Source organism: Metarhizium acridum (assembly GCF_019434415.1).
Source record: "Metarhizium acridum strain ARSEF 324 chromosome Unknown scaffold_272, whole genome shotgun sequence".
Lineage (NCBI taxonomy): Eukaryota > Fungi > Ascomycota > Sordariomycetes > Hypocreales > Clavicipitaceae > Metarhizium > Metarhizium acridum.
The window spans coordinates 572,667-796,302 of record NW_027094024.1 but is presented as its reverse complement, the minus strand read 5'-3'; the positions used below and the strand labels follow the sequence as shown (position 1 = coordinate 796,302).

Sequence of the window (223,636 nt, the reverse complement as noted above, 5' to 3'; positions counted from 1 at the left end):
TCGTGTAATAGGTGCTTATATATTTCCTTAATAAGCTATTCTTAAAGTGTATTAGAAATATATTACCGTTTATTATATAAGAAGGTCTTGCCTTTCTTAGATAAATGCGTTTTCGTTTTTTAATTGTTTAGATAGCTATTATTATTAATATATAATGCGATCTAATATATCTATGTTTTATTTAGCTTAACTTACTAGGTTATATTAATTTCTTAGATGCTTAGTATAAGGTTCCTATTCTTAGTAGCGCGTAGTAAGGGTGTATTACTTACTTGCTTATTTAATTTTAAGTCCTCTCTTTAGCTAAGCGCGTTTACTCTTTCGTTTTTAGATTCTTTACGGTATATAATTTTAAAGTTATAATTTATAAGGGTTTTATACTATTTAATCTGTTATTTATTTAGATTCTTTATAATTAAGAACGATATAAGATTCTTATGGTTAATATAGACCTTAATTTAATGCTTTGCTCCTATAAGATAATGTCTCTATTCTTTAAAGCACTTAATAATAGCTATAAGTTCTTTATTATAGATCCTATAATTAAGTTTAGGTTCGTAGAGTTTTTTTAAGAAGAATATAATTAGGTGTAATCTTCCTTAATTATCTTATTATTTAAGCTGTTCGCCTAGTATAAAGTCTAAGGCGTTCGTTTTAAGCTTATAAGGTTTATTTTAATTAAGTGCTTTTAATATAGGTTTTAACGTAACTAAATCTTTTATTTTCTAAAATATCGTAGCTTTTAGTTTATTCTATTAAAAGCTAACTTCTTTCTTTATTAGGTTTATAAGAGGTTATAAAATGTCTTTATATTCGCTTAAGAACTTATAATAGAAGTTTACGAATACTATAAACCCTTTAACTTCTTTTAGATTCTTAGTGTAAGCTATTCCTTAATAGTTTTAATCTTATTTAAGCTTATTTGTATTTCTTCGTGTATAAGTATATACTCTAGAAAGTGTATAGTATTCTAATAGAACTAGTATTTTAAGGCTTTAATTAAGAGTTTATTATCTTATAGAGTTTATAGTACTTTATATACGTGTCGTTTATATTCCTTAAGGGTATTTAAATAGATAAGGATATTATTAAGGTATATAACTATAAACACTTCTAGTTGTTTTCGTAAGATTATATCGATTATTCTTTAAAAGGTTACTAGTACGTTAGTAAGCTTAAAAGATATTACTAGATATTTATAGTGTTCTCTACTAGTTTAGAATGCTATTATTTACTTATAGCCTTCTTTTATTTATATAAGGTTATAGGCTCCTTTTAAGTTGAGTATAATAAACCATTTAGCTTTTCTAACTTTATCTTTAATTTCCGTTATAAGCGGTAATAGGTATTAATTCTTAATTATAATCTTATTTAAGTGTTAATAATTAATGTATAGTTATAGTTTCCCGTTCTTCTTTAATACCTATAGGATTAGGTATTCTACTAGGGACTTTAATAGTCTTATATATCCCTTTTATAATATATTCTTTAGATACTCCTTAAGCGCCTTATCTTACTTAGAGTTTTAAGGATAAATTTTATTAAACGTTAGTTTAGTACTAGGCTAGAGTCTAATCTTATAGTTTTAGCATGAATGCTCTAGTAGTCCTATTTTTAGCTTTTCGTTAAATAGCTTACTATACTTTAAGTATTTCTTAGGAATCTCCGTTATCTTAGCTTTAGGCTCTTTAGTAATTACGTATATTCCTAGAGGCCTATTATAGTCCAAATAAGGTGCCCTTTATAGGCCGCTCTTTACTTTATAACCGTATTCTAGTAAATCCTATTAAAGTTAGCTAGTTCTTTAATTAACTCGTGGATTACTCGCTTATAATTAGGGTATTCTTAATATAATATCGTATTTTAAGATTACTATAATATCTAGTGTAACTTAGTGTTTCGTGCCTTATATATTAACTAAAAGCTACGTAACTTTTATGTTAACTACTTCTTAGCTATACTTTACCATAGTTCCTTCTATAATTATAAGTTAATAGGGCTTATTTTTAGGTGTTTAAGGTAATTGTAAGTTATTAATGAGATTTAGCGAGATAAAATTTCCTTATACTCCGCTATTAATTATTACCTAAATCTTTTATTTTATTATAGTTATATTAATTATAAGGTGTACTATACTATTAATATTTATAGTATATAAAGACCTATTAGATCTCCGTTAAGGAATTGGTTTTAATTGCGATAATAGCTATCGTTTCTTAATTTATTAATCCTATTCTTATATTATTCTTTAGCGTGTTATTCTAGACGCTATTATTAGCGATTATTCTTTAACGTATTATTAGAGCTTTCTTAGTAATCGCTTAATCTACTATTTATGTTAATTAAACTTAAGCTAAGCGAGTTACTTGTAGTTATATAATTCCCTTTCTTCTTATATTATAAGGTTATAGCTTAGGTAATATATGCGTTATTCTTAGTATAGTATAACTTCTCGTTTAATATTCTTAAATCGGTTCGTTGTAATTTCGATTATATTATAAGGGTTATTCTTCTTCCCTTTTATTCTCGTAGAAACTATTCGTTACCTTACTTACTACTAAGATGCGTGTAGTAATTATTATTATAATAAAAGGTTTAATTAAGGAGTTTATATTTAATTTTAGGTTTGTCTTTCTTAGTTAAATAATTCTCTTTTTCTTAGATTCGTTCTAGTAAAGGTTTACTTTTTAATAAGGGTATTTAATGTTCCTAAAAGTTATTAGGTATTAATTGGGTTTTAAATTCCTAATCTTTATTTAAACTAATGTTATTTATTAACGTAAGGCTTCCTTTATTACTTACTACACTAAGATTTCGCGTAGGTAAGTTTTCTTAGTTTATAGTATAAAGCTTTTTACCTTTAAGAATTAGCTTTTATAGCTTTTTTAGGGCTTTACATTTATTTGTAAAGTATTTAGTTTTACTATAATTATAATAAGTCTTTCCCTTTTTCTTATTTATAGCGTTAAGTTTTATAGGTTTAGCGTAATACTCGTATACTATTAATATTTAGCGTGGCTTGCTACTATTAGGTTTATTAAACCTAGTATATAATTTAAATTTCCTATAACTTTTTTCGTAACGTTACTTATATAAACGATTATTTACCTTAATAACTATTTTAATAAAGTTATTAAATAACTTAAAATAATCTTCTTAATAAATGTTATTCTTTACTTCTTCTTTAAGTTCTTAATAAAAGACTTTTATTTTAGGTTTAGTATTCTAGTTAAGTTTTATTATAATACGTTTAAACTCCTTAGCGTAATAAGCTATAGATCCAGTCTACTTAAGTTAAGTAAGCTATTATATAGCTTCTTTATACTTATTAGGGTTTTTAAATGTAGCGAGAAGTCGTTCTTTAAAGGTTTTATAATTAAAGAAGATATAGATAACTTTTACTTTAGCTTTAGCGCTAGGCTTAAAATGTACGCGAAGGGTTAGCTTTTACTATTCTATTACTTTCCTAGTTAAGAGGTTACTAATATAAAGAATTTATAACTTAGGTATTATATAGATTTTTTCGTTAACTTATAGGTAAGCTTAGGCTTATATGAGAAAGTTTCTTATATTACCTTTATAACTATTATATGATTTAGGCTTAGGGAATTTTAATATATTATTATTATTAATAAAGGATATAAGTGTAAGATTTTAAACTACTATAAGTTTCTCTTCTCGTGCCTTAAGTTTTTCGTAGAGATTATTCTACCAGTTAAAAAGCTGTTAATTCTACTTCTTAAGCTTAGTAATCTTATTATAAAGGTACTTTATTATCTCCTTAGGGTTAGTAGTCTTTCCGCTTAAAGTAAATATCTTAAAAGTTATTATTACTTAAAGTTTTAAGGTAACTTACTAAATAAGATTAATTAAAATGTAATAGTAGCTTAGGTTTTAAGGTATAATAGGTTTATTTCTTAGAAAGTAAGTTAGGTTAAATGCTATAAAGTAGCTTTTAAGTAGTATTATAATAAGGCTATTAAGAGTATAACTCTTAATAGTAAAACTATTACTTAGATTAATTAATAGAGAATTAAACTATTTAACTATAAGAATACTTTCTCCTTAAGTATTCGTTTATCTCTTTATTATAGTCCTAAATCGATTAGCTTAACTGTTAATCCCTTTAAACCTTAATCGACTAGCTTAAAGTTTAGTTAATTTAATTCTTTTTAGTTAATGTGTTTAAATATTAACCTCTTTAATCGCCTCTTAGGTCACGTGGCTAGTCACGTGCCCCTACCTTCTTCTTATGTCTACGGGTTATGCCTGTCCTAGCCGGTGCGGTCCCGTCCCGTGTCTTGTGCAGTGTCGTTTGTAATAACGGGTACTACGTTAAACCTATAAAACTTAACGCTATAAATAAGGAAAGGGGAAAGACTTATTATAATTATAGTAAGACTAAACACTTTATAAATAAATATAAAGGCTTAAAGAAGTTATAAAAGCTAATTTCTAAAGGTAAAAAGCTTTATACTATAAACTAAAAAAACTTACCCACGCGAAATCTTAGTATAATAAGTAATAAAGAAAGCTTTACGTTAATAAATAATATTAGTTTAAATAAAGATTAGAAATTTAAAACCTAACTAATACTTAATAACTTTTAAGAATACTAAACGCTCTTATTAAAAAGTAAACCTTTATTAGAATAAATCTAAGAAAAAGAGAATTATTTAATTAAGAAAAATAAACCTAAAATTAAATATAAACTTCTTAATTAAACCTTTTATTATAATAATAATTACTATATATACCTTAATAGTAAGTAAGGTAATAAATAATTTCTACGAGAATAAAAGGGAAGGAGAATAACTCTTATAATACAATTAAAATTATAATAAACCAATTTAAAGATATTAAATAGAAAGTTATATTATACTAAGAATAACGTATATATTACCTAAGCTATAACCTTATAATATAAGAAGAAAGAGAATTATATAACTATAAGTAACTTACTTAGCTTAAGTTTAATTAATATAAATAATAGATTAAGCGATTACTAAGAAAGCTTTAATAATATATTAAAGGATAATTACTAATAATAACGCTTAAAGATACGCGTTAAATAATAAGAGAAGAGAAATAATAAATTAGGAAATAATAGCTATTATTATAATTAAAACTAATTTCTTAATAGAGATTTAATAGGTCTTTATATACTATAAATATTAGTAGTATAATACACCTTATAATTAATATAACTATAATAGAATAAAAGATTTAGGTAATAATTAATAGTAAAGTATAAGGAAATTTTATCTCGCTAAATCTCGTTAATAGATTATAATTGCCTTAAATACCTAAAGATAAGCCCTATTAACTTATAATTATAAAAGAAATTATAGTAAAGTATAGCTAAGAAGTAGTTAATAGGGAAGTAGCGTAACTTCTCGTTAATATATAAGGTATAAAATACTAGGTTATATTAAATATTATAGTAATTTTAAAACACGATATTATATTAGGGATACCCTAGTTATAAGCGAGTAATCTATAAGTTAATTAGAGAATTAATTAACTTTAATAGAATTTACTAGAATACGGTTATAAAGCTAAGAGTAGCCTATAAAGAGCACCTTATTTAAACTATAATAGGCCTCTAGAAATATATATAATTACTAGAGAGCTAAAAGCTAAAATAATAGAGATTCTTAAGGAATACTTAAAGTATAGTAAGCTATTTAGTAAAGAGCTAAAAATAAAACTATTAGAGTATTTATACTAAGACTATAAGATTAAACTTTAGCTTAGTATTAAATTAACGTTTAATAAGATTTATTCTTAGAACCTTAAGTAAAATAAGGCGCTTAAGAAGTATTTAAAGAATATATTATAAAAGAGATATATAAGACTATTAGAGTTTCTAGTAGAATACTTAATTTTATAGGTATTAAAGAAGAACGGGAAACTATAATTATATATTAATTATTAATACTTAAATAAGATTATAATTAAAAATTAATACCTATTACCACTTATAATGGAAATTAAAGATAAAGTTAAAAAAGCTAAATAGTTTACTATACTTAACTTAAAAGGAGCCTATAACCTTATATAAATAAAAGAAGGCTACGAGTAAATAATAGTATTTTAAACTAGTAGAGAATACTACGAATATTTAGTAATATCTTTTAGGCTTATTAACGTATTAATAACCTTTTAAAGAATAATTAATATAATCTTATGAAAACAACTAAGAGTATTTATAATTATATACCTTAATAATATTCTTATTTACTTAAATACCCTTAAGAAACATAAATAACACGTATATAAAGTATTATAAACTCTATAAAATAATAAACTTTTAATTAAAGCCTTAAAATACTAGTTCTACTAGAATACTATACACTTTTTAAGGTACGTGCTTATATATAAAGAAATATAAATAAGCTTAAATAAGATTAAAACTATTAAAAAATAACTTATACTAAAGAATTTAAAGGAAGTTAAAGGATTTATAGTATTTATAAACTTTTACTATAAGTTCTTAAGCGAATATAAAGATATTTTATAATCTCTTATAAACTTAATAAAGAAAGAAGTTAGCTTTTAATAGAATAAACTAAAAGCTATAGTATTTTAAAAGATAAAAGATTTAGTTATATTAAAACCTATATTAAAAGCACTTAATTAAAATAAACCTTATAAGCTTAAAATAAACGCCTTAAACTTTATACTAGGCGAATAGCTTAAATAATAAGATAACTAAAAAAGATTACACCTAGTTATATTCTTCTTAAAGAAACTCTATAAACTTAAACTTAATTATAGGATTTATAATAAAGAACTTATAGCTATTATTAAGTGCTTTAAAGAATAAAGATACTATCTTATAAGAGTAAAGTATTAAATTAAGGTTTATATTAACTATAAGAATATTATATCGTTTTTAATTATAAAGAATTTAAATAAATAATAGATTAAATAATATAAAACCCTTATAAATTATAACTTTAAGATTATATACTATAAAGAATTTAAAAAAAAAAGAGTAAATACGCTTAGTTAAAAAGAGAACTTAAAATTAAATAAGTAAGTAAGTAATATACCCTTACTACGCGTTATTAAAGATAGAAACCTTATACTAAACACTTAAAAAGTTAATATAACCTAGTAAGTTAAGCTAGATAAAACATAAATATAATAAATTATATTATATATTAAGAATAATAGTTACTTAAATAATTAAAAAACGAAAACGCATTTATTTAAGAAAGGTAAGATCTTCTTATATAATAAATAGTAGTATATTTCTAGTATACTTTAAGAATAGCTTATTAAAGAAATATATAAACACTTATTACACGAATATTAGGGTGTAAGGAAGATAATTAGTAGATTATAGAGATTATATAACTTTCTAGAAAGTAAAAAAATAGTATAAGAAGTTATTAAGAAATACGATACGTATAATAAGATAAAGGTAGTATAACACGTACTATATAGCGAACTATAATTAATATTATTACTTAAAAGAGCATAATAAACTATTATAATAGACTTTATTATTAAACTACTAAAGTTAAAAGAACCTATAATAAGAGTAGCTTATAATAGCATTTTAGTTATTATAAATAAACTTATAAAATACACCTACTATATTTTATATAAGAAATTAAGTAATATTAAGAACTTAGTATATATATTCTTTAAAATAGTTATTATATAGCATGAATTACTAATAAAGCTTATATTAAATCGCGATAAATTATTTACCTTAAACTTTTAAAAATACCTTATAAAAACTATAAAGATTAAATAAAGCTTATTAACGGTATTTCACTTATAATTAAATAAATAAATAGAAATCTTAAATTAAATACTTGAATAATATTTATAAAGCTATATTAACTACTAATAGAATAATTAGGTAAAATAGCTACTATTAGTATAATAGGCTTATAATAGCTCTAAGATTAATAATATAAAGATATTACTATTTAGGGTAAATTATAGATTTAACCCTATTATTAAAATATATATAATATAAAAGGTAAACGCACTAGTAGCTATAACGTATATAAAGACTATAATAGAAATATAAAAATACCTATAATAGAAATAGATATTTTTATAAAACTAAATGAAATATTACGCGAATAAAAAGAGATTACTAGCGCTAATTCTAGAGAAGGGATATAAAGTATACCTTATTCGTAAAAATATTAAAACTAAATAACCTAATAATAAACTTAACTAAAAGAAAATTAACCTTTTTCTTATTAAATGAAAAATCTTAAATATTAACTATAAACTATTATTACTAAATAAAATAAGAATTTATTTTATATTTTATATATTATTATTAAAGAAAGTATTAGATAAATTTATAATTGCTATAAATATTATAATAAAAGATACTAACGAATATAAAGTTAAACGAATACTTAAAGCACGAAAAGACATAAAGATTTATTATTATCTTATTAAATAAAAGGGATATTTAAACTCTAAAAACACCTAAAAATTAGCTAAAAATCTTATAAATTACTTAACGTTACTTAAATAGTTTTATTTCTAAGAAACGTATTTTAATTAATCTTTTAAATACCGTTTAAAAACTTAATATTAAACTTAGTATTTAAGAAACGAATTAAAGTAAAATTTAAATTCTTAAAAGAAGTAAAAAGAACCCTTATAGTCTTTTAAAGCTATTTTACTTTCTTACGTTTTATATGTTTTAACTCTTTAACGTTATTAATATTACGCGTAATTATACGTATTATTTTCTTAAATTATAATTTCTTTTATTTCTATAAATGTAAGACCTTTTAATTCTTAGCTAAGGCACGCTTCTTAGCTTCTTTAAGCTCTCTTTTAAGCTTATAATATTAATTTATAATACTACGAAGCTATTAAGGGGTTACCCCTATAATATTATAATTCCCTTACTTATCTATTATATACTTTATATAATAACTTAAATTAGAAATAAAGGCTTAATATTAGGGAAGTCCTATATAAGCGTAGTAAGCGTAAGCCTTTATAAAAAATAAAGATAAATTATTAATTATTATAAAAAGAAGGTTATTCTAGTAAAGGGAAGAAGTAAACGAAGCTTTAAACTACTATTTTAAGATATAATTAGTTAATATAATAGTATATAATAATAGAAGAAAGAAAACGTATAATACTTAAGCTAGCCTATTTTAATAGCCTTAAGAATAAGACTAATAAAGAAGGGGTATAATATTATAAATAATACTATATAAGATATAAGACGAGACTATACTAGCTAAAACAGGTATAACCTATAGGTATAAGAAGAAGATAAGAGTATATAACTAGCTACGTAACCTAAGAGGCGATTAAAGAGGTTAATATTTAAATATATTAACTAAGAAGAATTAAACTAATTAAACTTTAAGCTAATTAATTAAGGTTTAAAGGGATTAATAGTTAAGCTAATTAATTTAAGACTATAATAAAGAGATAAATAAGTACTTAAAAAGAAGGTATTTTTATAGTTAAATAATCTAGATCTCTATTAATTAATCTAAGTAATAGTCTTATTATTAAGAGTTATACTCTTAATAGCCTTATTATAATACTACTTAAAAGCTACTATATAGTATTTAACCTAACTTACTTCCTAAGAAATAAACCTACTATGCCTTAGAACCTAAGCTACCGTTATAGTATACTTAAATAATATTTTAATCTTCTTAAAAATAAAAGAGAAATATACCTTTTATATTACTTAAATATTAAAATAAATAAAAGTAATTAAGTTATTTATAAAGCTATTTAAGTGTATCTTTTATTAAACTTTTATAGAATTTTTAAGGTTTATTTTATTAATTAATAGTCTTTTAATAGACTTAAAATAAGTATAAACTATTTAAGAATAAAAAGAATCTATTATATATTATAAGATATAAGTATTCTTAGAATTTTATAACTTCTATTAATAATTTATATAAGATTACTTTAAAATAATAATATCTTTAAATACTTTATTAAAGGGAAGTTAAAATAATAAGAACCCTAATTATTTAACCTTTATAAGTAAAGAATAATTAACGTTTAATCGTTTAAAGAATACCTTTATAAGAGCCTTTCTTCTTTAATATTATAACTTAAATAAAATAATTTAAATTAAAATAAACGCGTTTAACTTTATAATAATTAAAATTCTCTTATAGCTAAATAATAACAGATAATATTATCTTATTATATTTTAGTCTTAAAAGTTTATTAATATAAAAAGAAATTATAAAATATTAAATTAAAAATTATTTATTATAATAAAACTATTTAAATATTAATAATATTATATAAAAGAGGTAATAAATTTAATTAAAATTCTATTAGATTATTATAACCTTTAAATATTTATAAGGTAATTTAAGTTAAATAAGCGTTAAGCTTATTAGTATATATTCTTATTACTCTTTAACTTTATTATTAAGTATTAATTTAATAAGAGTAACCTAATAAATAAGCTATTAAGACAACTTAATTATAAAGATAAAGTTATATTTAATAAAAAGCTATTATTAAACTTATAAAAGAAGCTAATAATTACTTAAGAAAAAGTAAAGAATACTTTAAAAAACTATAAAAATTATAATAAAAAGCTAACGTTTAATTAAATATATAAAGCTTTAAGACTCTTAAAAGAGAGGTATTTAGCTTATATAAGCTAAGTAATTATTATAAGTTTAATAATTATTACTTGTTTTATTAATAAATTTAAGAAGAAAGTAAGTATAATAAGTATAATTACGTAAAGTTAAGTAAAATATATTATAAGGTAATAGTTAATTTATAAGAATAAATTAATTATATTACTTAAAGAACTTTTACTTTAAGCTTAAAGTTATAACTTAAATATATAAAAGTAATTTATTAATAAGTTAATAATAAAATAAAAAGAAAAGAAGAATTAAATAAAAGATAAAAGTAATTTTTTATTATATAAGAATAAAGTAATTATACTTTAAGATTTAAAGATACGTTAAAAGTTACTTAAGTTATATTATAATAATTTATTAATAAGTTACTTTAAAATAAAAAGAATCTTAAAACTATTATAATATAACTTTTATTAATTATATATATAAAATAAAGTAAAAGATTATATTATAAGCTATATAATTTATTAAAAGATAATAACTTAATAATATTACTTATATAATACGCTTAAATTACTATTAATTCTATAATAACTTTAAGTTAAAATATTAATAAACTTTATAATAAAGCTATTTAAAATAAAGTACCTTAAGTAAAGTATTAATATAATATTAATAATAATAAATTAATTTATTAAGTACTCTCTTTTTTTAATAATTAATATTATTATTAATATTATAAAATTAATAGAACTCTTTTATTATAAAATTAAACTTTAATTTAATATATTAAAAGATATTATCTTCAATAAAAAGCTAATATTTATTAGTTAATTTTAATTAAACCTTTATTACTTATTTAAGATAAAAAGAAGGCTTTTAATAGCCTTTTACTTATAAATAAACGAGTAAATAAAAAGAATAAATAAATTATAAAGTATTACTTACGTTATTTTATTATAAGTAATTAATTTATATAAGTATAATTATTATTATAAGCTTAATTTACTTATAATAATATAAAGAGTAATATAATAAGTTACTTACTTAATTATAATTTAATAGAATATAACTTAAAGTTTTACTTTTACCTTAAAGTTAAAGCTTATTAAAAGAGAGTACTTATTATAAAAACTTATATAATTAAACTTAAAAAGATATAAGAATAACTTGAAATTAATTAATAAAAAGCTATAAAATCTTAAGTAAAGTATTATAATTAATAATATATATCTCTTACCTTATATAAGAGAGACTTAATAAGTTTAATTATAAAGAATATTAAATTTAAGGTAAGAAAATAAAAGCTTATCTCTTATTATATTAAACCCTTTTAAATTCTAAAAACTATTAAAAAATAAATATATTATTTAATATTATTAAAATAATATAATTACCTTTATAGTATCTTTTATATTAGCTTATTAAAGCTATAAAAAAGGTAAGAAAATACTAATAAAAACTCGCTTTTAATATTAAACCTTAAAGAGAATAATAAAGAGTATAAAGTTAAAGAAGTTAAGAATTAAAGAGATTTTTAAGAAGATATTTATTACTTAATAAAGTAAAAGAGATAACTCTTTAAGTATAATTAATAGGTAATTATTAAAGATATAATTAATATATTTAAGGTAATTATTATATTCTAATAAAATAAAAATAAATAAAAAGCTAATAAAACGTTATAAGAAAACTATAAGTAAGAGATTATTATATGAAAATTAAATAATTATACTCTTATTATTATTAATTTTATTTATTTTAACTTTTAAGCTAATAAACTATTAAATAAAAAATAAATAAAATAGTATTTAAAGCGTAAGAAAAACTAATAAAAAAGTACTTAAAGCGCTTTCTTTAAGTAAATTATTATTAAATTTATTAATAATAATTATCTTCTTTATATTATTATAAAGATAATAAATTATTATTACTTAAGTAATATAACTTAAGTTAAATAAGTATAAATATAAGACTTAAGTTACTTTTTATTTATTAAAGACTTAATTATAATATACTTAATAATAATTAATAAGTAAAACGTTAAAAAGTTATTAATAAAAAAGTTTACTTATATTATTAAATTATAAAGAGAGAATTTAAGTAATTAAAAGCTACTTTTAAGTTATTATATATTAATAATAAGTACTTTAAGTAAGTTAAAAGAAAAGAATTAGCTAGTAAATATATTATAATAAATTAAGGAAAATTACACTTATAAGCTCTTTATTATATTAATTAGCTTATAGGTAATATAATAAGTAATTTTAATATAATTAAAGCTATAAATAATTTCTAATAAAAGCTAAGTAAAGTATATATAAGTTATACGTGAAAAAATATAATTAATATTATTATTATTATTATTATTCTTATTCTTTAAGATTAAGGTAATTATAAGCTATTAAAGATAGCTTAAAAGGTATAAAAGATTAATTATATCTTTAATTATAATAAGAATAAGTTATATAAACGTTAATAAAAATATAATAAAATTATAAGAAAACTCTTTAAAGTTATAAATTAATTAAATTATACGTATTAACGCGTATAATATATTATTAATAACGCTAAAAAAGGCTAATATTTAAGCTTATATTATTATTAAAAGTATAAAAAATCTTAAGAAGTTTAAGCTTCTTTAAAAAGCTATAATAATAAGCGTTTATTATTATACGTAAGTAATATATATAAAAATAATACTTAATATTAATATTTATTACTTTAATAATAAATAATAAGTAATTAGCTTAATAAAATAAGGTTTTTTAGGTAAAAAAAAAGAATTAAATAAGTAATATAAAAAAGAATAAGATAAGTAATAATATTTAAGAGAGAAATAATTTATAAAAGTATAAAGAGATTATATTAATTTATATATATAATTAATTACGTGGTAATATAATTAACCTTAATTAAACGTTTAAATTATTTATATATTAATTAATAATATACTATTATATAACTAATAAGTAAGTGTTAAGGCTATTTAACGCTTAATTAAGGTAAAGGGAAATAATTATAAGGTAATTAAGAGACCTTACTTATTTATAATACAATTAATAATATTATATGAAATAAGAGCTTTAAGACTATATCCCTTATACCTTATATAATTAGAAAATAGAATAAGCTTTAATTATTATAATACAGCTACCTCTACTTTAGCTACCTAACTTTTAGTCCCTCTTACAATCTTACATAAATTATCTATATAATAAAATAGGTAGCCTAGGAATAACCTAAGAAAAACTTGGATACCCACGGGTGCCCACGGGTACCCGTTTTTACACTCTACCCCGAGACGCAGACAATAATGATGCTGCTTGCGCCAGAATGTGACCTTGCCACGATCCTCATTGCCTGTTACACAAAGAAGCTTCAAGATGTAGCCATCCCTGTACGTCCCGGATTCGCTTGCAATGTAGTTGTTGCAGCCGGGGGCTACCCTGAGTCCTACCGCAAAGGTGACATCATCACAGTCGAGGGCTGTCTATCCGGTCTGTCGGTACTGGTCCCGTAGATTTGATACATACTAATTGCATTTAGGTGTGGAGATTTTCGACGCTGGAACGGAGAAATCGACAGATGGGCAACTCCGAACGGCTGGTGGCAGAGTCCTCTGTGCAGCGTCCTATGGGTCAACTCTCGAAGAAGCAGTCTCTCTCGCTTATAGAGGCGTACAAGCTGTGCAGTTCAAGGATAAAACGTACAGAACGGACATTGCTTCACGGTAAGTCACAGCCACTGGTCCATCAAGCTTTCAACTTGATCAAGTGTTGATCTGTCGTTTTTAACTTTCTAGCTGCCTGTGAAGGGGGCTCCGTGGATATAAGGTGACGTCTGTCCTGTCAAACAGGTGGAACGGAAGAGGAGGGGGGCGTAACAGCCACAATCCATGTTGGGCTTTAGGGACTTATCCCACAGACTGGAGCGAGGCTTCAGCAAACATGTTGTAAACTGGTTTTTGGAGCTCAACTGTCCAACTTCCGACCATTAAACGAAGACCCTCCATATATTCAGAAGCCATTTGCATACGAAGTTCATGTCAATTAGCGCAGCTGCCATATTAAGAGCCAATATTGCGCTGACTGATCATGGGCGCAAATGACCCTCTCCTTGTTACCGATCACAAGTATTATGCACTGAGATGTTAATGTCGTTATGAAAAGCTCATCTGACCTGAAATTATCTATAATTAATTGAATTTCCTGCTAGGCCAACAACGCAATCCTTAGCAGGATCGCTCTTTGGATCAAGTGCATGAAAATACAAATTAAGTTAGTGACAAACCGTGACTCGTGAAGATTTGTTACGAAGAAGCTCGAACACCTGAGCTCTATAGCCCAGATCATTATAAACACCTTATATGGATTCTATATACAAGCTCAGCTACCCTAATTTTTCTCATCGTAGAATAGGCTTCGAATGCGGCTTCTTGGGTTGTCTTGCTAATATCACACACCCCAAAACACCCTCCTCCGAAAGCTAAGAAGCTGTTCATCGTTATATAAGAGGCTGCGGAAAATGGTGGTTTCTGGCAATGTATTGGCTAAGTTTCATGAGAGTATAATAGATGCCATCTTACCGGACTTTGAAATAGATAGGAACGCCGGCCTGAGGTTTATCCGGATAGTTTTCTTCTACAGCTACCACGGTAGTGACGTAAGAAAGACTGAGATCAAGCTTATGTTCTTGTATGGCTCCGTTGACGCGCGATTGAAGCATAGCCGCAAGATAACAGGATGTCGACATCGATGATACAATGGCTTGGGCTTCGGGATCCCTGAACCTAGCGTCGTATTCTAAAGCCCTCAAGCCGGTAGGCGTGAGGATGAAATCAATGTGGAGCGCGCCGGCAAATTTTGTTTCTTTTAGACACTTGTATATCCACTAGAATTCGCAGTCTTCCAACGCGCCTGGAGTAAATGACAGGCTTGGAAACCAAGGCTCATATGCTCACCTTCTGCTCGCATATTTCTCAAGGTTGTCCTAAATATTTTTGCTAATTTTCACACTGGAGCTGACCCTCATTTATGTCCAAAGGGATAGAGCAACCCATGCGTCCGGTGTTGGCCCCAATATCACCGTGGAATCTCCGCTTGTAGTCCCTCATCGGATGAAATACCACTGCTGACGTGCCATCGCACAGTGCCAAGACACCGAACTCAAGCCCGTCCAAGTACTCTTCGATGATAATGGGACCGCAAAACCAAGCGGGCCGAACTCCCGCTCTTGGAAGATGCGGGATAAAATCGTGGTTGCCTCCTTCTTTGTCTCATTCACCCAGACAGACACTTTTCGCAGAAATGAGACCGGAGGCCTTCACAACCAGTCTTCTCCCGGATAATTGCGAACAATCTCACATGCTTGATTGAATGACTGGAGAGACGTGAAAATGCGCTTGGGATTTCATGGCGATACATGAATTCCTTGCCCCCAAGCCTCGGGCGCTTCAATACGAGCTGCAAGAAGCGTTGGGCCAAAGCAAGCAATGCACACTGCCTAGGAAATATTTGCTAGCACATCTTGTCTAGGAGCATGAGAAGATGGCGAAAGAGCGCCCAGAGCTGCTGGGCGAGACTATCGGTCCCCTGGAATATGCCTCCGCCACACATCGAGCACGGCTAAGGAGTTCCGGCTTTGGTATCAGAAGCTGCCGAATTGCTGAAGAAACTAGGGATTCTTCTGAGTTCCGCCTTGCACCCCAGCGGTCGAAACTGAAGCTCAAGAACAGCTCTTTCGAGTTTGAGTACAAGAGAAGCAAAGAGTTCTTGATATGAGATGCGGTATATTTGCGGCCAGAAGCTGGATACCGTTGCATAGCAAGAACACTTGAGCCGGGAACTTTAAGCCAAGACTTGAAAGAGAAATAGCTTTCCAAGTAAGCCCTTGGGCTCGAGGATAACGGGACAAGCCTCAGACTGCAAACATCTGCATCCGGACGACCAAGAGCCCTCTAAAGCTTGCAATAATCGGGGTCAGATCCCAGTATCGAAAATTGCGTCAGTCCTGCTGATTCATCCGAAATGAGGTGACTCACGGATCCAAGGTTTTCTTAGTGAAGTCCTAACATCGCAAATAATGTCTTCTGCAAGTGGCCCTTCTCTCTTGGGAAACACAAGGCCCATCGGCGGGCATCTGTGAACATTGGTCAGTTGTTAAGCACACATTGTGAATCCTCAACAGGGCAAGGGACAAGACGCGTTGTATACTTACGCCTGCATGCTCAGCTACCACCATGCTATACCATAGATGAGGTCTAGTTTTCTGTCCACTCCTGCCAGTCATGTTTCAATTCCAATGGTCAGGCACCACCATGTGACAACTGGCCGAGTTTGATTTCCTGAGACGTTGGCACATATGTATGGCGAACCATGATTTCAAGACAAAGTAGCAACCCTTGGCCATATTCCACACCACTTCATAATTTCGCCTAAACGCCAGGGCTGTTAGTCTTAGAATAACGCCCGTCTTGCCTTCTGAATGCCCGAGATGTCCAATGGCTCAGGTCTAGTTTTTTCCATCCATTTCTGCCACTCATGTTCCAACGGGCCGCAATTTTCATTATCTGTGCAACTCCCAATAGTCAGGAAACCAGCCCGAGGATTCCCAGTCAAGCAGAGCAGTATGCCACAGTTTTCATCCACGATGATATTCCAAGGGCCGATGTCGCCATGCGTTAAGACTGATACATTAGAGCGCGGAAGTACGTCAAGGAGGTCCTGGCTATCATGATAATAAAGTCCGTTAAAGTTAAAAAATCAAGTGTAAATACGATTCCGTAGTGTGTCATCGTCTAGGTCACGTGGCGGGATGTCGCTGCTACTACCGAGGAGAGGGTCCCGAGAAGGAGAACCATTGACAGTGCGGTAAAGCCTAGGACCTAGGTTATTAAGATAGGGGATAGTTTAAATTTTAGCGACGAGGTTCCAAATATCTTAACAAACACGGCTCTTAGATGCATGGTCAAGTTCGGCCTAAGCCAGCTTAAGCGTCTTCCCCGGCACGAAATCAATAGATAGCTCCCCATAGAAAGGGACGCCTCTCTCGTATCTGTAAAGGGATCCGTGGATATCAGGAATCGGCACATTCGGTGCGTGTTCCTTAACAAGGCGCATTGCTCTCTCCTTAGAGGGCCGAACCTTAGCGCCTTGCCTGAGGACAAGCCACGGCTGGATGAGGCTCACTGTGCATCCAAAATGCCATGCAATCTAACGATGTTTAAAACTTGGGTCATCTGAGACGTGTCAAAGAGAGATTTATTGCAAGCATCTGGGTTCCTCACATTCTTCAGATTCGTCGTCGCTCATGTCTGCATTTGAGGTTGGGTTCATGGGCAAGGGGATAAAAGGGAAGAAATCTTGTTGAGGATAGGTCAAGTCTGGTTGACTTGAACATGACACTACCTTGAGCCCACCAGTAGTTGTTAGCCACCAGCGTCGTACGTCACGGCAGACAGTACTGTGGACAGGCAACAATTGAACCAGTGACATTGAAGCCCCTCGGTGAGTGGGCAGCAGTCGAGGCGTCTGTGGCGCAGGAACCAGCGTAACACAACCTTGACATCGAATGCCAAGTCACATATCAATTGACGTATCGGCTTGACTCATTCGGAAGCTCCGTCTCGGCGGCCCTGGCTGCGGCCCTCGCCGGAGTAAAGGTCGGATTGAAAAATAACCCAAAAAATTCGGCTCACATGACTGTAAAAGGCGTAAACCGAGCCAATGCCAAGTCGAGACTATAGACATGATGAATGAACTAACCAGTGATATTGTACGACACTTGGTCCGGCTTCTGTCCTATCCGCCGCTATAGTCCGGTATCTTGGAGATCCGCGCGCAAGCTGCTTCTTGGCTCTTGGCAACACCTTGCGGCACAGTTACCATGACGCTTGGGAAGTCGCTATGCTCATCATGGTTTGCCGAACACACGAAACCGATTACATGCTCTATTGCATCGCTAGCAATTGTAACAGTTTACTAATTTCGTGTGAGGGTTTACTTCCCTATTGCCATGAGCGTGTAAACACAACTACGGGTGGCATCTCACTGAATGATGAACTCACCAAAGACGGCTACATCTCAAAAGCGTCAAGCCTTTCATGTGGGTTATTAATGCCGTCCCGGCAATTAAAAGTGGCAAATTGTTTTAGCCTTTAGGAGAGATGGTGATGGACGACATCAGCTTGCCAGATGAATGTGGCGTCCGTGGGTCGTGAGCCAAGCAAGGCGGCAACCTTGGCGATGACGAGGCTTGAACATTGCAATTGCCCTATTTGGCTCGGGAGCCGTCACAAGTGACTACCAAACTTGCGAATCAATGCATCTCGATTCTAATTTAGACGAAAAAATAAGGCTGTGTACAGACCTTCAGGGAATCCTTACACCCAGGCAAGGTTCCCCGGCTTGGCGACATTGAAATTAGCGTGAACTACCAGGCGTCGACCTCGTATTCAAGTAGCTCCAAAGTCTTGTGGCTTGGTAAATTGGAAATATATAATCCGGGCCTACTCTTGTCATTAGGGAAAGTACTTCAGCTCATCATCATTCCATCTCATTTCCCCACTCATCCAACAAACATGAAGACATTAGCGTTCTTTATGGGCTACATCGCCATTGTTGCGGCAAGTCCCCTTTTGAAACTTGATATTGGGAAGCAAAAGACTCCAACAGGGCCATTCCAATTCACCTCGACGTACAGCGTCAAGGTTGACCCAAGGGCTGTTGTCGACGCCAACAACAACCCTACCGGCGGAGTAGCCGGTGCGTCTGGGCTATTTCAATATGGCATCAACAGTTATGAAAACATCATTTGCTACAATCTCACCTTGGATGGCTTCCGCGGTGAATATCAGTCGCCCGCTCTGACGGCTACTCACATTCACGAAGCACCAGTAGGAAAGCCTGGACCACCACGGTAAGACTCAGCTTCGTGCAACTGCCAGCGATTTGCTAATGATTGAATGGCCACGTAGTATTGCATTCCCAAATCCACAAGGCCCTGAAGGTGGTCGTCGAACTAGCATTGGCTGCCTGAGAGGGCCGTTCCTCACTGGCGTAAGGGTGGACGGCAAGGATACGGGCGAAGGATTTCATGTTGAGCAGATTGAGAGAAACCCGTCTGCATTTTTCACAGACGTTCATTCTAGCTTGGCTGTTCCTGGTGCCGTTAGAGGTCAATTAGACGGCAGAAACGAGTGCCAAGGCTAGCCTTGAATGATTGGAAACAAGTAGTATGAGGTACACGAAGCAGTGGTTTGGGCTTCACATGGTCCAAGTCAATGTCGTTTTAATTAGTCAACTCCGAGATGTTACCAGCTGTAGTTTGTTGAATAATAGCTCAATATCCTGCATACCGCAGTGGTTAGTGTTAGTATACGCATTTACAAACGAAGCTCATCGCTAAAGTCTAGCGTTTGTTCTTCAAGCACGTTGCACTAAGGCTTTAAGATGTTCTACGTGTGTTGCTAAAGGAAGGAAATTGTGATGTAAGCGATTGTATTTCCCCCCACTGCGGCAGGCGTTAGTTCAAGAATGCAAATGCTGAGATGAAATGTTCAGTACTATGATGAATTGCTTGATGTCTTTTCTGGTCGCGGCCATTGACAACTCACGCGGCGGCCTTGCTGCACTAATCCTTGATAGTGTCCCGTTTTGTCCCTCGCTCGTGCCACTACTTTACATTGTGATTCCTCGAGGTCAAGTCACCTTCATGCCAAAAACTCTCTCATGTGCTCATGTTCCCTTCTAACCATAAGGGTGTTTTTCTCACAGCGAATGTGGTGAAATAATTAGGCCGACGTTCACGGCTGGGTACCTCAAGTGCTGAATAGTTTACACGCCTTTGTCTCTCATTGCCATGAGTAGCTTCAGTTCGCATTTAGTCTCTGGGGTGTGAAAAGACGCAGACCGGTCTTGGCCGTCAATTGTCGCCGAGTTTACCGGCTAAAGGCGCAACATTTGGCTTTATTGTATAAGTATCAATGTTTCTAAATAGCTATACTGAGTTATACTACTGTAAAAATTAGAACTGGAATATAGCACGAATTGGTATCGTTTTAAAATATTTTAAGAATTGGGCATTTTCGCAACAGTGACAAGGGATACAGAGGATGAAGAGCATCTATCTTTCAACATTGATTAATATGCGTAGTCAACTTCTCTGCTACACATTTATAGCAACAATACCCGCAAATACCAACCATGTTGTTTATGCTTCCTCGGGCCATGGTTCAAGTTTCAGGACGTGTGAACCTCATAAAGAAATCCTGAATAATCGCACTGGCTTGTAAATGCGTTGGCTTATCACCAGCGGCTAGTTGTGAAAAGTTTGGCTCCGTCGATGGCCAGTCATGCTCTGCCCGCACATAATGTTAGCATGCTTCCCAACGTAGCCCCAAATATCAAAGAGCAAGATGGAGTTATACTTTGATCATCGGTCTTGTAGTGTTGCACTACCCCATTTTGTCCCTCGCATGTCCAGCTAAGATGGTGTACGTCACCGTCAAACAGATCCTCCCGATGATGAGGCGTGTCGCATTTGTTCCGGGCTGCCCACCAGCCGAGCCTTCAAATGCCTTACCATTAGTATTTGTTCTTGTCATGAATCTGCCAAGTTAATGCGCGTACCAATGCGGGATTGCAGGCTCAATGCCACCTTCACCTTGCCCGCCACCATACTTGACATCCACGTCAGCTCCTCCGTGGAACTCTAAAATCGGCATTGGCACGCGTGCGGGCTCGCAGAGGTGATGGTTTGCATCGTTATTGGTATAAAAGGATCCGGAGGCCGGGGCCATGGCAGCAAACTCGCCTCCAACGGTGCTGTTGCAGGCAATGGTATCCACGAAGCCGCCGCCGATGGACAAGCCTGTCGCGTAGATGCGAGCGCTGTCGATGCAAAAGTTCTGACGCAAGTCGGCAAGAAGATCCCACACGAATTGCAAGTCTTGGCCGACAGTGGCCTCGGAGTAGTTGGCTCCGGCCCAAGCACCGCCTAGTCCGTTGGGATAGACCATGACCTTGTCGCGGGTAAATCGAGCCTCGTCGAGCTTGGTATCGGCCTGAAAGAACAGCCCGATGCTGCTCGAGCCGTGGAAGCCCAGAATCGTAGGGTATTCATGGTTTTTATCATAGCTGTAAGGGAGATGCACACTGTAGCTGCGATGCACGCCACTGGACTGTATTCCGCGATAGATGGGAAGGCCGATGACTTGAGCAGTGTGTATCTTTCCACAGCCCGATGTGTCGCCTCCTGTGTATGGGTTGGACGTGGCCGAAAGGGCCGCGACAGGGTTGGTGTTGATAACGCCAAGAAGCGCGAGGAACAGCATCGTCACTTTGTTGGCCATGTGACGGTGGTCGACGGTAGAGTTCCTTGCTTCCAGATATTACCAAATATAAGGGCACCGGGCTTACTAAATTGTTACACAGCTGACATTTGACACAAGAGTCTCATGCAAAGCAGAAACATGGCCGTGCCTGGGAGGAGAAGGATGAAGGATCGGCTCGAGACATGGATCGATGATCTGCTGCAGGTAGCCACAACGGGTCTAGTGTCTGTTCTGCATGTGGTCTAAAAGCGGTCACGAATGGGGAGTCCTCGTGCCCATGGTCGCCTGCTGCCTTGATCTCCTGCTACCGCCATGTGCAGTTTTATGATTAATGTTCCTTGAGCTAAAATGAGAGCTGCTGTAGTATTCTGGACATGGCAATGTTGCTCGAGTAGTCACGGTACTCTGGGACATGAGATTGTCAAGTAGTAACATGAATCGTATTTATAGCAAACACCCGTAGCTAGGGTGTAAAAGGTCCACGGGTACTCGTGTGGGTTACTTACCCGTAAGCTTTAGGTAGGTATAGGTAAGAAAAAAAGACTTAAATAAATTTATAAGGGAAAATAAGATACTTATAATTATTTATTAAGAATATTAAGTGTTTTTAAATACTTAATTAAAACGTATATAATTTACTTTATACTTTAAACTTAAGACTTATTATAAATATAATTAAATATTAAAGAGTTAACGTTAATTATTATAATTAATTATTATAATTAATTTAAAAAAATTAATTTATATTATTATATTATATTATTATACGTTTATAAGTATTTATAAAGTACTTATCTTTATATTAAATTACTTATAGTATACTTAAATTACTTATATAATAAAATAGATAGCCTATAAATAACCTAAGAAGAACTTAAATACCTACGAGTGCCCACGGGTACCCGTTTTTACACTCTACCCGTGGCTTTTAAAGTGAAAGTATATGCAACCGGACAGACCATGAAAAACATAGCCCATAGCAACATCCAGTCCCACAGCACACATAGTATGCCCAGAGACGCGAGCATCCATAATCGATCCGTCTTCCAATAGCCCCTGCCGGTCCAGCGGAAGCCACACTTGTTTCCTTAAACGGTCCCAGACCCGTAAGGGCTGAAGGCATACAGAATTCCTAGGGGCGAAAGGGCTGGCCCACGATTCTGAAGAAGAACCTGCGAGTTCTTCGCGGTGCCAAAGTACGCGTACCGTGCAACGCAGGCATTTTTATCCAAAAACGGCATGGCTTTCTTCAAGAAATCGCCCTGCTGAGCGGGAGAGCCAAATCCTTGAAACTACACCTAGCGTCAGCAACCCGTCTGCCCGTGCCAATTATAAGTTCCGGCCGGCTTACATCAGTGATCCAAACTTGACGACCCTTGCCCAACTGACAGATCTTCTTAACCCAGTTCTCCAAGTTGAATTCCAGAGTATGGTCATTATACCAGTGAACAGGGATGAAGTCTATATGGCAGCCTTTGCACTGGTTGAGAAACTTGCTCAGCCAGCCGTAACCGCCATTAGAGACTGCTGGTGCACCAAGCTTTACTTGACCTGCAAACGGCTCCATGTATGTTTTCCAGGCCGCTACTGCCGCACCAGGGGATAGGTTTGCCTGGTCTGGACGGTCGGGCTCGTTGAAACCAAGCAAATGCTTCGTTCCTCGCTGCATCCAATAGCGAGTGTTGTTGCGCCATTGCTGCGTGTGATAGCTCTGGGTGCCCCAGAGCATGGGGACAAACTCGGCAAAGACTTGTTTCTGGCTCGTTGTGCTATCCCAGTTGTATTGCCAGTTAATGTGGGACTTGTGGCCTTGAAAAGTTCCCCCAAAGTTCTTGATGGGAATGCCGTCATTGGCAGCCAGGCCACGTTTCGGCGTACCGGCGGCGGAGGTTGTCGTCAACAGCAGTGCTGCCGTGACGAACGAGCTCAAGTGGAGCATTGTGAATATCTTGGTATGAAACCCAGTTCTGTTTCGAATAAAGACGAAAAGAGGAGGCGTTGAGCAAGTCAGTTGCTTCAGCGGTTATCGACATTGTGCACAACTTGAAATAAGGCCAGATCCCAGCTGCTACTTATGCTTGGATTTGCGTGACAAATTTCAGTTTCACTGATTGCATACTGCATTGACACTGTAAAACCCTTATCCAGTACTTCGTAAGAAAAGTCCATGGAGGCCAAAGTTTGGCTACGTTGAGTAGGTGACATGAGTTGTCATCCAGCACACCAAGACGTCGCGGCCAATGATAACAAGCGGTACTGCCTTGGCAACGAGGGCTAGAATGTTCCTGATGGAAGCTCCGCGTCAAATCCAGGAGAAATCGGCCCAAAGCTCAGACCGAAGGATTTGGGCCAAGGGTTCGATGGAGTCGACTCCTTTGTCCGAGACGCACAACGATGGATCAATCCTACGCCTACCTTAGTAATACCGTGTCCTTGATGGTCTACATGCATAAAGTTCTACACGGAAGCCACGTAACATTGCGGCACGGACCGGCCCTTGAACCTGACGATAGTTACACAAGGGTTCGAGACCTGGCTGAGCCCTTGGGCTTCCAGGCTCCAACGCTCACCGCTGACTGGGCCGTAACGGTGCCGGCGAGTTTTTTGCAGCATAGCGCAATGCCGTGGTCGGTTCACAACACGTCTCGAAATCTTTCTTTGGTGTACTGCTGGTAGATGCCTTCCTATGTCTTTGCCATTGTAGTACGGAATTCTTTGCCATCATTACACAGGAATTCAATACAGAATCGCTCGAGTATTACTAGTCATTGTAACAAACTACGACTCTATAGAAGTATGAGAGTCTCATTGTTGACATGGTTGTTTCCAAACCTAGCTCGTTTCAACTCACCCTGCAGAGAGTTGCATTTAGCTGTTGCTGGAAAGTAGAACGACGAGTATTTGTTGGATCAATCGTCCACCACCTGGCATGAATACACACCCAATCTGTGTATATGGGTTCTATTTACTCATATTGTATGACGCGGTATATTACGGTTCTCTGGCTCGGGTACGGCCAGGCGCATGTGTTATATACGTACTTCTACCGGGCCTTTCCTGATGTCCTGCTTGCATGACCATTTGAACAAATCATAAAAAAAGAAAAACTTGATAATACAAATTTTGTTCAAACGTACGGCCGCATCAGCCCTCTGGGTCCAAGAAAAGCCTCACTGTGTGCCTCTTCTACATACCCCAGCTCGGTAACTCCCTTGACATGCTGCACCATGCCGATACAGCGTGTACACTCCTGAAGTCTCGGATCGTCCTAATTCATGGCGTGCAGGCCACGCCAAGTATACTTTCAGGATCTTTTAGCAGCATATTAGCGATCTCGACGGTTCTCCGGGTAGCAGAGCCTCAGCATACTTCACCTGGTTGGAACTCGCTCGCATGATGATCCTGTAGCCTAAGAAGAAACAAATGGGCAGCCCTGGGAAAAATTATACAAGCTAGAGTCTCTTGCGAGGATCCAAGTCTTCCTCCGGCTCGTCCATCGAATCCGCAAAATCGCGCACGGTATCATCACCGGCATTGGCCTGTTGATGTGAATCATCATGAAGGAAGGCAGATTCAGTTGCGCTTGATGAGCTCAGTTTATTTTGGTCCAAACTGGCTGTCTTTGGAACACTTCTACGCGACAGCATTTGGCTGTCATTGTCTCGAAGGGTTGCTCTTTGGCTAGGGTGAGCCGAGGGGGTGGATTCCAGGGCTAGATAATTTGTTAGTGAAGGTGGTCGCGTTGGTGAATTACAAAGGTATTGCGGATCACTATGTGGTGTTTTCTGTGTTGTTTGTAATACCGATAAGGCAGACTTTTCATGTTTTACTTGGGCTGGGCTCTCGTAATCCATACCAGTTTTGCTCTTTCCTTTCCCCAGGGCCAAAGACTCTGCTGATTTGTCTTTGTGCGTGCTGCGCAAATGATTTTCGTCAGAGTTGTCAAGGTTTGAAATTGCTTCATGACTTGAGGTGGCAAAGGTATCCATGGGCCTATCAGCCAGTTTATCATCCTCCTCTGGATACCGAGGCGTTTCGGGTATATTTTGCCTCGTGGGTTCGTAGTTGCAGTCATAGTCTATATTCCCTATTAGTAGCAATCTGAGAGTATGCAAGCTGGATTTGCCGCGTTTACCTTCTTGGTCCTGTCCCACCCAGTGCGCTAGTCGCTGCTCCTTATCAAAAGCCCACTTTGACCATTCGCTCCAAGCAAGGAGTTTCTGGGCTGGTTTGTCGCCGTCCTTGTTCTCTTTGGACCGCTTGATTCCATGATTCTTCTTGACGGAATCATCATGTCGAGCCTCAATCCTAGAGTTAGACTGTAATTGTTCGTCAACTGTATTTGTGGGCTCCATTTGGACCTGAGAATCGCGGAGCTCTTGCTGTGACTGCGTGCACCAAGTAACAGCACTCAGTTTATCCAAACTAGAACTCTGTGTACCAACAGCATTATCGCTGATACTGTCCTCCTTAGGTGCATCATCAGCCACGTCGTCACTAATGGGAGGCAAGTATAGAGCAATCTCTTGCATATATTGCTTGATATGCTTCTCCATTTCAGCCTGGGCACTGGGTGTAGTTGGGTCGGGGACGCAGTTCCTGACTACGTCTGGATAACCGCCGCAAAAATGGCAAGTTTCAAAAAGAAAAGGCTTTTTTCCCCGGCCAAGCTCTGCCAACGAGTTCCACTCTAATCTTGGTATGTGTAGCTTCTCTTGAAGAAACTGTTCAAATAGTTGTCTGTTTTCGAATTCTCGGTCGGACCCGTCCGGCATCTTGAAATAATAACGTGCAGAAACGTGTGAGTCATGTATATGGTTTAGAAGTCCCTCAACTCTATTGTGCACTTCAAAGGGTTCCGAGCAGTCCTCGAAAACGCAAAAATAAGGCTCAAAGTCCCTCATGACATGCTGGCTGTGATCACGTCAGCACTAGTCTTTCAGACATCTGGTGATTCATCCAGGTTGAACAGCGCTTACCTCCAGGATGTTCCTTCTGCTGCTGTTAAAGGAAACACAAGAAAACAGTAGGGGCACGTAAAGATGTCTGATCCCTGAAGCTTTGGCCGGCACGGAAAGCCACCGTGCCTCATCGTGACGGAAGCAACGCTTTCTGCCGATGGAAAAACCGGCGTCGGCGACGGCGAAATCGTATCGAAGGAAGTATTTTCAGTTGCTGAGAGTATGACACTATGGTCCCCGGCACGGGGCGTTTCAATCTGGTTGTCGGTTTTGTTACTTGGGTATCCTTTTCACGAAACGGGGTCGATGTTGTCCCCGCGGGATCGTTCTGTGGTTGGGGTGAAGAGTAGAAAGATCCCTTATACTGAGGTTCATGATTACGACCACAAGGAAGCTTCTCTTGATGATGCTTCAAATATTCAAAGCGTATTCTTCTCCTAGCGAATGATTCGGCAATTCTTTCTTTCATCCAGAGAGGCGACTGTGTGAACTGATGCTCGACCTTTTCCCGGGCAATTCTCCTAAGTAACTCGTAAACTTGGTTCTGACCCGGCTTGTTCTTAAATCATTCAATCCTTGTCTGTCTATTATTCTTGCCATCCAACTCAATCAATCGAGCCTGCGTATGGAATATTACTCTCTACGCGTGTCTATTTCCCGTTTAGCTGGAGATGTGTGTCACGACCGTGTGAAATAGAAAGCGCATCTCGAGACTATTCAGAGCTGTCGGAAACTTGATCATCGCATTTCTGTTAGCTTTAAACCTCGCTTGTAGCGTGCTCATCAATAATCTCTGGTTCCGGCAACTCTGGTTCGGTGGACCGCATTAGCTTGACACGATTCATTTGAACTTTCTCCTTTACTCGGGCTTCACTCACTTTGCAAACACAGAATCAACACCTCGAGTAGTCCTGCTATTATTCTTCTTCTCTCGGGCAGATCCTTAAGACGATAGTCCAGAGAACGTTGGCCTGACTTAAAAATGCCTATCTTGAAACACTATGAGTTAAATCTAGCGGACTGGTCAGACAGGAAATTAGTCTCTTGATGCCCAAGGCCGTTTTGTTCGCAATTTGAAAGAAGGTCTTTGAGTGTCTTTTGGCACCGCACGGCCAGGATGACGAGTTGAGTGGCATGTCCGCAGGGGGCTTCCGCCATGGTTGAGATGCCGAGAGAGAGGCTTGGTAAATGGCTTCAGTGCTTCGAATGCGCCGCAGATTGCCAAGCGTTTGCGAGAGTGGCTGGGGATTATATTCTCACGGCAAGAGGATAGGAGTGGATTGACGTTTGGTGCACCATGGCGGAGAATTTATATTTACTTATATTATGTCCCAAACCCATGCAAGAGGAGAGTAAAAGTTGCAATTCTAGACACCGGTTTGGACTTGTCAGCGGACCAAGCAGACATATACAACAGACGGCGCGACCTCGTAGTTATATAGGAGCTGGATCGACAAAGACGACGAAAGTGTGAAGGACGAAGTCGGTCATGGCACACATCTTGCGACTTTGCTCTCGCGCACAGCGCCGCAAGCTCAGATCCACGTCGCAAAGGTTTTCCAAAAGGCAAAGCCTGATTTGAGATGTGAGCCGCAGAACGTAGCCAGTGTATTTTTCAACCCTGCCCCAAGTCCACACTGGCAACAGACTATGGAAGGGCTAACAGTGACATCTTGCAGGCAATTCGACATGCTGTAGACATCTGGGAAGTGGACATCATCGCCATGGCATTCGGATTCGAAGACGAACAAACATCACCAGACAAAGAAGAATCTCTTCCATTCAATCCGGCATGCAGCAAGCCGTGGCGTCACCATGTTCGCTGCGGCATCAAACGACGGCAAAAACTGGTGTTGCCTGGCCAGCTGGTGCTTCGGAAGTAATTTGCGTCCACTCAGGACACGGACATGGAACACCTTCAACTTTTACCCCTGGACCCTATGACTACCAACGCATATTGCTGCTTGGAGAACACGTCAAATCAGCATGGCCAAAGAAATCCCAACACTCTGATGGCTCCAAGTTAATGAGTGGCACATCGTGTGCTACTTCTGTTGCAGCGGGTGTTGCAGCGCTGCTGCTTCATTATGCTCGAGGATTTTTAGACGAGACTCAGTGGAGGCGGCTCAAACGAGTTGATTTGATGAGAGTCTATTCTGGAGACTTGGGGACGATAAATGGAAGCACGGCTATCACTGGATACGCCCGTGGGTGCTCTTCCATAGAAAGAATGATGAAGGCTGGATTCAGGGGGAAATTAAGGCAGCTTTACGATAAATAGATACTATTCATCCGGTTAGAAGAGAGCACGTCGCAATCGATGCAGTGACAGTGTTCCAATGTACTTTTGCCATATTTAAACTCTAATCAAACACCGTCCTTGGAGATTTAAAGCGAGTGCTCTTTATTACAAGACTTGTTGTCCGCCTCACTGTGCCATGCATGTGCCGCGCTGACGGCCACATTTGGTTATGGATGCTGTAGCCGTAAATGCATCCGCTGCATGACACGTGGATCGATTTGTGTTGTTACATTGCTGCCCGAATCTCGGGCTTGGGCTTACAAACGCCCTACGGTTTCGTTTGCCTCATCTTAAGAAATTCACTATACTGGACGACTTTAATTACGCAAGGATGTTTCACAAGAACGACTATGACGCAACCTAATCGTCACAAGTATAACCGCGCTTCTACAATCCGGAATCATGCCTCAATCAGCCAGTCGATATTACTTCCGCGCTCCCACGTTTGATACCGACCCAGAGAGCACCACTTCGGGGAGACCGGCTAGCATCTTTACACGTTTCGGCAAGTTGACCAACCCCCTTAACCAGCATGATGTCGTTGCCATCCCACCGAGCTCAACCAGCGCAAGCCGTGTGCCAAAGTTCCAAGAGGTGGTCAAGAAAGGCATCTCTGGCTCGGCAGGAATCTCTGGAGCGCTTTCTCACACACTCGTGTCGAGCAAAGTTCTGTATACGTTTGCGAAAGACAAGACTGCCACCTATAACTGCGCCGCCATGGAGACATATGAGTTCGAAGCCAATGAGCAATATGTAACAGATAGCATCACCGCCTCGCTACGTGTCCAGAACTTCATTGCCGACAGTTTCACCGGGAGTAAGAAAGTGTACATGATCACAGGGCCCAAGATTGCTGAAGGCTTCAGCATGTCCACTGCCGACGCCGGTTCCTGCGGTCCGGTTTGCAAAATCGGCTCTGATGCACTGGCGATGAGAGGCCCCGGCTCAATTGTTCCCCAACTGTCGTTGCAACAGAGAGTAGCCAGGGAGGTTTCCCATGGTCCATCCCATCCAAGGTTATTTTTGCGTATCGCGCGATCGAGATTGCGCCCAAGAGAGACGGGAAACTTGGATACAAGGATATTCGCGGCGGCCAGTACAGCTACGGCGAGGAGGAGGGTGAAGAGGAGGAGGAAGGGTGGGATATTGAGCCGGTCAAGGAGAAACAGATGCTAGAAATGTACCCTGGAGCGCTGCCTGTCTTGGTAGATGCACAATAGGGGCGTTGCACCTTCAGCCTCTTGAGGCAACTAATGCCACAGACTAAAGAGTGCAGTCATTACGTTTTCATTTCATTCCGCTGTATTATTGCTTCATGTCGTAGAAGAAGTACTTGTAACTGGAATAAAGAATGACCTTGTTGGCCCACACAGCCAGACCACACAATGGACTGTACACGGTTCTCCGACGGTTGAGCCACAAAAGCGTTAGGCCAACAACGCACACCGACTTATTGTATTATGGGGTCTCTTGGTCCTTCGTGGCCCTGGGAAGTCCAATGACCTTTGATACCTCAAAACAGATTCTTACAGATTAAATTGAAGTGTTGCATTCCAAGCCTAGTTACCCTAGCCTTATCACAATAATGGTCTTGTAAAGTTGTATGTCATACTACCACACTATAACCCAAGTTTCCGTAATAATAAATATTATAAGCCAGCATCGAAATGATTCTTAAGTGGTAACTGGATACTTCTAACATATGTTAAACCGTAATCAAGTAAATATTGGGGAAAAGTCCACTAAACGGCATTTGAGTAGTTGTACGGCGTGGGAAAATGTGTTGAGTAGAATTAAATGGCTGTAAAATGAGGTCTATTGTCACGAGACCTACATATACAGCTCTTATACGTCAATTTTAGTATATTATGAAGACTTGTTATATCTCTCAGTTCTACGTTGCCACAATGTAAAAAATAGTTCACGAATGATTTTTGCAACTGATTTATTGAAATACTTTAGATTTCAAACAATCCCATGAATCCTGCAACCCACAGCCAAGTTGAGATGAAAAAAAACCCTCATGGGGAAAAAACCTCTTCCCGTTGTGAGTTGCCTAACTCGACATCGTACCACGACCCTCCTTCCTCTGCCCCATCGAGTGTGTTAACCATCATTTTTGGTCGAGTCTTTTTTGGTAAAGATGTTTTCTGCTTCCTTCCCTACTCTGCGGTCGAAACCTTTTTCACGCATAAATGAAATTACTTCCAAAATTTGGCTCAAAGCTCCCGTCTTTCCAAGCATTTTCGTGAGGTTCTCGGGAAGGAAAGTCCACTCCAACTTGGTCTGGGTTGAATTGGGGGCCTCGTCGTACTCAAGGTCCATCTCTTTCAGAAATTCTTCGACGTCTTTCTTAATGTCGGTATTTTGGCCCTCCGGAACATTCACAACGATATCGAAGGGCCTAAGAACTTTGTCCCGATGTATCATGTGCTTTACCGAAAGTATTAGCGCTGAGATAGAAATCGCTGCGCAGATTCTTAAATAATGCTATTCTAGCTGCTGCCAGACACCGCATAATCTCCACCATAGCGGTGCGTGCCTCCTCGGCTCTAGGGAAAATAGCACCAGGGTTTTTTGCTTTTGTATTGCACTTACCTGTGTGTAAGCCTCATTAGACAAGTTTTCCGCTTGTTCAGAAAGCTTCATTTTCTCTTAGCTGATAGCAGGAGTCAGTGTTTGATAAAGTGATATTTGAAGTCAAAATGTAGAAAAGATTGTGATGATATGCTTGTCTGATTAGCTATTTGGCGAGGAGAATCTCGCTATTTAAATAGTCCAATACCTAGTATTCCACTTATTTCAGCATGTCTTTGCTACAAAACCCGTCTAAAGGGAAAAGAAACACCTGCAACGTGCAAAGACTTGAACCAAAGTTTCGCTGTTTGAAAGCTCTTTACAGGCCAAGTAAAAGACTGTCGCAGGGTCAAGAAAGGTTTTTTTTAGACGCGGAGGCATAACAAAGTGAGATACCCAAATAAAAAGCTTCAAACTTGGCAGGGCTACTGCAAGGGTGTTGCCTCGTGTTTGGGTCGCACAAGATGAGTGCATGGCCAGAAGCTCGGGGATTTTGTAGGGCAGGGGTCCTTTATGGACAACCTGGCACACTGGCACACAAGAATGCGGCCCGAAGTATGATGCGAAACATGTAATGGAGTAAAACAGACAAAGAATTCAAAACACAGCTACAGAATATGTTGACACGTAATAAATGCAGCTTCTAGAACAACGCAGAGAATTGCCGTCAATGTGAAGTGAAGGCAAAGAATCCAAAAGATCACATGGCCAGTGAAGAGGTATTGCTTGTAAAGGAGCCATGAAAAATGTTTCAACAAGAATAAAACATCTTTGTCCATCTTGCAGGAGACTTCTCGCGCAGCTTTTTATTGAAACACCACGGGCTCCATGGCTTAGCACATATTGATGGCTTGACCACTCCCAGCGCCAGTTATTTGGCTCATTGTTACGGCGTAGTGGACCGTCTTTTAGCGACTTGATCCGGCTAGCATTTAAATAAAGAGCCTTTCAATATCACAGAGACTCGCCAACTAGGTTGGGAGACTACTGAACCAGGCACACGGCTAAACGGCAAGGTGCGACATTTTAACAATGAAAATGTCAAGAGAGTTCAAAGAAGAAGTGTCACACGGTTGCACTACCGCTACGGTCACGGGGTCTAGGGCAGAAGGCTGCCACCACTTCTTGTATGAATAGATCTCTTTGGTCATCCAGGCCTTGAGGAAAACCAAGGACCTTCAGCACCAAAGACTGTTAGTAGATGAATTGAGCTATTGCTCACTGAGCTCTTGTCACAAGCAGCAACATACTCATGACCTCTCCGGAAGCTTTGTTCAGGCGGCAGTCATCCGCCCGATGGCACAGGCGTCGGGACCCCGCGAGAATAACCATCAGGCCGAGGACGGAGACGCCGCATCCTTTATCCCATGATGTAGACAGATGAGTAAAGCAGAGTAGTTATTGAGAAGGCATAATTTTGCCTTGTAAAAGTCATAAATAACACCATCCCTAGGCCGCTTTTCAATTCCTCTCAGATTTCTTCGTTGAGAAATGGTCAATACGAAAGAAGCTTGAGCTACCGAGGTCAAACATCGCGACACATGGTTATGGTGTTGTCCCTGTCTCGAATCCAAACAGAATTAATGGGCTCAAATTTAGCTGACAACCATGGCAAGGAGTCACGTTGGCACCTCTTTCCCCATCCCTTGGTCGGCGAAAAACTCATAGGCCACAAGTGTCTTGTCTCACGTCGGAGAATGCAAGACCTGCATCGTGTGAGAGGTCGCAACACCGTTTGTCCCACACAAGGGTGTCGTACGATAGTCCAAAGATGCGGAAGAAAAAAGGGCAAGCCTGACGCAAACAGAGGGCGTAAAATATTGTCACGGCATAGCGAGTAGGTGTGTAGAGTGCGACGACCACGTCTGGACGATCAATCTTGACAGAAGACAGTGTACTTGCAACTAACCTGGCAGTCACGGAGACGAGTCGCTTGTCTGGATCGTAGCTCATCGTCTTCTTCCTCTAGATAATGGCGCCATTGCTGCACTATGTCGCTGGCCCATCTTTTGCAATCGAGCGGTGACCATGGCGGGAGATATATTGACGTCACACGACAACAATGCTGGACAGCATGGCTGCTTGCAACCCGACAATGATGCCAATCCCAATCCCATCCTGGCCCAATCGTGAAAACCACAGTCTTGAAGGCGCCTGAACACGCCACCTCAACATCATGGAACACCCCGAGGCCGCCCGAAGTCGTGCAACAGCGGCGTCACGTTCGCATGGGTCAACGGGTCCATCGTCTGGTGGCCTGCTTTACGCTGTCACACAGTTCTCACCGCCAATGTGCTACACAGAGACATTAATAGATCTTGAGTCTGATTCGTTGATGCTTTGTCAAGCGAGGAGTACTTGAATTGCTGCATAATCTCTTAAATTTCCGGCATCTTTCACCTTGAGCTTTGCCCTCTAAGCCACTCCGTTTTCGCGATAGTAACGAGATGCAATTCACACGTTAGAATTACGAATTGGTCTTAAGACCCAGCGACTCCGAATACGAACCCTCAGAAGTCGGTCATGAAACCAAAGCGGCAAGCTTGTCTACACGGGCTGTCCCACGGCGACTGCGGCATGTTGAATCTTTCCCTTTGCTCACCCAAATACTCCTGGCGATATGTGCTCTGCTTTTCATTGGTAACTTTCCCAACCAAGAGCCTTCTAGGAATGAGATGCAAAGCTTAGAAGACTTGAGTGGTGGAGTTTTGGTCCACACGAAACGGCTGTCCAAACTATCGTGCATCCGAGTCGCCGCCGTTTCGACCGGACCATGGTATTATTGGTCAGAGGCGCAACCTCGGATGAAGTGGCAGGGGACACAGAAGCGGAAGCCGGTCTTCGGGACAACTGCCGAAGGATGACTGAATACGTGGTGCGAAAAAATAACTGATAATAATTTGGCGGCCGGGATGAAATGTATAACATAATGCAACCCTTTCTTCGGACGGAGCCATGAGATATTCTTTACCAACCTTAATGAAGGTAATGCGTCCGGGATTATCGACAGTCTTCACAGCTTTAGCAAAATCCAACACCATGACATCCTGGAGCCGTCTCATTCGTTTCGTGGATGACAAAGGCACCGAAACCTTCGGAGAGCCATGTATAGAGACTGACCAACAGCTAGCCGACCACCTGGCTAAAAATGACCTTTGGCCATCGAGCTCAAAGGCTCCTGTCCAGTAGGTCCTTTGACGCGTGGTGAGAAGGTCCATGTGCGCGCTCTACGCGACGTTCTTGGACCTAGTGATGTTCCTATTGTACGATGCATCGGTCTCAACTATCTGAAGCACAGTACGTCCAGTTTCCTCACCCTTTTTAGAGATTCGCATTGATGCGTTTGATGGCTAGCTCAAGAAGGCGGGCGCAACCCCCCTCCCTATCCATCTATTTTCTTAAGGCCTTCCGCCACAAGTCGCCGGCTTTAATGAAGATATTCCAATTCCAAAGATTGCACAGGACGGTACGATCGACTATGAAGGCGAATTGGTACGTTGTTCCAATTTTACCTATTAATGTTATTCTCACTTCGGGCAGGCTATTGTGATTGGCAAAACAGGAAACATTCCCAAAGGTGCTGCCCTAGACTACGCAGCCGGCTATTGTGTTTCGGATGACGTGTCTGCCCGTGGCTGGCAGCGAGATCCCGCCAAGGCCGCGTTGTGCCCCAATGGTGCTTCAGCAAGGGATTTGACAAGTTCGCGCCGTTGAGTCCGTTGCTAGTTGCGCCAAGCGTGGTTGGTAACGCTTCGAATCTTCTATTTGCGAACCGTCGTCAATGGCGCCGAGCGGCAAAACACGAGCACAGGCGACTTGCTGTTTGGCGTGGAGGAGCTCGTCAGTTTCTGCAGCCAGGGCACAACTCTGGAAGCCGGAACTGTTATTCTCACTGGAACACCGTCTGGCGTGGCCATGGGAATGAATCAGCCAAAGTACTTGAATGATGGTGACGTTGTCGAGGTTAGTATAACGGGGTTGGGCGAAGTTAGCAACAAGATGGCTTTTGAGAAGGGGAACTGAAAGACGGGCATGACATGTGAGGGGCCTAAAACTGCCGATCTTGTGTCTATTTAGATAAAATAGGCATTAGGTGCTCACAAAAGATTGATCCAACCTTCTTGCTTCGCTAGAATGCAACCTCAATTCTCTTAGATACCGTTGGGTTCCCATCTGCTTTACGTTCGTTTAGCACTCGATGTGGTATTTCGCCGTGTACACCTGCTGTGTCTCATATCCTCAGAATATCACGCGAGTTAATAACGGAAAAGCGGCATCTGTACCTTACGGTAGGGCTAATGCCGTCATCGGTGACGACTTGGTAGATAATGTTATACGTGCCCTATTCATGCTGTGCATTGTTTCTGGTGCATTTATTCAGGCTATATAAGCGACTGAGTCTCCGGCGAGTGTTATAAATTTCGCTTCATCAGACAAAATCGACGTGCGTGTCAGTGATTCACCGATGAATGAACAGGCGTTGATCTGAGTTGAGATATATTTAGCAGTGCAGGCGTGGACCCTAGTTCAAACACAGCAATATAGAGATCTTTTCCTAATCTTCACCCACTTTTCAAATCGAAATCTCCTCCTTCAGAATAATTGCGTTGATATTCGACCCCTCATTGTCCCAGAGCCGCGCGACACCCGTGAAGGTCTGGATGAATGCCGATTGGTCGTCCTTCTGCCAAGTTCCGCATCAGGGCATGATGTTTTTCAAGTCGGCATTACTGTAGTTTAGCTACACGTATGTGGCGTCTGGGGCGACGAGCGAGGCCACGACATTGCCTTTTGTCATGTTGCTCAGAAACCTTTGCACGATTTAGACCTGGGTGGACATGGTTATGGAAGCTTCTTTTATTCTGTTAGATAATGTCTCATCCAAGGTATTCATGGTCTTATCTTACTTTGAGTGTGTATTTATTTCCTACAGTACCGTTGTGAAATAGATTTTGATACTCAAGTACGGGTTGCGTACACAATCGAGGGAGACGGGAGAGTTTTATATGCATGGTAGTTCACATGCTTGAGTAAAACCAGCTTAGTTGCACAGGACCGAGGATTACCAAGGCGTGAGGTTGGGATGTCAGCCAGCCCGGAGGGAAACATTGACGCGGGGCAAGAGACTTGGCTATTTTGAAAACTCCCGTGCTATAATACCGTGATTGTGCTAGGGGGGAACTTGACAGCCACTCTTACATGAATAATACTGGAGAGGATGGCTAATCACAAGGCTCGACTTTGTCATAGACGAGCCCTCTTTCACAAATTAGATTGCATGAGTTTATGCGCCCGACTTCTTTCAAAGACTAGTCTTCTTCAGTAATAGTTCACTAATCTAGCGCTGGAGGTAATTATTCGCCATTATGCTGCTGAGCCCATCTGGGAGCCAACGGGTTCGTAGTACGATCAATTAAATGCCACATCACGACCAAGTGTAACGATGATGGGGTAGTTGCTACGACACCAATAAGGGATGGTTTTGAACGAAGGTTTCAAATGGCAAGTGGAGATGCGTTGTAAGCAATGTAAATGGCTTCATCAACATCGACGTAAAAGGGTCAATGAGTGGGCTACAAAGCTCAACACCTTGGTGTTATATTACAGATAAGAACACATAAGACAAGTATTATAACTAAGAGGTGGTAATTATATGGTAAGTAAGAGCTAGATAGTTATGTATGAACTCATATCCACCCCGTGCAATATGGCTTGGTCAGTAAAATTTACAAACATTCAGTCTCATACACAGTTACCTTTGCCGGCTTATATCTTTCCGCACCTCGACCAAGCACGAAAGTCAGCTCTGCAGAGCTCAATATCATATAAACATCAAACGCAACATCATTGTATTTTCAAAACTCTGCATTACAAAGACAAGTCAACAGTGCTTATTCTTTTATTAGAAACCAATTTCTCTGTCTCAAAGGAACTTACATACCCGCCACTAGCATCACAGATCACAAACGTGTCGCCAGCCTCGAAGCCGATGCCAAGCATATTGGATAGAGCAAATAGCTCCGCTCCCTCAGGCTTAGCAATCGTGGAAAGCTCGTCCTTCTTACTCGGATCTCCTGGAAATGGTTCTACTGCGCATTCGCGCGTTGTTTCTCGTGCTCCGTAGCTCCACATTGCAGGTAGTGATAATCTATTCTCGAGGCACATAGATCTCTCCCACTCGCTGTACAGCCGATCAATTGCAGATTTCACCCCCAAGATATCTGATGAGCAGTTTCTAGCATTGATCAGAGTCCAGTGGACGTAGAGCCGTCTTACCTGGGTACTTTTTCAGAACCGAGGGCAGGAGAAGGCTCAATTTCTGGACAGAGGCCGAGTTTGAAGCATTCATGGATTTTCTCCTCCGGGTAGCTCATTTTCTCAGCTTCGAAGCCCCAGTAGCAGGAACTAATAGTGTCCCCATTTTCGTATCTGAGGATTCTGCAATAGAATTACTCATGATGTTCCAAGTCAATGCTGAGGACGTGGATGGAGCAACGCACCTTGGCACTTTATCGCCAGAAAGTCCCTCTCCCCATTCCGTGAAAAGACTCTCTTTCTGAGGCTGTCCGTCGAGTCACGATTTGCTTGGACTTTGCTTGCTTCCTTGACCGGGGCCGTACCTCCCCGGCGTTGACAAGTGTAGAGGCTACACTAGAAAAGGTGGTGCCTATGGCCTGTCAGCACTCCATTTAAACTTCCACTAAGAGTGCTATGCCATGGCAAGCCTACCAAAATCTAGTTCTATCAGAAATTTCATCGGTTTCTCTTTGACTTCACTGGCATCGTTGACACCTGAGCTCCTATCCATCGTAGGGAACTCGCAGGGCATATCAGGGTTTAGAAGTCATATACTTATCAATGGGCGTAAACGTGAGCACAAACAGAGGCAAATCTCTACTGGGGACCCTTCGACAACATATGAATAAAAATCTCCAGAAAGTGCGGCCCCGGTGGTCCTGCGGCTGAAGATGTTGTCGAAGCTGACCACCCATCGGCATGCCCTGCCAAACCGGTGAGAAACGTGGTGTTGGTCAGTCGGCATTAGTCGTTGGCACCCTTATTCTGGGCTAGCCCCTAGACATCGTGCCAGGCTGGATTTGACACATCATATGAAGCAGATGCTGATGGTAGTGACACTGCATGGCAATGTCTTACTGATTACTTAAGAGTTTTTCGACTCGATCCGTCCATGCATCAGATTACCCCTCCGGTGCTGGGCAGGGATACTCTTGGCGGCGTGGTATGGCTGTCCACCTAATCTTTGTTCTCTTGTCAACGGCCTGTGGTTGTCATGAGAGACAAATTTGCCTCACTATTTTATGTGTGGCCAAGACTTTGCACTGCCTAAGAGTCTGCTGTCGGCGAAGCGTGGAATCCTATGAGGAATGGCCAGCGGGGGCTGTGAGCCAATTCATCAGCTCGAGATAACAGCGAATTGGAACTTGATGGCTTCAAGTCGGAGATGTTTAGCGACTCCCAAGTATGCGAAAGCGGCGGAGAGGCTTCTGACAGCCCAGCGGAATCAAGACAGATTAAATTCCGACATAACTAGAATACCAAAAACTGTCATCGCCTTGTTCCGTAGATAAAGCACCGCATGAGCCATCTTTGCCCGCATGCAGTGCTGCTCCCTGGACAGGCAATATTGCCCCGTCGCCCGTCAGGGGACGTCAAGACAGCCAAAACAAGGGCCTAGAAACGGGACGAACGAACCCCTCTCGGTTCGAAGACTTTATCAGGAAGCCCATCAAGAGAGCCATGTCGAAAAAGTCCGTGACCCACGAGCTCAGAGCTTGGTTTCTAGAGCTTCAGAATCAAAATCATAATGATATAGGAGAACCTCGCTTCCGTCATGCCCTCCCGCGTAGCGCAAAGGCTACAGTCAAAGGAACAGCCCTTCACCGCTTTTAAGCGACGATTCATATCACAGACGCTCAAAGGCAGCACGAAAGAGTCACAACTCTTCGCGTAAGCATTATCGGCGAGGCCAAGAGCGAGGTGGCACCTCACCAGAAGACCAGGAGGGAACTCCACGGGCTACAGTTGGACGTCTTGGTTCGCTGCAGAGAAGACGCTCGGAATCATGGTCTAGTGCAATTGAACTATAGTCATCGACTTCTAGCTCGGCATACGGACCAGACGCTTAGTCCGCCCGCCCGGACGGTGTGCAAAGATAGAGGTAGACTTTTTAGGACGAAGCGTTTTAGATAATTGTCGAATTTCGGACTACTATGTGCTTCTACGGGACCAGACGCCGTAGTTGAAAGAGCAGAATTACGAGAGTGGCGGTAAGTTGATATGAGATGGGGTGATGAATGGCGCGATACAAAAAATGTATACAGTACCAAACGAGGAACTTGAAGGCAATGGATGTCAACGAACATATTTAGTGCCAAGGTGCTCAGCTCAAGCACCTTTTTATATTGGTAACAGAACCAAGGCAAGGTAGCAAGGCAGGTCGTGGGACTATTCAAGCGACTGTGAATGCTGCTCCTCCTTGCTTAGATCACCCAACCCCATGAAGAAAAATCTGTCGTCACACAAATCTCAAGAAATCTCAGCCGTTCTAGTGAGGATCATAGATTCTGCCAATCCTGTCAGACCCCTCATGACCCATGGATCCTGGAGGCGATACAGGAGGGTTTGGGGAAGCTGGAGGACGTGTTGGATATGATCGATATGGTGGATAGTCGTCCACAATGATTCTTACTCTCCTGGGAGCACCGCCGCCTGATGTCGAGGTAGCTCTACTCGGGGGCCGTCGTCGCCGAGGCAAGCTGCACCACCATAGTAGCGCCAGAATCAGGGCAACGGCGAGAACGACGCCAAAAACAATGAGCGCGGTCACAGCCGTGTCGCCTCCACCGGTAGTGGGCATGGGAACTTCGTTTGTGGCCGTCGTTTGCTCAGGTGCTCCAGGTGTCTGCGGTACCGAGCTTAGGAGGGCGGTTGTCTGGGCGCCTAGGAGGATCGTAGTGTATCTTGTGCGCCCATCGCGTGTAACGGCGGGGGTGGTATTGTAGGAGATGTCTTCTCGAGGCTCCTCCATTGCCATGATACTTGTGCTGGCGAATCAGCCGCGCTTCTGTCGCTCTAGCCGACTATGAGCCTTGAATGGGATACCAGTTCGAGGATTGAGGTCAAAATGTCCGCTCATCAGCTACAAGACGAGCCGCATCAAGCGCGGCATTTATTAGAAAAAATCCTTCTTGACAGATCTTTGTCCCCATTTCCTATCGTCTGCATGAAGTTGCTGACACAAGGGCAGCTGTTGGCTTGATTCCAATATGGGGGCTGTTTGTGTAACCCTACCATCTGCATGCCGGACGCGGTGAGATAGGAGTTTTCTTTGATCAATTACGTAGCGGCAAGCTTTACCTGTCCATTGATATTTCAGCTGGCAATATTACGTAACGTAGTGCTCTTCTGGTTGACCGAAGTATTTACTAGCGAACCACTATCTTGTATATTTTCATAATGGTAATGAAGAATACACGTCTTGCACATATGCTTTCGGCCCATTTTCGAGGCAGCTGTGTGGGATTCCCAACTGGACATACGTTTTCTTTTTCCCATCGATGTCAGATGGTTTTCCTGCGGATTGTCAAGCCGCAGGTTCGGTGCTGTACGGGTCGATGTAAACTTATCTGATCCCGGTTCTGAGACGGACTAGACGGAGGAGTGTCTCTATCGCGCATATGGCGATGAGCTCGCCCAATATTTTCTATTGTTGGAAGGCTACGGCATGACTCATTGAAGCTATCGTGCCAGAAATGCGAGAAATTCAGTGCCTAAATGGTGTGCATGAAATAAGAGGAAGTTGGCTGGTTTATAACTCTCTTGTGCTTTGGACAATCGTCCTACTACTAAGATCATCAAACGCCCAAGGGACCAAGGGGGGATTAAGCAGTACTGATCGAGAAATATGTTAAACCGGCTAATAACAAGGGCAGGATAACGGGTCTTGGAATATAAGGATTTCAATTCAATCTTTCAATCTTTCAAAATCGGCTTTAAGATATCAAAGGTCCTTGGGTTTTAAGAGGCCTTAAGGGACCAGAGGTCTTTATATCTATAAGGAGTCGGTGTGTGCTAGAGGCCTGAGGCAGCCCTCGCTTATAGTCTGACCTAGGGCCTCGTGACACTTTCTTTGTTGTTGTGTAACCGTTATTGGCCCAACACCTTTATTGTGGCCTGACCGTGTGACACGAGTAAAGCAAGTAGAATGGTAGCCTCTTAGTTTTCATTGCATGAATGGCTAAATCATCAATAGCATTCGTACGAATCGCCACTGAAAAGGCTTGGCAATTGGCGAATTTTTCATCACGCCATGCCATATCGCTTTTGAAGATGGGCTCTACCTTTGCATTATATCTGTTTCACGCACAGCATGGCATATACCAACGAGGTACTACAAACCCTCTACGTCTAGCTACATTCTTAATACAATTTACAGTCGAACTAGCGAATCCATTCTTGCTATAAACGATATTGTCGGGTAAGATGTTATGGGATCAGATATTAAGATAGACTCATCTATATAAACTTATGAGGGTAGACTTATAAAGTAGACTTATTAAGATATCCATATTTAATTCCTGGTCTAGAAAATTAAAAGCAGGAGGAGAAACAACAACAAGGTCCATCACACACAAAAAATCATTGCACGATAAGTACCTATGTTCTTCAATTCAAGTTACCAAGGACTCGCAATTATAGCAATGGCCGGTGCAGAGAACTCAGTTCCCCCCTGCTCATGAAATTTTATGAAAATGGGGATAAGTCCCTCTTCACAAAGTACTCGAACATCATGTGCCTCTTCAACTCCGTACATGTACATAGGGCAGAAGTTGCATTGCGGTCGATCGAGGTCAAAATTAGTGGCGAAGAGACAGGGCGTCAATGCGACATGGTTGGTGACTCCAATAGCCGCTGGTCTCTTACGCCTGCCATAAATGCGATATGATGACTTTGGCGTCAAAATAATGGCGAATATACATATTTATACATATATAAGTACCAAGGTCTCGCAGGTAGTGCAGGTTCTACTTGACCCTGCAGACAACACGTTACTATCAAGGAACACCAGTTTTTGCAAGCACTAAACAAATTTAGTTTTGTCTTATTAGCAACGTCCACTCGTGACTCTATGCATTATATCAATGTGGAATTTCCCGCTCGTCCTTCATGTTGATGAACATCTGCCCCATGTGTCATGCATTTTTCGCAACAATATCTTGCGTTGATACCATCAGCAAAATGTACCGGGCTGCTTCCGTGGAAAAACTACTTGGGCAGGCACAAGATGCACTAATAGACGATTAACTGCGAGCATCAGCTATTGCAGCAAGCAAGATTCTCAAGCGAATTTGGCGCTTGCAGCAGAAGGAGAAAATTGATCCGGCCGCAAACCTTTTCTTACTGCATTTCAACGGGATAGTTGCTAGGTGGCGAAAACGAGTCCCGTACGCATGATGAAAGCTCACAACATACGGGCTGCCTCTGCAATTATGCTTCTCTTGGTGAGATTCTAGAATATGAGGTGGAGGAGATCCACCTATTTTCATGCGCCAACATGGATGTAAATGCTCTCAGGTCTCTCTGGGCATTCACTTGCAGCCTTTTAAATTTGAGAGTCTGGCAACTCCTATGTTAAGGTGAAATTGCGAGTGAAGAGCTTGATGCGCCTTCCACAGTAGCTTTCATTGGCCTTGAACTTTGCGAAGGCATGCGAAGAGATAGCCGTTCGTTCAAGTGCCTATGCGAAGAGGAGCCATCGGGCGATTCGGGCAAAAGCAAATACGAGGCCAAAGCCATTGCGCCCGATTAGGTGACGAGTGGCTGGTTTCAGCCTTACGGGCCAGCGATGCGATTGCATTATGTGTCGTGACGCGTCACCGTTCAAAGCGCTGTCGGACCATCTAGGATCCCCTTTCCACATTTGTTTCCCATTGGCATTTTCCTCGCTTCTGTCCAGTCGTGTAGGGTAGGTAACATGAATATGATATTGCCTCGAGTATTTGATTGCATGTATTCCCCCGTACGGTCGCACATTAGATTAACTCCGCAAAATCCCGCCAAATTCATTTTTACACTTTAGGGTTATTACTCTTTTTATTAAAATAAATCTTATAAAAATCATAAAAAATTAAGTTTTAATATTTTTAAATATATTTATAAGTCTAATAATTCATTTTATTTTTTATTATTTTTTAAGTTTTTTAAGTTTTTTTTAAAAAGAACCCTAAAATAACCCTAACCCTAATATATAATTTTTAATAGTAAAAATATTTTAAAAAATTAAAATAAAATAATTATAAAATTTTATAATAAGAATTATATATTATATGATTTTAAGAAAAGTATTTAAAATTATCTTATATTTTTTTAAGTAAATTTTAAGTAGTAAAAATTGATTTGGCAGGATTTTGCGGAGCTTAGCTAATGTGCGACCGTACCCCCGTGCTACCTAGAAGTCTATACTGAGAAGACAGATAGTGCTACAGTCACACAAAAACTCGCATCGTGAGACACGCATCAAATGCAAGAGGTAGCTTACGTAGTACCAGATCACATGTCAAAGGAAGCCCTTGCGACAGGTGTGACCAAAGCTGCATAATGCTGAAATTTGAAGTCGCCAACTTTGAGCCTTTTGGAGCAAGTATATGGAAGCGCCTTCTTTCGGGCCGACCTCGTGCATCACTACACATGATGAGGTATGAACTGGCTCCAGCTCTCTGATTAATTATACAAGTTGATGGCCCCCCAGACCCATTACAGGAGAGGCTTTTGTGCAAATGTGAAGGCAAAGCGACCCGGCCACTCTATGAAGAAGCAAAGCTAGAGGTTCCGTCTCAGCACGTGCTACGTTTCGCGCATCGCCACCAGACGCCTTCAATGTTCACCACAGCTCCGCCCAATGCCATTCAACAGACCAAGGATGCCTGGGGGACAATAGATGCGATGCTTGCCTTTGATGTACCGGGGAAGAAGCACTACATATGCCCGAGGTACCTGGGCAGGCAACCACCGTCATGTGATGGATGGTGGCAGAGCAAAGAGACGTGGTACGACAGTCACACAACCGCTCGCATGCATGAAACAATCATCCATTTCAAAGGGCTAGGTCACGCGGTGGCAAGAAGGAGAAAGATGCTGGAGACAATGCCTGTCTTTAACGTCGAGAGGGAGTGCACGTGACCCGCTCCGAACAATTGCCTGCAGCAGAGCACATAGCGATGGAACGATGTGATATAAGTGCCCGCAGCGCATGAAACAAGCCCGAATGGCAAAGAGCGAGCTGAAGAGTGTTGATGACCAAGGATGAAGAGGGCGGAGAGGTATTTGCCGAACAGGCCATACTTACTCAGGCGAACGACCAGAACGTTATCGGGTAAAGAAGCTCTCGTGAACTGGCGATTGCATGCTTTTTCCTGCGCCGCCCTTTCTTTCTTTTTTCTCTTCATCTGCAAGGGAGTACATAGAACGGGTCAGAAACGCCACTCGCCGCCCAGGACCAGGTTTACGGCATTGCGCGCAGCCAGTGACAACACCATTCACTCGCTCACTAGCTCTGTATGGATCTATATGTGCTCTTCCCTTGTCCGTCTAGATGGACAGTCCCGCATCATCAGCGTTATGCTGCCCATTTGCAATTTGGTCAAACACTTGACTTGTCGTCCAACGGATTGGCGGTGGCGCACAGTCCCCGGCCGACCGAGCCGGGGTCTTGGGGAACCGGCCGCAAGGCACGGCGAGCAATTGGTTGAATCGGTTACGCTCTTATCCAAAAGGGCATCTAGTTTGCCCCCAGGGCTCCGCGAAAGAGGATTCCAAGGTTTCAGGCCAAAGATCTTGTCGGGATGGTGGACTGGGCTGTGGAACGGGTTCAACGCCGAGGGCTAAAAAAAAGGGGCACCGTTTGTCTTGCGTTTTGTGCATGATATAAAGCACAATGTCCGACCCGGGATGTTTGTCCTGACGTCCCGAACACGGCGAAATCGTCAGGTTTGCTGCTTCTTTGTACGGTGCCGGAGTTCTGTCTCCATCGTCATTCCCTCTCTTTCAAACGCTTTGCGCAGGCCGCTGCCTTTGCTTACGCTCCCTTTCGACAGGACGACTTTTATAGTCGTACACATTCCCTTGCCTGACTGCAGCGCGGCGTCAAACCGTTCTCCAATCCCTTTTTTTTTTTTTGCATTTTTCCTGCTCTCTGGAGAGCTCTTGTCTATTTGTTCGTTTCTGAAATATCAACAATCCTTTACCGAGATCAAGATGAAGACGACTACTTTGGCGACCCTGGCCGGTCTCCTCGCTACGGTGGCGGCGTATCCTGTCTCGGATCGTCTCTGGGCTCGGGCTTGCACCCCGGGCGCCCTGATGTGCAATGGCACCACCCAGTTTGCCCTCTGCGTCGCGGCAGACAGCACGCCCGACTGGATGAAGGTTTCGGAAGGAACTCAGTGTATCTGCTCTGGCTCCGAGTGTTCCATCAAGGCCATGGATGGAGCTTCTGGAAGTGCCGGTGCCTCTGGTGCCTCACCGACGGCGCCGACAGCTTCAGCTTCCGTCCCCGAGAACTCCTCAGCACCGGCACCCGCGACATCTGAAGCCGTCGTAACCAGTGCCCCCCCTGCTCCCGATTCTCCCATCCCCAGCTCGCCCGTGGCAGCCCCGGCACCGACTTCGATGCCATCGTCGGCTACCGCCCCGGTGCCATCAGGTCCAGCTCCCGTACCGTCGTCAGGTCCAGCTCCTATTCCATCGTCGGCTCTAGCTCCTGTTCCATCGTCGGCTCCGGCTCCCGCGCCATCCTCGGGCCCAGCCCCGTCCTCGGGCTCAGCACCTGCCCCCAGCGGCTCTGTCCCTTACAAGCTTTTCCTCGGCGACGGCAGTCCTGCCCAGGGCTGGCCCGAAGAGTCGCAGTGGCTGTCTTTTGACGCCTTGTGGTCCGTGAACCTCCCCGCGATCAAGTCATCTTGTGGCCAGTTCAACCAGCCCTTAAACTCGGAACAGGAGGTGGCCGACCTGAAGTCGGCCATCCAGTCAGTCGCCCAGTCCGGCGAAGTTGACCCTCGCTTCGTCCTCGCCACTGTCATGCAGGAGTCGAATGGCTGTGTCCGCGTCGGGTCTACTGCGAACGGTCTCGCGAACCCAGGCCTGATGCAGTCGCACGAAGGTCCACATTCGTGCGCTGGAAAGACCCCGTGCCCCAAGGACGAAATCGAAGGCATGATCAAAGACGGCACCCTTGGCACACCTACTGGTGACGGACTCAAGCAGTTGTTGGCCAAGTCAGGCACCGGCGCAAGCCGGGTCTACAAGGCATCCCGCATGTATAACTCGGGGAGCATCGCGGCTTCCGGGCTCCTGGAGAATGGAAACAGCGCCACGCCCTGCTATGCGACCGACATTGCTAACCGGCTCGTCGGCTGGTACCAATCAGTGAGCCCTTGTCCTCTCAAAAGAGCATCATAGCCCCAGTTGGGCAGTCCAAACCGCGGTGGTGTAAGTTATCCCTCTCCACAAGGCCCTGGAAGCGCCCCCGCACAATACTTGTGCATGTGGCACGGCTTTTGGTGGTGACGGACCAGACGTATCCATTAGTTCCAATCCTCGGAGATAGCTGCGAGGTGAAGAGCCCCGTGGCAGGTTGGTTGGCGAGTATGTGTACAGCTTCTACTTCAAATTATGTATACACTGGGTGGCTCACATTTACATCCCAAAAAGGGTTTAGACCATGGCGTTTGAGAACAATGGGAGAGTCTTTATCTTTCTATTTTTGCTTTTATGGAATCGGGTCGGTTCGGTTCATGCATGCATGTAGTTGGCCACCTCTGGCAGGTTGCGTTTCAACTATTTGACCCTTGTATATATACTTTTTAGCAGGCCAAGTCGTGACGAGAACAAGATTTTTTTTTATACCGATCAATTTGGGATATTCTACCTTTGCTGCCGTGATTTGATCGTCTGCCCCCGACTAATCCGATAGGGGACGCGAGAGTAATAATAGGATGGGGAATTTCCTGGCATTGAAAGACTCTACGATAAGAGTTCGGACGAAGTTGGCTGAGAGCTGCGTTGAAGGGGGCTGAAAACGCCTTGCGATATCAGTGCGTAACGGTGAGTTTTGAGTCGCGCGGACGGGAGTGGCTGGCATGGCTTGGTCTTGGCCTCCGAACCAGCCTCCAAGAATGGAACGACTGTGCCAGAGTACGCGAGAACAGTGCTTTATTCCAAGTCATTTACCACCCTGGTGGCCGTCTATTGATGTACTTTGACTGGTGGTTGCGCGAGGTTGCAGCTTTAACTAACTTGAACTACAGCGTTTGGGGGCCTCAGTCCCAGACGCCCTTCATGTCATTTCTAGCGCTGTCTGATATCCGAGTTGTCGGGCAATATACTGTACAGTAAGGCAGAAATAAATTGGGGAATTCCGCAATGCAAACTCACCGTCATATGTTCTTCGCTGCGGGTTTCGGTCATAGCGAGTTAAGTGCATAGGCGGGTCTTGGTGGTCCTCGAAGCACCCGAGCGGCAAAAGGAAACCCCTGCGTTTCTCCCTTGCCTAGGCCCTAAACTGCCCTTGCGAAGGACGGGAATGTTTCGCCCCTCGCGGCGGACCAAGAACAACGCGGCACTACGAGATACTGCGCCTGCATTGATAGAATGGTTCCCTCTGACGAACTTGGCAGCGAAACTCCTCCCAACTGCTGGATAAGACCACGTCAGCGTCCTTGTTGTCGTTCCAGACGGGTTCAACTCTGAAGCACTTGTCAGGATTCAGTGGGGAAAGTCCAATCAAATGGCTTTGAACAATCTCTTGATTCGGGACTCATCTTCGTAATCCCAGCTAGAAAGGGACGATAGCGGTCGGAACCCTTCGGGGCGGACTTTGAATCGACCTAACTTCTGGCAGGGGGTGATGGTTTTGGGCAGACCTGAGTCCATGGTGACGGTACCGACAAAAAAAAAAATGGTGCACTTCGGAATACGCAAGGGCTGAAGTTGAAGACTCTAGTTGTTGATCAATGCCACGCCTGTCGGTGACGAGATGCTCGGTAAGCCCAAAGACATGTATGATGTGGCCAGTTTACATCGATGAGAGACTGCCGTTGTGCCATCAAGTTGCATATAAGTCGGAGACTTGTATTGATGCTCTTGGTGCATGCCCGCGTCCTGGTCTAACAGCTAGAAGCTGCTTGTTACTTTCTCGAGTTTTGGTCAACAGAAAAGACCCGGGCGGTCCAATGAGGCATTCCGACTAGTCGTGTCTTAACCTCGAGCTCAACGCAGGCTTGTTCCTATGTAGTTGTATTCAATAGCGTATTTGGCAATATATCTACCCTGAAAGACATAAAAGAAGTCAGTCTGATCACTACAAGGCATTCTGTTCTTTTCTGCCCGCTACTCCAACCAGTCATTTGGGTCACTAACGTAGACTGCCGATGGCTGCTGCTGTTCGGCCAAGCAGAGTCAGTCGACAGTCACTTACGGCACAATGGCTAAGGTTAAATGGCAAAGCTCCAGTCCCATTAAAGCCAATTTTTTTTGGGAAATCTACTTTCTAATTATCTAGTAGCGCCTTCGCGATTAGTACACTAAAAATCTATGTTTTCTAAAGTATGCAGTTAAGCTAGCTCTGATTGTGTAACTTGGAAATTGAAGGGAAAAAAAAAGTCAGCGATAGTGTGCCACAATATTTCTACACAAAAACTGCGCTGCTGCTCACGAACACGCAAAAACCGGGCTACTCTGCCTTTTTTGAAGTCTTTGTCCTCAGCTTCATCAAGGCGTACACCAAGGCATACGAGCTAAACACCATGAGGACTACAATAGCCGCATCTCGCCACCCGTAATAGTATTCCTTCAAGTTGAGCGTCCTCAGGTAATCCTGTGCCTCGGTATACGAACATACTTTGCAAGAAGCCGTTGCTTCCGGATTGAGAAGGTTAGCAACGCTACCTGCTCCCTGTGCGAGGTAATCTTTGAGGTACTCTCCGCAAGTCGTCCCGTTGGCTGGGTCAAAGGTGGCGAGCTCCCTCGGCGAGCAAGTAACCTTGCTCCCCCAGAGATCAAACACCAGCAAGCTGCCCATGAGATAGTTGAAAGGATTGAGGTAGTACATCCAGTACCTCCAAAAGGGCTGGATCTGCGAATATGGCACCAAGACGCCGCAGAACGAGACGAGAGTTCCGAGAATGAGCGGATTCACCAGCGTGGCGGAGACCTCGTTCGGAGCGTAGGCGGCAATGAATTGTCCCATGCCCGTGTACAAGAATTCGTACATGAGCATGACGAAGAAGGTCGCGCCGGCGCGCTCAGAGCTCGCCGGGAAGCCGACGGTGTAGTACCAGCATACAAAGTACAGCACGCCGCAGATGACGAGGTACGGCACTTCGGAAACAATCAGGCCGGTGACAAAGGCCACCCACGAATACATTTTGGATTTCTTCTCGCGAGCCTCAAAGATGCCACGGCGGTGGATAAAGAGCGGCTGCAGCTGGGCCAAGACGCCCGGGGCCACGAAGATGAAGTTGAAGATGGTGAAGAGCTTCAGTTGCAGGTCGCCCACAGAGTCGCCCGTCATCCAAAAGGAGAAGCCGTTAAAGAGAGCGGAGAAGATGTGCAATGCGAACTTGTTATTCACGTAGTCGGTGTTGCGGTATAGCGATACGTTCATTCGGTGCGTCACCAACTTGATCTGCTCCCACATGGGCGTGGCAAACTCGTGGCCGTCGTCGACGGTTCCGGGGGGAGACGCGGCAGCACGCTCAACAATCTCGTCCAACTCGGCCGTCATCTTTTCGTATTCTGGCGAGGCAAGCCATATGTCGCTCCAGTTCTTGCCCTGAGAGAGCACGCCAGAGACGACGTCAATCATGTGTTCGGCCGGGTTGGCCCCGGGAGGGCAGGGGGCGCCATGTCGGCCGAAATACTCCTTGATAACAGAGGCTTGCTCGCCAATGTCGCCAAAATAGACGGTTTTGCCGCCCTTGGCAAGAAGCAAGAGCGTGTCGAACTGGGCAAAGAGCTGTGCAGAAGGCTGATGGATCGTGACCAGCACCGCCTGACCGACCGCGGCTAGCTTACGCAGGAAACGAACCGTGTGATACGCAGATTGTCCGTCGAGGCCGGATGTAGGCTCGTCCAAGAAGAGCAGGATACTAGGCTTGGCGACAAGCTCGACACCAATAGTCACGCGCTTTCGCTGCTCGACGCTCAAGCCCGCGCCGACCTCACCGATGAGTGTGTCTGCCAAGTCATGAAGCTCGAGGAGGTCGATGATGGTGTCCACGTAGGCAAGTTTCTCTCTTCGCGGAGTCTCGCGGCTCTGTCGAAGCAGAGCAGAAAACTGCAGCGCCTCACGGACAGTCGCGTGGGATTCGTGCACATCGAGCTGTTCGCAGTAGCCCGCAGACCGCTGAAAGGATACCGGAAGTGGTCTTCCGTCGACCAAGATGGATCCATGGATCGTCCCCTCCGTCTTCCTCTGGGCCAAGACATCCAGCAGCGTCGTCTTTCCCGCCCCAGAGGAGCCCATCAGAGCGGTGAGGTTTCCGGGTTTGACCCAGCCCTGCACATTGTCCAAAAGGAGTCGATCGCCAGATGGCGTTTTGACGGTATATGACAGGTTCTTCCAAGTAAAGACGGAAGTATTCCGCACAAGATTGGCCGGCGCCTCCTCTCCTGCCTCTGTTCTTTCGTCGCTCATGAAGTTGCCCGAGGATGCGCTAGAGACAACGGCGTCTGAGACTCCTCTCTGGCCCTCCTCATCTTTTTCTCTCTTTTTCTGGCCGGCCTTGTACGCCTTGGCAGTGTCTCTGGGGATGAAGAGACTCGGGCCAGCTTCTGAGGATGAGCGCCACCGGCTCGTGGCCACGATGGTGATGAAGACGTAGAGCGCCCACCACGCCCAGACGATGCCAAAGTTTCGCCACATGTGGGCATGGCTATATGACAGTGATGCGAGGTAAGCGTCGCCATCCACAAAAGTCTGGCCGGGGACAGCTCCGCCGACGCCAGCGCACGCTTGATGCTCGCTACTGGTGAAGCTGGGGCCGCTCGGGATGAGGTTGTTGGCGACGCAATCAATCCTTTTCCCGTGAAATTCGTTTGACAGGAGAGCGTCGAATGCATATGCCAGAGGATCGATCCAGAAGAGCCATACGAACCAGGGGTGCATTTGTGGCTTCTGAATCATGTACCCCGTGTACATGAAGCACGCGCTGATGAGGAGCCCGGAAACCTTTGAGGCCGCATCAAACGTGCTGAACGCGGCGCCGATGGACCTGAACAAGGCTGTCATGCACTTGAAAAACAAGAACCGTTAGTGAGTTTGAGCGTCGCGGATATTTTTGTTTTGCTGAAGGAACACTTACAAAGGTAGTTGCAACCACAATAATCCAGAAAGTGAAAAAGATGCCAGCGTCCATGGTCAGACCAACCATAAAGTACAGGATCAAGGAGAAGACGGAGACCTGGAAGAGAATGACGGGCACATCGGCGGCAATCTGCGCAATACAAAAGGCCGCAGGGTGAAAGAATGCAAAGGCCTTGTGCTTGAGAAGAACCGGCCGCCCGACAAACGACTCGGTAACCTCCGACATGGACAATAGACTGTTGAATAGCAAGGCAAAGAAACACGCGCCCGACTTGATGAACAAGCCCGCCGAGGTTGACGGCGCGTTGTAAAACAAGGATCCGGCGATGAGAGCCTGTACAATGGTAGAGACCTGCTTGATTATGAACGTGGCCTTGTCTCCCCAGAGGATCTGGTACTGCCGGATAATGCAGGCCCTGACCTGCTGAACAAAGCCAACCGTCATGGGACTGTTCTTGGGCAGCCCCTTTTCCTTGTTCATGTGGATTGCCTGGTGAAACAGCTCCGTCTTCTCCTTTGCGGTGGCGGAAGCGGGAAAGTCGTACTCGGCTTGCATCCGGCGGTAGATTTGCGTCCCTTCATACCGAGCGCGGATGTTGGCCGCCGTCCGGGGAAACTTGTGGCGCATGTCGTCGCGGATCTTGCGCTCGGTTGGGACGGTGACTCCGGTCAAGAAGTCGGCAACATTGGCGCCGTCGTCGCAGATGAAGCCCAGGTCCTCCATAAAAGGCCGTGCCTCGCTCATTGGTCCGTAGTAGATCTCCTTGCCTTCGTCCAGGACCAACACCTTGTCAAAGAGGTTGTAAATGCCGTTGCCGGCCTGGTACAGGGTGACAATGGATGCGAGGCCGAGGACGTCTGTCATGGCACGAATCGCCTTGGTATACTCTAGAGCACTGGAGAGCACACGAGCGTTAGCTGGCCGAGACGCCCAAACGGTAGGGACTCTACTTACGTGCTGGCATCCAGGCCTCTGGTCGAATTGTCCCAGCAAAACACGCTCCCCCTGGAGGCAAGGCACTCGATGATGGAAACGCGCTTTCTCTCACCACCGGAAACGCCACGCACATATGCATCGCCAACCTTTGTGTCGAATGTGTGCTCGATGCCCATGGACTTTAATAGGAAATCCTTGGTCTCGGTACGGTATTCCTCCTTGCTGCTTACCCCGTTGGGCAGCTGGAATGGTGTTTTGAGCCGGGTTGCAAAGTCCATGCATTGGCCCACGGAGAGTGTAGGGAAGAAGACTTCCTCTTCTGTGTTCATGATAATCTGGCCTCTATACTTTTTTGCATCACTGGCCTTCATGGATCCGTAGAAGACGTCTCCGGACATATGCTCGTAGCCCCTTCGTTTGTTGGTCAGGAGATTGAGCAATGTGGTGCATCCGGATCCGGGGCGGCCGAGGACGAGCAACATCTCACCCGGCTTTACACAGCCATGCGAAGCGTCCAATATTGTTTTGAGAGGCGTCTCGCGTCGAGAGTCGCGGATGATTCTGGGAATGTTGAATTGTGACACGACATTTTCGTGCAGAGCCGACTCGGCGCTTCTTGCCTTGACCGTCAGATCCGTCCAGGTGACGCCGAGTTCACGGCGTGGGAAGCCGGAGGCTTGATCTCTCTCGTGGAATTTGACAACATCGGGCTTCAGGGCCCATTCTTGCGTAGTGGGCAAGGCCTTATCATCTCCCTCAGAAAAGCCATCGTTGGCGAGAGTCTTGGCATCGTCTGCGGACATGGTGGTGATGATGTTGGCGGTTGTCAGACTAGAACCGACATGTGAGACAACACACCGGCGCCCGACAAAGAAGAAATTCCAACCCAAAGTCACAAGACACTCTAGGAATATTAATATTGGCTCCGGGCTATATTTGTATCTCGATGGGCACGGAATCGAGGCATCACCTATAAGCTCCGGCTCGGTATTTCAGATTCGTCCGAGATTAGGAATCAACTCTTTTTTTTTCTCACCATATCCACACTGGCCAGGCGAACCAAGGTTGTACACGCACTAATTGCATCGAGTACGACGGTCTGAATCTTATCTGGCATGGAAACGTCGCCCAATCGGGCTTCCATTTGTCTTACCTCCAGATGCCGCAGGGATTTCGGCGGCCGCCAAGTGGTTGTTCTCCATATTTTTCGCTTTCGGACAATTCTTCTTGTCCATCCAATGTTGCCGCTTAGTCACGTCAATTGAGTGTGCATCGAGCATGTTGGGGACAGAGCGGTGTTGGGGGCGCTATTTGGCCACGTCACATCCTTTTGACTGCGTGAAGGTGTCGCCTTTGTATCTACTTTTGAATACCCGTATCGAGTATCTCTACCTGTATTTAACCCTGAAATACCATCAAGTAATATACCGTGGATAATTAATAGTACTTTTATTAGCATAATCAATAAGTGTATATATATATATACTTAATTACCTTTAAATTCTTATTGGGTATTATCCCCGTAAGAGACTTCGCTGGCACCTTAACATAGTCAAAGGGATGAGTGAGGCGTTCGTCAGTGCTGTTCCACACGCTGGAATAGAATATTTGGGTTGGACAGCCGGGGAGCAGAATCACGTCATCATCAATCACCCTTGCGCTTCGATTCATGACAGGTGAACATTGACACATGCTTGGTACGACGAAACGGTAGCTGCTGGGATGGCGCCCTGTCAAGTTGAGACGCATCCGCTGTCTTGAAAAGCGTGGTGGTCTTCCCATGGGTTTATCTTTAAGCGGCTCATCCACTTTGTTTCGAACGGGTAGTTTCACGTGTGATGAAGAGGGACAGCGAGCCTTGACAACCAGGAGAGTTCAGAGTTCTCCACTTTTGGTAGTGTAACTGCGGCAAGCAAGCCTTCCATGTTTGATAATACTGGCCCACTTAGTTGTCAACGGGTACGGAGTTGAAGGATTTGGGCATGGTTCAGATATTCCCCGCTTCATGCCGAGTACATTCGGCCAATAGCCATAATGCCGGGCGAGCATGAGCCGCTTAGTCAGCGGAACTTCGTATTCCGATCCAATCAGACATGGTTCGCGCTCGACTCTAACTCGGCAAACCGGCCCACTCGGCCTTGAGAGGAACAGCATTTCTCGCATCGCGTCAACGCTTTAACGTTCCGACGGCCTCGTCGTCAGCCTGTGTACCCGTGTCAGCGATTCAAACCAGCCTGTATCTTATCTGCTGCGGCGTTCGGATGCCCGCCAACCCCGACTACCCAGGCTGTTGATACGGTGAGTGTCTGATGCGAAATGTCAGCGGCGTTGCGTCGACGCGGCCCATGAAGCGACAACGTCCTTTATTGTGCCGCCGGTGCAGATTGCAGGTTCTGATCCTGTGAGCCTGGGAGACAGAAAGCCTCCTTCCGGTTACTGTACATAGGCTCCAGAGGGGCCAGCCATGTCCTCCGGCATGGCGAACAAACGACGGCCGGCTTGTGATTCGTGCCATAAACGCAAGGTGCGAGACCCCATGTTTCGTGGCAGCACCAGTGTCTTGCCTTTGAATCGGTTGCTTTCCGAGCTAGTTCAAGCTAACGCGGCGGTATTGGTGTCTGCAGATACAGTGTGATGTATCCGAGGCGGGATCCCAATGCGACTGGTGTTTACACCACAGCCTTCCCTGTACATTTAACCGGATCCGCGGTCGCAAAAGAAAACTGTAAGAGTAGTGTCTCCTGTCTCTTTGCGACATACCGCTTTAGTCCATGTCCGCAACTGCTCATTCCGTTCCAGGAAAGGGGGTGTCCTGGAAGGACAGAAAAGCCTTCCAAGGGACAACGACTCGTCTAACCGCCAAGTTCTTTGTGATGGTTTCCAGTCTTCAGAACATCAGTCATCATCCTCTCCATCGGAATCTCACTTGTTGAACATTGCAGGGCCGGTGTCCACGCTCAAGGCGTACCCGGCTTGCCCGTTCTGTCGAGGCGATTCTACAGCTACTAATACTCAAAGACGCCTTGGCATTGCTCCCCTTGGGAACATCTACTTTGGAGGTCAAAACTTTGGAGCCGTTTGCCCTCGCAGCGGTATCCCTCATCTGACCCCCCATTGTGAGCAATGGATACGAGAAAGATCCGGCCAAGAACCCAGGTTTCGCCACTTATATTCTGGCGGTGCACCTCGATCCCATTTCTCAGAGTCTGATCTTGTCCCGACGTTTGTGTCAGTCCAGGCTCAGGTAAAGCAACCTGGCCTTCCAGAGAAATGGATTCTTCATAGTCTCGTGTCTGCATTTACAAACTCAGATTTCAGCCTGGTATTTCCTCTCATTAACCCGGTTCTCTTTGAAGAGACTGCACGGCTGGCATACAGTCCAGACGAGATGGAACCTCTGCTTGAGCGCATCACTGCAAAAGCCTGCGTCCTCGCCTTTGTCTCCTTGGCTAGCTCTCATTGTCCAAATGCGAATGGCGCATCACATGTTGACATTGATTCATGTGCCAGAGATGCGCAAATCTTGCTCTCCGACATTATAGAGGACTCGAGCATCACTACACTGCAAACAATCCTGATGCTGGTATGTAAACGCACGCGTGTTTAAATCAGTTTGGCCGCCTACGGCTGGATATGAGACTTTTTACCCCCACAAACCAAAAAATTAAATAAAAAAAACTGACTGTCATAGCTGCTACACGAGACACTTTGTGGCCGCCTACAAGCGTCTTCCATGTATCACGCACTTGCCTGCAGAACAGTCTTTACCCTTGGTGGACACACAGTCATGGTATCGACGCCCACAGATCGGAATCTCACAGTTCAGGAGCATGAGGACCGTCATCTTCGCAGGCTCTTTTGGCTTTGTTACGTGCTTGACAAGGAAATTTCTTTACGAAACGGACAACCGCCAGCAATTCCTGATCAGTTTTGCGATCTAACTCTCCCCGAAGGATACGCTCAGAGCCGCTTCCTCCCCACAGAGCAGGGTCAGATCCAGAACCCATGGCTTCCCGGCGATTTGAGGCTCAGCATTCTGAAGTCGAAGGCTGTGCAGTTGCTCTACTCCCATGCATCCCTGCGAAAATCTGATGCCGAGTTACTCAAGACAATCAGGGAGCTGGATGAAGAGCTGGAGACGTGGCGCACCTCGATTCCCGAAGCATTTTCTCCCAATCTCTCCCTTAAATATGACACTAGACTCGAGGGGGTAACAAGCATGTCCACCAACATGCTCCTCATCGAGCTGCATCTGGACTATCACTTCTTACTGAACACGATTCATTGTGCGAGCAGTCGTTGCATCACCAGAGGGAGTAGCGATCCGCAACAGATCTCAGTCGGTGTGCAGTCTAGCTTCGATCTGTCCGTCGAGGCGAGCAGGTCGACCATAGTATACTTGAGTATGTCGGCAAGCAGGCTTGCAGGAGAAGCATTCTGGTACGTTGAGACCATGCCGTGTTTTGCCACTGCTGTAGCAGATCCGAGACTGCAACAGGCACTTCCATGGCGGAAATTATTGGGGTGTTGCGTTTCTAACACTTTGAGCAGGTTCTTCGTCTTCTACCCATTATCCGCGCTCATGAATCTGTTTTTCAACATTCTGCAAAACCCGGGCCACTCGCTCGCTGTCCATGACATGGAGCTTCTTGGCAAGACTTCGCAGATTATTCGCAGCATGCCCATCCGTAGGGTCACCTCTCACGAGACCGAGTACCTCACCAAGATGGATAATCTGGTAGCCGAGCTGTGCCGGCTCAGCAAGTGTGCCATCGAGAAACACCAAGCAATGCTTTCAACCTATCAAGCAAACGATGGTATGTAGTACATCGGACAGGAGGCTGGTTCTGCACCTGGCTTGAACTTTGGTAAGGTAAATGGGGTTTGTCAATTTGTCAAGCGTGATTTTTTTCCCCCAATCAAAATGGAGTACTTAAGACCAGGAACACCGTATCAAGGACTGGATTCCAAGACTACTTGTACAACATCTCACAATTAGAGCGCGAATTAATACCATGTTGATTTGATATTTGCTCATGTTTTTGGTGGTCTTCTTTGTCTATTCCAACCGACGGTTTTCTTATGTAGACTACAACCGACGTTTATCTACCAAAGCCCTGTGCACTCCCCTGTTAAAGCTTTAAGCGGATATGGAAGATACACCAAATAGCTCAGAGGAGCCATGAAATGTTCTGCTCTAGAGGTCAAGCGCGATACAGGCGGTAGGGTCCCGGGAAAGGAAGCGATGACGAAAAGGCTATACAGAATTTGGTGTTATATATAGATTTGGGACGAAGAAGAAATCCCATCGTTCACCCCCAAAGTCCCTATAGAGCTCCTTCCGTAGTCCTCGGGTCATCGAGCTTTGGAGCAGCCGGTCTACCATTTGTTCGAAGAACCAGGATGGGGACCAGAACCATAACTAGAGCTAGGACTACCCAAGATTTCCATTAATGAAATCCATGTAGCTACCGACTCTTGTGTATATCGAAGGACTCTGGTCACAGAGCCTTTGCTCTTTTCCTGGGCGTTTTATACTGTACGAAAAAAGATCAATAAGCAGTTTCGTCTCCTGGTCAACAAGGGGACCGCCACTATCCATTCTGCAAACATTCTTCCCATCTCCGCCGGCGCATACTAATGTATCTCTAGCACGCGCGGTTTCATCAATCTTGTAGCAGTCCTCGCGTTCGCGGACAGGAATGACAACCTTGGCAAGCTTCTCAACCGAATCGCCCAGTCTATTAAGCCTAACATCTTGAACACCCCTTGCCTGTTTATTAGCATCTTGCTCTTAGAAGTACTAGGCTGAATAGCACACAGAGCTCTTACGAATATAGTAAATACAAGTGTATTGTGTATTGTATTTTGTATTGTATTGTAGTTCCGTGTATTGTATTTAAATACATTATATTACATAACTAAAATACCTATAAATGTATTATAAGTAAAAAAAACCCCTGTTTTTTTAAACTTAAGATTATAAGGCTAATTATAAGGGTTATAAGGGAAAATTTTATATCATTTAAAAGAGCTAAATTAGCTCTTTTAAATGCCCTATTTTTTATTACTATAAGTTATTATCTTTAAAAGTTATAAGTAATTGAAAATTCGCCTCGCATTACTTACTTTTTATTTTAAGACATAACTTTAAAGCTTAATATCTCGCTTAATATCCACATTTTAAGGTTAATTTTTAAAGATTTAGAGTCACGTGATTTTTAGCTTTATTTTAATATATAATATGCTTATATAAGCATTTATTTCTATTATTAGATATTTTATAGCCTTATAATACATTTATAGGTATTCTTATCTTGTAATGTATTGTAATATATTACAATACAATACATTACAATACAGTATAGTAAAAAATACAAAAAATACAATACATTTAGAGGTCTGAATTATTAGCACATACCAGCCTGTAACCACTGCGGTAGAGTTGACCATAGGGTCAAAGCCGTCTGCTGGTAGCTTTGTGTTACGAACAACACTGCATAAGACACGGGACGAGACCGCACCGGCTAGGACAAGCATGACCTGTAGGTATAAGAAGAAGGTAAGGGCACGTAACTAGCTACGTGACCTAAGAGGCGATTAAAGAGGTTAATGTTTAAATATATTAATTAGGGAGGATTAAATTAACCGAACTTTAAGCTAATTAATTAAGGTTTAAAGGGATTAATAGTTAAGCTAATTAATTTAGAACTATAATAAAGAGATAAACGAATACTTAAGAAGAAAGTATTTCTATAATTAAATAATTTAGTTCTTTATTAATTAATTTAAGTAATAGTTTTACTATTAAGAGTTATACTCTTAACGGCCTTATTATAATACTACTTAAAAGCTACTTTATAGTATTTAACTTAACTTACTTTTTAAGAAATAAACCTATTATATCTTAAAACCTAAGCTATTATTACATTTTAATTAATTCTATTTAGTAAGTTACCTTAAAAATTTAAGTAATAATAACTTCTAAGATATTTACTTTAAGCGGAAAGACTATTAACCCTAAAGAGATAATAAAGTACCTTTATAATAAGATTATTAAGCTTAAGAAGTAGAATTAATAGCTTCTTAACTAATAAAATAATCTCTATAAAAAACTTAAGGTATAAGAAGAGAAACTTATAGTAGTTTAAAATCTTACACTTATATTCTTTATTAATAATAATAATATGTTAAAATTCCCTAAGCTTAAATTATATAATAGTTATAAGGGTAATGTAAGAAACTTTCTTATATAAGCTTAAGCTTACCTATAAGTTAATAAAAAAATCTATATAATACTTAAGTTATAGATTCTTTATATTAGTAACCTCTTAACTAGAAAAGTAATAGAATAATAGGAGCTAACCCTTCGCGTATATTTTAAGTATAGCGCTAAAGCTAAAGTAAAAGTTATTTATATCTTCTTTAATTATAAAACCTTTAAGAAATAACTTCTTACTACATTTAAAAATTCTAATAAGTATAAGAAAGCTATATAATAACTTACTTGACTTAAGTAGACCGGATTTATAGCTTATTACGCTAGGAAATTTAAACGTATTATAGTAAAACTTAACTAGAATACTAAACCTAAAATAGAAGTTTTTTATTAAGAACTTAAAGAAGAAGTGAAAGATAATATTTATTAAGAAGATTATTTTAAGTTATTTAATAACTTCGTTAAAATAGTTATTAAGGTAAATAATCGTTTATATAAGTAACGTTACGAAAAAAGTTATAGGAAATTTAAATTATATGCTAGGTTTAATAAACCTAATAGTAATAAGCTACGCTAAATATTAATAGTATACGAGTACCACGCTAGACTTATAGAACTTAACGCTATAAATAAGAAAAAGGGGAAGACTTATTATAATTATAGTAAGACTAGACACTTTATAAATAAATGTAAAGCTTTAAAGAAGCTATAAAAGCTAATTTTTAAAGGTAGAAAGCTTTATACCGTAAATTAAGAAGACTTACCCACGCGAAATCTTAGTGTAATAAGTAATAAAGGAAGCCTTATATTAGTAAATAATATTAGTTTAAATAAAGATTAGGAATTTAAAACCTAACTAATACCTAATAACTTTTAGAAATACTAGATACCCTTACTAAAAAGTAAACCTTTACTAGAATAGATTTAAGAAAAAGAGAATTATTTAATTAAAAAAGATAAACCTAAAATTAAATATAAACTCCTTAATTAAACCTTTTATTATAATAATAATTGCTACACGTACCTTAATAGTAAGTAAGGTAGCGGATAGTTTTTACGAGAATAAAAGGGAAGGAGAATAACTCTTATAATACAACTAAAATTACAATAAACCGATTTAAAGATATTAAACGGGAAGTTATATTATGCTAAGAATAACGTATATATTACCTAAGCTATAACCTTATAATATAAGAAGAAAGGGAATTATATAACTATAAGTAACTCGCTTAGCTTAAGTTTAATTAATATAAATAGTAGATTAAGTAATTACTAAGAAAGCTTTAATAATGCGTTAGAGGATAATCGCTAATAATAGCGCTTAGAATAACGCGCTAGAGAATAATATAAGAATAGAATTAATAAATTAGGAAATAATAGCTATTATTACAATTAAGACTGATTTCTTAATAAAGATCTAATAGGTCTTTATATACTATAAATATTAGTAGTATAATACACCTTATAATTAATATAACTATAATAGAACGAAAGATCTAAGTAATAATTAATAGCGGAGTATAAGGAAATTTTATCTTATTAAATCTCGTTAATAAATTATAATTACCTTAAATACCTAAAGATAAGCCTTATTAACTTATAACTATAGAAGGAACTATAGTAAAGTATAGCTAAGGGGTAATTAATATAAAAGTTACGTAGCTTCTTATTAATATATAAGGTATAAAACACTAAGTTACATTAAATATTATAGTAATCTTAAAACACGATATTATATTAGGGATACCCTAATTATAAGCGAGTAATCTACGAGTTAATTAGAGAACCGGCTAACTTTAATAGGATTTACTAGGATACGGTTATAAAGCTAAGAGCGGCCTATAAAGGGCATCTTATTTGAACTATAATAGGCCTCTTAAAATATATGTAATTACTAGAGAGCTAAAAGCTAAGATAATAAAGATTCCCGAGAAATACTTAAAGTATAGTAAGCTATTTAGTAGAGAGCTAGAAATAGGACTATTAGAGCATTTACGCTAAGACTACGAGATTAAACTTTAGCTTAATATTAAATTAACGTTTAATAAGATTTATTCTTAGAACCTTAAGTAAAATAAGGCGCTTAAGGAGTATTTAAAGGACATGTTATAAAAGAGATATATAAGACTATTAAAGTCCTTAATAGAATACCTAATTTTATAGGTATTAAAGAAGAATAGGAAACTATAACTATACATTAATTACTAATACTTAAATAAGATTATAATTAAGAATTAATACCTGTTACCGCTTATAACGGAAATTAAAGATAAAGTTAGAAAAGCTAAATGGTTTACTATACTTAACTTAAAAGAAGCCTATAACCTTATACGAATAAAAGAAGGCTATAAGTAAATAATAGTATTTTAAACTAGTAGAGGACACTATAAATATCTAGTAATGCCTTTTAGGCTTATTAACGCACTAATAACATTTTAAAGAATAATTAATATAATCTTACGAAAACAACTAGGAGTGTTTATAGTTATATACCTTAATAATATTCTTATTTATTTAAATACCCTTAAGAAATATAAATAATATGTATATAAGGTATTATAAACTCTATAGGATAATAAACTCTTAATTAAAGCCTTAAAATACTAGTTTTATTAGAACACTATATACTTTCTAGGGTACGTGCTTATACACGAAGAAATATAAATAAGCTTAGATAAGATTAAAACTATTAAGGAATAGCCTATATTAAAGAATTTAAAGGAAGTTAAAGAATTTATAGTATTCGTAAACTTCTACTATAAATTCTTAAGCGAATATAAAGATATCTTATAATCTCTTATAAACCTAATAAAGAAAGAAGTTAGCTTTTAATAGAATAAACTAAAAGCTATAGTATTCTAGAAAATAAAAGATTTAGTTATATTAGAACCTATGTTAAAAGCACTTAATTAGGATAAACCTTATAAGCTTAAAATAAACGCCTTAAACTTTATACTAGGTGAATAGCTTAAATAACGAGATAATTAAGGAAGATTACACTTAGTTACATTCTTCTTAAAGAAACTCTATAAACCTAAACTTAATTATAGGATCTATAATAAAGAACTTATAGCTATTATTAAGTGCTTTAAAGAATAGAGATATTATCTTATAAGAGTAAAGCATTAAATTAAGGTTTATATTAACTATAAGAATCTTATATTGTTTTTAACTATAAAGAATTTAAATAAATAATAGATTAGATAGTATAAAACCCTTATAGATTATAACTTTAAGATTATATACTATAAAGGATTTAAAAACGAAAGAGTAAACGCGCTTAGTTAAAGAGAGAACTTAAAATTAAATGAGTAAGTGAGTAATACACCTTTACTACGCGCTATTAAGAATAGAAACCTTATACTAGGTACCTAAGAAATTAATATAACCTAGTAAGTTAAGCTAAATAAAATATAAATGTATTAGATCGTATTATGCATTAATAATAATAGCTATTTAAATAATTAAGAAACGAAAACGCATTTATTTAAGGAAGGTAAAACCCCCTTATACAATAAATAGTAGTATATTCCTAATATACTTTAAGAATAGCTTATTAAGGAAATATATAAGCACCTATTACACGAATATTAGGGTGTAAGAAAAACAATTAGTAGGCTAAGAAGATTATATAACTTTTTAGAAAGCAGAAAAATAGTATAAGAAGTTATTAAGAAATGCGACACGTGTAATAAAGTAAAATTAGCGTAACACGTATTATATAAAGAATTATAACTAATATTACCACCTAAAAGAGTATAGTAAACTATTATAATAGACTTTATTATTAAACTATTAAAGTTAAAAGAACCTATAATAGAAGTAGCTTATAATAGTATTCTAGTTATTATAGATAAACTTATAAAATACGCCTACTATATTTTATATAAGAAATTAAGTAATATTAAGGACTTAGTGTATATGTTCTTTAAAATAGTTATTATATAATATAGATTACTAATAAAGCTTATATTAGATCGTGATAAATTATTTACCTTAAACTTTTAGAAATACCTTATAGAAACTATAAAGATTAAATAAAGCTTATTAATAGCATTCCACTTATAATTAAATGGATAAACAAAAATCTTAAACTAAATACTCGAATAATATCTGTGAAGCTATATTAACTACTAATAGAATAATTAGGTAAAATAGCTACTACTAGTATAATAGGCTTATAATAGCTTTAAGATTAATAATATAAAGATGTTACTATTTAAGGTAAATTACGAATTTAACCCTATTATTAAAACATATGCGATATAGAATGTAAACGCGCTAGTAGTTATAACGCATGTAGTAACTATAATAGAAATATAGAAATACTTATAATAGAAATAGATATTTTTATAGAATTAAATAAAATACTACGCGAATAAAAAGAGATTACTAGCGTTAATCCTAAAGAAGGGATATAAAGTATATCTTATTCGTAAAAACATTAAAATTAAGCGACTTAGCAATAAACTTAACTAAAAGAAGATTAAACTATTTATTATTAAACGAAAAATCTTAAATACTAACTATAAACTATTATTATTAAATAAAATAAGAATCTATCTTATATTTTATATATTACTATTAGAGAAAGCACTAAATAAATCTATAATTACTATAAATATTATAATAAAAGATACTAACGAATATAAAGTTAAACGAATACTTAAAGCACGAGGAGATATAAAGAATTATTATTATCTCGTTAAATAAAAGGGATATTTAAACTCTAAAAACACCTAGAAACTAGCTAAAAATCTTATGAATTACTTAACGTTACTTAAATAATTTTATTTCTAAGAAATGCACCTTAATTAATCTTCTAAGCACCGTTTAATAACTTAATATTAAATTTAATATCTAAGAAATAAACTAAAATAGGATTTAAATTCTTAAAAGAAGTAAGAAGAACCCCTATAGTCTTTTAAAGCTATTTTACTTTCTCACGTTTTATACGTTTTAACTCTTTAACGTTATTAATACTACGCATAATTACACGTATTATTTTCTTAAACTATAATTTCTTTTATTTTTATAAACGTAAGACCTTTTAATTCTTAGCTAAGGCACGCTTCTTAGCTTCTTTAAGCTCCCTTTTAAGCTTATAATATTAATTCGTAATGCTATAAAGCTGTTAAGGGGTTACCCTCGTAATATTATAATTCTCTTACTTATCTATTATATACTTTATATAATAACTTAAATTAGAAATAGAGGCTTTATATTAAGAAAGTCTTATATAAGCGTAGTAAGCGTAAGCCTTTATAAAGGATAAAGATAAATTATTAATTATCGTAGAAAGAAGGTTATTCTAGTATAGAGAAGAAGTAAACGAAGCTTTAAACTACTATTTTAAGATACGATTAATTAATATAATAGTATATAATAATAGGAGAAAGAAAACGTATAATACTTAAGCCGGCCTATTTTAATAGCCTTAAGGATAAGACTAATAAAGAAGAGGTATAATATTATAAACGATACTATATAAGACATAAGACGAGACCGTACTAACTAGGATAAGCACGACCTATAAGTATAAGAAGAAGGTAGGGGCACGTAACTAGCCACGTAACCTAAGAGGTAATTAAAGAGGTTAATATTTAAACACATTAATTAAAGAGAATTAAACTAACTAAACTTTAAGCTAGTCGATTAAGGTTTAAAGGGATTAATAGTTAAGCTAATTAATCTAGGACTATAATAAAGAGATAAACGAATACTTAAGGAGAAAGTATTCCTATAATTAAATAATTTAATTCTCTATTAATTAATTTAAGTAATAGTTTTACTATTAAGAGTTATACTCTTAATAGTCTTATTATAATACTACTTAAAAGCTACTTTATAGCATTTAACCTAACTTACTTCCTAAGAAACAGACCTACTATGCCTTAAAACCTAAGCCACCGTTACACTTTGCATAGCCGATTTTTTCGCTTTCCTTAAGGGGAGTTAATAATTTTATAATGCCAATATCGTTAACAGCGTACGGCTCTCCTTCCTTTCCGCGATACTTATAATCAGGGTGCACCTTGGCAGAGGCCACTTTTGCGTCTACTCCGGGCTTCTCGAGATCCTGCACCGATATTAGCTTCGTACTAGCTCAGCTAGAATGTACTAGAAGCCAAGGGATTGATCTTATATACGACATGGAAAGCGCGAGCATACTTACCAGCGTGCCTGCCCGAACGTGGAAATTCTTGCGTTCCTAGTCCGAGGGGATGCAATGAGCCGCAGTAAGAACAGTAGTACTGTCTAACAAACTGCCACCGCATGCGTGACCTGGTGTCCTGATGCTAACGATAAATGGAAAATCACCTTCCTGGGCATCTTGTCCGCCAATAATTCTCTTATCGATACTTGCTGCTGCTAAAATACCGGCCAATGCGATGGCTAGTCTAATGGCAACCTTGTGCAACATTGTAATTTCAACGGTGAGCCTATTGCAAAAAAGATGGATTTGTAGAGCGAAGGCTGGTGCTTGGTTTGATGCAGCACAAGGCAGTGATTTGGATGGGCAGCTTGCTATATTTATACTTGTACCCATCTATATTCGTGTACTCCGTTTGTAGTGAGGCATTTCGTAATAAGGGAAGCTGGGGTCTTGAGCGCAAGACTAGCGGGAACCGCCGTGGCTCAGGAGACGAGCTTCACTCCTCGCTCAAATTCCGATATAGCGGAGAACCGAAGGCTTGGGATGGTTGCCCGGGTATAGAGAGGCAGATTATGCACTTGCCCGATGACCCGCCCGGCCTACCGGGGGATTCGTGCCTTACAGGGCCACCCCTACGGTGCTACAGACATGTCGTGGTTTTTCAAGAGGGATAAAATTTAAAAGTCTGGTACAGGTATTGTGTGATGTCGGCTTTGCTGTCCGGTTCTCGAATTTTGATTGCATATTGTCGCACTTTTTATGTACTATACATGGAGGCGGGAAAGGGGCCCCGCCGTGCATATTGATCCTCTTTTCCAAGGTACAGGACGCTTATCCGTGATAAGATTTCTTAAAGTACTACTCATGTGCTGCTTTATATAACTAGCTCGTTGACACAACCTAGCTAGGTGACCAGGAGTAAACAACAAAACATCAATGACAGCTAGGGTGGTCTAAACTTTAAAAGTCGTATGGTCGGGAAGGCTGCAACGAATGTAACTGGGGCTGTCCTCTATCAACGCCAAAGGCCCCTTTCAATGGAAGATGGCTGCTATTCATCGGGGACCCCGATAAGCCCCAAAACGCCTCAAATAGCTGCTTTCTAATTGTACGAAAAGCCTTAAAAGAAGGCTCGCGCTACCACCGTATTAAAGCTGAACCTTTAATAGCTAGATACCGTAGAACCCCTTAAATTAATTACTTTTTAGGTGACCTATTAGTTGACCTTAATATCTATAAATAAGGGCCTATTATTCGTACCTAAATAGCTTTAATTAAGGATAATTCCACTATTTAATCTGCTTTTATAGCTGTTAACGTAATAGTTATAAGCCTAGTTTACTACTAAATTTAAGATATTTTAACGTTAAATTATAATATATTTAAGGTCTTTAAAGACTTAACTAACCTAGCTATAAATATTAAAGGTTCTTTATTAGTAACTTTAACAGGTTTAGGAAGCTAGTTTTAGTGGATTTCTATCGTTAGGAAGTACGCTATTAATTAGGGTATTTAACATTTAATTAACCCTTAATAGCCTAATAAGGTAGCTATTATCCCTCTAGAAAAACCCTAACCTAGTAATATTAACCCTAAGGCTATAACGATTATAGACCTTAATAAGGTTTAATTTAAAAGGCTTAAATTCCTCACAAATAATTATTAGGTTAATATTTAAGCCTATTAAAGGCATTAAAAGGCTCTTCTAGTTACTTAGTAATTTATTATAAAGACTATTAGTAGTTATTACAATATAATAGCTACTAAAGATAGCGTTTTAAGATAGCTAAAGCTACTATAAGCCTAGCTGTAACCTATATTATAGGAATATAAAAGAGAGATTCTATTAAAATATAAATTAGTATTAAAGGGCGCTAATCGTACGAAAATTAAGGCTTAGATTATAAGCTAATAGAAGGTGCTAGCGGAAGCTTGTTAAATTAACCTACCTAATACGAAAGGGCTTTAACTAACCCTAGATTTTATAGCTGTAATAGCTTTAATTAGCTCTGTATTTTTAAGCTACTAGAATAATTATATCTTAAACCTCTTAAACCTTAATAAGAAAGGTTAAATAAATAAGATTCTAGACGGCTTTTAAATTAGTAATCTATATAAATAGTATTACTAGCATTAAAAGGCCACGAAAGGTAAGAGCGGTTTTTTATCCTCTACCTTCTAAGAAAGCCTATTATTATTAGAGACCCTAAATGTATTACAGGTACCAAGCCAACCTAATTAATAAAAAAGGTTAAAAACAGCTTTAAAGTGCCTCTACGGTTAGAAACACTATTTGTAACGGTGGCTTAGGTTCTAAGGCACAGTAGGTCTGTTTCTTAGGAAGTAAGTTAGGTTGAATGCTATAGAGTAGCTTTTAAGCAGTATCATAATAAGGCTATTAAGAGTATAACTCTTAATAGTAAAACTATTACTTAGATTAATTAATAGAGAACTAGACTATCTACTATAACGGAATACCCCCTCCTTAAGTACTTGTCTATCTCTCTATTATAAACTCATAATCACCCTAATTATTTGTCTATCTATCGATCCCTAACTTATGGCGATTAATAAGTGATCCAATAATCACTTAGCTTATAGTGATTAATAGGTGATCTATCGATCACTTCATAATCACGTAACCTAGCACGTGACGTCTTAGTTCTCCCTTGTTATGGCTTTGCCTTCCCTGGTATGGCCTAGTCCTTCTCGCGTTTGGTAACGTTCGTAATATTATGCCCCTCCCCTATTAGTCTTGTCCTTAAGGCTATTAAAGTAGGCCGTCTAAGGTCCTAGGGTAACTTTCTTCTTCTATTATTATGTGCTATTATGCCTGCTAATCGTGTCGTTAAGTAAAAGTTAAAGGCTTCTAAGGCATTAGTCCTTCGTTATAATAATCTTTTAGCGGCTATTCTTGCGAGTCCTTTTCTTTTAACTATGCCGTCTTATTTCGCTTGCAAGGGCTGTGGTATCCTTAAATGTTAAGTTTCTTCTTCTAACTTCTCTTAATATGCGGAGTGTGTTCGTTTAAACTTATTACGGTGTAACGTTTAAGGAGTGTCTCTTACTTAATTGCGAAATATTACGTCTTAACATATTAAGTTAAAGCGTGAGCTAAAAGAGGCGGAAGAGAAGGTTCTCTATCTTTAAAAATAAAAGAAATTATAGTTCGAGAAAATAATGCGTGTGGTTACGCGTGGTATTAATAACGTTAAAGAGTTAGAACGTGTGGAGCGTGAGGAGGCTAAATAGCTTTAGAAGATCATGGGGGTCCTTCCTACTCCTTTTAAGGATCTGGATCTTGCTTTGGTTCGTTTCTTGAATGCTAAGTTTAATATTAAGTCGTTAGGTAGTGCTTAGGAGATTAATTAGGATACGTTCCTTAGGAATAAAACTGTTTAAGTAACGTTAAGCAATTCGTGAGGTTTTTAGCTGGTTCTTAGGTGTTTTTAGAGTTTAAATATTCCTTTTATTTAACGAGATAATAACGATTCTTTGTATCTTCCCGTGCTTTAAGTATTCGTTTAACTTTGTATTTATTAGTATCTTTTATTGTGATGTTTATAGTAATTATAGATTTATCTGGTGCTTTCTTTAGTAGCGATATATGAAATATGGGATAGATTCTTATTTCATCTAGTAATAATAGTTTATAGTTAGTATTTAAGATTTTCCGTTTAATAAGAAATAGTTTAATCTTCTTTTAGTTGAGTTTATTACTAGGTCGCTTAGTTTTAATGTTTTTACGAATAAGGTATACTTTATGTCTCTCCTTTAGGATTAGCGCTAGTAATCTTTTTTTATTCGCGTAGTGTTTTATTTGGTTCTATAAAAATATTTATTCTTGTTACAAGTGTTTTTATATTTTTATTATAGTTACTATATGCGTTATAGCTGCTAGCGCGTTTACATTTTATGTTATATGTGTCTTAATAATAGGGTTAAATCCGTAATTTACCCTAAATAGTAACATCTTTATGTTATTAATCTCGGAGCTATTATAAGCCTATTATGCTAGTGGTAGCTATTTTACCCAATTATTTTGTTGGTAGTTAACATAGCTTTACAGATATTATTCGAGTATTTAGTTTAAGATTTCTGTTTGTCTATCTAATTGTGGGTGGAATGCTATTAATAAGCTTTATTTAATTTTTATGGTTTCTATAAGGCATTTTTAAAAGTTTAAGGTGAATAATTTATCGCGATCTAATATAAGCTTTATTGGTAATTCGTGCTATGTAATAACTGTTTTAAAGAATATATACGCTAAGTTCTTGGTGTTACTTGATTCCTTATATGGAATATAGTAGGCGTATTTTATGAGTTTATCTATAATAACTAAAATGCTATTATAAGCTACTCCTATTATAGGTTCTTTTAACTTTAGTAGTTTAATAATAAAGTTTATTATAATAGTTTACTATGCTCTTTTAGGTGGCGATATTAGTTGTAATTCTTTATATAGTGCGTGTCGCGCTAATTTTGCTTTATTACACGTGTCGCATTTCTTAATAACTTCTTATACTATTTTTCTACTTTCTAGGAAGTCGTATAATCTTCTTAGCCTGCTAATCGTTTTCCCTATACCCTAATATCCGTGTAATAGGTGCTCGTGTATTTCCTTAATAAGCTACTCTTAAAGTGTACTAGGAATATACTGCCATTTATTATATAAGAAGGTCTTGCCTTTCTTAGATAAATGCGTTTTCATTTCCTAATTGTTTAGGTAGCTGTTATTTTTAATACATGATGCGATCCGTTGCATTTATGTTTTATTTAGCTTAACTTACTAGGTTATATTAATTTCTTAGGTGCCTAGTATAAGGTTCCTATTCTTAGTAGCGCGTAGTAAGGGTATATTACTCACTTGCTTATTCGATTTTAAGTTCTCTCTTTAGCTAAGCGCGTTTACTCTTCCGTTTTTAGATCCTTTATAGTATATAATTTTAAAGTTATAATTTATAAGGGTTTTATACCATTTAATCTATTATTTATTTAGATTCTTTATGGTTAAGAACGATGTGAGATTCTTATGCTTAGTATAGATCTTAATTTAATACTTTGCTTTTATAAGATAGTGTCTTTATTCTTTAAAGCACTTAATAATAGCTATGAGTTCTTTATCGTGGATCTTATAATTGAGTTTAGGTTCGTGGAGTTTCTTTAAGAAGAATGCAACTAGGTGTAGTCTTTCTTAATTATCTCGTTGTCTAAGCTATCCGCCTAGTATAAAGTCTAAGGCGTCCGTTTTAAGCTTATAAGGTTTATCTTAATTAGATGCTTTTAATATAGGTTTTAACGTAACTAAATCTTTTATCTTCTAGAATACCGTAGCTTCTAGTTCGTTTTATTAGAAGCTAACTTCTTTCTTTATTAGGTTTATAAGAGGTTATAAGATGTCTTTATATTCGCTTAAGAACTTATAGTAGAAGTTTATAAATGCTATGAATCCTTTAACTTCTTTTAGATTCTTTGGTGTAGGCTATTCCTTAATGGTTTTAATCTTATTTAGGCTTATTTGTATTTTTCCGTGTGTAAGCACGTACCCTAGAAAGTGTATAGTGTTCTAGTGGAACTAGTATTTTAAGGCTTTAACTAAGAGTTTATTATCCTATAGAGTTTATAGTACCTTATGTATATGTTATTTGTGTTTCTTAAGGGTATTTAAATAAATGAGGATATTATTAAGGTATATAACTATAAACACTCCTAGTTATTTCCGTAAGATTGTATTAATTATTCTTTAAAAGGTTACTAGTGCGTTAGTAAGCCTAAAAGGCATTATTAGATATTTGTAGTGTTCTCTGCTAGTTTAGAATGCTGTTATCTACTTATAGCCTTCTTTTATTTGTATAAGGTTATAGGCTTCTTTTAAGTTAAGTGTGGTAAACTATTTGGTTTTTTTAACTTTATCTTTAATTTCTATTATAAGCGGTAATAGGTATTAATTCTTAATTGTAATCTTATTTAAGTGTTAGTAATTAATGCATAATTATAGTTTCCCGTTCTTCTTTAATACCTATAGGATTAGGTATTCTACTAGGGACTCTAATAGTCGTATATATCCCTTTTATAACATGTTCTTTAGATACTCCTTAAGCGCCTTATCTTACTTAGGGTTTTAAGGATAAATCTTATTAAACGTTAGTTTAATACTAGGCTGGAGTTTAATCTCGTAGTCCTAGCGTGAATGCTCTGGTAGTCCTATTTCTAGCTCTCCGCTAAATAGCTTACTATACTATAAGTATTCCTTAGGAATCTCCGTTATCTTAGCTTTTAGCTCTCTAGCGATTACATATATTCCTAGAGGCCTATTATAGTTTAAATGAGGTGCTCTTCGTAGGTCGCTCTTAGCTTTATAATCGTATCCTAGTAAATTCTATTAAAGTTAGCCGGTTCTTTAATTAACTCGTAGATTACTTACTTGTAATTAAGGTATCCCTAATATAACATTGTGTTTTAAGATTACTATAATATTTAATGTAACTTAGTGTTTCGTGCCTTGTATATTAACAAGAAGCTACGCGATCTCTATATTAATTACTCCGTGGTTATACTTTACCGTAGTTTCTTTTATAGTTGTGAGTTAGTAGGGCTTATCTTTAGGTGTTTAAGGTAATTGTAATTTATTAACGAGATTTAGCGAGATAAAATTTCCTTATACTCCGCTATTAATTATTACCTAAATCTTTCGTCCTATTATAGTTATGTCAATTATAAGGTGTACTATACTACTAATGTTTATAGTATATAAAGACCTGTTGAATCTCCGTTAAGGAATCGGTCTTAATTACAATAATAGCTGTTGTTTCCTAATTTGTTAATCCTGTTCTTATATCGTTCTTTAGCGCGTTATTCTAGGCGCTATTATTAGCAATTATCCTCTAACGCATTATTAGAGCTTCCTTGGTAATCGCTTAATCTACTATTTGTGTTAATCGAACTTAGGCTAAGCGAGTTACTCGTAGTTACACAGTTCCCTTTCTCCTTATATTATAGGGTTATAGCTTAGGTAGTATATGCGTTATTCTTAGTATAGTATAACTTCTCGTTTAATATCTTTGAATCGGTTCGTCGTAATTTTAGTTGTATTATAAGGGTTATTCTCCTTCCCTTTTATTCTCGTAGAAACCATCCATTACCTTACTTGCTACTAAGGTGCGTGTAGCAATTATTATTATAATAGAAGGTCTAATTAAGGAGTTTATATTTGATTTTAGGTTTATTTTTCTTAATTAAATGGTTCTCTTCTTCTTGGATCCGTTCTAGTAAAGATTTACTTTTTGGTAAGGGTGTCTAGTGTTCCTAAAAGTTATTAGGTACTAGTTAGGTTTTAAATTCCTAATCTTTATCTAAACTAATGTTATTTATTAACGTATGGTTTCCTTTATTGCTTACTACACTAAGATTTCGCGTAGGTAAGTCTTCTTAGTTTATAGTATAAAGCTTTCTGCCTTTAGGAATTAGCTTTTATAGCTTCTTTAGGGCTTTACATTTATTCGTAAAGTGTTTAGCCTTGCTATAATTGTAATAAGTCTTCCTCTTTTCCTTATTTGTAGCGTTAAGTTCTATAGGTTTAGCGTGGTACCCATATGCTATTAATGTTCGGCGTGGCTTACTACTATTAGGTTTATTAAACCTAGTATATAATTCGAATTTCCTGTGACTTTTTTCGTAACGTCGCTCGTATAGACGGTTGTCTGCCTTAATAATTATTTTAATAAAGTTATTAAATAACTTAAGACGATCTTCTTAATAAATGTTATCCTTTACTTCTTCTTTAAGTCCTTAATAAAAGACTTCTATTTTAGGTTTAGTATTCTAGTTAAGTTTTACTATAATACGTTTAAACTTCTTAGCGTAATAAGCTGTAAATTCAGTCTACTTAAGTTAAGTAAGCTATCGTGTAGCTTCTTTATGCTTATTAGGGTTTTTAAATGTAGTGAGAAGTCGTTCTTTAAAGGTTTTATAATTAAAGAAGATATAAATAACTTCCGCTTTAGCTTTAGCGCCGTGCTTAAGATATGCGCGAAGGGTTAGCTTCTACTATTCCATTGCTTTTCTAGTTAAAAGGTTACTAATACAAAGAATCTATAACTTAAGTGTTATATAGATTTTTTCGTTAACTCGTAGGTAAGCTTAGGCTTATGTAAGAAAGTTTCTCACATTACCCTTATAATTATTATATGATTTAAGCTTAGGGAATTTTAGTATGTTATTATTATTAATAGAGGATGCAGGTGTGAGATTTTAAACTGCTATAAGTTTCTCTTCTCGTGCCTTAAGTTTTTCGTAAAGATTATTCTATCGGTTAAGAAGCTGTTGATTCTGCTTCTTAAGCTTAGTAATCTTATTATAAAGGTACTTTATTATCTCCTTAGGGTTAGTAGTCTTTCCGCTTAAAGTAAACATCTTAAAAGTCGTTACTACTTAAAGTTTTAAGGTAACTTACTAAATAGGATTAATTAAAATGTAATAGTGGCTTAGGTTTTAAGGCATAGTAGGTTTGTTTCTTAGGAAGTAAGTTAGGTTGAATGCTATAGAGTAGCTTTTAAGTAATATTACAATAAGGCCGTTAAGAGTATAACTCTTAATAGTAAAACTATTACTTAGATTAATTAATAGAGAACTAGACTATCTACTATAGCGGAATACCCCCTTCTTAAGTACTTGTCTATCTCTCTATTATAGACTTATAATTACCCTAATCATTTGTCTATCTATTAATCCCTAACTTATAGCGATCGATAAGTAATCCAACGATTACTTGGCTTATAGTGATCGATAGGTAATCTATTAATCACTTCATGATCACGTGACCTAGCACGTGACGTCTTGGTTCTCCCCTGTTATGGCTTTGCCTTCCCTGGTGCGGCCCAGTCCTTCCCGCGTTTGGTGACGTTCGTAACACTATTATCGTAAGTGTCTGTACCTAAACGAGCCTCTTAGAGATCTAATATAAAAGCCTAACGCTAAAATTAAAGCTTAAATTTAATAGAAGCTATTAGACCCGTCCGTTAAGGTAAAAGTTAATTGAGCTTATTAACGGGCTTTTAATTAAATTAATTAAAAGTAGTAGAAAAACCTAAAAATAAAAGGCATCACGTTTTTAAGCTAACTTTAATAATAATAATAAGGTGTTCTTTAAAATAAAGGCCCTTATTAATAAGGTCTTCTATAAGATAAAGGCCTTTTACGAGCGCTAGGGTAATTTAGGCCTTAATAGCACTAAATTAGAGAAGTTAATAAATGCTTTTTACGAGCACTAATTAGAGAAGCTTATAAACGCTTTCTACGAGCATTAAAAGCCTAGAAAATTAATGAATATTAAAGCCTATAATAGTCTAGATATTAGAGGGCTTAAAAGGTTAAAAAATAAGGGTAGCTTAAAGGGCCTAAAAACGTAGAAAACGCTAAAAACGCTAAAAACGCTTAAATTAATGAAAAAGGCTACAACTAATAAAAGCATAGGTTAAATCACGTGAAGCAAGTAACCGCGTTATTTATCTAGTTAATCTATAAGAATATCTACCCTTTAAGGGACTCTTTTATTCTAGATTCTAGATTAGATATATATATTTATAATAACCTTAATTAATTTACCGACTATTAAGTTCTTTAATAGCCTAAAGAAGCCTTTATAGGCGATACAAAGCTTTAAATTAAAGGCTATAAAAAGGTCTCTCTACAAATACAAATAAGGCTCTTCTAGCTAAAGTAAGTAGCCTTTATTTTAACCTTTTATATAAATGTAGCCTTACTAAATAGCTTTCTAGAAAAGGGCTATAATTAAAACCTAGCTATAAAAGCTATATTAAAGGATAATAAGGTTATCTTCTATATAAGGCGTTACTTTAAGTAGCCTATTATTAAATTTAATAAAATTTATTAAATTAGAAGCTTTTAATCTAATTTAACGCTACCTTAACCCTAAAAAACAGCCTCTACTAGTCTCTAGCACTAATAGCTAGGCTACTTAAACGTAAATAGCCTTAAATATTTAGTTTAATAGACTACTAGGTTAAAGATTTAAGGCCCTATATAAATTAACTGCGAAGCCTATTTTAAGGCTAAGGCTAAAAGGGTTATCTCTAATAAAAGCCCTTAAATAATAAGCCTAAGACTCTTTTAAAGGATTTATATTAATATCTTTTAATTTAAGCCTAACTATAATAATAAGTTAGCGGCTCTAATAGTTAAAGACGAATTCTTAGGCCTTTTAACGGTTTATAAACTTAAAAATACCACTTAAGATACCCTATTATTAACCCTTTAATTATTTAAGGCTTGAATTTAAAGGTAGTATTAACTAGGCATTTATTAAATCTATTAGAATAACGATAAAAGCCTTTAAACGGCCTATAAGGCCTAGGTTAACTATAAAGGTATTATTAACGAGCCTATATTACCGTATACACCCGCTTAAAACGGCCTTACTAAAAGGTTTAGGGGTGTTCTAGGGTTAAAAGCTTGTATAATGCAGCTAGCAGCTAACCTTCCTACCGAATTATAGCCTAAGATCTAGAAAGCTATTACCTACCTTTATAATCTATTACTATAATAAGGTATAGACTGGAAGACGCTCTTCTAATAGCTTTAATAGTAGCTCCAATTAAATAATCGTAATATAGGTTATTTAAACAGGCCTAATATCATATATTTAGTCGCGTATAGCTGTAAGGCCTATCTAATAACTTAGGAAGCCCTTTAAAGCATTTAAAAACGGGCTCTTAAGATAATAGCCCACGCAAAAATCGGCTACCTTATTAAATATAACTCTACTAATATCTTTTATATATAGATTCCATTAAAATTAAAAGTTAAACGGGTTAAAGATGTAACCTTTAATAAAAAAACCTTCTATTAAGGCTAAATTCATTAAATGCAATTAAAGAAGCTATAATAGCTCGAATTTCCAACCTATATTAAGTCTAATAATAATAGTAATACTAATAAGGCACGGTTCGTTATTAAAGTTAACACTTAAGGCCTTTAAGCTAGTTAAAAAGAAAGTTAATTATCCGAATCCGACATTTTTAAAGACCTTAAATCTAATATAAGCGGCCCTCATTAAAACGTTTTAACGCTAGCTTTATTAGAGCCTTTTAATTAATTTAAAGGGCCTTAACAATTATAATAGATTTTTAATAGGGCTCTTAGTAGCTTTTATAGTAGCTTTTTAATCGAATAGCTTAAAAGGCTATATAGAAGAAACCTACCGCCTAAACCTTAATATTAGAAAGAGCTATAAAAGCACCCTTATAAGCTTAAATTTAAAAAGGCTACTTAAGCTAAATATAATACCTTAAATAGCTAAGGGACCTTTTAACTCGTTTAACCTAATTAAATAAAACGGCTATATTACCCGTTACTATTAACTTAAGTATTGAAATATAAATATAATAAATACGGATTTATTAATAAATTTAAGGCTCGTTTATACGTATAAGGTAACCTTTAACCACCTAATAATAAGAAGATTTACGCCGTAACCTTAGCTAAAAGGTTATTTTAAACCCTAATAGCTATTATAGCTAAATTTAACCTTAAAGCTAGGTAGCTTAACGCGGTAAATACCTTTATAAACAGCCTAATTAATAAAGAAGTTTACGTTAAATTTCCTAAAGGCTTTAAAAGGCCTAGTTAAATAATAAGGCTACTACGAGCTTTATATAAGCTATAAAGGTTAGCCTTATTATAGTAATAGTCTCTTAGTAAGACCTTTAAGCTACTAGGTTTAACACCTTATTTAAAAGACCCTTATATCTTTAATAGCCTAATATTAACGGTCTTTTTCTACGTTAATAATATCGTTTTTTTATATTATTAGGTAGCTTTTAAAGCTACTAATCAGATAATTTAAAAGCTTAAATTAACCTATAATATAAAGGACCTTAGTAAGCTATAATGGTTTCTAGGTATTTAGGTCCTTTAAAATAGGGCTAGTTATAAGCTTTAGCTATGTTAAAATTTCTATATTAAAAAATTAGCTACGAAATTTAATATCCCTAAGAGAGATAACTTTAAAGGAAGTCTAATACCTAAAAATCAATTAAAACCTAATCTAGGTATCGTAACTGCTAATTAAATTCATTAATATTAATAGATAATCGGTTCTATTAATTATATCGCGATTATTAGAAGACCTAATATAGCTAAACTAATAGCTAAGCTAGTTAAATTCCTCTTTAATCCGTTAAAAATCTACTAATAGGTCGCTAATTAAGTTATTAAGTACCTATATTTAACGCGATACCTAGCAATTAAATTTAATAAAGGTTCTAATAACCTAGAGCTTTAAATAGCTTTTAATACCGCCTTTATAAACGACTAATAGACCTAAAAGTCGTTATAAGGCTTAATAATTTAACTATTTAATAAACCTATTAGTTGGACGGCTAGTAAGTAAGATACAATTATAATATCGTTTATTAAAGCCGAATTATTAGCTTTTACATATATAATTAAAGAGACTATCGCAATATTTAAGCTTTTCTAATAGTTAAATCTTTAGCTAGATTATTTAAAGCCTATAATATAATGTGATAATTTATAAATAATTTGGCTTATTAATAGTAATCTTTTAAGGCTTAAGACTACCCTTTATTATATTAATATTTATAATAGCTAGATTTAATAAGCTTATTAATAAGGGACCTTTAATATTAATTTCGTTTAAAGCGCTAATAATCTAGCTAATAGATTAATAAAGATCCTAATAGGGTAATAATTTAACCGCTTCGTTAAGTAATTAAAGCTCGTTAATATTATTAGTATTATTAAAAGGGCTTAAATTAACTAATCTAGCTTACTTTAATAGCTATTAATAGCTTTAATAGCTAGCTATTAACCTAATTTACGGGGGTGTATTAACGCTAAAGGCCCCTTTTAATAGAAGATAGCTACTATTTATTAGGGACCCAAATAAGCTTTAAAACGCCTTAAATAGCTGCTTTTTAATTGTACGAAAAGCCTTAAAAGAAGGCTCACGCTACCACCGTATTAAAGCTGAACCTTTAATAGCTGGATACCGTAGAACCCCTCAAATTGATTACTTTCTAGGTGACCTGTTAGTCGACCTTAATATCTATAAATAAGGGCCTGTTATCCGTACCCAGATAGCTTCAATCAAGGACAATTCCACTATTTAATCTGCTTCCATAGCTGTCAACGTGATATCCTCGGATTTGATTCCGAACAGCGAGCGCCATTGCTATTCCCGTCATGCCTCAGTTTCGGGTCTGTCCTGCCATACGACGCCCCGCAGGAATTTAATTAATTTTTGAAACTACAAGAGGGCATTGGGATCATGCCCCCATCGTCCTGTACGAATCATACGGTCCCACCGCGATTTGGTAGGATCCTTGCAGCGCCAGAGGCTGCCTTGACAGACGATTATTGCTGTCTAATATGCTCCCTAGTCTTGGACAAATTCAAGAAGCTTGCTCATGTAATCGGTCGCAGTCTTATCCGGAAGGGTCCTCCCATACGACGCGTAATCGAATTGAGACGAGTACACGGGTGATGGATTATCAAGATGGTTCTAGTCCCGGATTGCATAGATCCTGCAGACCGGAGTCCCTGCATCAACTTGAGGGCCCGAGAGTCAAATTCTCTGCCCAAGGCCTTTACCGTATGCGAAAGAACTCTTGGTTTTGTTGGTAACAGTGGTCGCTATCTTTAACCGCATCTGTCGACGTTCACAAGCTTATAGTGGAATCTCCAACTACCGCGGCCGAGAGATGGCCACTCACAGATCATCCGGAACATAGACAGACCGGTGAAAATAAAAAATCGTCCTTTCTCTAGCCCATTCACATACCGCATCCAAGTCGCGACAGGTGTGCGCAACCCGCGCGACTTCCTTGGACTGCTGCTCCTTCTCGGTCCACTGCCACGGTAGTGGATTGATGTCTACCATGCACATGAGACTTTGCCTTGGGGCATCGTAACAATGCTCCAGATGCTCAATGCCCATGAGCTCATGATCCAGAGCAAACTCTTCTGTTGTGTATAGTCTCTTGCGGAGCATGTTCTATAGAGCATCAGCTGAGCTAGCCACTAAAACGCGCGCTTCGAATAAACGGTTCTAGCCTCACCAGACAATGCAGCTGATGGAAAACGTTCAGCTCCACAAGGTAATGCCCGTTGTCTCCGGGAATTGGTACCGTCTTGTTGACTAACTGGGCAGCTGATGCTCTCGGTATACGACTGACCCCGACTTGTCAAGCATGATCCATTAGCTCGAGATGTTTTTTGAGTCGCATCCAGAAAGACTTTGCCTTACATCCATAGAGATCATCCCAGAGGGCATCTCGCTCAAGAGTCGGAGGGTCTTGGAAGGCGGTCCGTTCTCCATCGAAACCGCTTGTGAAGACGATGTTTTTATAATTAAGGACGCTTTTTACTAGAGCTACATATTGTTATTAAACAACCACATTTAAAGAAAGAATAAATGTCTTACAATACACCCTCGTCCGCGAATGCGGGTGTAATATGACTCATACGATAGGCCAGAGCCACGTATAATATGGACATGGCTGTAGCAAAAGAAAGCAACAGATAAAACAACCGCCGAATAAGTGTATCAGATAGGATTGATCTAGGTCCGTCTCTCTTGCGGAGCCCGTCATGTAAGAACGTTTCATTCATATCCCAGAGATGATTCCCTTCTTTCGGGGACGATGGGGGATAAGGCATGGTGTTGATGCGGGATAACAGGATCAGAGCACCGGCCGAGAGCAAACGAATCATGAAATGAACGCATGGTGCGAGCTGGCGCGATATATACTAGCCTGGGGCCAAGTGAGGCTACCTGCATCCGCAGGAGGGGGGGCGTTGGAGCTTTGGCTCTTTTGCGCAAGTGTAGTCAATTCAATGTTGCGAGCAGCGAGATGCGTTATCAAGCACTGTCAGCTTATAATAGGCAATGTCATGCATGGCCGCCTTTATCGAGATGTGACTCATTCTGTAGCACGAGTTTTATAAATCTAATCCTTCAAGGTGACAAACATATGTCTTGACGGCAATTACTTATCCGCCGACCCGGTTCATATCCCAGAGCATCTACTAGCGGTGACAAGATATGGATAGTAGCTACGCTAAACTTTCATCTCCCGCGGATGCGGACAGTTTGTCTGCATCAAAAACCCTCCTCAGCCAGGAGAAATGGAATGAAGAGACACTTGAAGACGTGGAGACTTATGCTCAACTTCGGAACAGGTCCAGAACTTCTGGAAACAAGGACCAGTTCTCGCACTCTTCAAGGGCATTGCGCTATTGTTGGCAACCGCTGTCGGATTCACAGCTGGTATCAGTGTGTGCCACTCGAAGAATGCAAATTGTCTTGATACAGCATGGGGTATTTGAAATGCCTTTCCAGATCTGTTACTTTCCGTCGCTGACTGAAGAGCGTAGACAAAGTTCGCCAAGCCGTCAAGTTCAAGACGCTTCAGTTCAATCCTCGTTTTCACGGCCCCAAGTCACCATACATGGGCGAGCCCAACTTGGAGCTCGATAAGTTGTGGTACGATTTAGCTAAACGTAAGTGCCACAACATACCTGACTTCTGCCCTTGGCGCTACTAATTCGATGGGAAAAACAGTTCGCAATTACGACGTCGACTACGACACTCTCGCCAGCATCAACAGGACGCAAGCAGCTGTAGAGTACCCAGGCACTGGAGAGTACCAGGTTGGCCTTGAAGTTTTCCACCAGCTACACTGTCTTGTAAGGCCTCCGGAGACACCCATGATCAATTTCCAGTATTGCTTACTAGCCTAGAACTACCTCAGGATGTACTCTTATAAGAACTGTCATAGCGCCATCGATTTCGACATGATTGCCGAGCCCGAGGAAGAGCGAAAAAAGCATAAGGACCACTGTGTGGAGGTTCTCCGACAAAGGCTAATGTGCAACCCAGATTTGAACATTTATTCGCATCATTAGACCAAGACGTCAAATATGCCCATGGGAAATCTTTACAACCGACACAGATGTGTTGACTGGGAGCATTTTCACGCTTGGGCAAACAGCCACGTGGTTCAATACGCTCCGCCTTCAAAGAGCAGTGCTAAGGAGCTACTTGACTAGATGCCACAAGGCGTAGAGTCAGATTCGAACGCAGGCCTGAAAAGAATAGTCATTCAAATGAGTTACAGTTATAATAGGCATGCAGATATTAATGTATAACGTTAAATTTGAAGCCTCACTACCAGCGCTGTTGGCGTTTGAGCGAGATCTAGTCTAATGTGGCGCATCATCACTCAGGACCGACCATTAAAGCCGAAAGACTTACCCCATTAGAGTTCGCACCACTCGCCTTCCCAACATGACATTGAATTCTGTAAGCTTTTGCCATTCCTGTTCGTAGTTGCGTGACATTGCACAAACCTTCGAGGCTAGCGAGGCGCCGTCAGCAGAGTATGCAAGGTAATGGTGCTGCTTACCTGGCGGAATTACCGTGCAGATGGCTGCCGCAGTCGCATATTACTGAACATTTCAGAATGATTACATGGCATGAGCGTACGAGAAGCCAATGGCCATGTGCGGAGGCTGCCTTGGCTGTCGCTGAGTACTGTCACCATCTCGATGCGAAATGGTATGTGTCGATGGTGACGATATTTATAAACCGTACAAACTACGCTGACCTAGAAATCTGCGGCTATATTGATGATTTTTCCGTAGCAACGTATAGACTCTGCAAACTCTATTCTCTGTGCATTTTAAGACAGAAATACCCCCGACACCATGAAAGGCTTCAATCTCTTCGCTTCAGCTTTGGCCATCTGGGGCTGCAATGGGTCGCCCAATCCAGAAGCTAGCGCTGAAATCGAGGTTAAGACATTTCTCCCGTTTGGCCACGCCCATATAAGCTAATAATCTGCTGCAGAAAGGCAATTCGGTCGACACTTATGCCCTTCGTAGTGGTTGGGGCTACATCAAGAATCGAGAGTAAATATTGTTAGTGCGCATGAGGATGATGGGCGTCGCTTCTCTTCTGTGAGCTGGATAGATATGCAACAACGCCAAGGACATGGAAAGGTGGTTGTTACGGCTGCAGATATAGTACTTAGTTTCTCGCTTCCTTCAGGACAGCGGCGAGGGCCGATTCAGTCGTTCATTATAGTCATATATGGTGAATATATTCTTCTGTGCCTTCAGTCATCTTGACAAAGCTCAAGTGGCATCACATGGGGAAACAATTTTAAATGAATATGAAAGACTCGATACATGTAGCTCATTTGAGATACCCTAGTAGCCCCAGGCGCGGTTCGGTCAAGTCCGGTCATTACATTAATTAATATGTGAGCGCCTTTCGGTGCACACGAATTGAATCTGCTATTGACATCCAATGTTGCCTGGCCATGCCCGCTTGCTCACTGTGCCTGCTTACTCGCATGACCTGCTCGCTTGCATGCGGTGTCAACGTTGGTTGCCCGAGTCTACAGCCAACAACAGTTCTTGCGTTTCATTCAGCATATCCCAGGTCCATAGAGAATCCAGACAACATGGCTGACAACGCTTTGATCCTGCTTGTGCTGCGTGTATCTTCACCACGCCACAATAAGGGTGCTTGTCATATCTGGGCGTGCAGGGGGGGAGGTTCGTGACAGCTGGCTCACAACGCCTCGCCTTTGCCAGCCTGCCTAGTCCATCAGAGAATCATTTCGAGGAACTACGCCGACTCTTTTGCATTCCAGATAGAAGACTGCCTTACAAATTAAGACCAGACCATACCAATTCGTCGAGCTCACTTTCCCCAGAGACAGAAACATGGCAACAGGCATGCCTGCGCCTCCGACAAGACCATCCAGAAAGTCGCAGCTCAGACTTCCCTATTCCATGTCATCAGCTGCATCAACCTTTTCATGGACTTTTGTCTTATCTACCATGATTCTCATTCTTATAACCGGTACCTATATGTCCCTATCTCTCGGTGTGTCTCTGTCGCAGACGCTGGAGTGCGGGAACTCTCCAGATGAGGCGAGGGACAAAGGATGTCGTTTTGGCATTATAAGCTTTTCCTAGCTATCACCATTATGCTTCGATCAAGAACTCACACGAGAGTTTAAGGCTTTTCAATCGTGGAAATGGTACAACGACCCAGCTGGATTACACCAGGTCCACAAAGACGAGGTGATAAAGGGTGAGCACCCGAGTCTATTTGTGTCTTACGAGTACCACCATACGCATTGTGTCTTTATGCGGAAGAAACTCCATCGGGCTGTGGCTTTAGGTCAGCGGATCGATGGCTATATAGGCAATTACAATCACACAGCACACTGCGGAGTCATGTTGATGCAGCATGCCAATAACCCTGGGAGTCTTGACACTAAGATATGGCGAAAGTTTCCTACCTGCAGCCGACACAACATTAAGATTTAGGTTGCGAAAAATAACAAAGCGGGTTACTGGAGGACTATATTTTCTTGCCTGATAGGATTTTACAGCATCGCACATTTAGGAAGGACGCGATCGAGACGCTTGGAAGAAGAGAGGCTTTGGAAGAGCTAGATATACAAGTGTTAGAAACGGGCAACCAAAAGCTGTCAGCAAATTTGACTTAGCGGCATGGAAAAGGGCGAAAACACTCGGCGAAACATCCACGAGAGGAAGCTTATTTCTTTTATGCGATAGGCAGCCTTTCCTGAAGAATGCCCTCCTTCTTCAGGAATATTGGAAAGGAAAGATCAAATACTATCCGCTTGACTCCGCCCTTTTCAGTTCAGCTAGTTCGACAGGCCGAGTACGGTTCGCTCGAGTCGAAGAGTTATTTCATTCCGAATAACAATGACAGTGAGTAGTTTACCGAAGTAGTCAAAAAAGCGACTTGATAGATGCTAATTTTCACAAACTAAACTCGCATGTCTAAAGTCATATTGCGTCTCTCTGGATGACTATAATACTTTAGGATTTAGATACAAGACCTACAAATATGTCATCCACGATAAGTCCCTCAAATCTGATCGTGACCAAAATATCCAGTGAAGAGATGCCATTGACGAGCAAATGTGGCGGGACTTGCGCGAGACATTGATCTTAACCTGCGACCTGACGTGCCTCTGGTAGACACCTCGTTCACCTCAGCACAGTCAACAAGGACGGCAGTTTACGCAAGACAGGGTTCAGGTCGACCAATATGAAGCTGTATAGAACAGCATGGCAGCAAAGTTTCACACGGTTACACGAGGGCTAGGATCACGAGACCTAGGGCATAAGGCTCTCACTAACTTCTTGTATAAAGAAAGCTCTCTAGTCACTTAAGCCTTGAGGACAATTAAGGAGCTTTAATGCCGAAGACTAGTATCAGAGGAAGTGAGTTATTCCTCCAAGCCCTCACTAAGCCCTTGTCACTGGAAGTGGATTTAGATCTGGTATAAGATGAGTTCATGCTGTTTGTCCCTCAGTAGGAGTGAAGGTAAAGGAATAAGACAGCCCGTCACACTCAGTCTATGATCTAGATGTTTCCTTGGTTAGACTCTTGCTCGCAACATTTGTATAATGAATTCTCCAACCTTGAAGCGTAGCATAATGCTCAGTTGAGGCAATATCTAGGGAGCTAGCATAATGACGTGAATACTGCATCATGTTCAGAGCCGTCCTACTATTAATACATGTTGAAACGACTCAGAAACATTCTTGTAAAGGACCAAATCCAGTTTAGTAATAGTTTCCATGCAAACTCAAAGAATAAGTGATTAAACCCGCCAGAGATTATTCTTCTCGCGTCTCCTCATTTCCGTTCTCCTCGACCGCCTCCTGTAGCTGCTCCAGCTCCCCCATGACCTCAACCTCCCCACGGTCTTTGCTGATATGAAGCTATTCTGACAACTCTGAATCACTTTCTGAGGCCATTTCTGAGTCATCGTCAGATTCGAACCTCTCCTCCGAGGAAGTAAACTCGTGGTACGGGTGGATATGATTCTGGGATCTGTAACATTTGAAGCACAGAAAATATGCATCGCAGTCATCGCAGGCATAGCTGGTACCCACGATCCTCTGTAAGTCGATTATTCGCATCAGAAATCTGAAATAAGCATAGCAAAAGTACAGGATAGAGTGCTCTCCGTCGCACGACGTCTTGGCACAACACTTACCATCAAGCATGCGTCGCAGCATGAAAAAGGCCACTGATAAGCCTTTTTTTCTTGTTCGCAGAATCTCCATTGCCAGAACCCTCTCTGGCATGCGTCCAGCGTCGCCAGCTCGTCTTTACTGGGGGTCACGAGCTCGACAATCTCCGGGACATGACCGTAATACCGAGCAATGTCGTATGCAGTCCACTTGCGATCGACGCCCTCGCCTTCCACCAGCCGACTGGCGCCGCCGTCGAGCAACACTTGGATAATGTCGACGCGATCCGACGTTTGTGTGCCCCAGAGTCCGCAAACGCGTACCGCCCACATGAGCGGGCTCCAGTTGTCTATGTCATTCTGCGTAACCAGCTCTTTGCGCTGTGAAATGACGTACTTGACGAGGTTCAACCGTCCGCTGACGACCGCAAAATGGAGCGGGCTTCGGTTCATGCGGTCACAGACATGCAGTTCTGCACCAGCATCGAGGAGCGTCTCGACATATTCTATTGTCCGGTACAGCGCAGAATGTATCGGCATCCTCCCGATCTTATCAACTGAATGGACGTTCGCGCCTCGTTCTAATAGTGTCTTTACCACATCCAGATCGGCCCTGAGACAAGCAACACTCAGGGGGCCGCCCCAAGTGCTGCTGCTCATTTGAACCAAGCTACTTTCGTGGTCAAGAAGATATCTTATGATGTTGGCGTTTTCCACCGTGTCTTTGGCCGAGTAGGTGTTGCGTTGCAGGGCAGCTTGAAGCGGTGTGCCTAGGATGCCGTCATTGTTGCAATTCAGTTCTGCACCGTGAGTAATGAGGAGCTTTATGGTTTCTAAATCGCTACTTTGGCATGCTTTATGAATCACCGAGCCGTAATATCCGATGGTGGCGTTGACGGCAGCCCCGGCTTCCACGAGATATCGTATGACTGCCTTGTTGTTGCCCCCTATGGCCATCGATAGGGGTGTTTTTCCGTCGCACACGATATTCAAATATGCGCCGCGGTCCACCAGAAGTTTTAAGACGGGTACCTCCACTCTTGAGGTTATGTAATGAAGAGGTGCTCGGTCGTGCATGTCTCGCTCGTTGACATCGACCTTATAGATGAGCAGCATTTTGAGGATGTCGGTCAAGTTCCACCGCACACAAGTGTGAAGCAGAGGGCTGTTTAATTCTTCAGCCTTATAGCGTAGAGGGTCCGCACCACAATCAAGAAGTAGTGCAACCATGCTTGCTTTTCCGAGAGCTTCCGATAGTTCGAAGCGCACCTCTGCTTTGTGCTTCAGGAGTAATCTTACCGACTCCGCTTTATCGTTTCTGCAACTTAATGATAATGCGGTTTGGCCATTATTCTCGGCATTTATGTCAGCCCCCTCATTAATGAGTATATCCAGAATCTTCGGGTTGTCGAAAGCACCATGTATGGGTTTCCAGCCCCCAACGCTACCGGTGTCGTTCGGCTTCGCCCCCCCTTTGAGAAGAATCCTGACAAGTTCCTCATGGCCGTGAAACGCAGCATAGAACAGAGGCGTCACCCTTTCAGAGCTGAATTCATCCAAGCGCGGCCTCTTCTCCAGTAGAAGTGAGACAGTCTTGAAAGCGGAGCGCGTGCATGCTGCCCAAAGTGCCTCGCTAATTCCTTGTTGGTACGTTTCCCTGCTACAAACCCCGAAGCCGACTTTTTCTATGAACTTGATGCTGCTGATTGCCGCATCTCCTCCTAAAACCGCAGCGCAAAGAGAGTCGGAAAAGTTTTCTGACGTCAAACCACCCGAAGCTGAGATTATATCTTCCGTAAGAGAGACATCTCCTAAACTATATGCCTTTCTTATGCTGTTAGAAGATATGGGCTGTTTCAAGCTCTCTACAGCCTTGAGAAGATGTGAAACGATTTCCCGGCAACATTGTGTCTCTTTTGCCGAGGCCGCAGAGCCGATCCAAGCCACAAGCCGCGGCACATCGTACCATTCTTTGGCAGCAGAGGTTTGCATAAGCACTTGTACAACTTTGTGGTGTCCTTGAGCCAAAGCAATCTCTCCGGCAGAAGCAAATTCTTTCGGCCATTCTTGCTTTTGTTCTGGAGTATTGGAGATGGACGACGCTAGCAAGGCTTCCGCAAGAAACTCGACAGCCTCTGTACTAGCTCCCGATTTACACAGTAGTCTTAGAGCCGAGGCGCTCTCCTCATTATCAATTCCTACATCCCTTGTAGAGAAGCCAGCAGCGACCAACAGCTTCAAGGCCTGCAGAGAACCTCCAGTGAATAGTTTGCTCTCAGCTACCGTGAGCCGTACAGGGCGCCACTCGTTCTCCTTTTCAACTTCTGGCGGTATGCAAGGAATCAATATGTCGACAATTTCGGCCAGACCATAGTAGGCTGCCCAAGATAGAAGATTTAAAGGGCTTTGGATATTCCCCGCTTGCCTTTGAGCTGCCATGACGACTTCTTTCGAGATCTGAGCGTCTCCAGAGGCGAAGGCCTCGTAAATGACGCTGTCAAATGGCTCGTCTCCTGTGATTTCAAGAGCAAGCAATTTGTGGACCAACTGACTGTGGCCATTTCTAGCAGCCCATTTCAACCCAAGGTACTGGCTTCTTGTCAGAGGCGGATGATCCCCATGTGTCTCAAGAACGGCATTTACCAAGGACTCAACCCCATGTTCCGCGAAGATCGCAAATGGTGACATGGATGATCCCTTGCCTCTTGTGGCCGGGTTCCCAAGACCCCAGTAGGCTTGTGCCCATGAAGCTGCATGAGCCGATTTCGCCAGAAATTTACCTGCAGATGCGAGAGTCTCGGCGTCGGAATCAGAGAGCTTCAGGTGGGGAACCCAATATCTAATCGCGTATGAGAGGAATGTGTCGCGGAACTCGGGAGTCGATGTATTCTCGTCAGCGGGCTGAAATCGCCTGAACTCGGCATCCTGAGTGTTGCAAAGATATTCCAGGCACCAGCTAGCAATCCTCGCGTGTGCGCGGCGTACGTGCTTTCCTTCTCTGCTGGCATCTTTTCCTGTACCACTGAGCTGCGAATCGAGGAAGTCGCGAAATTGGGTGTGGCTAATGCAAACTTCATGCGCGCGTATCTTCGTGATACCGGAGAGAAGTGATGAGGTATGGCATAAGCCTGGCGCGGGTGAGGCAGCGTTCTTGAGCCGCCCCATTTGCTGTCCATAACCGGTTGCTGCTTCCAAATCACGAAGCTTCTGGACTGTGAAATTTCGAAAAGAATACAGTACGAGTTGCAAGGCTGCGATCCACTCCTTGTTTGTTTCAACTGGCGCAGATAGCGGCATACACAAGAGCTCAAATATGCTTTCGGTTGTTGCTGGAGAGTGTTTATCAATGCGTTGTATGAGATCTCCCGGCACGGTTTCCACGGTGTTGTGTCTGAACCATGCGATCAGTAACATGCAAGCAGCCACGTTATGCTTGCGGTCCAAGAGAAGGCGATGTAAGAGTCCTTTCACTCTATACAGGGTTGGAAATTGTGCAATAAGCTCAAGAAATTGCCGTCTGACAACAGAATCTAAAGCGTCATCGCAGTTCGGGCTGGTTTGCCCATCGGGATTGTCTATTTCGGCAGCATTTTCCGTATGGAGGACGACCTCGTTTTCTTGTTCACTTTGACCAAGTTCATTTTAAGTGGTGTCCCGATGGTCATTTGCCTCTTTCAATGAAATGGTTTTAAAGAAAGTGATGTCAGCAATGTCAGGGTCTAGCTCAACCACCTGCTGGTTCACTACAAGTACCTTGATTCCCAGCTTGTCTTTAGATCCCATTGCAAGCAAGCTCAGCCTTGATAAAAGCCATTGATATGATTCAATCCGTGAGTCAAAGTTTGCCAGCACCCATATTACTGAGGGTGGATCGGTTCCAATTGGCGGGAAAAGAAACCTGTGGTAAAGATGTAACAGGTAGTCCAGGGTCCAAACCGGGGTCTTTTCCAGCCAGTCACCATGTAATTGAATATCCAGCAGAAATGTGCAAAGCATTGACTCGACGGAGTCGTATCTGCAGTCCCAATCTCTAAATTCAAAGAACTGGACCAGTTTCTCTGAGTCGACATCTACCGCAATATGGTTAAATAGGGACGTTGCGGTTTGTGATGGGTTTTCCGCATCGGAGAAAAACAAGAAAGGTACAGTCTCAAACTCCCTCATCCAGTTTCGAATTACTATCCGATCTAGGGCCCAGGCTGGAGGAGTCCGATCGTCGTCATCATCTTCAGTAAGACACGCGTTTATAGGCTGCAGGCCTGCTCTCTGAAGAAGCGCTAATCTGGTAGATGTCAAGTAGCGAGGACTTGACTCTGAGCGATGTTCCTCGGCAGCAAGCAAAATTTTGCCTTTGATTTTAACTGCAGTGTTATCTGTGTCTAAAGCAAAGTGAGAAGCCGAATCAAACAACTGAAACAGTCCGATGCCATGATTGCGTCCAGGTACAACCATTGTAGTTTCGTATCGGTCGAAAACCTACGGGATAGCAGAAAGGTTAGTAATGAGCATTTCGGCATGAGGCCCATACTTTTTTTACCCTCTTGTCAAGATCCTCGTGGATTGAGGAGACGTTCACTACGAGTGCCTTGAGATGTGCTTTCGTATCGAGAAATCCCTGATTCACACTTGCCACTATGCTAGCGAGGCTAGACGCCAAAATGGAAGATAAGGAAAACCCTGCCGACGTATCACTCTTGAATAGCCTCTTAAGGCTACCACCTAACTCAAAATTGTTATGGCATCGATGGGGACAGCCCATGAAGACCTGTATCCCATGCGTCAGTTCAAGCCCCTACGCAAGCTCCCAAGTGGTGACGTGATTGATGTGAGCCGCTCTGCATACAAAGACTTGTGTGGATGCAACGATTCCTCGATAGTTCGCTTGACCGATGTGACTGAAAGTTGCAATATTCAAAGCCTGGAATACTTGTTAAAGTCTACCACCAGAGATGCCGGTAGTCAATCTTGCCTCTTTGACAACCGTGCCCCCGATGTCATGGGCAACAAATATGATGCTGGAGTGCTGTTTTAATGACTGGGTTAGTCTTTTTGCATTTTGAAGATTATGGTTAGTCCGGGATACTGGAACCTACATCTTCACAGTCGCTCCTAAGTTTCGATAGACTCTCGAGAAGATGAGTGGCTATTTCTCGAAGTCCGTCCCGGACAAAGATGTTCTTCGTGTCATAGCTAAAAACCGACAATCGTACTCCGCCTATGTTGCCGAGGGCTTCTACCAAGGCCGAGCCGTGATCTGCGACCCATGACCCTTGACCGCTGTTATGAATGCCGCGCACAGCCACAACGCTACTCGATCAGTCCGTTCGCTCCTTGGCCACTGGATTGCGCTGTATCACATACTCGGCTGGGCTATGGAGCTCATGAGAGCCTGGGCGTCTCAGAGTCTTTAGCTCACAAGCAGCCATGACAATTGAAAAATTGCAGAGTCAGGTCAATTTCTGTGGATTGTAGCATCTTTGATTCCTCGGTATTGAGAGAAGTCTTTTGTCATACGGTTAAGCCATAACAAAGGCGCTGGGTGAACAAAGGCGACACAAAGGAGATATCACGAGACCTGAATTGAGGCCTCAGGCCCAACGCTGCCTTAGACATTTATCCCTTACCGACTTATTGTATCCAGTAGAGCTCCTTGAGTAACTAGGCCTTTGGAAAAGCCATGGACCTTTGATATCTTGGAGTACAGATTGAAGTGAACCCACTTTGTTCCGAGCCCAATTACTCTGCCCTTGCCATCCATTTGGAGAGTGTTGACTTGTCAGACCAGCTGAAGTAATAATTTCAAGCTTAGCGCGTCACAGCGCTTTTGTCTCAACACGATAAAGGTTTCCCTTGGTAGTAGGCAGGGTTTGGCAATGACACCATCATCACTCACCCCTTTTCAGACGACCTTCTTCCCCCCTAGCAGGCCGAACGGCCATTCGTTGCCGAAATAGACGGGAACAATGCACCAAATGCAGAAAATAATACTGCATGGCAACTAGTCGTGCAACACCTTGGACCTGAAATTGGTCATCCGCCGCTAACCGCGCTCGGCGGTACTCTCCTAAAGATTGCATCAAGGCACTTCTTACAGACATGAGATGCTTAGATACTCTATTTAGGGATGAGGACAATAGGTGGTGCACACGAAATGCCAAGGCTTGGCTATCGTCACGAGTGTCTTGTGATTTGTCTAAACATGATATATCTATCTGCCCACTTCGTCGCCGTCATCTCTCAGATGGGAATGGAAGGTACAATTTCCAACAGTTGCAAACAAAGTGAACAGCATTAGCAAGCCGAGTCTGACAATCGCTATTGACAGCTCTATGGCATTTCCACGCACATGATACATATTCACGAAGCGCACCACTCTGCCCAACACGGGTCCCTCCACGGCTGCTCTAAACTCGAGGGCAGAGCAAAGAAAACGTCAACCTACAAGCGTGCCCTCGATCTCGGTGTCCGTTGAAGGTACGTGTGCGGGCCGTGATACACAAGGTGGTCAACAGGCGAGGTGTTTAGGAAATCAGGCCCAGCCTCATCCATCAGGTCGGTCATCCCACAAAGACGCATAGCTGTCTCGATTTCGTCGCGCAATACTACAACGGCACAAAGTCAGAAAAAAAAAAACGTCCCTGAATAACGGTTCGGGACGTGCATGGACTTACTTGCGATGGCGTGCTCCACGCCGGCGGTGCCGTAATTGACGGCATACAGAAACGGCCTTCCCACCCCGACGGCCGAGGCCCCCAGGCAAATTGCCTTGACTATGTCGGAACCTCGCCGAAATCCACCATCTATGAGAACCTCCATCGAGCTAAACACCTCGGGACAGTTCCTGTGCAATTCAAGGAGGGTAATGATGGACGGCTGCGCCGTGTCAGCTGCCCTTCCGCCGTGGTTACTGACGACGATCCCCTCACACCCTAGGCTCAAGGCCGTCCGGGCATCTTGCCACCTCTGGATGCCCTTGACAACAATGGGGAGATGGGTATGCTTCCGGATCCAGGGGATATCGTCCCACGTGACGGCCGGGTCGATAAAGGAGCCCGATTGCCGAGCCAAGCCTGCGCCTTTCTGGTCCTTTCCGGGCGAAACCTGCTTCTCGACCGCGTTCTCTGCCTTGACGCGCTCGTCGTCTTCTCTTTTAGACACGACGGGCAGGTCGACCGTGACGAAGATGGCCTTGACCTTGTTGTTGCTGCTGATTTGACGTAGCAACTTTGCCGACTTGGCGCGGTCCTTGTCCACGTAGAGCTGGAAGAAGGCATGCCGGGGCGTCGCTTGGAGGATTTCGTCGTGGGGGTACGACGCCGGCGTGGAGATGCAATGGATGATGCCGGACGGACCGGCGCCTCGCGCAAGGGCCAGTTCTCCTTCTTCCCCGGCCGTGCGGACGGCGCCCGTGGGAGCCACGTAGAAGGGCGCGTCAAGGCGGCATCCGAATAGTCTCGTCTCGGTCGTCACGATTGCGACGTTTTTCATCACCGCTGGCCGGAACCAAATCTTTTTCAGGTTCTCGATGTTCATGTCGCGGGTGATGTTGTCGTTGGACGCGCCGTTGATGTACGCCCATGCTTTGTTGGTGAATGACTGGTGGGCGGCCTTTTCAAAGTCGTACATGTTGATGATGTCTTCCAGGGGAGGCTTTGACGAGGCTGCCTTTGCTTGGGGGACGGGGTTATTTGCCGCCGTCCATGTTTCCGTGACCGTGGCGGTATCGAGTGTGCCTATGTGGTGCTTGGCATCCAGAGATGACTTGATCAGTGAAGGCGCGTGGACTTCACTGTATGGCACCGAGGCATCACGTCCGGAGTATTGATGGATGACTGCGTTCGTGTTAGCCAAGCACCTCGGACGGGGGGTGCTGAGGGTTTGGAATCGTGGCGCGCTCACTTTCAGGGCCGCCGGGATGGGACGGCGCAAAGTCCGTCATGTCATAGACGTTGCCGTCAACCACGATCCACGCGCTGTCGGGGCTGGAGTGTTGTCGTACTTCTGACACTGACACTTTTCTCGTCATTTTGTCCGTCGACCATAGCATGCCGAGTCCTAGACACGGTCAGTGGCTCAAGGTCAGACGGGAACACCAATGGAGCAAGACGCGTTTATAATGCACCAGACCTCCACCGGATTTTATGAATGGCCCAAAGCCGAGACAAGGCCATGGTGGCAGGGCGGCACAGCGGGATTCCCGCCGACCCATCTTTATCGTCCATGATTATGGTGCCACCAGGTTGTCTCATCTCTGGGGCCGAAAACTTGCGGGGTAACCTTGAAACAAGATCCAAGAACCGAGCTCGGGGGCGGAGACTTCCGGATGCCAGTTGGATGTAACGGTTCCTAACCCTAACCCTAAAATGAAACCCTAAATTATAACTATACAAGGTGGCCTTCTTACGTGGTCAGTTGCGGTTCCCTGGCCTAGGTACGGTCAACATATTTGTTACAAGATTTAAGGTGGTATAATGCTTGCACGATTACTTGTCTTTTTTTTAAACGCTTACTATAAGATAGTCGAGGAAACCTACTATGAAAGCAACCCCAAGAGAATTTTAAAAATAGATATAATTCCCTATCCGCATATTAAAAGCTTAAAGATGGTTTATAAATATTGAGAATTTTTTATCACCCTAGTTAGGTCGTGGTTGAATGACTCTCAGGAATCCAATAGTCATCACCCTTCACCGTAGATGCAATATACGTCAAGGTTAAGATGTAAGCAGAGATATATTTCAGAAATTCTCAATAAAGAACAAGGCATCCTTCTCCCACCAGCGTCAACTCTAGTCCAGTATGCTTCTTAGTGTATAATAGCTACCACATGTAATAGCCTCTTGTTTGCGCAAAGTCCCTAGCCGTCTCCATTCTTGGGGTCGAAACTAATATCTGCTCCATTGCGCAGCAACATATCCACCTCACTGTCCATATCATCCGCATATGCGAGCATAAGAGGCGTCCTTCCTTTGTTATCCCTCACATCAAGATCGACACCAAGGTCCACCAAAGCCGTCATTGTCTGGAGACGACTGGTTTCCGGGCCGCCAACGGCGAGATGCAGCGCCGTGGCCCCCGTTGCATCCTGCATATCCTTGGCCTCGCGGAACACGTCGCTACGAGCTAGCTGTTGAATGAAATCCACGTGGCCGTGTAGGCTTGCGCGGTGTAGAGCCGAAGAAAGCATGTCCCTCTGGGCTGTCCGGTGCATCGTCCAGGCGCCATGAGCCAGCAGAAGCGGCACAAGGTCGCCGTCACTGTTTGTAGCCGCAATATCCAGAGCACTTACCCCGCGACAATTTCGAATGCTCGGATCGGCTTGTTTAGCAATCAGAGAATAGGTTGACTGCTTGGAATGTGATCCCGGAAGTAATCCGGCTGCGTAATGGAGGGCCGTGGATCCGTCTTGGTTTCGATCGTTTGGGCTGGCTCCCCAACCAAGCAACAGCGAGACAATATCGGACCGTCCGAGTCGACAAGCCTCCATGAGTGGTGTGATTTCTTCCTCGTATGTGTAGTTCACGTCGGCGCCGTTCTCGAGGAGCAGCCTGACCAGGAATTCTCGGTCGGAGACGATGGCACAGCGAAGCGGCGTCATCCCCTGCGCGTCTTGTACGTCGACTGGCACTCCGCTCTGAAGCAAAGCCCTCGCCCAATATCCGTTTCCGCACCTGACTGCCTCGATGAGGGGGTGCCAGCGTTCAGGATCCCGCGTCGGCCGGCTCACATGGGCGCCGGCGTGAAGCAGGACGGATTTCGTGATTTGTCGCCAGGCAGACCAACGACCGTCCTCGCCACCAATGGACTTGACGGGCTGGCAACGGACTAGAAATCTGGCAAGTTTGCCCGAACCGTGTTCTTCCGGCAAGTGAATTGGGGTGTGCCCCGAGCCCTTGCTGATGCTCATCTGCGCAGCTCCTATCCCGGCGCGAAGCACAAGCTCGTATACCGTCCGTATCCGCGCATATGGGTGCCTCCCGGGCCAAGGCATGAGGGCCTTTTGCAGTGGTGTGTCACCGCTCGAATCCTTGCAATCGAGCCGAGCCGAATTCTTCAACAGCAGCCTCACCAGCGATGGATGCTGGCGTGCTGCTGCCCAGTGCAGAGGTGTCTCTCCGCGAGAGTCTCTGGCGTTTACGTTTCCGCCTTTCCCCGGCTTCAGAAGAGCGTAGGCTATCGTAGGCTTACTCATGTGAATGGCTGCGTGTAGCCCTGTAATCCGTACATTCGGTCTTCTCGCGACGACCTGATACCAACTTGTAGCCCTGCTGTTGTCGTGAAGAAACTCGGTAATCAGCGCTTTAGCCTCTGCCACCGCTTCCTTTCTCCCGCCACGCGGTCCGACATCAAGCGACCAGCAGCGTACTTCAGGAGCGGATACTTTTGAAGCCGAATATTAATCTCCCTCTGGCTTCTCATGGGAATGGCAAGCTCGTCATATTCGAGGTAGGTCAAACAGGCGCGGAGGATGTACAACAGGGGATCCGGGTGAACCAATTCACACTCCTGTGCGAGGCCCAGGACAGACTTGTGGACGGCCCGGACAATCTTGGTGCTTGGATCCATCGTCACGAGACCCTTGCAGACGGATGGGATATCCCCCTCGGGTCTATCCAAGTCGCGGTTCGAGGCATCTTTTGTTTGTTGGATGGCGTAGCTTTGCACGAGTTCCACAGCGGTCGGATTCTCCTTGGCGAACTTTAGCCAGGTCAGGATATGTGTAGCGAAGTTGCGATTGTCGAGTTCCTGCTTCGATATTTGCTCAAGGGCCGAGCTAAATGATTGACCATCTTTCTCCGGCGACCCACCGCGGTCGCTGCTGCATTCTTCGAGGGCCGTCTCTTCGCTCATGACGGTCATGTGGAGGGGCGGCATGAAAGAGCATGAAAGACCAAGACAATCAGAAGTGAGAGTAGGAGGGCCCTTATATCTTATTAGAATAAAACATTCACACGTCGTTGTTGCGTTCTTCAGCGCGATGGATGTTCTTTCAAAGGGCTTCGCCACCTTTTTGTGTGCATTGTCTCATTCAAGACGTGTGATCCTTGCCAATCCGACCCTGATCATGCATTTCACTCTCTGTTGGCTTTGTTTGTGCCCGCAGTTCATGTGAAGTCTACCCATGTTGAATCGGAACATTGTGGAAACAAGAGCTCGTGCCACCGGGGGACCGTCTCGACTCTCGAGTCTGGAGAGCAATGTTGACTGGGAGGCACTTGTTATATAGCTGTTCGAAACGTCATTACCAAATACACTTTCCGAACACGGCAGCTTGAGCGCAATCAAGATTGATGCACTTGTTGCAGCGGGGACAGCTTCTGGCCTGTTCACTTTATGTCCACGACAAATGCCACTGACATCTTCGACAGACAGTAAATCTTTTAATGAGTTTGTACTTTCGGCCTGGGCCGTTACTCTGCTGTCAGTTTTGCTGTTGTTGTACAGTTCAACTTGTACTCACTTTTGCCACTAGTATTGAACACGCTGGGCACCACTGCCGTGCAAATGCAGGGAACGTCTATGAAACACTCCGGAAACAAAGGTTACAGGTTTGGTCAACCTCTCAATCCAAACCCGCATACGCAGCCACCACATCGGCTTTCCTGTGCAAAACCGCTAGACATCTGCATAACAGTGACGATGCGATCGGCCTCATACAAGCCATATCCAATTTCTCCGCAAGCGAGCATGGGAGCGAACTTTGACCTGTACCTTGATGACCTTGAAAGAAGGGCAATTTGGGAAAACTCGATTCGTCGAAAGTTAAAGTTGCTTAAGAACCCACGCGTACGAGTGTATGCGTACGAATGCAATTGTACACGATTCCTCTCAAGCTTTCACACTGCCCACATGGAATGACTTATGCGCTGGCGTATTGAGCGCAATGGCTTGTCCAACGGCGCGCATAAAATATATTCCTTATTCATGGCTGCAATGGAACATTGAGCACCTTATGATCTAGCAAATCTTCACAGTAGCGCGGTCCCGGCCATGTAGACCGGTTGCGTCTCGCAGAAACATTGCCAGCATTTCTAGAATCAAGATTTTGCAAGTATATAATGCTTCACAGGTTAGCCTCAACTGTCTTATTTGTAGAACTGTGCTTTTGCGAGTTTTGCAACAGCAACCTCTGCGGACTGCCGCAGGTCGTCTCCAAATCCAGACTCGTCTCGCAACGCCAACGCCATAAGTTGCAACAAGTCATCCAGGCGCCGCAATCCAATCCATTTTCTGACTTATTTAAGAAAGATTCAATTAAAATTGTCCACGATTATACAGTGACTGTTTGTTCAATTTTTGTCGCTATCGCACAAGCTTTTCTGTGTCCTTCTGAACCTTGATCATGACACAATTATCCACACTTTAACCCAAGCAGCCGAACTAAGTCATCTCGCTCACGGATCTTTCAAATCACCACTGTGTTGCTTCCAACGGCAGTTCAGTCTCTGTCAGGGTGTTGAGGTGGCATACAAGACCAACCCTGGCAGGGTATGGTATAGCGAGAGATCAGGCTGTGTAGTCATAAGCCTAAAGCTTCCTCACGTAGTTTCTGGAAAGTCACCTTTGGGCCCTGGAACCAGCCACTAAGATGGCATCTTACTGATACTCGTCCGGCCATCCTTGTCCATCCGACCTGCCAGTCTGACCACCAGCAAGTTCGCCTCCTTTCCAGGCGGAATATAAAAACCAAGGTCTCATAGGGTCCAGGCTACCGTCAAACTTGACTACATGTATCCCATTTTATTTCCAGCACAGGCTTATCAGCGTAATAGCTGATATGCGAGGTGACTCGTTAAGACAGTCCCGGAAGTATTTGTAACTGTTGGGCTAAGGGCTGGAGCGAGTCTCGGCGGCCAAGCTGAACGTAGAGCGGATTTCTTTACCAACGCTTCGTAATACTCGCGGTCTTGGGAGAGACAGAAAAACGTAGACATAGCCGTCGAGGTTGTAGCATCGCCAGCTATGAGAAAATGGCCTCTGGCCGCAACCCTCCGGGAAGTAGATTTCCTGGCTCCTAGTGTATTCAACCACATCTGTTCAACTTTTCAAGTAGTATTCTAGCTATGGAGCTCAGGTTTATTCTAGCTTTATTACTTTAACTTTTATGAAAAACCCACTGACAAATTAGAGTTTAGATTTGTTTGACATTCTTTGCCAGAGTGTGTGACAGAAACTGTAGCCGAGAATCTGACTGGTTTCTATCTTGTTAGGCTCAACGTTGATTGTTACTACGTCTGGGTGTTGATTCGTCTTTTTTAATTGACATCATACACTTCTGGATTTTGTCGCCCCCTGTAGATTACAGTACGACGTCGACTACCTTACAAATGGCTCATTTCAGACCTGGCAACTCTTGAATGCTGCGACGTAGGAAAGGGTTGGATAATTATTTTTGTATCCCCAACCTCACTACTCCAGACAACGTTCCTGATTAGATAGCTATCGGCTACGCAGAAATGCATGTTGGGTCTGCACGACCAATCAATTGCAGGCTTGGTAGAATCATAGCTGTCGCATAAGAATTGCTGAAAGAGAAGAAAAAAAAACTTGAGAGGGATAACTTAGGAGCTCAAAAATAAGCAGTGGCAATCTCGCTGTGATAAGGTCTCAGTGAGGGCTCGTAATAACTCAATTCATAGCATAATAGTCTCTGGTAAAAGGTCAGGTCTATGGTTTTCCTCAAGGCTTAGGTAACTAAAGATTTCTATTTATACAGAAGTCGGTGAATCTCGTGCCCTAAGATATGGTTATCGTAGCCCTCGTGTAAGATTCATGCAATGCCGTGTGATGTTTTAGGTATTGGGGCCTTATATACGAGCCCTCGCGAGGCGACTAGATACACAAACCCACTACAGGCTTTCATGGCGGATGAGTAAGGCCCCTGAGTAATAATTGTGGCTGATGAGAACATATTACACATAATTGGTTTTATGCATAGCATCGAGAAGTTTGTTTGTTAACTCACGCAGAACCTTATTCCATGCAATACTTTCTGTAATACTTGTGCTATAACGTTGTGTTCCCGGCACGTTTACCGAGCCAGCGGATACACAAGAGCAAGAAGATATCTATAGCCAGAGCTAGTTGCACGCGTCGCCAGTTAATGAGCCAGATTTCTGCATAATGTAGCAAGGTTCTAAAAACGCAGCCTGCCTTTGTAAAAAGCGCGAAAGCATACTACCGCTACTAATCTTCGGTGGATAAAAGAACTTGTACCGCTCTGCAAGTAGATGTTTCATGATTCTTGATAAGTAATACTATTTTTCCTCTTCATTCTAAAGCTTTAGTCAAGGACTAGCCAGGCAGGGCCCTGGTGAGTGTCAGCACAATCCCGGCCCCTATGCTATAAAGAAGACCTCGATCCCCTAGATATATGGATTCAATTAAATGCCAAGTCCATATCCAATGTGATCCATAGCGGCTAATCGTAGACAAGTAGGCGTGGTGCGGCACAATAGCAGTCAACGTGAGACAACGTGTCGTACAATTCAAGATTTTGTGAATAAAGAATAGAGACAATCGTGTCCACCGCAAGACATTTATACTGCTCGGATATACGGTGGGAAAGTCTCCCTACTGGGTCTCGATAGCCCCTTGGAAAGCAGAACGGAATTGGCCTTGAAAAGCTTGAACGCCACGCTTGACAGCGTCCAAGACACAACCAGGTTCATTCCTTTGTCCATCATCAAGCTGTCATCCGGCTGCAGATGCGCCCTCTCGAACTAGAAAGGGTTCCCTTTGTAAAATATTTCATCCCACGTCTGTTTAAACACATTTTTTTTTTCTTTTTTTAAGCTAAAGTCTTTAAATCTATGGCTTTCTATTTTATCGATCGACGTTGCGAAACGTACGCGTTATTTTAGTATACTCCTATATAATTACGCTCGTTAAATGCCCTGCACTTTTACATCTAAACGTCTCTCATAGTTCACAAGTATTCATTTATATCTAAATTACTTGAAAATTTCTCCAACTCACAGAGAAAGTCCACATCCGCTCATATATGGCCAGTAGCACTAGCAGCATTCTCTCCAGTCCCTCTTTATAACAGTGTACACTGCAATGCCGAAACCAGCACAATACCGTGCGACTTGTGTTTTAACAAATCAAGATTGCTAAATTTGGTCAAAACACGCGTTTTTCAGCAAGACTTGCACCCTGAGACTTTGATGCGGTTCGTACCTCAGCAGGCCTGCGAGCATCTGCGCCCACTGCTCCTGTTCCGCGGTGGTGTCGTCGCCAAAGGCCCTCTTGCAGATCTGGCGAGCGGCCGCCGTATCAACATTGCCGTTTACAGGCTGACCTTCCAACGGATTCGGTCGCTCTCCTATCACGGAGGAAATCTCATCTTCGTAGTCTTCTTCGTCTAATACAGTCATCTGAGGGACATTAAATAAGCGCTGACCAACTTGAACTTCGTATAAAGTGCAAGCCAAAGACCATGACCATGTATCCACCTCCTAGCCTCTAGAACTACTTTTCCAAATTACCTCCGGTGCCGCATAGTTCGTCGGTATGCCAAATAGTGGCGTTTCCACGGCTATTTCCACGGCTTACCCAAAGTCGATAATTATTGCCTGTGGTAAGATGAACTATGGGTTGGTAGTCTCTTGAAAATCGACAGGTTAAGCCAGGTACTTTGGAGCGTATGGGACATCCGGAGTCAGGCTAGAATCCTCACGAATTTTAATGCTTATCGTCTCCGGCTCGCTAAGCTACTCTAGCACCTAACTCTCTCCTAAGCCATTAAGGCTATATTATCCCAAGACCACATTTACCGGGCGCAAGTCTAGTCGCGTTAGCGAGCTAAAAAGCAAGGGAAGAGCTATCAGAACTTGCCTGCATGACAGATACCATGACTGTGTAGACTAGCGAGAGCTTCAACGACGCTTCGAGATACTTTACGAAGAGCGACGCTATCTACGTCTTGCTCCTCGTTGAAAATCCAGGCGGCCTGGTCCACCGTCGGCCCGAGTACCGGAAAGACAAGGCAGAGATGCGTTTCGTTGGGGCTCTCCCTAGTAAATTGCCCCCCTTGGGAAGACAAAAGTAACGACTCTAATAATGGAGTTTTTCGTCTTTAAAGACGAGTAACTCGCGGTATTCTGCTTCTTGTAGGCGGGCGACGAAGATTTTAACTGCGACGTACGTTAGGTTATTTTAACTTTGGTCACGGCAGAGCCACACTATTGAGGAGCCGCCGTAGCCTAGCTTATGAATAACACGGAACCGGCGATTATGAAGCTCGTCTCCGAGGTGAATAGGATGATGGCCACCTGGTTGATAACCGATAAGTTTCTCCAGCCCGTAATTATCGTCGCGGTGGCACCCATCATAGTAGAGCCGTCTCCAAAGCTGCGAGGGATGGTTGGAATATTCTCTTTTTGCCGAAAACCCAGAACACCTTGGGGGCTTTCCCGGCCTTCGTCTAACCTGTTGAGGAGGATTTGCGGGGATGGAGGTAAAGGGAATCCGGTTCTGTCGGGTGAGGGATGACGGAAATAGCGGTGGAGAGGTTGGTTGACACATGGGTAACCCTTAATGGCTAAGCTCCTTGCATTCTTGTCCAATCATTATACGTCTGGTTGCTTCTAATCCACTTGCTGCAGCTGTGTAAGTGTGAACCCAACGTCGTGTTGGGCGTCTTCGTGCTACGGCCCGATACTTTGACAGGCACGACGCCCTCTCAGCCGCATTCCCATGAATCCATGACTGAACGCGGGTGACTTCAGCTCAACACAAACAACGGCTGTAACTAACAGCTGGCACTTGGTGAAAGAAACCGCGGCGGATAATTCATTCGCGTCTGCGTACATTGATTATTCGTATACATACATGATGGGCAGCATCTCTCCACACCACCCATTCGACCCTCTTGGGCGGCATAACATCACAAAGGCAAGTCCAAGTCACACTCACGGCCAACTGGACTCCTCCCCGCACTCATGAAAGACAGGCTGCGGAGATTGTCAAGCGCGAGCTCCAAGACGTGCCAAACTTGTTTCATCACGCTACAAGAACCTCCCGACCCAGAAGTCATTGTAAACTCTAGTTTCATTATCACGAAGAAGAACGCGCTCTAATTGAATCGCAATCATACTCCTTATGTTCCGTTGACATTAATATAGGGTTTATTACTGTATCCCAGCCTTAAACTAGATAATAGTATAATTTTAGTTACCCCTCCGCGATGAGGATAAACTAGCATTTGTTGATACCATTTACTAGCTAGCTTTTTAGTGTCTTTTTTTTTCACGAGATGCGTTCATGGTGTATTACGTGGTTAGTTACGGGGCTAAATCTAATATTACTAGATGTCTTGTATGATTGTCTGGCCCTCTTTTATTTCAATTTTTTTATTAACTTAATATACAGACTCTCACTCTTGTAACGTTCTTGTTGGCAATTTCAAGTTTCTCCTCAGGAGTCTTTCCCTTGCTAATTTCCTTTGCGGTATCAGGTAGCCTTTGAATGACATTGGACCAGTATCCAACCGGCGTCTTAAAACGGGCCGTTGAGACAATATCATCAACAATATTCTTGAGTGATTCTGCTGCCTTTTCCCAATTTTCAAAGTCAGTCCAGCGGTGATCCATGGCCTCTGAAAGTGCCATCTTGAAGGCGAGTTGAACGTCGGCAAAAGTGAACTCGCCATCCTTGAGCCCCTTGATAAGAGATCCAATGGATCTAGAGTCTAGTTGGCCGATGAATTGCAGGAACTTGCGCTCTGCGATTTTTTGTCCCACGGGTCGTTTCATGTCTTTACCACCCTCCGTACCCCCAGGAGCAGGCTTCTTAAGCCCCGTTTCCTCGACGTCTGCCCACCCAGCTGGGTCACAGCTACCACCTGCTCGGCTCTTGAGTATAGTGCATTTCGAAGCCGACCTCAGCGAGTACTCTTCATTTTTAGTCTTGCGGGACTTGTCGGCGGAATTTTTCCTTGGTCACCTCGTAGGCGTGAGATGCTCGTGCCTGGAACGGCGCCCTGAACGGCAAACTCCTGGTTACGGCTTACAGCAGGGTTTTTCTCCAGGGGAAAAATTCCTGGAACCCAGTAGCCATCAGGAATATCCTTAGCTGCAATAACATAGACATATCCCTTAGTATTCTTATCCGCGCTTCGACTAAAGGTGTACTTGTACGCAGACTCAGCCGACCCCGAGAGAAACACAAGTCCAGAGTCACCCTTAAACTCAAGGTGATTTTACAAGTTAGTATTAGGGCCTAGGGAGTGAAACCTAACTTGAATATCTCTTCAGGAGGACGAGAATCGCCGCGATAGAATACTCCTGGCTTGCTTGTCACAGCTGCTGTTATCTTGGCAACCTCTTCCGCTGACATCAGAGTGGGATTTCTAGGCGCCTGGCGGCTGAAAACGTTTCGACCTGAGACTAAGCCGGGCTTGACTTCTTCACCGGGCTTGACTTCTTCACCGGGCTTGCTCTCGGAAATAATTTCGAAAACAGTCTTGCCGATAATATTAGGGTCAATATCGATCCCATTTAAAATATCAAGCGAGAGGTCAAGATTTGGCTCAAGCGGCGCTACTTTGATGCCCCAAGAGGCAGCAGACGAGAGTAGGGCCGAAACAGAAAGTAGCCGGTTGGCCCTCATACTTGTTGACTATAGGCCCAGAATATTTAAAGATGACTGTATTTGAATGATGATGAATGAATCCCCGAGATATCACTTTATAAGAAGTGGAAGTGGAATTCATTTGCTGATGGTATTAGAAGTCAAAAAGGACTGGTGGCGTACTACGACAATACTTAATACTTTGACTAGGGAAGACTCCCTCTACGTAGGAAGACTCTTGCATGCCGAAAAGCTCTTTTCACGTGGGATGACTCTCTTCTCGTGGGAAAAGTAACAAGTATATCACGACAGTTCTACTCCTTACCCCTGGGAATTCGACTATCCCCCACTTGTTCAATACACAGCCGCTCAACAGAGCACCGTTTCATCAATGCATCCAAGCATCAGGACCTCATGAAATCCGCCCAACATGCTGTTCCAAGCTTAGTATCCTCGGTACCGACCCTTAGCATCGATGTTAGCCGTTAGCCCCGGTGAAATGACAACTGCCCTTGGAGTGATAGTTTCCATTGCCGACGAATCCCGTACAAAGAGCTCGCAACAGCTCACTCGCTGAATTAGGTATCAGGCCGCGTAACGCGCACGGAATTTAGATCATGTGGTGCGCACAGCGTTGCGTGGAGCCGAGCGCCCCTTTGTAGCTTAATCAAGGCCTTTCTATCAATAATCCTAGGATCCCTATCATCTAATGCCGGGTGCCTTGCTCACATGTGACAAAAATACCTAGTTTGACTGACGCACCAAGGAGTGGCACCGTTCATCTTCGCATTCAACCACGACCAGCCCCCTAGTCGGCTTTATACTCATCGGAATACACGTCGTATGATCATTCGTAGCGATGAACTAAACCACGCATGCTTTACTCTCTAAGCAGAGCTAATTTCCCTAAACAAGAGAGCTTGGTTAAGCCATCAAGCCGTTGTGTAACGACGACTACGCCTGGGGTAGCTGTACCATATCCACTTGCTTACTACGTTATTGCACTTGACTCGTTGAGGAAGCGCGGCCTTGAAGCCTTAGTACGGCTAGCCAGGGTGCGTGTTCGAATCTCTTGGACAGATAAGGATAAGCCAGGCGTTTTGTGTTGTTGTAAGACAGAAAGTCCCTTGGAGGCTTTTGTTTAATAAATAACATGAGATGTATGGTTTAATACTGTATTTTCCGTGACATTAGCCATATTTTGAACATTTCTATTTGTATTATATTTTCGTAATTAGCATGGCTCCGCACACTGGACACCACTTGGCTTTGAGACGCCTCTAGTATGGTTAGCATATTGTTTAGTACCTCTTTTCCCTGGCATGTGTGCCGTAGCCTGCAAGAAAATTACGCTTCTCAACATGCGTAACCTAGACCCATCTCCCTCTAGTAATACTTACCGTTTATATGCTCAATAGAGAGCTAGGGAGCTGCAGGTAACTAGACGGCGACTGATACATGGGCACCCGGGTGCCCAAATAGACTAGCGCACCCAGGTGCCCAAATTATGTCAGCACTCCTCTAGCGCTGGGACAGAACCTGTGCCCCAGCATGTTCCTGCAGCCACTGCACATTGCAGCGCCAATCAGATTGATGAAACATGGATCAGGCAGCATTCCCTGACGACGTTCTTCCACCCGAAGGCACATATGAATCACGCGAGTCCTTACTTGATGCTATCAATTCTTGGGCGAAACCTCGAGGGTACGCATTTACAACAGGGAAATCCCTCAAGACACCAAATGGCAGAGTCAGAGTAATATTCGCTTGTGATAGGAATAAACCTCCTCCAAGCCCTTCTACTGATCGAGTGCGACGCACTTCGAGCCGAAGAACTGGCTGCAAGTTTTCAGTTCTAGCCAAGCAATCGCTAGATGGTAGTACATGGGTCTTGAGCCATCGACCAGACATCGAATGTGCTAAACATAATCACGCGCCCAGCGATGATCCTTCTGCACACCCTGCCCACCGCAAGCTTGTGGGAAAAGATGCGGCGATCGTCTCCAAACTCGTGAAGTCTGGAACTGCCCCTCGAGAAATAAGGACCTACCTCCATAACCACTCAGAAACACTTGCAACTCAGCGGGATATATACAACCGGATTGCGGCAACCAGGAGAGATCTTCGCGAAGGCCAGAGCAGCATTCAAGCCCTAGTCGACCAATTAGATAACGAGGGCTTTTGGTGTCGCGTCCGCTTGGATGTAGACAATCGACTGACGGCTATCTTCTTTGCCCATCCTGACTCTGTGGCGTATTTACAATGCAACCCGGACGTATTATTGCTGGATTGTACCTACAAGACGAATAAACACGGTATGCCGCTACTCGACATGGTCGGAGTAGATTCTAGCCAGCGGTCGTTCTGTATCGCATTTGCATTTCTATCCGGTGAATCGGAAGAGGATTACTCTTGGGCGTTACAACATCTCAGGTCACTTTACCAGCGTGAACTTCCGTCAGTTGTCTTGACTGATCGATGCCTAGCTGCAATGAACGCTGCTGCACATTGGTTTCCAACGACCAAAGCGCTCCTCTGCCTCTGGCATGTCAACAAAGCGGTCCTCCAGCGCTGCCGGCCCTTTTTTGTGCAGAAAGAAAACGAAACCTCAGAGCGGGCAGAAAATGACACATGGGAAGAATTCTACACCTCCTGGCACTCGATTGTTGCTTCACCAAGTGAAAAGATATTTGACGAGCGCCTGGCCAAGTTTGAACTGAAGTATGGCGAAAAATATCCAGAGTGTGTAGGGTATATCAAGATGTATTGGCTCGAGCCGTACAAAGAGATGATCATTAAAGCATGGGTGGATATGCACTTGCATTTCGGCAATGTGGCCACCTCGAGGCAGGTGGCTTGTACTATATGCAATTGACAAGACGCTAATGGAACGTTCCCAGGGCCGAGGGTATCCATTCACTGATGAAAGCACACATTAAGAAATCGAATTTGGACCTTTTCGACGTTTGGCAAGCCATGAAGCATGCCATCGCAAACCAACTCAAGGAACTTAAACATATTCGAGCTTCGCAACAGTTACGCACACCTCTAGATGTATCCGGGCTCATGTTCGAAGCAGTACGAGGTAGGGTTTCGCATGATGCTTTGCGCAAAGTCCAGGGGCAACGGCAGTTATGTCTACAAGAGCCACGTCAGATTCTATGTAGTCAGACTTTCACTTCGTCACATGGGTTGCCGTGCTCCCACACCCTCGAGAAGCTGGAAGAAGAAGCTCAGGGTCTTCTGTTAGAGCATTTTCACCCACATTGGCACTTAAAGCGAGGGGTGGCACTGCCAAAACCTGTTCTGGAACCTCGCCGGGCTGCAAACCAACTAAATAGGACTCAACCCTTAACGAGCACAAGACGCGAACCATCCGGTTTCGAGAGAATCCAGGGTAACAGAAAGGCTCCCACTTGCAGCGCATGCCACGTGGTAGGCCACATTATGACCTCGAGGTCCTGTCCGCTGAAGTTCAAGGGGTCGCCGGTAGTACCTCTGCCGGAAGCTCGAAGTTCAGTCACATTTTCAGGTGCCACGGCGGAAATGGCTCCTGCGGGTGTCTCTAAGGCCCCCCCGGAAATCGTGCCAACGACCCAGCAGTCGCAATGTTCAAATGCAGTGGCGGATGCCTTGGCAGAGATTGATCAACCCTCTTCCTTTGCAGCACGCATGCCACCCATCCGTTCATCTCCTCTCATGAGATTTAATACGTCGACTGACTTGGGGTCGCTTGCCACATCAAACAACGCGCCCGGCAGTCCGCCAATGTTGACCGTTGAAGGGCCAACGGTTGAGCAAGTCCAGTCTTTGTCTGGTGTCACCTTGGAAGAGCCGCGGTACGATTCCCCGGGTGCCATTTATGAGAGATATGTAGCTGCTAGAAATGCGTGGTACGCTGCGCAACCTGCTGGCAGCATCAAGACCAACCAGCAATATCGCAAAGCGATGGGGCTCCCACAAAGATACGACAAGCGGAGTTACGAGTGGTGCTTGGACTACAAACAAATGTCGAAGCATCGCGTCACTGCGACAGGGTCCAGAGAATGGACGAAAGAGGAAATGATGGCGTATCTAGACTGGAGCAACCAGGAAGATGAGCGGATTGAAGCCCAGGTCGCTCGGGAGATGGGTGATCATCCTTTGGCTAACAAGAGAAGAGGAATGAAAGAAATATGGAAGAGAATAGAGGTAGACAGTAATGAGCAACAAGCTTTGCACTCAGCGAATAGCGCGACGGAGGATTGCATTGTTGTCAAGTTGTAGATTAAACTGGAGAGAGTAACTAGTTGAAATGATCTTCCAGCCGGGTCTTGCGGGTCTGTCCCAGCGCTAGAGGAGTGCTGACATAATTTGGGCACCTGGGTGCGCTAGTCTATTTGGGCACCCGGGTGCCCATGTATCAGTCGCCGTAACTAGACGCGTACCTCGCCTGTTGTGACGACAGCACAGCCTTTAGGTATGGAACGCCAAAGCCTACCCGTTTGTGACCAAGTAGATGAAGCTACCGAGGACGGGGAGTAGTATAATTCTACGAGCTTACAGCCCCACGCGGGTCATTCTCTCTAGAGATTTCGTGTCGTCGCTATTAAAGTAGTGCAACCAGCGAAAATGTCACAAGCAGATAGCTAGCCGTCTTTTCAACGTGAACCACTTAAGGCTCCAAGAATTGGTATTCAGTCATTGACGACAAAAGTAAGGCAATTGTTGACATGATGAGGCTGTCGGATGCAATAACGCCTCAACGTGCAACGGCTCAAAAAGACAGTTGTTGCAGTTTCTTGTGTACAATGCTCCTTTAAGAGTTACACGGGGTATCATGCTGGTCTTTACGCACGAGAGAAACCCTTGATGGCTGCTGCTGTAGTGCCTTCAGGGTAGGCCTGACATACGACAAAGAGCGTATAAGCACAGCACACAACGTTTTAAGCAGAACGAGTTCTCTCACGACTTGAGAATAATTTGAAACACCTGTATGTTTCTAGATGTAGAGCTACTTGATTGCAAAGAGTTCAAAACGAATTATGGATTTTGGCAGTTGTGCTTGGTTAATTCCAACCAGATATATTCTATATGCCGAGGATTTGACATGTGGACGTGAGTGGTAGAGTCTGGACTTCGGTACATGCACATCGACCGACACTAAAAGTGACCCAAGACGCTAGCTACTAGAATACCATAACTTGCTTTATTATTAAATTAGGAAAAAAAAAATAAGAACATCTAGTAATACCTATATGTTAGAAGTACTTAAGCCAGGGAAGCGCAATTAACCATGTAAAACACTATAAATATATCGCAATACGTTAAATACTGGTACGTTTCATCGGAGCTGTATTTTAGTGTGCCAAGAAAACTATATGCATGACTACTAACAAAATTCAGCTAGATAACCAATATCCACACCCTTAATTATGTTTTACACTAGCTGAATTTATTACAGCGCGCGCTAGTAAAGGCTATGCCGAGATAGCCTTAACTACTAAGTGCGTGGAGCAATATGTTAATAATTTATGCCAGTGACTCCACCGTGGAATGACTTGATTCATGCTATGAAGAGAAAATCGCTTTGTCGCATGAAGACGAACCATGTTAAAGTGAGGGGAGGTGCTGTCACACGCTGTTACTGTTGAGAGGGGATTGATGATCATTTCAATCTTACCAAAGCCATCTATCTACGTGGCCCGTTTATAAGGGGCTCCAGATATCGGCTGCGTTGGCCGGGTGAAGCTGAATCACATGGCCGCTCCTTTCAACAGTTACCAGGACACCAACAAAGTATCACGAGGCCCGAGGTCGGACCAAAAGCGAGGGCTGCCTCAGGCCTCTACCACACACCGACTTCTTATATGTAAAGACCTCTGGTCCCTTAAGGGCCAAGGCCTCCAGGAAAAACACGGGCCTCTAATACCTGGCAGTCGATTATTAAAGATTGAATTGAGCCTCTTATGTTCCAAGCCCAGTTATGTTGCCCATGTCACAGGTGCTGGTATCACGAAGTGGTCCGTCGTTAGCCTTCTCCTGGCTTCCTAAGGTCAGCTTATGGCTCGTTGACGAATTGTTCCCATCCCTATTGAGCAAACTCGCTCAGCTGCAGCTACCTACCTACCAGTTGAACATGGGGGTGGCAGAATTCGTGGGCCATTTTAGACGTCAGCTACTGACATGCGAGTCGGGCACACTACTCGCAAAGATTATGCAAAGTAATCTAAAACGACGCTAGGATTAAACTTTATTTTATTTACGTGTCTCCATAATGTACTGACAAGTGCGGGCATTATGATTGGACTTGTCGCCACGTGGCCAGCCCTTGATCTTAATCCTTGGCTTGCGAGTTGTAGTTGGATGAATATCTTCACCTGCTACTGGGTATATTTTCGATATTAAAGAGCCAAGAGCCTGCCACTCACTCGTCGACTGTACTAACTCGACGTCAAAGGGTCACCTGATGCATTATTTCCGTGTCTCCTCCCGCCCTTCGCATATGCGTTCATAACGATAAAGTTTGGTGTTGGCGAGCTTGCTTAATTTTTGCTACACTCTGTCTGTGAAGCTGGCTCGGGCAGGCTGCGGGCAGCAGGCTGGTTAGCATTCAATCTGAATGAATAAGGCCAGCATGGACAGTGATGTCGAGAATTGAGCCCATAGTAATGACGTCAACTCAATAGTTCATAAGCCGACGGGCCATCCCTTTGAGTGTGTTAAGGTCCAAGTGAGGTATATGACCCACCTTTCTGCGATACCTAACAGGTACGTCTTTGGTGACGGTATCAGCTACGATAGGAAGATGTAGCTCTTTGTAAATTTAAATATTACTGGTACTTATACTATTATATTACTTCTCAGGTGAGGCATTGGCCAGAACCCCTGCCCGGTACGAAAAATGGACCTTAACACATTCAAAGGGATTCAAACGACCCCAAAGTTCCCAAACCCATGACTGCTGGTATCAAATGAAACACGCGCTTGTGGGGCCCATATACTTATCCGCCCCTGGACCCTTGGAATAGTCTTGGCAACCAGACGTAAGCTGCCCGGCATCAAGAGACTGGTCACCTCACCGCCTGAATTATGAAGGTGAATCAATCAATGCCTAGCTCTTGAGGCTATTTATTGTAGCCCCAGAATCGAGTACCGGGCAGCTGCAAATCTCTCTACATGGGTTGACCGGGGCTCTTTCGGCCAGCATCAGGAAGTTGATGACTTTCTCGGCGAAACTGTAACACACTCTCTAATGGCTCCAAGATGTCGACAATCACCAGACATGTTGCATTTCGATTCAGAGCGTCCAAATTGGGGAGCGAAGACGCCAGACGAGACATACCAGGCATCAAGAGCACCACGTCGCACCTTGTATAGCCATTTGGGAAGAAACAAAAGCCGCTTATGTTGGAAGCAGCAGAATAACCTCAGCAAGCTTCCCAAGATTTGTGCATCCACAGCCAACTGTTTTGAGAAAACACGGCTTTGAAATAGACTAATGTGGCGTAATGGGGCAACGTCAACTTTATCTAACGGTGGCGTGCATCATGTCTACGGCATAAATGATGATAGATTGGGGTACCTACCCTTGTACTCAATGATACATTGGGTTCTTAATCAGACAAGGCTACGGGTGGGACACGAGGGGGCGTGAGATCAGACCGGGATGATTTGGTGGGAAATTCGACACTAGAGTGTCAAGTACGCGCCAAGGCCATTGCCATGATAAAAGAGAGTCATGCCCTCCCATCAAGTGGAGTTTGAGGACCGATGCTGGTCGCTCGTAGCTATTTTCCTCCGCTTTGGACGCTGCCGAGGGGCCAATATATTTTCGCCACTCTGCGCCTCCAGTGTTTGCGATTCAAGTCTTTTCGACTCCACCCCGTCTTCGCCAAACGCCGCGTTATACTGCTGGACTGCTGTTTTGCAGAGTGTGGTGGACTTTGACCTTGCTACTGCTTCACTGTGCTCTCAGCGGTTATACATTCCTACTTGATCGTCCAAATCAGACTCAAGTTTTAAAGGCATATAATGGCCGAGGGAGATGGAAATGGTCAACGCCTTGACAGGGCTCCAGCGGAGGAGGGGACGAAAAAGCATCATACCAGAGGTAGTCTGGCTCCTAGAATCCGATTTCCCTTGAACCATCTCGTCGCATCTATTAGATGCTAGCCGTACGAAATCTCGGGTACTAAACTCTGTCCTCTTTTTTTCTCGTTCAGATCCAACGGCCCCTAGACCTGCCAAGTCGGCCTTTGCGTTTTTCGCGGAAGAGAACTCTCACATTGTGGGCTTGAAAAAGCCTGATGGGACAAGCAGCCTCGCCGCTATACTCGGACAAGTCTGGACGGGTTTGAGCGGTGCGGACAAAGTCCCATATGAGCAAACGGCAGCAGCGGACAAGGCCCGGTACGAGCGCGAGATGGCTAACTTGCGGTAAGAATGCTGCCTAGTTCCCAGCCGTAGATTGAATACGAAAAGACTAACACGTTGAAGAGAAAAGGCAAAACTGTAATCCACTTGGTTCGTGTGGGGGAATGGGCCAACAACAATCTTGGGACGTAAATGGTTCAAGTCGGAGCCTTCTGTTGGTGAACCATTTCCTTATTCACGTCGCACTAGACCTTGCTTGTGCTCTCAAGCAGTCAGGTCGCATCATGTCACCTTGGTCATGTCCTTTACCTAGCTTCTTCAGAATGTGATTAATGGTTGAGGATGTGCATCACTCGACTCAATTTTATGAAATGCTTCGGTTGCGTCGAGTCGGCCTGGGAAACGATGCTTTCCGGTACTCCGTAGAGTGCATGAATTGAGGGTCAGATTGGGTCAAATGTCCACCAGTATATGTCACACGTGTTTCTTATAGCAATTCGTTAATGCTAGAGCTCGGCAGTGGAATCAAGTCTGGTGCCTGCGAGGAATGATGGGCTGTTTCCACGTCAAAGTGGCCGGGCTACTTACCACCCCGGCAATTGTAGATTCGGCCATGCCCCACTTGCACCACTACCGGGACCTGTGGTCCGTCGTTGAGATCAGAAACGGAACATGACATGATCGAGTAGGGCGACATGACTAGTCACTCTGCACTTGAGCTGGAAATCTGGCCAAAACCGCACTTGGCCGCTATTTTCCGAGCCCAGGTTCCCCTGCGGTGGTTTTCGGTGTGACCTGAGCCGAAGAGCGGGGCTAAATGGCCCGAAGATGCCTCGAGTAATCAATCATTGTTGACCATTGACGTCTTGCTCGGGTGGCGGGTCCGGGCCCACATATGTGGGGATGGGGTGCAGATGTGCATAAACGTCCCGGCACACAGATCCTGGCACGCAGATGCCGTCCGTCATTTACCATTGATTTGATCACGTGGTGCCCCCAGCACCGCCGAGCCAATTTCAGGGTGAAGCGGCATTGCGAGAGAAAAGGCACTGGCCCTTGGACATTTCTGGTGTGTCTTTATCAGACAGAACACTGATCATAATGGTACGAATCTCCCCAGCAGTGGAGAGGAGCAAGGAGAAAGATACTGACAAAGACCTGATTGGCTGAGCTCGACATTTATTAGCAGCAGGGCCAGCTTTCACTGCCAACGCCGACATGTACAAATGAGCTTCTGCTTGGTCGTAGCATGCAAAATTTTTGCCGTTGAATTGTTCCATGGAACACAAACGAATGAATGCGCGTCACTGGATGGTACCGGCAGGCATGGCGCTGTTTGCATCCATCGTGACGTTGGCGGGAAAGCAAGTAGATTCAATCGATTTGCACCACAGGGTGCTGTTGGCGCCAGAAGGCCTCGGATCATGTGTAGTCGCGGAATGAAAAGTAGGGACCAAAACGATCTTGTCAAAAGAGCTTAGCGAACCCTCGTGTGATAGTATATCATACCAGATAGCGAGCATGCACTACCAAGGAGATCTCCACTTTTGGTAGTGCAGCTGGCAGACCTATAACACCTCGAGTCTCACAAGATGAGTCATGGCCACTGGCATGTTGAGAAGCCCGATATAGAACATGGCCAGCCGACTCTCAGAGTATAGGAAGTATAAATGTCAGGACTTGCTCATCAAGTGCATTCCCACTGCTAGCATGACAACGAAGCCGCCATGTGTCTGGGGCTTTGGCTAAACCAGCCCAAATCGCTTCCGTCATGTCACGAGTCAATGTTGACCAAGCGAGGGGGAAGCCAGTTCTGGGTTGCAGCAGCTTGGGCCTGGGAGCGAACAGCCGTGCGTAACCGCCTTTCGGCGGCTGGGTCATCCTAGAAGCAGTCAAATCAAATCAGATATTGATCAATACAAAAGCCCGAATTCCTGCTCCTAAAGTTGTTTAGAATCCTGAGCAGTAACCATACTGCTTGCACTTTTCACCTCCACCATGGAAATAGTCAAGGGCAATAACGACTCACGTCATGTCGCATGGCACCACTACGCTTAGTTAAAGTGAAAAACTCTGGATCCTGACGAAGGGGATGAAGAGCCGAATAATATGGAAATAAAATACTTGATTGAATAGCTACTGTTTAAAGAGCGACTAGAGTTTGACGACGAAAGTTAATTGTTATTGTTTTTTTGCAGTGCCTAATATCTAGCAAGATGCGTTTCGGGGTGGCCGGTCACGATTGTGGATTACATGGTTGCATCCATCACTTCGGAACGCAAAAGTGAACACTCTGATCTTTTGTTAGCACACTTGAAACGCACGCGTCAGCAGGCAAACTTACATCTCCTCCCACAACTGAACCCAAGCGGCCTTGCAGTTGTGCAACTTCGGTGATAAGCTTCGCAGACTCGTTCGTATACTTCTCCATATCTTCAAACCAACCCTTAAAAAGAAAGTCGGCCTTTTCTCCAATTAGTATAAGGCCCTTGTAACTGATGTATGTGTTCACTTACATTTTCGGTACAGTTTCCGATGTTCGCTACGGCACGGATTCCATTCGCAGCTTCAACAATATGTCTGTGCGTTTTTTTCATATCCTCCAACCTAACATGCGTCGTAGACAAAAGTGAGTCTAGTATGTCGAATGACGGGTTCACCGGACGGTCCTCTCGTTCAGCTAGTCGAGTGTCTGCTCCCAAACCAAGAGTAGCTAGACCTATAGCCATGGACAGTATAGTGACGAGGGACTTCATGTTCAGGATTTCAAGACAAATAACTAGGCAAAGTAAAAAGTATTGTATGCTTCAAGAGGGTTCGTGTTGACTCGAAATGTTTGTCGAGGCTATCCTCCCTTCTTTATAGTTTTAATAACACGTATTTGATAGCTTGAGTCAGACGCAGAGTGTTATTGATTTCTATACGTCCTAATTACAGGCCTGATGCCGGGAGACAATGAATGCTCATAGGTAGGAATTTTAAGCTAATTAGGAGCCTAATACTAAAAGGGTTACATATGAAACTTTGCAGCACAGTACTTATCAATCTCAGCAAGTTTTTCTTTATGCTGCATTAGAATTGCATTATACCAAGCACCTGATCAGGCTTACTAGTGGGCCTAGTGGCCTGATGAATGGGCACAACTAGTCAGTGCCAGTTTCAGATTTCAGTTGCAGCAGCGACGAATCTTCTTCGCCTTGGCTTATGCAAGCTTGGTAATAGACTGGCCACAGCGGCAAACTGGGTTCAGGCCCCAGCTGCAGACAACTTTTCCATCGGCTTCGTTGTTAGCCACTGCAGCTGATGTACTTCCAAATATCTTAACTTAGGCCTAGATTTAGAACTCGGGCGCTGTCTTGTGGAAAAGTCCGCAAAGATACAATCGGCAGTGACCCACAGTGGGGATATGAACATTTATCGCTTTTTACGTTGATATTCGGACCGGACCTCTCTTTTCCAAAATTCCCTCAGGGTTATTATTATTATTATTATTATTATTATTATGAGAACCACGCTGATATTCCTACAAGTACTCGTCCTTTTTAATTATAATATATCAAGTAAATTCTAAGCGTATTTGTTCTGGATCACGGCCTTATAAGGGTGTGTGGTCCTGTCATGTGCTACGCGCTTGGGGACCCGGCTCTGCTTGGCATGGGGTTTCGGTACTTCCGTGGTAGTTCCGCGTAAATTGCAGTCAACTGGCCATCTCGCTTACGTTGCCCACGCGGTAACGGCAGGGTCCCCTTTTTCATTTTGGAACAACAATGTTGCGGCAAACTCGACGTTGACGGTTCGCACTCATTCCTTCTGCCCCGCGCCGGGACCTGCCGGCAAGCGAGAGTGACGACGCGTCGAGCTCAGGACAAGGAGCTCTTCTGGCTATTCCGTTCCTCTTCACCTTTGGGCACTTCTTGTACTCGTATAGCTGATTTTCAATATACCGAGCTCAGACGATTGCATCAATATCCGTCACAAGCCCATTTCCGCCTGTAACATGACTCGTTCTTTGAAACGAGAAACAAGGATAGCGTAGCGCCAAGCCACGAAAGGCATGTATACTGGACTGACTCGAGGGCCGTGAAGCCCGGGAAGAAATCAAGACATACGACCTTGACAGGTAAATTGGCAATACGGGAGCCCGAATGCTGGTAATATCAGAAAACAAGATAACCTATTATACATAACTATCCAGCCAAACTTATATATAAGGCTCACACCCGTTACTATCCAGTTGGCCTGTTAGTATTGTTAGAAGATCCATCGCAGTTCATCTCATTTATTTGACTCATCTACTCTTCTCCTGCGTCTCCAAACCACAGGATTCAACGTGTGCATCCGCCAAAATGAAAAGAACACGCCGGCCGGTTGCCTTGATTGCTCTTATAGTGGGCCTATGCTTTCAGGCCTATGCCAAGCCTACTGCGGCCTTGCCGGCAGATGTCATTGGAGAACTTCGAGGCCCAATTCATCTGCTAGGTGACACGAACGATGATGAATTCGGACGGCCAGCAAAGCGTGAGCCGTCGTGGAAGCGACATCACCCTGGAGGACTACACGGCATCATTTCCTGACAAGCAATGGGTTGTCAATAAAGACTACGACCCGAATTTTGAACGGTTCAAGGCAAGCCTAGGCCAGCCGCAGCTTGCTGGGTGGTTCGACATACACCGCCTGAAATACAAGAGTCAATGCCCCTGGAATCTCACCCAGTCGCAGACTGTCAAGGAGTACTACATGGATTTCATGAATCAGGTTGGAGGGCCGGTGGGCTGGACAGGCACTTATCCGTTGGTCTTCACCAAGGGTAAAACGGCGGTCGAGAATGATCCCCAAGCCAGGGAAGACGAGGTCTGTTCTACGGCGGGGGGCAAGCCTAACAAGTATGGTGTTGACGAACAATATTGCCGGGCAGTGGTCAAGGACTGCGCTTTGAAGGAAACAAGGAAGAACCCGAACGCCAGCGCGGACGATTTCATCAAGTGCGCGGACACTAAGCTCATGCGAAATCATTGAGCTATTAGAGAGTCTCTTTGATCTAGAAGCCTGTTGTGCGCCTGGCCGCCGGGTCGAATCTATACTGGCCGAGAGGAAGATTCATGAAGCCTAGAGTAACGGGCTGAGCCCGGTGTGCCTTTGGCCCACTGACAAGCGAGATTGACGAAGCATTAAACTAGTCTAGCCTCCGGAGACGTGTCTCGTTTTGCCTTCTTTCTTTTCTGTATTAAGGAACCTGTATTTATTGCCTAGCTAGTTTTCAATATACTTGGCTTGGACCATGACACCCAGGTACCATCGCCGGGAGATGCATCTTGTATACCTCCTGCTTTTGTGTGGAAGCGGGGGTAGGGGGACACCTGGAGCATGATATATCACTTTGTATATTTCAGCTTCTCAGCATAAAAAGACGACGGCGTCCTGTGCAAGCACACCAGTTTCCGGACGCAGAATGCCGTCGTCACCGTCACCAACTCCGAGTACATCTTTGCCTTTCACTTCGCCCAGGACGCATCGGCGCACTACGAGGTCTGCGCGACGGGCATCTTGCTCACGGCGCCCATCGGCCTGGGCGGTTCGACTCCGTAGGGCATCGTCGTCACGCCCGGCGTACTTGAGCCGAATCACCACCCGCACCTGTTTTGCCTGCACATCGACTCCGGCCACCGACGGGCACAACAACTCCCTGCAAGTAGGTGGACGAGTTGGCGGCCATGCCGGTCGACGATCCCCTCGACATAACCTCTCTGGTGTCGGATACACACCTCGTCCACAAGGCCTCGACCGGACTTTGCCAAGAACCGCGTCTTTGGGATGGTAAACGAGGGCAAGGTCAACGGCGTTACCCAGACGCCGGTTGGGTTCAAGCTGGTCCCCTGCTGTCAGCTGCTTCTTGCTCATCCGGACTCCTACAAGGCCAAGAGGTCCGAGTTTGGGCAGCACGCGGTGTGTGGATGACGGAATACCACGACGGCGAGGTGTTTCCCGCAGGGCGTTATACGATGCAGTCATTGGGGGAAAGGGGCCTGGCGTCGATGATTGCGGAGCGAAAGGCCGAGGGAGATGGCGCTTCGTTGGTGAGAAACCAGGACATTGTGGCGTGGCACACGTTTGGGTCGACGGACAACCCGAGGACTGAGGACTGGCCCGTGACGCCGTCGAACAAGATGGTGGTTGGCGCGAAGCCCGTCAACCTGACATTGCCGTGTCCACGCGGGAACAAAACCAGAGTGTCTTGGTAGACGGAGCGCACGCTGCGTCATGACATTTCGGCCTATAATCGTCGCCCACTTTCTTTAGTGACAGGTCTAGCCTGCCACTTGACAGCTTGTTTAGGTCAGTGATACAAGTCAGTTGCGTAGCGATGCTACCAAAGACCGACATCGCCACAAGCTACATGCAGTTACATTGTGCGATTCAGGCTCCCCGGGCCGTCGGGCGCGGGCGGTCCGTCTGTGCGGGATAACATCATCATTTAATGTTATCAGCATATTAGTTAAGCCTGGGAAAAGAAAACATCATTGATAATTTCCCACTAACCCTGTGCGGGCAAGGGTACCGCCATTGCCGACAATATGTGTGCGTAACCGGCATAGTCGTACCTGTAGACACTGATGATTCCTGATGCTCCTTGTCAACAGGCTCCAAAGTGGCTTCCTTTGGCCTTATCAGCGAGTGGACAGGAGAATTTCGGAAAGTTTAGTTGTCGGGCTATGCCACAACTGCTTGGCTCCATGGACCCAAAGCTACGTGGAGTTGCATCGGGACGGGGCGGACCTTGGGGTCTCCTGCATGTCGTCTTAGAAGCCCCTTGCGTGTTCTGCCGTGTCGGCGATGTCGCTTAATTACTGCTTTGGGGAGTGTAAGTGGTTTGGCCAACCGTCGAGATAACGCCGTGTCGTTTCTGCAGAAACTATCATGGCTGAGAGCTGTCTGTACGAGACGTGAGAAGAATGAAGGCCTATCATATACGAGATTACGGTCGCCTGGTAGCCGGCTGAGGAACAATAGCGTCGTTGGGCTTTGACGTTGCAAGCGTCCTTACGAGGGGGCTCGCCGGACGGCCGACATGCTCGGGTGAATCAGTGAGATGGCGAGATGGTAGAACAAACAGCGGCCATTGCAGGTATAAACTTGACCAACAAACTGGTATATAAAGGGGTGGTGCTGCTCTCGTCGGCAAGTCATGTCCTGCTGTATCTGGAGAGGTACAGGATAAGCCTCTACGCCGATGCCAGCCACTTGCTATTGCGAACATGACTTCTACAATGGTCTGGCAACTCGTCTTGTGGTTGACCTTCTTTAGCTGGACCATCTCTGGCGACGCCGGTCTTGGTGGCGTCCTCGACCCCAGAGCAACTCCGCCGCTGCCCAGCGTAGATGCCTTCTATCGGGTCCCCGATGACGTCGACTCGTACGCCCCAGGCGCCATTATCCGGCATCGCCCGCCTCCAAACCCCATTGCGGTGGTTGATGCGAGCTACCAGCTCCTCTACCGGACCACAGACAGTCTCAACAACGCCACGGCCACGGTGCTCACCGTCCTCGTCCCTCGCAACGCAAACTTCAACAAGGTCCTCTCATACCAAGTGATAGATGATGCGGCAAGCATCAACTGCGCCCCGTCGTACGCATTCCAGCTGGGCGCCGACGGCGGGACGTCCACCACTGAGGCAGAGCTGCTGCTCGTCGAAGCAGCTCTCGAGCAGGGCTGGGTCGTCATCGTCCCCGACTACCTGGGGCCGAGGGGGGCCTTCCTCGCCAACGCGCTCTCGGGCCAGGCGGTGCTGGACGGCATCCGCGCGGCCAGGAACTCGGGCTCCATGACGGGCATCGGCGGGAGCCCGACGGTCACGCTATGGGGGTACTCGGGCGGCAGCCTCGCCACCATGTTCGCGGCGGAGCTGCAGCCGTCGTACGCACCGGAGCTGGCCATTGCCGGCGCGGCGGGCGGCGGCCCCGTGCCCAACATCACCACCGTGCTGGCCCAGGTCGACGGCACCGGCTTCGCCGGCCTCATCCCCGCCGGCATCCTCGGCCTCGCCCACCAGTACCCCGAGCTCGAGGCCCTTTTGCAAAAGCACATCCTGCCCCAGTACAAGGACGACTTCTACAAGGCCGCCAGCCTGTGCCTGGCCGGGGACATCAAGGAGTACAGCGGCAAGAACCTGACGCAGTGGGTGGACGACCCTACGCTGCTCCACGCGGATCCCACCGTGCTCGGGATCTCGAGGGAAAACGACCTGGGGCAGCGCGCCCCCAAGGCGCCGCTGCTCGTGTACAAGGCCACCCACGACGAGATTAGCCCCGTGGCCGAAACGGACGCCCTCGTGGAATGGTACTGCGAGAGCGGCACGGCCGTCGAGTACCTGCGGGACGAGAGCACCAACCACGAGACCTTGGCGATTGCAGGCGTGCCAAAGGCGCTTGCCTGGCTGCGGGCGAGGATGGATGGCCAGGGCCACCAGACGGCCTGCTCGACGAGGACGGTCTACTCTGTCTTGCTGGATCGCGATTCCCTGGCCATTTTGCCGAGGGCCACTCTTGATGCGTTCCTGGACCTGCTGGGGAAGCGCCCAGGGCCGTTGATTAAATGGTGATGAGCCCATCGGGGGAGTATGACGTGTAAAATTGTATATTGCAGGGCTGGCCAGTCATCTTACATGGTTGGACGGGTGGTGTTTAGCTACCAATGGTATTCATTCCGTAAATTGCACCAGTTGACATGTATGAGCACAGGCCTCGGAACCCCGGCATGTGCAGAACGACGGTAGCTTGTCGTGGCATTGCGCGATAAACGTGCCTTCATGTTTCCCAACTCTCCGTCGCACGATGGGGATGGCTATAAGCGGAGAAGTCAACTGGTCTATTCCCGGATTAGTCCTGGCGGCATGTACGCAACCCGCAGCGGAGATTTGCCAGGGACCAAAGCGAGTAAGCAATGACGTTGACGCTCTCATGTGATGTCGCTGCGACAGTTCTAGGTTGAAAGACGTCGGCCCTTGCGAGGACGCCAGACCACAGCTCGGCTCAACGCGTCCAACTGCCCTGTGTTGGTTGCATCATGGTCTCTTGACTGAACGCGTGTCACGCCCGACCAAGTTGTTGAATTTGCCAAAAGGCCTCGAGAATTCGTCATGCCACGCTCAGATCCCCGTGGCCCAGGCAGAAACATCGACGGCCAACGCAGGCTGCAACAGCCCTCCAGCATCAGACCACCCCGCGAAGCACATGCGCAGCCCCGACGCCGTCTCGTCGGCACATGTCAACAAACTGGCAGCGACGTCTGGTACGGAGCAACCCAGGGCAACCCGGACGCTCCGTTTGGAACGGATCCAAGGAACCACTTCAAGCTCCGGCGGACGGGGGTCTCTGGTCACTGGCCCCAGGCAGGTTCGCGAACCTGGCCATTTGCGTCGCAGCGATTCCCAGGGTGGGCCAGCGATCGGGCCCTTTTTTCCCACATTCAATGTTCTCCCCAGCTTTCGTGGAGAGGCGAGCTTTGTGGCGAACCAGGCACAGCTGGAGCCGGACCCGCGGGGCGACGGCCAAACAAGGAGTCGACAAATCGCATTCGCAGGATAGACGGCCACTGCGAGGACCGTCGTCTTTTGTCTCAGGCGAATACTACATGCCGAGGCTTGCGGCGACGGAGGGCATTCTGTCCCGCGCCGGGATTGAAATAGAGTCGCAGCCCGCCCTGTTGTCTCTGGATAATTGTTGCGTCTTGGTATAAAAATCCGGGGAAGCCCTGCGCGTTGTCTTGGGATACAACCATCCGCCGTGTTGTTGCTGCTTGCTCCTCTAGGCGAAACCGCGTGCCGTACACCACCGTCGCAGGGTTAGGGTTAGGGTTTTGATTTCGAGACTTCCTTTTTTTCCCCCTCACTTTTACATTTCTTGTCACCAGTAGCAACGAGACGCCGCCGAAATCACAAACGAACAAGAAGAAATAAGCCAGCCGCCATGGAACACGAGAAACAAGACGTCGACTACGACGTCGTCATCATCGGCGCCGGCATCTCGGGCATCAACATGGCTTACAGGCTGCAGGAGCGCAACCCAGAGCTGAGCTACTGCATCGTCGACGGGCGCCACGAGATTGGCGGCACCTGGAGCCTCTTCCAATACCCGGGCATCCGGTCCGACTCGGACCTGTACACGTTTGGGTTCCCGTGGAGGATATGGGAGGACAAGCAGCCCATTGCGCACGGCAGCCTCATCCTCAAGTACCTCAAGGAGTCGGCGGCCGAGGCCGGCATCGACCGGCACATCAAGTTCAACCACCGGGTCCGCAAGATGGACTGGTCGTCGGCCTCGTCCTCGTGGACCCTGGACATTGCGGCCGGCGGCTCCGACGAGGTCAGGCTGCGGTCGCGCTTCGTCTTCCTGGGCACGGGCTACTACAACTACGACGAGCCGCTGCAGGCGGACATCCCGGGCCTCCAGGACTTTGCCGGCACCGTCGTGCACCCGCAGTTCTGGCCGGCCGACCTCGACTACGCGGGCAAGAGGGTCGTCATCATCGGGTCGGGCGCCACGGCCGTGACGCTGCTGCCGTCCATGTGCGGCGAGGCGGCGCACACGACGATGCTCCAGCGATCGCCGACCTACATCCTCTCCCTGCCGCAGACGGACCCCGTCGACCGCTCGCTGCGCCTCCTGCTGCCCGGCGCGCTGGCCCGGCGCGTCATCCGCTTCAAATGGATCCTGTCGGCCTTTGTGCTCACCACCTTTTGCGCCTGGTTCCCGCGGCTGGCGCGCGCCCTCATCCTGAGGCGGACGTCGCGCGAGCTGCCCGGCGGCGTCGGCATGGACCCCCATTTCACGCCGCGCTACAACCCGTGGGAGCAGCGCATGTGCCTCTGCCCCGGCGGCGACTTCTTCCGGTGCCTCAGGACGGGCAGGGCGAGCGTCGAGACGGGCGTCATCGAGAGGGTCACGGCCGACGCCATCAAGCTCGCCTCGGGCCGGGAGCTGCACCCGGACATCATCGTCACGGCCACGGGGCTCAGGCTGCACCTCGCCGGCGGCATCGAGACGTCGGTCGACGGCGCGCCCGTCCGCCTCGCCGACTGCTACGCCTGGAAGGGCTGCATGCTGGAAAACGTGCCCAACCTCGCCCTGTCCTTTGGCTACGTCGACGCCAGCTGGACCCTGGGCGCCGACGCCACCGCCCAGCTCGTCTGCCGCATGCTCGCCAAGGCCGCCCGGGAGGGCTACCGCGTCATCGTGCCCCGGCTGACCGACGCCGAAAAGGCCGCCATGGAGCCGCTGCCCTTTATGCGCCTCAGCTCGACCTACGTCGAGAAGGCGAGGAGCCTGCTCCCCAAGGTCGGCTCCAGCCCGCAGTGGAAGCCGCGCTCCCATTACTGGCGGGACATGACGAACGCGTGGTGGGGGGACATTGACGGCGGTATTCAGTGGCTGAAGTAGTGAATGCATGTTGGGAGGGAAGAAAGAAACGACGGATGTATTTTAGTTGTGTGTGTGCCGTAGAAGCGTACGGGGGGATATCCCTGCTATATAAAAGACTCAAACGCATCGCGAACCTCACACGGTGTCATGCCAACGCCGGGCCGCAGGCCACAGCTCGCCGCAGGCGGCCCCCGGCAGGGCCCCCGGAGGGGACTTGATAAACGACGGGCCAATGTTACTATGTACATGTAGCTCTCTCCGCTTAGCCTACGGAGTACGCAGGTCGACAATCCGCCGGCACCACGGCCTTGCGCACCTCGACTCGGCTCCAAATTCACACCCGAGCCGCCACGAGACTCATGTACACCCCCCACAGGAAGCCGACGAAGCTGAGAAACACGATCCTCTTGGAGACGGGAATCACGCTGAAGCTCACAATCGACGCCAGCGGCCAGATCCTGTACCCGGCGACAATAATGGGGATCGTGTCCTTGGAGGCGTCAGCCGCGCGTTCAACAGAGGGTTTCAACTTTCAACCGTCCTTACGTCCACGACGCTCCGCCATATACTACCTGGCGAGCGGGCCTTTAAAACGCCCATGATGACGAGGAAGGCGACCGTGTTGAGGACGGCGCCCACCGTCATGCAGTCAATGAACCACTTTGCCAGCGTGTTGCGGTAGCTGAATGTTTCCGGCGCCCGCCGCGCGTCGCCGCCTTCTTCGACAATCTGCAGCTCGACCGCCTCGTAGGGCTGCCGGGTCGGCGTGTACCCTGGGAATCGCCTCTCGAGGAACTGCTGCCAGTGGTAGTTTGGCGGCGTGGTCAGCAGCGTCAGCAGGATGAACCGCAGCAGCTGCAGGGGGTCCAGGGAGAAGGGGCGCTGTTTTTTTTATTTTTTATTTTTATTTTTAATATTGACGAGCAATGAGTCGGTCATTCACGAATCACGACTACATCGGTCATGTCGCGCTCTGTTGGTGGCACATACCTGCTCCTGGTACCCGTCGATGAATTGGGCGCATATGTTGGACGCTGTCGACAGGCCAGTCGCCTGGAGCGTCGCCGCTGCAATCGGAGACAGGGTCATGTCCGACGTTTCCCAGTTGCTTTGCGAGTTCTCGAGTTGGAAAACGTGGCCGTCTGCTGGTTGTGCATGCCATGCTGGCCGGTCGGCTCCATCACGTGACCTCGTCCACTGGTCCCCCGTTGCAGTTTCGAAAATAAATTAGGGATCGGCAGGGATTCGGGGCCGAGATTTCGCAAAGCATCATGGGCGTCGCAACTGTGGTTGTGGTGGTAGTTTCGAGTTGCATTGCGGGTTGGCCGTCGGGTTGAAGAATATAGAGAGCTGCCGGTACCATAGCGAGGGCTGCTAGTGTCCCCAAGAACTTTATATACGTGCCTGGTTCCGAGTTCCGACGGGATGAATCCGCCAAAGGGCTGTTGAGCATCTAGCTGTGCAGCGTACTGTTGGTGAGCTGAACCTGCCGAATTGCCAGCGAGTACCAAGGCCGGCGCTTGACTCGTTTCAAACCAAGACTAGAGCTATATTCAGCCATCATAGATCCGGGCAAAGTATTGGCATCGCGCACAGCCAGCCGAGTCCTTGCCAGGTAGCATCAGAAAGGTGCCAGCATAGGCATCAACATTCACAGACGGAGAAACACGACGGGTCCCTCGATACTCCAAGCTTATGGGCTTGGTCCACATGCCACTGCAATCACATGCGCTCCCACCTTGTGTCTATTTGTACGAACTCGGACAAACAAGAAAGAAAGAAAGAGGGCAGTCCCCTGGCGATACACTCTAGCCATCGGTACGCACGTGCGCCGAGGGCAAAGACGTTGAACAAAAGGCTGCTTCCAACGGAAACATAAGCCGACTTTCAACACAGAATTGTCTCATACAAGTCTTTGCGAGGCACGGGCACCTCGTTCCCGCGGATATCCAATCGGGTCTCCCCAATAGAACAAGGCCCGTTAGTCTCGGGCGTGGCCGGCCGATTCTTGCATTATGTTTTGTTTCCATGTGCTAGCTGATGTATTTGAATTGTCGATTGAATAATATGACACTAGCACTACTAGCGCAATAGTGAATATAGAAAAGAACTATTATAAGAGCAGAGTTAGTTGAAGGAGTCCATCTCATTCCATCGCATGGCCGGCGTAAAATCGAACCATGTGGAGGGAACTACTGTCCAGTGCCGTTATAGGACACTTGGTACTTTGACTCTTAAAAAGAACTTGATATTCTAGTACGTTTAGCATCATCTTTGCCATATCCGCAACTACCTGTTGCGCAAGACAAGTCTGAAAACCACATCTTACCCCAACCCAGTTCTTGGTTAAACCACAGGATCTCGAAGTCATCTCGTGGCACGTTGCTCAACATGCCGCAATATACTCGGCGCCAAGAACACGCCCGCTTCTAGCCGACTGTCATATGAAGGGGTCTTTGATCAACTACATATTCGCGCAAAGCTGTTGCACCCGACGCGCCACGACGCTGTCAACCATACACTCGGATGCGACGTGGGCATGCAATGACAGGTTCCAGAACGAGTGCATGTTGAATGCCCCTGTTGCAAAGCGCATGGCCCGACACAACGCTAGGAACTTCGGGACTTGGTGCTTGACGCGGCATAGGATACATCTCGTACCAATAGTATATGTCTGTTGGAACCCTGGGGCTATTTACAGTAGTGGATATTGTGCGTTGTTTTGCTTCCTAGATAGTTGTAGCTCTTTATTGCGCCCTTTTTTCGATTTTCACATGATCCCACAATCAAGCTGTCCCAATACTCAGTGCCCAGCTCCAAAGTGTCATTCAACATGAAATTAGCTCTCAAAAGCTCACAGGCCATCGCCACTTTCTCCACCTGCCGATTGTCTTCCTTTTGTTGGCTACGTCGTCCGTGCAACATCTCGAGAAGGAGCCCAGCAAGCCCATCCATGGCTATGCTTGAAACAATAACGGACTGTGGTTTTTCCCCGGGTCGGAATTTCTTGGGAAAGCCAACAGGCATTCATGTTTGAAACGACAGGTGTAATCCTCTGCGGAGAAATCTGCAACTCGGGCAATATACCGACATATTTTGTTCCATCCAAAAGGGCTGAAATTCGATATTTCATGTGAATATGGGGCGTTTAAAATGCCTTTATTCTTTCCAAAATAGGAAGCTAGGGTACGGTATGGTCACGCCGCCAAGCCTGGTGGCTGCGGGTTAGAAATTATCCCGCTGACTTGGACACATTACGGATTGAGAACATGAGGCTGAAACGGGCCAGGAAAGGCGCACGGTACTGAACAGTGATGGTATCCTTTGGCGTCAACGAATATAACAGCATAAAGGCCCGAGGCAAACCTTCCAAGACTAACGCCATCTATGGAACATTTCCCGGGTCACATTATATTGATGCAGTGCGAAGCCTATGCTTTTGATCCCAACTCCAAACTATTTGTGGCGTGGATTATAGGCAGTCTCAGGTACCATGGAGAAAGTCACTTGCGCCGTTCCATTTCAAGTACGAAATGCCTCATTCGGTCGGTGACTTTACCGAGCTCGCAGATAGTCAAGCCTAAGGCGCATGCTTCCCACAGATGGTCCAGCCAATAAAGATTGCCGTGATTTTAAATTTGCGGACAAGATGTCGTAGAAGATCAACTTGGTCTAAGTTCTTGACGCCTATTTGCCTAGTAAAAAGAAAGGGAAAAAAAGTCATGTGCAGCTGTGTGATCCCTGTTTGCATGCCGAGGTCTTGTAACCTTACCCTGGCTCTGAATGGTACGTGATGGATGGGTTATGGTCAGCAGGGCCAAGTCCCAACCTTGAGTTGTGGAATCGGACGTGGTGCCTGTTACGGCTTGATCCGCGCCGAATGAAGATTAGCAGGATCTGTCATCTGGGGTAGTGCAAGGGTCAACTGGTTGTAAATGCGGGTGTCTGGTTCTTTGCTGCTGATCTTCCAGCATGCTTGCCGCCCAGGACTGACACAACAGTCACGTAAGCATTTGAGCTGCGGCAGTCTGGTGGATTGAGCTCGGGAAGCTCAATATCTGAGTGTCGTATGGACCAAAGACCTGGCCCTGATGTATCTCTATATCTTGCGCTGGGTTCAGCCTCCAGCCGACTCTGAAGAGGCGTCACGTCTGGGTAAGGACTCACAGCCCAGCCCACACCAGCTGAACAACCGGCAGTTCCAATTCAAGCTTTAAACGGGGGAAAAAAGACCCCTTGCACCGCATGGTTAGCTCCCACGATGTGTTTAGAGGGCCCATCTGACGGTCTGAGCTAGCCGTGGATAACGTCCGAGAGAATTGACCGCTGCTTGGCAGATGCTAGGGCGCATCGTGTGGCACACCGAGCTGTGGAAGTGAGACACACAGGTGCAGGACGCGAGAAAAAGCGCCGGGAGATGCTCCAATCATGGCAGGCTATTTCGCCCATCGAGAATGCTTCCGACTCTGTTCTACATTCCAATCCGGGATACTCAAGCCCGACTTTCTCCTGGGAGCAAACGAGTTATATGCTGCATGGCACTGGGAACATGTAATGAAGAAAAGTATAAGAGGGCGATGACATCCTCAGCTTCATGGTGCGTATCTTTGGATATCAGACAGGTTGCCCCCCTTCAAGTGACACTACATCCGAGTTTGCTTTCTGAGGCCTTCTCCTTTTCTCTCTTCATCCCCCGTGTTCTTACATACTTGATTGATACCGGCAATATGCACTTCTCAAAGGCACTTCTTGCCAGCCTGGCTTGTAGTTTCGCCGCGGGTGCTCCGGTGTCGGATGTGGGATATACGGCCATTGAAAAACGGGACTTTAACCTGAATGCGTTTCTAGCCGCGATTGTGGAGATATTTCCCGTAAATGTTCCCGTCAATGGCATTTGCACAGCTTTGGGCATTGGTGAAACTGCGTTGGCAGCGGCATTTGGCCTCAAAGTGAATGCCAACCGTAGGGGATGTGCCGACGTCACGGTCGTCTTCGCGCGAGGCACTTGTGATCCCGGTAATGTTGGTACTCTAGTTGGGCCACCCTTTTTTGGGGCTCTCGAGGCGGCCATCGGGTCCTCCAAGTCGGTCGCAATTCAGGGCGTTGAGTATCCAGCAACGGTTGACGGATACCTTAGGGCAGACCCAGCTGCCGGAGTGACCATGTAAGTTAACCCTAACCAATTCAAGCATGTGCTCGCTGTGCTGACACGACTCACCAGGGCTAAAATCGTCACCGACACCATTGCCGAATGTCCCAAGACAGAGTTCGTATTGGGCGGATATTCTCAGGGGGGCTATGCTGTTCACAATGCGGCCAAGAATCTTGACGCCGATTCCATGTCCAAGGTCAAGGCTGTCGTCGTTTTCGGAGACCCAATGTCCAAGGAGCCGGTGCGAGGCATTGACGCAGGCAGGGTAAGCATTGTTTGCCACGAGGGTGACAGTATCTGCGACGGAGGTGCTTTCATCACACCGCAGCATATCACATATGCTGTGGATGCGGACTCATCTGCGGAATTTGTGGTGTCGAAGCTCTGAGCATAGCTGTGGAGGATCGCAGTGTCGGACAAGACTCAAGAGTCAGGAGTCAAGAGCAGCAAAGAGTCAAGTATGCAGCTGGTATGCCTCGCCTCATTGTATATGGCGAGTAGATAAATAGTCTCGAAAAGCGACTTTCAACTCTCCACTGAGGACTTTGATGAGTCTCTGCCATGGTTGCATGTTTGTGTTGAGTGAGGGTTGAAGTTGTGACCATGGTGAGGGATTGACGAGGTGACATCGGGAAGGAGCAATCCGTTTTCTCCGCGGGTTGCAAAAAAAGGCCGCACACTCCGCACCCGCAGCCACACACACAGGTGTGCGGCCTTTTTTGCAACCCGCGTGCTACCCTGTTGAGTGGACACGTGCAGTTGGCTCTGGTTTGCACTTGAAACTTCGCATGTGAGGTCAAGTGGTAACTACCCCGACTTGACGGTACCTCAAATGCACGACATCCCACCTCGACAGTTGGATGGCACCACTTGCAACGTGCTGGAGTGGCATGATTGCCGTCCAGTGACCACCTACGGACCTGCAAAACGCATGTGCTCCTGGCTCCTTTCCGCGAGACATGGGCGGTACTCCGTACAGTCAGCCACAATGCCATTGTTCCAACTTTGCATGGCAGCGCAGCACTGCGTACTACGTCGACTCGGAAGAAAGACTGATGCTCATCGATAGCAGTCTGCCTCTGCCAATTGATTCAGGGCCAGAGCACCCCATCAAACGTCAACATTTGAAGTCTCGTCTCCTGTCGCGTCTCGACTCCGACTCTCGAGTGTTGACGGCGTCACTTGCCCCACCAGCAACGCGGCCCATCACATCAATTGACATCTGGGCCCGTTCATCCCCGTTTAGCTGCCGACGTACCTACCTGAATATTACCCGGAGTTACTCTCCATATCAACACCCGTATTCGGTTTACCCAACCCAGTCCCTCATTACAATCATCCCAGCCCTTGTCAACCTCGGACTCTGGGCCGAGGCTTGGAGCTCCATCTTGATCCCTCATAAGGTTGCAACACCGTCCTGCCGTCATTCTCAACTCACATATTCGCACCGACTACCTAATCACGGACCAATCCACCATCCATCAACTTACCACATACGCCATGGCGGACGAGAAGAAACCAGTCATCATCGTCGGCCATGGCCTGGCGGGCCTCGTCGCAGCATATGAGTTGTCCAAGCGCAAAGTCCCAACCATTATTGTTGATCAGGAAAACGCCAACAACATTGGTGGCCAAGCCTTTTGGTCTCTCGGCGGCCTTTTCGTTGTCAACTCTGCCGAACAGCGCCGCGTTGGCATTAAAGACTCGCGAGAGCTGGCCATGCAAGACTGGCTCAACTCGGCGCAGTTTGACCGCGAGCACGAGGACCACTGGCCACGACAGTGGGCCAAGGCATTTGTTGATTTCGCTACAGATGAAATGGAAGACTACGTCAAGGGCCTCGGCTTGGGGTTCCTGGTCAGTGTTGGCTGGGCCGAGAGGGGCGATGGAAGGGCTGGCGGCCATGGCAATTCCGTGCCGAGGTTCCATCTTGCGTGGGGCACCGGCCCCGAGATTGTTCGAATCTTCAAGGAACCCGTCTTGAACGCTGCCAAGGAGGGCATAGTGCAGTTTAAGCACCGCCACGCGGTTGACGAGATTATCGTCGATGAAAAGACGGGCAGAGCCATTGGCGTCAAGGGCCGCATATTGGAAGAGGACGACGCTGCCCGGGGCGTCAAGTCGTCGCGCAAAGAAATCGACACCTTTGAGCTTCGAGGCGCCGCCGTCCTGGTGTCATCCGGTGGCATTGGCGGCAATGTCGAGGCCGTAAAAGCATCGTGGCCAGTGGACCGGCTTGGTCCCAAGGTGCCCGAACACTTTGTGGTTGGTGTGCCCGCTCATGTCGACGGGCGAATGGTGGGCATCGCAGAAAAGGCCGGAGCGCATCTTATCAATCGCGATCGGATGTGGCACTACACCGAGGGGCTGCAAAACTGGAACCCCATCTGGCCAAATCACGGAATTCGTATTCTTCCCGCTCCCTCGTCTTTGTGGCTGGATGCTGCCGGTAACAGGCTGCCGCCTTTCTTGTTCCCCGGGTCAGACACGCTCGCCACGCTGAAGCACATCTGCGCCACGGGCCACGATTACACATGGTTCGTCCTCAACCAGACCATCATTGCCAGAGAATTTGGCCTCTCTGGCTCTGAACAGAATCCAGACATCACCGGCAAGAGTATCTGGAAGCTTCTCGGCCGAATCTTTGGCAGCAAAGGGCCGGTCCCCGTGCAGAATTTCATGAAGTACGGCAAGGACTTTATTGTCAAGGATACTCTCGAAGACTTGGTTGATGGCATGAACAAGCTTGCTGCAGAACGAAATGGACCGCCGTTGGAACTGGACAAGATCAAAAAGGTCATTGAGACTAGAGACTCGCAATTCGACAATGCATACTCCAAGGACGCTCAAGCCATGTTGATTAACAATGGTCGGTTGTACTGGCCCGACAAGAGATCGCGAGTGGCAAAGCCGCACAAACTCTTGGACAAGTCCAAGGGGCCGCTCATTGCCGTGCGCCTGAATCTGCTTACGCGCAAGACTCTGGGAGGGATTGAGACGAATTTGCAGAGCAACGTGATGCGTGCGGACGGGACCCCCCTTCCTGGTCTGTATGCTGCCGGTGAGGTGGCTGGGTTCGGGGGCGGTGGTGTGCACGGCTACAATTCTCTCGAGGGCACCTTCTTGGGAGGATGCATCTTTTCTGGTCGCGCGGCTGGGCGGGCCATGGCGGATGAGGTTGCTGGAACCCTGGCGCGGCTGTGAGGAATCAGCAGGGAAAAGGCTCTTTCTTTCTTTTGTCGCAACGCAGGCTGGCGTCTCACAGTGGTGACACTACCTTGCACCACCAGCACCCTGCAATGTCATAGTTTCAGTCGGTTGGGATGCGGAGATGAATTGCAGACTGGACGTTGTATCAAATACACGAACATACTGGCGTCCCCTATTGTACTGCGTATCGTAGATGCCTACGGAGTACCTAGGTAGTTGTGATTACAAAGAAGGGTTAGTTATTCCATGTCCGCAGTCGGACTGAATACGGGCGCACTGGCCAGTTCTTTGGACTCGGAGAGACTCGTGTGATTTGGCCTTTGTTTGTCCCATTTGTGACTGGCCTTGGGTGCCCGAGTGCCCGAGTGCCCGTGGCCGCGGTGCTGTGGCTTGGGGTGCAAACGGGACGTCGATCTATCTGGACTTTGTTGGAACAAATTGCCACGACGTCCACCCTGTCCGTTGAATGGAATAGCCGTGATCTTGGCGAAGCCCTGGTGGTTGGGATCCGATGCCGAGTTGACGCTGCATTGTGGCCATGATGGCAGCCATGATCAAATAAAGTTGCATCTCAAATGCGTTTCTTTTTCTCACCCTTTCGTCTCGACGTCACTCTCGTCTCTATTTCCGTCACCACGCCCCGTGCGCGCACACACACATCCGCCCAGGCCATCTTGCGTCTGTATCATCGGATGCCAAGGCAGCATTCGGCGCGACAGGTCCCATCTCTCGAGTTGTCGGCACGGGGTTGCATTCGGCCGTCCGTCCTCCCGTGCTGCCTGGCTTTTCTGGCTCATGCCGGGCGGAGACGGTGTGTCGTCATAGCCAGCTGACGCTTCGTGCGCCTGTGCCTCGCCTATTAGTGTCACTCGGCTGGTATTGTCGAGGCTGGCGGGAAGATATAAAGAAGCGTTGGTCCTCGTCGTGGTTGATAAGGGTGGCGTATACAAACTTGGTCGTGTTGATTGTTTGAGACTATCGCCGTCACCGCTCTCATCACCGTCAACGTCACCTCTCATCACACTTTTCATCACCACTTTTCACTGTCGCTTCCCATCACCGCCACCATCACCTCTCGCACCTCTCGTCACCACTTCTTCACCCACTTCCACATGTACCTCTCCGCCATCCTCGGCCTCGCCGGCCTCACGGCGGCCTCGCCCATGCTCGCCCCCCGCGACACGCCCACAGCCACGCCGCCAACGTCCAAATCACGAGGCTTCCAGCTCGTCGTCAACGTCACCAGCCTGTCGCGCGACTTCTCGCCGTCGATCCACCAAAAGTACGTCAACAGCATCCACGTCGGCGCGGGGCAGTCCCTGCTCGGCATCGGCGACAGGACCGAGCACCCGCGCACCTTTTACATCAACGGCACGGCGCTCGAGTTCCACTTTGCCAACTCGACCGTCGTCTCGGACGCCGGCACGCCCTCGGCGCCCTGGGGCGTCAGCCTCGGCAAGGACCGCGGCTCCGACGCGGCGAGCACCGCCCACCTCGACGCCGGGCCCGGCGCAAGGGGCATCGGCCTGACGCGCTGGTCCGTCCCCTACACCTTCATGTACCCCGAGACGTATGCCGTCTGCAACGAGAGCGTCCCCTACTACGGCGGCAGGCCGTGGCTGGTTGTCAAGCAGTTCGGCCTGGGGCTCCGGGGGCCCGAGGCCATCCCCGACAACTGCGTGCCCGTCCGCCTGTTTGCCCAGTGCGCCGACCTGGACGACTTGCCCGACGGGTCCTTGTCCAGCCACGAGTTTGCCTACGAGACCGAGTGCTACGACGACGTCGCGGCCATTGAGTGGCCCAAGTACCGTCCCTGGTGAGGCGGCAGGCGATTTTTCCTTTGGTCTGGGTCTGCCAGTTATTTATTTTATTATTCTACTATTTCACAAGGGGCCGTGTGGGTATCTGGGAGCGGAGTCTGGGAAATTGTGTAATTGGGCATTTTGGGCGAAGCGAATACATTGACTCATATCCGTAATTTAATACAGTCGACGGCGCCACGTTGCGTTTTACAGCACGCTTGTTTGCCATGTTGATGGCGTGACGTGCGTCAAGTAGTTGGACCGGCAAGGACATGGAATACCCGGTATCACACTCGGTAATCCAGTATACTGCCCTGGCGGCTTACCTTGCTTTATCAGGCATCTTTACAACTTCCAGCAGCTGGGGAGGCAAATATACTAGGCTACAAGCCCATCATAATATGCGTGTGGAATTAAACTTTGCTATCGTTTTCAAATAGCCGTCATGACGGATGCAGAGCCGCCCTAAGCTTGGTATGCGGGTAGGCACGGTTAGACACTCGTGTTGGCGGAATTTTGCCTTTTGAATCTTGGAAAGCCAGCTGTTGGTCTGTAGTCGGATTGAAAGCCATTTTGCATTCCACTAGGTTCTCGGGTATAGTTGTGTGTTGATGACAGTCTATTGTCATGTCAGAACTACAGTTTGAATTTCTGTTTTCACAGGCGTCGCCGTAAAATTGGATGGGTGTTCGCAAATAGCCAAGTGTATTTATCATGGTTTGTTCTTGATTTTTTTTTTTCTTTTTCTTTTTTTCCATCTAGTTGGAGTCATCACGGTTACAAACGCGAGCCTATATCGGCTACTCATGAGGTGATAAATACCTTGCTACGGAGCACACCAAGTAAATAGCAAGCAGGAAGGTTTCCATGATTCGGCCTAGGGCGTAAAACTAGGTACCCATGGCCAAGATGTAACGTCGTAGTACATGTATGGATGTATACCTACCTACTTAAGTAGGTATACATGTCGCAGTGACACCCATGGATGCCCGAAAAGCCAATATTGTAACCGCACCCCGCTTCAGCACCAACAGGTACATAAAGCATCACGGGGCCAAATTCAATGCCACATACCCCGAGCCCAACGGCTGCCTTTGGCCTCCGACCCTCGCCGACTCTTTGTACAAGTACAGCCTTTGAGACCCAGGGCCTTGGATACACAAGACAACACCCTTACAAGTGACCTCGTCGCAACAATGCCACCCAGCACAATCGCATTTACTGAAAAACTCACCGCAGATGCCAGGTCGCGTCTCTTGGAGCATTTCTCTGGCGATGGTCCTCCCGCAAACGATCGCTGGGCAGCTCTGTGGGATAAAGGTGACTTTCTTCCTTGGGACAGAGGGACTCCCAGCCTAGCACTTGAAGACGCGCTCAAGGAGCACAAGGATCTTTTGGGCCCATCAGTTTTCATTACAGATGCCTTGACAGGGGAAACACGTCGGAAGCGCGCTCTGGTTCCCGGATGTGGGCGTGGTTACGATGTGCTTCTCCTCGCGAGCTTTGGCTACGACGCCGTTGGACTTGAAGTGTCTTCAGAAGCTATTGCTTGCTGCAAAGCATTCGCACAAGCAAACAAGGAGAAATACCCGGTGCAAGACGGTAGCATTGGGCCTGGCAAAGCGACATTCATTCAGGGTGATTTCTTCAAAGAGGGCTGGCTTAACAAGGTCGACGGTGGCCGGACCTTTGAGTTATTCTACGATTACACTGTAAGTTGGCTACGTGTCCGTGTTGAAAAAAATCCATGTTGTACGGAAATTGCGTCCCACGGCTAAACGGGCATTAGTTCTTTTGTGCTTTGGCTCCAGCTATGCGCCATCACTGGGCATTGCGGTTATTGCAACTGGTCTCGCCACACCCCGAGTCCCGGCTGATTTGCCTCGAGTTCCCAACATGTAAGGCGCCCAACACGGGAGGTCCGCCGTTTGGTGTGCCATCTCCAGTGTACGTTGCCCATTTGGGGCACCCTGGTTCGGAGCAGCCTTACGATGCACAAGGAAATCTTTTAATGGACGATGTCAAGGCCGTGGAAAGTCCGTGTTTCCAAAGGATTGCACATTGGAAAGCAGAAAGGACCCACGAAGTAGGAAAGGGCACGGATTGGGTTAGCATCTGGAAAGCTGCCTGAGTAGTCGGCGGGATATCTAGATGGCGCTCGTTTTTGGCAATACTACTCATTATAGGGCTGGGGGAAAGATGAGTGTTATACAGATTGCCAATGTCTAGAAACGTCATGCAAATCTTCAGTCCCGCCGGCAAGCATAATAAACGGTTCCTGTGAGTGATTTATGGGTGCTTGTACCCTGTTGTATGCCAGGGTACTCTTTTCCTTTTAGGAAAGGCGGGTCACATGTAGCAACTGGACGATTTTTCTCGTCGTGGACTGGATATTTGCGATTCTTGTAAACAGTGTACCGGCTCTGCACCAGGCGTTTCAAGGCCGCAATTTCGAGAGTTGGCGGCCTCGCAACAGATTTTTGATTTCCGATAGATGCTGAATTTTACCATAGGGGTGGACGGAGGGCGAGTGTAATCAGCATTCCAACTGTAGATGGTGTGAGAGCTGAATAATTGCGATGTACTATAAATGCTAATCAGGATGCGTCAGGTTGAGCAGCGAGAGGAGGCCAATCGACTTGGAAACTGTACTCTTCTACCGTACAATCAGGAAAAGACGGACATCTATAGCAATGCGCCAAGTTCATGTCACACGGACGTTACACAAGGGCTATCTATAATCATGGGACCTCGGGCACGAGGCTCACCAGCCTCTTGTATTTATAGAGCTCTGTGGTCCATCCAAGCCTTGGGAAAACCGAGGACCGTCAATACCAAAGACGGCTATTAGCTGAATTGAGCCACGACTCCAAGCTCTCCTTGAGCCCTTGTCACAAGAATAGTGGCCCTCATACAGCTACAAGTGTGCCCCTTTCTCCCCCTTCTCTCTGACAGAAACAGCAGCGTGACAAGTGTTGCGCGACACACGAATCCACAACGCAATTCTTCCTATCCCGTACAATAAACACCTGCAATTTCAATACTACAAAGCCAATGGACACATACTCGTCTCCTACCCGCTACTAACAAAGGCCCTCCGGACGCGCCAACAGCAAATCCGCCAAGTCGGCTAGACCGACATGACGTGCTCGCCGAATCCGAAACAACGACCGCACGACGAATCAACACCGTCCTCGCAGGTAACCTCTGTCCCTGCCCACAGGGTTCCCCGTGAAGAAGGCCAGATGCACGGGGGACACTGTGGGTCCGGATACGCGATGCCTCGAATTGCGCCATCGTCTCGTCGTCTTGCAAACACAAAAAACGCAGCGTCGTGCTGTTGGATTGCCGGCCCATGACGCAGGTATATGGCGTTCCAGAATGCAAATCTACCAAGACGGGAGGGGGCCACGGGAAGCGGCTGCCGCGTGCGCTTTTCCCAACCCTCTCATCAAAAACTCGTTTTTGCTCCCCGCAGAGTAGGTATAGAATGGGCAACGTTGCGCAAGGACCAGACGAGGTCGACATGGCGGACATTCCTCCCTCGCAGACGGTGCTGCTCCTGCGTGCGCCGAGGCAGGGCTACCATCTCGTCGACGAGTATCCCGTCCCGCGGCTGGCGCACGAGTCGGAAATCCTGGTCAGAAACAGGGCCATTGGCCTGAACCCGATTGACTGGAAGGCACCGTGCGTCTGTGTGAATCTCGTCCATGGGGAGGGAATATTGTTCTGATTGTGTGTTTTTAACAGGGACTTTGGCTTTGGGCTGCCGCAGCTGCCGTATATTGCGGGCAGAGAGCTGGCGGGCGTGGTGGCGCAAGTATCGCCCGGGAACACAAAGTGGAAAGTGGGCGATAGGGTGAGTGGTGTATTTGCCCGTTGGGGTCCTTTTTCCTGTTTTCTCTTTTATCCTGCTACGTACACTCACATCACCCCCAGGTGGCCGTGATTTCCACAGACTACCGCGACCCGCGCAAGGCGGCGTACCAGCAGTTCGTCGTGGCCCAGGGGCACACGGTGGTTCGGCTGCCGGCGCACATATCCTACGAGCAAGGGTCGGCGTTTGGCGTCGCGTTTGCGGCGGCGTCGCTGGCGCTGGGCGTGTCGCTCGGGGCCGACTTCTCGGCCGTGCTCGACGGGCCGGACCTGTACCGGGCGGTGCGCGGCCTCGCACCCGGGACGCTGCCGCCGGACGTGGCCGCCGAGTGCCTGGACGGCCGGGAGCCGGACGAGAGGCCCGGGGCCGGCGACTGGCTCGTCGTCTGGGGCGGTAAATACACGCCGAGAAGGGGGGGTTTGAGCATCGGCTGACTGTGCCTCAGGTTCGGCGACTTCTGCAAACCTCGCGATCCAGCTGGCGAGGCTCGTCGGGCTCCGGGTGGCCGTGGTCGTGGACAGCGCCAAACACGGCCTCTGGCTGTCCGGCCACGCCGTCATCCGGCCGGACCTGCTGGTCGACAGCCACGACCCGGGGCGCGCCGTCGACATCCTGCGCGCCAACACGGGGGGCCGGCTGCGGCTCGGCCTCGACACCCGCGGCCGCGAGTCGGCGACGCACCTGCTCGGGGCGCTGAGGCAGACGCACCATGCGGGAGCCGGCGCCGCGTCGCTCATGTCGCCGCCGGGCACGCCGAGCCGGCCGAAGCGGCGCCGCGGCCACCTCGTGGGGCTCGCTGGGCTGCCCAAGGGCTACGAGGGCGACGACGTCTTGCTGCACACGCTGCCGATTAAGCTGTTTCACGAGGTCGAGGCCATTGGCGACGCGCTCGTTGCCTGGGCGGCCAATCTGCTGGACAAGAGGCTGCTGGTTCCGCCGGACATTGTCGACATTGAGTATGGGCTGAACAATGTCAATGCCGGGCTGGACCGGATGCGAAATGGCGAGATTAGCGGCGGTAAATTGGTGGCTAAGGTGTAGACGGTTTTAAAAAGGCTAGATGGGGGTATTGCTGCGATTATACGGCGAGAGGGTGTTGCGGGACGCAGAGCGGTTCGGAGTCTGTGCCCCGAGGCAAGAATAGGACTGTGGAGGAGGAATATTTTTGTTGATTGTGTTTGATATTGCCTGGGCAGTTTTCGAAGAATGAGGTGGTGATGCAGCACCCTGTGAGAAGTGCTTCATCTAATTCACTCCAAGATGCTGTGTTGGCTTGATACAACGTTTTTAACTAGATGCCGAAAAACCAAGCTTCACAACTGTGTCGGAGGGCGGCTGATCTGTCCGTAGAAGCCTTGGACATGACTCTTCATACCGATTGATCTCTTTGTATAATGAGAATGCCAGCATGGCGACTGCGTCTACTTGCTCCCATCTTGGGGATGATTGCTGCCGCGCTTCATCACTCGTCCATCTACACTTGACGGGCTCACTGGAACAAATTGCCATGTCGGTCAGGCCGCTGTGTATTCTTTCCATGACCCTGGAATAATGCCCATCAAGGCTCACGCCGGTAGGCAAGACACAAGTTCAAATGCCTCACAAGACCCCGGCAGCTGCAGACGCAGAGCACCGACACCCTCTTCTCATTATCGCGTCTGCACTATTGCAATTTTCCCTCGCACAGCGTCTCACGGCATATTGCATTGGCGAGTGTGAGCGCGGGGGAGTCGGGTGCAGCATCCCATGTCTGCATCTACACACGGCTACATGTCCCATTTTCCCCAAACGTCGCATGCCCGGGGGATCGACGCTTGAGGGACCAGTCTGCCGGCGATTATCTACCGTCCTGACGCTCTGGGTTATAAGACGACAAAAACCCATGTAATCACCGTCACCTTACTCAATATAAGTAACAGAAGGGGGCTGGCGTGAGCTTACGTCCTCGGGGTCCCGGAGGAGAATGGTTCCATTACACATTTAAACTCATGCGGAACAATGCATTGTGGCCACATGATGGGTTGGCCAGCACGACGCCACGACGGGTGGGCAGCCATTCCCGACGGCCACCGCCATGGAACCCCCGTGTGGTTTAGAGGCTGGGAAATCAAATGAGACATGGCTCTACCGCACTTTGGACCGCAATTGCGCCACATGATTGTCGTGGAATTTCTTTCGTTATCCGGCCAGCGCAACAAAAGCCGGCTTGCACCGACAATTCAGTCTGCATCGCCGGGCATAAAGCGAAACGAGCATCATTTCCGCTTTGGGCAACCCTCGCTCACCAAGGCCGTTTTGTGTTGGGGCAGAGCGGTCAAGGTGCAAAAATAAAATAAAAATAAAAAAAAGAACGCACCGGGTGCCCAGCTGTCCGGCATGATGCAGGTATTGGTCGTCGAGGCGGAGCGGCTGCAACCCGGCCGGCCTTTGTAAAACGCGGAATCCCATGATGTGAGGCAAACATGCATGCCATTTGCCCGTCGGCCAGCTGGCATTCCTCCCCTCCATCCAAATCTCGCTGCAACATACCCCGCAATCTAGTCAATCTGGCTTTGATTAAAGAAAAAGCACGTCGTGTCTGGGCCAAGACCAGTTCCGGCCCCCCCACGACGTGAAACCTATGCGCCTTGGGCTCGTGATGCAGAGAGCATCGTGCCAAAACTTGCAAGCATGTCCCAGGGCCATGTTTGACGCGCCAATCGGAGCCGCGCCACAAGGCCGAGGAGAAGCCGGCCGTGTGTCCATCTGCCGGTCGCACTGCGCGATGGACGCAGGCGCGTGTAAATGGAATGCATCATGATGCTCCACGGATCATTACTTCAATACGTTTGAGGACCTCGGACCAAGGGGCAGAACGGGCAGCTCGATACCAAGGCTGGTCCTGTTTATACCCACGCCCGTTGAAAAAAAAAGCCCAGCGACCTCGGCCCCTGCGCTGCCCAACATTGCACCCGTCACCACGATCGGCGCATGTCTTGGCTCGCGGACACGAAGCGCAAAATGCGCGACTGCCATGTTGGCGAGAGGTTCCCCCTGCCGTTCGGTCAGACATTTAAGCCAGCCTGTTGCCCTGCATGGTCCTGCTCGTCCTGTTTTCGTCCTGTTTTTGTTTTGGACAAGGGAGACGCAGATGCGGCATTCTTTCGTGTATTTTTTTTTTATAAAAGCTAGCATTGGAGCGTGTGCCGTCTATCTGGCCGACTCGACATCACTACTACCTCTATAGTATTCGTCATCTCTGGATCCTACCCCTGCTGATATACTCGGGATACACGACAAGACACAAGGAGCTTTGCCGCGTGGACAGCTACGCCCTTGGAACACAAGTACGAAGCAGCAGCAACGCCCTCGGCGCCAGACGCTGACGAGCCCAGCAGAAGCCATGCATCTCCTGCAGCGCGTCCTCTGGGGCGGCGTGTCGCTGATGCACGTCGTGGGGACCGGCCGGGGCGCCCAGGGCACGGCGGCGACGCGGTACAAGGTGCAGACGCCGCCGCTGGACACGGACTGGACGCACGGGGTCGGGACGAAGCCGTGGCCGGAGCACCCGCGGCCGCAGCTCCGACGCGACGACTGGCTCAGCCTCAACGGCATCTGGGCCTTTGACGACGCCGCGCCCGCCGCGCCGCCGCCCGACCGCCCGCCGCATACGCCGCTGCCGCGCGAGGTCCTGGTGCCGTCGTGCGTCGAGAGCGGCCTCTCGGGCATCCAGAGCCTCAACTCGACGCACATGTGGTTCGGCCGCGCGTTCGCCGTGCCGGGCTCCTGGCGCGGCGCCAGCGTCCTGCTCAACTTTGAGGCCGTCGACTACGAGGCCACTGTTTTTGTGAATGGCGTCAGGGTCGGTCACAATGTCGGCGGCTACTTTCGCTTCACCGTCGACGTCACCGAGCACGTAAACTGGGGCCGGGACAACAAGCTGTGAGTTTTTTCTTTTTCTTTTTTTTGGAGCCCGTGCTCGCACCCGAGGGCGATGCCTGACGATCGGTAGCTTCGTGTTTGTGCACGACCCGACAGACGCCGACGTCATCCCCGTCGGCAAGCAGACGCGGAACCCCAGCCACATCTTTTACCGCTCGTGCTCGGGCATCTGGCAGACGGTCTGGCTGGAGAGGGCGCCCTCCAACCGCATTACCCAGCTCGACGTGTCTGCCGGCATGGACGGACAGGGTACGTCGGCCTCTCTCCCGATACAGGCAGTGCAGTGCAGTCTTCTCATCTCGCGCAGTCAAGGTGACGGCGCACACGTCGGCCAAGCAGGGCACCGAGGTCAAGGTGGCCGTGGTGGACGCCGGGGGCCGCGCCGTGGCCGAAGCGTGGGGCCCGTCCGACGCCGAGTTCACCTTTTCCGTCGGCTCGCCGCGGCTGTGGTCGCCGGCCTCGCCCACGCTGTACAACCTGACGCTCACCATGGGCGACGACCAGGTGCACAGCTACACGGGCTTCCGCACCGTCTCGGCCGGCCTCGTCGACGGCGTGCAGCGCCCGCTGCTCAACGGCGAGTTTGTCTTTTTGTTTGGCACCCTGGACCAGGGCTTCTGGCCGGACGGGCTGTACACGCCGCCCAGCCGCGACGCCATGGTGTACGACCTGCGCATGCTCAAGCGCCTGGGCTTCAACATGGTGCGCAAGCACGTAGGTCTTTTTTTTTTTTTTTTTTTTTTTTTTTTTTTTTTTTTTTGGGACTCTGTGCCTTATGTCTCCGGCGCTAACGGCCCTGCACAGGTCAAGGTCGAGCCGGACCTGTTCTACCGCGCCTGCGACGAAATGGGCCTCCTCGTCGTCCAGGACATGCCCTCGCTGCCGGCCGACGGCAACCGCCCGCCCAACCCGGCCCAGCAGGCCGAGTTCCAGCGCCAGCTAGAGGTGCTTGTCAACGAACACAAGAGCTACACGTCGGTCGTCATCTGGGTGCGTATGCCGGCGGAAACGAAGAACAAAAAGGTGAATGGTGCTCATGACGGTGCAGGTCATTTACAACGAGAGCTGGGGCCAGCTCCGCGGTCCGCCGTACCCGGAGGAGAAGCTGACCGAGGTTGTGCGCCGCCTCGACGCCTCGCGCCTGATTGACTCGGTCACGGGCTGGAATGACCACGGCTTTGGCGACTTTTCTGTATGTCGTGCCTGCGCCCAGCCCCCATGTTGATGACTGGTGCCAACCGCTGACCTGTGCAGGACAACCACCACTACGCGAACCCGCAGTGCGGCACGCCCTTTTACTCGATTGCCTCTTCGCCGTACGACCCCCGCCGAATCGGCTTCCAAGGCGAGTTTGGCGGCATCGGGCACAACGTCTCGATTGAGCAGTGAGTGTTTAAGAAAAAAAAAAAAAAATGTCTAGCTGGACCCCTCGCTGACTGAAGCCTTTCTTTCCGGCAGCCTCTGGAACGTCCAGCAGGCCATCGACACCATCAACCAGACGTACGAGGTCAACGCCGACCTCGACGCCTACAACTACCGCGCGTCGGTGCTCTTCCGCGAGCTCGCCGAGCAGGTGGAGCGGTATGCCTGCAGCGGCGCCGTGTGGACGCAGACGACCGACGTCGAGGGCGAGGTGAATGGCCTGTACACCTACGACCGCCGCGTGCTGCGGCCCAGTGTGGGGCAGTGGCAGGCCGACATTCGGCGGTTGTATGACGCTGCGTACAGGCGGGGCGGCGCGAGGCCGTAGACCTTTACATGACGACTGACCGACATGACCTTTTCTTCTTCTTCGCATTGCCGCGTGCAGTAAATAGATAATATGATTGTTGTTGCCGCTGCAGAATGGCCTGCATGTTGCCTTTTTTATGACATGGTTCCCCAGAATCATCGTATATAGTTGGACTGACAATTCTGCCGTGCTCACGTAGTTGTGACATGGCCCTTTGCATACCACGCATATTACCACGACTTGATGAATTGTGTATATAGTAAACACATTGTGATTCCGTCGTGGCGTAACATGTTGCATCAGGTGCTCCGCAGCATCACCGCATAGACTCAACAGACTTACATAATTCTCCGTAGCTGATCATGGCATCTTGACACATTGCATCCATTGTCACGACCTTGTCAAGTATTACGTACGTGGTAAATACACTACTACGATTCCGTCGTCAACGACTTCTCTTTCCCATCTTGGCCCTCAACGCTGCATCCACCTGCCCATCATCAGCGCCTGCCACGTCCCGAGGAATATAAAAAGTCCCATCACTCCGCCTCTATATGCTAGCAAAGTAGTTTCTTCCCCATCCCCACTTCGCCCAATGTGCTGCAGCAAGGTTTTATTTGGCGTACCCATTCGCCTTGACCCAACCAGCAACATCCTCCTTGTCGCGAGAGAGCCACGAAATCTTAGATCGGATGGCATCTATGCTCTGGGCGAGGGACTGGTCGTATCCATTGTTGTTCTTGGCCCCAAAGAACTTCTCTACGCGCTCAAGCTGCTCCTGCGTCGTGAATCCCGAAGTCATAATGTTGACCATGGACCCGAGCATGGGCAGGGTGGGCGGCAGTTTCTCGTAGAGCGCCGCCCAGTTCTCCTCCATCCAGCTGTACAGCGCCTCGATCCCCTCGGCGTGAGCGCGCAGCCCAATGACGGGCATGTACACGTCTTGCGTCTTGACTTCGGGGCTGAAGAGCAGGCCCAGCGTGCGCTTGATGAGCTCCGGTTGCTTGGCACGCCCGAGGCTGCGCAGGCACGTGTTGCGCTCGTCCGAGTTGGTGGATGATCGGTAAAAGTCGACAATCTTGTCGTACTGTTCCCATTAGTCAAGTCAGCAACATGTAAATGCACATCGTGGTGTTGGGAGACAAGAGTGGAAAAAATGCCCTCACCTCTTCAACCCCGCCGTATCGCAACGCAATGGCAAACACGCTCTTGCGAATGTTGGGGTGGATGGCGGATTTCTCACCAGCCATAAACTTGTTGAACATGTCCTTGGAGGCGTCGATAATCTTCTCGTCACCACTGAGACCGGCGGCCTCGAAGAGCACCGCCTTGAACTGCTGCTCAATGTGGCCGTCGTCGTCGGAGAATTGCCAGCCCAACTTGTGGGCCTTGGGGCTAATCAGGTCGCGCTGGAATGCCTTCAGGCCCTCGGTAACCTCTTCATCCTCAAACACCCAAGCGCTCTGGATTGCTCCAAGACGGGCGACAATCTCGTTCCAGACAACAAACTCGTTCTCAGAGTCGAAGCCTTTTAGCAGGTTGAGCACTCCAGACGTCTTCTGGTAGCCAGAAGTGGCAAGAGCACCGGCATCGGCAATCATACCGGCGCGGTCCTCGACAGAGAGGAGGCCATCCTTGGCAGCCTGTCCCAGCTTCTCCAGCCGAGCGGGGGAGTACGAGGTTCGGAAAATGCCAGTGTGGTTGGCGTTGAGCTTGAAGAAGTCTGTGCTGGGAACCTTGAAGTCCTTCTCGCGCTCAGTGAGGGCGATTTCGCCATCGACGCCGTCCTTTGTGCGAAGACCCAGGAAGACAGGGTACAAAATCTTGTCCTCCTCGGGCCTGGTGTCACCAGTTCGCAGGAATCGGTTCTGCTTGACATGAATGGAGCTGTCGGCGTCGTTCTCGGTAACAGTCAAGACGGGGTACCCGACCTCCTTGGTCCATGCGTTCATGACCTCCTGAACATTTTTGCCACTGACTTCGCTGAGAGAAGCCCACAGGTCGCCCGTTTGCGTGTTGCCGTAGGCGTGCTTCTTCAGGTACCGACGAACGCCCTCGAGAAAGGTCTCCTCACCAAGATAAGTAGAGACCATGCGAAGAACGCAGGAGCCCTTTGAGTAAGAGATGGCGTCAAAAATCTGGTTGATCTCGTCGGCACGCTTGACGGGCACCTCGATGGGATGGGAGCTACGGAGGGAGTCGAGGGACAGAGCGGACTGCAGATTGTCCGTGACATAGTTCTCCCAGACCTTCCATTCAGGGTAGAAGACATTGGATGAGTACTAAAGCACGTTAGCAAACAATTCGCCATTTCAGCGACGGGGAATTGGTGAGAATTTCCCCACGAGTCGCGGTACATACCCAGGAGGTCCACGTTGCGAAGCCTTCGTTCAGCCAAAGACCCTCCCACCAGTCCATGGTGACGAGGTTGCCAAACCACTGGTGAGCCAGCTCGTGCTGAACAACCTCGGCAACACGCTCCTTGGTGGCAGCGCTGCTGGTCTTCTCATCGAGAAGCAAGTCAACCACACGGTAGGTGACGAGGCCCCAGTTCTCCATGGCGCCCTGGGCAAAGTCGGGAATGGCGACCTGGTCCATCTTGGGGAGGGGAAACTCGATGCCAAAAACCTTTTCGTAGAATTCCAGGGTTCGAACGGCAAGATCCAGAGAGAATCGGCCATGCTCAATGTCCTGGCCTGGCGGGGCATAGACACGGACAGGGACACGGAACTTGGTGGACTCGACATAGTTTAGCTCGCCGACAATAAAGGCGACAAGGTAGGTAGACATGAGAGGAGAGGTGTTGAAGTGAACAGCCTTTTTGGTGGTGCCGCTCTTGGTGGACTGGACTTGTTCCTCCTTGGCAACATCCATGTTGCTCAGACAAGTCAGGTTCTTGTCAGCTATGAGGGTGACGGTGAACTTGGCCTTGAGAGCGGGCTCATCGAAGCAGGGAAACGCTCTGCGGCAGTCGGTAGCCTCCATCTGGGTGCAAGCCAGGATGCCTTCAGACCCGTCGTCGCGCTTGTAGGTGGATCGGTAGAAGCCGGCCATCTTGTCGTTGAGCTGGCCGGTGAACTTTATCTCGAGCTGAGCCTGGGAGCCCTTGGAAAGGACAGAGCCGTCAAAGTCGAACTTGGTGACCTGGGTGGGCTCATGGAAGGAAACCTTGGGGGCATGGTCGACAGTCTGTCCGTTGGCGTTGAGCTTGGAACTGTGGATGTCGAGCTCGAGAGTGTTGAGGGAGACGGAGCTGGAGTCTTGGGCAACATCGAGGTCAATGACGACGGTACCGTCAAAGGTCAGCTTGTCGAAGTCGGGCTCGAGAGTAACATGGTAATGGCGGGGGATGACGTTGGAAGGGAGCAGCTCGCGGCCGTGGGTGCTATCAGGAGCGGCACCACCGCCAGTCTGGTCGACACCAGCTTGGGCTCTGCACATGTTGTCGAGGTGTCTTCGGTAGGAGCAATGGCGAAGTTGGTGACGCCAGCCGTTGGATCTGGATCCGAGACGATGTCGAATTCGAGACGAGACGAGAGATGGGCGGGCGACTGTAGATGCGAATCTCTTATGAAGATGGAGCCTGAGGAGAAAAATATATGTGTCAGCGGATCTTGTGATGGCCCCAAGTGCTCAAGCAGAAGGTGAAAGGTGGAAGCTGGAAGCTATTGCCATCATGTAAGTGGAAGCGAGCCGAAGCCAAGGTGGAGCGGGGATGGATGGTGGCTTGCGGGTTCGGCTGAGAGACAAGGGGGGCATGCTGTCACCACATGCACACCAAGAAGAGGTCGGAGGTGTACGGAGTAGTAGTACCAAGACAATCTCCAATAGAGGAATGAGGGGTTCTGAAACCTCTGGTCGTCGTGTGTGAGTGGTGCAGTATGGTAGGGCAGACTTTTCCGCGACGTGGTGGGCTGGCGTGAACCCTTGAAGATGAATGGTTTGGATGGAGGTTTGGAGGGGTCAAAAGGTCGGAACGAGGGGAACATGAGCCAAACGCGGAAACAGCATCAAAGTGCGGAGTCGGCTTCAAGCTTCAATGTCGGGGATTGGCCGCAGCTTCGAGGCAAAAGGACATGACATGTTGATGTTCCGTGTTTCCTCACTCGGCCATTGCATGCATCAACAATCCACGAGGCCCGCGCCAGCAGGACTCGAGCTGAACTCGGACAAAGCATGGCAATTTCAACAACAATACCACACCAAACAGCCACGGCTGACGACGGCTTGGGTTTTCATTCTCGCGTAAAAACGCCAGGACAGACAAAAAAGCATTGTATTGCGAGAGTGCAGACATACCGTTGGGTCGTGCTCAAGCTGCCGTAGCCGTTGCCGTTGTCGTTGATGACACGGTGCCCCGAGCTTTTGAGCCGTCGCACCGTTGGTTCGCACAGATTCGGCGTGGGACATGCAGAAACAGCCGATGTTATCCTGCGCTTTGCCGTCTGCACGGAAATCTGCAATGAAGTCATGCGCCGGCATACATTAGGTATGGCCATGATGGAAGCCCGCACCGACATGGTGCATGACGGCCAGAGTCCGAGATTGAGGATATTCAAAGACATTAAAAAAATAAGAGCAAGGTTTGAAAATAAATAATATAAATCAAAACAACGATGCAATGTGCTGGGCTGAGATGCTTCAGAGGAGCAGCATAAAAAACTGCCAAAATGTCGCGATGCGCCCTCAGATGGGAAGAAAGTGTGAGAAACGACCGAGTGCCCCCTTTTAGCTTCGAGGCCCCCGAGCCGACATGTCCCGCGTCCTGTTCGCCTTAGACCCTCAGACTCGGCGCAATTGCTAGTCAAAATCAAGCGCACAGCACTCTAGTGAAGCACACAGCGCTATCTGGATATAGTTTCTGGTCTGGTTGTGGCCCGGCGCAGGCAATCATAGCATTGATGAGAGTATCGCGAAATGAAATTTTGGCGTCGGAAGGCCATTGGACGGCTGAACACGGCACACCTGCAGCTACCACCTATGAGAAGCGCTGCTTGGCCCGTTGTGGGGCTTCATAGCCTCCAAATTTCACTGCTCCATATTAACCCCTTCGGCTTTACAATAGCAACAAGCGACCTCAGGTGCCCAGTGCCATTGTGAAGCATGAAGAGAGATAACAGTCAAGTATTTACTTTTGGTACTCGAATATCGTGACAACTTGCAATTCGGGCTAATTTTGAACGCAACTTACGGGCGGGACGCACTTGCCATTCAGCAGGCGCAGCTGGATCTACGTCTCTCACACTTCCAAGCTGCCTTGTCGCTCTTCGTGCCACCAGGCTGTTACCAGCATCAACATCACACATCACTTGGATGCGTCTTAAGATCATAATCCCATCAAAAATGGATAAGCCTGCGGTTCTCGGTGCTCGGTGCGCGAACAGCATTACGTTCTTGCCCCCATCGACATGCACCTAAACTAGTCCAAGGCCGCTAGTCATGATTACTTTTCCGCCATCACCAACACTCTCCCCATACTTGAATATGTTCTCAGACGTCCAACAGCCCCCTGATACCAACTAGGAGAGTCGGAGGAAAAGGACGATAAGTATTCCGTTGTGATGCCGCGATGCAGACATGGCCGCTCTCAAAACCGATGTTTGTTTAACATGAAATCATAAAATTCTCGACGCGGCTTCTTGCCTGACACCAACATGGCTTCCATCATCTCCGGACCGGCCTTGCCACCCTCTAAAACTAGCAGCTGTCGCGCAATTAGTGTGCTAGCCATACGATGGCAGAACCCCCCTTTCTGCTTCAAAAAGGTATGCCAAAATGCTGCAGCATACAAATCCCACGCTTACCAGATACTGCAAAAAGATGCAGAACTAACACGTCGTACCATCATAGCACTCCCTATCATCAATATTTTGTCAAATATCGGCATGGAGCTAGGCACTATTACGTGCTGGAGGCGGTCATCAGCACTAGCGGCCATCTTAAAGGCATACCTTACGATATTAGGCATGTCCAACGGCCTTGATAGTCGGTGAGCCGGCCATACGACGCGCGAATAACGCTACTTTTGCCTCGTTTGGCACATTGGCTGCTTTGAGCCGTGCAAGTCTTGATGGCTTTACGTGCACGCTCGCCGACCTTCCATACTTGCCGTTCGTATAGGCAATAACACATTTCCAAGTTCCTGATACAGACGCCGACCTGCAAAATATGGAATAGCTGTGATATAGTGATCCGGGAAGTTCTTCTCCCTGCGAAACTCAGGGGCATATAAACCCGGACTTGGGCCTCGTTGATATAGCCCCTGGCGTACAACCCATCTTCAGAATACCAGCATCTTAAAAACCACTACATCCAGGGAACAATCTCAATCTCCAATTTCGATATCAAGTTCTCAGCAATCAGCCTACCACCTCCATCCCTGGCGTCCTAGCAACACCGGGACCAGGGAGACCGTCTGATGCCAGCGCCGACAAGCTCGTCGCCCGTCAAGTGCAGCAGCCCTGGGCCGGCGCCGTGCAGGAAGGCCGAGGCTTCAGCTACGTCACCGGGACGGTAAGAGTGTCCTGGATCGCCGGGCAGCCCTCCAACTCGGCCATATCGGCGTGGGTCGGCATCGACGGGCTCAGCTGCCAGAACGCCATCCTCCAAACGGGCCTTAGCTTCTACGGCAACGGCGCCGTCGTCCCGTGGTCCGAATGGTGGCCGGCCCCGTCGTACCAGTACGCGAATCCTCCGTTCCGCGCCTCTGCCGGCGACGAGGTCCGAATGACTGTCCACGCGTGGTCGGCCACCTCGGGCAACTCGACGTTGGAGAACCTCACGACGGGACAAATGGTCGTGCAGGAGTTTTACAATCAGAGGCCGCTTTGCAACACCGACGCCGACTTTGTGCTGGAGAAATTGGCGACTACACCGGTGGGCATGTGCCGCTCGCGAATTTCGGCGAGATTGACATTTCGAATACGTGGGCGTATGGGAGCAATGGGTGGGTGAATGCCGAGGGGGCGAGGATTGTGAACTTTGGAGATCGGTAATTGGGTGCGGTCGAGCTGCGGCTCAAACGCCAATGGCGTAAGGTGCGACTACCTCTCGTAGACACGGGGCAGAATCGGACACGGCATCGACGACTCCTCTACCGCTCGAGATGCCAGTCTTCATGTCAAGGGACTGTCTGGACGCGGCTGCTAGACTTGGTCTTGGCTATCAAATGAGGGATATTATGAACATACTTCTGTCGTAATATATTGGCAATGATTGACATTAACTATAACTGTTCCAAGACATGCTCTATTCTTGTAGTCCTCACACATGAACAATCCACTCATACATATTTCCAACGGTCCCAGCCCGGGCATATTCCATCCAAGAAAGACTGACCAAATTCTTCATTCACGTTAAGCCTTTACAGTCCAGCAACCACACATATGCGGTTACAGCCGCCTCCCGTGACGTCTGCCTCACAATCTCATTTCTTGCAACCATTACAAATAGGCGTGGCGTGTATTCCGTGCAGGACATGCCTCATGGTAATGCCACAAACCCTCAACGTATTTTGTTGAATGTAGCTATTTTCAACGTGGGAAGTATCCTGTGTTTCTCCCATGGCCGATTTGGCCGGCAATGACAGACGCCAGGCGTCTTCTCGGTCGCATTGCAGATTGCGTGCTGGAGCTTGCTGGAGATGGCATCATGTTCTGTGGGGTTGAAAGACCGAGATTGACATTGTAACGACATTCGGGCTCGTGGCTCATGTGCGCGATCCTCCCCCGACATCAGATATGTTGGCCTCCAGGAGAGCGGCCAAATGTCCGGCTGACGTAGCAAAGGGTGGGCCGCCGCAGGACCGCATCTCAGCAAGCCCATAACGTCTCCATCCAGCAGATGGTGATGGTACATTGAAGCCTGCGAATGCAATGCATCTGGTGCAAAATCGGAAACGACTCGGTGAAACGCGGCCACATGGGGATCGTTAAGTGTGTTGCATTGGCGAATCCGACTAGATGGCTAAGCCATTTGGCTGCAACAGGGCGAATTTCCTCGCCCTAGAGCACCTGTTGGAAACAGGCATATTTTGCGCGCGTAGTAGTCAGATCCTAGACTGCGACCTAGACTAGAGGCTTTATTGTTGTTGTGCGACAGCTCTAGATTCACTTGTGCTCGTCCCTCGATTCCGTGTGAGCAGCCAACTCTGGCGCGTATGCTGTCCTCTGCAAACCTGGTGATGGATGACCAAAACTGCCAGCACCACTGAGTACTGAGCTAGTACTGGTTCGATGTGTATCGGCCAGTGACGGACTAGGCTGGCCCAGCGACCACCGTGGGTCGGACGAAGATGCTGACTGTCGATAGCTGGGGTTGTACTCCTGAGGCTGGGGAGACCTAGATTGGGGTTGGCTGTGATAATACTGGTATTGTTGAATGTCGGCTGGCAGCTCCACGGGCGCAGGCGGCACGGGCGGCGTATGCTTGTCGTAGTTGTACGGCCCAGCCTGTCCTTGTGCCTGGTACATCTGCTGGGCATGGTACGGATGTGACGCGAAAGCCGCGAGTTGATATGGCGAAGGTTGTGGTTGCTGGAAAGCCAACTGTGGACTAGGGATGCCGGGGCTGTGATCAGAACTAACGGTGCTCGTTCGCTCAAGCCTTGACCGATCGTTGGGGTTGATGGTTTTTAGCTTGCCATGCTCCATCATGGCCTTGAGAACACCGGCGTCCAGCAGCTCGGCCTTCTTAACAATTCGCTGCACCATCGCTTTATTTGCGGCCTTGGCCTGCGACTTGACAAAGCTGACCATGGCAATGTTGCACTTGATTTCGATATCCTCCCGAAGGTAAAGCCCATCGGCAGGAGCCCCTAGGCCGATCTCGCGCTGCTCGGGAGGCTCAAGACCAGGTTGGTTGCCGCCAATCTGGTACTTTGATCGCATATCGACGTTGAACGGAGCGTAGACATGTGTTTGCAAGCCCCACGGCATGTCGTGAAAGCAGCCGTTGAAGGTAATCTTGCCGGAGCCCAGACTACCCACGCCGGGGACAAACTGAATGCGCTCGGTAATCTCGTACCAAGTGCTGTAGAACTCGTCTGCGGCGGCATTTCTCGGGGCCGAGATGGGCTTGTGCTCGAGGACGAGCGGATTGAGGGTGATGACTTCGCTGTGAGAATGGAGGATATCGAGCGCAAGCTGGCGCGGGATGAAGCCGGGAATCGGGGTTATGACCGTAAAGACATCCTTTTTGCGAAGCATGTTGGACATGACCTTGCAGGAGATTGCTGAGGGATTCCGTGGCGAGGCGGATGTCGAGGTCGGGAATGAAATTTGGTCTCCGGTCGCAGAATGCGAGGAAGGTGCGATCGCTGGGGTCTATATCAGGGTCTTGGGCAAGAATCTGGGCAAGAACAAGGCAAACCGCCGGCCCAGTTTTTGTAGTGTCCGTTGGCAGCCACAAGCGCGGTAGGTTTCAATGTTTCGTTTGAAACGACAAAACGACGTTGAGAAATGAAGTCCCGATGTATCAGGGCATCCATCTACCGCAGGCCGACCGAGTCCAAGCACCAGACGGCACCAGACGGAAACACTTGAAGACACTGCGGGCGAGGGCGTCAGCATGAATTGATGGGGCGGGGCTGAGCTCCATGCCATTAACCACCATCGGCCTGGCTCGTCTCTCATCTTACTCCGTCCATCTCATTATTTACGCCAAGGCAAGCCAACACCGCCCCGGCTCATCAGTGGCGCCTCCATCCAAACTCAAGTCCAATTCAGCCCGCACAACCTATCAAGGCCATTCGACCACCCGGAACCTTTGGTTGCCGACCCAGCATGGGCAGAAGAAGGTGGCTTGTGGCCAGCCCAGGCTCACGCAACCACGTACCCTGGTGAAGTCCGGTGGCGGATGCTAGTGCGATTTTCATCTTACCGCGAATTGCGGCATGCCGTCGTTCAACAGCTCCCCGGGTTCACTTCTGCCGAGCACAGCCAGTCCAGCATGATCGAGGATGGGTCGTAGAAACGTCGTCAATCGTTTGCTCTTTCCGCATGGTGCGACGGTTAGAACAGGCGGGCGACAGAAAACGAGGAGATCCCATTTGGGCATCATTACATCTGACGGGCTGCCTGCTGAGGAAGTGGGTGGATTTGGTTCCTGGAAAAGAATGAATGCCACCGGCTGATTCCATTTCCGGGCGTCGCCCAAGGGCTGTCACTTAGGTGACAGGGACAAGGTGTTCATGAACGTCTGATGTGGGGAATAGGGGACAGTTCTTTACAATGATGATTTGGCAGTCTTGTACGTCTGCATTCATACTCGGCTGGAGAGTGTATCTCCTTGCCGAGCAAACTGCTAACGAGCTAGTTACCACCAAGAGACTTATATACACAGAATGCCGATCCCCCATCAGATTGACGTGACCGTTCAACGTTCAACATCTCTTTGATGTGGGCTACCAACATATCCTTTACTTGCTTTCCTCCAACCCCTTGCTACTGCAGTCCCGGCTTTCGTCTCTACCCTCTCTGGCCTCTGTGGCGGGCTACCATCACTCACCGCCATAATGGTGACTTGGGGAGCGTGTGCCATGGTCTCATTCTCCCGTCGTTTAGGTGGGATAAAAAATGTCAAATGCCCGTGGGAAGATGAGGCCAACCACCACAATAACCATTATCACATGCGCAACTGCGAATGCAAAGATATGCAGAGGGTCCATCCGCAATTTGTAGAAAGCCGGATACGCGGAAGACATGATGATGGAAAGAATAGGACATGATATGTAGCGAATGACGGGGGCCCAGAAGAAGGGAACGCTCCAGTTCTTCCCGGTTGCTATGACCGAGTTGAGGTCGCGCGTAAGTTGATTGCCCTGTATTTCAAGCACCCCATCAGAGAGTTGTAAGGAAATGAAGCATAGAGCGTACCGAATAAAATGCATCCCACCAAAACCTGCTTAGCCATTTAATCTTGCCCCAGAACACTAGAGGAACAGAGTCGAGAGTCTTCGCAACAAGGACAGAAACTACCGCGCCGACAATGAAGAGATCAAATGCTACACTGGCTCCGGCACTTGGACCTACAGAGTGACCACTCGCAACACCAAGCACCATGGCCATGAGGTAGCAACCTGTGTATGTCAAAAACGCCGCCCAGCCAACTTGTTTATGCACATCACTGTGTCTATATAGCGTGGTGCACACCATGCCCTCACACCAGGCAACAAACAATAGTGAAAGATTGTTGATCCAAGTGCCTGTGGCGTCTAAAAGATAGAAGCCAAAATTAGAGCATTACATTAGAGATACGAGGAAGGAAATGACAATAACGGCGATGGGGATGACAATGCGAGGAATTCTTTTACTTGGGTCAGAGTCACAGAGCAAAGTGACCATGGACTCGGTGAGGGCAAAGGCCGAGCTCAAGCCCAAGAGAGCCATAGCTAGGAAGAATAAAACCGCCCAAATATTGTCTCCCGGCATCTCGACAATAGCCAGAGGATATGTGAGGAACCCGACGGAGAAGGTGGTGAGCTGAACGTCGTCTTGTGGCCGAAAGCCCAAGAACCTGACAATTCTAAACACGGCAAAGCCCGCTAATATCTCATACACGGAGTTGCTGAGGTAGGTGATGATGGTGTCCTAAACAGCGTTGGAATAGCGGCTGTGAGACGCATAGGCTGTAAAGTAACCGAAGCCGACGCCGATGGAGAAGAAGATTGGACACAGGCCGCCTGTTAAATCCGCACGTCGGCCAGCTTGTCGCCGTGCCACTCCGCAAAGTACAGTCTCACGCCGTCAATGGCGTTGGGCAACGACAGAGACCGTCCTATCAGCACAAACATCATCACCACGGGCAGTCCCCTGGTAAAGTATACCGCGCGGCCGGTCACGCCAACACCTTTGAACAGGCAGAGATACACCGCCACCCACATAAACGCACACCAGCCCACTGTCTCTCCGACAAATCCAGTGCCCGGATATTCGGTGTAGGATGTAACCGTGCTGCCGCTGGTAGTGCCGGGGATAGGATCCACGTTGGCGATGACATCTCGTGTTACACGGAAATGGCCCAATGTCAAAGGTTACACAAGGGCTACGGTCACGAGACCTAGGGCAAAGTCCCTCACCGACTTCTTGTATTTAAAGAGGTCTTTGGTCAACGAGGCCTTGAGGAAAACCCGAGGGCCTCTGATGCCAAAGACTGTTATTAGATGAATTGAGCTAAATTGCTCCAAGCCCTCTATTAAGCCCTTATCACACCAATTCATTCAACAGTATTCCGGCAGAATTCAGGTTACCGTCCGAGCAAGAAAAGTACTCCCGACGAAATAGAGCTTTCGCGCCGTATCCATCCGTGGCGTGTTTGCCGTCTTTCAGGTTTCGTAATGCCCCCTAAAGAACGCGTTGAAACAACCTGCTCCATTCACTCCAAGAGCCATTGATAAACTCATGGACAATTATTTGCATAGTGTAGTTTTACCAACTCTAGCACGTCCGCGGATCAATATTCTCCTTGGTTGTATAAAATTGTTTGGTTTCTGGCGTTGGTCGAAGATTGTTAATAGCTCGACTTGAAGCTTCTGTGCCGGAGTCTCTACCCTCTGGCGGGCGGAGAGAGATGGCACATGTCGATCTTTGGTGTAATCTGAGCTGTTGCAAATTTTTCTACAATAGCAATATTAATATAACACTTTTCCATCGACAACCTCTGCCCAGACAGCCTTTCTATGTTGAGGCGTCGGTCTTTCTCGCTTCGATACTGTTCGATAATTTGCTTGTCGACTCGATCTAGTGGCGTCTCCGCATTACGAATACTACCCAGAATCCTTTGAAACCCTTCGGAAACCTCCATGTAGTCTGGGAATTTAGGGCTGTTAAACTTGTTCATGCGGCCGTGAGATCGGCTGAGCCGTGACCCTCGAAAGTCCAACCAGCTGTTGCTGAGTTCTCATCGACCAACTCTCTAACCGTTAGTTACCACGTAAGACGGCGGAACCATTCCGGTCTCAGAATGCTTGTTGCCTGCTTGGGTTTATAGAAGCAGAATCCAAAGAGCCGATAAAGGAGACAACGAGTAGCCAGGGGAAAATTAGAACCATTCTCGTGACAAAAAAAAAGGATGTGTGGGTGGACTAGTCAATGCCAGAAATCTGTGTACTACTCCTCTTGTTATTGGCAACAAGTTCAATACCGACCCTCAAAGCGCAAATGCCCGCTTAAAAAACAACCAAGCCATGTAAATTTTGCTGATTCCTTAAGCTTCCCAGAGGGTACAGACTTCATGGCGCTCTATTGATTCTATGTCTAAGAATCGTTTCAACAGTTCGCTGGCATTGGCTTTTGGTTCGTTTACGTAATCGATGAGGTCTGTTAACGCCTGGTCTCGAAACAATGCTATGTCTTTTAAAGCAGCATCAGGTACGTTCTAAAAGGAAGTCCCTTTGCATGTCGTTGCAAGAAATACGATTCCTCGTGTCGCTTTTATCAGTGTCCTTTCCCGGCATGTGTTGTCGATCTCGAGGGCTTTCATTAAAATAGTGCCCCAAAGCACGACGCAATAAACAGGAAGGTTTTCCTACTGCGCCGCGTTCCTCTTGCTTCAGCTGCGGTCTCATAATGCGAAGGAAGCTCTGGGTAGACTCCTTAAGATTGGTGGACTTTTGGAACATTCCGGCCTCCCAGTTGCAAACGAAGATCTGCGCGTTGCCAACTTCATGTGGGAGCATGAGCATATCCTCCTTCTCTAGCCAGTTCACGTTATTCTTCGGATGATGACGATCCTTCCATGTCCACTTGTCTGGTGCTTTCGTGTCTAGGCCATGGATCGCGATGATATCGACATCAGTCTCGAGGTTGGGCGAATGGTGAATCTGGATAAGGCAAGCGTCTTTTCTGGAAGCCATTTGAATGTTTGTCTTGTTTCTTGGCAAAGTTGCGAGATTCTGCATTATCACAGAAGCACAGAAGCGCAAGAAGTCAACCACAATGTGCGCAATAGCAATGAGAAATAAGCCATAGAGGTAGCCAGTATTCCTGAGAGGTAAATGATCATAATCGCAAAGAACGGGTCCAAGGCGCGCCCAAGAGACTAGTAAAGCGCCAGGCAGCAGACCTCAAATTCCAATCATCGCGCAGTAATTCTACGGCCTGATGCCCAGTGTGACACTGCAGATGCCACGCCCCTTCGCCCTCTGTTATGGTGAGGAATAATATTTCTCCACGCGCGGATTAGTTATTGCCTACATGAGGCTTATCGACAGATAAACGGAGAATATTTTTCTACCTATTGGCAACTAAGTGTGAAGTGGCTCTGACACTTGGTCGTTGACGGGCAAATCACGAAAACGGAAGGATTTTTGCAATATGCCCAACTAGCAGACCCAAGACTGACATAGGTGTTACACGTTACGATACGGACCGACCTTTGAACCTGACGATAGTTACACGAGGGCTATGGTCACGACGCCCTCCGCTGTCTCATACCGATAAAGACCCGTCTGTGATAAGGGCTTGATATCAAGGGCTTGGAGTGGAATGACTCTATTCAATAATGATGTTATAGGATGTCAAAGCTTCTTGGTTTTCCAAGAGAAAGGAAGGTATCGGTGACTACTATATATACATGAAAGGAACAGCTGTGCCCAAGGCTCCCAGCGGGTCATGTGTTCAGTCTGTGTAACCTCTAGGACCTGTATCGGCGATGCCCCTTTGTTGGGTGGTGAGATTATTGAGCTTTGAGCTTTGACCGTGTGACACCGTCGGTGCAAAGAGCCCGAGGAGAACCAAGGTCCTTTAATATACGAGGCCGTTATTAGATGAATTGAGTTATTACTCTAAAAGCTAATGTCTCAGCCCTTGTCAAAAAGACACAGGGGTCTCAGGGCCACATATAGAGGAGAGAACCAAAGGGCATACTGATAGGCTGGATATCGAACTATTCGGCCGACAGCCGCTATTTCTGGATATTTTAACCCCATTTGCTTAGTGGTTAAGCCTGATAACCGGTTTCATACTTGGTGATTCTTGTTTTTTACCCAGCTAACCTCATATAAACGATGGTCATTATATTTATAGGCGTTCAAAGCAGCTTCTATCCTTTCTCTACCGTAATGCCCTGAAATAAAGGCTCCGGAGATATTTTTCACTTCTTTTCTGGGGTGTTTACTCGAAGAACTATAAGCGCACCTCTGGAGAAGATATCGAAGCCGTCTGAGAACGTTTCTCGTCAATTCCAAGAAGTTGGAATAAACAGGACTTTTTTGAGCCTGTTGGTCAAGATAAATGCCATTTCGAGAGCTCAATTAGGGCTCGGGCCAAAGGAGCCCTGACAGAGACTTCCAGGGGCTCTGGCCAGTGATAGAAAGGTCGAATATTGAGGACTTCTCAATCATCAACATCATCAGCAGCTTCCTTCTCCGCTGTGCAAGTTGCCGTGATGTTTCCACCACAATGTGGGTAAGCAAAAGGCCCAATAATGGAATGACCGAAAGACAAAGCACAGATAAAAGAGGCAAGGTGACCGTCAAAAAGCACCTTACTTCCAAGCCGTATTTCAACGCCAAGTTAAAAACCTTGCATCACTCGGAAGCTAAGCCATCTTGGAACATCATTGCCAAGAGTCATGGCCCCAACATCATAGCAGAACGAGGAGACTGAGTACGAGTACAACGATTCATCTGAACGTGTGGCGGTCTAAATTTCAGGGTAGAACGGATAATATGCATGGTTGTCGGAGAATATGTGCTGTCGCGTGATCTATGTGTGACAAACTCCTCAGACAACCAGAGGGTCAACTAGCTGACTCTAGAAGCACGCCAGAAGCTCTGCTTTCAAAGTAGTCGAGACAGCATGGGATGCTTCACGGCCCACATTCGCAGCGCGGCATCTAATTCAAGTGGCTGAAGCTTTCAAGACCCGCCGCGGTCCGTTGCATCGTTGGCCAGTTTGAACAGGATGCTAGCGAGGCCAAGTCCCTGGTACTCGTAGTTTTACCTGTCTAGACCTCCAAGTTTCTGGGGAATGTATGGACTCTTTTCCTTAAAGCCATTGTGGTGGAACCTGTTGGCCATGAGGAGAAGTAGAGTGTAGCTCTTTCAGGTCAAGCAAGATAGAATGGCAAAAGGGAATCTCGCAGCGCTGTTAGTGCAAGGCTAGTTTGTTCCAAGTCAATCCTCACGTCTTCCTTGTAGTCCCTACTTCGACATGTGCCAAGATAGTTTTGTCATGGGATAGATTCTACTAGATCCAAGGTCATTATGCGTCACGAGAACGATCTCAATGGCATCAATCTCCGTACCCCGGATTTTCTTGGAAGAAAATGCGGAGACAATCTGTAATAACCTGGAGCTGTTGACCGTCGGTTGAACCTTGCCAGCGTCATCAACTCCGAACAGCTTGTCATGGTCGATATCCGGCTTGCCCGTTCCACACCTACGGCATGTGGCGCAACCACCACGCTCCCCAAAGTCCCCCGGCCAGTCTCACAGGTCCAGCAGCCGCATCTTAGTGGCGAGCGAGTCTCTATCCATCCATGTGGATGTGGAACCACGGTTTGTGGCCACCGAAGCACTAACCCGGAATTCTTGCGCCCCGCATAACTCCCAGTTGCTCTGTTGCGGAAGGGCTGAGTCTGGGATTGGTGTTCCTTATCGTAAATGGTTTCTGGGGCCGTGGTTTTGTTTGTGGTGAGTTAGTTTGGAGAAGCAGATTCACTTTCTTGCCGTTACGCGCGACATAATCCGTGACGAAATTCCTCCCAGAAGCCCTATCCATGAAAGCATTCGGCTTTTCAGACGAAACAGTGCCTACTCTCATGCACCATCTCACACGATGAGGGCTGTGCCCATCATCCGCAGCAGGACCGGCTGCTTCACATGCCGGCGCCGGAAGAAGAAGTGCAACGAGGAGAAGCCCGTCTGCAGCGGATGCAAGCGAAACAAGTTGGAGTGTAACTGGCCGGCCGGGCTGCCGGTACGGGAACATGGACAAGGACAGCCTCGTGGTCGGGAGAGAGCTCCATCGACGACGTCAAAACCTGCCGCTTCTGCTGCCGCGGCGGCAACGCCTGTTCCGCGCTCACCCAGGCAAGATGACGTACAATCACCAGTGAGCCCGGCCTTGCAGCGGCCACAGCTGGCGGCGTCTCCTCGGCATGGGAGCATTGGAGCGGAGGTTGTGTTGCAGAATGATGGCGAGAGCTCGGCTGCTCGACGATTTTCCAATGGACCGTCGGATGGGTCGTCGTCTGGGGCCAGCGGTGGCAGCGTCAGAAACGGCGACCAGACGGAGGATGACTTGGATAACGCAGTGTCTCCAGTATCTCCATTGTCGCCCTTTGGGGGTCTTCTGGCCCTTGACGTGGATAGTGCCTCGCAACAGCGGCGTATGTCGGACGTATCTGGCATCTCGCCGTTCGCATTTATCCCTGGTCGGGAAGGCTTCAGCGGCGAAAGCCTCTATCTACACGACAACATCCCCATGAATATGAGCCTGTTGCCATCGCATGGCCATGATTCCTTTGAGCTGTTGAGCTACTACCTTGAACGCACGGCGAATAGCATGGGCAACGGGTCAACAGACATTAACCCGTTTGTTGCGAAACTCATCCCTCTTGCCTTCTCCGACCCTCTTGTATTGCATCTTATTCTGGCGCAAAGCGCTGTGCATCGACAATCCGCCAAGCAGTGCGGATCGGGCGGCGAAGTGGCAACCCGATATTACGCAGATTCGTTACGAATGTTTCGGAATCTCGTTGGGGAATATGTCTCAGGGAAAGAAGGCACCAATCTTGTCGTGACTGTCGGCAGTCTTATTCTATGTCTAACAGAGGTACAAGTTGGTGCTATCTAAGAGCCGTGATTACACGAGGGCTGACATTGCACAATCCAGGTTGCCAGAGGCGATGTGCGCGGCACTATATTCGATCATCTGGCAGCGTCTAAATCTCTCTTAACAAGTCTCCTCAGCCGACCTGGACCGGAATCCACTGACGACCTGCCAGAGTTTCTCGTGGAGTACTACATGCACATGGTGGCATCTAGCATGATGTCCAAAGACCCGCGAGGTAGCTCCCAGCCAGCCCTTAGCCCGGCCATCGAGAACGCCGCCAAACTGTTGTTGGAGAAGAATTACATGGGACAGCTCTGCGGGTGCTGGCTGGAAATACTGACGCTGATACCCCAAGTGTTCCAGCTCGGACACAACATGCTGCGGACAGGCGACGAGCCCGGACTGGCCACTTCACCCGACGATATCATCACTTTTGGCCTGCTGCAGTCGCAAATCTTGGGATTCATTCCCTCCTTAATGGCAAGCACCAACAGCCAACTGGCCGGCCTCATATTCAAGCAAGCGACGCTTCTCTACCTCTGGAGCATCTTTGGCACGCCTCGACAGGCAGCGCAGCAGACCATGCAAGGAGACCTCATGAACGGTGCCGTGTTGGAGGCTGTGGCGCTGTTGAACCAACTGCCGGCGTCGGAACGGGTCAATACCAGTCTCTGCTGGCCATTGACCGTGATAGGTTGCTGCACAACGAACCCAGATGTACAGCAGACGTTGCAGGCTCGTCTAGAAACGATGATTGAAACAATTGGGCTGGGAAATATGCGGCAGACGCTGACACTGCTGGAACATGTTTGGGAGCAGCCGCCTGCGGACATCAGTCCCTGGACGCTGCGGGCGGTGATGCAACGATACGAGATTTGGATATCTTTTGCGTGAGGATATCCAGTAGTGTATCAGTCTTTCATGTTCAGAACTCGTGGCAGCAGTATGAGAGCGACACCGGAACATATACAGCACACTCCAGTCAGAATTGGGATTGATACAGTCGTAGGCCGATTCAAGCGCCTCACATTTCAGCAAGGGAATGGTAGAGGATGGCCAATTTCCTGCGGATATTGCCGCCTAAGCCCATACCTTGGTTTGCTGCCGTCAACTCGGAAGACGTGCCAAGCATGTCAAGGACCGAGGACAATGCCATCAATGGCAATATGAGCCGCTGCTTGCGGATACACCGTACCAGAGTTGAGTTTCCGCAAACAACGCCAAGAACTACAGCGATTCGACTCTGGGACGCAGCGGCATGGAAGCACAAGATCAAACATGACGCAGTGGCCGACTGAGCAACAGGCACGTAGAAATGTTGTAATAATCTACTCGTACCGCAGAAACACGCAGCGGCCAACGCCCCGACTTCAAGCGATAGCATCCAAGAAGAAATCCCAAATCTTGACGGCAACCATGGTCCCATCATGCGGATTGTCCGACCTCCTCGTGGCCTCGTCAAACGTTTCGTCACCAAATATCTTCTGGCCATGCCGCGTGCGCAGAATCTGCTCCATGATGAAGCCGTCGAACTCGGGGTGCGCCTGCAGCGACAGGACAGACTTGGGCTTGTACAAGCCCTGCACAGGACACCGCGGACTGCTGCCGAGACAAACGAGGCCCTCGGGCACAGAGGCAACCTCATCACGGTGCATCTGGTGCAAGTTCTACCGGCTACATTAGCGTCGGTTCTTTAAGAGTAAGAGCGGACCTACCAGGGACGAAGCGCCGAATAGCTTCCGCCCGTCGGGGCTGAGCTCGATCTTTTCGACTGAGATTTCCCACCCGCCGCGTGCGACGCCCGTCTTGGCTCCCAGCGCGCGGCCGATGACTTGGTGGCCGAAGCAGATGCCCACGACGGGGGTGTTGGAGGTGCTCAGCACCTTGCGGATGTACTCGACCAGCGAGACGATCCAGGCGTCGTCGGCGAAGGCCGTGTGCTCTGCGGCCAGGTTAGCATGGTGTCGTGTCAAACTCGGGGATAAGGCGAGACGGAACTGCTTCCGGTGATGAGAATGCCGTCGACTTCCCCTAGTTCAGGGTATTTCTGATGCTGGACGACATCGTACCTTGGTAGGCAGAAGTCGACATTCTTTGCCCCTTGGACAAGGCCCTTTGAAAGCAGGCTCTCGAATATGGCGCCGTATGAGCCCCGTTCCTTTTCGACGTTGGGAACTGGAGTGTCACACTCCAAGACGGCGAGTCGGAACGACGACATGGTGTGATTGGTTGACTTCTCAGAAGTTTTGCGTTTCTGAAGGAACATGTATAGGTTGTGTAGTCGGTATAGTAGTGAATATATGAGGTGCTTGTGCCATGTATAGATCCGTTAGTCGCAATGACTCGCCCCAGACTCATGGCTTCGATAGCCACGCAACTCCTTGACCCGATACCGCTTGTCCAACGGCACGCTGTCCGCGTGATGGATTGAACCAGTTTGGCGGCAATGGATGTGATTGGGCTGGATGGACGGGAATGGATCCCAATATGTAGGCGCGGTCCGTTGCGGAGAAGCCACTGGAGAGATCTGGAGAGACCTGGCAACGTGTCAATGTAGTCACTGAATAACGCGTCTATGCTCGCCGCAGGCGGCCCCTGAAGGGAAAATAAAAATATTGCTCTCGGGTGGTTGCTGGTTGGTCCCAGTTCTGAATAGTTTATAACTACGTGTAAGTGAATAGTAAGGCTCGAAAACACGTCACGGATCTCTTGCAGAATCGTTTCGAGCAGCTCTCGCAAAACAGTAGTATTTTAACGAATGTGTCAAGTATACAACAGAATATATATACAGTAAGCGCCCGCCAAGAAACCCGACATGCGCACCAAGAAAAAAGACCTGCAGCTCACCCACCAAGCAAGGACTATCTGTCCAGCAGAATAAGAGCCAGCATCAAGTTAGCAAGAATTCGCAGCGGTCAGGATAGCCTTTGCTTCCTGAGCATAAGTACGTCCATTGTTCACATTGGCATCCGAGAAACCAGCAGCCCACATCATGACACCACCAAAGGCCGGATCGCTGCTGTGCTGGTCGACAAGAGCAGCTAGCTTCTTAGGCTCGAGGTAGTACTTGGCGCCGCTTGCTGTTCCCGTCGCGCCGAGAGGAGAGGCAGGGACGCCAATGAAGATCTTGGCGTTGGCAGACGGCGTGTTGGCCACGTTCTTCTTCCAGTCGCCAAAGTTGATGGTCCCGTCAACCGAGCACCCGGGGTTATTGTAGAACTGGACCCAGAGGTAGTCAAACTGCGCCTTGGTGATGATCTCGTTCATGTTGGGCTCGGGGATCGGGCATTGGGGCGCCCCCGTGATGAAGTACTGGTTGCCGGGGTCGGAGGCAAAGTTGGACCGCAGCTTGGCAATCATGAACTGGTAGAAGTTGTTGCCGCTGTTGCTCTCAATGTCAAAGTCCCAGCCGCTGACAAACGTGCTGCCAAAGGGTCGAGGAACAGAGGCGGCAGGGTTGGAGCCCGGCTTTCCGTAGGCATCCCAGAGGTTCTGGCCGATGGCTTCTGCTTCTTGCTGAGAGGTCAGAGAGTAGGCTCCCGAGGCGCCGCCCAGGGACAGCACGACCTTGACGCCGTTGGCCTTGCAGGTGTCAATGGCTTTGGCCAGGGCGTCGCAGTTTTGTCCCTGGCCAGAAGGGGAGATGGAGCACGACTGGCCGATGGTGCCAGAGGCAATCTTGTTTCCGTTGCCGTACTGGTACAAGAATGCGAGGACGACAATGTCGATGCCGGCCTCCTTGGTGCAGTATGTCGCGAGGTCGTTGTTCTCGACAACGCCGCCGCCGTTCTGGCCCCAGTAGACGACATTCTGAGCGCCCGTGGCCCGAGACGCAAGTGGTGCGGCAAGAGAAGCGCTGGCCAGCAGCCCAAGGCTTGCCATAATGCTGAAGAATGAAGGCATCATGCTGTTGATGTTGCTCAAGATCAACTTGTGGATATACAAGACTGAGCTCTGTAACACTTTGTAATATGTACAATGAAGAGGATTTAGAAGATGTGAAAGGAACGGACGGGACCCATCAAGGATCTCTGGTGTATGTTTGCGAGGAAACAAGTCAAAAGGCCTGGGTATCTCAAACTCAGAATGAGGCCGGCTTGTCCAATTTATATGCACGGGTTTCTCTTCACCTTGTCGACTGGGAAGCGCCTAGTTTGGGTCTCAGGGGTCATGAGCCCTTCCAAATCCTCCGCGTGATGCCCCGAGTAGAGCGTTGCAAGTCGGGGTGCTCATATCCAAAGGCCCGTCAAATTGGCATTTGGTTCGGTTGGACCCCAATACTATCCTGTCGAGGCAGGCATAATGACACGAAACAAAAAGAATTGCGTTTCCCCCCTCCAAAGGCCAATTGCGGCGGCCGTTGGCCCCCGACGTCGTTTCTTTTTTGTCGTATGATGCCGGGAGAAAATCCTTGCGAATATATCGAATCCTCGGAATAGTTCAAAGGGTTCGATGCTACGGATTTCTTTCTGGGGTCATTAACTGCGGCCTCTGATGTATTTGGAAGCCATTCTCCACGACCTTGCCCATACGGCAAATAGCAAATAGCCACATGTCCATGGTTTTTTTCCTCAGCATCATCTCAAATGAGAGTGACGATCTTTGTAGTCATGGGCACCCGTCTATTACTCATGAGACTATTGTCAAGTCCAGCTTCATCGACATGACCAACTTGGCATTGGGAAGCCTTTGCGTTCACAACTGACATTCACAACTGACATTCCTGATTAGGCAAAAGGCTGGCTGCTTCAAGATGTAGGCCAGCGGACACAGTCGCCTTTTGGGCAGTGATCATCGCGACCCTTGAGGCCGACCCCGTCGTCTTCAAGGACACTCTTGGAAGATTCGCAACTTGGCCATTGCTATTGGCGAGGACCAAAGCCTCTCCTTGGGTCAGGGGCGCAAATGCACCCTTCATCTTCTCATCATGGAGGTGGCAGTCAAGCTCGAGTGGTAGGAGATGGTCGGAGATCGTCGGGGGCTCAGCAGGCGCCAGAAATCACAAGAAGCACACTGCGTGGGAATGGAATTCCGCCATTCAAAGCCTGGCTTCAAGTTGTGGTGCAGAGAGGTCAACGGCAACATTCCCGGCCAGGGTCAAATACATGAGACCTGATGCCGCATCCTGCACCCCGTTTATTGTGCCGGTTTCCGGCCACCATGACCAGGGCCAGGTCCCGCATGTTTGCGTGCAGCAGCTTCTCCGGTCCTCGAAGGAGGTCGAAATCTTGAAACACAGTGTTCTGTTTGCATGTCTTGCGGCGCTGGCTGAGACAGGTCATGCTGCCTGGACCTCGTGCGACAGAGACGCCGTCCAGCAGGGCCCCAACCACTTCAGGGTTGTCAAAGGCTGTATAGAGGCGTAGTGAAGCTGAGAAAGGCTGCTGCTGCTTCTTTCGACTCGCTGTGTGGTTGTATTCAGTGGCCCCCTGATATCACCTCGTGCCGAGATGCAGGTTCTGAAACACCGCCTTGTTACGGGCAAGATCTGCGCCGTATCGTGGCTGCATGGCCGGCTGACATTGGATGAACGCTGCCAATAGTCGTCCGAGATGATGGGGGCAAATCCATATATCCCGCGAGGGCTTGTACAGTGGGAGGCAAATAGTATTGAGCCAGATCAGTATTCAGACTGCAAGTTGCATCGGCGCTTGGCAACCTGGCACCGGACGGCCTTGCGCAACAAAATGCTTGCCATATTCCTTTTTGTTCACGACTCTTTGTATGCGACGGGCGAGGTTCCCTTGCATGTGGACTCGATGTTGGCGTTGATCTGGCATGTTGCCCTGTGGTCTCGGTTACATTGGATTGCCGACGGGCCCGGTATGTAACCCAGACTACGGCGTGCACATTTACGTCCAAGGTCCGTTAAATTACATGCAGTTGTATTGCCCTTGGCGTCGGCGACGTTGCACAAGCTTGCGCGGGTAGTATTCGATACAAAGTCGGCAATATCAGCCTCTGCTAGAGTTGCTCCTCGTAGCACAGGGCACCGTTATAACTTTGCGAATTATGCCCTGCTTCCATTCTTGTCGGTCAGCTCACGGTCGCTATTCAACACAGAGTTCCCATTATCATGTCACAACCTTGTCGTCTTCTGACTTCATTTACAGCTAAAATCACCTCCACACCAGACAAGTCAGCCAGATAAATAACACAAATAATTCATACTTGGTCGAGCCTCGTTTGCGGTTTCCCAGATCAATCTAGTTGCATCAACAATGTTTCATTTCCCGTTGAGAACTTGTTTAATCCCACTTGGCCTTGTTCTCTTCCACAAACGCCTTCCACGTAGTCGGCTTGTCCTGTCCCAAGAGCTCAAGGCTGTCCTTGAGGTCAGCACCGGCGTAATACCCGGGCTCCTGGAGCAGAAGCATATTCTCCAACAACTCTTGTGCCGCAGCCGGCGGAAGGGCCGCCTTGAACGCCTCGTGAGGCACCTCGCGAAACGCCACCTTCTTGCCAGTGACTTGCTCAAACTCGGATATGATGCGGGACGGAGTGTAGTAGTCAGCGGCGGCACGGATGATGTTGCCATCAGCGGTGCTCTTCAGCGCGGCCTTGACGAAGATGCCTTTTCGACGCATTAGACACAAATCTTCACTTTTGAGGCAGACATTGTTTACTCACCAGTGTCGGTGGCTGCGTCAAACAGCGGGATCTTGGCCTGGTCGGCCTTGACGCCCTCGGGCATGGCCCAGGCTAGACTGTCGTCGTCCTGCTTCCGGATGAAGCTCACGAAGCCGCTCATGAACATGCCGGGCTGCACAAAGGTGGACTGGATGCCGCTGCCGCGGATGTACTGCTCAATCTTGGCTTTGCCGTCAAAGTGAGTGACGTGGCTGAGGCGTCCTTTGCTGGCCTCGGTGACGTTGATGAGGGACGAGAAGATGATGTGCTTGACGCCGGCGGCCTTGGAGGCGTCCGTGACGGCCTTGCCCTGCGCGATTTCAATCTTGTCCGACATGCTCTCCCAGAAGTTGGTCACCAGGAAGACGGAGTGGGCGCCTTGCACGGCTGGCGCGGCTGCTTCGGGGGAAGACATGTCGGCCTGGGAGTATTAGTCCCGGGTGTCTGTAGACATTGTGTGTTTTGTTTTCACATACTTTGACCATTTCGACGCCCTTGGCAATAAGTGCCTGGGCGGCCGGTTTACTGACATCGCGAGTGACGCCGCGGAGTTTGTATTCCTTGGACAGGACGGGGTCTGCGAGGACGGCTCTAATGACGGAGCCGCCCTGGTTGCCGGTGGCGCCGAAAACAGTAAAGATCTTGGACATGTTGAATAAGTGAGTTGTACTGTTTTGCAAATGAAGCCTCGACGAGTCTGAGAGCTACAGTTGGAGAGTTGTCGTCTTGAGTTCTCACAAGGTCATGTAGAGATGAGGGGTTGTACTGCCTAGTGAGGTATGCGAGTTGACATCAGCATCTCGCTGGTTAGTTCTTCGCCCGTATTTTATACTTTTCCTCTAGAAGACGGCTCCGCGTGCGGGAATCCCCGGCCTCAACAGACGCGTGTCTCGATGCCTGGTCGAGGCAAACTCCACGAGGTTCTGCTGCGCGACCTGGCATCGAGGCTGGATTACACACGAATTAATCAGCCTCTATCGTATATTTCCCACTTGATGATACCCTTTGATAACCTCGTCAGCATTGACTTACGGATCCTCGCTGCTCGCGCTTTATGCGCGCTGTTGGCTGATTTACAGTTTCATGGCGGCGAGAACCACATATTTTTTTCAGCCACTCGGCCTTCAGGTCTCTGAGGATAGCGAACAGCTAGTTATGCCCAAGTCAATCTCAGCCAAGCAAGGTCGGAGAAATAATCACATGCAGCGGGTTCGTCCACGCGATAAACTGAGCCGCCAGGGTTGCGTTTCGTCGTCCCTTTCTCACGATCACAATCATTCCGACAAGTAAGCGAAAATACTTGTATTATTAACTTATTAACTTATTTAAAAAAAAAATCAAAAAAACGGGCTAGATGGAGGGCATCTAGTAACGCTGTACTTTGGCCGTACCTACGCCAGGGAACCGTAACTAACCACGCAAGACAATAGTATACTTGCATTATTATTAATGTTAAAGGTAAACTTAGAAAAAATTCTTAATATATTATAGGTTCTAAAGAATTTCACCAAGTTTCCCATTATACAAGCCAACTCTCTCCCTATAATTTGTCTGGTCTCAGGGATAAAACCTCTATTCTCGGCTTTTTACGTCTTGAGTGGTAACGCTTTTAATACAAGTACAAATTAGGGTATGCACGAGTCAAGTTAATAATACTAGTTTCTAACAGCTCGCTCATCAACCACTACATGTGGTAAGTAGCCATGCCATCTATTGTATTCGCCCGCTATAGTATGCTAGTACAAAATTCTCAGGAAACAGGCCATACTTCTTTCCTGCCTTGTCATACTTGTAAGCGTAATCTGCCAGGTCGAAGCCCCAGTCACCCTAGCCATTGAATTTCTTATCGCAAACACTTTTATCACCGTTGCTAGGGTTTCCTGCATCCCAAGGGCACAGAAAACTAGCAAGATGGAAGGAGTGAGTTGCATTTCCAAGAAAAGAGTACAAACGATTGTGTCATAAAAAAGTGCTAGGGATATCTCTTTCTTTGTCGATGTGACGGAAGCTGATGGATACTTACCGAGGGTCAATCATTCTTTATATCCTACAATTCGGCAGGCACCAATACGCTATCACCATGTACTCAAGTAAATTTAGCCTCTTGTCCACGACTATTACCAACTGATGTCAAGGTTATACGGCGTTGGGCGCAGCCTCGAAGCATGGCGCATCAGTCATGCCACTGACGGCACAAGACTCCGAGTAAGGACAACTGAGTCAACATTCCGAGCAGGAAAGAAATATCCGTGATGTTTCAAGACGATGTCGACAATTATGCCAAGCTCCAATGACTGTGTGTTGTTCTAATCAATGCCGCCTATGGTATAATGTGGTCTGGGTGCGCCTCGACGTGAATTCAACTTGGTGTGAATCTCGCGAGGCATGTACCAGCGTTTCTCCGCTCTGGTGCAACAGACACAGAAGAAAAGCGCTGATTTCTCGGCCATGACTACCATGTTAGGGAATACGCCAGATTATAGTCTTGTAGGCAGTTCACAGACCAGACGGCAGCTGATAGACCGCAGTTGGGAGAAGCACTAGGGCTGTTTCCAAAGGAACATGTCCATGTTTCGTCAACCTGGCGTGCATAGATGAATGGAAAACCGAGCCCCCAGTGCAAGACTTCAACACGGGGCTTGAAGCTACATCTGACGGTGAATTGCGGAACCTCATTCGGCCGCTGATTCAAAGGTCCATAGGGGGAGACTCGACCAGTCTTGCCGGCGATTGGATGGCTGTACTAGATGAGAAGTCTGAGGCGCAATCTGCCGTGGTGTTGCACTACTCGCACCCACAGGAAGTTTGGGTCGAGCCTATTGTTGGTCCGGCTGAAGTTGGCGAAGGGACAATCTGGTGAAAATTGCGCGTGCCGTTTAAGGCGGCGTGGACTCTCTTTAATGCTGTTGGTAGCTGTGGTTATGACGGGATTGAGCTGTATTCGCGAGACGAGTATCGTAACTCGGAGGGGGTCCTCCAAACTGAGATTCCAGACAAGATTATTACTGGTGAAATGGAAGATTCAAAGGGGCGGTAGAGAAATAGCTACTAGGAAAATTTACTACGCAAGAGCCAATATTTTTATACAGAAGCACAGGATAATTTATGCGTAGCTGCCCGTTTCTGTGGAGATCTATGTATGCTACGAATTATTTCAATCATTGCCGTCTCGTATATGCAAAGCGACCAAGTCAAGATAGTTTGGTCAAATCAGCCCAGGACGAGCCAAGCATAGAATAAACAACCCCCTTTTGCTGGCTATGGCCCGATTTGCAACACTGCAGCTAGGCTAGACGTAACAATGGCTAACATTGCATCTGGCCATCTACAGCGCCAGTAACCATGTCGAGAAGCAGCCTCAAAGGGCTGAGTCGCAAAACAAGGTGCATTACTGATGGCACAGTCGATTTTGCTCGAGCATATAGACCACGCATGGCGCCAACGCCAGCTAGGAAAACAAAGGAATCATTTGCCGGGCTTGATGACTTGTCAAAGGGAGCAATGCAAGCAAGCGACTGCCATGTTATATACATCGCTTCCTTCCCCATGAGCTGCTGAATTCGTCGGCAAATAGAGGGAATATTCGCCAAGACTATCACTTCATTTCTCAAGCTGAAACTGCCATACTTGTACTGTCATTACCATCATGAACGGAAAGCATATATATGTGCTACTGAGCACCGTGCTCTGCCTTCATCAGGTTAGCGGTAGAGTTGCTTGTAATGGCGCTTCCGTAACCAACGTAGCCGATGGAGCACGGCTCAGCCTTGCTCATGATCCGAGGGGGGACAAATCTATATATTCGCGGCGGCGAAGGTAGACCATGTTGTCCTCGGTTATCAAAGACGCGCAAAGTGCTGACGAGAAATTTCATGATAGGTGATCTAGATGAAGACTGTGATGAGGAGGATCTAAAGGAGCTGACGGATGCTGACGATTCGGTTGACGAGGGATCAGGCGCGCAAGAAGAAGACGGCGTAGATATTGACACTATTGAAAAGGCCACCCCCGAGTGCCTCAACGCGTCTCGAAAGCGCTGGAACCAGTGCGGGCCAAATTCAAGGGCAAGGAAGGAAGCCAACCCGGCCTTGTTCCCGAGATGAAGCAAGCTCTTTGCAATGCAGCCCCAGTTCAGCCGCAAGATGCGCAGCGCTGCAGCCAAAGAGTCGACGAGTTGTTCGCCAATGTCCGAAACCAGAACGAAGCAGGTGCCGTCGTGCAGTTGCTGAATAAAGAGGATGTGGACAAATTCTCGGCGGCGCCGGAAAAGTTTGACAAGGACGTGTGCGCCAGACGCGGCGGCGTGTACGACTTGAACGGCTCGCAAGGCAAGCCGGGGCCGGGGCCGACTGGAAGCACGCCTCCGAAAGAAGGCGAGCAGCCGACAGACTCGGACAAGAACAAGGACAAGGAGGTGGCTCCGGTTCCCGGCGGCGGCGATTCAGGTTCATCAGTAGCGACAACGGTTTTAGGAGGCTTGTTTGGCACAGCACTCACAGCAGCAGGCGGCGCCGGCTTGTACTTTTTTGCGCAGTCAGCGGAGGGGGCAGCCCTGCTTACTTCGCTCGGAACCTCTTTGGCATCAGCGCCGAGGCAGGAGCGGCGGAAGCGGTTACGGCTGCAGTATCTCGGCTTGCGTCTCGGCTTGGAACGCAAATCGGTCAGATTGTCCAGAGGGCGGTTGCACGAGTGGGACATCGGATGGTGAGGCCCCTCCTAAGGAAGTTCAGCAGCGACGCCATGAGTGAAGCAACACGACTTCTTGGAAAACATTTGAAGACGTTGTAAAGCCAAAAATCCTTTGGGTGGCTATGAGCTTAGTTTTGGCAGCAGCAATAAGGGGTAAATAGGCTGCTAACTCTCATACGGCAAGGAGAGAGACTAGCGAAGCATCCCCAGATCCAAGTCCAACATGATGGCCAAGACAGTCCTGTATACAGGAGCGGTAGATGTTTCTATTGATAAAGACTAGCTCGCGATTAGATTTTACTTTTACTCATAAACTACGCAACGTGTAGCCGTGAAGAGCCTTGAGAGTTGTCATGGTAAAATGGAATGATATGGCCTAGCCCTAGAGCACATCAGCCGACTACCAGCCCTGTCCCTGCTACGAACTAGTTTTAAACTTGTTAATTAATAAGCTTATATTGGTGAAACATGTGTAATTCAGTTCATCTGATAACGTCTACCGTCAATGTGCTCCGCAACCAGGGGGCGAGCTGTTGGAATGCTTGACACGATAGGCGGCAGAGTTTGAGACGTATTGACTAGTTCAAGTCTTTGGCGGGCATGGCCCACTGATTGACTTCATGCATCCCCAGGAAGCAGACACCAGTTGACTTCAAACAAGCTGGGGGAGACCTGAGGCGATCCCTGCACGAGTCCACACCAACTGCCGGGGCGTCGTCGTACTACGGGCTGCTCACGGGGGCTCCATGTCGGAATTCGGAAGAAGGCGGTTGTTTCATGTCTGGTGGCTGATGTCCTTCAATTCATTGGTGCATTGTTTTCCGAAGGACAAATGAATTGCTCGGCAAATGAATATGAGTCCATGTCGGCATATGAAATGCCGCAGTGGCCCACAAATACTACAGTAAACGACTTGTCAAGTTGAACCAGTTGACCCTTACCACGAGACGTAATGAATATACTGACTCGAATTCCCAGACCCCACCAGAGTCATATCGTGCGACTTTATGCGTTCGAGGCCAAGTCATAATCTATTAACCACAACTGGGACGTGTACTGTATCTAAGCTAGGCTAGCATTGTAACAAGGACTTGTATTCAAGGGCTTAAAGCAAAAGGGCTCAATTCAATGATGATCTTGTATGGTGTCAAAGTTCTTTGGTTCTCTCAAGCCTCAAGGCAAGGGGAGACCGTCTTATATACGTGAAAGGAACAGCCCATGCCTGATACGCCCCATAGTTCTCGTGATCTCGTTTTGTAACGAATAAGTCCTTTGTCGGTGAGGCCCCTTTGTTGGGTTTCACGATTTGTCCTTATCCGTGTAACAAGCATTGACAAGTGCAAGTGTGGAAACGGCACAATGATTCCTGGCAACTCCTGAATCAGGTCTCACTTTGATGCGCTTTACCTCTGCCGAGATGAATGCATCGTAACATGGCGCATATAGTTCACGCTTACACGACGTCGTCTACACTCGACTTACAGCCTGCGTAATGCCAGGCCGTGCCGGTTTACGGCTCCAACCAGATGTATACAGAATAAGCATTGACAGACTCGAGCGTTTGATGACACATAACGCCGCTTTCCGTTGCCCTATATAGAGGGAGAACTTACCAACCACTGAATCAAAATACATTCCCTCCCATCAGCCACCCGTCTCTTTAGATCACATTTAGCTCTTGCCTTTTATTTTCTCCAACAATGCGGTCCATTCTTGCCTCTACTGTCTTTATTGTTTCCTCAAACGGCCACTTCCTCAGCCAGGCGTTTGATGCAATGCTTCTAGGCCGCCGTCAGGATCCCACCACGGCTGCCGACTTCAAGTCCCAACTTGGCCAAGTTCCCAAAGCAGAAAAGCGTGCAGAAGAGAATATTATGAAGATCAAAAAGAAAGTGTTCAAATAAGCTTTTTATTAAATATAAAGGTAACAAATAAGTTTTAATTTAATCTTTATTATTAGCGCTTATTTTTTAGTACTTGTAGCAAACATCTCTAAGAGCACGACTATTAGTAAATTAGGTTTGCAGAGTTTCTGCGACCGGCATGGAATGGTCCCCTTGCTCCTACTACGACCGAATTTCATATCTTCCTTTCTAGTATTAAAAGAACGCTAAAAATAGAGTCTATAGTACTATAAATAATAAGAATAATTTTATGGAAGAATATTAGTTAATAATAATCTGAGAACGTGACATTTATCGCCCTACTACAAGCTCTGAGTCATTGCCCGGCAAGTCCCAAGCCTTTCTTCACCGGCATCAATACCATTTACCAGGCATAACCAACAAATACCCAAATGCGACACGGTATCAATTGATTTTTTAGGTGAACACCAGACACTCTTCTAGCGACGCTGGGGAATATTGGCGAGGGAGTCCACATATTCCTCGGACCGCTGCAGACGGGCCGGGTGGGCTTCGGGTCGTTATATGCTCATGGCCACTGTTCTTCAGGACAGGACAGCTCTCACTAGACAGGTCTTCAATTGCTACAAGCTGTGGATAAGTTTAATTTTTTGCATAAAGATTACAAAGAGCTGTGTAGTTACAGCTGATAAAGTCGGTCACAGGCACCAAATCACTTTGAACAATCGGCTCTCCTCCTAAGCGGGACCCCAAGATAGGGGTGATCCGCTTGCGTAACGCAAACATCCCGTATATAATGCTCCCTACGAGATATTCCTTATGATGCTCATTTGATCTCTCTGGCTGATTTCAGCAAGTGCTTCGGGGAGCTTAATAGAAGCAGAGGTCTCGTGGTCGCGGCACCATTCGTTCTCAACACAGCGACGTAAAATACGGCTGCAAACTGCCAATAATTATCCCACAAGACCCTTTATTACCTCTAAAAGCATCAGTTCTCCCGGGCAAGCAAACATTAGACCAACTCCGACGATCCAGTTGTATACTAAAATTGTTGCACGGTCAAAGTTCAACAAAGGGGCATCGCCGATATAGGACCTACGAGGTTACACAGACTGAACACATGACCCGCTGGAAGCCTTAGGCACAGCTGTGCCTTTCATGTATATATAGTTGTCACTAGTCCCTTCCTTGGAAATCCAGGACCTTTGACATCCTACAAGATTATCTTTGAATAAACTCATTTTCGCTCCAAGCCCTTGATGCTTGGTATCAAAGAGCTGTCACAAAAATACACCCCGGGTTTTAGCTACAAGATTGCATACTTTGAGTGGTAAGACTCGAGACGGACACCTCATAAAGATGTCAAAAATAACTCTTCGGCAATTGGTCGGTATTCTGTTTGTAGCATTGCAACCTTGATGTACCAAGCCGGCCGCAGGCCCGAGCTCGGCGGAGGCGGCCCCCGGCGGGGTCCCCGAAGGGCCCTCAAAGGGCACTGGGATAAGGTAGGTAGTTAACGAATGCGTACTGGCTTCAAGTATATAGACGGTGAGAAAGGGCTACACCAGCCGCTACCTAGCAAAGATGACGTCGACCACACGGCGATGTTGTCGACTACACGTGCTGCTGAATACCATGTAAGTTCTCAGGTATAACACAGCGCACATGGCAACTAACAAACTCGCACTGGCTCAAGTATCTAGACAATGAGAGAATATAAGACGTGGAGTCGTCTAGTTTTATTATGAATCATCATTACTATCAAACAAGTACAACCGGTATCCCAAAACGCGCCGCTTGCTGTAGATCAAAAGACGGATTTCCGAGACCACTTGGACTTGGCCCTCACGCGCCTGCCATACTTGTAAAAGACAAAGGGCACGGGGATCAGCAGCGCGGCAAACCCGCCGGTGATGCTGGACCCCGGCCCTACGCCGAGATTGTGGTACAGCGGCCCTACGACCAGCGGAAAGGCGCCGGCAAAGCACGAGCGCAGAAAGGTATTCGCCGCAACGGCCGAGGCGGCGTACGCCTGGAAGGTGTCGACGAGGTAGTTGAGGGCGGCCTGGAAGATGGTGAAGAAGCCGGTCCCGAGCATGACGAGGCCGAGGCACGGGACGATCCAGTGGACGGCCGGGCCGGCGGTCCATCCGAGCAGGAACTGGCCGGCGCTGAAGAGCACGGAGCCCAGCATCATGGGCGGCAGCCTCTTCTCGGGGACGGCGCGGTCGCCGGCGGCGTGGTAGGCGCGGTTGTACAGGGTCTGGTTGTAGACGTTGAGGGCGCAGCCGAGCATGGCGCCGACCAAGATGCTCAGGAAGGGCAGCGTCGCGACCAGCGGCCGCCACCCGCGCAGCTCGCCGAAGATGATGGGGATGGCGCCCAGCTGCATGTACAGGATGCCGTAGCAGAAGCTGGCGTACAGCGCCATGAGGAAGCAGATGGGCGTGCAGAGGAGCTGCACCGGCCGCAGCAGGAACTTGCGCGCCAGCTCGCCCACGCTGACGTCCCATTCCTCGAACCGCGCGTGCAGCGCCCAGTTGCCCGTCTCGTGCCGCAGCCGGCGCGCCTTGTAGACGAGCAGCTTCGGCGGGTAGCTCTCGTCGATGAGGACCATGGCCACGCCGAGCACCACCACCTGGAGGATGCCCGTGAGATACTCGGTCCAGCGCCACCCGAGGGACGGCTGCTCGACGACGGCGGCCGAGACGATGGGTCCTGCGGCGGGTTAGCATCCGTTTGACCTTGATGTGTATTCCTGCCTTCTTGCCGTCTTTACTTACCCAGCACGGGACCGCCGACGACGGCCATGGCATAGCCCGCCATGGCGATGCCTCGCCAGGCCGGCGAGTACAAGTCGCCCAGCACGCCGCCCGTGTTGGTGACGGGCGCCGAGGCGAAGAAGGCGCCAAAGAAGCGCGTCAGCATCAGCGTCTGCAGGTCCTTGGCCGTGGCGCTGCCGAAGCTGAAGCAGATGGCGACAAACATGGGCGCCATGACGGCCAGGCGGCGTCCGTAGACCTCGCTGAGCGGCGCCCAGAGCAAGGGGCCGAGCCCGAAGCCAAACAGGTACAGCGTCGTGCCGAGCGTGGCGACCTGCGTGCCGACGCCGAACTCGTGCGCAATCTGCGCCGTGCCGGCCGAGTACGACGACGACGCCCACGTGGCCGTCATGGTGACGAGCCCGTACAGCAGCGTCGTCGACGCCTTCTTGTGCGTCACCCAGTTGAGCGGGTGGTACGGGTCGTCGGGCCCCTGGAAGCCCACGAGCTCGGCGTCGCTCGTCCGCACGTGGGCGAGGGGGTGCGTGAACTGCGGCACCGGCCGCGATCGTATCCTCGAGAGAACCGTGTCGCGGCGTGTTATGGTCCGCGCCAGGCTGCCCGTGGCCGTTGCGCCAGACTCGGCGCGCCGCCGCCGAGAGCTCGCGTACGACGTGTTGGAGCGTATTTCGCGCAGCGTGGGCCGGTGGCCGTCGAGGTCTTCCGACTTGGCTTCGTTGTCGTCGTCGTCGACGTCGTCGTCTTGGCCGCTGCTGTCTGCCGCCGAGTCGACGTCATGGCTGTCGGCGCCGTGAGGAGCCTCGTCCGCTGCGGGCGACCGCTCCGGCTCGTGCTTCTTTTCGTCCGACATGGCCGACGCGTGAAAATGTCAAAAAGGAGGTTCCGCTTTGAAACCCCTCTTGCCTGTCGTCAATGGCCAGGCGCAAGCGTAGTCAAGGCGGATCGCCGGCCCATTTAAATGGCCGATGGGACTGGGTGAAGCCGGGCCGAAGACCGGCAAACCGGATCCGACGCCGGAAGACGCCGGCAGCTGTGCCATCCGTTGTGTCTCGGTAGGGCCCCCCCGGTTTTGGCTCGAGTTGCAAGCATTTGTTTGGCTAAGCAGCGGCTCCCTGGTAAGTCTTTTTGCTAGGATGGCCTGGAAATGCCGCGGGAATTGCACCCGATGTGACGTCAGTAAGACGGCAAATGAGCCAATTCGCCTAGCGTTGAGGCGCAGTTCTTCACACCTTTTTTCGACAAATCAGGAAATTGGGAATAGCAAAGACGTCTTGCTTACTCCGTACATTGCCGACTTGGGAGCCTCACCGACGCGTGTAAGCCAGAGTCCATGGAAGTCATGCAACACCAGTCTCATCATCCATCAAGTCGGCCATGTCCAAGTAGATTATCGGAAATACGAGCCAGGGCCGAGGTCTGTGTCTGTGCTTGCCAGATGCTTTGCTGATTTCTTTTATTTTATTTTTCCATGGCCTGTTGAAGGGTACTCAACTGTGTGGTAATACGGGCCAAATGGTTTGTAGGGCGACGGTTACGGGGCATCTTACCCTACGATCCTTGCGTTGAATAAGCCTTTATTCATCATATTCAATAAAAGTAGTTATCAAGATATATTTTCTTCGTCAAATACTCACGAAAATATAGGTGGAACATGACAAGTTCCCTCTCACCAAGTGCCATTTCTAGTCCATAGCTCAGGCGCACCCAGCTCCAAGTGTCCAAATCATGAAAGTTATAATGACCCCAACCACGCAAAATCATGCAACATGTGACAATAGTACATTGTTTCTTCCCGCCACATCGCACGTCCCGAAATGTTTGATTAGTGGCAACATACGCAGGGGATGCAGCGCGGTCACAGCTTCAACAAGAACCAAATCGACCATGGGCTACAATCGATTCCCCAAATTACATTTCCCTTTGCGGTGCTCCCGCGGCTAGTCCAGGCCAGATCGTCGCGGCGCGGTTAGCTTTGACGATCCTCCCATATGGCACCGACGCAGAGAACCCTTTGTCTACACCGAGCAACCTGAGACTGCTCATAACCCGCTTCACCCAAGTCTAGATGCTTCAGGACCCAATGTCATCCAAGTGTAGCGGTGAGCAGCGGCACCACACTCACTCCTAAGTCTTGGCCAAACTGCAGTGACAGCCGGAAGCGGCTGCTCTTCTCAAGAGTGACCGTCTCCATCTCATTTGAGACCACAATCACAAAGATATTGAGATTGCAGACTCGATTTTGGATCCGTCGATACATCAGGGGCAAACTACGCTGAGATGGTCCGTGTGGTTTCAGGTGAAAGCTTCAGGCTAACGCGAAAAAGATTCGATATAATAGTTGCATCTTTCTTCTTCATCTCTAATGAGCAGGTCTGCTTGTTGTTTCTCTTCCTCTCCTGTCTGCTTTCACGTTCTTTGAAGCTAGCTAGGCTGTTTTTTTAGCAAGGAAAGACAGGCATTTGACTAACTCTTTACCATGAGGCTTTCCTTTACGCTGGCGGCTTTGGCAACTATAGCTGTGTTACACGGTTGGGACTCAACAAAGCCTAACGCCGATGTAGGACCTGCGAGCTTACTTAAACTAAATATACGGCGTACTTACCGCTTATAGTATCTTTATTTCTTTTATATATATATAATAGTTATTATACCCTTTCTTTCTCTATTAAAACTAAGAACCTTTAATATTATACTAGATTATCTTTAAATTAAGCTCTTTACTTTAAGCTCTTATAATTAAGCTCTTATTATAAATAATCTAATATCTTTAAGAAAGATCTCTTATCTTAATTATATAACTTACCTTATAATATTATACCTTTTTTATATTACTATTACTTAACCTTATAAATAAAGCTTTATAAGAGCTCTTTTAATTATAATAAAAAGAACTCTTAAAGAAGAAAGAGATTTTAAATAAGAAAGAATTCTTAAATAAGAATATTATCTTTAATTAAAATAATAATAAGAAGAAAGATAATAATAAGAAAGAAAACTTTTTATCTCTCTTATAAAGTATTATAAAAGCCCTTTATACCTTATCTTATATAACTTAAAGATTTTAAATAAGTAAAAACTTATTAGTATTTAATTAAAGGTTTTATTACTTCTTTAATTATTTATTAAAAGCCTTTTCTATTAATATTCTTATTAATAATTAAAATCTTAGCTTTATTACTAGTAATAATAAGAAAAACCTAAAGTTAAAAGAATATTACCTTATACCTATTAAGCTAATTAAGGTTAAGCTTAAATTATTATAAATAACTTTAAGTTTTATATTATAAGTTATCTTATTAATAGCCTTAAAACTAATTAAAGCCTTTAAGACTACCCTTATAATAAAACTAACAGCTTTTATTACTCTTATAATTATTACTCTTATTTAAGAACTTAAAGAGACCCTAATACTAGCTTTAGCTATAATATAAGACGTAAAAGTAAAGAAGCTAAATACCTTAAAGAAGCCTATATCTTTTATTATTACTTAACTTACTTTAAGGGTTATACTAGTATTAATAGTAATTATTACCTTAGCTTTTAAATTAAGGAAATTAAATAAAGGGAAGTAACTAAAAAACCTTACCTCTTTTTAATTAAAATTTATTCTTTTATAACTTAAGCTTATTTTTTAAGTAATTATAGTTTCTATTAAATTAAAATAATTAATTATTTATAATTTATTAAGCTTTAATATAATAATAAAAGATACTTTTAAATTAATAGAAAGTTTTAAATTAATCAATTAATTACTAGTAATATATAAGAACGTTATTAATATTAATAAATAATTAACTTAAACTTATAAGATAATTTACTTTTAAGCCTTAAATATTAAGGTATTTAATTTATTAGCCTAAACGTAATATACACACACACCTATAACTCTATACGCGGTATTACGATCTAGTTACTTTTTAATTCCTATAACTTACTTCTTAAAGATAATAAGATTCTTAAATAAGTAGTAAATTAATTTAAATAAAGTAATTAAATGCTTTTAAAATACTAGTAATTTTAATTACATATATTTTAAGCTATAGCCTATTATAAGTGTAAATAAGTACTTAAATAACTTAAATAATTTAATTATATAACATAAGCTTATATAAGACTAATTAAAAGACTTAATAAAATATTAATAAAAGATCTTATAAAATTAATTATAAAGGTAAGACTTATTAAATTAAAGACTTATACGTATATTTATTCTCTTATATTAATAATATAATTATAATTAAATATATTATTTAACTTTCTTTAACTTATAAGTATAAATACTATTATATAAATTCTTTTTAAATAAGTAAAGCTTATTACTTTTATAAGTTAATAATAAGTAATAATAATTAAGTAAATTTATTATATAATCTCTTAATTTATAAATTAATTATTTAATTATAATTTTAACTCTTTTATCTTTTTACTTAACTTTAAAGTCTTTAATATTATTAATTTAATCTTCTCTTCTTCTTTTTTTATAGTATTAAAACGTTTTAGTCTCTTAAAGGCTCTTATAAAGTAGCGTTTTATAAATTTAATAATTACCTTTTAAAATAATTAATAGCATTTAATAATATTATATTAGAACTCTTTTTATATTAATTCTTTTAAAATTAAGTTTATAAAGCTTATACCTATAAGTAATCTATTATATATTAGTTATTTTTATATATACCCTTATAAAAGGTCTATTATATTACACGTAATCTTTTAAGTTAAAGAGAGGTAATAGTACTTTACTTAATTTATAAGAGCTTTACTTTAATTAAAGGTTATTATATTTAAAATTACCTCTTAAATATTTTCCTTATAGTTAAAGTATTTATTTTTTATAGCTAATAATATAACGTTAATTTTTACTTTTTTCTTAGCTTTTTTAGTTTCTTTAAGGTCTTTTAAGTAATTAAAGAGTTATTTAATAGTTAAAAGTTAATCTAATATTATTATTTTCTCTTTTTTAATAGAGCTTTTATAAAATAATAGTAAAGAAAGAGATAAACTAGTATTAAATAATAGAAGTTAATTTATTAGTTTTCTTAATATTAATCTTAAAGGCTTTAAAGTAATAGAACTTTAAATATTATCTTCTTTATTATTACTCTTTTAATTAAAGTTATTAAAACTTTACTATTAAAGCGTCTTTTTTAAGTCTAGTATAATAATATTCTTCTTAACCTTTTTTAAGACTTTTATAAGGTTAATAACTTTCTTATTTATTCAATCTCTTATAATCTTAAAGTATTTAATAATTATATTAACCTTACATTTAGTAATTAATTACTATAAGTTATTATAAGTAATTAAATATTCCCTTAAAATTTAAGGCTACGTTCTTTTTATATAATATTATATTTTAAATATAATTATATTTTTATTAGCTATAGTTTATTTAATTAATCTTAAATAATTATATCTTTATTAGTTAATATAAGTGTTTTTTAAAATAAAGCCTTTAATTAGCGTAATAATATTCTTCTTTACTATAAGTACGTATAATTTACCTTTACTTTTATAAAGACTTTAACCTAAGAATTTAAGGTTATTATTTTTCTCTCTTATTACTTTAAGATATACTTTAAGTTTATTTATAGCTATATCTCGCTAAATTTATAGAATTTTATTTACTCTTTTATTATTTATAACGTAACTCTCTTTTAATAAATATAATTAATCTCTTAAATATAGCTTATAATTACTTTTAATTAAAGTTTTCTCTTTAAGTACTATTATTTTTTAGGTATAAATATTCTTTAATCTAGCTTATTTTCCTATTATTTTATTTTAGTAATAGCTTATAAGTTCTTTAAAGTAATTAATTAAGAATATTAAATACACGTAATTATATTTTTAGTTTTTCGTTTAAGGTATATATAATACTAAAATATAATTGAATTTATAGGGGTAATTTAATACTTAAAGTACTTATTATTATCTCTTAATAAATTACTTAAAACGTTAGTTTTTATCTCTTATAAGAGAGTTAAATACGTATAGTATTTTACGCTTATAATTAAATGTAAAGTATATTTAATAGCTTAAAAAGTATATAAACCTTATAAAGAATTATATTTTCTTTTAGTATATATAAATATCTTATAAATTATATTAAATGTTATATATAATATTTATTAGGGTATTATTAAGTCTTTAAACCTTATTATTAATTAATTTATATAATTCTTACTTAATAAGTTACCTAGCTTATATAATAAATAAGTGTAATATAACTTTAAAAACCTTTTTAATTTTTCTTCTTATAATATAACCTATTACTATTAATTTAAACTAATTTAATTAATAGTTTAGCTCTTTTTTAGTGTAGCTTTTAACTATAAATCTATGAATTTTTATTAAGTAATTATTTTATAACTCTTTAAATATTATTATAAATATAAGTAATAGTTCTTTATAATACTTATTAAAGATTTTTAAGTTCTTATAAACTTTACGCTTATAATTCTATTACTTTTAAGGTTAATATAATAGTAATTAAAAGAGATAAAGGTTAATAAGGTTTTACTTAATAAGTAATTTCTCTCTTTTTATATAAAACTTACTAATATATATAAAGTATATTCTTTTATATATAATAATAATTACGTTTTTAGTCTTTAAAAATAAGTATACTTAATTTTTTCTTAGTTTAATAACATTAACTTATACTTATATTTAAGTAATTATAATTAAATACTTTATAAGTTTAGTTTCTTTAAAGATATCTTTTTTAATTAAAAACGCTTAAAGAGCTTAAATACTTAATTTAATTAATACTTAAACGTTTTCTTATAAGGTTTTTTATATCTTATAAGTAAAACTTAAATAATAAGTAAGCTAAAAGATTTAATTTTTAATAGCTTAAACCTAATATTATATAAAATAATAAGTAAAAAAGCTTTATAATACTTTTAATAATAATAATATTAAGAGTTATAAAGCTTTAAGAAGAAAAGATATAAAGGTTATATTATATTAAAGAGAAGAAAAGATATTAATATATATAAAAGGTAAAAAGATTAAATACTTAAAAGGTATAAAAAGCACTTTTTTATATTTATAGTATATAAGGTTATAGCCTTAAATACTTTATTTAAACTTTATAGTAAATTATTATATAGTTTTTTACTTAATATTACTTAATTATTAGTTTCTCTCTTTTATAACTCTTTTCTTTTAATATCTCTCTTTTTTATCCCTTAATTATTTAATTATAAATAATTAAGTTTATTATATTTATTAGAATCTTTTAAATATTATTTTAATTATCTTAAAGATAATTTTTAAAGATAAATTTATATTTTTTATTACTATTAAAATCTAATAAGATTATAATAATAAGCTTTAAGTTAATTCTTTTATTATTTATTAAATACTTTACTTTTCTTTATTTAATTAAGTTTTCTTTTAAGTATATATTAATTTTCTTTAACTTAAATACGCCTTTTACTTTTAGGTTTATAATAGATATAATCTTAAGCGAGATAATACCCTTATATATATTAAGATAGCTATTTATATAAACCCTTTAAAAAGTACTCCTTTAAATAAAGCTAATTATTAGGGTAAGATAAGGCTCTTTAATTATTTTCGTTAGTTTATTCTTAATAAACTTAAAGATAATAATCTCTTATACTAAAAAACACTTTATTATTAGCTTTATAACGTAATTTTTATTCCCGTTAAAATAGCCTATTTAAACGATTAATTTCTTTTAATTATAATTAATTACCTTAAGCGCGTTTATACTTTACTTATTTTATTATATAAAAGATTAAATTATATTTTATACTTTAATTACTTTAACTTCTTTAAGAAAACTATTATTATATTTAAAGAATACGTTATAACTTCTTTTTATAATTATATATTCTTTAAAATATATTTATATAAGTCTTATAATAATTACATTTAAAATAACTTTTATATTACTTCTTATAAATAATATTTATACTTAGCTTATAAGCCTTATAATTTTAATTATAATTCTTTATTTAAGCCTTTTCTTAAAAAGAATTACTTATCTTTAATTATTAAGATATATATTAATTTAAATATCTCTTCTTATATTACTTTAAAGAATACTTTACGTATTATAATTAATTACTCTTATTCTTATAATAATAAAAGACTTATTAAAGCTATTACTTATAAGATAATTAAGAAACTTAATAAGAAGATAAAAAAGAACGTTAAATTTAAGATATAAGTAAAATAAGCTATATTTTATTAATACTTTAACTTAACTTTATATAATTAATTAATTTATACCTTATTTTATTAACTTTTATCTCTCTTTTAAGTACTTATATTATCTTTTCTTAATATTAATATCTCTTACTTCATTTAGCTTACTTAATTTACTTTATAATATCTTTTATTAATTGTAATTTATAAAAGGCTTAGGTAATATTAGGCTTTTTAATAAAAAGTTTTATCTTAAAGTAATAAGGCTTATTTACTTCTCTTTTTATAATTAATATAATAAATTAGTTTAATAATTACCTTTTTAACTTATAATTATTCTTATAATATACTAGATTATTTAATCTCTTTATACCCTTAATTATTTTAGCTTTAAGTACTTATAATTAAGGTTAATTATTAAATAATTAAGTCTATTAATAGTTAATATTATTAATTATAAATAATAATAAAATAGCTTTTATTTTTAAGCTAAAACCTAATACTCTTAAACCTTATTTAATTATAAAGAATTAAAATTACTTATATTAAGGTTATACTTATATAAGTCTTATATAATAATTATATAGTTTTTAAAGTAAAATTATATATTTCTTATTAAACTTTTATAATTTTTAATATTAATTTATATAAGTTAAAATAAAGGTAAGTTCTTAGGTTTTTAAGTTATTTTAATAGTTCTTTTATTAGCTTACTTACGTTTAATATAAGTATTATCTTTTATCTTTTATTTTAAGCGTTTATTTCTTCTTTAATTAATATTTTCTTACTTTTTAAGAGTACTTAAATATTATTAATATATTTATTAATCTTTCTCTTTTTAGCTCTTATCTTTTACTTTAATTATAATCTTTTTCTTAGAATAAAATAATTAAGAATAATAGTTTTATCTTTAAAATAAGTATTCTTAGCTTTAATTAATTAATATATTTATTAAGATAAACTTATCTCTTTTTTTCATTATAATAAAAGATAATTTAATTTTAAGGTATAATTATAAGTATTATTTAAGTAAAAGTGTAATCTTTACCTTTTTATTTTTAAGCTTCTTTACTTAATTTTTAACTAGATTAATCTTATCTTTAATCTTAATTATTTAATTACTTATATTATAGGTAAATTAGCTTAAGTAAAGTCTCTTAATTTTCTTACTACTTTTTATAGCGTTTAAGTTTATCTCTTTTTATTTCTTTAATAGCTAATTATTTATTATAAAGGACTATTAATTATTTTTATTAAGCGTAAACTTCTTTAAATAATTACTTAAGATTATTTTACTTAATATAACCCTATCTAGCGTTTTAATTTAATAAGCTCTTAAAATAGTAGTATAACTAATAATTTTAAATAGGTTATTTTATCTTATAATAAGGTTTTTAATTATAAATATATTAATGCTTTTTTAAACGTTATAAATAAGTATAAGATTATTTAAATTTAATTAATCTTTATCTCTTTTAATTAACCTAGCTTATAAGCGATTAATTTATTTAATTAGTTTTCTCTTAAACTTATATACTTTTTTCTTAGCTTTTATAATATCTTTTACTTTTTATTATAATAAGTGTACCCTTACTTTAAAGAGATCTTATTTTAATTTTATCTTATTTTATTTAATTAATCTTTAAGTAAAAAACTTAACTTTTAAAGGTAATATAAGCTTTTATTTATAAATAAAATAAAACGTAGATTTTTTATAGAATACTTAAATAATTATCTTATTTATTAATAATACTCTTATTAAATACTAGTATTATTTCTTAGCTAATTCTTTTATCTTAAATATAATTAAAGCTAAAAATTAATACTTAGCTTCTATAATTACGTTAGCTTTTAAGTTATATTTAAATATTTAAATTCTATAAGCTTTAATATTCTTAAGAGCTTTTCTTAAATTATCTTATATTTTTAAGCTATTATTATAAATAATATACCTATAAACTTTAAATTTAATAAGTATTTTATTTAAAAACTTTTTTATTATTAATACGTTTACTTTATAAATTAATTTTACTTTAATTTAACTAATAAAATTATACTTAGCTTTAAGTAAGTAATTAAAATTATAATTAAATAATAACTATTAAGTGTTAATATATATTTTACTTATAGAGTTTTTAAGGGCTATTAGTATTAATATCTCCTATAGCTATTATAATACGAATTACTAGTAAGTTTTATAATACGCTATTATTTCTTTAATTATATTTTATATTATTCGCTATTAATACTATTACTTAGCTACTTAATAGACTATTTTAATACTTTTATAGCTTATAATTTTATAAATCTCTTTAATTATTAATTATTAATAGTTTAATTTATTAATTATTAATATTAATTCTTTTATTATTTTAATTAATCTCTTTTAAAGTTAATTATTTTTTATAAAGAATTACTTAGCTTTTATTCTTAGCTTTTTATATTTATTATTCTTAAGATTAATTAATCTTTTTAAGGTTAAGAGAAATTTTATAATTTCAAGGTACTTTAATAAGTAATCTTTATACTTGTTACGAACGTTACTGCACGAGACGCGGGAAGCTGGGCCGCACTGGCAAGGGTAGGCACAGCTACTAACTAACAAGGACATTAGGTCACGTGATAGCTTATTGGATCATATAGATAATCCAACGAGACGAGATTATTAGGATTATTAGGCGATCTAAATAATCCGGGTCTATAATAGAGAGATAGACGGATACTTAAGGAGGAGGTATTCCCGTAGCTAGATAGTCTAGATCTCTATTAATTAATCTAAGTAATAGTCTTACTATTAAGAGTTATACTCTTAATAGCCTTATTATAATACTACTTAAAAAGCTACTTCGTAGCATTTAACCTAACTTACTTTCTAAGAAACAGACCTACTATGCCTTAGAACCTAAGCCACCGTTACAATACTTCTTTAACTTAAACGTTAATATATTTAAATAAAAGTTAATAAAATTCTTTATATTCCCTTTAACTTTTTAATTTATTTAATTTAATAAATTAAGCTCTTTTCTTAAGAGTTTATTTATAATTCTATTAATAGCTTTAAGAATATATTTAATTATAAAATTAAATAATAAAATATAATTAATTTATCTAATAACTAGTAAGTTTAATACGTTATTAATTACTCTATTAATTTAATAAGTTAAAACTTAAAAATTAATCTTTAAAATAAAGTAAATATTATGTAAATATATTTTAAGCCTTCTTAAAGTATAAATAATAGCTTTATACTCTTATTTTATAATGTTATACTTCTTTTTAAATTTTATTTACGTTTTACTTTTATATTTTATTAAATAGCATTTCCCTTTAATAATTTATAATAAAGCGTATTCTTATCTTATATTACTAATATTAACTATTAATATAATCTCTTTATAGCTCTTTAAAAGATTAAGTGTTATAAGAATAAAAGCTTTTATTATTATATTTTTTATAGTTTTTATTATTATTTATTAAGCTTTATTTTATCTTTATTTTATATTCTTTCTTAATAATTTAATAATTAAGCTTATTATTTAAGTGTATCCCTTAATTTATATCTTATAATAGTTTATTAACTCTTAAAAGAACCTTATATTCTTTTAATCTTTATATATCTTTTATTTTAAAATCTTAAGTATTCTTACTTTAATAGGCTTTTATTTATATATTCTATAAATGAATTTTATTATAATAGTTATTTAATAATAGAACTTTAATTTTAATATTAACGTAATATAACTTATTAGCTTAAAGTTTATAAGTACTTTATTAATATTAATTAAATATTTTAGTATAAATTTTCTTACTTTTAATAGTATCTTCTTATTATTATAAGTAATAGTAGGTTCTCTTATAATTATATTATTTATAAAAGAAGTATATATATCTAATATAAGATTATATAAAATTCTTCTTATAATTCTTAGAAATTAAGCTATTAAGTTTATAGCTTCTTATAATAACGTATATAATTATAATAAATCTATTAACGTAAAGATTATAATTATATCTTTACTTACTTTTATAAGAGCTACTTAATTATAGCTTAAAAGTAAGTTTATAATAAAGAGAATCTTATATATATTAAATCTTTTATTAAATTTATTCGCTTTTAATAAAATATAAGTATCTTATATTATAATTTTATTATAATTAATTATTAAGAGAATAAGATATACTTTTTTATTCTTTTTTCTTATTAAAAAGTAAGGGTTTTAATATAACTTATAGCTTTCTTTTAAATACCTATACTTTATTTTTTTCTTTAATAATTTAATTAATTTAACTTAAAGTTCTAATAATATAAGAATTAATCTTACCCTTTATACTTTATATTTAATTACCTTAATAACTTAAAATAGTATAATAATAGAATTTACTTTATTATAATAGAATAAGTTTTACGTAAAAGCTAGTTTATAGTTTTTAAGAATAATCTTAAAAATATAAGCTTTCTTTAATTATAAGAAGTTTTTAATCTCTTTAAGTACTTAATTAAATATCTTTTAACTTACTTTAAATTCCCTTAATTATTTAAAGAACCTTCTTATAATACATTTTAAGTACTTCTTATCTTTTTTAATTTAATCTTTAACTTATTTTTATTTCTTAGTTTTTTAATTATAATTACCTTTTAAAATTAATTTATTTAATAGAATATTATCTTTTAATTATACTTTATTAGCTTTTCTCTTATATATAATATTTACTTAAAGATTAATTACTTATATCTTTCAAAGCTTTTTTATTATTACCTTTATTTACTTACTTTATTTTTAATATACTTTTTTAATTATTAAAGCTAATATTTTCTTCTCTTTTTTAATAAATAAAGAAATAAACTCTTCTTTAAGTTCTTCTTTTAATAGCTTATAGAATTTATTATAGGTATTAAATTCTTTATTAAAGGCTAAAAACGTGTAAATAGCTTCTTCTTCTCTCTCTTTTAATATTTTCTTTAGTATTATTATATTATTTCTTTTATTATAAATTTCTATTTTCTTAGTCTTTTTAATTAAGTTATTAATTAAGATTTTAATAACGTTAGATTTATAATTATAATAATTAACTTATATATTTACGTGTATAAAACTATAAAATATATTTAATAATTTAACTTTACTTTTATAAAATCTTAAATTTAAGAATAAGTTTACCTTATTATTTATAGTTTATATAATAGTATTAATTACTTATAAATTAATTAATATAAACTCTTTTTCATGTATTTTAGGTTTATTTTAGCTATTAAAGGCTTAATAAGTTAGCTTATCTTTAATATATTTAGCTATTATTAGGTTTATTTTAGCTTATATTATAGCTATTTAATTATTATTTAATACTTATTTTAACGTGTTTACCTTACTTAAATTAAATAAAGATAATATCTTATTATATATTTCTTATATTTAATATAATATACGTAATATTTAATTATATTTAATCTTATTTAATACTCTAATATTAAATAAATAATAGTCTTTTACTTACGTATTCTCTTACCTTTTTAATGTCTTTTAGTTATTAGAATTAAATAATTTAAAAAATTTTAATGTTTTTATTATAAGTAAGTAAGTTTTTAATTATATTTTATTAATTATATTTAATACTTTTTATATAATTAATCTTATTACTTAAAATATAATACGTATAATATTAAATTTATATTAAATAAGTAACTCTTTACTTTCTTTATTATAATTAAATAATACTTAAGTAAATCTTATAAATAATATACTTAAAATTAATAAAATATAAATAATATTTAACGTAATATATAAATAAATTAAAGTTTATATATTTTTAAGGTAAAGGTAAGTTCTTATCTTTATATATATATATATAATCTTATTAAAAAATAAGATTATAAATGTATTCTTTATCAGCGTATATATCTTTAAACCTACTTAAAGAGTAAACTTTATACTAATAATATTTTCTTATAAGCTATTATTTATTAAGGTATATATAAGAGATACTCTCTTATAATTAAGTTATACTTATAGGTATAATAACTTTTACGTATACCTAAAAATCCCTTTAAGCTATAAAATTAAGTTTACTTAAAAGTTAATTTAATAATTAATTAATTTAAGTATATTTTAAAGTCTTTTTATAAGTAATACTTAAAGTTTCGCGTTTACGCTTATTAAAGATATATTATTTTCTTTATTTAAGGTTCTTATTACGTTTTAATTATTTTTAATGTAATTCTTTATAATTAATATTATATTAAACATTAAAATTACTTAATTTAATTTTAAAGTATTTTTATTTATAAGTTTAATAGGTTTCTTTAAAGGGCTATTAATTTTTCTATTATATTATTTAATATTATTAATATTATTAATATAATTATTAATTTTATTTCTTATTAAAGTTATAAGACTTAAAAGTAATTAATATAAGTCTCTTAATAAAACGCTAATCTTTTTAAAGAGCGTTTTTTTATATAATTATATTATAATTCTTTTAATTAAATAATTTCCCTTTAATTATATTATTTACGCTTATTTATTAGCCTTATCTTTAATAAGTTTAACTATTTTTAGCTTAACTTTATTATTTTAAGCTATAATCTTACTCTTTTTATTTCTATTTTTAATATTATTTTAATTATCTTTAAGCTTTACTTACTTATATACGTTTACGTTTATTAAGAGGTTAACTTTAAATTTAAAATTATAAGTTTAAGCGCTTTTTATTATATATATTTTAAATATTATAATTATTATAATAAATAAGGGTTTAATTAAAGGTAAATTATAAGAATTACTCTTTCTTAGCGCTTACTTAAATATATTAATTTACTTTAACTTCTTTTATAGTATTTTAGTCTCTTTTTATAATACATTTTATTTCTTTAATAGGGTATCTTTAAAGCGTTTTACTTAATTTAAGTATATATAAACGTATATATTTAAAAATAGTTTAATTTAAAGTATAATAAGCTTTCTTATATAGCTTTTAATAATAAGAAATTAAAATAAAAGTTATAATAATATAATATATTTCTATACTTTAATGCTAATTATAAGAATACGCGCGTTTACGTTATATTAGGTAAAGCTAAGTATTTAATTATACTTTAAGCAGAGCATTAAAAGTAGTTTAGTTTTGTAGTTTTTAGTGAATTTTAGTGTAGTGTAATGTAGTATAGTTTTACTACACTACATTACATTTTAAAAATTAGTGTAATATATAGTATTAATTAATTTATAAGCTATTATTAGCTAATATAATTAGTAAGCTAAAATAGAGCTAAATTTGCTTACTAATATTAGTATTAGTAAGCAGGGATTAGCTAGCTTAAATAAGCTAAAAACAGGGATTAAAAAACTAATAAAAATAAAATAAAAATAAAATAAAAGGGAATTATAAGAGAATTGTATTAAGTAAGCAAGTATTATTTTATATTATTATTATAAGTGAAATATTTTAAATATAATAAATTTAAAAATTTCTATTATTTACATATAAATATCTTATAAAATAATAATATTTATAGTATTACCCTATAACTTAAATATAAAATATTAAATATTAAAGTTATAAGAAATATATTAAAGTTATAAATAATATACTCAAATACCTTAAGATTTTTCATATAAAATAATATTTTATACTTTCTTTTTATATATATTATTTCCTATATTATAATAGATTTTATATTTCTTACTTAACTTTTTTATTTTTAAATTTTATTATAAAAAAAGTTTTACTAAAAAAAAGCTTATATAAGCATATTATATATTAAAATAAAGCTAAAAATCACGTAATTTTGAATCTTTAAAAATTAACTTTAAAATGTGGATATCAAGCGAGATATTAAGCTTTAAAGTTATGTCTTAAAATAAAAAGTAAGTAAAGCGGGGCGAATTTTCAATTGCTTATAACTTCTTAATGTAGTAACTTATAATAGTAAGAAGTGAGGCATTTTAAAGAGCTGATTTAGCTCTTTTAAATGATATAAAATTTTTCCTTATAACCCTTATAATTAGCCTTATAATTTTAAGTTAAAAAAACAAGGGTCTTTTTTCCTTAAAATACATTTATAGGTATTTTACTAATGTAATGTAATGTAGTTAAATACAATACACGAAAATGCAATACAATACAAAATACAATACACAATACACTTGTATTTACTATATTCGTAAGAGCTCTAGTTGTAGTGTAGTTTAACTACATTAAAACTATAAAAACTATACTACACTAAAAACTACACTAAAAAACTACATGTAGTGTAGTTTTTTTGTTAATGCTTTAACTTTAAGTAAGGGTATTTCTTAGGGAAATATTTTATATTATTATAATAATAGTATTAAATCTCTTAATATTCTTTTATACGAATATAATTAATTTTAAAGTAATTATTAATGCTATTATTATTTAATTTTTTATTCTTAAATTAAATATAATTGAATTAAATTAATTTTTAATTACTTTAATTAAGCTTATTACTTTCTTAAGGTAAGTTCTTTCAATATTACTTAAGTTATTCTTTTAGGTTAACTTATCTTTTAGCTTACTTAATTAACGTGATTTTTATCTCTTTAAGTTACTTTATAATTTTATTTATTTAATTAAAAGAAAAACTAATAATAAAGCTAGGTTTTTTACTCTCTTTTTAGTTTTTATTTACTTCTTTAATTATAAATTTATTTTAATATAAGTTTTACTTCTTATAATTATTTAAGTTACTTTTAAGAATACCTTTTATTAGTTTATAAATAGTTTTTAAGATATACCTTTAATCTTAAAGTAAGTGCTTTAATTCTAGTATAATTAAGTTATAATTTATAAGTTTAAGCCTAGCTTATATATACTTATTTAGCTTACTTTAAAGTATAATATACTTCTTTAAGATAATTTTACTTTATAAATACCTTTTCTTATTTATAAAGCTTATAATTAAATAATTAAGTAAAGCTTTATATAAGGTATTTAATTAAAAGATAGATTTTATTTACGTAAAAGATTTAGCTTTACTTTATAAGCTTTAATAAAGATATAACTAATAAAAAGTCTTAAAAATCTCTCTTAAATACTAGGTATTAAAACTTTTTATCTTATTTATTATAGTCTTTATTTAATTTTAATTAATTATATTATACTATAAAAGAAGTTTCTTCTTAACTTTATTTTAATTACTAGTAATTATAAGGGTTTTAATACGCGTTCTTTTAAGAGAAGTAATATTACGTTTTAATATCTTTATTTACTTTTTCTTTAAAATAATTAAGATAATTATCTTCTTCTTAAATTTCTTTAAGAAGTTAAAGATATTTTCTTTATTAAAGGGTTTAACTTTAAAGGCTTTTTAAGATATAATTAAAATTTCTTATTTACTTAAGGCTTCTTTAAGAATTTTAATAAATCTCTTAAAGTTAAAGCTTATATTAATAAATAAAATAAGGTTTTATTAGCTTATAACTTTAAATAAGTTTCTATTATAAATTATAATAGAATTAATTAATCTTAAAACGTTTAGCTTTTTTATTATAAGCTTTTCTTTCTTTAAGTTAAATTCTTAAAGAGAGTATTATTAATAAGAATATAAGTTTTTCTTAATAACTTCTTATTAATTAATAATAAATAAATTAATAAAATCTTTTCTTTTAAATCCTTTTTAATTATTTAATTAATTATATTTAAGAAACATTTATATTAATTTACTTAACTTAAAAATAACCTTTTATATCTCTTTTAAAGATAATTTTATTATAAAGATAATTCTATAAGCTAAGATAGTAAACGTTATAGCATTATTTCTTATAACTAATTATAAGATTATAATTACTAGAGATACTATAAGAAATATTATATTCTTTTAATTAATTAATTAATTCTTTCCCTTTTTAATTCTTTTTTAATTAATTTAAGCTATTTTAATAAAAGTCTTCTTTTTAATTATAAGTCTATTAATATTTAAAGGGTAAGTACGTTCTTATTTTAATTAAAGACCTTTAAGATAACTCTTTATTTTTAACTTAATTATAGTAATTTTTATCTTATTATAATTTCTCTTTACTTAATTAAATAATTTAAATTATCTTTATAATTTACTTATAATTTCTTTCTTAATTTTAATTCATTTTATTATAATTATAATTCTTTTATATTCTCTTAAACGTAAATATTATTAAGCCTTTATACCTATTTAAATTCGTTTTTATAATAGCTAAAAAGTACCTTTTATAAGAGATTAAATAATTCTTTCTTAATAAAAATATTATTTAAGCGAAACTATTATTTTTATTAGCTTAAACGTAATATATATATACACCTATAACTTTATACGCGATATTATAATTTAATTACTTTTTAATTTTTATAACTTACTTCTTAAGAATAATAAGATTCTTAAATAAGTAATAAATTAATTTAAATAGAGTAATTAAATGCTTTTAAAATACTAGTAATTTTAACTACATATATTTTAAGTTATAGCTTATTATAAGTGTAAATAAGTACTTAAATAACTTAAATAATTTAATTATATAATATAAGCTTATATAAGATTAATTAAAAGACTTAATAAAACATTAATAAAAGACCTTATAAAACTAATTATAAAGGCGAAACTTATTAAATTAAAGACTTATACGTGTACTTATTCTCTTATACTAATAACGTAGCTACAATTAAATATACTATTTAACTTCCTTTAACTTGTAAGTATAAATACTACCACATATTAATTACTAGAATCTTTAAAACGTTTAATATAAGTATTAAAAGGTTTATAATAAATATTAAGAAGTTATTAACCTTACTTAATAAAGCCTTATATTTAATAAGAATAAGCTTATATACTTTTAATACGCGTTAAAGAATACTATAAATAGATTTACTAGTAATATTTATTATTAAATTACCTAATTTATATAAAATAAAAAGAAGTATAATAATATCTTTTTTTACCTTTAAGATATATAAGCTTAAAGTATACGTTAAATTTAAGCTCTTTATTATAAACTTAAATACACTTAAAACTAAATGTAAGTGTAAGTAATAGCTATAAATAATATTATTAAAGAACTTTTAGCTTAAAAGTATATTAGTTAAAATTAATTAAACACTTATAATTAAGTGTAATTATAAAGTATTTAAGACTTAATAAAAACTATTATTAATAAAGTAATAAAAAAATAAATAATAAAAAATAGGTAAATATTAATAAAACCCTTTAAAAAATTAGGAAAAGGGTAGTATTTATATAAGCTATATAATTCTTTATTATATTACTTATATAGCTATTAATTATACGTTATATTAAGACCTAGAAATTATAGACTTTATAACTCTTATTTAAGAAATCTATTCGCTTAATATATATATGTATCTCTTATTAAACTTACTAGTAGTTATAATTTTCCTAGCTATTTACTTGTAATACTTACTTTAACTTTAATAACCTTAACTTATTTAATAGTAATAATAATAAATAAGGTAGCTATTATTTATTCGAACCTTTAAATAACCTAATTAATCTTTACTTCTTAATACTAATATTAATAAGTAAATTTAGCTTTATTTTAGTTTAGCTTATTAATTATATTAGCTAATAATAGCTTATAAATTAATTAATATTATATATTACATTAATTTTTAAAATATAATATAATATAATAAAATTATACTATATTATATTACATTAAATTTCACTAAAAACTATAAAACTACACTACTTTTAATACTCTAGTACTATTTAACCTAGCTAATAGACTTTACCTTTACTAGATAATATAAGTATATAAAAAGGCTAAGAAAAGTTTAATTAAAGTTAATAAAGAATAAAGAATTAAGTGAATAAAAAACGTGTAAAAGCTTTAATCTATAAGAAAAAATAATTAATAATATTAACTACTTATAATATTAAAATAAAGTAACCTATTAAAAAGCTAAATAAAAAGATACTTAAGCTTTTTAAAGTAATTAAAGTAATTTTCTTATTTATTATTAAATTAATATTATTAACCTCTTAAAGAATTTATAATTTCTTTTATATCTTATTAATTAAGCCTTATTAAGAAAATCTTAATAGCTTAAATATGAGGTAAGTTCTTAAAAAGGTATTAATAATTAAACTCAACTATTAGGTAAAAGTAATTATAAATTCTTAAAAGACTAATAATTATATTAAATATTTAATTAAATAAAAAGAATAGCTTATAAAACGTTATTAAACTTAAAAACCTTATAAATACTTTATTAAAGAGAGCGCTTTATTATTATTATAATAATTTAAATTAAATTACTTAAATAAGCTATATAACTTAAGGGTTTAAATAGCTTTAATTAGCTTAAAATAAGCTTTTTTAAAGAGAAAGCTAATATTATATAATTAAAACTTAATAAAGCTTAACGTTAATATAAGACTTATAAGCTTACTTAAATTAAATATATAATACACTTACCGCTTATAGTATCTCTATTTCTTTTATATATATATAGTAATTACCGTGCCCTTTCTTCTCTCTTAAAATTAAGGACCTTTAACACTATACCAGATTATCTCTGAATTGAGCCCTTTACTCCAAGCCCTCGTAACCGAGCCCTTGTCACACCGACACAGACAACATCTACTACAGCTTCTCCTACAACGTCAAAGACCAGCAGTGCGCAGAAGACAGGAAATTCGGCATTGGCTCTGATTGGTGTAGTTATTGTAGCTATCGCAGCAGGTTTGCGGTGAGGCGAGATGGGCAGGCTGTCAGAGACATCTCAGGATAGTTAGGGAATAAAAGACTCTGTCTTGAAACTCTGTCTAACGACTTCAGATCAAGAATATCCATGTCATCTGCAGGGCGCCAGCGAGTAGTAGTTGATGTTCCATATGACCGCACACAGGCCGAGGAACTATTCTCCTCACGGTCCCCTGACCAAACCGTATTGACTGTTGTACGACGCTTTTCATGGCACCTGCTACACACCAGGGTAGAATACCAACGTCTCCAAACATTGCTACCGTCATCACTTTAAGGCATAATCACTCCGAGCTGTGTCAATGCCGCTTCCCTTTCCCCCTGACTCCCGCATGGATTTGGCGGTTGCGATCCCCTCCACCGTGCAACCAGTGGCTCGGCAGGAGGAAGCCCAGAGAACTGCCGTACCCATGCCTTTGGAGAGCAACCGTCTTCATGCTCTCTTTTCTGAGTATGAGAAGCTTGTCAATAGGCAGGAGGAACCGCGTGACCGCCATGGCTCACCAGATAAGAGTAAGACTCCGTCCAGTCCGAGTACTCACGCTTAGCTTATAGCCGTTTTGCAGATGGCGAATCTCGTTGCGCTAATCACCCCGAACCGCGTCAGAAAGTGGTCCCGTGCCCGGCTGCGAGCGTCGCCCGTAGGCAGCAACGAAAAATCTCGAGGCGTAAGACCCAGCGGCGGAAGAAGGCCACTTCACATGGGGCTTCCCGTACGAAACGTGCGTTAGCTAGCAGCGTTCAGGAATACGAATATATGTGCCTCAGGGAAGCGCGTTAAGCAGTAAATGGATCCATTAAAGTTAAAGTATTTTAGGCACCCGTCTTCTTGCCGTGCGACCAATTGTGTGGGGAGCAGGCAATTAAAGAGGCTAAAGACCTGGTGATCAGAACATTTGGCCACGTCGCATGGGAGCGGGAGAGGAGAAGTTAGGCTGTGTAGATACGAAGAGCGACGAATTGGACTAGATAGGAGGTAGTGAATATATGGGCTGTTGCCAGATTCTAAATATCCTTCAGCTGGAACGTGCCCTTGCCTCTCTTGTGGAGTACTGCCCGACAGGAGGACCACGAGAGTGACACGAGCTATGGCCAACCTTCCTGTAAACGAGCGGCTCAGAGGTACGATTGGACATTTGGGCTGTAGCAGCTGAGGTTACCATCAACTTGGAAATACATGGTACTGGCAACGTTAGCGCAGATACCCTGCATGGGACCCTCGTTCAGCCGGAGCACTACGGAAGGATTGATCACCACAATTTGGAGTTTGTCACAAAGCTCCAGATACCTGGCAGTCGACAATATCAACAGTTCGTTTTAACAAAATCGGGTCTATATTTGAAGATTGCAATGGCGGTTGTGTGATCGGCGAGTGCCTCTCGTCATCAATTCTCTGGCAATGGAGATACTCACTCGAAGGGATAGAGCGCAGCACATTCCTTCAAGAGCCAATACTTCGAGTCTCTCGTTACGGCCTTTACATCTTATGTGACAGCTCTTCCAGTTACGCCTTATGCTTTTTGGCACCAATTGTAGCGTTGTCCTATTTTAATCCCTGTAGCCGTACTGCCTATCTGCGAGTCGCTACGACAGGTGAATCCAGTCGTGTTGTAACAGTTCTGCCGCGGACTTTCGCGACGTCGGGTCGACTTCCAGCATGCCTTTAATGAAATCGATAAAGGTAGCAATTTCAGCTTCTGGCATATCACAAGGTTTAAGGAAGGGCTTCACTTCACCATTAACCAAGCGCTCGAGACTCGTAGGTTTTAAGTTTCTAATTCGAATGAGCTTTCCTGAAGATTCAAATACATTAGCATGGCAACCAAGTGGCAGTGCGATAGATATGTACAATATACCTTGCTCATCAAAAAAATCTGTTGAGCGACGCCCCTTCTTAAGAAGGCTAGACGGAAACGGGCCGAGGACCTCAGCAATTCTCGCTAAATGGTCATCTTCGGCAGTCCACCTCCCGGTTTCTGATGCTTTTCCAGAGAAGAGAACTATACCTTGAACGAACTCCAGAACCTGTTTGTGTCAGGTAAAATGTTAGCATATATCACGGTATGACAGTCTACTATTCTTACAAGGCATCCAAGGCTCCATATATCAACACCAGTATCCCAGGGAGCGCCGATAGTTACCTCCGGTGCCCTCAGCGCGGGTGACTGGATTAGATCTGACAGATGATTCTCTCTCCAAGAAGCTAAGGGTAAGGTAAGTAGGCTTTTCGCTAAAAAGGTACAAGTTACGTACCAACGCCAAAGTCAATAATCCTGACGTGAAGCGATGCCATTTCGGAGACCAGCGGTGTCGTGATAACCTCCCGAAGCGGGACTATAGCACCATTTTGACGATCGGTCGTCCGTGGAGGAATGGAGTTGATATAATCGGAAATGGTGTCGTTTGGGGTTTCCAACTCCAAGAGTATATTCGTTGGTTTAAGGTCTATTGGTTATATTAGCAATAAAACAAAACCAGGAATTCCTCGATGTATTACGCCGTACCTGTATGAATGATGCCGCACTCCCTGTGAAGAAAATCCAGCCCCAGGAGAAGCTGCCTTGTTATTTCCCTCACTGCCTTCATAGGTAACTTTCCGTCCATATACTTGGCAGCTTGGAAATCTAGATGATGCCCTAGCACGTCAAAAACAAGGCAAACGTGGTCTCCATTTGGCCCCCTATGGTTGAATTGTCCAAGGAGATGCAATACATAATTGCGGCCTTCATGAGAACTGTTCGTAGATACTTCCAAGATCCTCGAGAGAATTTCCCGCTCAAAAATGTCATGGGGGCCGCCATAGCAATCAGCCCTCAGCATTTTTAGCGCGACGTATCGTTGGCATCTGCGTCATCAGTAACCTGGTATGCCAGGACGACATATAACGTACTTCGAATCTCTGGCAAGCCAAACTGTAGAGTATTGCCCATATCCTAATTTTCTTAGGATAGTGTATCTCTCGGAATGAAAAGCATCGCCAAGCGAGACAGGATGAAAACCTCCACGATTGTAATAGTCCGGTTCTTCAGTGAATTGATGAGGGCTAACGGGCTTCGAGGATGGCAGCTGAGATAGTGGCAAAAAAAGCCTCGAAACTCGGACGCGAGCGTTTGCTAAGGTTGCTTTTATCAGATTTATCATGTTGCGAAACGTTCGTACTTCTTGGTGATCGGGTCAATTTCATGCAGAAGAACAGAGTGACATGTGATTGACAGTAACAAGTTCACGTGAGCGGGACAAAGAATGTTCTTACCTCAGCAAGCTCAGACCATTTCTACGAGGAGTTTAGCGCCTCCGCTCCGAGATACCAGCCGTTGGTGGAATTCCTGGTGGCCGCGCTTTACTGATCACAGCTATAAACTTTTTCGTGTTATTAATACTATTATTTTTAACCCTATTTAGCATATTAATATAAGACCTTTTATCTTTAATATATTAACTTTATTACTTCTTAAAAGCGTAGTATAATAAAACCTTAAATAATAATCTTATAAATAAACTATTAAGAAGAATAAAATAAAAGTTTTTATGTTTTCTTAGTACTACCTTTACCATTTCGCCTATAATCTTAGCTCCTAGTACTCGTGCCCCGGTGCCTACCCTCTTAGATCCTAGTAGTCGTGCCACGGTTGTGAGGATCTTATCAGATAAGTTCAATTGCTTCTCTAGGACCTCTAGTACGGCTATTTCCACGTCGGAGTCTCCGTTATCTAGCCGTTAGACCACGGATGTAAGGATCTCGTCGGACAAGTTCGATCGCTTCTGAAGGACCCCAAGGGTAGCCCTTCGCACGTGAGAGCCTGTGTTATCAGAGCCTCTGTCGTAAGAGTCTGTGTCGTCTAAGTCTGGGTTGTCAGAGTCTGTGTTATCCAGCCGTAAGACCACGGCTGTGAGGATCTCGTTAGACAAGTTTAATTGCTTGTCTAGAACCTCTAGGGCGGCCTCTCGCACGTTAAAGACTCTATTATTTAGCTATTAAACTATAATTATAAGAATCTTATTAGATAAGTTTAATTGCTTTTATAGAATATATAAAGTAGCTCTTTATACGCTAAAGCTTATATTATTTAACTATTAAATTACAGCTATAAGAATCTTATTAAATAAGTTTAATTACTTCTCTAGAATCTACTAGGTAGCTTATTACACGTTTATAATATATATAATTTAGCTGTTAAATTACAGCTATAAGAATCTTATTAGATAAGTTTAATTACTTATTTAAAATCTCTAAGATAGCCTATTACACGTTATAGTTAATATTACCTAGCTATTAGCTTATAGCTATAAGAATCTTATTAAATAAGTTTAATTAATCCTATAGAAGATCTAAGGTAACCTCTTATACGTTAAAGACTCTATTATTTAGCTATTAAATAATAAATATAAGACTATTATTAGATAAGTTTTATAGCTTTAATAGAGCTTATAAGGCGGCCTATTACACGCTAAGGTATATATTATCTTACCGTTAAATTACAGCTATAAGAATCTCGTTAAATAAGTTTAACTACTTTCCTAGAATATATAGTGCAGCGTCAAAGAACTCAAAGGCAGAAATGAAGGTGGGGTCGTCATGGACTCATGGCTTTCAAGTCTTGGGTCAGGGGCCAACTGGGTGCCTGAAAGTAGATGTCTGGTCCTATTCCCCCGCCTCAGCTTGGGCACGACTTTGGGCCGACAATGTTTCCTAGTCATCACCACCGAGCATGGTGCGTACATACACCCATGCGACCAGACATTTCTCACCAGCCCAATCGCAGTCAAGTAATGCACCGAAGCCAATTTTTCTCCCACACGGCTACTGCAGCGGCTGCAAATGTTCAAGCTATTCCGCTTCATACCGAACCAACGCTCCTGGCAACGGAGGCAGTTATGCATCTGGCTATCGTTGCAGTATACAACACCTGCACCAGAGCCTGATCCTACTGAGGGAATGTGCAAGTCAAGTTCTTGTGTAAAATTGGACCAACTATCTGATTAAGCTGTTGCTCTTAAAGGGAACCCACTGGCAAGAGTCTTTTACAGCAGCCTCTCCCTGTTCAGCTCCTATCAATGGTAATCCACCGCGTACAATGTCACTGCCGTGACAATTACCGTGTGTAGCTCGATAAGTGTACCGAGTGGGTGGAGTGTTTTGCCTTTGCTCACGATCAGCGCCTGCTAGGCTTCCTTGACAAGTTTCCTCATTCGAATCACTGGTGCTTCGCGGGCGAGCGAAACGACAGCCAGACTAGCCACTACAACCGCTTGCCGTTGCGTAGGTGGCCAATACAGATATCTTGCCCTGCACGAGACTGAAGCAGGTAGTCGATTACACAGCCAAGTACTCAAGGCACTCACGTCTTCGCTGAAAAAGAACGAATGAGATTCTCAGTAGAACTTTCCAGAGCCAACCCCGATGTGCGGCTTGTTGCTATTCACACCAAACTTCTGTAGGTTGTTAGGTATGCGGATGAGGTGTTGGGCCTACGAAGGAGGAAAGAGAGAGATGGCAAGAAAAACAATGAATTTGTGAGAACGGCTTAGTTGACAATGAGTCTTACCGCGTGACAATTACCCTGCACCACTGAGTAGAGATTTATTTACAATAATAATCTCAGAGCACCCAAGGCGGGTAATTAAAGTCCGTCTAACTGTGGCGCAAACGTTTTGATCTTCTGCGGCGAACAACCTTCGACAGCACAGCCTCCATGTCTACACCTGGCTGTCTATCATCACCCAAGGCACTCTTCACCAAGTCGTTTGTGTGCTGTTGCTGATCGTCGATTTCTTCGCATTCTTCTACTGGGGATGAGGTACTTGTAGACTTTTACATATTTAGTTTCATATCAAGAAAAGAATTAAAAAGAAGACATATTTTCTGACCTGAAAACTTGAGAAAAACTCCGGGCTGTCGTTTCCATGAAATGATAAGACAAGCCGGTCGTCCGGCGCATCCCTTGTCCTCTTGTGAGAGGCATGGCGAGAACCGATCTCTCTTCTAGTAGATTGCGATGGCCCTGCTTGACTTTCTGGAGTATCGGGGACTTGGACAGCAGTACAAGCCACTTTGGAAAATTTCTCAGAGCAGAGGGGATCGTAGTCCCAGTCGATCTTGTACTGGCCCGCAGCCAGGATGTGCACAAACCACAACGCCAGATTGAAACTCAACGAGCAGTTCTCCTTACTACTCCGTGTGGCGCCTCCTTTCTCTTTTTCAGTCCAGGGGACTACCACATATTGCATGAGTCCGTTATTTCTCAAGGCTGAGTTCAACGAGGCCTTGGAACCGGCGTCGGGATCACCTGGGGTAGTGTAAGAGTAGTGCCTTTAGAATAAATGTTGCGTGATATCGCAGACTTACGTGGTTTAATTCGGAAAATGAAAGCTTCTTCAGTTGTCAGAATGCAACCGTATCTACACTCGAACCAGACGCAATAAGTATATGCTTGCCGAATTGGCCATGCAGCTTGCTTCTCGGCCATGCCTGATTTCCAAGTCCCATCTTGTTCCAGAAGAGCATCTAGCACATCAGAACTTCTCCATTTTGTAGAGGATTTGTAGTCCTTTGGTAGCCTTTCGATTCGGGTTTTTGGACATGATGAACCATGAGTGTGGCAAGGAACGGTAGCGCCACTGTCTGGATGATATCTGCGGCCCTTGCGCATCCCTGTCGCGCCAGATCTGACAAACGAGGTTGTCAGGGAATGCGTTGGACTCAAGTCATCACAAGTTGGTGTGCTTCTCGTACTTTCGCCTATTTTCCCTTTGTCCTTTGTTTAAGGGTTCCATTTACACGTTGGAATTTTCTCACCTATAGCTGTTAGACCAGCCTGGACTATCGGATAGTTCCACGCCGTTATGACATGTTGAGTTTCCGGTTCCTCGGTGACGACACATGGCTCAAAGTAAGGGCATGCGGAAAGAAGTGATGTAGTTTGCTGAGCAAGTTCAATTAATCTTCCATTGCTGATTTTTCGAAGAGTTTCAAAGCTGAATTCATCCCATACTAGTAACTGCCGGGGGGACATGCAACGCTGGGCATTTGTGAGAGAAAAACTAGTCGGTTTTTCGTACTGAATTTCAGGATTTTTCCACATCAATGAATCAAAAACGGATAAAGGTTTACTCATCTTGAGAGCTGATGGGGCAAAAGACAATTCAGAAGAGGGAGACGTGGAGATCAATGTGTCAGAGCGACAAATCACGCCATTATATCACCGTTGGTGCCGTTACATTGGCACGAATTCAAGTGTACACAGCCTTGTATGAAGAAAACGCTCTCAATTTGGTCACGGACATAAGAATATGGAGGGCCAAGGACAGCTAAAGGAGTAGTCAATCTTGATTTAATTGGCCGCGCATACGGAATAATTCCAGCTCGTGAAACAGAAGTCTCGATATGGTAGGTCAGAGACCCCGCATTTCCCGCGGGATGCTGCAGGACGGGACCTCCCCTGTTCCAGACGACGTCGTGTCCAATTATGTTGCCAGCCTTTTTGTTTCTGGTCGGTTATGTCCCCTCTCGACCTGAAGTCATCACCTTGCCTCCCTCATAGCTTGCCAGCTGACCATATCTTGACCATGGCCCAAAGAGCGGCACCCAAGAAACAGTCTATCCGATACCCGAATGAATTGCCTCCTTGTAAGGGCCCGAAACTGCATGTTTTCCCTGAGCACAGCTCTCCAATTGAGTGGCTAGGGCGAATCGACGGAGAAGATGAAAATATCAAGGGTTTCAGTGACTCTGGGAGGCAGGGGTACGTTTTCAAGGTCAGGATCGATTCACAGCTTTATGCATTAAAAGTAGTCAGTACACACGCGCGCACAAAAATACACAAAACCGAGGGTTTGCGTTTGGATCCTGCGCTTACAACTTAAGTAGTTCAAGTTCTTCAATCCCGACGATTCGAGATATTATTGGGACACTCTCGTTGAAGGACCGGCAGGGCGGCGGCAGGTAGAGCTGCACACCGATCCATTCTACGCCGAATGCCGAGCATACGGTAGGATCCATCAAGAGAAACGACGAGGGACACTTAGAGGAGAACCTGCGATACCATGCTTTGGGTTTATCTACCTCGGCGAGGAACATCGGCAAGTGCTTGAACAGAGCGGCGTGGATCTAGAAGAAGACTGTTTGGATGGTGACAAACTCAGCCAGCCAGAGGACGGCCCCCTACGACCGAGACCTATCCGTGCTATCGTTAAAAAACTCGCATCCTCTAACTCCGGGTTAAATAAGAACAGTGTTGGAAGAATGTTAAAGAACATTAGGGAGTTAAACAGGCTGAAAATTTATAATAAGGATATAAGAAAGGACAATTTCAGAGATGGAAAGCTGGTCGATTTTGGATCCTCTTGGACGGAGCCGCATTGTCTTATGGGAGATTCCAATATACTAAACGCAACTGAGACAAGAGTCGGTGACTTGGTCAGGTTTGACGAGATGGTCGACATGGAGGGAATTATTTCGAAATGGAGGGCAATGCCTAACTGGACGTATAAGAAAAAGCTCAGATCATACACGAAGAGAGCTTTAAACTCGTCAATCTAGCAATGATGATGTATATGTGAGTGGAAGATGTGACTGTACGATAGCTGTTGGAAATTAGGGACGGGAGACTAACCTACATGTGCCTCAGAAGTGTAACCCGTCCAAAGGGAAGAGCAAGCTGGCGCGCCAATCAGGTTGGATAATGCTCATTTGGTGATTTTCTGGCCAATGTCGATGAGGATCAATTCAAGAAGAGATTGCGCTACTAGTGAGGCTTCTTGTCGGGTTGTCCTGAGAGGCTTGGAGACGTTGACATGCCAAGTGCTATTGAATTGTCGGGGAATGAAGACAGCCTCGCTTGGTTGACATGCCCATCAGTCATACTTGCTGCCGGGTAACAAAAGGCAATTAAAACTTCCTCAAAAGGGGCTCTCTTGCCAGTTGTAGCCAGCTGGACATATGACACCGACTGGCGTATTGGTGTGGTATCTTCGCCATCGTCGCCGCTGCCGCTGCTCGAGGGGACTAAGGAGGGCCTCTGGGCCCATTTACGAGGGGTTTTCCGGTCGTGTTTGGAGATTTCATGAACAAGGAGGTTGGTCGGTTTATTTTGAGAGTTTGCAGATGTAAACTGGACTTCGTTACAGTGCTTACATTTCCATTCTTACGATTTCGTTACTCTTTTCCAAGCCTGCAAATATAAGTATTTATCCACATGAATTAAAGGAGATATTTACCTTTAGATGTCCATATCAACTCTTCGGCCTGCTCCTTAGCCTAATACCAGGCTGAACGGCGGGACCGTTTATGACGATACGGTTCAAACCACACGTACCATATGCCTTTGACTTGTACTCGGTGATCCCGAAGTATCTGTGCCACTGCTAGGTCGTAGGCCGTGTCGTCATGGGCCACAAAAAGAGCCCTAATTGAAGGTTGTTCTTGGCCAGAAAGAGCGTATCACCAGAAGCAATAGTGGTTAATTCGGAGCTGTTGTCGCTATCTGGTCCGGTGACGGAAGCCATATTAGGAGCGCTGATTGGCATTGAGATGTTGAGGGTGGAGATGATCACCTCAATAAAAATGATAAATCTAGGTTCCTCTCGCTTCGATGCCGAGTTCCGGATAGGCTCGGACTGTTAGGGCACGCTCGAGAAGCACAAGTCGCAGGTTGTAAATGAGAGCGGAGAGATGGGTTGCGAAATTTCGCGCCTGCAAGAAACTCTGCCGAGTTTTGGAGTATCCTGGGATGCTGCTGAAGAGCACAGCCAACATGGACTCTGCCCGCTCAACAACAGGTCGTTCTTCAAATAGCGCCACCGACAGCCCAAATAGCAACTGTAATACCTCACCTGGACATCCTTGAGCGTCTGTAGCATGAAAGGGCGGAATGCAAGCTTCGTCCTGTGTGCCAGTAGAGACAGTGGAATCGACCTCCCCTTGGCTGCTGCCGGCGTATGAGCTGCCATCGCTGTCATCCTCGCTATCGTACTCGCTTTAGTAGTTCGCTTCCGTCATCATACTCATCGTCGTTGTTAACGTTGCTCCCATGGCCGTTCGTATGGTCGATTCCGTTGGCTTCCGCGTCGAGACTCAGGTCGATCAAGTCGCCGCTGACGGCACTCGTTCTAGCATCTCTAGCCCGCTGCCCATCGCGGCCCCACTACTAACGTGCCGCCTGTTAGGAAGAAAAGTGGACTTAGTCACGTTACAGTGGGGCGACAAATGTCACGATAATAAACGCGCCTTTCACGTTACGCCGCGTTACCTTACATTTACACCTTCTTTTTATTTTTATTATAACTTAATAAAAATAGACCTAATAACGCCTAAAATTAAATATAGCTCTTATAAGTAAAGTATTAACTATAATATAGTTTTATAGTTTTATAATTTTTATAGTTTCTAATATAAAAAATTATATTAAATTTAATAAAATACTTATAAAATTATAAGTTTTATAAATAATTAATATAAATTTAAAATTATAAGTTAATATTAAAAAAAGTAAGTTCTTATATATTATTATAAGCTTAAAACTTTAAAAATTATATTTTATAATTTTTATAATATAATATCATATAATATATTTTTAAAAAATTATATAATTTAATTTTTAAGCTTATAATAAGTTAAAAGAACTTACTTTTTTAAATAAGTTAATTAATTATAATATTAATTATTTTATATATTTATTATTATAATTTAAGTATTTTATTAAATTTATTATTAATTATTTAAGCTTTTTTAAAGAATAAAAAGATAGTTTTCTTATTAATACTTTACTTATAAGAGAGTTAAGATAGTTTTAGCATTTAATTTAAGTATAACTAGTAAAGAAATCACTAAATTAAAAGGAGTTTCGCTAGCTATAAGCCTATAACGTATAGTATTTATCGCTACTATTACAATTAAAAATTAGCTAAATCTTTATTATATTATAATAGGCTATTAATACTTTAAGAAAGGAATAAAAGACATATTTTTTAATTAATTTAAAATAACCCTTTTATTTAAAATTGTGATATTTTAAAATAAGCTAGCCTTTAATACTTTATAAGAATATTAATATAGTTTCTTATTAAAGAGAGTATTTAATATTAAAAGGTATTATAATAACTAAAATTAAGTTTTAAGGTAGCTAAAGAAAGGCTTAAATTTACACGAAAATACCTTTATAAGTTTCTTATATTTTAATAGTATTAAATCTTTTTAAATAAATGTATAATTAAGCGTGAAAAGAGAGAGAGGTAAAAGTACGTTAAAAAGAAAGGTTAATAATAGCTTTAATTAATATCTATAAAACGAGCGACTTCTCTTATAATATATATAGCCTTAAAATAAGCCTATTAGGTATTCCTAGAGTATTAAAAGTAGTGTAGTTTTAGACCTCTAAATGTATTGTATTTTTTGTAGTTTTTACTATATTGTATTGTATTGTATTGTATTGTAATATATTATAATATATTACAAGATAAGAATACCTATAAATGTATTATAAGGCTATAGAATATCTAATATTATAAATAAATGCTTATATAAGCATATTATATATTAAAATAAAGCTAAAAATCACGTGACTGTAAATCTTTAAAAATTAACCTTAAAATATGGATATTAAGCGAGATATTAAGCTTTAAAGTTATGTCTTAAAATAAAAAGTAAGTAAAGCGGGGTGAATTTTCAATTGCTTATAACCTTTTAATATAATAGCTTATAATAGTAAAAGGTGGGGCATTCTAAAGAGCTAATTTAGCTCTTTTTAATGATATAAAATTTTCCCTTATAACCCTTATAATTAGCCTTATAATCCTAAGTTAAAAAAACAAGGGTCTTTTTTACTTATAATACATTTATAGGTATTTTAGTGATGTAATGTAATGTATTTAAATACAATACACGAAAATACAATACAATACAAAATACAATACACAATACACTTGTATTTACTATATTCGTAAGAGCTCTGTGTAGTTTTATAGTTTTTAATAAAATTTAGTGTAGTATAATATAGTATAATTTTACTATACTATATTACATTTCAAAAATTAATGTAATATATAATATTAAATCATTTATGAACTATTATTAATTAATATAATTAGTAAGCTAAAATAGAGCTAAATTTACTTACTAAATAAAGATTAAAAAACTAATAAAAATAAAATAAATGTAACGCGTACGCGGAGTTACCTGTAAAGAGAGACTAAATCGGGTATCGCTTATAGTGTTACGAACGTCACTGCACGAGACGCGGGAAGCTGGGCCGCACTGGCAAGGGTAGGCACAGCTGCTGACTAACAAGGACATCAAGTCACGTGATGGCTCATCGGATCATATAGATGATCCAACGAGACGGGATCATTAGGATCATTAGGCGATCCAAATGATCCGGGTCTACAATAGAGAGATAGACGAGTACTTAAGGAGGAGGTATTCCCATAGTCAGATAGTCTAGATCTCTATTGATCAATCTAAGCAATAGTTTTACTATTGAGAGTTATACTCTTAACGGCCTTATTGTGATACTGCTCAAAAGCTACTCTGTAGCATTCAACCTGACTTACTTCCTAAGAAACAGACCTACTGTGCCTTAGAACCTAAGCCACCGTTACATTTTGATCAATCCTGTTCAGTAAGTTACCTTGAAACTTTGAGCAGTAACGACTTCCAAGATGTCTACTTCAAGCGGAAAGACCACCAACCCCGGGGAGATGATGAAGTACCTTCATGACAAGATCACCGAGCTCGAGAGGCAGAATCGACAGCTTCTCGACCGACAGAATGATCTCTACGAAAAACTTGAGGCACGAGAAGAGGAACTTGCAGCAGTTCAAAATCTCACACCTGCATCCTCTATCAACAACAACAACATGCCAAAATTCCCCAAGCCTGAATCATACGATGGTTACAAGGGCGATGTGAGGAACTTTCTCACACAAGCCCAAGCTTACCTACGAGTCAACGAAAAAATCTACACGACACCTGAGTCACAGATTCTTTGCATTGGCAACCTCTTGACTGGGAAAGCAATGGAATGGTGGGAGCCAACCCTCCGCGCACATCTTAAGCACGGCGCCGAAGCCGGAGTGGAAGTTGTCCACATCTTCTCTGATTACGAAACCTTTGAGGAACGACTTCTCGCTGCATTTGGAAATCCCGATGAGCATAAGGAAGCTACACGACAACTTACTCGACTCAAGCAGACCGGATCTGCAGCTCATTACGCTAGGGAATTCAAACGCATCGCAGCAAAACTCAACTGGAATACCGAACCCAAAATGGAAGTCTTCTATCAAGGACTCAAAGAAGAAGTGAAGGATGACATTTATCGAGAAGATCGTCCTGAGTTATTTGACGACTTCGTCGAAATGGTCATCAAGGCAGACAACCGTCTATACGAGCGACGTCACGAAAAAAGTCACAGGAAATTCGGATCATATGCTAGGTTCAATAAACCTAATAGTAGCAAGGCCACGAGTGGATGACAGCATTCCGAACCAGCAGAGGACACTACGAATATCTAGTGATGCCTTTCGGGCTTACCAACGCACCAGCAACCTTTCAAAGAATGATCGATACAATCTTACGGAAACAACTAGGAGTGTTTGTGGTTGTATACCTCGACGATATCCTCATCTATTCAGATACCCTTGAGGAACACAAACGACACGTACACGAAGTACTACAAACTCTACAGGACAACAAACTCTTAGTCGAAGCCTCGAAATGCCAGTTCCACCAGAACACTGTGCACTTTCTAGGGTACGTGCTCACACACGGAGAAATACGAATGAGCCCGGATAAGATCAAAACCATCAAGGAATGGCCTACACCAAAGAATCTAAAAGAAGTCAGAGGATTCACAGCATTCGTGAACTTCTACCGCAAGTTCTTGAGCGGATATGGAGACATTTCACGACCTCTTACAAACCTAACAAAGAAAGAAGTCGGCTTCCAATGGAACGAACCAAAGCAGGATCCAGATCCTCGGAAGGAGTAGGAAGGACCCCCGTGGCCTTCTGAAGCTGTTCCGCTTCCTCACGTTCCACACGTTCCAACTCTTCGACGTTGTCGATACCACGCGCAACCGCACGCATCATTTTCTCAAACCACAATTTCTTTTGTTTTCGCAAGCGACGCACCTTGGCGCTCGCCTTTTCGAGTTCTTCCTCGGCAGCTTCCAACTCGGACTCAGCTTTCTGGTGTTGGGTACCGATACGACGCAACTGCTGCGGGGTAAGAGGATTCATATCGCAGTAAGACCTGTTCAGACGAATGCACTCATAACAACGGGACGAGTCCACGTCGGACGCCTTGCAATTCTGGAGGCCTTGATCTCGGCAAAAGGAACAAGCGGGCATATCAACTAGATTCCCGATCATCAACTCAAGAAGGGCGTTTCGCTCGTCTGTCTTGCGAGAAGGTTTGCGGGATCGGACGGAAGGTCTTGAGACACGATTAGCCGACATGATGATACACGAGGAGGATGAAGAAGGGAAAATTACCCAAGCCCCAGCCGGCCTATTTCGATGGCCTTGAGGACAAGACCAATGGAGGAGGGGTATTATGTTACGAACGTCACTGCACGAGACGCGGGAAGCTGGGCCGCACTGGCAAGGGTAGGCACAGCTGCTGACTAACAAGGACATCAAGTCACGTGATGGCTCATCGGATCATATAGATGATCCAACGAGACGGGATCATTAGGATCATTAGGCGATCCAAATGATCCGGGTCTACAATAGAGAGATAGACGAGTACTTAAGGAGGAGGTATTCCCATAGTCAGATAGTCTAGATCTCTATTGATCAATCTAAGCAATAGTTTTACTATTGAGAGTTATACTCTTAACGGCCTTATTGTGATACTGCTCAAAAGCTACTCTGTAGCATTCAACCTGACTTACTTCCTAAGAAACAGACCTACTGTGCCTTAGAACCTAAGCCACCGTTACATATAGGGAGTTACCTGTAAAGGGGAACTAAATTAGGTTTGATTATATTTTAAAATAAGGTATAAATTTTTATTAATTTTAGTTTAAATTCTATAAGTATTATTATGTGAAAAGCAGGTATAAATTAAAGTTAAAACTCTTAATAAATAAGTATAAAAGAATTAATTTAAATATTAAATAATTTAAATAAGTTTTAATCTTATATTATTAAAAGACTTAAAAATAAAGTTCTTTTTTAATTTCTTATTTAATTATTTTATATTTTAAGTTTATTTTAATAATTTTTAAAACTTCTTTATATAATTACCTTTAAAAAGATAATAAAAACTTAAGAATAAAGTTATATATTATATAATAATATATTAAAAAAAAAGATATTTATTATATCTCTTATACGTAAATTATTTACTCTCTTAACTTTTATTAAGTACTTTATTATTATTATATAAGAGATATAATTAAAGAAGTACTTATATAAACTTAAGTAAATTTAAGAACTTAAAGCTTAAAAGTAAAAGTTACTTTAAAACTTATTCTTAAAAAATAAAAGAAATTTCTTAAAATAATAAAACTTTTTCTTCTTAAAAGAAAATTAAAGTTTAAAGATTTAAATTAAAAATCTCTTTAAGTTATCTTTTAATATAAATTAAAGAAAGAGAGATAATTAATTAAATAACCTTTAATATACTTTTAAAAGTACTTTAAGAAAATTTAAAAAGAATTACTTTTAAATTCTATATATAAATATATAAATAAAAAATAAATATTACTTTTAATAAAACTAATATATTAAGAAAGTAAAGTTATATAATTTAAACGTAAATATTAATTAAAAAAAATTTAAAGTATAAATCTTAAATCTTATTTAAGATTCTATTAATTAAAATGTAATTATAATATAATAGTTAAAAGATACACGTTAAAGGGAAGACTAATCTCTCTTAAAGTATTAGAAGTAGTTAGAGTATTAACTATAGTGTAGTTTTATAGTTTTATAGTTTTTGTAGTTTTAAATATAAAATTTAATATTAAATCCAATAAAATACTTATAAGATTATAAGTTTCACGGATAAATAGTATAAATCTTCTACTATAAGCCAACATAAAAAAGTGGGTCCTTAGAAGCTCTTATAAGCCTAGAACTGTAAAAACTACATTTTATAGTTTTTATAGTATAGTGTAGTATAGTGTGTTTTTAGAAAATTACATAATCTAGTTTTTAAGCTTATAATAAGCTAGAAGGACCCACTTTTTTATGCTAGCTAATTAGTTATAATATTAGCTAATTTATGTATTTATTATTATAATTCAAGTATTTTATTAGATTTATTATTAATTATTTAAGCTTTTTTGAAAATTGAAAATGTAGTTTTCTTATTAATGCTCTAGAAGTAGTATAGTTTTATAGTTTTATGGTTTTTATAGTTTTAAATATAATAAATAATATTAAATCTAATAAAATACTTATAAGATTATAGGTTTTACGGATAAATAGTATAAATTTTATACTATAAGCTAACGTAAAAAGTGGGTCCTTATAAGCTCTTATAAGCCTAGAATTTTAAAAACTATAAAATGTAGTTTTTATAGTGTAGTATAGTGTAGTGTGTTTTTAGAAAATTATATAATCTAGTTTTTAAGCTTATAATGAGCTAGAAGGACCCACTTTTTTACATAAGCTAATTGGTTATAATATTAGCTAGTTTATGTATTTATTATTATAATTCAAGTATTTTATTAGATTTATTATTAATCATTTAAGCTTTTTTAAAAATTGAAAATATAGTTTTCTTATTAATACTTTAATCTCTCTAAGACTTTCACGTATACCTAGATTTGTTAGAAAAGCACTTCTCTTATATCTTAAAGGTATAATAAGCACTTAACTTCTTTATAAAACTTTACTTTTACCTTTAAAATTATATTAAGATATATATATTAAGTATATTAAAAACTTAAGAGAAGATTATAGCTCTTATTACTTATTTTTAAAATAATATAAAAGGTAAGCGAAATAATAAGTAACTTTAAAATAAGAATTTAAATAAGAGACCCTTTAAAGCGTTTTAAAGAAACTTTAAAGACTTTTTCTTTAAGAGAAAAAGTAATTAAAAAAGGTTTTTAAAACTTAATTAAAGGTATTTCTTATATTAAAACTTATTTTCAAATAAAGATAAAAAGAAAGCTAATAATAAAGAGAAAAAGAACTTTACTTATTAAAAGTATAATAATAATAAATATCTTTAAAATAAATACTTTAAGAGAAAAAAAATTAATAATATAAAAACTTAAAATAAAAAGAAGAAAAATAAAAAGAATATTATAAAAAAAGAGAATTAATTATAAATAATACCTAGTTTATAATTTATTAAGATTATATTTAAGTAAAAGCTAATCTTATAATATAAGCTATAATTTAAGAATAAAAATTAATACTTATTAAAGTAATCTTAAATATTAAAGTTAAAGTAAACTTAATTAATATTACCTTAATATAATATATAAAATTACGCTATTTAAATAAGATTTTATTAAGCTTTAAAGTACTTAATAATATTTATTTATAAAAGCTAAGAGTATAAAAGATATCTTTAACTCTTATAAATTTATAAGAGAAATAAAGAGAGTTTACTTAAATTTATTATATAATATTAAATATAAGTAAAAATCTTCTTTTACTTAATATACTAGCTCTCTAAAATATGAATATTATTATAAACGTAAGATTATAATAATAATAATATAATATAAAGAAAAGTAAATATAAGGTAATTTTAATATATAAGTTTAAAAGAGAAGCGTAAAATTACATATATATCTTTATTATATTTAAAATAAAAGAGGTAATATTATTATAAGAAAATAATACTAAACTCTTTTTAAAAGTAACGTTTTTATTATTAATATTATAAGCATATATTAACGTTTTTAAAGATAAGAAGATAAGAGAATTATTATTATATTACTTAATTAATTATATAATTAATCTAGTAAAAGAAGAATTACCTTTATATAAACCTATGTACTTACTTTTATTAAAGAAGCTAATAATATTATAAGATTATTTAAATTAAAACTTAAAGGTAAGTTAAATTTAATACTTTAAAAGCCTAATAAAAGTATTAATCTTATTTATATTAAAAAAGAATGAAATACTTTACCTTTACGTAAATTATTAAAGATTAAATAAAGTTAATATTAAGAACTAATATTTACTTCTTTTAATTATTAAGATATTAAATTAAATATAAGAAGTTAAAGTATTCTTAAAATTAAATATTAAGAAAGCTTATTATTAAATTAAAATTAAGAAAGAGAATAAATAAAAAACCGCTTTTTAAATATAATTTAAGTATTTTAAATACTTAATAATACCTTTTAAGTTAATTAACGTATTTATTATATTTTAAAGTTATATAAATTAAGTGCTATAAAGCTTAAATAATATTATTTATATTATATACCTTAATAATATCTTAGTATTCTTTAAGATAAAGAAGAAATATAAAGCATACCTTATATAAGTATTAAAATAAATAAGAAATATAAGATTATACGTTAAATTATTTAAGTATAAATTCTTTTAATCTTAAGTAAAATTCTTAAAGTTTATCTTATAAATAAAAGGGATTTTTATAAATTTCACTTAAATTAAAACTATTATATTCTAATTAAAACCTAAAAGTTATTATAATATATAAGTATTCTTAAAGTTTTATAACTTTTATTAATACTTTATTAAAGTATACTCTTATATAATAGCTCTATTAATAGCTTTATTAAAAAAGAGTAAAAATAAGCGAAAATTAAAGAGTATAAAACTTAATTAAAAGGAAAAAAGTGTTTTATACTTTAAAGAATACCTTTATAAAAGCTTTATTATTATAATATTTTAATTTTAATTAATAAACTTAAATTGAAATAAATATATTAATCTTTATAATTATAGTAATTTTATTATAATTTAAAGATAATAAAAAATAGTATTTTATTATCTTTTAATTAAGAAAATTATAAGATATAAAAATCTATTATAATACGCTTAATTAAAAAATACTAGTAATTAAAAACGCATTTAAATATTAATAATATTATATAAATAATATAATAAAGCTAATTAAGGTTTTAATAAACTATTATAACTTATAAACGTTTATAAGTAATAAGTAATTAAATAAAAGATAATTTTAATAATATTTATACTTAATTTCTTTTAACTTTATAATTAAGTATTAAATAAGAAAAAGAAACCCTATTAATATACTATTAAAATAATTAAATTATATAAAGAGATTACGTAAAAATCTTATAATTCTTAAAGAAATTTATATAAAGATAATATAAGTAAATAAAGCGCTTATTAGATTTATTTAAGTATAAAAATATAATTTATTATTTTTAAATAAAGTATTTAATTAAAAGAAATATAATAAAAAGCTTTTATTAAAAGAAAGTTTATAAGTCTTTATAAAATCTAATAAGTATAATAAAATACCTTTATAAGGGAATTTATCTCTTTTAAGCTATTAATTTAACCTAAAATTAAGTAGTAAGTTATAATTACTCTTACTTTAAGAGAAAATTTAAAATACTATAAAATAAAAAGACTCTTATAAAATAAACGTAAATATACTTTTAAGAGATATAATCTTAAATATATAAAAAAGAGATTCTTAAATAAAAGCTAAATATATAAGAATTTATTTTAATTAAAATTTAATTAATAAATAACACTTAAATAATTAAGAAATCTTAATATATTAATAATATATATAGGTTTTATTAAATAAAGCTATTATTTAAGAATTACTTAAGTTATATTATAATAATCTATTAATTAAGTACTTTAATATAAAAAGAATAATTAAGCTATTAAAAAGAAAATTCTATTAAATATATATAAATATAAATGTAAAAGATTACGTAAAGTTTTATATAATATATTAAAGAATTATAATATAAAGGTATTAGCCTTATAATAAATTAAAATTACTATTAATTTCTTATAGCTTATAAGTTAAATTATTAACAGACTTTATAATAGAATTAATAGAGATTTAATATTATAAATAAAACGTTAATATTATTTTAATAATAATAAACTATTATATAAAGTACTTATTATTTTACCTAATATTAAATATAATTATAGCTAATAAACTAATAATATTATTTTATAAATAAATTAAATATACTTATAATATCTTTATTAAAATTATATTTAATAAAGAATCTTTATTTATTAGTTATTTTTAATTAAATTTATATTATTTAATAAAGATTTAAAGATAACTTTTTATTATATATTACTCTTAAATAAATAAATAAATAAAACGCGTTAATTAAATATTAGAATATTATCTTTAAGCCTTTATAATAAAGAATTAATTATATTAATTACTTTTATTACTTATAGTATAATTCACGTATAATAATACTATTAATTTAATAATTAATACCTTATTAAATTAACTTTTAATAAAGTTTAAGCCTTATATATATTATAATATTAAAGATAATATTATAAGAGAGAGAGTATTAAAAGTAAGAAATTAAGTTAAAAAAATACTTTAAGTAAAATAAAAAATAAAAGAATATGAAAAGTAAATAATAATATTTTAAGTAAAATATTATAATAATAAATATAAACTAATATAATTTTAAAATAAAAGTTTAATATTACTTTAAATTAAAAATATAAGATTTAAGTATAAAAAGAATAAATTAATTTTAAAGTATATTAGCTTTTTTTAAATTCTTAATTAAGTTAAATAATAAGTATATTATTTAATACTTTTAATTTAATATAAGAAACTTTATAACGTTTTTTACGTAAGCTTATTAAAATAATAATATTAATATAAGAGTATTATAAATAAGTTAAAAATACTTTTAATATTAAAGTTAAAAGATAATAAGAATAAATAAAAGGTAAAAAGTATTAAGAATTATATTCAAAAGAGAGCTTAATTATATTACCTTATAAAGTAAAAGAGATAATTATATAAGTATAACTAATAGCTAGAGCTCTTACAAATATAGTAAATACAAGTGTATTATATATTGTATTTTATATTGTATTGTATTTTCGTGTATTGTATTTAAATATAATACATTACATTCTTAAAATACCTATAAATGTATTATTAGGGAAAAACGCTAGGAAATTTTTTACTTGTATATACAAGGCTAATTATAAGGCTTATAAGAAATATTTTTATATAGTTAAGTAGAGCTATTTTAGTCCTTTAAAATGCATTAATTTATATTATTATAAGTTATATAATAAGAGAGTTATTTATATTTTTATTATTTAAAATATATTATTAAAAATTTAAAATATAAAGTTTAAACTTTAAATATATAAATTTTATAAAATTAAATACTTTAAAGCTATTAACGCGTTAATTAATTATATTACTTAATTATTATTATTTTTAAGTTCTTTTTTCTTAATTTATATAGTATTAAACTTAAATTCTTAAGCTTTATTATTTAATATCTTAATAATTATTAAAAATAGAATAGTAAATAATATATTATTATAAACCTTAAAATTATATTAATATAATACTATTTTTTATATAATTTATTCTTAATAATATACTTAAAAATATACTATAAAAAGACTTAAGAGTAAATGTTAAATTTAAAAAAATATAAATGCAAGTAACTTTTTAAATATATAACTTATAATATTAATATAAATATCTTTATAAAGCTAAAGTTCTTCTTATTATTATAAAGTTTAAAAAAAATATTAAAAGCTTTATTTTATACTAATATAAAGCTATTATATATTATAAATATTACTATCTTTCTCTTCTTCCCTATTTTTAGTATTATTTATAAATTTAACTTTCAAAATAGCTTTATTATTACTAGAAAAAGCTGAACTTTTATTTAATTTAGATTTTTCTAAATTTAAGCTAAAATAAGAGAATAAATTATAATATTTCTTTATTTTAACTCGTTTTTCCTTATTTTTAGCCTAGTTTTTTAATAATAAAATTTTTTAAATATTAGAATGTATTAAAGAGGTTCTTCGCTTATTAATCACGTTACCTTCTTAGTTAAAATTCCCTTTTATAGCTCTTAAAGTAGCTAAAATAGCTAAATATTTTCGTGCTATTATTAAAAGAATTAGAAAATCTTTAATAGAATTAGCCTATTAAATAAATATATCTTTCTATTAAAAGTTAGTATTTTTTTTAATATAATTAATCTTATAAAGTTAAGGTTAGTATAATAAAAGTTAAAAATACCTTATTATCTTTTAAATTAAGCTTATAATAACTAGAAATCTCGTTTTTTTTAGTTTCTTTAATAGCTTTATCTTTTTGCTTAAAATATAAGTTATTAAATAAACTAGGCTTTAATTTAGGCCTGAAATCTTTATAAGATATTAATTTCTTAGCTAGTTATTTTAAATTAATTATTACTTAATTATTTAAATTAAAACTAGAAGAAGAATCTTCTTCTATTTTTATATTTAAAATAAGCTTATTTTTAGGGTCTTTTATATATAATTTATATGTTCTAAGATATAATTAATTATAAAATATTAAAAAAAAAGTTATTTTTATACTTACTCTTAATATTCTATTTTTAAATTATTTAATAATAAATATAAAGTAATTAAATTTATATTAAATCGGGTTTTAACCGTTTTAATATTAAATCTAGGGCTTAATATAATAGTAAATAAATAAGGCTTTTAAAAACTATAATTACTATTAATACTTTTTAAAAAATAGTAATTTAATTTCTTTAAACCTGTATTTAAAGCTAAAATAAAAGCTCTAGCTAATAGATTATAAGCGTTTTTCTATAAATAAGTTAAAATAATTATTATTGTAATATAAAAAGTTTAAAAATATAAAAAACTTACGTTTTTAAGCTAACTTTCTTAATCTTTTAATATATTTTTAAGAAGAAAGTATATTTTAAAGATATAAAAAGATACTAAGCTTATAATATTATAAGCCTAGCTTTATAATTTCTTTATAGGCTTATTAAAAACCTTTAAAATACTTAATAAAGTCTTTAAATTAAGCTATTCTTACGTTATTAAATTAGTATCTTTAAAAGCTACTATATTTGTAACGTTTTATAATAATATAATAGCTTTTTTAAGTATAATAGTTGTATTTATTATTTTAAAAGTTAAATTCCATTTTATTACGTTTATTAAGTTAAGTAAAAATAGTTAGTAATAATTATAAATAGTTTTAAATAGATTTTTAAGGTTTTAATAGAAATAAAAGCTATTAAATATATTATATAACTTACCTAATAGTATTTTTATAATATTATTATTTTTAGCTATAAAGCCCTTAAATTTAGCTTCTTTTAAATCTTTAATCTATTAAGAATAAAGTTATTAGTAATTTTTAAGAAGAAATACTATTTTTTTAACTTTTCTAATAATTCCTATATAGTAATTAGCTTAAAATATATATAAATATAATAAAAAAAAACTTAAAATACCTAGAAGTAAATTAGAAAATTATTTTTATTTTTTAAATAATAATTAATTAAATTCTTCTATTAAAAAGTATAAAAGCTTACTATTTTTATATTTTTTAATATTTTCAGATATTATTAATTTGGTAATAAACGTAAATATAATATCTTTAGTAATAATATTTAAAATATAAGCTATATAACGAATATTAAAACGTTTTAGGTTTTTTTTCGTATAAAAGTTTAAAAAAGAGATAAGAAAAGTGTTATTATTTAAGCTATTATCTCTAGTAAAACTATAATTTAAAATAAGTTAATAAAATATTATAAAATAACCTTATAATTAACTTACCTTAATATTTTTTCTGGTTTTATATTATATTCTAATAATAATTAATTAAAATAAAAATTAATAGAACTTTTAGTATAAGTATTAGGTAAATATTTAAATTCTAAATATAATTAGTTTAAAAAGTTAAATAATAATATAATATTATATAATAAAAATAAGAAAATATAATAAAAATAATAAACTAATTAATTAAATAGTATTTTAAATTAAATTTAAAGTTTAGCTAATTAGCTTTAACTTTTAAATAAGATTTAAAATTAATAGAAGTTTAAATATTAAGTTAAATTAATATATAACCTAATTTATTAACTTAATTTTAAATTATATTAATTATATTCTTCTTTATCTTTAAATATAAAATATCTATATAAGAAAGTATATTCTAATAGTAAAAAAAGCTAGTAATTTAACTAAAATAAGTTAATATTAATATTATAATAAAATATATAATATAATACTTTAAACTTACTTATTATAATAGCTTATTAACTTTTTAAAGCTTTTACTAGTAATAGTAGTAAAAGATAGGTTATTTTAAAGTATAAACTTAATAGCTAGTATAAGAGTAGTATCCTTAGAAAATTCACTAATAATAGTATTATTTTTAGGTCTTTTATTACCTCTTTTACTACTAGATATACTAGATTAAGCTAATATTTCGAATAATAA

At 42.2% G+C, this 223,636-nt stretch overlaps 47 protein-coding genes across 50 annotated transcripts; 19 read left to right on the top strand and 28 right to left on the bottom strand.

Annotated features, from left to right (window-relative positions):
• Window positions 1–19,167: 19,167 nt before the first annotated feature.
• On the top strand, window positions 19,168–19,798 carry J3458_012971 (uncharacterized protein; the record flags this gene model as incomplete). Its single annotated transcript, XM_007810307.2, has 2 exons — window positions 19,168–19,505; window positions 19,564–19,798. 2 exons carry the CDS (start codon window positions 19,168–19,170, stop codon window positions 19,796–19,798), a joined length of 573 nt encoding a protein of 190 aa, XP_007808498.2.
• A 1,406-nt stretch (window positions 19,799–21,204) lies between these two features.
• On the bottom strand, window positions 21,205–21,939 carry J3458_012970 (uncharacterized protein; the record flags this gene model as incomplete). The annotated part of the gene is made up of 1 exon (XM_007810308.2): window positions 21,205–21,939. The coding sequence occupies one exon, from the start codon at window positions 21,937–21,939 to the stop codon at window positions 21,205–21,207; it is 735 nt and encodes a 244-aa protein (XP_007808499.2).
• Window positions 21,940–23,009: 1,070 nt separating this feature from the next.
• J3458_012969 (uncharacterized protein) lies at window positions 23,010–23,860 on the bottom strand (the record flags this gene model as incomplete). Its single annotated transcript, XM_007810309.2, has 2 exons — window positions 23,010–23,213; window positions 23,273–23,860. 2 exons carry the CDS (start codon window positions 23,858–23,860, stop codon window positions 23,010–23,012), a joined length of 792 nt encoding a protein of 263 aa, XP_007808500.2.
• A 1,019-nt stretch (window positions 23,861–24,879) lies between these two features.
• J3458_012968 (uncharacterized protein) lies at window positions 24,880–26,696 on the bottom strand (the record flags this gene model as incomplete). The annotated part of the gene is made up of 3 exons (XM_066120224.1): window positions 24,880–25,232; window positions 25,291–25,633; window positions 25,694–26,696. 2 exons carry the CDS (start codon window positions 26,694–26,696, stop codon window positions 25,374–25,376), a joined length of 1,263 nt encoding a protein of 420 aa, XP_065974861.1. The 3' UTR covers window positions 24,880–25,232; window positions 25,291–25,373.
• A 2,890-nt stretch (window positions 26,697–29,586) lies between these two features.
• On the top strand, window positions 29,587–30,404 carry J3458_012967 (uncharacterized protein; the record flags this gene model as incomplete). Its single annotated transcript, XM_066120223.1, has 2 exons — window positions 29,587–30,079; window positions 30,160–30,404. The coding sequence occupies 2 exons, from the start codon at window positions 29,587–29,589 to the stop codon at window positions 30,402–30,404; spliced, it is 738 nt and encodes a 245-aa protein (XP_065974860.1).
• Window positions 30,405–31,290: 886 nt separating this feature from the next.
• J3458_012966 (uncharacterized protein) lies at window positions 31,291–31,614 on the bottom strand (the record flags this gene model as incomplete). Its single annotated transcript, XM_066120222.1, has 1 exon — window positions 31,291–31,614. One exon carries the CDS (start codon window positions 31,612–31,614, stop codon window positions 31,291–31,293), a length of 324 nt encoding a protein of 107 aa, XP_065974859.1.
• Window positions 31,615–40,327: 8,713 nt separating this feature from the next.
• J3458_012965 (uncharacterized protein) lies at window positions 40,328–40,816 on the bottom strand (the record flags this gene model as incomplete). The annotated part of the gene is made up of 1 exon (XM_007810314.2): window positions 40,328–40,816. The coding sequence occupies one exon, from the start codon at window positions 40,814–40,816 to the stop codon at window positions 40,328–40,330; it is 489 nt and encodes a 162-aa protein (XP_007808505.2).
• A 4,831-nt stretch (window positions 40,817–45,647) lies between these two features.
• Window positions 45,648–47,692, top strand: J3458_012964 (uncharacterized protein). The gene has a single exon (XM_007810315.2). The coding sequence runs from the start codon at window positions 45,730–45,732 to the stop codon at window positions 47,236–47,238; it is 1,509 nt and encodes a 502-aa protein (XP_007808506.2). The 5' UTR covers window positions 45,648–45,729; the 3' UTR covers window positions 47,239–47,692.
• Window positions 47,693–49,385: 1,693 nt separating this feature from the next.
• On the bottom strand, window positions 49,386–53,884 carry J3458_012963 (uncharacterized protein; the record flags this gene model as incomplete). The annotated part of the gene is made up of 3 exons (XM_007810316.2): window positions 49,386–52,072; window positions 52,143–53,040; window positions 53,100–53,884. The coding sequence occupies 3 exons, from the start codon at window positions 53,882–53,884 to the stop codon at window positions 49,511–49,513; spliced, it is 4,245 nt and encodes a 1,414-aa protein (XP_007808507.2). The 3' UTR covers window positions 49,386–49,510.
• Window positions 53,885–55,288: 1,404 nt separating this feature from the next.
• J3458_012962 (uncharacterized protein) lies at window positions 55,289–58,397 on the top strand. Its single transcript, XM_066120221.1, has 5 exons — window positions 55,289–55,605; window positions 55,706–55,806; window positions 55,881–56,664; window positions 56,773–57,521; window positions 57,633–58,397. The coding sequence occupies exons 1-5, from the start codon at window positions 55,546–55,548 to the stop codon at window positions 57,904–57,906; spliced, it is 1,968 nt and encodes a 655-aa protein (XP_065974858.1). The 5' UTR covers window positions 55,289–55,545; the 3' UTR covers window positions 57,907–58,397.
• A 21,810-nt stretch (window positions 58,398–80,207) lies between these two features.
• On the bottom strand, window positions 80,208–80,489 carry J3458_012961 (uncharacterized protein; the record flags this gene model as incomplete). The annotated part of the gene is made up of 1 exon (XM_007810319.2): window positions 80,208–80,489. The coding sequence occupies one exon, from the start codon at window positions 80,487–80,489 to the stop codon at window positions 80,208–80,210; it is 282 nt and encodes a 93-aa protein (XP_007808510.2).
• Window positions 80,490–81,948: 1,459 nt separating this feature from the next.
• Window positions 81,949–82,405, top strand: J3458_012960 (uncharacterized protein; the record flags this gene model as incomplete). Its single annotated transcript, XM_066120220.1, has 3 exons — window positions 81,949–82,000; window positions 82,062–82,186; window positions 82,241–82,405. The coding sequence occupies 3 exons, from the start codon at window positions 81,949–81,951 to the stop codon at window positions 82,403–82,405; spliced, it is 342 nt and encodes a 113-aa protein (XP_065974857.1).
• A 3,588-nt stretch (window positions 82,406–85,993) lies between these two features.
• Window positions 85,994–89,829, bottom strand: J3458_012959 (uncharacterized protein; the record flags this gene model as incomplete). The annotated part of the gene is made up of 2 exons (XM_066120219.1): window positions 85,994–86,458; window positions 86,557–89,829. The coding sequence occupies 2 exons, from the start codon at window positions 89,827–89,829 to the stop codon at window positions 86,279–86,281; spliced, it is 3,453 nt and encodes a 1,150-aa protein (XP_065974856.1). The 3' UTR covers window positions 85,994–86,278.
• Window positions 89,830–90,174: 345 nt separating this feature from the next.
• J3458_012958 (uncharacterized protein) lies at window positions 90,175–90,984 on the bottom strand (the record flags this gene model as incomplete). Its single annotated transcript, XM_066120218.1, has 1 exon — window positions 90,175–90,984. The coding sequence occupies one exon, from the start codon at window positions 90,982–90,984 to the stop codon at window positions 90,175–90,177; it is 810 nt and encodes a 269-aa protein (XP_065974855.1).
• Window positions 90,985–92,623: 1,639 nt separating this feature from the next.
• Window positions 92,624–94,659, bottom strand: J3458_012957 (uncharacterized protein). Its single transcript, XM_007810323.2, has 3 exons — window positions 94,432–94,659; window positions 93,204–94,364; window positions 92,624–93,134 (listed from the first exon to the last, which is right to left on the bottom strand). The coding sequence occupies exons 1-3, from the start codon at window positions 94,577–94,579 to the stop codon at window positions 92,971–92,973; spliced, it is 1,473 nt and encodes a 490-aa protein (XP_007808514.2). The 5' UTR covers window positions 94,580–94,659; the 3' UTR covers window positions 92,624–92,970.
• A 678-nt stretch (window positions 94,660–95,337) lies between these two features.
• Window positions 95,338–96,724, bottom strand: J3458_012956 (uncharacterized protein; the record flags this gene model as incomplete). Its single annotated transcript, XM_007810324.2, has 1 exon — window positions 95,338–96,724. One exon carries the CDS (start codon window positions 96,722–96,724, stop codon window positions 95,390–95,392), a length of 1,335 nt encoding a protein of 444 aa, XP_007808515.2. The 3' UTR covers window positions 95,338–95,389.
• Window positions 96,725–96,825: 101 nt separating this feature from the next.
• J3458_012955 (uncharacterized protein) lies at window positions 96,826–97,392 on the bottom strand (the record flags this gene model as incomplete). Its single annotated transcript, XM_066120217.1, has 1 exon — window positions 96,826–97,392. One exon carries the CDS (start codon window positions 97,390–97,392, stop codon window positions 96,826–96,828), a length of 567 nt encoding a protein of 188 aa, XP_065974854.1.
• A 4,256-nt stretch (window positions 97,393–101,648) lies between these two features.
• J3458_012954 (uncharacterized protein) lies at window positions 101,649–101,912 on the bottom strand (the record flags this gene model as incomplete). Its single annotated transcript, XM_066120216.1, has 1 exon — window positions 101,649–101,912. The coding sequence occupies one exon, from the start codon at window positions 101,910–101,912 to the stop codon at window positions 101,649–101,651; it is 264 nt and encodes an 87-aa protein (XP_065974853.1).
• A 1,980-nt stretch (window positions 101,913–103,892) lies between these two features.
• Window positions 103,893–104,291, bottom strand: J3458_012953 (uncharacterized protein; the record flags this gene model as incomplete). The annotated part of the gene is made up of 1 exon (XM_066120215.1): window positions 103,893–104,291. The coding sequence occupies one exon, from the start codon at window positions 104,289–104,291 to the stop codon at window positions 103,893–103,895; it is 399 nt and encodes a 132-aa protein (XP_065974852.1).
• A 466-nt stretch (window positions 104,292–104,757) lies between these two features.
• On the bottom strand, window positions 104,758–105,147 carry J3458_012952 (uncharacterized protein; the record flags this gene model as incomplete). Its single annotated transcript, XM_066120214.1, has 1 exon — window positions 104,758–105,147. The coding sequence occupies one exon, from the start codon at window positions 105,145–105,147 to the stop codon at window positions 104,758–104,760; it is 390 nt and encodes a 129-aa protein (XP_065974851.1).
• Window positions 105,148–117,954: 12,807 nt separating this feature from the next.
• On the top strand, window positions 117,955–118,746 carry J3458_012951 (uncharacterized protein; the record flags this gene model as incomplete). The annotated part of the gene is made up of 1 exon (XM_007810327.2): window positions 117,955–118,746. One exon carries the CDS (start codon window positions 117,955–117,957, stop codon window positions 118,477–118,479), a length of 525 nt encoding a protein of 174 aa, XP_007808518.2. The 3' UTR covers window positions 118,480–118,746.
• Window positions 118,747–120,616: 1,870 nt separating this feature from the next.
• Window positions 120,617–122,251, top strand: J3458_012950 (uncharacterized protein). Its single transcript, XM_066120213.1, has one exon. The coding sequence runs from the start codon at window positions 120,717–120,719 to the stop codon at window positions 122,058–122,060; it is 1,344 nt and encodes a 447-aa protein (XP_065974850.1). The 5' UTR covers window positions 120,617–120,716; the 3' UTR covers window positions 122,061–122,251.
• Window positions 122,252–123,131: 880 nt separating this feature from the next.
• On the top strand, window positions 123,132–125,974 carry J3458_012949 (uncharacterized protein). The gene has a single exon (XM_066120212.1). The coding sequence runs from the start codon at window positions 123,427–123,429 to the stop codon at window positions 124,894–124,896; it is 1,470 nt and encodes a 489-aa protein (XP_065974849.1). The 5' UTR covers window positions 123,132–123,426; the 3' UTR covers window positions 124,897–125,974.
• On the bottom strand, window positions 125,213–125,967 carry J3458_012948 (uncharacterized protein; the record flags this gene model as incomplete). The annotated part of the gene is made up of 3 exons (XM_007810331.2): window positions 125,213–125,368; window positions 125,425–125,760; window positions 125,869–125,967. 3 exons carry the CDS (start codon window positions 125,965–125,967, stop codon window positions 125,213–125,215), a joined length of 591 nt encoding a protein of 196 aa, XP_007808522.2.
• Window positions 125,975–129,332: 3,358 nt separating the features above from the next.
• On the top strand, window positions 129,333–130,046 carry J3458_012947 (uncharacterized protein; the record flags this gene model as incomplete). The annotated part of the gene is made up of 1 exon (XM_007810332.2): window positions 129,333–130,046. The coding sequence occupies one exon, from the start codon at window positions 129,333–129,335 to the stop codon at window positions 130,044–130,046; it is 714 nt and encodes a 237-aa protein (XP_007808523.2).
• Window positions 130,047–131,530: 1,484 nt separating this feature from the next.
• Window positions 131,531–133,234, top strand: J3458_012946 (uncharacterized protein; the record flags this gene model as incomplete). The annotated part of the gene is made up of 1 exon (XM_007810333.2): window positions 131,531–133,234. The coding sequence occupies one exon, from the start codon at window positions 131,531–131,533 to the stop codon at window positions 133,232–133,234; it is 1,704 nt and encodes a 567-aa protein (XP_007808524.2).
• Window positions 133,235–133,830: 596 nt separating this feature from the next.
• Window positions 133,831–134,744, bottom strand: J3458_012945 (uncharacterized protein; the record flags this gene model as incomplete). Its single annotated transcript, XM_066120211.1, has 1 exon — window positions 133,831–134,744. The coding sequence occupies exon 1, from the start codon at window positions 134,269–134,271 to the stop codon at window positions 133,831–133,833; it is 441 nt and encodes a 146-aa protein (XP_065974848.1). The 5' UTR covers window positions 134,272–134,744.
• On the top strand, window positions 134,353–135,060 carry J3458_012944 (uncharacterized protein; the record flags this gene model as incomplete). Its single annotated transcript, XM_066120210.1, has 1 exon — window positions 134,353–135,060. One exon carries the CDS (start codon window positions 134,353–134,355, stop codon window positions 135,058–135,060), a length of 708 nt encoding a protein of 235 aa, XP_065974847.1.
• Window positions 135,061–136,123: 1,063 nt separating this feature from the next.
• On the top strand, window positions 136,124–137,645 carry J3458_012943 (uncharacterized protein). Its single transcript, XM_007810335.2, has 2 exons — window positions 136,124–136,754; window positions 136,832–137,645. The coding sequence occupies exons 1-2, from the start codon at window positions 136,239–136,241 to the stop codon at window positions 137,171–137,173; spliced, it is 858 nt and encodes a 285-aa protein (XP_007808526.2). The 5' UTR covers window positions 136,124–136,238; the 3' UTR covers window positions 137,174–137,645.
• A 923-nt stretch (window positions 137,646–138,568) lies between these two features.
• On the top strand, window positions 138,569–140,285 carry J3458_012942 (uncharacterized protein; the record flags this gene model as incomplete). The annotated part of the gene is made up of 4 exons (XM_007810336.2): window positions 138,569–138,729; window positions 138,793–138,901; window positions 138,982–139,312; window positions 139,365–140,285. 4 exons carry the CDS (start codon window positions 138,569–138,571, stop codon window positions 139,958–139,960), a joined length of 1,197 nt encoding a protein of 398 aa, XP_007808527.2. The 3' UTR covers window positions 139,961–140,285.
• A 2,016-nt stretch (window positions 140,286–142,301) lies between these two features.
• Window positions 142,302–144,679, top strand: J3458_012941 (uncharacterized protein; the record flags this gene model as incomplete). Its single annotated transcript, XM_066120209.1, has 7 exons — window positions 142,302–142,840; window positions 142,911–143,089; window positions 143,148–143,554; window positions 143,645–143,830; window positions 143,889–144,032; window positions 144,095–144,225; window positions 144,299–144,679. The coding sequence occupies 7 exons, from the start codon at window positions 142,302–142,304 to the stop codon at window positions 144,588–144,590; spliced, it is 1,878 nt and encodes a 625-aa protein (XP_065974846.1). The 3' UTR covers window positions 144,591–144,679.
• Window positions 144,680–144,935: 256 nt separating this feature from the next.
• APE2_1 (Aminopeptidase 2 mitochondrial) lies at window positions 144,936–149,444 on the bottom strand. Its single transcript, XM_007810338.2, has 4 exons — window positions 148,872–149,444; window positions 146,934–148,155; window positions 145,739–146,854; window positions 144,936–145,659 (listed from the first exon to the last, which is right to left on the bottom strand). The coding sequence occupies exons 1-4, from the start codon at window positions 149,135–149,137 to the stop codon at window positions 145,186–145,188; spliced, it is 3,078 nt and encodes a 1,025-aa protein (XP_007808529.2). The 5' UTR covers window positions 149,138–149,444; the 3' UTR covers window positions 144,936–145,185.
• Window positions 149,445–150,306: 862 nt separating this feature from the next.
• Window positions 150,307–151,526, top strand: J3458_012939 (uncharacterized protein; the record flags this gene model as incomplete). The annotated part of the gene is made up of 3 exons (XM_066120208.1): window positions 150,307–150,337; window positions 150,423–150,561; window positions 150,929–151,526. 3 exons carry the CDS (start codon window positions 150,307–150,309, stop codon window positions 151,524–151,526), a joined length of 768 nt encoding a protein of 255 aa, XP_065974845.1.
• A 1,123-nt stretch (window positions 151,527–152,649) lies between these two features.
• J3458_012938 (uncharacterized protein) lies at window positions 152,650–154,084 on the bottom strand. The gene has a single exon (XM_007810340.2). It carries the CDS (start codon window positions 153,785–153,787, stop codon window positions 152,681–152,683), a length of 1,107 nt encoding a protein of 368 aa, XP_007808531.2. The 5' UTR covers window positions 153,788–154,084; the 3' UTR covers window positions 152,650–152,680.
• A 1,728-nt stretch (window positions 154,085–155,812) lies between these two features.
• Window positions 155,813–156,453, bottom strand: J3458_012937 (uncharacterized protein; the record flags this gene model as incomplete). Its single annotated transcript, XM_066120207.1, has 2 exons — window positions 155,813–156,160; window positions 156,268–156,453. The coding sequence occupies 2 exons, from the start codon at window positions 156,451–156,453 to the stop codon at window positions 155,813–155,815; spliced, it is 534 nt and encodes a 177-aa protein (XP_065974844.1).
• Window positions 156,454–157,935: 1,482 nt separating this feature from the next.
• On the bottom strand, window positions 157,936–158,424 carry J3458_012936 (uncharacterized protein; the record flags this gene model as incomplete). Its single annotated transcript, XM_007810341.2, has 1 exon — window positions 157,936–158,424. The coding sequence occupies one exon, from the start codon at window positions 158,422–158,424 to the stop codon at window positions 157,936–157,938; it is 489 nt and encodes a 162-aa protein (XP_007808532.2).
• A 2,603-nt stretch (window positions 158,425–161,027) lies between these two features.
• On the top strand, window positions 161,028–163,243 carry J3458_012935 (uncharacterized protein; the record flags this gene model as incomplete). Its single annotated transcript, XM_007810342.2, has 2 exons — window positions 161,028–162,349; window positions 162,410–163,243. Exons 1-2 carry the CDS (start codon window positions 161,351–161,353, stop codon window positions 163,241–163,243), a joined length of 1,833 nt encoding a protein of 610 aa, XP_007808533.2. The 5' UTR covers window positions 161,028–161,350.
• Window positions 163,244–163,719: 476 nt separating this feature from the next.
• Window positions 163,720–164,615, bottom strand: J3458_012934 (uncharacterized protein; the record flags this gene model as incomplete). Its single annotated transcript, XM_007810343.2, has 3 exons — window positions 163,720–164,016; window positions 164,065–164,291; window positions 164,348–164,615. The coding sequence occupies 3 exons, from the start codon at window positions 164,613–164,615 to the stop codon at window positions 163,720–163,722; spliced, it is 792 nt and encodes a 263-aa protein (XP_007808534.2).
• Window positions 164,616–165,004: 389 nt separating this feature from the next.
• Window positions 165,005–166,675, bottom strand: CHI2_1 (Chitinase 2). Its single transcript, XM_007810344.2, has one exon. The coding sequence runs from the start codon at window positions 166,253–166,255 to the stop codon at window positions 165,245–165,247; it is 1,011 nt and encodes a 336-aa protein (XP_007808535.2). The 5' UTR covers window positions 166,256–166,675; the 3' UTR covers window positions 165,005–165,244.
• A 1,922-nt stretch (window positions 166,676–168,597) lies between these two features.
• On the bottom strand, window positions 168,598–169,629 carry J3458_012932 (uncharacterized protein; the record flags this gene model as incomplete). Its single annotated transcript, XM_007810345.2, has 3 exons — window positions 168,598–168,923; window positions 168,980–169,400; window positions 169,456–169,629. The coding sequence occupies 3 exons, from the start codon at window positions 169,627–169,629 to the stop codon at window positions 168,598–168,600; spliced, it is 921 nt and encodes a 306-aa protein (XP_007808536.2).
• Window positions 169,630–173,078: 3,449 nt separating this feature from the next.
• J3458_012931 (uncharacterized protein) lies at window positions 173,079–173,687 on the top strand (the record flags this gene model as incomplete). The annotated part of the gene is made up of 1 exon (XM_007810347.2): window positions 173,079–173,687. The coding sequence occupies one exon, from the start codon at window positions 173,079–173,081 to the stop codon at window positions 173,685–173,687; it is 609 nt and encodes a 202-aa protein (XP_007808538.2).
• Window positions 173,688–176,788: 3,101 nt separating this feature from the next.
• J3458_012930 (uncharacterized protein) lies at window positions 176,789–179,224 on the top strand. Its single transcript, XM_066120206.1, has one exon. The coding sequence runs from the start codon at window positions 177,278–177,280 to the stop codon at window positions 178,274–178,276; it is 999 nt and encodes a 332-aa protein (XP_065974843.1). The 5' UTR covers window positions 176,789–177,277; the 3' UTR covers window positions 178,277–179,224.
• J3458_012929 (uncharacterized protein) lies at window positions 176,789–179,297 on the bottom strand. The gene is made up of 2 exons (XM_007810348.2): window positions 178,317–179,297; window positions 176,789–178,251 (listed from the first exon to the last, which is right to left on the bottom strand). The coding sequence occupies exons 1-2, from the start codon at window positions 179,164–179,166 to the stop codon at window positions 177,341–177,343; spliced, it is 1,761 nt and encodes a 586-aa protein (XP_007808539.1). The 5' UTR covers window positions 179,167–179,297; the 3' UTR covers window positions 176,789–177,340.
• A 21,230-nt stretch (window positions 179,298–200,527) lies between these two features.
• J3458_012928 (uncharacterized protein) lies at window positions 200,528–202,385 on the bottom strand. Of its 4 annotated transcripts, XM_066120202.1 has the most exons (6): window positions 202,104–202,385; window positions 201,718–202,058; window positions 201,467–201,658; window positions 201,298–201,416; window positions 201,070–201,238; window positions 200,528–201,006 (listed from the first exon to the last, which is right to left on the bottom strand). In XM_066120202.1, the coding sequence occupies exons 1-6, from the start codon at window positions 202,352–202,354 to the stop codon at window positions 200,798–200,800; spliced, it is 1,281 nt and encodes a 426-aa protein (XP_065974839.1). In that variant the 5' UTR covers window positions 202,355–202,385; the 3' UTR covers window positions 200,528–200,797. The 4 variants fall into 4 exon arrangements, with proteins under 4 accessions (XP_065974839.1, XP_065974841.1, XP_065974840.1 ...); XM_066120204.1 differs by having other exon boundaries at window positions 201,718–202,385; XM_066120203.1 differs by having other exon boundaries at window positions 201,070–201,416.
• A 2,224-nt stretch (window positions 202,386–204,609) lies between these two features.
• Window positions 204,610–205,441, bottom strand: J3458_012927 (uncharacterized protein; the record flags this gene model as incomplete). The annotated part of the gene is made up of 2 exons (XM_066120201.1): window positions 204,610–205,022; window positions 205,082–205,441. 2 exons carry the CDS (start codon window positions 205,439–205,441, stop codon window positions 204,846–204,848), a joined length of 537 nt encoding a protein of 178 aa, XP_065974838.1. The 3' UTR covers window positions 204,610–204,845.
• Window positions 205,442–211,802: 6,361 nt separating this feature from the next.
• Window positions 211,803–213,640, top strand: J3458_022477 (uncharacterized protein). The gene has a single exon (XM_066123042.1). The coding sequence runs from the start codon at window positions 211,868–211,870 to the stop codon at window positions 212,678–212,680; it is 813 nt and encodes a 270-aa protein (XP_065974837.1). The 5' UTR covers window positions 211,803–211,867; the 3' UTR covers window positions 212,681–213,640.
• J3458_022476 (uncharacterized protein) lies at window positions 212,450–214,013 on the bottom strand. The gene has a single exon (XM_066123041.1). It carries the CDS (start codon window positions 213,842–213,844, stop codon window positions 213,119–213,121), a length of 726 nt encoding a protein of 241 aa, XP_065974836.1. The 5' UTR covers window positions 213,845–214,013; the 3' UTR covers window positions 212,450–213,118.
• Window positions 214,014–223,636: the final 9,623 nt, after the last annotated feature.

What these genes read in the sequence shown, in the direction of transcription:
- J3458_012950 (XM_066120213.1), top strand. Translation starts at nt 120,717, where the DNA reads ATGACTTCTACAATGGTCTGGCAACTCGTCTTGTGGTTGACCTTCTTT.
- J3458_012964 (XM_007810315.2), top strand. Translation starts at nt 45,730, where the DNA reads ATGTTTGTCCTGACGTCCCGAACACGGCGAAATCGTCAGGTTTGCTGC.
- J3458_022476 (XM_066123041.1), bottom strand. Translation starts at nt 213,844, where the DNA reads ATGTCCTTGTTAGTCAGCAGCTGTGCCTACCCTTGCCAGTGCGGCCCA.
- J3458_012928 (XM_066120202.1), bottom strand. Translation starts at nt 202,354, where the DNA reads ATGATAAATCTGATAAAAGCAACCTTAGCAAACGCTCGCGTCCGAGTT. An exon ending in GTGCGGCATCATTCATACAG is followed by an intron (nt 201,659 to 201,717) that starts GTACGGCGTAAT and finishes TATAACCAATAG; the next exon opens with ACCTTAAACCAACGAATATA. An exon ending in AGATTTTTTTGATGAGCAAG is followed by an intron (nt 201,007 to 201,069) that starts GTATATTGTACA and finishes TTGAATCTTCAG; the next exon opens with GAAAGCTCATTCGAATTAGA.
- J3458_022477 (XM_066123042.1), top strand. Translation starts at nt 211,868, where the DNA reads ATGTCTACTTCAAGCGGAAAGACCACCAACCCCGGGGAGATGATGAAG.
- CHI2_1 (XM_007810344.2), bottom strand. Translation starts at nt 166,255, where the DNA reads ATGATGCCTTCATTCTTCAGCATTATGGCAAGCCTTGGGCTGCTGGCC.
- J3458_012938 (XM_007810340.2), bottom strand. Translation starts at nt 153,787, where the DNA reads ATGTCCAACATGCTTCGCAAAAAGGATGTCTTTACGGTCATAACCCCG.
- J3458_012949 (XM_066120212.1), top strand. Translation starts at nt 123,427, where the DNA reads ATGGAACACGAGAAACAAGACGTCGACTACGACGTCGTCATCATCGGC.
- J3458_012943 (XM_007810335.2), top strand. Translation starts at nt 136,239, where the DNA reads ATGCCACCCAGCACAATCGCATTTACTGAAAAACTCACCGCAGATGCC. An exon ending in AGTTATTCTACGATTACACT is followed by an intron (nt 136,755 to 136,831) that starts GTAAGTTGGCTA and finishes AACGGGCATTAG; the next exon opens with TTCTTTTGTGCTTTGGCTCC.
- J3458_012930 (XM_066120206.1), top strand. Translation starts at nt 177,278, where the DNA reads ATGAATCATCATTACTATCAAACAAGTACAACCGGTATCCCAAAACGC.
- J3458_012929 (XM_007810348.2), bottom strand. Translation starts at nt 179,166, where the DNA reads ATGTCGGACGAAAAGAAGCACGAGCCGGAGCGGTCGCCCGCAGCGGAC. An exon ending in CGTCGGCGGTCCCGTGCTGG is followed by an intron (nt 178,252 to 178,316) that starts GTAAGTAAAGAC and finishes AACCCGCCGCAG; the next exon opens with GACCCATCGTCTCGGCCGCC.
- APE2_1 (XM_007810338.2), bottom strand. Translation starts at nt 149,137, where the DNA reads ATGTCTTTGAATATCCTCAATCTCGGACTCTGGCCGTCATGCACCATG. An exon ending in AGCTTGAGCACGACCCAACG is followed by an intron (nt 148,156 to 148,871) that starts GTATGTCTGCAC and finishes TTTTCTCCTCAG; the next exon opens with GCTCCATCTTCATAAGAGAT. An exon ending in TCGCAACGTGGACCTCCTGG is followed by an intron (nt 146,855 to 146,933) that starts GTATGTACCGCG and finishes AACGTGCTTTAG; the next exon opens with TACTCATCCAATGTCTTCTA.
- J3458_012957 (XM_007810323.2), bottom strand. Translation starts at nt 94,579, where the DNA reads ATGCTATGGTCGACGGACAAAATGACGAGAAAAGTGTCAGTGTCAGAA. An exon ending in CCATCCCGGCGGCCCTGAAA is followed by an intron (nt 94,365 to 94,431) that starts GTGAGCGCGCCA and finishes ACACGAACGCAG; the next exon opens with TCATCCATCAATACTCCGGA. An exon ending in CGTGGAGCACGCCATCGCAA is followed by an intron (nt 93,135 to 93,203) that starts GTAAGTCCATGC and finishes GTGCCGTTGTAG; the next exon opens with TATTGCGCGACGAAATCGAG.
- J3458_012962 (XM_066120221.1), top strand. Translation starts at nt 55,546, where the DNA reads ATGTCCTCCGGCATGGCGAACAAACGACGGCCGGCTTGTGATTCGTGC. An exon ending in ATTCGTGCCATAAACGCAAG is followed by an intron (nt 55,606 to 55,705) that starts GTGCGAGACCCC and finishes TGGTGTCTGCAG; the next exon opens with ATACAGTGTGATGTATCCGA. An exon ending in CTTGCAGGAGAAGCATTCTG is followed by an intron (nt 57,522 to 57,632) that starts GTACGTTGAGAC and finishes CACTTTGAGCAG; the next exon opens with GTTCTTCGTCTTCTACCCAT.